The sequence below is a fragment of the Oncorhynchus gorbuscha genome, linkage group LG12 (genome assembly GCF_021184085.1).
Source record: "Oncorhynchus gorbuscha isolate QuinsamMale2020 ecotype Even-year linkage group LG12, OgorEven_v1.0, whole genome shotgun sequence".
NCBI classification, from domain to species: domain Eukaryota; kingdom Metazoa; phylum Chordata; class Actinopteri; order Salmoniformes; family Salmonidae; genus Oncorhynchus; species Oncorhynchus gorbuscha.
The window spans coordinates 42,408,170-42,696,527 of NC_060184.1; the positions used below are offsets into that span (position 1 = coordinate 42,408,170).

The 288,358-nt window shown below is 43.9% G+C and overlaps 2 protein-coding genes and 2 long non-coding RNA genes across 7 annotated transcripts; all 4 read left to right on the forward strand.

Annotated features, from left to right (window-relative positions):
• Nucleotides 1-849: 849 nt before the first annotated feature.
• stxbp5a (syntaxin binding protein 5a (tomosyn)) lies at nucleotides 850-175,357 on the forward strand. 3 transcript variants are annotated; one of them, XM_046292153.1, is made up of 27 exons: nucleotides 850-1,315; nucleotides 5,655-5,752; nucleotides 60,353-60,434; nucleotides 60,795-60,895; nucleotides 83,752-83,886; nucleotides 107,224-107,287; nucleotides 108,068-108,151; nucleotides 138,159-138,282; nucleotides 139,442-139,520; nucleotides 139,808-139,962; nucleotides 143,465-143,537; nucleotides 143,855-144,002; nucleotides 150,801-150,868; nucleotides 151,890-151,930; nucleotides 152,103-152,326; nucleotides 153,627-153,817; nucleotides 153,993-154,118; nucleotides 154,552-154,703; nucleotides 156,107-156,166; nucleotides 158,288-158,338; nucleotides 159,422-159,472; nucleotides 165,102-165,383; nucleotides 170,539-170,911; nucleotides 171,118-171,283; nucleotides 171,389-171,500; nucleotides 171,773-171,993; nucleotides 172,166-175,357. In XM_046292153.1, exons 1-27 carry the CDS (start codon nucleotides 1,175-1,177, stop codon nucleotides 172,205-172,207), a joined length of 3,444 nt encoding a protein of 1,147 aa, XP_046148109.1. In that variant the 5' UTR covers nucleotides 850-1,174; the 3' UTR covers nucleotides 172,208-175,357. The 3 variants fall into 3 exon arrangements, with proteins under 3 accessions (XP_046148109.1, XP_046148110.1, XP_046148111.1); XM_046292154.1 differs by lacking the exon at nucleotides 158,288-158,338; XM_046292155.1 differs by lacking the exons at nucleotides 158,288-158,338; nucleotides 159,422-159,472 and having other exon boundaries at nucleotides 165,144-165,383.
• A 23,349-nt stretch (nucleotides 175,358-198,706) lies between these two features.
• Nucleotides 198,707-202,190, forward strand: LOC123990375 (sterile alpha motif domain-containing protein 5-like). The gene is made up of 3 exons (XM_046290940.1): nucleotides 198,707-198,720; nucleotides 201,624-202,101; nucleotides 202,167-202,190. The coding sequence occupies exons 1-3, from the start codon at nucleotides 198,707-198,709 to the stop codon at nucleotides 202,188-202,190; spliced, it is 516 nt and encodes a 171-aa protein (XP_046146896.1).
• Nucleotides 202,191-250,443: 48,253 nt separating this feature from the next.
• On the forward strand, nucleotides 250,444-259,623 carry LOC123991697. The gene is made up of 4 exons (XR_006830842.1): nucleotides 250,444-250,601; nucleotides 250,960-251,076; nucleotides 252,027-252,111; nucleotides 258,604-259,623. It is a non-coding gene; the product is annotated as an uncharacterized LOC123991697 (long non-coding RNA).
• Nucleotides 259,624-280,043: 20,420 nt separating this feature from the next.
• LOC123991698 lies at nucleotides 280,044-283,986 on the forward strand. 2 transcript variants are annotated; one of them, XR_006830844.1, is made up of 4 exons: nucleotides 280,044-281,289; nucleotides 281,416-281,511; nucleotides 283,379-283,431; nucleotides 283,620-283,986. It is a non-coding gene; the product is annotated as an uncharacterized LOC123991698 (long non-coding RNA). The 2 variants fall into 2 exon arrangements; XR_006830843.1 differs by having other exon boundaries at nucleotides 280,044-281,511.
• The last annotated feature ends 4,372 nt before the right edge of the window (nucleotides 283,987-288,358 follow it).

The window sequence follows — 288,358 nt, forward strand, 5'->3', positions numbered from 1 at the left end:
ACTCGGGAGTGTAAACACAACTATTACTTCCACCACTGTGCTTCAGTGTCTACTTCAGTGTGTGTGCCATAGGCGCCTGGTGCGTGTGTGCCAACAGACAGTCCACAGGTGCCCACGCAATATCAGTCAGGCATGAGAGCGACTCACAAAGCTTTTGGGGATCTTAGCATCCTTTAGGGATTGTTCTCTTCTCACGAGAAAACAGTGAAAATAAAGCAAGGTTCAAATAAAATCCTCACAGTGATCACCATGGATAATGAATGAGCTATAAGTGTGGTGTTTTAATATTGATGTGGGGCATATGTACAGCCAAGCCTTGTCAAGGTGTTTCAGGTTGCCTGGCTGGCTGGCTGGCTGGCTGGCTGGCTGGCTGTCTGTCTGTCTGTCTGTCTGTCTGTCTGTCTGTCTGTCTGTCTGTCTGTCTGTCTGTCTGTCTGTCTGTCTGTCTGTCTGTCTGTCTGTCTGTCTGTCTGTCTGTCTGTCTGTCTGTCTGTCTGTCTGTCTGTCTGTCTGTCTGTCTGTCTGTCTGTCTGTCTGTCTTGTCTGTCTTACCCTGCCCTGTCTGTCTGCCCTGATGCATCCAAATATCACCAGGTGCTGTTCACCCTGCCCTCAGTGTGAGTGTGTGTGTGTGTGTGCGAAATAGAATGAGAGAGAGACAGAGAAAGAGGTGGGAGAGAGAATAAGGTAGAAAAGGAAGAGAGCGAGATAGCGAAAGAGAGAGAAATCCTGCCTCTGTAGCAAGGGCAGAGAAGGAGATGTATACGGGAGCAGAGGCGCTTCTATCAAATATCCGGTTGCTGAAATGCGCAGAAGCACCGCTGCTGCTGCGTTCCGCGTTGACTGAGCAGAGAGGGGAGGGGAGAAAAAACGGAGAGAGCGAGCGAGCAGCGTAGACGCAGTGGGACACAGAGTCAGAGAAGACCACACCGACGCACATAGCCACACAACAAATAAATAGAGAATCGACTCGAAATTGCGCGTCAACGAGCCCGACCCGAGCGGTGTGCGGCCGAAACCCTTTTCACCATGGAGACTGCGGTAAAAACACAATCTAAAATGTGAGATTTACGAAGGCAATCAGAAGAGAGCGAGAGAGTGGCTTTACCCCCTTATCTTGCGCTGGTGATTTCAATTCTGTGCTCCGTCGTCGTCGCAGTGTTTCTGGGGTAAAATGAAGAAGTTTAACATCAGGAAGGTACTGGACGGCCTAAAGGAGCAAGCGTCTTCCTCGGTTTCGTCTGGCCAGTCGGGCACCCAGGAGAACAATTTGATGCAGGAGACCCTTCAGTCCGAGAATTTTCAACTCTGCAAGGTGGGCGAGTCAGATGCATTTATTATGCAGCTGTATCAAACATTTCTGTATCAAACGTCTCTATTTTCTTACTGCATATTGGCTGCCGAGTCTTTCGATATTGATAGACTACTTAACGCGCCGCCACCTATTATTATTGATAGCCTACATCTGTTATCATCTGATGAACGGTTAAACTACTATAGCTGACCACCTGCGTTTGCCTGGTCTTTTTAATCAACATCTGTTATGTAAAGGTGTTATAATAATGATGATATAGTTTGCTTCATAGGCAACGCCATCTGTCAATTCCCAGTGTTTGTTAACCCAGCTTGTAAAATGCGCATATGGCGAATGCGTTTAGAGATCTACCAAGATAAAATAGGCTTTCCATCATAATTTTGCGTTTGTTTCAATACATCCCAGCATTAGCCTATATAGTCCTACCTTTATAACGATCTAGTAAATGCATAGGCCTACATATATCCCCCTTCCGTTCAAATAGACTGGTTTCATCGCTCATGCCATCTGCACTTCGCATGAACTGTCACACACAGGGGTTGAGATTAAACAACCCGTTTCTTGCATAATTGTCATGGATGAACATCTCAATCGCTGGGTCCCTGGCCGGTCGATACAGTCCCACCAACACTCACCTTCCAGTTCACACACCCGATTCCCTCATTGATCCATAGAATAAGGCAGCGTCTGACATTTAGACCCGTGTTATCATGCACTGGCTCCCATTATTCATTGAATAGGTCTTGACAGCAGAATGGATGGGGTTAATAAGAGCTCACATTCGATTGACATGCACGCACTGCCGGCAAATCATCTGGAACGAACGTAGCCCATCCTTAGGACGCCACTGCAAATCTATATTATCGTTGATACATAGGATAGGTTGCTTTCTATTCAAATGGACAACCCCTTGAATTTTTGACTGTTTCTCACCTTAATTCAATTGTCATGTTTGGGCCAGGCCAAGATGGCCCGAACACGAGATTGAATTGAACACCTGTATAAGGGCTATTTTATTACACATGATCATGATCATGCAGCCACAGCATCAAGTTCACGGCAATGTGCTGTAGTCCCTTGACTATCCAATACCTCAACCCCTCTGCAGAGTGGAGCACCGACTTTTTTTTCAATGAAATCCATACTTTTTAATAAATCGTTTATCAAATTCCACTGGGCAAAAACTGGGTGAATCAACGTTGTTTCCACGTCCTTTCAACCCTCCAAATATATGTGATGAAGTTTAATCAACATGGAAAACTGAATGGATTTGCAACCACCGACTGTGGATGTAGCCCACTGGTGATTGTATTTATTTGTTTATTTGATGATTGTATGTATTTGTGTATTTGGATTCCCATTAGCTGTTGGGAAAGCAGCAGCTACTCTTCCCGGGGTCCACACAAAACACGAAACATGACAAGTAACAAACCACTGATACACTGATAGACAAGGACAGTCACACACATTTAAAACACACACACAAATAAGGATACAAACAATACAACAAGAAAAAAACATGTTTGTGTCCCACCACAGTCCCACCTTTCCATGAGAGGTTGTTCAATTCATTGTTCTTGTCTGTATGATGTCCTGTTTCATGTTTTGTGTGGACCTCAGGAAGAGTAGCTGCTGCTTTCCCAACAGCTAATGGGGATCCTAATGAAATGTCAAATACCAATACCTTTTTTAAAGGTCATTTTGATGTTTGCTTGAGTTATTGGAGATGGAAGGATGTTCCATGTGATCATGGCTCTGTATAATACTGTGCGTTGCCACGACTTCATTTGGACTTGAGGACAGTGATGAGACCCATGGTGGTATGTCTTGTGCAGGGCTTGCTGCTTTGTTCTGAGCCAGCTGCAGCTTTGCTAGGTCTTTCTTTGCTGCACTTGACCATATTGCCAGACAGTGATCAAGATGGGACTAGACCAGAGCCTAAACAACTAGTACAGTTGATATTTGTGTAAAAAAACTCAGAACATCTTATTATAACAGACATACCCCTTCCCATCTTCACAACAACTTTGTCAATATGACTTGACCATGATAATTGACCATCCAATGTTATACTTAGGAGTTTAGCTTCCACAACTTGCTCAATGGCCACACCCTTTATACACAACTCCAATTGAGGTTTAAGTCTTAGAGAATGTTTTGAAACAAATACAATGCCTTTACTTTTAGATGTAATAATAATAATAGCAACAATTCATTTAATTTGTAAAGTGTTTTTCTCATACCCAAGGTGCTAAAATAATATACACAAGAATAATAAGAACAATCCAAAACACAGAACACAGATAACAATCAAACCTATATACAGTTGTCGTTCAGATCCGGAAGACATGAGAACAGGGTTAGCAGAGGTCCTTGAAGGCTTTTCTGAACAGCAAGGTCTTGGGCTGTGCCTTCAAAGGAGGACATAGACTCCTCAGCCCTAATAGTGTCTGAAAGTGCATTCCACAGCTGCGGAATCATGTAACGGAAAGCTTTTAATCTGCTGCGGGGCTGCTGACAGTAGACGGACCTGGAGGAGTGAAATGTGAATTATAGATTTGTCATTGAATGCAAGTCTAAGAATAGGTAGATTTGTTCTATGTGCTCTATTTCTATGCCTTTTGCATCTTTTACTTTTGATTTTGTACACCAGCTTCAAACAGCTGAAAATACTATATTTTTGCTTATATTTTACAGCATTTTAGATGGTACAATGATTCTCTACACTGTACATTGCTTGTATTTTAGCAACCAAGAAATGGTGGAGCGATTTCTGCATATTGCACATTTTAAGACCACTTTATTATTAATCATCCATTCTGATACTGACTGTAACTTTTTATTTAGAATTCAGTGAGCTCACTGGTTTTGGGTGCTGACATGTAGTGTGTAGAATCATCCATACATAGTCATTCTAGCTTTGTGTAAGACCAGTGGCAAATCATTTGTAGAAATAGAGAAGAGTAACAGCCCAAGGCAACTGCCCTGATGGACACCGCACTGTACATACCTGATGTTAAAACAACTTTAATTGAAGAACACTCTGTGTTCTATTGGATACATTTACGTTTCATTAAAAAGTATGGATTTCAGTAAACAAGGGTACACAACAACAGAGGACATACATAGGTACACTGTAAGGGTTGAATCATTTAGACCAAATAGCGACTCTAAGAAGTCGGAGGTTCATTTAAAAGCTCTAGTCTGCACTCAACTCCGTGGAGCAGTTGAGGTGCTTGGCTACCCCTTGACATGACATTAGGCATACATACCATTTTTTTATCCCTTGGGGCGATGGCAGCCCAGCGTTGAGTGATGCTGCTCATTTCTACATGGCACAGTTTTGTGCGCTTTAACATGAATATTAGTTCATGCTCTTGGGAAAGATTAATATCATTAGGCCTACATAAATGTAAATGATTTGTGGTAGCCTATATCATCGACTTGAAAACGCAGGGCTATTTGTGACGTGTTTCTCTCCATCGCAAGAGTGCGCAAGGGTTTCAGCATTTGCGCTTGGCTAGACCCGTGTAGGCCTAATGTCTGGAATGGTTGGCTAGAACAGCCTAAGCTACATGTCGCCAATTATTTTCGTGAAAATACAAATAAAACTAAAATAGGTCTTGCGGTTTTGATCCAGCCGGGTCCTGGAGTGTCATAATTGGGTTGGCACTCCAGGCGCATATGGTCGAGGGAAATGATCCAAAGCCCAGCCCGTGTTTCCGCTGCTGCCTGCGCGAGGGCAGGTGTCTGCTACAGTGGAGGGGCTCTTACGTAATATGCTTTAGCACTCTGCTCTGCTCTGGCTTTAAGCAAACAAGTAGGCTACAACAACTCGCCGACTGACTTGCCGACTGATGCAATAGGCTCCAGCAGCACCAGCATATTGTGGTAGACCTGTCACGCCCCAAAGTGATTGGTTTTATTGCCGTGTTTTATTTCTACAGTAGTAATGTAATCACGACTAGTTGCTATGTGGGAGACACCATCAAAAGAGATGGCGTTGTTAGTATTATCTGAAAATGGGCCTATGCACACACAATATGATGGAACCTAACTGTTACGATAAAAAAAATCCCACATAAAATGCAAGTTTTTTCTAGAGTCATTGCTGTTGTGCTCATTGTGTTACTGTATATTTTTGTTTATTTGCCTGTTCATTTCAAGTGTTCATTCACAGACTTCAAATTGCGGTTTGAGTACGTATATCGATTGTATTATTTGGACACAAAACTAACGTTACTCTGTTGTGAGAACGCTCATGAAAATTCCCTCTAACCATGATTTACCTGTTGTTTCCGCATCGCCCTGATTTGCTGCCCTTTCATTGGATGCCCAGACTGTCCGTCATGGCTTCCCCTATCAGCCGTCGTCCATGGCCCATGACCCAGTCCAGAAGATCCTGGCCATTGGGACCCAGAGTGGCGCCCTCAGACTGTATCCTTTCTGTGTGGATCTGTGTTTAACTCCATTGATTTGTTTGTGTTTTTGTACCCTGGGTTCCTGGGGAAGGACCTGCATGAGGCTACTCTCAGCCCAGACCAGCAGCAGGTAGGTGGGATGTATGGATAGATGGGTGGATAGACGAATGTTTGGATAGATGGATGAATGAATAACAGGCTGAGCTCATGTTTTCGTATGTATAATCAGTCTACCCATATGTAATAACACATCTTACAGTATAATTGCGTGTTACATTGTAAAAATAAAAAATCCTGATATAGAGCTAGCAGCCTGTTTACAGGACCAACAGCTTGCTGTGCTTCACAACACAAAGCAGTGGAATGGCACCACAGGGAGCCATAACTACAGAGAGCATCCTCCCACTAGCTCGCCTCCTGCCTGCCTCCTGCCTACCTGCCTCCTGCCTGCCTGCCTGCCTGCCTCCTGCCTGCCTGCCTGCCTCTCTGCCTGCCTCCTGCCTGCCTACCTCTCTACCTGCCTGCCTCCTGCCTGCCTGCTTCTCTGCCTGCCTGCGCCAGGCCCCTTTACTGTTCCAGCGTGTGTTCTCGCTGAAAAAACAACTCATTCAGGTGTGATTAAAGGGCGGACAGGTGGGCGTCAACATGCCTCTGTCTCTCTGCCTGTCTGTGTATGTCTTTTTGTCCCCCCATCTTTCTGTCTGATGTCTGCCTTTGTTCCTGCTTGCGGTCTTGTACAAGTGGGCTTCATTTCTACTTATATCTGAATGAGATGAGGCAAAAACAAATCTCAGTTCTAATAGGTGCAGGATAACGGTGTTGATCTATTTGCATTGATATTAGATTGGTGTCAATCAAGATGTAACCATAGAGTTGTTGATATGCTGTTCAGTTTACATTGATGCAATATGTGCTTTCTTTGACTAGTTCAGTTGATGTTGAACTGTCAGTGAATGGTTCAGGGTTTGACAATTCTTCCTCCTCACTGATGTTGGTAGCTTTGAATTTGAGAGACTAGAAAAACGTCATGACTTCAGTCAGCTCTTTGAGTGATGTGGAACAGATAGGTTCTTATCTCTGGGAGAGGAAGGTGAATGAGAGTCATGCAACTGCCTGCGCTTTTCCCTTTTTCGATCAGTGCTCTCGACGATGACTCGGCTCGCTCTTGCCTAATCTGACAACGATGATGCCTGGTAGGAAAGGCATGCTCTTATTGTTACTTTTTTATTTGTCCTTTGATGAAGATGATTTGGCTGAGGGTCTAGTAGTAGACATTTGTTATAGCTGTAGTTGTGTAGCCCTTTGCTTAAAGTATGTCTATAGCCTTGTGCTGTAGCACTAGATTTGTCTCTGTGGCTTTGTCTCTGAGTCTGATTGTATTAGCCTTATAGGACTACTTGCTCGCTATACTTGTAACTATTTTCTGTTGCAATCCTTGCAGCTCTAGCTCTTTGTCTGTTGTGTGGCTGTATACTATAGCCTTAGGTCTTTGATGTTCTGTCTGTCCTGTAGCTCTGTGTCTGTCCTGTAGCTCTGTGTCTGTCCTGTAGCTCTATCTCTGTCCTGTAGCTCTGTCTGTCCTGTAGCTTTATCTCTGTCCTGTAGATCTGTTTCTGCCCTGTAGCTCTATCTCTGTCCTGTAGATCTGTTTCTGCCCTGTAGCTCTATCTCTACCCCGTAGCTCTATGTCTGTCCTGTAGCTTTATCTCTGTCCTGTAACTCTATCTCTGTCCTGTAGAACTGTTTCTGCCCCGTAGCTCTATGTCTGTCCTGTAGATCTGTTTCTGCCCTGTAGCTCTGTCTGTCCTGTAGCTATATCTCTGTCCTGTAGCTCTATGCCTGTTTTGTAGCTCTATCTCTGCCCTGTAGCTCTGTCTGTCCTGTAGCTCTGTCTGTCCTGTAGCTATATCTCTGCCCTGTAGATCTATGTCTGTCCTGTAGCTCTATCTCTGTTCTGTAGCTCTATGTCTGTCCTGTAGATCTGTTTCTGCCCTGTAGCTCTGTCTTTCCTGTAGCTCTGTTTCTGTCCTGTAGCTATATGTCTGTCCAGTAGCTCTATCTCTATCATGTGGCTTTATGTCTGTCCTGTAGCTCTATGTTTGTCCTGCAGCTCTATGTCTGTCCCGTAGCTCTATGCCTGTTCTGTAGGTCTATATCTGTCCCATAGCTCTATGTTTGTCCTGTAGCTATATGTCTGTCCTGTAGCTCTATGTCTGACCTGTAGCTCTATGTCTGACCTGTAGCTCTATCTCTGTCCTGTAGCTATATGTATGTCCAGTATCTCTAGCTCTATCCTCTAGCTTTATGTTTGTTATGTAGCTCTATGTCTGTCATCTATCTCCGTGTCCAGTAGCTGTATCTCTGTCCTGTAGCCATATGTCTGTCCTGTAGCTCTATCTCTCCTTAGCTTTATGTCTGTCCTGTAGCTCTATATCTGTCCTGTAGTTCTATGGCTGTCCTGTAGCTCTATCTCTATCCTGTAGCTATGTCTGTCCAGTAGCTCTATGTCTGTCCTGTAGTTCTATCTCTGTCCTACATCTCTATGTCTGTCATGTAGCTCTATCTCTGTCCTGTTGCTTTATGCCTGTCATCTATCTCCGTGTCCAGTAGCTGTATCTCTGTCCTGTAGCCATATGTCTGTCCTGTAGCTCTATCTCTCCTTAGCTTTATGTCTGTCCTGTAGCTCTATATCTGTCCTGTAGTTCTATGGCTGTCCTGTAGCTCTATCTCTATCCTGTAGCTATGTCTGTCCAGTAGCTCTATGTCTGTCCTGTAGTTCTATCTCTGTCCTACATCTCTATGTCTGTCATGTAGCTCTATCTCTGTCCTGTTGCTTTATGCCTGTCATGTAGCTCTATGTCTGTCCTGTATCTATATCTCTGTCCTGTAGCTTTATGCCTGTCATGTAGCTCTATATCTGTTCTGTAGCTCTATGTCCTGTAGCTCTATGTCTGTTCTGTAGCACTATCTCTGTCCTGGAGCTCTATGTCTGGCTGGTAGCTCTATGTATGTATTGCAGAGCTATGTATGTCCTGTAGCTCCATGTCTGTTCTGTAGCACTATCACTGTCATGTAGCTCTATGTCTGGCTCATAGCTCTATGTCTGTATTGCAGCACTATGTATGTCCTGTAGCTCTATCTCTGTCCTGTAGCTCTACATCTGTCCTGTAGCTCTATGCCTGTCATGTAGCTCTGTCTGTCCTGTAGCTCTTTCTCTGTCCTGTAGTTCTATGTCTGTCCTGCAGCTCTGTTTCTGTCCTGTAGCTATATGTATGTCCAGTAGCTCTATCTCTATCATGTGGCTTTATTACTGTCCTGTAGCTCTATGTTTGTCCTGCAGCTCTATATCTGTCCCGTAGCTCTATGCCTGTTCTGTAGCTCTATATCTGTCCCATAGCTCTATGTTTGTCCTGTAGCTATATGTCTGTCCTGTAGCTCTATGTCTGACCTGTAGCTCTATCTTTGTCCTGTAGCTATATGCATGTCCAGTACCTCTAGCTCTATCCTCTAGCTTTATGTCTGTTATGTAGCTCTATGTCTGTCATCTATCTCTGTGTCCAGTAGCTGTATCTCTGTCCTGTAGCCATATGTCTGTCCTGTAGCTCTATCTCTCCTTAGCTGTATGTCTGTCCTGTAGCTCTATCTCTGTCCTGTAGCTCTATCTCTGTCCTGTAGTTCTATGGCTGTCCTGTAGCTCTATCTCTATCCTGTAGCTATGTCTGTCCAGTAGCTCTTTCTCTGTCCTGTAGTTCTATGTCTGTCCTGCAGCTCTGTTTCTGTCCTGTAGCTATATGTACGTCCAGTAGCTCTATCTCTATCATGTGGCTTTATTACTGTCCTGTAGCTCTATGTTTGTCCTGCAGCTCTATATCTGTCCCGTAGCTCTATGCCTGTTCTGTAGCTCTATATCTGTCCCATAGCTCTATGTTTGTCCTGTAGCTATGCCTGTCCTGTAGCTATATGTCTGTTATGTAGCTCTATCTCTGTCCTGTAGCTATATGTCTGTCCTGTAGCTCTATGTCTGTCATGTAGCTATATCTCTGTCCAGTACCTCTATCCTCTAGCTTTATGTCTGTTCGGTAGCTCTATGTCTGTCCTCTATCTCTATTTGTCCAGTAGCTGTATCTCTGTCCTGTAGCCATATGTCTGTCCTGTAGCTCTATATCTGTTCTGTAGCTCTATGTCCTGTAGCTCTATGACTGTTCTGTAGCACTATCTCTGTCCTGTAGCCATATGCCTGTCATGTAGCTCTATATCTGTTCTGTAGCTCTATGTCCTGTAGCTCTATGTCTGTTCTGTAGCACTATCTCTGTCCTGGAGCTCTATGTCTGGCTCATAGCTCTATGTATGTATTGCAGAGCTATGTATGTCCTGTAGCTCCATGTCTGTTCTGTAGCACTATCACTGTCATGTAGCTCTATGTCTGGCTCATAGCTCTATGTCTGTATTGCAGCACTATGTATGTCCTGTAGCTCTATCTCTGTCCTGTAGCTCTACATCTGTCCTGTAGCTCTATGCCTGTCATGTAGCTCTGTCTGTCCTGTAGCTCTTTCTCTGTTCTGTAGCTCTATGTCTGTCCTCTATCTCTATTTGTCCAGTAGCTGTATCTCTGTCCTGTAGCCATATGTCTGTCCTGTAGCTCTATCTCTCCTTAGCTTTATGTCTGTCCTGTAGCTCTATGTTGGTCCTGTACCTCTATCTCTGTCCAGTAGCTCTATCTCTATCCTGTAGCTTTATCTGTCCTGTTGCTATGTCTGTCCTGTAGCTCTATCTCTGTCCTGCAGCTCTATGCCTGTTCTGTAGCTATATCTCTGTCCTGTAGCTTTATGCCTGCCATGTAGCTCTATGTCTGTCCTGTATCTCTATCTCTGTCCTGTAGCTTTATGCCTGTCATGTAGCTCTATATCTGTTCTGTAGCTCTATGCCTGTCCCGTAGCTCTATGTCTGTTCTGTAACACTATCTCTGTCCTGTAGCTCTATATCTGGCTCGTAGCTCTATGTCTGTCCTGTAGCTCTATGTCTGTCATGCAGCGCTACCGCTGTCCTGTGGCTATATGCATGTTCTGTAGCTCTATCTCTATCCTGTGGCTCTATGTCTGTCCTGCAGTTCTATGTCTGTCCTGTAGCACTATCTCTGTCCTGCAGCTCAACAGTATGTCCTGTAGCTCTATGTCTTTCCTGTAGCTCTATCTCGGTCCTGTAGCCTGTAAGGCTAGCTGTTATCAGTGTGACTGTGGCGAGGCTGTTGGCGGTGCTCGCCTCTCCTTTCTTCCCATGGAGGATAACAGGATGTGGCAGATCAAGGGCCTGAGCCTGGCAGCGGGCGGAGCTGAGCGGGCTGGAGAACTACGGCAGGGGAAGAGGAGAAGACAGGAGAGGGTCCCCAGATCTGCCAGCCTAGTGAATGGCCTGTGATCCTAAAAACTGTCCCGTTTGTGATGTTGGCCAGGGTTAGGACGATGTGTTTACTGTCCCTTTGGTAATGTCAGAGAGAGAGAGAGAGAGAGAGAGAGAGACGCATGTACCTACACACAGAAACACATCACACACACAGAAACACATCACACACACAGAAACACATCACACACACACAGAAACACAGAGAGAGACACAAAGAGAGAGAGAGTGAGAGAGGCACAGAAAAAACACAGAGCGATAGAGGAGAAGAGAAGAGGGGAGAAGGAGAGAAAATAGTTCTCTTGATGTCATGCGCCACTTAACTTCTCAGCTAAGGTTAGACCCATGCAGCTCCTGTGCTTTTCAACAAGCATGAAAGTCATATTGATCTGTGTGTTGTAATGAGCCTTACTGCACACACACACATGCACACACACGCCCTGTCTCAATTGTTTGGGATCAATCTGCATCATTAGGCTCTGCAGCAATATTTTCTTTGTCTCAAAATATGTAGGGAGCAATTGAAAGATGTCTGGCTGCACCAGCAGTTTAGCTATATTAATTGATCTGCTCATTGAAGTGTGAGAGGATAGAGAGAAAGGACTGTGTTACTAATACAGACTGCAGAATGACCATATTACAGATCAAATCAAATCAAATTTATTTATATAGCCCTTCGTACATCAGCTGATATCTCAAAGTGCTGTACAGAAACCCAGCCTAAAACCCCAAACAGCAAGCAATGCAGGTGTAGAAGCACAGTGGCTAGGAAAAACTCCCTAGAAAGGCCAAAACCTAGGAAGAAACCTAGAGAGGAACCAGGCTATGTGGGGTGGCCAGTCCTCTTCTGGCTGTGCCGGGTGGAGATTATAACAGAACATGGCCAAGATGTTCAAATGTTCATAAATGACCAGCATGGTCGAATAATAACAAGGCAGAACAGTTGAAACTGGAGCAGCAGCACAGTCAGGTGGACCGGGGACAGCAAGGAGTCATCATGTCAGGTAGTCCTGGGGCACGGTCCTAGGGCTCAGGTCCTCCGGGAGAGAGAAAGAAAGAGAGAATTAGCGAGAGCATATGTGGGGTGGCCCGTCCTCTTCTGGCTGTGCCGGGTGGAGATTATAACAGAACATGGCCAAGATGTTCAAATGTTCATAAATGACCAGCATGGTCGAATAATAGTAAGGCAGAACAGTTGAAACTGGAGCAGCAGCATGGCCAGGTGGACTGGGGACAGCAAGGAGTCATCATGTCAGGTAGTCCTGGGGCATGGTCCTAGGGCTCAGGTCAGTTGAAACTGGAGCAGCAGCATGGCCAGGTGGACTGGGGACAGCAAGGAGTCATCATGTCAGGTAGTCCTGGGCCATGGTCCTAGGGCTCAGGTCCTCCGAGAGAGAGAAAGAAAGAAGGAGAGAATTAGAGAACGCACACTTAGATTCACACAGGACACCGAATAGGACAGGAGAGGTACTCCAGATATAACAAACTGACCCTAGCCCCCCGACACAAACTACTGCAGCATAAATACTGGAGGCTGAGACAGGAGGGGACAGGAGACACTGTGGGCCCATCCGAGGACACCCCCGGACAGGGCCAAACAGGAAGGATATAACCCCACCCACTTTGCCAAAGCACAGCCCCCACACCACTAGAGGGATATCTTCAACCACCAACTTACCATCCTTAGACAAGGCAGAGTAAAGATGGTATATGTGGTAAAGCCCAAGGGGTACTTCCCTTCTTCAAGTAGACACTAATCTAACATGCCCATATCAGTGAAATGTTTGCAGTGGTTTCTAAGCTTTCATATATCCATGGCTTCCAGAATGGGAGGAAAGATGGAGGGAGGTGTTTCTACAGTATTGAACCAGGTCTGTAATCTGTTTGTGTGTGTTTTGGGTGGCCTGTGGGTGTTTCTATGCAGCAGTGCCTGGCATGATGACTCCTTCACACCAGGGTGGGCGAGCAGGGGAAATAGCAGTCCTATAATCCAGCCGGACAGACACAGATCAATGGGTCAAATTGTCGCGCCGCACATCGACAGATTGTCTCATCACCGGGGCAGAGGGTGTTGGAGAAATCACACACGCACGCACGCACGCACGCACGCACGCACGCACGCACGCACGCACGCACGCACGCACGCACGCACACACACACACACACACACACACACACACACACACACACACACACACACACACACACACACACACACACACACACACACACACACACACACACACACACACACACACACACACACACACACACACACACACACACACACACACACACACACACACACACAGATGAATGCTCTGGCACACATACACATAGATACACGCGTACACATACACGCACAGGCACACACATTGCAGAGTTATACACTCCATTTCCATCCATGTTGCCTCTTTGTTGTTTAATGCATTATTGGTCCACAGTATTGGTATTACAATGCGACTAGATTCTCTATCTGGCTTACCCCTTCCCTGCTGTAGGGATCTGGTTGTAGATATCTGGTTGTAGAGATCTGGCTGTAGAGATCTGCTGTAGAGATCTGGTTGTAGGGATCTGCTGTAGATATCTCTGTAGAAATCTGCTGTAGATGTCAGGCTGTAGAGATCTGCTGTAGAGATCTGGTTGTAGAGATCTGGTTGTAGAGATCTGATTGTAAAGATCTGGTTGTAGAGATCTGCTGTATAGATCTGCTTAGAGATCTGGCTGTAGAGATCTGGCTGTAGAAATCTGTGGTAGAGACGTGGTTGTAGAAATCTGTTGTAGAGATCTGCTGTATAGATCTGGTTGTAGAGATCTGGCTGTAGAGGTCTGGTGGTAGAGATCTGCTGTAGAGATCTGGTTGTAGAGATCTGGCTGTAGAGGTCTGGTTGTAGAGATCTGCTGTAGTTGTCAGGCTGTAGAGATCTGCTGTAGAGATCTGGTTGTATAAATCTGCCTTAGAGATCTGGTTGTAGAGATCTGCCTTAAAGATCTACTGTAGAGATCTGGTGGTAGAGACCTACTGTAGAGGTCTGGTTGTAGAGATCTGGCTATAGAGATCTGGTTGTAGAGATCTGCCTCAGAGATCTGCCGTAGAGATCTGCCGTAGAGATCTGCTGTAGAGGTCTGATTGTAGAGATCTGCCTCAGAGATCTGGGCATAGAGATCTGCCTGTAGAGATCTGCCTGTAGAGATCTGCCTCAGAGATCTGCCGTAGAGATATGCCTGTAGAGGTCTGGTTGTAGAGATCTGGCTGTAGAGATCTGGCTATAGAGATCTGGTTGTAGAGATCTGGCTATAGAGATCTGGTTGTAGAGATCTGCTGTAGAGGCTTAGCTTCTTACAGAGTGGTCCTGTGTGGCTCAGTCTGTAGAGCATGGCACTTGCAATGCCAAAGGCAGTGTGTTCGATTCCAACTGGGACCACCCATACATAACATGTATGCACGCTTGTCTGTAAGTCCTTTTGAATAAAAGCGTCTGCTTACATGTATATTATTATTCTATATTGTGAGAGTAGAGCAGCTAGCTGTGATGCTGGATTGAGAGAGAGAGAGAGACTAATTAAACAGCACAGGCCAGCCAGCCTCACAGAGAAAAGATGTTCCATTTTCCAGGTCAGAAGCCACTGTGCATTTATCTATTGATCTATTTGTAGTTTTATCAGATTTTTAAAATCATTTGGGATTTTTTTACCCTTCCCTTCCCTGGTCTGGCGTCTCTCGTCGTGAGCTAACCATTTCAGATGGCACTCCACAGTACAGTCCAGGCCTGGGGTTGTGTGTGTGTGTGTGTGTGTAAGTTTGCGTGTGTATGTGGGTGTCAGTATTTACATAAATGTGCTGAAGCTGAGGGGAGGCAAGGCTGAATGAGACAGCAACAGAGAGGTGTGTGTGTGTGTGTGTGTGTGTGCGTGCGTGCGTGCGTGCGTGTGTGCGTGTGTGTGTTCGTGTGCATATGTTTGTGTGTCTGGCTTTTGTATGCACGTGTGTGTGAGTGAAATTAGCATGTGTATATTTTACAATCTCACCATGTGTGTGTGTGTGTGCGTGTGCATATGTTTGTGTGTCTGGCTTTTGTATGCACGTGTGTGTGAGTGAAATTAGCATGTGTATATTTTACAATCTCACCGTGTGTGTGTGTGTGTGTGTGTGTGTGTGTGTGTGTGTGTGTGTGTGTGTGTGTGTGTGTGTGTGTGTGTGTGTGTGTGTGCGTGCGTGCGTGCGTGCGTGTGTGTGTGTGTGTGCATATCTTTGTGTGTCTGGCTTTTGTATGCATGTGTGTGTGAGTGAAATTAGCATGTGTATATTTTACAATCTCACCATGTGTGTGTGCATATATCCTGCATTCACACAGGCAGCCCAATTATGATAAATGTTTCACCAATTGGTGTTTTGAACAATCAGATCAGCTCTGAAAAATATCTGATGTGAAGAGATCTGATGTGATTGATCAAAGGAACAATTAGTGAAAAAAAGATCAGAATTGGGCTGCCTGTGTAAACAAAGCCTATATACACTCCCCCACATATTTATTTGGACAGTGAAGCTAAAACCAGCATTTTGGATTTGAGAAATGTTTCTATGAGAAAACAGAACAGAATGGCATTTTATTTGAGGGTATTTCCATCCATATCTGTTTTAATGTTTAGAAATGAATGGAGTCACTTTTATTGTAAATAAAAATATAATATGTTTCTGGACATACATTAATGTGCCCAGCAAACAGGGGACTTCCTAATGACATTAGGCAACGTTCCTATTAGGTCCCTTTAACCTGTTAGTCCTATAGGGGCAGTATTTCATTTTTGGATAAAAAGACGTGCCCGTTTTAAGCGCAATATTTTGTCACGAAAAGATGCTCGACTATGCTTGGATTGTTGATTGATAGTTTTGGAAAGAAGACACTCTGACGTTTCCAGAACTGCAAAGATTTTCACTGTGAGTGCCATAGAACAAAATCTACAGGCAAAACCAAGATGTTTGAGTGACCAGGAAATCAACAGGATTTCTGGAGGCACGTTTTCCATGATCTCCTTATATGGCTGTGAATGCGACAGGAATGAACGGACACTTCCTATCGTGTCTGGTGTCTGCAGCATTGTGACGTATTTGTAGGCATATCATTGGAAGATTGACCATAAGAGCCTACAATTACCAAGTGTCCCGCACGGTGTCTGCGTGGAAATTGGTGCGCAAAAGTCAGGTACCAGTATTTTTCCATCCGAATCAGAGAAGAATGCACGCTTCCAGGGAAGGCATTTCAATGAAGAGATATATGACAAAACACCTTGAGGATTGATTCAAACAACGTTTTCCATGTTTCAGTCGATATTATGGAGTTAATTCGGAAAAAAGTTTGACGTTTAGGTGACTGAATTTTCGGTTAGTTTCGGTAGCCAAATGCATAGTAACAAAGCGGAACGTTGTGTCCTACACAAGCATCTTTCAGGAAAAACTGGACATCTGCTATGTAACTGAGAGTCTCCTCATTGAAACATCTGAAGTTCTTCAAAGGTAAATTATTTTATTTGATCCCTTTGCTGGTTTTTGTGAATGTTGCGTGCTAAATGCTAACGCTAAATGCTAAGCTAGCTATCACCACTCTTACACAAATGATTGATTTTCTCTGGTTCTACAGCATATTTTGAAAATCTGAGACGACAGGATTGTTAAGAAAAGAATAAGCTTGAGGACAGGCATATTTATTTCATTTCATTTGCAATTTTCAGAAATCGCTAATGTTGCGTTATGGTAATGAGCTTGAGGCTGTAGTCACGATCCCGCATGCGGGATGTGGCGGCCTAGGGTTTTGACGAGATGTTATCCCAGTGACGTTCTGAGAACATTCTAGGAAGATTACAATATATCGTTAAGCTCAGTTTGGTCGCAGAATAATGTTGTAATAAGGCATTTAGATGTCCATTAGGGAACATTACGAAAATGTTCCTATTTGGTTCTGATTGAACATTATCCATGGGACATTCAATGACCACAAGGAAACGTTCACTTGGTTTAGTCCCTACCAGGACATCACTGAGGTCCATGCCAGGGCCTTTTTAGGACATTCTCAGGACTTTCATTTTACTAGTCATTAGGATGTCACGTGATGGTCCCAAGGGAACTTCCCTGCAAAAAACAACTGTCGTTAAGACGTCCTCGGAACGTCACGAAATGGTCACCTAAAGTGGTCAGGAATTTGCATCATGGTCACCTGGAGGTTTTGTCTAGTTGGTTTGTTACATTCCAGGATGTCCTAACGACTCATTTTTGTTTGCAGGGTGGATGGAAAATCATGAATGAATCGTGAATAATGATAAGTGAGAAAGTTACAGAGGCATAAATATCAACTCACCTCCTCCTCCCCGTAAAAGTAATAGATTACAAAAAGACGAACTGTAATACATTACGTTAAGAGCAAAAAAGCATGATTACTTATAAGATTACTTTTAAAGTCAGACCGGATGTCTGTGAAATAAATCTTTGACACCTTTCTGTTTTCTCAATTACATTTAAATCATCATTGAAAAAAGGTGCAAGTTTAAGTTCCACCTGAGCGAGTCTGACCACTATGATGACACACTAAATGTGTTTAATGGATCGCAGGAAAAGAGCAGGAATAGGCTTTCATAGGTTACAGTCCAAGCTATGTCTTCCAATGGTGTGACTGCTGTCGGCATCCAAAGATGATCTAACTTGAATAAACGCTTGGAGGACGACAGCAGTGGTGTAGCCTACGGGCGATACGGATATCACTTCTTATTTCACTTTTTGCACCACAGATTGTGGTTGTTGTGGATGGCTGTTCACAAATGTAAACCGTATGTGTATTTTAATGTAAGTTGCCTATCAATCATTGTTTTTGTGGCCAGTGGACAACCAGTGAAAAATGTGCCCTTGCATCAGCTGCATAGTGCAGATCCAGGGCCTGATTAATGTCCGGGCTTACATGGGATGAAGCCCGTAGGGGGCCCTTGAGACAGAGAGAAATAGAAATGTGTATATACAGTTGAAGTCAGAATACATTTAGCCAAATACATTTTAAACTCAGTTTTTCACAATTCCTGACATTTTATCCTCTTAAACCTTCTCTGTCTTCGGTCAGTTAGGATCACCACTTTATATTTAAGAATGTGAAATGTCAGAATAATAGTAGAGAGAAGGATTTATTTCAGCTTTTATTTAATTCATCACATTCCCAAGTGGGTCAGAAGTGTACATACACTGAGTTAGTATTTGATAGTATTGCCTTTAAATTGTTTAACTTGGGTCAAACGTTCCGGGTAGCCTTCCGCAAGCTTCCCACAATAAATTGGGTGAATTTAGTCCCATTCCTCCTGACAGAGCTGGTGTAACTGAGTCAGGTTTGTAGAAGTCCTTGCTCGCACACACTTTTTAGTTCTGCCCACAAATTTTCTATAGGATTGAGGTCTGGGCTTTGTGATGGCCACTCCAATACCTTGACTTTGTTGTCCTTAAGCCATTTTGCCACAATTTTGGAAGTATGCTTGGGGTCATTGTCCATTTGGAAGATCAAGCTTTAACTTCCTGACTGATGTCTTGAGTTGTTGCTTCAATATATCCACATCATTTTACTCCCTCATGATGCCATCTATTTTGTGAAGTGCACCAGTCCCTCCTGCAACAAAGCACCCCACAACATGATGCTGCCACCCCTGTGCTTTTCCAAGTTGTTTAAAGGCACAGTCAACTTAGTGTATTTAAACATCTGACCTACTGGAATTGTGATACAGTGAATTATAAGTGAAATAATCTGTCTGTAAACAATTGTTGGAAAAATCACTTGTGTCATGCACAAAATAGATGTCCTAACCGACCTGCCAAAACTATAGTTCGTCAACAAGAAATGTGTGGAGTGGTTGAAAAACAAGTTTTAATGACTCCAACCTAAGTGTATGTAAACTTACGACTTCAACTGTATACAGTATGAGTCAAAAGTTTGGACACACTTATTCATTCAAGTGTTTCTTTATTTGGACTATTTTCTACATTGTTGAATAATAGTGAAGGCATCAAAACGATGAAATAACACATGCGGAGATTGGAGTATTATTATTTGACCCTGCTGGTCATTTATGAACATTTGAACATCTCGGCCATGTTCTGTTATAATCTCCACCCGGCACAGCCAGAAGAGGACTGGCCACCCCTCATAGCCTGGTTCCTCTCTAGGTTTCTTCCTAGGTCCTGGCCTTTCTAGGGAGTTTTTCCTAGCCACCGTGCTTCTACACCTGCATTGCTTGCTGTTTGGGGTTTTAGGCTGGGTTTCTGTACTTTGAGATATCAGATATCAGCCGGCTATATATTTTTTTAATTTTTAAATTTGATTTGATATGGAGTCATGTTCGAACCGAAAACGTGTTAAACAAATCAAAATATATTTGAGATTCTTCAAAGTAGCCACCCTTTGCCTTGATGACAGCTTTGCACACTCTTGACATTCTCTCAACCATAAGTTAGTCACGTGGAATGCATTTCAATCAACAGGTGTGCCTTGTTAAAGGTCATTTGTGGAATTTCTTTCCTTCTTAATGCATTTGAGCCCATCAGTTGTGTTGTGACAAGGTAGGGGAGGTATACAGAAGATATCCCTATTTGGTAAAAGACCAAGTCCGTTTTATGGCAAGAATAACTCAAATAAGAGAAACAACAGTCCATTATTACTTTGTGACATGAAGTTATGTTAATCTGGAAAAGTTCAAGAACTTTTAATGTTTCTTCAAGTGCAGTCGCAAAAACCATCAAGCTCTATGATAAAACTGGCTCTCATGAGGACAGCCACAGGAAAGGAAGACCCAGAGTTAACTCTGCTGCAGAGGATAAGTTCATTAGAGTTCCCAGCCTCAGAAATTGCAGCCCAAATAAATGCTTCAGTGAGTTCAAGTAACAGACACATCTCAACATCAACTTTTCAGTGGAATTTGCGTGAATCAGTCCTTCATGGTCGAATTGCCACCTCTGAAGGCCAACAAGAAGAAAATACTTGCTTTGGCCAAGAAACACAAGCAATGTGTATTAGACTGGTGGAAATCTGTCATTTGGTCAGATGAGTCCAGATTTCTCAGATGATCTCCGCATGTGTGGTTCCCAGTGTGAAACATGGCAGAGGAGGTGTGATGGTGTGTGGGTGCTTTGCTGGTGGCACTGTCTGTGATTTATTTAGAATTCAAGGCACACTTAACCAGCATGGCTACCACAGCATTCTGCAATGATATGCCATCCCATCTGGTTTGTGCTTAGTGCGACTATTATTTGTTTTTCAACATGACAATGACACACCTCCAGGCTGTGTAAGGGCTATTTGACCAAGAAGGAGAGTGATGGAGTGCTGCATCAGATGAAGTGGCCTCCACAATCACCCGACCTCAACCCAATTGAGATGGTTTGGGATGTGTTGGACCGCAAAGTGAAGGAAAAGCAGCCAACAAACTCCTTCAAGACTGTTAGAAAAGCATTGCAGCTGAATCTGGTTGAGAGAATTCCAAGAGTGTGCAAAGCTGTCTTCAAAGCAAAGGTTGAAGAATCTCAAAAATAAAATATATTTGGATTTGTTTCACACATTCTTGGTTACTACATGATTCCATGCGTTATTTTGATGTCTTCACTATCATTCTACAATGAAGACAATAGAAACAAAGAAAGAAAAACCCTTCGATGAGTAGGTGTGTCTAAACTTTTGACTGGGACTGTATATACAATGCCTTGCAAAAGTATTCATCCCCCTTGGTATTTTTCCTATTTGTTGCATTAAAAACTGTTATTTAAATCGATTTCTATTTGGATCTCATGTAATGGACATACACAAAATAGTCCAAATTGGTGAAGTGAAATGAAAGAATTAGGGAAAAGTGGTGCGTGCATATGTTTCCCCCCTTTCGCTATGAAGCCCCTAAATAAGATCTGGTGCAACCAATTACCTTAAGAAGTCACATAATTAGTTAAATAAAGTCCAACTGTGTGCAATCTAGGTGCCACATGATCTTTCACATGATCTCAGTATACAGTGCCTTGCGAAAGTATTCGGCCCCCTTGAACTTTGCGACCTTTTGCCACATTTCAGGCTTCAAACATAAAGATATAAAACTGTATTTTTTTGTGAAGAATCATCAACAAGTGGGACACAATCATGAAGTGGAACGACATTTATTGGATATTTCAAACTTTTTTAACAAATCAAAAACTGAAAAATTGGGCGTGCAAAATGATTCAGCCCCCTTAAGTTAATACTTTGTAGCGCCACCTTTTGCTGCGACGGTTCGCTCATGGAAAAGTTTTAGTGAGAGATTAAACTTTGTCTTTACTCAGAAAACGATGCTCCCTTCCTCGTCCGCCACCCGACAGAGGCCTAACAGGCAGACAAGGAATAGAGGAATATAATATAAATGGTGGGTACTGTGGATCAGACTGGCTACTTGTAAACCATGGAGTAGGTTAATCCACAGTCAGGACTGAAGTGGCATGATGTGGCCATGGTAACCAGATTATGTGGTCCCCAATCTGTGGTGCATTGCACTCCCAATGAGGAATTCTACGCCTGAGTTATCTTAGAGAAATTGAAATGGAGTTTACCCACTGTGTTTTGGTCTGTTTGCTTACCCTTCTTTTGTGTCAGTCTCTCACTCTCTCTCTCTCTCTCTCTCGCTCTCTCTATGTCTCCTCTTCTCTTTTTGCTCTCTCTTTCCCACCCTCCCTCCTCTACTCCTCCTCTACTGCTTTTGATCAACACTCCTCTCCTTCCCCCTGGCACTGCAGATGGTAGTGTTTGGGTGTTGGTTGTGTGTGTGTGTTGGCCAGGTGAGGTAGACACCAGACTGTGCTGTACTGTGTCCCAGTGCAGTCCAGGCCAGGCTACCTGGTCATGGGGACGTCACCTACCTGTTCACTAATTACAGTCAATAGATGGCAGCACACACTTGACTGGCTCCTCACTGTAAATACAGGCCTCATTTGGACGCTGAGAGGGGAGACATACAGGTACACACTGCAAACACGTGCGCGCACACACACACCACACAGGTTGAACACATGGAGGCAGGCACACACACACAGAAACAAGCAATGTAGAGACGTACACACACACGCACATACACTTCATTACATTTAGGGGGTGACAGGCCGCGGGGAGGCTGGAGGCTGCAGAGAGGCTGACAGAGTGTCTGTCATTCAGCCAGTGGGTCTTTCCATCAAAGGTTGCCCAGGGCCCATAGATCCATCTTATCGCCCCCACACTTCAAAGAAATCCTTCCAGGGCTGCCTGCTGCAGTCGATGGATGCCCCCCGGCGAGGCAACCTTAGTGGGCCCATATCTGAGGATCTCTCCCTCTCTCCCTCCAATTACCTCCTGCCTCCATGGTGGAGGGGAAAAGCTAATGCTAGAGAAAGGGAGGGAAGAGAGTGTCATTATGAAGGGCTAATATGAGCTTGATGAGTGAAAGGCAGAGCCAGTGTGTGTACTGAACCCCCTCTTTAAAAAAGTATTAAACTAGAGGGGAGAAAGACTTCTTGAATAGGGGCAGTGTTCACTTTACCAACATTTTCTCCTACAAAAGGGTGTTTGTGTCACCCGTAGATTGAAAAAAAAAACATGGCAGATTTGGAATTCATGCTAAACATTCTTAAACATAATGCCATAATTGTATTATATAAATGTCACATCGTATCAAATGTCATATCATAATGTCATAGTCATTGTAATTTAAAAGCTCAGATTAGAGTGACAGGTACAGTAGAGGCTGGGATCTGTTTTTAATGCTAGTACCAGTCATCTGCATTAACCAGGCTGTGGTTGGCTCCAGTGATAGAGTAAACACATGCAAACACAGCTTACCCACCTAATATTTAATGAATAGCATTAATACCCACCTATTATGTTCAATCAATAGAAAAGTTTAAAGTTTTAATGTCCCGTGCACAAGTACAGTGAAAGGCCATTCTTGCAAGCTCTAAACCCAACAATGCAGTAATCAATAACCATGTAATACTAGAAAAATCATATATAAGGTAGAACAATAACACAGGGTCAATTAGTTCTGGTACCATATTTACAATGTGCAGGGATACTGGAGTGATAGAGGTAGATACAGTATGTGAGGGGTCAGGTGACTAGGAATCCGAATGTATGATAAACAGAGTAGCAGCAGCGTACAGTATATGAGGATTGCATGTGAGTGGGCGTGTGTGTGTATAGTCAGTATAAAGGTACTGTATGTGCATTTTAAGCGCGTGTGAGCAAATGATGAAGTGAGTGTTTGTGTGTGTATTGGAGTGTCAGCGTGCGTGACACTCCAACACACACACAAACTACTACTCGCCTCCTGTCATTTTGGAAATGTTAACATATATTTTTCTACCTCTACATCCCTGGCTGTCCCCATCCCTGAGAGTAATGTGATGACATGACAAGGCACTAACAACAGGCTTTAGAGTGACAGTTGGATCTGTCTGAAATGCTTGTACAACAATCATGTGCAGGTTGAGATAGTAGCATGCAGGTTGCATTGGTAACCAACATCTCTGAGAGTGATGTGATGACATGGGACCTGACTCCCTGGATCTTTGCCCATTCTTCAATACAAAACTGCTCCATTTCCTTACATTTACATTTACATTTAAGTCATTTAGCAGACGCTCTTATCCAGAGCGACTTACAAATTGGTGCATTCACCTTATGACATCCAGTGGAACAGCCACTTTACAATAGTGCATCTAAATATTTTAAGGGGGGAGGGGGTGAGAAGGATTACTTTATCCTATCCTAAGTATTCCTTAAAGAGGTGGGGTTTCAGGTGTCTCCGGAAGGTGGTGATTGACTCCGCTGTCCTGGCGTCGTGAGGGAGTTTGTTCCACCATTGGGGAGCCAGAGCAGCGAACAGTTTTGACTGGGCTGAGCGGGAACTGTACTTCCTCAGTGGTAGGGAGACGAGCAGGCCAGAGGTGGATGAACGCAGTGCCCTTATTTGGGTGTAGGGCCTGATCAGAGCCTGGAGGTACTGAGGTGCCGTTCCCCTCACAGCTCCGTAGGCAAGCACCATGGTCTTGTAGCGGATGCGAGCTTCAACTGGAAGCCAGTGGAGAGAGCGGAGGAGCGGGGTGACGTGAGAGAACTTGGGAAGGTTGAACACTAGACGGGCTGCGGCGTTCTGGATGAGTTGTAGGGGTTTAATGGCACAGGCAGGGAGCCCAGCCAACAGCGAGTTGCAGTAATCCAGACGGGAGATGACAAGTGCCTGGATTAGGACCTGCGCCGCTTCCTGTGTGAGGCAAGGTCGTACTCTGCGGATGTTGTAGAGCATGAACCTACAGGAACGGGCCACCGCCTTGATGTTAGTTGAGAACGACAGGGTGTTGTCCAGGATCACGCCAAGGTTCTTAGCACTCTGGGAGGAGGACACAATGGAGTTGTCAACCGTGATGGCGAGATCATGGAACGGGCAGTCCTTCCCCGGGAGGAAGAGCAGCTCCGTCTTGCCGAAGTTCAGCTTGAGATGGTGATCCGTCATCCACACTGATATGTCTGCTAGACATGCAGAGATGCGATTCGCCACCTGGTCATCAGAAGGGGGAAAGGAGAAGATTAATTGTGTGTCGTCTGCATAGCAATGATAGGAGAGACCATGTGAGGTTATGACAGAGCCAAGTGACTTGGTGTATAGCGAGAATAGGAGAGGGCCTAGAACAGAGCCCTGGGGGACACCAGTGGTGAGAGCGCGTGGTGAGGAGACAGATTCAAGTTGGATGGGTTCCGCTGGTGCACAGCAATCTTTAAGTCATACCATAGATTCTCAATTGGATTGAGTGGGCTTTGACTAGGTCATTACAAGAAATGTAAATGTTTCGAATTTACTTAACTGACTTGCCTTGTTAAATAAAGGTTACATTTTTTAAATATAATTTTTTAAATAGCACATCCCCACTCTCACCTCCCCAGTCCTGCCATAGTGTAATCTAGGAGTCCCCTCCCACAGGAGACTCAGCTGCTATGGATAACTACAGAGAGATAGAGGCTATGGAAATTGGACACTGGCTACGGGTATAACTGGGTTTGCTGCACTGTACGGCCGGTTGGAAGAATATCCAGAGTACAGGCCTCGGTGTAACGTTCATTCCTTCGACGATAAACGAGAATCCGACCATCACACCTGGTGAGACAAAACTGCGACTCGTCAGTGAAAAGCACTTTTTGCCAGTCCTGTCTGGACCAGCGACGGTGGGTTTGTGCCCATAGGTGACATTATTGCCAGTGATGTCTGGTGAGTACCTGCCTTACAACAGGCCTTTAAGCCCTCAGTCCAGCCTCTCTCAGCCTATTACGGACAGTCTGAGCCCTGATGGAGCTATTGTGTGTTCCTGGTGTAACTCGGGCAGTTGCTGTTGCCATCCTGTACCTGTCCCATAGGTGTGATGTTCGTATGTACCGATTCTGTGCAGGTGTTGTTACGTGAGGACGATCAGCTGTCCGTCCTGTCTCACTGTAGCGCTGTCTTAGGTGTCTCACAGTACAGACATTGCAACTTATTGCCCTGGCCACATCTGCAGTCCTCATGCCTCCTTGCAGCATGCCTAAGGCACGCTCACGCAGATGAGCCTGTTAGTGATACCAATGGGCATCTTTCTTTGGTGTTTTTCAGAGTTAGTAGAAAGGACTCTTTAGTGTCCTAAGTTGTCATAACTGTGACCTTCATTTCCTACCGTCTGTAAGCTGTTAGTGTTTTAACAACCGTTCCACAGGTGCATGTTCATTAATTGTTTATGGGTCATTGAACAAGCATGGGAAACCGTGTTTAAACCCTTTACAATGACGATCTGTGAAGTTACTTGGATTTTTATGAATTATCTTTGAAATACAGCGTCCTGAAAAAGGGGCGTTTCTTTTTTTGCTGAGTTTACGCAGTGGCAATACCAAAATAAGGGATCTAATGATTCTGTCTCTTCGTAGCAAAATCTGCAAAGCTGAGATGGTTGTATGCCCAATATACATAACATTCCGTTTGTGGCAAGAATTTTGTATAATAATTTCAAGTTCCGAATCAGGTGTTGTTTTGCATAGCAGTTCATGAATCATGTGCCACGGAATTTACATATCGCAAATCTCAGTGTATTTTAGTATTTTCAAATTTCACTGTAAGGTCTGTTGTATTCAGCGCTCGTGATAAATCAACTTTGATTTGATTTAAATAAGAATTTGTTCTTAATTAAGACAGTCGTGAGCCTCACAAATTAGCGATTTAATACTGGTTGGAAATAGTGTGTTTGAATGTAGGGTTTAACCATGGTGAAGTTGTATAGTGTGTTGGAACGTAGGGCTTAGGTGTGGTAAAGGGGTTTAGTCTGGGTTTGACTGTGAGGTTTTGGGAGATATCTTTGATGTATGGCGGAACCTGCAAGTCTTTCCCCTGGTGTTTGACGCTGTGAAAGCGTCGCGGTGCATGTCGAATACTGAGCCTCCGCTGCACTCCATCCTTTTAGGCTCCCTTTCTCTTTTTTTTCTTTACTTCTCACTCCCTCTCTATCAGTCTCGCGCTTCTCTCGTCTTATCTCTTTCACACTCTCCTTGTCTTTTCTCTGTCATTCTCACTTTTTCTCTTTCTTTCTTTCTTTCTTTCTCTTTTGATCTCTCTGAGTTACTCCTCTCTATCCCTTCTCTCTGTTTCCTCAGTGTATGATGAATGATCAGCATTACTCTGACTGTAAAGCCTAACTTAATTAGATCACGGCCCCAGCCCCAGGATCTGCCCATCAACATCGTATAAATAATATATCATATTATTATCATGTAGATGTGATGGTATTTACTCCCAGCCACTGCTCTCCTGTCCTGTTGCTCCTCCTCCGTAGGCAGCTGATGACAGTGTCATCACAGTGAGAGTATGGGGAAGACGCACACACACGTTCTTGCGCACGTAGGGTGACTCAGGCTTTAATGCCTAGCCACGTGGCTGTCATGATAGCCGCCCCCCCCCCTCCCATTGCTGAGGACCTGTATTAATGTGTTTGTGTGCGTGCACGTTAGCAACGTGAATGGCCACAGGGATGTTTGTTTTTTTGTCTGATTGTGCTAGAATGCAGATTTTAGTTGTGATGTCAATGTACGAATGGGGGAGGCGCAAAGAGAGGGATGGAGAGATGGGGGGGAGGGCATCAGGGGAAAAATTTACTAGTGTGTGTCTAGAAGCAGAGGGTGGTGGACCATTGTGTCTGTTTGCCTTAGTATCATCCTCTTCGTGGGAGTCAGGGGAAACAGCAGGAGAGAAACACACTGTTCTAAAACACAACTACTGCAGTCAGTCAGTCAGACAGACAGACAGACAGACAGACAGACAGACAGACAGACAGACAGACAGACAGACAGACAGACAGACAGACAGACAGACAGACAGACAGACAGACAGACAGACAGACAGACAGACAGACAGACAGACAGACAGACAGACAGACAGACAGACAGAATAGTCCCAGCATTCCATAACATGAACATTCTGTGTTTCTTAATCTCCATGAGCATACTGTAGCTGCCATAAATACTCTGTAGTTGTCACGTTTTAGGGAAGACCCCGATGCAGACAGTGTCGAAGTAACAAAAGTCTATTACTGGAACAAGGGCAAAACGACAGGTCAAGGTCAGGCAGAGGGCAGTAATCAAGATCAGAGTCAAAAGATACAGAATGGCAGTCAGTCAAAAATGCAGGGCGGTGTGACAAGGTAGAGAACGGCAGGCAGGCTCAGGGCAGACAGAGGTCAATAATCCAGGGCGGTGTGACAAGGTAGAGAAAGGCAGGCAGGCTCAGGGCAGGCAGAGGTCAATAATCCAGGGCGGTGTGACAAGGTAGAGAAAGGCAGGCAGGCTCAGGGCAGGCAGGGGTCAATAATCCAGGGCGGTGTGACAAGGTACAGAACGGCAGGCAGGCTCAGGGCAGGCAGAGGTCAATAATCCAGGGCGGTGTGACAAGGTAGAGAAAGGCAGGCAGGCTCAGGGCAGACAGAGGTCAATAATCCAGGGCGGTGTGACAAGGTAGAGAAAGGCAGGCAGGCTCAAGGCAGGCAGAGGTCAATAATCCAGGGCGGTGTGACAAGGTAGAGAACGGCAGGCAGGCTCAGGGCAGGCAGAGGTCAATAATCCAGGGCGGTGTGACAAGGTAGAGAAAGGCAGGCAGGCTCAGGGCAGACAGAGGTCAATAATCCAGGGCGGTGTGACAAGGTAGAGAAAGGCAGGCAGGCTCAAGGCAGGCAGAGGTCAATAATCCAGGGCGGTGTGACAAGGTAGAGAACGGCAGGCAGGCTCAGGGCAGGCAGAGGTCAATAATCCAGGGCGGTGTGACAAGGTAGAGAAAGGCAGGCAGGCTCAGGGCAGGCAGAGGTCAATAATCCAGGGCGGTGTGACAAGGTACAGAACGGCAGGCAGGCTCAGGGCAGTCAGAGGTCAATAATCCAGGGCGGTGTGACAAGGTACAGAACGGCAGGCAGGCTCAGGGCAGGCAGAGGTCAATAATCCAGGGCGGTGTGACAAGGTAGAGAACGGCAGGCAGGCTCAGGGCAGGCAGAGGTCAATAATCCAGGGCGGTGTGACAAGGTACAGAACGGCAGGCAGGCTCAGGGCAGGCAGAGGTCAATAATCCAGGGCGGTGTGACAAGGTACAGAACGGCAGGCAGGCTCAGGGCAGACAGAGGTCAATAATCCAGGGCGGTGTGACAAGGTACAGAACGGCAGGCAGGCTCAGGGCAGACAGAGGTCAATAATCCAGGGCGGTGTGACAAGGTACAGAACGGCAGGCAGGCTCAGGGTCAGGGCAGGCAGAATGGTCAAAACCAGGAATACTATAAAAAAGGGAACTATAGAAAAAGACGAGCAAGGGACAAAATTAATTGGCAACAGAAAAACAGAGAACACAGGCTTAAATACACTGGGGTTAATGGAGAAGATGGGCGACACCTGGAGGGGGGTAGAGACAAGCACAAAGACAGGTGAAACAGATCAGGGTGTGACAACATCAGTACAATAGAACAGTAGTACTCCAGGAGGAGTCACATCATTCAGGTACCATGAGACAGGCCATAGTCAAAGCCACGTCTACAGTTGACTAGAATCGACAGTGTGCTGAACTTTGTTTGGGCTGTGAGGGAGACTGATGCCATATTGTACAGGACCCATTGCATGGTCCATGGCTCTGTGCATTTACTCCCCTGTGGATTGGCTGTGTATCCCCCTTCTCTCTTTCCTCCCTCACTCTTGCCATCCTCTGGGGCCTGTTGTCCAGGGCTGGAGCAATGGAGTGGGGGGGGGGGTAGATGGAGGGTCAGGCGAAGTAAAGGAGAAGTCTCCAAACATGGAGAGAAGCCAGCAGGCTGATTGAGTCACACTATCTGAGATGGAGAGCTGGTGTTGCGTGGGTGGGATTTCATATTTTGGCAGGCATACTATTGGCTGTCCACCCACGTTTCTACGGGGGTCGGTGAAATCACAGCCCCTACATGGTGGTTCAGTGCCCCACAGGGTCCGCTCTCAGCGGGGGTGGAGGGCCTTCTGTCCCACCAGCGTTTATCTGCCTCAGAGTGCACCGCACTGGGGCAGCAGGGTTCTCACACACTCCCTCTCACCTCCCCACCACCATTTGCCTTTAGAATAGATCCGACTAAAGATAGATATGTAAAGGAATAAATGTACCTAAAGATAGATATGTTAAGGAACAAATGTACCAATTTGAAGATGATCTGATTTTGAAGTTATTTTCCAATAGGAAGGATTGGCACTGCACTGTATATGAAAAATAACGTTATTTCAACTTCTTTTTAGACATAAGATGGTATCTTTTCAACACATTGCTGGTTAGGCTACTCAAACTCTGATGACATTAATCTAAGTTCTTTCTAATTTTCCATTGTGAGATTGGAACCATGTATATCCAGTCTGGTCAGGCTTCCCACCAGGTGAATGATGAACACGCGCTGTGAAAAGGCTCAGCTAGCCGCGAGGCTGCCATAAGCGCTCATTTGGGGTATATTGCCCTGATTCCTCTTCCTGTCTAGCGCTTTGCAACATTTTCACATTAAGAACGGTGGAAATGATTGCTGATAACACGGATTGGCATTAACCTGCACAGTCCTATACAGCCTCTGCCAGGGACCTTACAATGTTACCTCAACCCTTTCTGCCTGGTCGGACACATATTTAACCCTTTCGGTATTGGCCGGCTGCATTAGAATGGGCGAAACTCAATTGCAACGTCAACCGTTTCTAGGTAGATTTGTTAATCTAACAGAATGGTTTTGCTGTACTGTAAATGAGATACAGGAGAGTCAAAGTATCCATATAGGATCTATATATTCAAAGGATAATATAGTCCCCTTTTCTTAAGCATTGACGCTGAAAAATCATCTTGATATTTCTGTCGATGGAGAACTACTACAGACATCTTTCGATGATGACGAGGATTGTGCTGCTGCTGCTGAGGATGTGTGTATGTGAGATCAAATAAGTTCATTCTTCCCTTTGATACAGATTGCGGCTATCTCTCTGTTCTATCTTCTCGCTCGCTCTCTCTGATGGTGTGTCTTTCTGTCTCTCAGCAGGCAGTTCTCTGTGGCTGGGCTCTGGTGCTCATATTTGGAAACTGTTGCTGCAGTGCCATGCATTTTTAATGGGGAAGGCCATTGTGGGGGTCTGTGCTGTGTGTGCTTGTGCATGTGTGTGTCAGAGACAGGAGAAAAAAGAAAATGCTCAATTATATTTAAGAATGTTGCTACACTAGTGATGTTATTCTCTTTCTGTGCTTTCTGATCTCTTGCCCAAGGAGCTCGCTCTTTTTCGAATAGAATGTTTGTTTGATTAACCCTGTGTGGTCGGTTGCAGTGCAGCACCACCTGTGTACAGAGGGGAGGGGTCAACTGGTAAGAACTCTCTCTTTTTTAATTTCTTTCTGTCAGATGTGGATGTCCATTAATAAAGGCTGCCCCCTGCACCTCTCTGATTCAGAGGGGTTGGGTTAAATGCGGAAGACACATTTCAGTTGAAGGCATTCAGTTGTACAACTGACTAGATATCCCCCTTTCTCTCTCTCTCTCTCTCTCTCTCTCTCTCTCTCTCTCTCTCTCTCTCTCTCTCTCTCTCTCTCTCTCTCTCTCTCTCTCTCTCTCTCTCTCTCTCTCTCTCTCTCTCTCTCTCTCTCTCTCTCTCTCTCTCTCTCTCTCTCTCTCTCTCTCTCTCTCTCTCTCTCTCTCTGCCTGAATATTCTCTCTCCTTCTACACCCCCCTCTGTGACTTATGTTCACCCGCTCCTGTCTGCTGCACCTACAACGCCACCTGGCAGGAATCTGGCCCTGGGAGTGTGCACGTGTGTGTGCCTGGCGATTCACCATGTGTGACCTGCACACCCTGTGTGTACAGACATATGATCCTACAACCTGGTGTGTTGATGTATACAGCATGTGTGCGTATTTTGAATATATTTGTGTGAATGTATGCATAACTCACTGACCCAATGTGTACTAAACAGTTTGTCTATAGGATAGTCCACTATCCTCCAAGTGGGTGTGTCTATTCCTTTGTTATTAACTAGTCAATCTTTGAATAAGTGATGTGGAAGTGAACAAGTTGTTTGTTTTGTCGTCTTCTCCGGTGTCGCATACATATCCGTGCCCCTGCCTACCACTCTGGTAACAGTGATGTGGTGGCTGATGTGATGTGAAGGCCTGGGCGGTGGGCACACTCTGTGAATCATGTAGAATAAGCTGCAACCTCTGGACCGCTCCCTCCCACAGGCGTCTCTGTTCCTACGGGAACAGCAAAGTGGAGAGTTTTGTCTCCCTGTCACTCCGCCTCCCTCTACGACGGCTGGCCAATCAAACTGTCAGGATGGAGTTTTCTACGTGCAAGCCAGGCTAGAAGAAGGAAGGAGGATTGGGTAGGGAGGGAGGACATGGGCCCACGTTCAGATACTCAGACTAAATACTGTATGCATGCATTTACGCACACACGCACGCACTCACGAATGCATGCAAGCACACACACACACACACACACACACACACACACACACACACACACACACACACACACACACACACACACACACACACACACACACACACACACACACACACACACACACACACACACACACACACACACACACACACACACACACACACACACACACACACACACACACGAATGTGTGTAGTGATCCCTCATGGTAGACTTGACTTGAGAAGAAGTGGTAGCTCTATGACAGGGTCAGATGGCTGACAAAACAGGGAGAGAGAGTGATGAAGAGAGGGAGAGAGGGAGGGGGCTTAGTAACAGAAGGAGTTAGCGGTGGTTACTGGTCTGTGTGCTGGGCATTGGGCGCTGGCCTGTCAGAGAGGGGCTGATTTACCCATGGCTTATAGGCAATAATAGGTCTGGGACAGGTAGCACGTCCGGTGAACAGGTCAGGATTCCATAGACGCAGGCAGAACAGTTGAAACTGGAGCAGCAGCATGACCAGGTGGACTGGGGACAGCAAGGTGTCATCATGCCAGGTAGTCCTGAGGCATGGTCCTCGGGCCAGGTCCTAGGGCTCAAGAAAGAGAGAAAGAGAGAATTAGAGAGAGCATACTTAAATTCACACAGGACACCGTATAAAACAGGAGAAGTACTCCAGATATAACAAACTGACCTTCGCCCCCTGACACATAAACTATTGCAGCATAAATACTGGAGGCTGAGACAGAAGGGGTCAGGAGACACTGTGGCCCCATCCAATGATACCCCCGGACAGGGCCAAACAGGAAGGATATAACCCCACCCACTTTGCCAAAGCACAGCCCCCACACCACTAGAGGGATATCTTCAACCACCAACTTAGCATCCTGAGACAAGGCTGAGTATAGCCCACAAAGATCTCCACCACGGCACAACCCAAGGTGGGGCGCCAACCCAGACAGGAAGATCACATCAGTGACTCAAACCACTCAATTGACGCACCCCTCCTAGGGACGGCTTGAAAGAGCACCAGTAAGCCAGTGACCCAGCCCCTGTAATAGGGTCAGAGAATCCCAGTGGAAAGAGGGGAACCGACCAGGCAGAGACAGCAAGGGCGGTTCGTTGCTCCAGAGCCTTTCCGTTGACCTTCACACTCCTGGGCCAGACTACACTCAATCATATGACCCACTGAAGAGATGAGTCTTCAGTAAAGACTTAAAGGTTGAGCCCGAGTTTGCGTCTCTCACATGGGTAGGCAGACCATTCCATAAAAATTGAGCTCTATAGGAGATAGCCCTGCCTGCTTAGAAATTCTAGGGACAATTAGGAGGCCTGTGTCTTGTGACCGTAGCATACTTGTCGGTATGTACGGCAGGACCAAATCAGAGAGATAGGTAGGAGCAAGCCCATGTAATGCTTTGTAGGTTAGCAGTAAAACCTTGATATCAGCCCTTGCCTTGACAGGAAGTCAGTGTAGGGAGGCTAGCACTGGAGCATGGATTAATTTTTCCGCATAATTTTTGGACAGAAGTTTCTGATGTTTGCAATGTTACATAGATGGAAAAAGCTGTCTTTGAAACAGTCTTGATATGTTCGTCAAAGGAGTGATCAGGGTCCAGAGTAACGCCGAGGTCCTTCACAGTTTTATTTGAGACGACTGTACAACCATTAAGATTAATTGTCAGATTCAACAGACGATCTCTTTGTTTCTTGGGACCTAGAACAAGCATCTCCGTTTTGTCCGAGTTTAAACGTAGAAAGTTTGCAGCCATCCACTTCCTTATGTCTGAAACCCATGCTTCTAGCGAGGGCAATTTTGGGGCTTCACCATGTTTCATTGAGATGTACAGCTGTGTGTCATCCGCATAGCAGTGAAAGTTAACATTATGTTTTCGAATGACATCCCCAAGAGGTAAAATATATAGTGAAAACAATAGTGGTCCTAAAACGTAACCTTGAGGAACACCGAAATGTACAGTTGATTTGTCAGAGGACAAACCATTCACAGAAACAAACTGATATCTTTCCGACAGATAAGATCTAAACCAGGCCAGAACTTGTCCGTGTAGACCAATTTGGAATTCCAATCTCTCCAAAATAATGTGGTGATTGATGGTATCAAAAGCAGCACTAAGGTCTAGGAGCACGAGGACAGATGCAGAGCCTTGGTCTGATGCCATTAAAAAGTCATTTACCACCTTCACAAGTGCAGTCTCAGTGCTATGATGGGGTCTAAAACCAGACTGAAGCATTTCGTATACATTGTTTGTCTTCAGGAAGGCAGTGAGTTGCTACGCAACAGTCTTTGTAAAAAAAAATTGAGAGGAATGGAAGATTCGATATAGGCCGATAGTTTTTAAAATATTTTCTGGGTCAAGGTTTGGCTTTTTCAAAAGAGGCTTTATTACTGCCACTTTTAGTGAGTTTGGTACACGTCCGGTGGATAGAGAGACGTTTATTATGTTCAACATTGGAGGGCCAAGCACAGGAAGCAGCTCTTTCAGTAGTTTAGTTGGAATAGGGTCCAGTATGCAGCTTGAAGGTTTTGAGGCCATGATTATTTTCATTGCATCAAGAGATATAGTACTAAAACACTTGAGTGTCTCTCTTGATCCTAGGTCCTGGCAGAGTTGTGCAGACTCTGGAATACTGAGCTTTGAAGATATACACACACAGTCACACACGCACGCAGAGGAACAAGAGCAATCCTCTTGTCTTATATAACCACAATGAAGGATGTACTTACTCCTCCCCTCGATGATGATATGTGTGGCAGGGTCAGGGGTGTCTTTGTGCGGTTGTCTCGGAGGGGTGTGGCCATATCTCTGTTTGTGTACAGTGCATGTACAATGTCTAGGGTCTTTGTGCCCCATGTTAGTGAAGCATCTGTGTTAGTTCCGCATGGTAGTGACTGTGACGATGCATGTGGATTTGGGTGGGGTTTTGCTCCTATGCTTTTCCACGTGTGACATCACGACACTCACAACACTAGACACTCTTTTTTTATTTATATTCTATCCACCTGGCCCAATTTTACGGCATCTCTTATCTTTCTTACCTTCCTCTATCTCTTCCTCTGTCTCTTTTACTATGTTTGTTTTTCTGTGCTCTATCTATCCTGCTCTCTCTCTCTCCCTCCCTCCTCCCCTCTTGCGTATGTCGTGTGTGTCTTACTGATACGGTACAAGTATTAACAAAGACACTGTCTCTAATTCCATGTGATCTAATGTCTCATAGCAGACTGATCATATAGTCTACACACTGTATGTAAATGATCTAAGCTACACAAACGCACACCCACCCACACACACCACACACTTGTGGATGACAGATGGACATGCGTGTTATACTGTCGTTTAATGGAAACTGCAGAGGATGTGTCTATGTAAGCATGTATGCGTGTGCATTTGTCTCTAAGTGTGTGTGCTCTCTATTATTCCCCCATTCAGGGAGAATGACTTCCTCTCTAAAGTACTGATTATATTGCATCACCTGAGTTAATCAACACTCACCCACACACACACAGCCACACAAACACACACACTCTCTCTCTCTCTTTTTCCGGTTCTTAGTTGTCTGCTCCACTCACATCACATCCTCTGACATACCAACAAGATCTCATAGTTTCCCTTTCGAAATTCGATGTATTATGGATTATTTTTTATGCGTTAATTCCACCTACAGTGTTTAAACAGGAAGAACTCAAAGGTTAACAGTTTAGGCATTCATTCTAAGTGGTTAAGGTTAGGGCGATGGTTTGGGGAAGGCTTAAAACAAAATAATGAAAGAGGACATGCTAGGTATCATCAGTATTCATGCTATTCTGACGGCTTACGAGAGCATGTTATGCAGGTGAATGAGGACCCAAAAGCGACTTGGCGAAAACAGAGTCTTTATTCCAGTAAAGGAAATAGGCAATACTTCTGGACAATCAGAGCAGAAAACAAAACATAAAAAACTTAATTCCACTCGTAGTGACGAGGACAGACTGGAGACTCGACCATAAACTGTAGGTTGCCTCGGGAAGGCACCGACCGTAGCAGACTCAGACACCTGCTCACACGCAGCATCTGAGGGAAACAAGACACGACAGGGCGAGACAAAGACACAGCACGGCGAACAATATACAAGAATCCGACAGGACAGAAACGGAAAACAAGGGGAGAAATAGGGACTCTAATCAGAGGGCAAGATACGGAACAGGTGTGAAAAGACTAGATGATTGAGTAGGGGAATAGGAACAGCTGGGAGCAGGAACGGAACGATAGAGAGAAGAGAGAGAGGGAGGGAGAGAGAAAAAAGGGAACGAACCTAATAAGACCGGCAGGGGGAAAACGAACAGAAGGGAAAGCAAAATGACAAGACAATATAAGACAAAACATGACAGTACCCCCCCACTCACCGAGCGCCTCCTGGCGCACTCGAGGAGGAACACTGGCGGCAACGGAGGAAATCATAGATCACAAACGGTCCAGCACGTCCCGAGAAAGAACCCAACTCCTCTCCTCAGACCGTAACGGAAAATGATAAAAAGGGAAACTAGGGTACTACTCTAAAAAAAAAATGAGACACGGGTAGAGAACTGAAAGCTTTAGAGCAAACAGGACCAAACAGGCCAGGAGAGTAACAACTAGGGACAGACTGAGACACAGCAAGGGCAGGAACAAGAACAGGAGAGATGCGGTGGCAGGGAACAGACTGAGACCCAGCAAGACCAGGAGCAGAAGCAGAAAAAAAAATTACCAGACTTATTCTGCGCGCAGTCCGAACACGCAGCCACGAAACGGCGCGTGTCACGCTCCTGAGTAGGCCACCAAAACCGCTGGCGAATAGAAGCAAGCGTACCTCGAACGCCGGGGTGGCCAGCTAACTTGGCAGAGTGCGCCCACTGAAGAACAGCCGGACGAGTAGAAACAGGAACGAAAAGAAGGTTACTAGGACAAGCGTGCGGCGACGGAGTGTGAGTGAGTGCTTGCTTAACCTGTCTCTCAATACCCCAGACAGTCAACCCGACAACACGCCCAACAGGAAGGATCCCCCTCGGGATCGGTAAAAGCCACAGAAGAACTAAAGAGACGGGATAAAGCATGAGGCTTGGTGTTCTTAGTACCCGGGCAATAAGAAATAACGAACTTGAAACGAGCGAAAAACAATGCCCAACGAGCATGACGCGCATTCAGTCGTTTGGCAGAACGGATGTACTCAAGGTTCCTTTGGTCAGTCCAAACGACAAAAGGAACGGTCGCCCCCTCCAACCACTGTCGCCATTTGCCTAGGGCTAAACGGATGGCGAGCAGTTCGCGGTTAGCCACATCATAGTTACGTTCCGACGGTGACAGGCGATGAGAAAAATACGCACAAGGGTGGACCCCATCGTCAGTATCGGAGCGCTGGGACAGAATGGCTCCCACGCCCACCCCCGACGCGTCAACCTCAACAATAAACTGTTTAGTGACGTCAGGTGCAACAAGGATAGGAGCGGATGCAAAACGCTTCTTGAGGAGATCAGAACAACAATCATACGACCGGTGAGGAGGAAGGGAGTTGGCTCTGGACCGACTGAAGACCGAGCGCAGATCATGATATTCCTCCGGCACTCCTGTCAAATCACCAGGTTCCTCCTGAGAAGAGGGGACAGAAGAAACAGGAGGGATAGCAGACATTAAACACTTCACATGACAAGAAACGTTCCAGGATAGGATAGAATTACTAGACCAATCAAAAGAAGGATTATGACACACTAGCCAGGGATGACCCAAAACAACAGGTGTAAAGGGTGAACAAAAAATCAAAAAAGAAATGGTCTCACTATGGTTACCAGATACAGTGAGGGTTAAAGGTAGTGTTTCACATAATATACTGGGGAGAGGACTACCATCCAAGGCAAACATGACCGTGGGCTCCCCTAACTGTCTGAGAGGAATGTCATGTTCCCGAGCCCAGGCTTCGTCCATAAAACAGCCCTCCGCCCCAGAGTCTATTAATGCACTGCAGGAAGCTGCCGATCCGGTCCAGCGTAGATGGACCGGTAAGGTAGTACAGGTACTTGACGGAGAGGACCGTCTAGTAGCGCTTATCAGTCGCCCTGCGCTTACTGATGCGCTCTGGCCTTTAACTGGACATGAAATGACAAAATGACCAGCGGAACCGCAATAGAGACAGAGGCGGTTGGTGATTCTCCGTTCCCTCTCCTTAGTCAAAATGCGAATACCCCCCAGCTGCATGGGCTCAACGCCAGAGTCAGTGGGGAAAGATGGTAGTGTCGGAGAGAGGGGAGACACAGTTAACGCGAGCTCTCTTCTATGAGCTCGGTGACGAAGATCTACCCGTCGTTCAATGCGAATAGCGAGTTCAATCAAAGAATCCACGCTGGATGGAACCTCCCGAGAGAGAATCTCATCCTTAACCTTAGCGTGGAGTCCCTCCAGAAAACGAGCGAGCAACGCCGGCTCGTTCCAGTTACTGGAGGCAGCAAGAGTGCGAAACTCTATAGAGTAATCCGTTATGGATCGATTACCTTGACATAGGGAAGACAGGGACCAGGAAGCTTCTTTCCCAAAAACTGAACGATCAAAAACCCTTATCATCTCCTCTTTAAAGTTCAGATAATCGTTAGTACACTCAGCGCTTGCCTCCCAGATAGCTGTGCCCCACTGCCGAGCCCGACCAGTAAGGAGTGATATGACGTAGGCAATCCGAGCTCTCTCTCTTGAGTATGTGTTGGGTTGGAGAGAGAACACTATATCACACTGGGTGAGAAAGGAGCGGCACTCAGTGGGCTGCCCAGAATAACATGGTGGGTTATTAACCCTAGGTTCCGGAGGCTCGGAAGACCCGGAAGTAGCTGGTGGCACGAGACGAAGACTCTGATACTGTCCTGAGAGGTCGGAGACCTGAGCGGCCAGGGTCTCAACGGCATGCCGAGCAGCAGACAATTCCTGCTCGTGTCTGCCGAGTATCGCTCCCTGGAACTCGAGAGTAGAGTAGAGAGAATCCATAGTCGCTGGGTCCATTCTTGGTCGGATCCTTCTGTTATGCAGGTGAATGAGGACCCAAAAGCGACTTGGCGAAAACAGAGTCTTTATTCCAGTAAAGGAAATAGGCAATACTTCTGGACAATCAGAGCAGAAAACAAAACATAAAAAACTTAATTCCACTCGTAGTGACGAGGACAGACTGGAGACTCGACCATAAACTGTAGGTTGCCTCGGGAAGGCACCGACCGTAGCAGACTCAGACACCTGCTCACACGCAGCATCTGAGGGAAACAAGACACGACAGGGCGAGACAAAGACACAGCACGGCGAACAATATACAAGGATCCGACAGGACAGAAACGGAAAACAAGGGGAGAAATAGGGACTCTAATCAGAGGGCAAGATACGGAACAGGTGTGAAAAGACTAGATGATTGAGTAGGGGAATAGGAACAGCTGGGAGCAGGAACGGAACGATAGAGAGAAGAGAGAGAGGGAGGGAGAGAGAAAAAAGGGAACGAACCTAATAAGACCAGCAGGGGGAAAACGAACAGAAGGGAAAGCAAAATGACAAGACAATATAAGACAAAACATGACAGAGCATTGTGAAGTGCCATAGCGTAGTGGTTTAAGCAGCGTGCTCCAGCTCAGATCCTCATGAGTTTTTTGTTGTTGTTGTGAGCCCCGAGGAAGGCATAGATTGACGTACTCAGGACCTTTTCAAACGTCCCAATTCCTCCTCTATTTCTAGTGACCAGCCTGGACATACACATACAAGGGAACCAAGGGAAGAAGGGAGGGTGTTGTTTTAGGGAAGACGTGTGCGTGTATGTTTGTGTGAAAGGCAGGGCTTCTGAGAATTGTCTGCCTTTTATGCAACATTTTGTCTGCTGGGTCGGAAGTTGTGCATGGGCAGGTGTGTGAGGGCGTGGGTGGGCGGAGGGGGGGATTAGAGAGAGCAGAGGGGAGAACAACCCCTTTCTGTGTTCATAAGGGGTTTCAAGGTGTACTTGTCTGATAAAACAAACATACTTTCTCATGCACAAACGCACACATGTTGATTGTTCACTCGATTAAGTGGCGGATAAGTATCACTGTGCAGTGGTAGACAGCTCTGGTCTTTGTATCCTATCTATCTGTCTCTTTGTTGGATGCTTTTATAAGGGGGGTGAGCGTTGAATTGCCCGGTACAATGGAGCGAATGGAATAGTACCAAAAGTGTAAACTTGTCCCACCCGTGAGCGTTTGCAGAGCGTCTCTAGGGTGTTCGGGAAGGATTTATGAGTAATTGCTATAGCCTTCGTGGTGTTAACAGAACATTTCTGAAGCGTTCCTCACCTCGTCTCGGTGAGGTGTTGCTGTAGCAGGTCTGACGCTAGTCGTAAGCTTAGTCATGCTGCCCCTAGCTCCCCACAGCCAGGTGCTCTCTCTCTCTCTCTCTCTCTCTCTGTGTCTCTCTCTCTCTCTGTGTCTCTCTCTCTCTCTCTCTCTGTCTGTCTGTCTGTCCTTATGTTGGACAGAGCACTGAAAGGGATTATGGGTCAGCGGCCGTCCCCTCCTGTGGCGCTGCCTGTGGAAGGAAGCGTTTGATACGGAGGCCAGAGAGAGGGAAGGGAGAGAGGGATGAGAGGAGGAGAGAGAAGGCACTGACCTGCTGTCAGCTCTTTGCGGTTGACTTACTACTTCATATGCCAGCAACCTTTCTCTCTTTACTTTCACTGTCTTTTGGGGGACAGTGGTGTGAGATGGCAAGCTATAGGGACAGTGCCCTGAACGACTCACTACTTAAGCATCTTGTTTTAGCTGAGATACTGAATGGGATTGTGGAGGAAATAGTTGGAGTAGAAGGAGATTGTCTCGTGCACCCCCCTGATTTTAAACGTCATCCAGCCCTATTATAAGGCTTTCCTCTCCCTCCTCCTTCTCCGCCTCCTCCTGTTTAACAGTGTTAAATATTAACCCAGCTGAATGCATGCGCTGTTTCCCCGTTTGCCCCGTCCATTATTTAGCAGCCAGGCAGGGAGCCAGTCACATTCATTTAGTCAAACAGAGGCCTGTGTCTTCCTTTGTATCCCTCTCTTCTTGCCCCTCTCCTTTTCTCATTCTCCACACCCCTTTTGTCTTTTCCATGTTGCTTTACCTCTCTGTGTCTGTTTTTCTCTTGAACTCCCTTCCTCTCTAGCTCTCGCTTGTTCTGCCAAGCCTTCCCCATCCCGCCCTCCTCTTTCTCTTTCCGTCAGACCCGAATAGCAATGGATTGGATATACAAGGGCTGCATCTCAATGCGGTGTGCATTTGGTCGGGACCGTCAGTTCACACTTGTCCCTTCTCCAGTGTGTTTGAATATTGGGATCGATCCAGTGTTCAGAAAAGTTTCGAGTGCACCCCTCTGCTGGTCCCTTCGGGCTTTAGAGCTGGATAGGTCGGTATCATATCACTTTATTCCACCTGAAAGCTGGCCCGATCGGATTTCTGATTGGCCGTGTTTATTTGTTCAAAGTGAGTCCATTCAATATGGGAAATCCAATGAGAGCAGCTGAGGGAGGCAGCGAGTGAGCGTGTAGGGGGAGACCGCAGAGGATCAGGTTGCTCTACTACAGGTATGTGTGCAGAGGCATTACTGCTATAGTGTACAGTATAGAAAGAGGAACTAGCTCAAATGTTATCGATAGCTATTAGGTTACCTATTAGTGGCAACCATAGTGACCATACCACAACACATAGGTGTACTATACCATAACATAATATATTGTCTAGGGATTCAACTGGTAAAATTGTAAGTGCAGACTAACTGTACCAAGCTTAGGATAAAAGCAGAGCTTTAAATCACAAAGGGGGAGGTTTTATAGTGACGGGTGTGATATTTGAACAGGTTTTGAAATCATGCTGTTATTGGTCAGAAGGGTCTGAGTGTACCACTGTGGATGGTACCACCCTGGTACAACGTGTAAAGCACCAAGCCTCATCCTAAGGTTAAAGGTCAATGCAGCCGTTTTTAGATTAATATCAACACATTTCTGGGTAAAAATGAAATACCTTATTGTAATAGTAAAAAAAAAGAGGTTTGGAACTCTCTTTGTTATTGGTCCATTAACTAATTTACCACTATGCAAGCCGAACCTCCAGATTAGAAGGTGCTGTGTATATTGTATTTCCAACCAGCAACTATCAGGAAATAACACGAAGCACATGTGTTCGCACTTTTAAAGTGTTAGTTTCATTAGCTGTTGTAAAATATAATACACAACACAGGAAGAACAGAATTCTGACTGTACTGGGCCTTTAAATTGATGTTGCCTAAACCCCCCTATGAATCTAGAGTGGACCAACTGGATGTCCTCCGTTTTTTACTCTGTCTTTGTCTCTATTTCTCCCCCCTTTCATTTTCTCTCTTTTTTCCCCCGCCTTATTTCTATGCATCACACTTTATTTTTGACGGATTCAGCCACAAGAGATTCTGCTGATTCGCCTTTTCACCCTTTTCTCTTCTTTCTCGTGCTCTCCCCCGCTCTCCATCTTTCTCTCTCTCTCTCTCTCTCTCTCTCTCTCTCTCTCTCTCTCTCTCTCTCCCTTTCTCTCTATCCATCTCACTTTAACTGTAACTGCAAGCTGGATTGTCCCACTAACATTAGACAAATGTTGAGGTTATTAACACTCTACTACTTGCCAGGAACCAAATACACTGCAATGCTGCTGCAGTGGGGAGACATATTACTGCGCACCATGCATGTGTGCTGGCTACACCTGGCCACATCCTAAACCAATCCCTAGCCCATACCGCTAGATCATTGTTGATCTACTGCGTGTAACAATATTGCCTATGGCTGTCCACAGCTTCCAGGACTGTAAAGGGAGCCAGTAAGGGCCTATAAGTTAGGGGACGATTAGCGGTATCCTTGGGACATCCCTACCCTAAACCCTTACCCTAAACTAAACCATAACCCTTACCTAACCCTAAACATTACCTTAACCATTTTAAAATGTAAACTTCAATGGGGTAGGGACGCCACAAGAATATCAGATAGCAAGGACTGTAAGGGATAGGGGTGGATTTGGGAGTGAGACATTACATTATAGTATTCAGACCCCTTCCCTTGTTCCACATTTTGTTATGTTACAGCCTTATTCTAAAATATATTAAATAAAAAATATGTCTCATCAATATACACATAATACCCCATAATGATGAGTTCAAAACAGTTTTTTTTTTAATTTGTGCAAATCTATAAAAAAACAAAAACAGAAATAGCTTATATACATACGTATTCAGACCCATTGCTATGAGACTTGATATTGAGCTCAGGTGTATCTATTGATAATTATTAGATGTTTCTACAACTTGATTTTTAGTCCACCTGTGGTAAATTCAGTTGATTGGACATGATTTGGAAAGGCACACACCTGTGAGTTTGCCAAACGGCACCTAAAGGACTCTCAGACCATGAGAAACAAGATTCTCTGGTCTGATGAAACCAAGATTACTTTGGCCTGAATGCCAAGTGTCACATCTGGAGGAAACCTGGCACCATCCCTATGGTGAAGCATGGTGGTGGCAGCATCATGCTGTAAGGACTGGCAGGGACTGGGAGACTAGTCAGGATCGAGGGAAAGATGAACGGAACAAAGTACAGAGGGATCCTTGATGAAAACCTGCTCCAGAGCGCACGGGACCCAAAATTGGAGTGAAGGTTCACCTTCCAACAGGACAAGGACCCTAAGCATGTCCTTGAGTGGCCCAGCCAGAGCCCGGACTTGAACACGATCGAACATCTCTGGAGAGACGTGAAAATAGCTGTGCAGGGACACTCCCCATTCAACCTGACTGAGCTTGAGAGGACCTGCAGAGAAGAAGGGGAGAAACACCCCATATACAGGTGTGCCAAGCTTGTAGCATCACACCCAAGAAGACTCAAGGCTGTAATCGCTGCCAAAAAGTAACACAATAAAATAAAATTACGAGGCTATATACAGGGGGTACCGGTGCCGAGTCAATGTGCGGGGATACAGTAATTTGTAGGTAGGGGTGAAGTGACTATGCATAGATAATAAACAGCGAGTAGCAGTAGTGTATAAAACAAACCGCGGGGGGGGGGAATCAATGTAAATAGTCTTGGTGATTAATTGTTCAGCTGTATCATGTCTTGGGGGTTAGAAGCTGTTAATGAGCCTTTTTGTCCAAGACTTGGCGCTCCGGTAGCGCTTTCTGTGCTGTAGCAGAGAGAACCGTCTATAACTTGGGTGACTGGAGTCATTGACAATTTTTTGGGCTTTCCTCTGACACCGCCTAGTATATAGGTCCAGGATGGCAGGAAGCTTGGCCCCAGTGATGTTCTTTGCCATACGCACTATCCTCTGTAGCGGTCAGATGCAGAGCAGTTGCCATACCAGGCGGTGATGCAATGCTCTCAATGGTGCAGAACCTTTTGAGGATCCGGGGACCTGGGGGGGGGGAAGGTGTTGTCGTGCCCTCTTCACAACTGCCTTAGTGTTTTTGGACCATGATAGTTGGTGATGTGGACACCAATGACCTTGAAACTCTTGACCTGCTCCACTACAGCCCCATCAATGTTAATGGGAGCCTGTTCGGCCCGCCTTTTCCTGTAGTCCATCAGACTCATCGTTGTCGGTGATCAATCAATCAAATGTATTTATAAAGCCCTTCTTACATCAGCTGATGTCACAAAGTGCTGTACAGAAACCCAGCCTAAAACCCCAAACAGCAAGCAATGCAGGTGTAGAAGCATGGTGGCTAGGAAAAACTTCCTAGAAAGGCCAGTCCTCTTCTGGCTGTGCCGGGTGAAGATTATAACAGAACATGGCCAAGATGTTAAAATGTTCATAGATGACCAGCAGGGTCAAATTATAATAATCACAGTAGTTGTCGAGGGTGCAACAGCTCAGAAGCTGACTTTTCATAGCCAATCATTCAGAGTATCTCTACTGCTCCTGCTGTCTCTAGAGAGTTGAAAACAGAAGGTCTGGGACAGGTAGCATGTCCAGTGAACAGGTCAGGGTTTCATAGCCGCAGGCAGAACATTTGAAACTGGAGCAGCAGTATGGCCAGGTGGACTGGGTACAGCAAGGAGTCATCAGGCGAGCTAGTCTTGAGGCGTGGTCCTAGGGCTCAGGTCCTCCGAGAGAAGGGAATGAAAGAAAGAAAGAAAGAAAAAAAGGGGCCTCCCGGGTGGCGCAGTGGTTAAGGGCGCTGTACTGCAGCGGCAGCTGTGCCATCAGAGACTCTGGGTTTGCACCCAGGCTCTGTCGTAACCGGCCACGACCGGGAGGTCCGTGGGACGATGTACAATTGGCCTAGCGTCATCCGAGTTAGGGAGGGTTTGGCTGGTAGAGAAATCCTTGTCTCATCACGCACCAGCGACTCCTGTGGCGGGCCAGGCACAGTGTGCGCTAACCAAGGTTGCCAGGTGCACGGTGTTTCCTCTGACACAGTGGTGCGGCTGGCTTCCGGGTTGGATGGTGCTGTGTTAAGAAGCAGTGCGGCTTGGTGGGTTGTGTATCGGAGGACACATGCCTTTCAACCTTCGTCTCTCACGAGCCCATACGGGAGATGTAGTGATGAGACAAGATAGTAGCTACTAAACAATTGGATACCTCGAAATTGGGGAGAAAAAGGGGTAAAAAAAAATATATATAAAAAAAATAATTTAAAAAAAGAACGAAAGAAAAGAGAAAGGGAGAAAGGCGGAAATAAAGAGAGAAAAAGAGTGAGAGAATTAGAGATAGCATACTTAAATTCACACACAGGAGAAATACTCCAGATATAACAGACTAACCCTAGCCCCCCCGATACATAAACTACTGCAGCATAAATACTGGGGGCAGGGGGGGTCGGGAGACACTGTGGCCTCATCCGACGATACCCCAGGACAAGGCTAAACAGTCAGGATATAACCCCACCCACTTTGCTAAAGCACAGCCCCCACACCACTAGAGGGATATCTTCAACCACCAACTTACCATCCTGAGACAAGGTCGAGTACAGCCCACAAAGAGCTCCGCCACGGCACAACCCAGAGAGGAAGATCACATCAGTGACTCAACCCACTCAAGTGACGCACCACTCCTAGGGACGGCATGGAATAGCACCAGTTATTACTGCCACTTTTTGTGATTTTGGTACACATCCGGGGGATAGAGAGCCGTTTATTATGTTCAACATAGGAGGGCCAAGCACAGGAAGCAACTCTTTCAGTAGTTTAGTTGGAATAGGGTCCAGTATGCAGCTTGAAGGTTTAGAGGCCATGATTCTTTTCATCAATGTGTCAAGAGATTTAGTACTAAAACACTTGAGTGTCTCCTTTGATCCTAGTTCCTGGCAGAGTTGTGCAGACTCAGGACAACTGAGCTTTGGAGGAATATGCAGATTTAAGGAGGATTCTGTCATTTGCTTTCTTATGATCATGATCTTTTCCTTAAAGAAGTTCATGAATTTATCACTGCTGAAGTGAAAGCCATCCTCTCTTGGGGAATGCTGCTTTTTAGTTAGCTTTGTGACAGAATCATACATACATTTTGGATTGTTCTTATTTTCCTCAATTAAGTTGGAAAAATAGGATGATCGAGCAGCAGTGAGGGCTCTTCAATACTTCACGGTATTGTCTTTCTAAGCTAATCGGAAGACTTCCAGTTTGGTGTGGTGCAATTTCCGTTCCAATTTAATGGACTGCATATAGGGTATTGCACAAGGTTAAATTGAGTTCCTCAGTTAGGTGGTTAACTGATTTTTGTACTCTGACAGCTGTCGTGTCTTGGGCTATGCCGGATTAATTGATATGACATTGTCAAGGATTTCTAATGGTGAAGGAGAGTCGGACCAAACTGCAGCGCGTATATTGTGATCCATGTTTATTTACACAACGTAACACGAATCCAAAACACAAACTCTACAAAACAATAAACGTAGTGAAAACCGAAACAGCCTTACCTGGTGCAAACTAACACAGACTAAGGACATCAAGACACTCAGGACAATCACCCACAATACAACCAAAGAATATGGCTGCCTAAATATGGCTCCCAATCAGAGACAACGATAAACACCTGCCTCTGATTGAGAACCACTTCAGACAGCCATAGACTCTCCTAGAACACCCCACTAAGCTACAATCCCACTAAGCTACACACCACATACAAAAACCCATGTCACACCCTGGCCTGACCAAATACATAAAGAAAAACACAAAGTACTTCGACCAGGGCGTGACAGAACCCCCCCCCCCCCTAAGGTGCGGACTCCTGAACGCACCTCAAATCAATAGGGAGGGTCCGGGTGGGCGTCTGTCCATGGTGGCGGCTCCGGCGGGGGACGTGGACCCCACTTCACAATTGTCTTAGTCCCCTCTCTTCGCGTCCCTGGATAGACCACCCTCGCCGCCGACCATGGCCTAGTAGTCCTCAGCCAGAACCCCACTGGACTGAGGAGCAGATCGGGACTGAAGGACAGCTCGGGACTGAGGCAGCTCAGGACTGAGGGGAAGCTCGGGAGTGAGAGAAAGCTCGGGAGTGAGAGTAAGCTCGGGAGTGAGAGAAAGCTCGGGAGTGAGAGGAAGCTCAGGAGTGAGAGGAAGCTCAGGCAGGTTGATGGATCTACCAGATCCTGGCTTGCTGGTGGTTCCGGCAGATCCTGGCTGACTGGCGGATCCTGGCTGACTAGCAGACCTGGCAGATCCTGGCTGACTGGTGGATCCTGGCTGACTGGCGGATCCTGGCTGACTGGCAGATCATGGCTGACTGGCGGCTCCTGGCCGACTGGCAGATCCTGGCCGACTGGCAGATCCTGGCCGACTGGCAGATCCTGGCCTACGGGCACTTCTGGCGGATCCTGGCTGACTAGCAGATCTGGCAGATCCTGGCTGACTGGCGGATCCTGGCTAACTGGCGGATCCTGGCTGACTGGCGGATCCTGGCCGACTGGCGGATCCTGGCCGACTGGCAGATCCTGGCCGACTGGCAGATCCTGGCCGACGGGCACTTCTGGCGGATCCTGGCCGACGGGCACTTCTGGCGGATCCTGGCTGACGGGCTCTGGCGCCTCTGGGCTGAGGGGCTCTGGCGCCGGACAGGCGGGAGACTCCGGCAGCGGCGCCGGACAGGCGGGAGACTCCGGCAGCGCAGGAGAGGAGAAAGGCTCCGACAGCGCAGGAGAGGCAAGGCGCACTGTAGGCCTGATGCGTGGTGCTGGCACTGGTGGTACTGGGCCGAGGACACACACAGGAAGCCTGGTGCGGGGAGCTGCTACCGGAGGGCTGGGGTGTGGAGGTGGTACTGAATAGACCGGACCGTGCAGGCGCACTGGAGCTCTTGAGCACCGAGCCTGCCCAACCTTACCTGGTTGAATACTCTCGGTCGCCCTGCCAGTGCGGCGAGGTGGAATAGCCCGTACTGGGCTATGTAGGCGAACCGGAGACACCGAGCGCAAGGCTGGTGCCATGTAAGCCGGCCCAAGGAGACGCACTGACCAGATGCGTAGAGCCGGCTTCATGGCATTTGGCTCGACGCTCAATCTAGCCCTGCCGATACGCGGAGCTGGAATATACCGCACCGGGCTATGCACCCGCACTGGGGACACCGTGCGCACCACTGCATAACACGGTGCCTGCCCGGTCTCTCTATCCCCCCGGTAAGCACAGGGAGTTTGCGCAGGTCTCCTACCTGGCGTTGCCATACTCCCTGTAAGCCCCCCCAATACATTTTTGGGGCTGATTCCCGGGCTTCCGTCCACGCCGTCGTGCTTGCTTCGCCAACCTCATTCTCCTGTAACCTTCCGCGCACTGCTCCATCGAATCCCAGGCAGGCTCCGGCACTCTCCCTGGGTCGACCGCCCACCTGTCTATCTCCTCCCAAGAAGTATAGTCCATACTGTACTCCTCTCTGGGCTGCTCCAGTTTCCTCTTCTCCTGCTGCACCTTTGGGCGGCTACACTCCCCTGGTTTAGCCCAGGGTCCTCTCCCGTCAAGGATTTCCTCCCATGTCCAGAAATCCTTAATACGCAGCTCCTCTTTGGGCTGCTCCTGCCTGTTGACACGCTGCTTGGTCCGTTTACGGTGGGTGATTCTGTCACGGTTTTCTAATGGTGAAGGAGAGTCGGACCAAACTGCTGCGCGTATATTGTGATCCATGTTTATTTACACAACGTAACACGAATCCAAAACACAAACTCTACAAAACAATAAACGTAGTGAAAACCGAAACAGCTTTAACTGGTGCAAACTAACACAGACTAAGGACATCAAGACACTCAGGACAATCACCCACAATACAACCAAAGAATATGGCTGCCTAAATATGGCTCCCAATCAGAGACAACGATAAACACCTGCCTCTGATTGAGAACCACTTCAGACAGCCATAGACTCTCCTAGAACACCCCACTAAGCTACAATCCCACTAAGCTACACACCACATACAAAAACCCATGTCACACCCTGGCCTGATTAAATTCATAAAGAAAAACACAAAATACTTCGACCAGGGTGTGACAGACATGCTATTCTATAAAATAATTTATCCGTAATTAATATCACCTGATTGAGCTAATCATGTAAATGTAATTAACTAGAGAGTCGGGCACCACAAAATAATATTTATAGAGTTGTTATCTTCCGAATAAACTCTTAAAAACCTAGAAATATTTTACATCAATAGCAGTCAATATCAATCGTCATCTTAATTAAATCTCATCTGAAAGTTGTACATTCTTTTATCTGCACGAACCCTGGCTAACAAGTTTATTCAGCAATATAAAATTGGGTTTAATGATTTATTTACTAAATACCTAACTAATCACACAGAATTACACATACACACAATTAATCATAACTTTATTACAAATTACGTCATAAAGGAAAACGTCCCTAGCGGGTGTTACAGATATGACAGCTTGTTACACAAAAGAAAAGGGGCTGGGTTGAGTGAAGGAGCGGGAAGACTGAGGAACAAAGGAGAGAAGCTAGGCTATGATAAATACAGTATCTTATGCATTCTAAATTACCGCATATTGGGAAAAGGAAAATGCAATAAATATTTACTCTGAGTGGAAGGCCGTGTTGCCCAACCGAGACCTTTGAAGAATGTCTCTGGTTGTCAATTGGATACGTTGTAGTAACGTTGTTGTGTGGTAGATGGGATACTCTGTCTGTTCCTTCCTAACCTGCGTTTGCAGCTGCGGTTGTTAACTCAACTGCTAGGAGGTATCACTTCTGTAGTGAATAAGAGTTCAATGTTCATACCATTCGCAACCAAAGCTCACGCTGATGTTGGCTTTGTTCTGTAGTTATTATCTGAACCATTCTGACATAGGACCGTCACCCTACATCCCTGGAACAGATAGTTCTATTGTCGTCAAGGACTTATATAGGAAGGGAGAGTAGGGCGTGTTTGAAAAGTTTTATAGCCCATGTCCCTTCACAGGGCGGGCCACTGATTGAGCAGCCCTATCTTATGAAAATCCAAATCTCTCATTTTAGAAACTAAAATCACATTTCATCCCATCACAAATAATTTCATATTCAAACATTTAAATTGAACAACAATTCCATGTGAATCCGATAACTCTGATGTGTAGACTTGCCACTGTAGAGTTTATGTCGTCTTATCATTGATGAGAATGTCTCAGATGACAACCGAACTGACATATTCATTAAGTACCACCGCATATGTTCAATTGTTCGGATTACCAGAATATAGTTCATTTCCCCCCACCTACTGATGTTCCCAGAATCTCAATGTTAACCAAGGGTTTTGCAAATGTAACCTCAGTAGGGTAGAGAGAGGAAAAAGGGGGGAATAGGTATTTATGACTGTCATAAACCTACCCCCCAGGCCAACGTCATGACACATCCTTGGGTAGGTGGAGGGAGTCTGGAAGGGCATCTAGGAATCTTTGGGTTGTCCAATAATTTATAGCACGGCTTTTGATGATCCTTGGTTGGGGTCTGAGCAGATTATTTGTTGCGATTGCAAACGTAATAAAATGGTGGTCCGATAGTCCAGGATTATGAGGAAAAATATTAAGATCCACGGGACAAAACTAGGTCCAGAGCATGACTGTGGCAGTGAGTAGGTCCAGAGACATGTTGGACTAAACCCATTGAGTAAATGATGCCTCCGATAGCCTTTTGGAGTGGGTCTGTGGACTTTTCCATGTGAATTTTAAAGTCACCAAAAATGTGAATTATTATCTGCCATGTCTACAAGGTCCGATAGGAATTCAGGGAACTCAGTGAGGAACTCTGTATATGGCCCAGGAGGCCTGTAAACAGTAGCTATAAAAAGTGATTGAGTAGGCTGCATAGATTTCATGACTGGGAAGCTCAAAAGACAAAATTTTGTAAATTGAAATTTGCTATCATAAATGTTAGCAACACCTCCGCCTTTGCGGGATGCGTGGAGGATATGGTCACTAGTGTAACCAGGAGTTAAGGCCTCATTTAACACCGTAAATTCATCAGGCTTAAGCCATGTTTCAGTCAGGCCAATCACACCAAGATTATAATCAGTGATTAGTTAATTGACTATAACTGCATTCGAAGTGAGGGATCTAACATTAAGTAGCCCTATTTTGAGATGTGAGGTATCACAATCTCTTTCAATAATGGCAGGAATGGAGGAGGTCTTTATTCTAGTGAGATTGCTATGGCGAACACCGGCATGTTTAGTTTTGCCCAACCTAGGTCGAGGCACAGACATGGTCTCAGTGGGGATAGCTGAGCTGACTACACTGACTGTGCTTGTGGCAGACTCCACTAATCTGGCAGGCTGGCTAACAGCCTGCTGCCTGGCCTGCATCCTATCTCATTGTGGAGCTAGGGGAGTTAGAGCCCTGTCTATGTTCATGATAAGATGAGAGCACCCCTCCAGCTAGGATGGAGTCTGTCACTCCTCTACAGGCCAGGCTTGGTCCTGTTTGTGGGTGAGTCCCAGAAAGAGTGCCAATTATCTACAAATTCTATCTTTTGGGAGGGGCAGAAAACAGTTTACAACCAGCGATTGAGTTGTGTGACTGCTGTAGAACTCATCACTCCCCCTACCTGGGAGGGGGCCAGAGACAATTACTCGATGCCGACACATCTTTCTAGCTGATTTATACGCTGAAGCTATTGTGACCTCTGACTGTTTCATCCTAACATCGTTGGTGCCGACATGGATAACAATATCCCTATACTCTCACATTTGCCAGTTTTAGCTTTAGCCAGCACCATCTTCAGATTAGCCTTAACGTTGGTAGCCCTGCCCCCTGGTAAACAGTGGCTGATTGCTGGATGATTTGTTTTAAGTCTAATACTGCGGGTGATGAAGTCACCAATGACTAGGTTTTTCAATTTGTCAGAGCTAATGGTGGGAGGCTTCGGCGTCTCAGACCCCGTAACGGGAGGAGTAGAGACCAGAGAAGGCTCGGCCTCTGACTCCGACTCGCTGCTTAATGGGAAGAACCGGTTGAAAGTTTCTGTTGGCTGAATGAGCGACACCGATTGAGCATTCCTATAGCATTTCCTTCCAGAAACCATGAGAAAGTTGTCCGGCTGCGGGGACTGGGCGGGGGGATTTATACTACTATCTGTACTTACTGGTGGCACAGACGCTGTTTCATCCTTTCCAAACACTTAAATTACCCTGGCCTAACAATTGAATCTGAAGCTGGACTTGCAGCACAGCTATCCTCGCCGTAAGTACAGCGACTGCAATTAGAAGGCATCATGTTAATGTTACTACTTAGCCTCGGCTGGTGGAGGTCCTGATGAACCACGTCCAGCTTGAGCGAGGGGAAAAAACAAAAATATAAACTGTAATTAAAAAGTGAAAACCGTAAAGTTGGCAGGTAGCAAAGTAAGGTTAGCAACAAAACGTACAGCAGCACGTAAACAAGTCTACAAGTTGTGACCTGAAATTACGTTTAGCACTGATCAGACCTACCACTCACTGTCGTGTCGTCAGCAAACATAATGATGGTGTTGGAGTCATGTTTGGCCACGTAGTCGCGGGTGAACAGGGAGTACAAGAGGGGACTAAGCACACACCCCTGAGGGGCCCCAGTGTCAAGGATGAGCGTGACAGACGTGTTGTTTCCTACCCTTACGGGGCAGCCTGTCAGGAAGTCCAGGATCCAGTTGCAGAGGGAGGTGTTTAGTCCCAGGGTCCTTAGTGATGAGCTTTGTGGGAACTATGGTGTTGAACGCTGAGCTGTAGTCAATAAACAGCATTCTCAAATAGGTGTTCCTTTTGTCCAAGTGGGAAAGGGCCATGTGGAGTGCGATTGAGATTGCGTCATCTGTGGATCTGTTGGGGTGGTATGCGAATTGTGGGTGTGAGCCATGACCAGCCTTTCAAAGCACTTCATGGCTACCGACGTGAGTGCTATGGGGTGGTAATCATTTAGGCAGGTTACCTTCACTTCCTTAGGCACAGGGACTATGGTGGTCTGCTTGAAACATGTAGGTATTACATACTAGGTCAGGGAGAGGATGAAAATGTCAGTGAATACACTTGCCAGTTGGTCCGTGCATGCTTGGAGTACACGTCCTGGTAATCCATGTGGCCCTGTGGCTTTGTGAATGTTGACCTCTTTAAAGGTCTTGCTCACATCAGCTACCAAGAGCATTATCACACAGGCATCAGAACAGCTGGTGCTCTCATGCATGCTTCAGTGTTGCTTGCCTCGAAGCGAGCATAAAAGGCATTTAGCTTGTCTAATAGGCTCACATCACTGGACAGTTCGCAGCTGGATTTCCCTTTGTGATCTTATAATAGTTTTCAAGCCCTGCCACATCCGACGAGCGTCAGAGCCGGTGTAGTAGAATTCTTTCTTAATCCTGTATTGATGCTTTGCCTGCTTGATGGTTCGTCTGAGGGCGTAGTTCAGGATTTCTTGTTAGCATCCAGATTAGTGTCCTGATCCTTGAAAGAGGCAGCTATAGCCTTTAGCTCAATGTGGATGTTGCCTGTAATCCATGGCTTCTTCTTGGGATATGAACACAAGGTCACTGTTGGGACAACGTCGTCGATGCTCTTACTGATGAAGCCGATGACTGAGGTGGTAAACTCCTCAATGCCATTGGATGAATCCCAGAACATATTCCAGTCTGTGCTAGCAAGAGAGTCCTATAGTTTAGCATCCGTGTCATCTGACCAATTCGGTAGTGAGCGAGTCACTGGTACTTCCTGTTTTAGTTTTGGCTTGTAAGCAAGAATCAGAAAGTTAGAATTATGATCACATTTGCCAAATGGAGGGTGAGGTAGAGTTTTGTATGTGTCTCTGTGTATGGATTAAAGGTGGCTTAGAGTTTTTCCCTCTGGTTGCACATGTGACGTGCTGGTAGAAATGATGTAATACTGATTTAAGTTTGCCTGCATTGAAGTCCCTGGCCACTAGGAGCGCCGCTTCTGGATTAGCATTTTCTTCTTTGCTTATGGCCTTATAGAGTTGGTTGAGTGCGGTCTTAGTGCCAGCATTGGTTTGTGGTGGTAAATAGACAGCTGTGAATAACATAGATGAGAACTCTCTTGGTCTATTGTGGTCTACAGCTTATCATAAAACAATACCTCAAGACTTATTTAATATTAGACATTGAACACCAGCTGTTCCTGACAAATAGACACACACACTCGCCCCTCGTGTTACCAGACATAGCTTCTCTGTCCTGCCGATGCATGGAAAATCCCGCCAGCTTTATATCATCCGTGTCGTCGTTCTGCCACGACTCGGTGAAACACAAGATATTGCAGTTTTTAATGCCCCGTTGGTAGGGTAATCCATTTTGTTTCCCAATCATTACACATTGGCCATTAAAACAGATGGCAGTGGGGGTTTACTCACTCGCCTACGAATTCTCAGAAGGTAGCCCGAACTACACCCCCCCACCCCCCCAACCCCCAAGGTGAGAGGATGGTGTAGCTGTGGTACACTGGTTTACTGTTACTTTGTTCAAGTGAAGGTGGGAGTGTGGTTTAGGTGTAACTGTGGCAGTGACAAACAGCCAGCAGCCCTGTACTTTACTCTACTGTATGTGGGATTTAATTGTTTGCATGCGTAATAACTCAAATGTGTCAGGGGAAATGATTTATACTGGAACTATATTAAACAATTTAATTACCGCTCAATGTGTGTGTGTGACTGTGCATGTGTGTTTGTGCGAGGGTGTGTGTACGCGCGCGCACGCATATGTTTATGCCTGAGTTTGTACACGTTAAATGTGGCTCTCAAATGTATTGTATGCTTGAGTTTTTGTATGTGTGTGTGTATGTGTTTGTTTATTTAGGAGGGCATTATGTGCCCTAAATCACTCTCGGTCATTGGGCTGTGATAAGAAGCTGTTTTATCTTTCTCACTGTGGAAGACTGGCTGTGCACTGTTGCAGTAGATGGTTATATGCCCTGGTAGATCCCCTCTCTCTCTCTCTCTCTCTCTCTCTCTCACTCTCTATTTTCCTCCTTGCCACTATCTTTATTGATCTCTCTCTCTCTCTCAACCTTTGTCTCTCTCTCTCTCTCTCTCTCTCTCTCTCTCTCTCTCTCTCTCTCTCTCTCTCTCTCTCTCTCTCTCTCTCTCTCTCTCTCTCTCTCTCTCTCTCTCTCTCTCTCTCTCTCTCTCTCTCTCTCTCTCTCTCTCTCTCTCAACCTTTGTCTCTCTGAGCTGTGGGAGCAGGCAGCAGACCAACCCCTCCCTGGCAGGGTGATGTATGTTTGGGCATGTTTGACGTCAGTCCCGGCCCAACGTCACAGACCTCCACACTCACAGCATTTTTCCCTTCTTTCACTCGCTGCCTCCCTCTTTCTCGTTCTTTCTTCTGTTGGCTCTTTCTATCATTTTTCTATCTGTCTCTCTCTATCCCTCAATCGTTTTATCTCTCACTGGCTTTCATTCTTCTACTCTGTTCTCGCTCTCTTGCTGTTTTTCCATTTTCCTCACTAGATCTTTCTATTCGGTACTCTATCTCTTTTCCTCATTATCTCCCTCCCTGTGCTCTGTCTTTCTTCAACATACTATGTCTGTCACTAACCATTGGCATAGACTCTCACACACACACACACACACACACACACACACACACACACACACACACACACACACACACACACACACACACACACACACACACACACACACACACACACACACACACACACACACACACACACACACACACACACACACACACACACACAAAGACAATCACTCCCTATGGTGCAGGGTGTACAAAACAACAAATGGTCTAGAAGATCCATCATACATTCAATTGGTTCTGTCAGGTGAAGAGTCCACTCACAGCAATTTGATTACATCCACAGGAACCAACTGAGTGCTATCCCTGGGTTATATTGTCTCCATAAGCATCCCAAGTTGTAGCTCTCCTGACAAGTTCACTTTGTTTGATGTAAAGAGAAGACTCCCTTCCGGCTTCCAACACTAAGCGTGGGGACTATGAGAACCCATGAAATAGCAGATATGTTGCCGAAATAGCTTTTTAAAGTTTCGTCTGACTTGACAAGATGAGGAATTGACCCAGTTTTCCTTCCTTCCTTCTCTCTCTCTCTTTCTTTCTCTCTCTACTGTCTCCCTCTTTCCTTCACTATAGTCAATCTGTCAAATATGTGAGTGGTATTGGTGGTGACAGGAACAGTGTCATACTGTGGAAAGATAACACAAAGGATCATGTGCCTGGAGTTTAGGTACTTTTCAACCTCAAGTGTCATAGGGGTCATCCCAGGCTAAACATCATGGGCTTTATCTTTAACCAAACATAGAATAGTCCTTGTGATGCCATGAGGCATGCCGTTAAGGTTTATATTTTAGAGACAATGATTTGTTACTCCAATACCATCTATATATGGTTTTGTCCTTATTTTTGAGACAGAGAACAACCCGCCAAAAGGTAAATGGTACATTCCGAAGGCATAATCTTTAGATCTAAAGGTTGGCTTTTAGAGGACACATTTCACTTTTCTCAGACCTGAAACATTTAGCATATTGTCATAATGGTTTATTTAAGACGGGAGTTCAGTCTGATAAATGTTCACTATATTCACGGTACCACCCATACAAAAATGTATGCACATTGGATAAAAGTGCCTGCTAAATGCTATACTCTATATTATTATATTGTATATGACTATTTTCTATCTTTGACCATGGTTTGATGTCATTGTACAGCCAACTGTTTTCCAGAGTTAGTCTGTCTGTGTGCTTTTCGATAATATGCTTTTTGGAAGCCTGCCTGCATTTTAGAGCAAGTCGAAGAGAAACGTTTTAAAAAGCACAATCATAAGTCCTGCCTTTTTTTTCGGGCCCAAAAGATTTGGTTGCCAGGCAATCTCTGGAATGAGTTTTCAATTAAATCTCTTCCAGTTCCCATCTTGGATTTAAGCATCCAGAACATTCTTCCGACTACTCTGCAGGGGGGCTCTCTCTTGTGTGCGAGAGTGTGGAGGGTGGAGAAGCTTGCCTTCCCATTTGTGCTATGTGCATGTTTGATGTACAGTATTTTTGTTTGTGAATCGGATGTGTGATGTGTGTGTGTTAATATATTTAAGAGTGTGGTCATTTGTTCTTTTCTGGTGCAGTAATGCTGTAGTTTAGTGTTGCCCTGATCAGTATATACAATTATATTCTATTTTAGTAGGCTATTTTAGCTGGAGATATTAGCAGGATGCTCTGTTTGCTTGCTTCTTTCTCCTCTCTTATGAGGAAAGTGTCATCTCTCTGGCTGTCATGTGTTACGCTTAACTGCATCCCCCATGAAAAACAGCTACCTGGCCCTCCTCTCTTGCTCCCCTCCTCTCTTCCACTCTGTCTGAACAGGAATGTTTGGTAGGATGAATACGCATCATCACTCATATATAGGCCTTCAGTGGAGGAAGCTCTTAATTTTCAATCTTTCCCTTTCTCTTTCTCTCTCTCTATATTTTTCTCTCTCCCTGCTCCCCCTGCTTATTTATTATACATCTGCATAGCTCTCTCCTCCTCCATACATCTCATCCATCCCTCTCTCTCTTGCACCCACGCATGCGTGCACTCTCTCCCACTCTCCCTCCCACTCTTTTCCATTTCCCCCACTCTTCATTATTTCCTCTCTCTGTCCCTCTATATCTGTCTCTCTCTCTCTCCGCTGTCGTGACCTCAGATTAAGGTTGGAGGAATATGTAATTATGTTGTGTTGTTTGTTTCTCTGCAGCTCCAGATTATCTTCCTCTGCCATTTATTTATACACTCAGTGGCCAGTTTATTAGGTACACCCATCTAGTACTGGATCGGACCCCCCTTTGTCTCCAGAACAGACTGATTTCTTCGGGGCATGGAAACATTGCTCAATTGGTATCAAGGACCTAACTTGTGCCAGGAAAACCTTCCACACACCACCGCCACTAGCCTGTACCATTGACACCAGGCAGGATGGGGCCATGGACTCATGGTGCTTACACCAAATCCTGACTCTGCCATTAGCATTACGCAACAGGAACCAAGATTTGTTTTACCCGGAGATATTTTTCCACTCCTCAATTGTCCAGCGTTGTTGAATCTGAGATGTCGTTCTGCATACCACTGATGTACTACGCCGTTATTTGCCTGTTTGTGGCCCGTCTGTTGAACTTGCACGATTCTTGCCATTCTCCTGCAACCTCTCATCAACGAGCTGTTTTCGCCCACAGGACTGATGTTGATGTTTTTTTTGGTTTGCCTATTCGAACATTCAATCGAACAGTAGCTGAATGCCTCTGTGCCTATCTGCCTGCTTTACATAGCAAGTCATGGCCACGTGACTCACTGTCTGTAGGAGCGAACCATTTTCATGAACGGGGTGGGGTACCTAATACTCAGGCCACTGAGCGTATATTTGTTTATTTTGAAGTAAATATATAATTGTGTCTTATCTCTGTGTTCTGTATGTACACATACTGTATCTTTCCAGAAAACAACTCTACCAGGATAGACAGACTGCAGTATATTAGCTAGGAAATGCCCATATTTTCAAAATACACTACATGACCAAAAGTATGTGGACACATGCTCTTTGAACATCTCATTCCAAAATCATGGACATTAATATGGAGTTGGTCCCCCCTTTGCTGTTATAACAGCCTCCACTCTTCTGGGAAGGCTTTCCACGAGATGTTGGAACATTGCTGCAACTTTTTATTGGCTTGCTTCAATTGGTCACTGATGTTGGGCCACAAGGCATGGCTCGCAGTCGGCATTCCAATTCATTCCAAAGGTGTTCGATGGGGTTTAGGTCAGGGCTCTATGTCGGTCAGTCTTAGTTCTTCCACACCGACCTCGACAAACCATGTTCTGTATGGACCTGGCTTTGTGCACCAGGGCATTGTCACGCTGAAACAGGACAGGACCATCCCAAAACTTTTGCCACAAAGTTGGAAGCGCAGAATCATCTATAATGTCATTGTATGCTGTAGTGTTAAGATTTCCCTTCACTGGAACTAAGGGTCCTAGCCCAAACCATGAAAACAGCCCTAGACCATTATTCCTCATCCACCAAAATTTACAGTTGGCACATAGAACAGTAGTGTTCTCTTGGAATCCGCCAAACCCAGATTAGTCCGTCGGACTACCAGATGGTGAAGCTTGATTCATCACTCCAGAGAACGCGTTTCCACTGCTCCAGAGTCCAATGTCGACTAGCTTTACACCACTCCAGCCGGCGCTTGGCATTGTGCCTGGTGATCTTAGGCTTGTGTGCGGCTGCTCGGCCATGGAAACCCATTTCATGAAGCTCCTGACAAACATTTCTTATGCTGACGTTGCTTCCAGAGGCAGTTTGGAACTCGGTAGTGAGTTTTGCAACCGAGAACAGACAATTTTTACGTGCTTCAGCACTCTGCAGCCCCATTCTGTGAGCTTGTGTTGCCTACCACTTCACGGCTGAGCCGTTGTTGCTGCTCAACATTTCCACTTTGCAATAACAACACTTACATTTGACCGGGGCAGCTCTAGCAGGTCAGAAATCCACTAATTTGAAAAGGATGTCAACATACTTTTGCATGTATAGTGTAGATAAACTACTGAAAAGTACTTTGGCGTTTACTGTGGGTGGACAGTCGAATGGCTCTAACCTGTCCAATGCTTGGTCATGACAGAAAAACAGAGCAAGACATTGGCTGTTCTGTACCAAAAGCCCATGTAAGGACTGAAACCTATAGCAAACAACGAATCTCATAGTTGATCATTGTGTGGTTCGATCTCCTTTCTTATCCATCCCACCTTCTTCTCCATTGGTTGATTCCTTGACAGAGATCCTATCAGGTTTGGTCGTCCAGGTGTAGAGTGCTACTGTCAACATGAGAGTGGAGCCGCTGTCATCTCGCTACAGTTTCTCATCAATGAGGTGAGTAATGAAGACAGGAACACACACCTCATCCAACACCAAGCCCCCTCTACTGACACTGTCGCTCTCTCTCCCCCTCTACCCCACTAAACCCCTTTCTATCTCCTTTCTTCTCCACTCCAAGACATCTCAAACACTCCTGTATCTCTATAGATGAGTGTGTGTGCGTGCCTGTGTGCCTGTGTGTGTGTTTGCGTCTCTTTGTGACTCAGCAGCTCCAGCAGACCCTGTGGGAGCCCTTTCCATGTCTGCTTGAAATTCCGCCTCTTTCACCAAGGAAACGTCATTGCAAGCTTGTGTGTGCATTGTGGACTGATGCTTACCTGTGTGTAAATGCTGTCTTCTCCATTTCTGCCACAGGGGGCGCTGGTGAGTGCTCTGGCAGATGACAGCGTGCACCTTTGGAACCTGAGACAGAAGAGGCCCGCCATCCTCCACTCACTCAAGTTCAACAGAGAGAGGTAAAAACCTGGAATCTCCTAGGTTTCTCGCTCTCCCTCCCTCTCGCTCTCCCTCTCTCTCTCTCTTTGTGTCTCTCTGTGTTTCTGTGTGTGTATGCATGCATCTCTCTCTATCTCTTACTCTACTCTACTTTACTCAACTGTACTCTACTCTTTCTTGTGGAGAGAGATAGGAGAATTAGAGGGAGCAGACTCTAGCCCTCCAGCACATAGACGATTGCAGCATAGATACTGGAGGCTGAGACAATACACCCGGACAGGGCCAACCAGACCGGATATTACCCCATCCACTCTGCCAAAGCACAGCCCCCACACCACTAGAAGGGATATCAATAGACCACCAACTTACTACCCTGAGATAAGGATGAATATAGTTTTCCACCACTGCATGAGCCTGAGCAAGACCGGACACGTCAGTGACTCAACCCACTCAAGTCGAGTATAGCAAAAAATCCTGGCACAATGTGATGCACCCCACCTAGAGGTGGCATGGAAGAGCGCTAGTAAGCCAGTTACTCAGCCCCCATAATAGGGTTAGAGGCAGAGAATCCCAGTGGTGACAGGGGAGCCAGTCAGGCAGAGACAGAAAGGGTGGTTTGTCACTCCAGTGCTTTGCCATTCACCGTTGCATCCCTGGGCCAGACTACACTCAATCATAGGACCTACTGAAGAGATGAGTCTTCAGTAAAAACTTAAATGTCGAGACCGCGTCTGCGTCTCTCACATGGGTAGGCAGACCATTCCATAAAAATGTAAAGCCCTCCCTCCAGCTGTTTGCTTAGAAATTCTAGGGACAATAAGGAGGCCTGTGTCTTGTGACCATAGCTTATGTGTAGGTACGTACAGCAGGACCAAATCAGAGAGATACTGTATTTATTGTATTTATTTATTGCATGTATTTATTCCTCTGTTCCCCATGTCTTTGTGTGGAATTGTTTTTTTACGTGTTTAGTGTGATGCGCCAGACTGGTTTTCCCCCCGGGTATCGTATTTTGACCCGTTGTATGTATTTGTCATACATTTGTATATTTGTGAGTGTTTTCGCACTTATTGACTTTTGTGCTTTTGCCAAATAAAGGTGCGCCTGATCACAACTCACTGCTCTCCTGCACCTGACGTCGTACACGTAGCGCACAACATTGACAGTAATGCTTTGTAGGTTAGCAGTAAAACCTTGAAATCAGCCTTAGACTTAACAGGAAGCCAGTGCAATAGCACTGGAGTAATATGATCAAATATTTTTGTTCTAGTCAAGATTCCAGCAAATAAAGTTTATTTAGTGCTTTATCCGGGTAGCTGGGCAGTAGCCGGGTAGTGGAGCACTGCAGTAGTCTTATCTAGAGCGTGGATGAGCTTTTCTGCATTCTTTTTGGACAAAAGGTTTCAGATTTTTGCTCCAAAGGTGGAAAGACACTGCCCTGGAAATGTTCTTGATGTGTTCGTCAAAAGAGAGATCCGGGGTCCAGAGTTACGCCGATGTCCTTCACAGTTTTGATGGTTGTACATTCGTCTAAGATTCATTGTCAGATCAAATAGCAGATCTCTTTGTTTCTTGGGACCTAGGACTAGCATCTCTGTTTTGTGTGAGTTTAAAAGTAAAACATTTGTCGCCATCCACCTCCTTATGTCTGAAACACAGGCTTCCAGAGTTGGCAATTTAGGGGCTTCACCATGTTTCATAAAACATATACATCTATATGTCGTCTGCATAGCAGTGATAGTTGACATTGTGTTTTTGAATGACATCACCAAGACGTAGATTATATAGTGAAAACAAATAGTGGTCCTAAAATGGAACCTTAAAGTGGTCGTATGGACAGATACTCCAATCTCCACTGTGGAGCTTTGCAGCTCCTCCAGGGTTATCTTATGTCTCTTTGTTGCTTCTCTGATTAATGCCCTCTTTGCCTGGTCCATGAGTTTTGGTGGGCTGCCCTCTCTTGACAGGTTTGTTGGTTGTGGTGCCATATTATTTACATGTTTTAATAATGGATTTAATGGTGCTCCGTGGGATGTTCAAAGTTTAATTTTTTTTTATAACCCAACCCTGATCTGTACTTCTCCACAACTTTGTCCCTGACCTGTTTGGAGAGCTCCTTGGTTTTCATGGTGCCGCTTGCTTGGTGGTGCCCCTTGCTTAGTGGTGGTGCCCCTTGCTTAGTGGTGTTGCAGACTCTGGGGCCTTTCAGAACAGGTGTATATATATACTGAGATCATGTGACAGATCATGTGACACTTAGATTGCACAAAGGTGGACTTTATTTAACTAATTATGTGAATTCTGAAGGTAACTGGTTGCATCAGAGCTTATTTAGGGCCTTCATAGCAAAGGGGGTGAATACATATGCACGCACCACTTTTCTGTTTTTTGTTTAATAGAAGTTTTTTTTTTTAAACAAGTAATTTTTTTCATTTCACTTCACCAATTTGGACTATTTTGTGTATGTCCATTACATGAAGTCCAACTTAAAACCTATTTATATTACACGTTGTAATGCAACAAAATGGGAAAAATGCCAAAAACCAGGCAATAACTTGTCCATGTAGACCTATTAGGGTTTCCAATCTCTCCAAAGCTTCACTAAGGTCTAGTAGGAGGACAGATGCAGAACCTTGGTCTGACGCCTTTAAAAGGTAATGTACCACCTTCACAAATGCAGTGTCAGTGCTTTGATGGGGTCTAAAACCCGACTGGAGCGTTTTGTATTCATTGTTTGTCTTCGGGAAGGCAGGGAGCAACACATTTTTTCCCAAATTGTGAGAGGAATGGGAGATTCGACATAGGACGATATTATTATTTTTTAATAAAAAATAAATAAAAATGTATACCCTCTATTTCTCCCCAATTTTGTGATTACGATCTTGTCTTATCACTGCAACTTCCCAACGGGCTTGGGAGAGACAAAGGTCGAGTCATGCATCCTCCGAAACATGACCCACCAAGCCACGCTTCTTAACACAATGCCTGCTTAACCCGGAAGCCCGTCGCACCAATGTGTCAGAGGAAACACCATTCACCTTGACGACCAAGGTTAGCCTGCAGGCACCCGGCCCACCACAAGGAGCTGCTAGAGCACAATGAGCCAAGTAAAGCCCCCCGGCCAAAATCTCCCCTAACCTGGACGGCGCTGCGCCAATTGTGCTCTGCCCTATGAGACTCCCAGTAACGGCTGGTTGTGACACTACAGCCTAGGATCGAACCCCAGGCTGTAGTGATGCCGCAACACTGCAATGCAGTGCCTTAGATCGCTGCGACACTCGGGAGGCCCGGCTGATATTCTTTTACATTTTCAGAGTCAAGGTTTGGCTTTTTCAGGAGCTTTGTTACTGACATTTTTAGTGAGTTTGGTACTCACCCGGAGGATAGGGAACCATTTATTATGTTCAACATAGGAGGGCCAAGCACAGGAAGTATCTCATCAGTAGTTTAGTTGGACTAGGGTCCAGTAGGCAGCTGGAAGGTTTAGATGCAATTAATATTTTTGTGAATGAGTCGAAAGATACAGAATAAAAAAACTTGAGTGTCTCCATTGATCTTAGGTCCTAGCAGTTCTGTGCAGGACAACTGAGTTTTGGAGAAATAAGCAGATTCTAAGAGGTGTCCGCAATTTTCTTTCTAATGATCATGATCTTTTTGTCAAAGAAGTTCATGAATTCATCACTGCTGACGTGAAGTCCAGTTAGCTAAGTTCGCTTTGCGACAGTGTCAAAAACATTTTGGGGGAATTTTTCTATTCTGCCTATTTAGGTTGGAAAAGTATGCTGATTGAGCAACAGTGAGGGCTCTTCGATATTGCATGGCACTGTCTTCCATGCTAGTCAGAAGACTTCCAGTATGGTGGAGCGCCATTTCCGTTCCACATTTCTGGAAGCTTGCTTCAGGACTTGGGTATTTTCTCTATACCAGGGAGCTAAATTCTTACGACAAATATTTTTTGGTTTTAGAGGTGCAACTGCATATATGGTATTAGGCAAGGTTACATATAGCTCTTCGGTTAGGAGGTTGACATATTTTTGTACTCCGACGTCCTTGGGTAGGTGGCGGGAGTCTGGAAGGGCATCTAGGAATCTTTGGGTTGTCCAAGAATTTATAGCGTGGCTTTTGATAATCCTCGGTTGGGGTCTAAACAGATTATTGGTTGCGATCGCAAGCGTAATAAAATGGTGGTCCGATAGTCCAGTAATATAAAGAAAAACATTTAGATTAACAATATTTATGCCATGGGACAAAACTAAATCCAGGGTATGACTGTGGCAATGCATGTCCAGAGACAAAACCCACGGAGTCAATGTTGGACAAAACCCACGGAGTCAATGATGGCTCCGAAAGCCTTTTGGAGTGTGTCTGTGGACATTGCCATGTGAATATTGAAGTCACCAAAAATGTGAATATTATCTGCCATGACTACAAGATCCGTTAGGAATTCAGGGACCTCAATGAGGAATGCTGTATATGGCCCAGGAGCCCTGTAAACAGTACAGTAGATATACAAAGTTATTGTGTAGGCTGCGTAGATTTCATGACTAGAAGCTAAAATATTAGAACGCCATATTTTTCAGGGGTTCATTGAAATATCTGTGCATCTGCCTTTGTGGGATGCGCAGGGGATATGTCACTAGTGTCACCAGGAGGAGGGGCCTTATTTAACACAATAAATGTATCAGGCTTGAGCCATGTTTCAGTCAGGCCAATCACATCAAGGTTATGCTCAGTGATTAGTTCATTGACTATGACTGCCTTGGAAGTGAGGGATCTAACATTAAGTAGTCCTATTTTGAGATGTGAGATATTACAATCTCTTTCAATAATGACAGGAATGGAGGAGGTCTTGTGTTTAGTAGCGTGTTGCATGCTCCTGTCTGTTCACTGGCAATCGTTCTGCTCTATATAAACCAAGGCTTATGTATAAAGGGTATCTGTCAGTCCTGTCCCGCCCAGGGTAAAGGAGGTGACATATGTGCACCTGATTTGCCTCTTTCATCCTCCCCTTCTCCTTCTTCCCAACCCAGCAACTAGATTATTCCGATCAATCGCTCCTACCCAGCCCCAACATGAGGTGTAGATGTGACCACACACACACACACACACACACACACACACACACACACACACACACACACACACACACACACACACACACACACACACACACACACACACACACACACACACACACACACACACACACACACACACACACACACACACACTGTTCTTTGAGTATTTCCAAGCTGTTAGCTGATCCTATTCTGAATTATGTAATCTTAGTTTAATTGGGTAATTCATCAAATTATTAGAAAGTATCAGCAGTTTTAGTTTTTTATTTTGACTCAATAACGTTGCAGTCAAACAGCAAGTTTGGCAGAATCACCCCACTTCTAGTGGGAGGGGTCAACTGTCTGCTCCAGTGACAGACACAGGGCTTAAGCATCAGAGCCAATAACGGTGTTCTCTCCATGATCCCTCAGTCTGATAGGGGAAGGGGTTAACCGTCAGAGCTAATCGCTGCTGATGTGACGGACAGGTGCCCGGCAGCGTCTTTACAGGCTGAATGTGTTCCTGCCGAGTCTGTGACTGTGTGTGACATTTAGTGAGCGTGGCTCTCAAACACAGCCTGCCTGGCTCCCTGAGCAACAGGAGTGAACTCAACAGTCCTGTACACTGAACTCCAGCAGACGAGACACATTCCCACAGAGCTGAGGGGAGGATGAGGGGAAGCGGAAGAGGAAACTACACATGTCGTTATCCTCTCCCTTCTTTGATATTCTGTGTGACTGAAATGCTCACAAACGGCTTGGGATGTTTTTGAAACAGGCACAGCCGATCGAGTCCACTTTTCACACTTCTAAGTGACACTGATAAATGGTGTTGAGGTAACAAATTTGAAGCAACATCAACGACAAAACTACTGTTCAGGATTAGAGAAAGACCATGTCCCCAATCTCTCAACCGGGTGCTCCCCCTTCCTCGTCGTCTCCTTCGTCATCTCCTTTGCCACCTCCTTGTCTCCTCTCCTTCACCAGCGCTGATCAGAAAATAGTTGATGTGTTGCAGAAATCCCTCCCAGCCACAACTATAACTGATCCAGTCCCATTAGATATGCGGAGATGAGGACAGAGAAAGTCTTGTTGGAGCACTGTGGTCCATTCACAAAGTAGTGGCAGAGTCAGTGGGTCAGTGAGAGGGGATGGAGGAAAGAAGAGGAGGGGAGGAAATAAGAGAGGAGGAAAGGTGAGGGGAGCCATATAGAGGAAAGGAAAGGAGAGAACAGGAGAAGAAGAGAAGAGGATTGGAGAGGAGATAAGAGGGGATGAAAGGAAAAGAGAGGACAGGAGTTATGCCAAGTCATTGTGGCTGTGGGGACTCTGTTGCCTCCTGGCTGCAGATGCAGGCATTTCAGCGTTTTTTTTTTTACTGGCCGAGTTAGATGAAGCTGATGTGATAAACACACACACGCACAGCACAGCACACGCAGTCTCCACAAACAGAACCCCAACCTCAAGGTATACTGCATACTGGAGGAACAAATCCACTACATAGTTCATAAAAAACAGTGCCACTGGCCACCCCACTACCATTATTGTTTTTGTTACAGCACATATCATGCTCCGAGGGGAAAAAGTGTTCATTATATGCCGGAACTTTAAGGATTCCAGCTTTAAAGTAAAAAAAAACATATACAGGGCATTCGGAAAGTTTTCAGGCCACTTGACTTTTTCCTCATTTTGCTACGTTACAGCCTCATTCTAAAATGTATTTACTAAAACATTCCACACACAATACCCCATAATAACAGTGAACAGTGAAAACAAGTTTTTAGAAATTACTTATTTATACATACAGTTGAAGTCGGAAGTTTACAAACACCTTAGCCAAATACATTTAACCTCAGTTTTTCACAAATCCTAACATTTAATACAAGTTAAACATTCCCTGTCTTAGATCAGTTAGGATCACCACTTTATTTTAAGAATGTGAAATGTCAGAATAATAGTAGAGAGAATTCTTTATTTCAGCTTTTATTTATTTCATCACATTCCCAGTGGGTCAGAAGTTTACATACACTCGATTAGTATTTGGTAGCATTGCCTTTACATTCTGTAACTTGGGTCAGATGTTTCAGGCAGCCTTCCACAAGCTTCCCGCAATAAGTTGGGTGAATTTTGGCCCATTCCTCCTGACAGAGCTGGTGTAACTGAGTCAGGTCTGTAAGGCCTCCTTGCTCGCACACAGAACTTTTTCAGTTCTGCCCACACATTTTCTATAGGATTGAGGTCAGGGCTTTGTGATGGCCACTCCAATACCTTGACTTTGTTGTACTTAAGCCATTGGAACCTTCAGGCGTTTGTAAATTGCTCCCAAGGATGAACCAGACTTGTGGAGGTCTACAATTCTTTGGGCTGAAGTCTTGGCTGATTTCTTTTGATTTTCCCATGATGTCAAGCAAAGAGGCACTGAGTTTGAAAGTAGGCCTTGAAATACATCCATAGGTACACCTCCAATTGACTCAAATGATGTCAATTAGCCTATCAGAAGCTTCTAAAACCATTACATAATTTTCTGGAATTTTCCAAGCTGTTTATAGGCACAGTCAACTTAGTGTATGTAAACGTCTGACCCACTTGAATTGTGATAAAGATAATTATAAGTGAAATGATCTGTCTGTAAACAATTTTTTGAGAAATTAGTTGTGTCATGCACAAAGTAGATGTCCTAACCATCTTGCCAAAACTATAGTTTGTGAACAAGAAATTTGCGGAGTGGTGGAAAAACAAGTTTTAATGACACCAACCTAAGTGTATGTAAACTTCCGACTTCAAATGTTAGTATTCAGACCATTTGCTATAAGACTCAAAATTGAGCTCAGGTGCATCCTGTTTCCATTGATCATCCTTGAGATGTTTCTACAACTTGATTGGAGTCCACCTGTGGTAAATTCAATTGATTGTACATGATTTGGAAAGCACACACCTGTCTATGTAAGGTCCCACAGTTGACAGTGCATGTCAGAGCAAAAATCAAACCATGACGTCGAAGGAATTGTCCGTAGAGCTCCGAGATAGGATTGTGTCGAGGCACAGATCTAGAGAAGGGTAACAAAACATGTCTGCAGCATTGAAGGTCTCCTAGAACTCAGTGGCCTCCATCATTCTTAAATGGAAGAAGTTTGGAACCACCAAGATTCTTCCTAGAGCTGGCCGCCAGGCCAAACTGAGCAATCGGGGGAGACGGGCCTTGGTCAGGGAGTTGACCAAAAACCTGATTGGCACTATGACAGAGCTGAGTTCCTCTGTGGAGATGGGAGAACCTTCCAGAAGGACAACCATCTCTGCACTTCTCCACCAATCAGGCCTTTATGGTAGAGGTGGCAGACGGAAGCCACTACTCAGTAAAAGGCACATCACAGCCTGCTTGGAGTTTGACAAGAGGCACCTAAAGGACTCTCAGACCATCAGAAACAAGATTATCTTGTCTGATGAAAACAATATTGAACTCTTTGGCCTGAATGCCAAGCGTCACATTTGGAGGAAACCTGGCACCATCCCTACGGTGAAGCATGGTGGTGGCAGCATTGGTGTTTTCAGAGACAGGGACTGGGAGACTAGTCAGGATCGAAGGAAAGATGAACGGCGCAAAGTACAGAGGAACCCTTGATGAAACCAGCTCCAGACCACTCAGGACCTCAGACTGGTGTGAAGGTTCACCTTCCAACAGGACAATAACCCTAAGCACACAGTCAAGACAATGCAGGAGTGGCTTTGGGACAATTATCTGAATGTCCTTCAGTAGCCCAGCCAGAGCTCAGACTTGAACCAAATCGAAAATCCCTGGAGAGACCTGAAAATAGCTATGCAGCCACGCTCCCCATCCAATGTGAAAGAGCTTGAAAGGATCTGCAGAGAAGAATGGGAGAAACTCCCCAGATACAAGTGTGCCAAGCTTGTAGCGTCATACCTAAGAAGACTTGAGGCTGTAATCGCTGCCAAAAGTGCTTCAACAAAGTACTGAGTAGATACTTATGAAAATGTGTCATTATATATATATATATATATATATATACATTTGTACAAAAAAAAAACAGTTTTTGCTTTGTCATTATGGAGCATTGTGTTTTATTTTTTTATTTCACCTTTATTTAACCAGGTAGGCCAGTTGAGAACAAGGTCTAATTTACAACTGCGACCTGGCCAATTTAAAGCAAAGCAGTGCGACAAAAACAACAAGTAACACATGGGATAAACAAACATACAGTCAATAACACAATATAAAAATCTGTATACAGTGTATGCAAATGAAGTAAGGAGGTAAGGCAATAAATAGGCCAATAGTGGCAAAGTAATTACAATTTAGCAAAATACACTGGAGTGGTATATGTGCAGATGAGGATATGCAAGTAGAAATACTGGTGTGCAAAAGAGTAGAAAAACCAAAACAAATACGGGGATGAGGTAAGTAGTTGGTTGGATGGGCTATTTACAGATGGGCTGTGTACAGCTGCAGCGATCGGTAAGCTTCTCTGACAGCTGACGCTTAAAGTTGGTGTGGGAGATATGTCTCCAACTTTAGTGATTTTTGCAATTCGTTCCAGTCAATGGCAGCAGAGAACTGAAAGGAAAGGCGGGCAAAGGTAGGAATTGGCTTTGGGGATGACCAGTGAAATGTACCTGCTGGAGCACATGCTATGGGTGGGTGTTGCTATGGTGACCAGTGATCTGAGATAAGTCGGAGCTTTAACTAGCAAAGACTTATAGATGACCTGGAGCCAGTGTGTTTGGCGACGAATATCTAGCGAGGTCCAGCCAACGAGAGCATACAAGTCGCAGTGGTGGGTAGTATATGGGGCTTTGGTGACAAAACGGATGGCACTGTGATAGACTGCACCCAATTTGCTGAGCAGAGTGTTGGAGGCTATTTTGTAAACAACATCACCGAAGTCGAGGACCGATAGGATAGTCAGTTTTACAAGGGTATGTTTGGCAGCATGAGTGCAGGAGGCTTTGTTGAAAAATTGGAAGCTGATTCTAGATTTAACTTTGGATTGGAGTTGCTTAATGTGAGTCTGGAAGGAGAGTTTACAGTCTTGCCAGACACCTATGTATTTGTAGTTGTCCACATATTCTCAGTCAGAACCATCCAGAGTAGTGATGCTAGTCGTGCGGGCAGGTGCAGGCAGCTATCGGTTGAAGAGCATGCATTTAGTTTTACTAGCATTTAAGAGCAGTTGGAGCCCACGGAAGGAGGGTTTGTTTGCCGTTGAAGCTCGTTTGTAGGTTTGTTAACGCAGTGTCCAAATAATGGCCAGATGTATACAGAATGGTGTCGTCTGCGTAGAGGTGGATCAATGAATCACCCGCAGCAAGAGCAACATCATTGATATATGCAGAGAAAAGAGTCGGCCCGAGAATTGAGCACTGTGGCACCCCTATAGAGACTGCCAGAGGCCCGGACAACAGGCCCTCCGATTGGACTCACCGGACTCTATCTGAGAAGTAGTTTGGGAACCAGGCGAGGCCGTCATTAGAGAAACCACCCCTGTTGTGTCACTTTCAGAAGTTTCTGACCACTGTAAAAATGCTTCCAACAATCAGTTCTGAACATCAATAATGGATCCTCTTTAAAGTGATTTAAAGTGTAGGCTACTCCTTCCAAATACGGAGACTCGAAAGCGTCCTGTACTGTTATTTTTCGCCACTATATCCCCGAGTCGGGAGTAGATCATTTGCGCACCTGCTGCCTTCCTTGGATGTGGCAGCCAATTCTTTGGCTCCCTCTCCGGAATTGGGCATGTGGGGCACAGTCCTCCAGTGATGGAGGAGACCCAAGCACACTCATGCTCACCCAGTGGGAAGCCACAACCTATCCACAGCCAAAGCCACGGGAGACGAGATGCCACTCGAGGTGTTCCATTGGAGAGTTTTTGGAGTATACGGCACAACATAGCCAACGATGGGGTTTGAGAAACTGACCACTGAGACAGATGGGTCGATTGGGTCTTGTTCGATGTGAGACAGGCCAATTTGAATTGGAGGCAGGGTGAAAAGAGGCACCACTGATGGGGGCCCTCCCAATGTGGATCACATACGCCAATCGGTCAGGATGAGTGAAACTGATAGGACAGACAGAGAGGGACCAAGGGGATGAATGGTCTAATGCAAGGAGTGAGAACCAGGAATGGGAGCACCACAGCCAGTCCCCATTATCTACTTGCACAATCAGTATGTTCTTGCCTTTTTATGGAGTTTTTCCTAGCCAACAAGCCTCTACATCTGCATTGCTTGCTCTCTGGAGTTTTAGGCTCGGTTTCTTTGTGACAGTGCTGATGTAAAAAGGGCTCTATAAATACATTTGATTGATTGACTAGCGCCAGGTAAAAGAGCCATAACCTCCCCAGGTGGCAGAGACAGACCCAGAGGTCGCCAGAGCAATCAATGGTCACCTGCCGAGAATGAGCAACCAGACGTGGGAGAATGAATATGTATAAATTGCACTCAGAACCACTTAAAAAGATACAAATTGCAACAGGATATGATAAGATAAGTCTATAAAGGTCATTATAGAAGGTTATTAATGGTCTCTGTCCCCTGGAATGACATCTATTTCCTCTGGAGTGAAACCATCTGTTTTCAAAATGGGAAAGCTGTTTTGACTTTGGCTGTGTTATCTATAAGAAATCACTCTGTAATTTTCCTGGTTGCAAAACTTCTACACCGTTCGCTCAATTTAATTTATGTGAGAATCATTGTACCATCTAAATCAGTGTGACATATATTGTCGAAAACAAAATATATTGTTTTTAAAGCTGTTTGAAGCTGGTGGACCAAAGCCGAACGTCTCTGCCATGTCATGGGGCGGTTGGAGATTTGTTTTGAATGCAGCCTAGTGCTGTTGCAATTCACCTAGCTTTCACATACGGGAGAAATTCTGAGAAATTCTAGGTGTAGCACCTTTAAAGCTGGAATCATCCTTGAGAAGTGTCTTCTAGATCTAATAGGCACTTGCGAGATGTAAAAGCACTTCGACAAACTCATGTGCAATTATGTTCCTTACTTTTCCTTTCCAATCAACCCTGAGGATGTCGCTAAGTGTGTGCCAGAGGAACCCTCGATTAGTTATCTCACACACACGCACAGTGCCTTGCAGAAGTATTCATCCCCCATGGCATTTTTCTATTTTGTTGCATTACAACCTGTAATTTAAATAGATTTTTATTTGGATTTCATGTAATGGACATACACAAAATAGTCCACATTGGTGAAGTGAAATGAAAAAAATGACTTGTTTAAAAAAAAATCGTTTTTTTTAAAATGTAAAAGTGGTGCGTGCGTATGTATTCACCTCCTTTGCTATGAAGCCTCTAAATAAGATCTAATGCAACCAAGCCGAAGCTGGCAGGTATCCTAGTAAGGCGGCAGGTGGCTAGAGCGTTAGTGGCTAGAGCATTGGACTAGTAACCGAAAGGTTGCAAGATCGAATCCTTTAGCTGAAAAGGTAAAAATGTGTAATTCTGCCCCTGAACAAGGCAGTTAACCCAATGTTCCTAGGCCGTAAATGAAAATAAGAATTTGTTCTTAACTGACTTGCCAAGTTAAATAAAGGAATAGAAAAAAAACATCCAACTTGAAGGAGCTGGAGCAGTTGTGCCTTGAAGAATGGGCAAGAATCCCAGTGATTAGATGTGCCAAGCTTATAGAGACATACCCCAAGAGACTTGCAGTTGTAATTGCTGCAAAAGGTGGCTCTACAAAGTATTGACTTTGGGGGGGTGAACAGTTATGCACGCTCAAGTTGTCTGTGTTTTTGTCTTATTTCTTGTTTGTTTCACAGCATCTTCAAAGTGGTAGGCATGTTGTGTAAATCAAACGATACAAACCCACCAAAATGTATTTTAATTCCAGGTTGTAAGGCAACAAAATAGGAAAAATGCCAAGGGGGATGAATACTTACGTAAGCCACTGTACACACACACACACACACACACACACACACACACACACACACACACACACACACACACACACACACACACACACACACACACACACACACACACACACACACACACACACACACACACACACACACACACACACACACACACACACACACACACACACCTGAAATCAATTGCCTCCCACCTAATGGCTATGTGATAATGCCACTAGCTGTCATGACCAGATATGCATGTGTGCGTCTGTTGTGTGTGTGTGAACAAGTGTGTATGCATGAATGAGTGTATGTGTATGTGATGCATGTCGAGCAGCCCGACGCCTCTCCTCAACCCCATGAATATATTCATGGTACTGCAGAGCAGTGGAGTGGAGACAAGCACCAGCTCTACTCAGGTGTGTGTGTGTTTGCTTGTGTAAGTGTGTACAGTCTGACAGAAAGATACTTTCAGCCAGAAAGATACTGAGAGACAGAGGGAGAGGGAGAAAAACACATGGAGGAGGGGGATTGGGTTTGTGGTGCATGTGAAAAAGAGAATCCAGAAGATGGACACAGGAAGAGAGAGAGAGAAAGGGAGAGGGGAAGATTGGAGAGGAGGAAAAGGAGAGGGAGAGCTGTGTGTACAGCTGTGAGCATGCGTGAGGGGTCTTTGTGTGGGTGTGATGTCCGTATCCAGTCCAACAGAACCAGATGATGATGTGTTCTTGAGTTGTGTGTCATACGTTATTGGGGACTAGTCAGGGAAAGACAGGGATGAGCAGAGCCTATAGGACAGGATCGCTTTAGGGGCTCTTATGCCAACTGAAAAGAACTCGGACAGAAAGAGAGAGAGAGAACTGAAATGTACATCTGAGTTTTCAGATGTACATTTTTCACGTTTATTTGAACAAAAAAAACACAAAATAACATGTAACTTCAAGAAGAAGATTTTTTGTTTTCTGACATTTCTCACACGTAGTTTCTCACACGTAATTTCACATGACATTCTAAATTTCACATCTGCTTTCATAACCTGTGGGATTAGAACCTGGGTCTCCCATGGGAGCAGCCAATGTCTTAAACATTAGACAAGAGGAATGACACTGAGTTTCTCTTTTTTTTAACCTTCATTTAATTAGGCAAGTCAGTTTAAGAACAAATTCTTATTTACAATGACGGCCTACCCCGGCCAAACCACAACGACGCTGGGCGAATTGTGCCCTATGGGACTCGGAATCATGGCCAGTACTGATAAGGCCTGGAATTGAGCCAGGGTCTGTAGTGGGAGATGCAGTGCCTTAGACCGCTGTGCCACTCGGGAGCCCCAACTACATTTATTATACATTTCTCTCAATCTCAGTATATTGACGGTTCAATTCAAAATAGGGATGTCAAACGTTAGGGATAGGACATGGATGATGATGAATGATCTAGGGACGGTGTGATGCGTCATGCCCATGATTCTCATGTTAAAGCTCTGAAATGGCTGCAGTGTGCATTTTTTAAGGGCATTTTTGGATCAGATTTGGGCTTGAATCCTCTACATTCACCACGAGATACGCACCCATCAGCTTCCTCCACAATGATGCTATTCTTCTTCCTCCCCATCATCCTTTCTCTCCTCTTTCCTTACCCTCCTTCCCTTGTCTCCTGAGTGGCGTAGTGGTCTAAGGCACTGCATCTCAGTGCTAGAGGCATCACTACAGACCCTGGTTCGATCCTGGGCTGTATCACAACCAACTGTGACCGGAAATCCCATAGGATGGCGCACAATTGGCCCAGCATCGTCCAGGTTAGGGGAGGGTTTGGCCGGGGTATGCCGTCATTGTAAAATAAGAATTTGTTCTAAACTGACTTGCCTAGTTAAATAAAGGTTAAATAAAAAATGAATTAAAATAAAAATCCCTGAAAGAGTGTGGTTCTGATCAGAAGTGCTTGGTTCAGGTATATTAGTCCTGATTGGATGACCGGTTTGACCTGACTTTGGTCCTGTTTTATTCATGTACCATTAGGAGGACTTAAGAATGGCTTTTTATAAAGACAGTGCTGATTCCAGATCAAAATAACTAGTGGGGTTAGATGACCATTGGGTCAACGGTCAAATCAAATCAAATTGTATGTTATATCCGTCAAATAAAACGGGTGTAGACTTAACCATGAAATGCTTGCTCATGACCCATTCCAAACTATACAGAGCTATATACAGGGAGTACCAGTACCAGATCAGTGTGCAGGGGTATGAGGTATTTGAGGTAGATATGTACATGAAGGCAGGATAAAGTGACTAGGCATCCGGATAGATAACAATAAGGTATTTGAGGTAGATATGTACATGAAGGCAAGGTAAAGTGACTAGGCATCAGGATAGATAATAATTAGAGTAACATAAAGAACAGAGTAGCAGCAGCATATGATGAGTGCAAAAGTGTGTATGTGTGTTTGTGTTGTGTTGGTATCAAATCAAATGTTATTGGTCACATACACAGGTTTAGCATTTGTTATTGCGGGTGTAGCGAAATGCTTCTTCTTCTAGTTCCGACAGTGCAGTAATATCTAACAATTTCACAGCAAATACATATTACACACAAATCTAAGTAAAGGAATAGAATTAAGAATATATGTGTCATGTTTTGTCATTGATTATCATGTCTTGTCCCTGTGCTTCCCCTTCTATTCGTTTCCCTCTGCTGGTCTTATTAGGTTCTTTCCCTCTTTCTATCCCTCTCTCTCCCCCTCCCTCTCTCACTCTCTCGCTCTCTCTTCTCTCTATCGTTCCGTTCCTGCTCCCAGCTGTTCCTATTCCCCTAATCAATCATTTAGTCTTCCCACACCTGTTCCCGATCCTTTTCCCTGATTAGAGTCCCTATTTCTCTCCTTGTTTTCCGTTCCTGCCCTGTCGGATCCTTGTCAATTGTTCACCGTGCTGTGTCTATGTATTGCCCTGTCGTGTCGTGTTTCCCTCAGATGCTGCGTGGTGAGCAGGTGTCTGAGTCTGCTAGGTTCAAGTGCCTTCCCGAGGCAACCTGCAGTTCTTGATCAAGTCTCCAGTCTGTTCTCGTCATTACGAGTAGTATTATGCCTTTTGTTTGTAAAGTAACTTTACTGGATTAAAAACTCTGTTTTCGCCAAGTCGCTTTTGGGTCCTCATTCACCTGCATAACAGAAGGATCCGACCAAGGAATGGACCCAGCGACTACAGATGCTCGTAACACTGCCGTCGAGATCCAAGGAGCCATGCTCGGCAGACACGAGCAGGAATTGTCTGCTGCTCGCCATGCCGTGGAGAACCTGGCCGCTCAGGTTTCCGACCTCTCTGGACAGTTCCAGAGTCTTCGTCTCGTGCCACCTGTTACTTCCTGGCCTGCCGAGCCTCCGGAACCTAGGGTTAATAACCCACCTTGCTACTCCGGGCAGCCCACGGAGTGCCGCTCCTTTCTCACCCAGTGTGATATTGTGTTCTCTCTCCAACCCAACACATACTCTAGCGAGAGAGCTCGGGTTGCTTACGTCATTTCACTCCTTACTGGCCGGGCTCGAGAGTGGGGCACAGCTATCTGGGAGGCAAGGGCTGATTGTTCTAACAATTACCAGAACTTTAAAGAGGAGATGATTCGGGTTTTGACCGTTCAGTTTTTGGTAGGGAGGCTTCTAGGGCCCTGGCTTCCCTATGCCAAGGTGATCGATCCATAACGGATTACTCTATAGAGTTTCGCACTCTTGCTGCCTCTAGTGACTGGAACGAGCCGGCGCTGCTCGCTCGTTTTCTGGAGGGACTCCACGCAGTGGTCAAAGATGAGATTCTCTCTCGGGAGGTTCCTTCCAGTGTGGATTCTTTGATTGCTCTCGCCATCCGCATAGAACGACGGGTAGATCTTCGTCACCAAGCTCGTGGAAGAGAGCTCGCGTCAACGGTGTTTCCCTGCTCCGCATCGCAACCATCTCCCTCCTCTGGCTCAGAGACTGAGCCCATGCAGCTGGGAGGTATTCGCATCTCGACCAAGGAGAGGGAACGGAGGATCACCAACCGCCTGTGCCTCTATTGCGGATTTGATGGACATTTTGTCAATTCATGTCCAGTAAAGGCCAGAGCTCATCAGTAAGCGGAGGGCTACTGGTGAGCGCTACTACTCAGGTCTCTTCATCTAGATCCTGTACTACTATGTCGGTCCATCTACGCTGGACCGGTTCGGGTGCTACATGCAGTGCCTTGATTGACTCTGGGGCTGAGGGTTGTTTCATGGACGAAGCATGGGCTCGGAAACATGACATTCCTTTCAGACAGTTAGACAAGCCTACGCCCATGTTTGCCTTAGATGGTAGTCATCTTCCCAGTATCAGATTTGAGACACTACCTTTAACTCTCACAGTATCTGGTAACCACAGTGAGACTATTTCTTTTTGATTTTTCGTTCACCTTTTACACCTGTTGTTTTGGGTCATCCCTGGCTAGTATGTCATAATCCTTCTATTAATTGGTCTAGTAATTCTATCCTATCCTGGAACGTTTCTTGTCATGTGAAGTGTTTAATGTCTGCCATCCCTCCCATTTCTTCTGTCCCCACTTCTCAGGAGGAACCTGGCGATTTGACAGGAGTGCCGGAGGAATATCATGATCTGCGCACGGTCTTCAGTCGGTCCCGAGCCAACTCCCTTCCTCCTCACCGGTCGTATGATTGTAGTATTGATCTCCTTCCGGGGACCACTCCTCCTCGGGGTAGACTATACTCTCTGTCGGCTCCCGAACGTAAGGCTCTCGAGGATTATTTATCTGTGTCTCTTGACGCCGGTACCATAGTGCCTTCTTCCTCTCCGGCCGGGGCGGGGTTCTTTTTGTTAAGAAGAAGGACGGTACTCTGCGCCCCTGCGTGGATTATCGAGGGCTGAATGACATAACGGTTAAGAATCGTTATCCGCTTCCCCTTATGTCATCAGCCTTCGAGATTCTGCAGGGAGCCAGGTGCTTTACTAAGTTGGACCTTCGTAACGCTTACCATCTCGTGCGCATCAGAGAGGGGGACGAGTGGAAAACGGCGTTTAACACTCCGTTAGGGCATTTTGAGTACCGGGTTCTGCCGTTTGGTCTCGCCAATGCGCCAGCTGTTTTTCAGGCATTAGTTAATGATGTTCTGAGAGACATGCTGAACATCTTTGTTTTTGTCTATCTTGACGATATCCTGATTTTTTCACCGTCACTCGAGATTCATGTTCAGCACGTTCGACGTGTTCTACAGCGCCTTTTAGAGAATTGTCTCTACGTAAAGGCTGAGAAGTGCTCTTTTCATGTCTCCTCCGTTACTTTTCTCGGTTCCGTTATTTCCGCTGAAGGCATTCAGATGGATTCCGCTAAGGTCCAAGCTGTCAGTGATTGGCCCGTTCCAAGGTCACGTGTCGAGTTGCAGCGCTTTTTAGGTTTCGCTAATTTCTATCGGCGTTTCATTCGTAATTTCGGTCAAGTTGCTGCCCCTCTCACAGCTCTTACTTCTGTCAAGACGTGTTTTAAGTGGTCCGGTTCCGCCCAGGGAGCTTTTGATCTTCTAAAAGAACGTTTTACGTCCGCTCCGATCCTCGTTACTCCTGACGTCACTAGACAATTCATTGTCGAGGTTGACGCTTCAGAGGTAGGCGTGGGAGCCATTCTATCCCAGCGCTTCCAGTCTGACAATAAGGTTCATCCTTGCGCTTATTTTTCTCATCGCCTGTCGCCATCTGAGCGCAACTATGATGTGGGTAACCGTGAACTGCTCGCCATCCGCTTAGCCCTAGGCGAATGGCGACAGTGGTTGGAGGGGGCGACCGTTCCTTTTGTCGTTTGGACAGACCATAAGAACCTAGAGTACATCCGTTCTGCCAAACGACTTAATGCCCGTCAAGCTCGTTGGGCGTTGTTTTTCGCTCGTTTCGAGTTTGTGATTTCTTACCGTCCGGGTAGCAAAAACACCAAGCCTGATGCCTTATCCCGTCTGTTTAGTTCTTCTGTGGCTTCTACTGATCCCGAGGGGATTCTTCCTTATGGGCGTGTTGTCGGGTTGACAGTCTGGGGAATTGAAAGACAGGTTAAGCAAGCACTCACGCACACTGCGTCGCCGCGCGCTTGTCCTAGTAACCTCCTTTTCGTTCCTGTTTCCACTCGTCTGGCTGTTCTTCAGTGGGCTCACTCTGCCAAGTTAGCTGGTCATCCCGGTGTTCGAGGCACTCTTGCGTCTATTCGCCAGCGCTTTTGGTGGCCGACTCAGGAGCGTGACACGCGCTGTTTCGTGGCTGCTTGTTCGGACTGCGCGCAGACTAAGTCGGGTAACTCTCCTCCTGCCGGTCGTCTCAGACCGCTCCCCATTCCTTCTCGACCATGGTCTCACATCGCCCTAGACTTCATTACCGGTCTGCCTTTGTCTGCGGGGAAGACTGTGATTCTTACGGTTGTCGATAGGTTCTCTAAGGCGGCACATTTCATTCCCCTCGCTAAACTTCCTTCCGCTAAGGAGACGGCACAAATCATTATCGAGAATGTGTTCAGAATTCATGGCCTCCCGTTAGACGCCGTTTCAGACAGAGGCCCGCAATTCACGTCACAGTTTTGGAGGGAGTTCTGTCGTTTGATTGGTGCGTCCGTCAGTCTCTCTTCCGGGTTTCATCCCCAGTCTAACGGTCAAGCAGAGAGGGCCAATCAGACGATTGGTCGCATACTACGCAGCCTTTCTTTCAGAAACCCTGCGTCTTGGGCAGAACAGCTCCCTGGGCAGAATACGCTCACAACTCGCGTCCTTCGTCTGCTACCGGGTTATCTCCGTTTCAGAGTAGTCTGGGTTACCAGCCTCCTCTGTTCTCATCCCAGCTTGCCGAGTCCAGCGTTCCCTCCGCTCAAGCGTTTGTCCAACGTTGTGAGCGCACCTGGAGGAGGGTGAGGTCTGCACTTTGCCATTACAGGGCACAGACTGTGAGAGCCGCCAATAAACGCAGGATTAAGAGTCCAAGGTATTGTTGCGGCCAGAGAGTGTGGCTTTCCACTCGCAACCTTCCTCTTACGACAGCTTCTCGTAAGTTGACTCCGCGGTTCATTGGTCCGTTCCGTGTCTCCCAGGTCGTCAATCCTGTCGCTGTGTGACTGCTTCTTCCGCGACATCTTCGTCGCGTCCATCCTGTCTTCCATGTCTCCTGTGTCAAGCCCTTTCTTCGCACCCCGTTCGTCTTCCCTCCCCCCTCCCGTCCTTGTCGAGAGCGCACCTATTTACAAGGTACGTAAGATCATGGACATGCGTTCTCGGGGACGGGGTCACCAATACTTAGTGGATTGGGAGGGTTACGGTCCTGAGGAGAGGAGTTGGGTTCCGTCTCGGGACGTGCTGGACCGTTCACTTATTGATGATTTCCTCCGTTGCCGCCAGGATTCCTCCTCGAGTGCGCCAGGAGGCGCTCGGTGAGTGGGGGTACTGTCATGTTTTGTCATTGATTATCATGTCTTGTCCCTGTGCTTCCCCTTCTATTCGTTTCCCTCTGCTGGTCTTATTAGGTTCTTTCCCTCTTTCTATCCCTCTCTCTCCCCCTCCCTCTCTCACTCTCTCGCTCTCTCTTCTTTCTATCGTTCCATTCCTGCTCCCAGCTGTTCCTATTCCCCTAATCAATCATTTAGTCTTCCCACACCTGTTCCCGATCCTTTTCCCTGATTAGAGTCCCTATTTCTCTCCTTGTTTTCCGTTCCTGCCCTGTCGGATCCTTGTCAATTGTTCACCGTGCTGTGTCTATGTATTGCCCTGTCGTGTCGTGTTTCCCTCAGATGCTGCGTGGTGAGCAGGTGTCTGAGTCTGCTAGGTTCAAGTGCCTTCCCGAGGCAACCTGCAGTTCTTGATCAAGTCTCCAGTCTGTTCTCGTCATTACGAGTAGTATTATGCCTTTTGTTTGTAAAGTAACTTTACTGGATTAAAAACTCTGTTTTCGCCAAGTCGCTTTTGGGTCCTCATTCACCTGCATAACAATATGGATGAGCAATGTCAGAGCGGCATAGACTAAGATATAGTATAAGAGTACAGTATATACATATGAGATGAGTAATGCAAGATATGTAAACATTATTAAACTGACGAGTGTTCCATTTATTAAAGTGGCTAATGATTTCAAGTCTGTGTATTGTAGGCAGCAGCCTCACTGTGCTAGTGATGGTTATTTAACAGTCTGATGGCCTTGAGAAAGAAGCTGTTTTTCAGTTTCTCAGTCCCAGCTTTGATGCACCTGTACTGACCTTCGGGATGATAGCGGGATTAACAGGTGATGCTCTTTTTGGCCTTCCTATGACATCGGGTGCTGTAGGTGTCCTGGAGGGCGGGTAGTTTGCCCCCGGTGATGCTTTGTGCAGACCGCACCACCCTCTGGAGAGCCCTGTGATTGTGGGAGGTGCCGTTGTCATACCAGGTGGTGATACAGCCCGACAGGATGCTCTCAATCGTGCATCTGTAAAAGTTTTTGAGGTTTTAGGTGACAAGCCAAATTTATTCAGCCTCCTGAGGTTGAAGAGGCGATGTTGCGCCTTCTTCACCACACTGTCTGTGTGGGTGGACTATTTCAGTTTGTCAGTGATATGTATGCCTGGGACTCAAAACTTTCCACCTTCTCCACTGCTGTCCCATCGATGTGGATAGGGGGTGCTCCCTCCGCTGTTTCCTGAAGTCCTGAAGTCATCTCCTTTGTTTTGTTGACCTTGAGTCAGAGGTTGTTTTCCTGACACCACACTCCGAGAGCCTTCCCCTCCTCCCTGTAGACCGTCTCGTCTTTGTTGGTAATCAAGCCTACTACTGTTGTGTCATCTACAAACTTCATGATTGAGTTGGAGGCGTGCATGACCACACAGTCATGGGTGAACAGTGAGTACAGGAGGGGCTGAGCACACACCTTTGTGAGGCCCCAGTGTTGAGGATCAGTGAAGTGTAGATGTTGCTTTCTATCTTCACTACCTGAGAGGACGCTCCGTTAGGACGTCCAGAACCCAATTGCACAGGGTGGGGTTCAGACCCAGGGCCTCAAGCTTAATGATGATCTTGGAGGGTAATGTGGTGTTGAATGCTGAGCTATAGTCAATAAACAGCATCCTTACATAGGTTTTCCTCTGGTCCAGATGGGATAAGGCAGTGTGCAGTATGATGGCGATTGCATTGTCGGTGGACCTATTGGGGTGGTAAGCAAATCGAAGTGGGTTTAGGGTGACAGGTAAGGTGGAGGTATGTGTCTATGTGTTATGTGTGCATGTGCATATGCAGTGAATGTGCATGGGTTTTGTGTGAGATTGTCAGTGCAGTGTGTGTAAATATGTATATGGTAGTGTGTAGTCTTGTGATTGTGCATAGAGTCCGTGCAAGATAGGTTCAGTGCAGATAGTTTAGGTAAACATTAATGAACTATTTAGCAGTCATGAGTATTTAGGAGACCTATTAGGAGTCCTATGGCTTGGGGGTAGAGGCTGACTCAGGTAGAGACGGATGTAGGTTTCAAAAGCTTTTGACCGTTCATTAAACTTCACATGGAGAGATGGATGAATGGATTAATTGATGGTTGAAGGACGAGTGGAATTATTGGACAAATTGATGAAAGAATGAAGATGACACAGATGGGTAAATGGAGAGCATGGAAGGAAGGGTAACGTGTTCTGGTTCAGTCCTCTTCTCTCGCATCAGTCCGGTAATTAGGTGCCGAATAGAGTTTTAAACACCTCCACCGTCACCTTGGTCTCAGCTCAGCATTATTAGCTCACTGTAGAAAACAAGGAAGATTCTTAAACTGCAGTTTCTGTGTTTTAAATGCAATAGGATATCATCAGCAAAACACTTCTGTCTTTCTCTTTTTCTCTCTCTTTGTCTAATGCTACCACTTTTACTACCTCTCTGTGTCTCTTTCTCTGTGTCTCTTAACTCCTACATAAACTTTCTCATTTCTCTCCATCCTCCAGGATCACATTCGTCCACCTGCCCTTCCAAAGTAAATGGCTGTACATCGGCACAGAGAAAGGAAACATCCACATCGTCAACGTGGAGTCCTTCACACTCTCAGGCTACGTCATCATGTGGAACAAAGCCATCGAACTGTGAGTGCCAACACCAGCCTCTTCGCCTCGTCACACTGTCACAACGGCTTGTGGTGGAATGGACATAGCTATCAAATAACCTCTTAGTCACCTCTAGGCTTCATCCACACCTGGTGGCTTCAGTAACCGCAGGTGTGAAGGAGGAAGGATGTGAATCACTATCTGACTCTTATTTAGTAGGCCTCTTCAGCATGGGGTTAAAGTATTTGTAAGATACTGTGCTATTTCACTGGGTATTTGTCAAATCAAATCAAATGTATTTATAAAGCCCTTCTTACATCAGCTGATGTCACAAAGTGCTGTACAGAAACCCAGCCTAAATCCCCAAACAGCAAGCAATGCAGGTGTAGAAGCACGGTGGCTAGGAAAAACTCCAGAGAAAGGCCAGAACCCAGGAAGAAACCTAGAGAGGAACCAGGCTATGAGGGGTGGCCAGTCCTCTTCTGGCTGTGCCGGGTGGAGATTATAACAGAACATGGCAAAGATGTTCAAATGTTCATAGATGACCAGCAGGGTCAAATATTTGTGTTGCTGTTGACATCCTCCATTTTGATTCTGTTCTAGTGCTCTTGCATAATTCAATCTTGAGTTTTGTAGCATTTTCCCAATCCTATCTCCTCCTGTCTCATAGTGAGGGGTTGAACAGATGTCTGTTAAGATCAGTGTTGGGCATGTACAGATGTCCTGTCTCGACAGTGCTGAGAGGAAAGGGAGGAGTAGAGGGGGAAAGGAGATGAGAGGGAGAGAAAAAGACAGAAGGGGAAGAGAGGAGGAGAGGTGAGAGGAGGGGTGGGGGGGTTAGGAGAGAAGGAGAGGTGAGGGGATAGATGAGAGGAAGGAAAGAGAGGGTAGAGAAAGGGAAGGTTTTTTGGGGTAGACAAGTAGAGGAAAAAGAGAGGTGGAGGAGAGGAATGGGTGACAGTATGGGTCTCTGAGGAGTAGTGCCTGACAGTCCTGGAGCTGCCATGGTATTTCCTGACTAAAGGGACACGTCAACACACTCTTATATATGCTCTACTGAACACAGTGTGTTCTCTCCCCTCTTTATCCTATCCCCTGCTTCTCTCACTTTCACTCTGTTTCCAAATCTAAACTCAACATCTCAAACACCTTAACCCATAAACACTTAACCCATACACGCACAAACATCTGTTTGTGTGGCCGTATGTGTGTCTCTGTGTGACTCTGTGTGCAGGGCCTTCAGAAAGTGTTCACACCCCTTGACTTTTTCCACATTTTGTTGTGTTACAAAGTGGGATAAAAATGTATTTCTTTGTACCTTTTTGTCAACAATCTACACAAAATACTTTGTAATGTCAAAGTGGAAGGAAAATAATATATAACAAATTAAACATGAATTTCATTATTTGAGAATCACGATTCCAGCTGTGAGTCTTTCTGGGTAAGTCTGTAAGAGCTTTGCACAACTGGATTGTACAATATTTGAGCATTATTATTTTTAAAATTCTTCAAGCTCTGTCAAGTTGGTTGTTGATCATTGCTAGACAGGCATTTTCAAGTCCTGCCGTAGATTTCTAAGCCAATTTACGTTTTAAACTATAAGGGCCACCTAGGAACATTCAATGTTGTCTTGGTAAGCAACTCCAGTGTATATTTAGCCTTGTGTTTTAGGTTATTGTCCTGCTGAAAGGTGAATTTGTCTCCTAGTGTCTGTTGGAAAGTAGACTGATATGGCACCACCTGGTATGGAAACTGCACGGCATCTGACCGCAAGGCACTACAGAGGGTAGTGCGTACGACCCAGTATATCATTGGGGCCAAGCTTTCTGACATCCAGGACCTATATACTAGGCGGTGTCAGAGGAAGGCCCAAAACATTGTCAAAGACTCCAGTCACCCAAGTCGTAGACCGTTCTCTCTGCTACCGCATGGCAAGCGGAACCGAAGCGCCAAGTCTACGACCAAAAGGCTCCTTAACAGCTTCTATCCCCTTAGCCATAAGACTGTAACAGTTAATCAAATGGCCACCCGGATTATTTACATTGACCCACCCCCTACACTGCTGCTACACGCTGTTTATTATCTATACATAGTCACTTTACAAATGACCTCGACTAACCTGTAACCTGTAACCCCGCATATTGACATCGGTTATATTGACATCGGACATATAGCCTTGTTATTGTTATGTATTTTTTTTGTGTTCATTTTTTATTTTATATAAAGTTTTTATTTGTAATTTTACTTCAGGTTATTTAGTTAATATTTTCTTTTATCTATTTCTTGAATTGTTGAACTGCATTGTTGGTTAAGGGGTTGTAAGTAAGCATTTGACGGTGAGGTCTCTACACCTGTTGTATTTGGCGCATGTGACAAATACAATTTGTTTTCCTCAAAGATTGTTTCTGTGCTTAGCTCTATTCCATTTATTTCCTTGCCAATGACAAGCATACCCATAACATGATGCAGCCACCACCATGATTGAAAATACTGTCTTGACTGTCCACAAAAATCAAAATATGTCAGATCAGGTTTGCAATTATTAATTTCAATCAGACACCCTCTCACCTTAGAGGAGGGAAGGAAATAACTAGGGGAGGGGGGTTTAACAACTCACGTCCTGTTGTAAATCAATACTGAAACAATATTTCTAACATAGAACGTGGGGAATGGTCAAATTTAATTTAGTTGGTTATTTTGTGAAGTCATTAACAACGTCATAAAGGAAAACTGTAAGTTTCCATACAATGTGTTACATATTACATACATGTAATATGAACAATGATTCAAGTGTTTTTGTTAAGAGAGAGATGTGATTTGAGAAGCTATAAGAGATTAAATACATATATAACTTTGCACAGTGAGTCGTCACCGCCCTGAGTGAGGTCAGAGAGCATGTTAACCTGTTGGAACCGCCCTTTTTGAGCAAATTTTATAAATGATGGGTTAAGAAAAAAAACACATCAGACCAGAAAGATGTGAAGCTGCATCTGCACGTTTAAAGTGGTTTGAACTTTGAATCTCGACACGAGGTGGAGACAATACTCTCCCCTAGCCTATCTTCAAAGAAGCCTCTTCAAGAGTGAATGGAAGGAAAGTAAACTGTGTAGTTCTGTTCCGGACAACACGACAAGTCACCGGATATCGGACAACTGCAGAGAAGGACAGCAGTAGAAGACTTGTCGGAACCATTTTGGACAATCAGAGTCTTACAAGCGTGCCGCGAAAAGGCCCAACTTCCTTTCCAAGGCTACCCTATTCACAGAGAGAGATCCCCGTCGAACCCAGGCATTTCACGTAAATACATTCTTGATATTCTTATTCAAAGCGGGCAGCGGTTTGTGTGCAAAGTATATGGTTACTGTAGGTGAGAGTAGTTTTTGAATGTACCAATTTTTAGTGTCTCTGTCCCTCTCTCCCTCCCTCTCCATCTCTTCTTTAACAAGCAGCCATGTTGTTGTCATTCCGCTAGGGACCTGTTTTCAGCGTTTTAAGACTTCAGTCAATAACCGGTGCAAAGTGTGTATGTTTATCCTGTGTTCCCATTTAATTAGATCGTAAATAAATAATTAAACCAATTTGTGTAGTACTGAATCATAAGTATGGCTTGGGTTTTTGTAGATGGAGGTTACGACTGTTCAGAATGATGATATGATACGAGGTTATGTTTAATAGGTTGACTGTTTATAGAGGTGATATGACCTTTTAAAGTTTAATTCAGGAGATGTTAAGTCTTTCAAGAACCGCTCTTATGGTGCCCCGGATCCTAATCTGTTGATTGTTGCATGATTCATTAAACCGGTTAACAATTAAACATAGTTAATTACATAAATAAATGTCTTCAGATTCATGTCAAAGTCAAGTCACGACACAGTTTGAAAAGTCATACTCAGTGGTGCGTTGTGTTGGATTTGCTCCAAACATAAGACTTTGTATTCAGGATATAATGTAAAGTTAATTTAATTTCCATTCATTTCAATTGAATGCCTTATTGCAATCAGGATGCGTGTTTGGAATATTTTTTATTCTGTACAGACTTCCTTCTTTTCACTCTGTCATTTTGGTTAGTGTTGTGGCGTAACTACATTGTTGTTGACCTATCCTCAGTTTTCTCCTTTCACAGTTGTTAAACTCTGTAACTGTTTTGAAGTCACCATTTGCTTCATGGTGAAATCCCTAAGCGGTTTCCTTCCCTTTCGGCAACAAGTTGGGAAGGACGCCTGTTTTGTAGTGACTAGATGTATTGATACGCAATCAAAAGTGTGATTAATAACTTCACCATGCTCAAAGGGTTATTCAATGTCTGCTTTTTATTATTTTTACCCATCTACCAATAGGATTACCTCCCTAGTCTTTGTGATTGAATCTGTGTTTGAAATTCACTTCTTGACTGAGGGACTTTACAGATAACTATGTGTGGGGTACAGGGATGAGGTAGTCATTCTAAAATAATGTTAAACACTTATTGTACACAGAGTGAGTCCATGCAACTTATTATGTGACTCGTTAATCAGAATTGGACTACTTATTTAGGTGTGGCATAACAAAGTGTTTGAATACTTATTGACTTCTAAAAACATAATTACACTTTGACATGGGTTATTGGGGTATTGTTGTGTAGTAGTGGCGTGCGGGTCTAGGGGATGTTACGGTGACCACATTACCGTAACACCGGCAGTAAAGAGTCATGACCACAGTCAAATTCCACTTGACCGTTTTGTCACGGTAACTGGACTTCTCCAAGCTCTGATGCTGCTGATGGTCAGCACACTATTGTCCCTGTAATCACTCTGACATCAATGTATTCAGCCCAAGGGCACAACGGCCACTGTCCGCTAAAGGCATGACATTTTTTATGGCATTACATCCAAGCATTACTGCCAGGCATTACAGCCAAGCATTACAGCCAAGCATTACAGCCAAGCATGACGGCCACACGAGGCGGATGCCGCCAGGAAACTTGGGCATTATCAAGTGCTTGTCAAATTGTGAATGAGAAACCGATGAAGTGTGTGCCGCCTGTGCACGAAACAAAGCAGAGCTCATGCCTTTCATGTGACTTTATTCCAATCTTCATTGGAGTTGCGTCATGCAGTCTTAGAATGTAATACAAATCAAAACATATAGCCCAACGTTTGTATCACATAAATAACCCTAAATTAAGCATACAGGATGACCTGTTTCTTTGTTAACAGCTCAACACAGAATAGCTGCGTGCGGGCACACCCTCAGAAATGCTTTGAAATCATTATTTCTATTTTATTCAACTATGTTCAATTATATTCTTCATACTATAAAATAATATCAAATAATGCCACGGAATTCTAAGCAAATCTTGACTGCTAAATGAACTAATGTAGCCCACAGCCATTTGGCATATCATGGCAAATCGAGATCAGGACCTAACATAATGAACTCAGAGTAAGCTATTCTGTTCTTCTGAAATAGATGACATTTTCTTCATATCATGTTTCTTTAGACCTATCTAGCATAAATAATGGATTTATTGTGATGGTGTAGACTATCTTAAATGGATTTATTAGACTTTTTAAAATGAACAGTAGATGTTCCAAAGGACTGGATCAGTAGCTTGTAGGTGTGGAAGCCAGGAGATGCTAAATGTGTTTGTGTTCATGAACGGTCAATTACCTTGAGGCCAGAAGTTATTTGCTTGACAATCACTAGCTGACAAAATGTAATCACCTCCGCAGCCCTGTGCGAGTCAGCTATTTGTTCACCCGCCCGCAATTACTAATAACCATCAGCAACTGCCCGACTACATGTGATAAAGTGATTTAGATATGGGCCTGACTTAGATATGTTTCTGAAATAATGTTGTTATAATAATGTTTTTGAAATATCCAATAAATGTTGTTCCACTTCATGATTGTGTCCCACTTGTTGTTGATTCTTCACAAAAAATACAGTTTTATATCTTTATGTTTGAAGCCTGAAATGTGGCAAAAGGTCACAAAGTTCAAGGGGGCCGAATACTTTCGCAAGGCACTGTAGGTGCACAGGTTGAGAGATTTTTGATTAGGTGGCAGACAGTGACGCATTCAATACCGCCTTGCACACTCTTGCCTGCATCTAGCTGATCTAGGGTGTAATCATTCAAATCAAAATCAAATCAAATTTTATTTCGCATACACATGGTTAGCAGATGTTAAATGCGAGTGTAGCGAAATGCTTGTGCTTCTAGTTCCGACAATGCAGTGATAACCAACAAGTAATCTAACTAACAATTCCAAAACTACTGTCTTATACACAGTGTAAGGGGATAAGGAACATGTACATAAGGATATATGAATGAGTGATGGTACAGAGCAGCATACAGTAGATGGTATCGAGTACAGTATATACATATGAGATGAGTGTGTAGGCAAAGTAAACAAAGTGGCATAGTTAAAGTGGCTAGTGATACATGTGTTACATAAGGATGCAGTCGATGATGTAGAGTACAGTATTTACATATGCATATGAGATGAATAATGTAGTTCACCAGTTCCGAATGTGAGTCTTTATTGGACAAATTCAGGTATATTAATCTCTGTTTCGTTCTGTTCGCATCCGTTGAAGAAACGTTTTTCAACAGAATCAGTGGAATGAATGCACCCCTGATCACATGCAAACACAGTTGACTTACATAGCAGCCACAAAAAACAGCATGGTCACTTTGCTCGTTGTATATATAATTCCTTCTCGCAACTATCTACGCGCTCTCCTCCTCTCACCTTTTCTCTTCGCTTGAAGACTTCAGTGCACAACATAGCAGCTGTCTGTGACCAAAAAAAACTTTACATGCCGAACCTTCATATCATGACCGTTAACGTCATGGTCAACATAGCTACTAGACCTAATGCGTTAGTAAACACGCTACAATCATGCAATACAGTGTAGAGTCAGAAAGCAGTTTAGCAGTTACCCCGGCGGGCCCGGGGGCAGTATATTTATAAAACCAAAAGCTTACCTTGACTTAGAAGAGTTCCAGTGTTGGATAGCCATCTATCTAACATAGCATCCCTCTCTGTTTGAGCTGGTTGGTTGAGTAGGCTAAACTAGCTAGCTGCATTTGCTAGCTAAGTGCAAGTGAAAGTAAAACAGAAAAATGTAAACCGCATATAGTTAGCTCTCTCTCTCTTGCTTCTCAATATTTTGGAATAAATTAATTTGTTTAAAACTGTTCAACTATTATATTTCTCTCTCTTTGAGTCAACTACTCACTACATTTCATGCACTGCAGTGCTAGCTAGCTGTATCTTATGCTTTCAGTACTAGAGTCATTCTCTGATCATTTGATTGGGTGGACAACAGTCAGTTCATGTCAGTTCATGCTGTAAGAGCTCTAATAAGTTGGAGCACGTCCTCCTGAAGTTGTCATAATTACTGTGTAAGTCTATGGAAGAGGGTGAGAACCATGAGCCTCCTAGGTTTTTTTTTTGAGGTCAATATACCCAGAGGAGGACAGTAGCTAGCTGGCCTCTGGCTACACCATGGTGCTACCCTACAGAGTGCATCTGAGGCTACTGTAGACCTTAAATGCAAAACAATGTATTTTTATCAATTATTTGGTGACATGTTAATGTATTTAGTATAGTTTTATCTAAAAAGGATAACTTTTTTTAATGTTTCACTATTTGTATTTGTATGAAATTCACTGAGGATGATGGTCCTCTGTTCCAGAGTCCAAATTTTGCTTACATTTAGTATACATTTAATGCAAAAAATGCTTAATTTGGCAGGAGTTAATATTAAGGCTATGTGTGAGATGTTATAGACCCATCGTCAGTGTCCACATTCCAGTTTCCATTTAACCCATCTGAACAGTAGCCTACAGTTCCCTTGATGTTCCAAATCTAAATCAAATTAAATGTATTTGTCACATACAGCGGGGAGAACAGGTATTTGATAGACTGCCGATTTGGCAGGTTTTCCTACTTACAAAGCATGTAGAGGTCTGTAATTTTTATCATAGATACACTTCAACTGTGAGAGACGGAATCTAAAACATAATCCAGAAAATCACATTGTATGATTTTTAAGTAATTAATTGGCATTTAATTGCATGACATAAGTAATTGATCACCTACCAACCAGTAAGAATTATGTCTCTCACAAACCTTTTTCACAGAATTTTTCTTTAAGAAGCCCTCCTGTTCGCCACTCATTACCTGTATTAACTGCACCTGTTTGAACTCGTTACCTGTATAAAAGACGCCTGTCCACACACTCAATCAAACAGACTCCAACCTCTCCACAATGGCCAAGACCAGAGAGCTGTTTAAGGACATCAGGGATACAATTGTAGACCTGCACAATAGGCAAGCAGCTTGGTGAGAAGGCAACATTAGACAATTTAGAAAATGGAAAAAGTTCAAGATGACGGTCAAACAGCCTCGGTCTGGGGCTCCATGCAAGATCTCACCTCATGAGGCATCAATTATCATGAGGAAGGTGAGGGATCAGCCCAGAACAACACGGCAGGACCTGGTCAATGACCTGAAGAGAGCTGGGACCACAGTCTCAAAGAAAACCATTGGTAACACACTACGCCGTCATGGATTAAAATCCTGCAGCTCACGCAAGGTCCCCCTGCTCAAGCCAGCGCATGTCCAGGCTGGTCTGAAGTTTGCCAATGACCTTCTGGGTGATCCAGAGGAGGAACGGGAGAAGGTCATGTGGTCTGATGAGACAAAAATAGAGCTTTTTTGGTCTAAACTCCACTCGCCGTGTTTAGAGGAAGAAGAAGGATGAGTACAACTCCAAGAACACCATCCCAACTGTGAAGCATGGAGGTGGAAACATCATTCTTTGGGGATGTTTTTCTGCAAAGGGGACAGCACGACTGCACCGTAATGAGGGAGGATGGATGGGGCCATGTATCATGAGATCTTGGCCAACAACCTCCTTCCCTCAGTAAGAGCATTGAAGATGGGTCGTGGCTGGGTCTTCCAGCATGACAACGACCCGAAACACACAGCCAGGGCAACTAAGGAGTGGCTCCGTAAGAAGCATCTCAAGGTCCTGGAGTGGCCTAGCCAGTCTCCAGACTTGAACCCAATAATAAATCTTTGGAGGGAGCTGAAAGTCCGTCTTGCCCAGCGACAGCCCCGAAACCTGAAGGATCTGGAGAAGGTCTGTATGGAGGAGTGGGCCAAAATCCTGCAGTGTGTGCAAACCTGGTCAAGAACTACAGGAAACGTATGATCTCTGTAATTGCAAAAAGAGGTTTCTGTACCAAATATTAAGTTCTGCTTTTCTGATGTATCAAATACTTATGTCATGCAATAAAATGCAAATTAATTACTTAAAAATCATACAATGTGATTTTCTGTTTTTTTGTTTTAGATTCTGTCTCTCACAGTTGAAGTGTACCTATGATAAAAATTACAGACCTCTACATGCTTTGTAAGTAGAAAAACCGGCCAAATCGGCAGTGTATCAAATAGTTGTTCTTCCTTGTTCTTCTTATGTAACAGTTCTGCTTTTGTCCCTCTCCTTGCCCCTACTTGAGCTCAAACCAGGGACCCTCTCCACACATCGACAACAGTCACCCTTGAAGCACCATTACCCATCGCTCCACAAAAGCCCTTGCCCTTGCAGAGCAAAGGAAACAACCACTTCAAGGTCTCAGAGCCAGTGACGTCACCGATTGAAACACTATTAGCGCGCAAAGCGCTATCTAGCTAGCCATTTTACACCGGTTACACTCACCCTCCTTTTTGACCTCCTCTTTTTCCGCAGCAACCAGTGATCCGGATCAACAGCATCAATGTCACAGTGTTCCTTCCGTCCCTCTCCTCGCACTGAACGAGGGAACCTCTGCACACATCAACAACTGCCTCCCTCGAAGCATTGTTACCTATCACTCCACAAAAGCCGCGGCCCTTGCAGTGCAAGGGAAACAACTACTTCAAGGTCTCAGAGTGAGTGACGTCACAGATTGAAACGCTATTAGTGTGCACCCAGCCAACTATCTAGCCATAACACCGGTTACACATACACATGTTTAGCAGATGTTATTGAGGGTGTAGCGAAATGCTTGTGTTTCTAGCTCCAACAGTACAGTAACATCTAACAATTAACAACAATACACGCAATACTCACAACTTAGAAGTAAAAGAATGGAATGTATAAATATTAGAATGAGCAATGTCAGACTGGCATAGACTAAAATAATGTGGAATATAATACAGTATACACATATGAGATGAGTAAAGCAAAAAAATGTAGACATTAGTATAGTGGCTAGTGTTCCATTATTAAAGTGACCAGTGATTTCATGTCTATAGGGCAGCAGCATCTAAGGTGCAGGGTTACGTAACCGGGTGGAAGCTGCCTTGTGATGGCTATTTAACAGTCTGATGGCCTTGAGATAGAAGCTGTTTTTCAGTCTCTCGGTGCACCTATACTGACCTCACCTTCTGAATGATAGCGTACCAGGCAGTGATACAGCCCGACAGGAGGCACTCAATTGTGCATCTGTAAAAGTTTGTGAGGGTTTTAGGTGCCAAGCCAAATTTCTTCAGCCTCCTTGAAGAAGCACTGTTGCGCCTTTTTCACACACTAGCTGTGTGGGTGGACCATTTCAGATCGTCAGTGATGTGTATGCCGAGGAACTTGAAGCTTTCCTTCTGCTCCACTGCGATCCCATCGTTGTGGATAGGGGCGTGCACCCTCTGCTGTTTCCTGAAGTCCACGATCAGCTCCTTTGTTATGTCAACATTGAGTGAGAGATTATTTTAATTGGGTCTAGAGTGTCAGGTAAGGTAGAGGGGATATGATCCTTAAATAGCCTCTTCAAAGAACTTCATGATGACAGAAGTGAGTGCTACGGGGCGATAGTCAAATCTCGGTGGCACTGTGTTATCCTCAAAGTGGGAAAAGAAGGTGTTTAGCTTGTCCGGAAACAAGACGCCTGTGTCCGCGACGAGGCTGGTTTTACACCCCCACGTTTCTTCTTCCCAGGGAGTTCTTTATTCCTGTCTGTGTGATATACTGACAACTGTATGGACTGGCTGTATGGACTGGCTGTATGGATAAAGACACTATATCCTGAGAGAGCCATGTTTCCGTGAAACAGAGTATGTTACAATCCCTGATGTCTCTCTGGAAGGAGATTCTCGCCCTGAGCTCATCTACTTTATTATCCAGAGACTGAACATTAGCGAGTAATATACTCGGAAGCGGTGGATGGTGTGCGCACCTCCTGAGTTGGACTAGAAGTCCACTCCGAATACCTATTCTCTGCTGGCAGTGTTTTAGATCAGCCTCTGGAATCAGTCAAGTTGCCATGGGGGGTACGAACAATTCGGGAAATTAGCATTCCCGCTCGTAATGCTGGTGAGTTACCGCCTCTCTGATATACAAACGTTATTTCCGGCTGTATGTAATAACACAAAACATGTCCTGGGCTAATAATTTAATAAATAACACACAAAATAACAAAATACTGCAAAGTTGTTTAGGAGTTAGAAGCAGAGCTGCTCTATCTGTCGGCGCTATCTTGGGACATGTGACACAGGCCTGTTTTAAGTCCGTGTTTTGTGACTGTCGAATTTGTATAGGTCCTCACAATCATCACACATAACACTGCTATCATCCTCATTTACCACTTCACCAAATGTTTTCCAAATATTACATTACTGGCCCTCCCTTCTCTTTATTATCAACTCTCCATTTCGCATATTTTGTCTAATTGAATTAAACTCCGACCTTGCCCTTTTGCCTCCTGTGGATTTGATGTAAACTTTGTCTGCCTGTTCCCAAAAGCATTTGTCGATTGACGTGTAGGTCATCTCTTTATTCAACCTGCCTGCCACCCACCCAATATTTAATGACCCTAAACCCGTCCACCCCGCGGATATAACCGTGGGTGTAATTGAATCAATTTCAACACAACTAAATGTGGAAAAAGTCAAGGGGTGTGAATACTTTCTGAAGGCACTGTATATGTGTGTGCATGTGGCCCATATTCAGTTCTGATGACAACAGAACATCTGCACATAAAGGCTTTTATGATAAGGGGATATCTGAGTGTTTCAGAGTGTTTCAGGTGGCACTTTCTCTCTCCCTCTCTCTCCCCCTCTCGTCTTATTCTGGGCTGCTGGAATGAAGGTTAGATACCTTGACTTCCTTTGTCTTCTCCTATTATTCTCTTTTGATGCTGTCATCAGAGAGGGACAGTGGAGTGGGCGGTTGAAGGGAACAATGAAGATGGCGCTCTTCATATTACACCACCTCAGTATTGCACTGCATAGAGAGAAATACACAAGATCAGAGCACTGAACATTACAGAGTGGAACTGAACACTGTCAAGCAGATTACTAGGATATACTGCAGCACTCAATACTACAGCAGAACACTGCAGTTCAGTTCTGTTCTAGTTTAGTACACCAAGAACTTCTAGGTAACAGTAAGTTGTGTTCAAGATTAGACTAGGCATAGTGAAGAACAGTACAACCAATTTACCAGACCAAAGAGTATGTGACATACAGTAGTAGGGATAGTGGGGACATTACAAAGCCAGTCATCACCATCCCTGTAGTAATCACATTAAACCAGTCATCATAGCCCAGCTCAGTTTCCCAGATCAGAATCAGGTGTGGGTGAGGATAGTACCCACACCTCCCTCTCTCACTATCTCTGTGTGGAGAGTATAGCAACAATGGCTAGCTAGGTTCTGTTCTGTGCTTCAGTGTATGGTAAACATCCTCAGGCCAGGCTCCTGCTATTTAAAGACTGCATTTAGTAACCACACCTTTGGATCTGGGCCTAGCCTGGAACTACACTGTGTGTGACTTACTCCCCGCCTCTTGTACTGTCACCCACAAGGTGGGGGGGGCAGGTCATGTGTGAATGAGAACATGCAATGGAAAAGGTGTGTGTTATGAGTCATAGTCAGGGATGTTGTCCGTGTGTACAAGGGAAAACTATAACAGGAGTAAAGGACAGCCTAAGGCCCACTATGACACACAGTTCATGTTAACACCAGAGGGTGTTCTCTCTCCCGCTTTTCCCTTCCCCCACTTTATTCCTGTCTTTTGCTAACTCTCCGTGTGTGTGTGCCTCACAGGAAGTTGGTGGCACCTTAATTGGGTAGGGTGGGCTCGTAGGAATGGCTGGAGTGGAATGAGTGTAACGGTATCAAATACATGTTTCCCATGTGTTTGAAGACATTCCATTGACTCCGTTCCAGCGATTATAATGAGCCGTCCTCCCCTCAGCAGCCTCCACTGGTGTGTGTGTGTGTATATGAAAATGCATAATTCAGTCAATACTTACCAATTTCCCTGCATCCTGAGTGTAAGTGTGAGAGAGCCCCATGCAGTCAGGGTTTGGTGATCTAACTTCTCTAGGATAGGGGGCAGCATTCGGAATTTTGGATGAAAAGCATGCCCAAATTAAATGGCCTGCTACTCAGGCCCAGAAGATATGATGTGCATATAACTGGTAGATTTGGATGGAAAACACTCTAAAGTTTCCAAAACTGTTGAAATAGTGTTTCTGAGTATAACATTTTTGGCAGGCGAAAACCTGAGAAGTAGTTTTCTTTTCAATGCCATTACAGTTTCCATTGACTTAGGACTCAATTTGCAGTTCCTATGCCTTCCACTAGATGTCAACAGTCTTTAGAAATGGTTTCAGACTTGTATTCTTATAAATGAGGAGTAAGACCAGTCTGAATGAGTGGACCCTGACGTGTCACAGAGCTTTTTCATGCGCGATCCCAAGAGAGTGCATTTCTTGTTGACCTTTTATATTGACAACGTTATTGTCCGGTTGAAATATTATAGATCATTTAGGCTAAAAACAACCTGAGGATTGAATATAAACATTGTTTGACATGTTTCTATGAACTTTACGGATACAATTAGGATTTTTTTGTCTGCCTGTTTTGACTGCGTTTGAGTCTGTGGATTATTGAAGAAAACGTGCGAACAAAACGGAGGTTTTTGGATTTAAAGAGACTTTATCGAACAAAAGGAACATTTATTGTATTCTGAGTGCAACCATATGAAGATTATCAAAGGTAAGGGATTAATTTTATCTCTATTTCTGAGTTTTGTAACGCTTCTGCTTGGCTGGTTACTGTTTGTAATAATTTGTCAACTGGTCTATGTTCTCAAATAATCGTACGGTATGCTTTCGGCCGTAAATGTAACGGCGTTCTTCGTTTGTAGAAAGAGCTTCGGACCAAAATGCAGCGTGGTGGTTACTCAAGACTTTCATGAAAAAAGCGATACATTAAAAAACTTATATAAATACAAAACAACAAACGGAACGTGAAACCTAATTACAGCCTATCTGGTGAAACTACACAGAGACAGGAACAATCACCCATGAAATACAAAGTGAAACCCAGGCTACCTACATACGGTTCCCCATCAGAGACAACAAGAATCACCTGACTCTGATTGAGAACCGCCTCAGGCAGCCAAGCCTATACTAGACACACCCCTAATCAACCACAATCCTAATGCCTACAAAAACCCCAATACAATAAACCCATGTCACACCCTGGCCTGAACAAATAATTAAAGAAAACACAAAATACTAAGACCAAGGCGTGACAGTAAAGCATTTTTAAAATCTGATACCGTGGTTTGATTCACAAGAAGTTCATCTTTAAACCTATGTAAAATATGTTTTGTTTTCTGAATTTTTATAATGAGTATTTCTGTATTAATCAGCCAATCCTCTAACGGACCTAGACGATAGCAAAGCTTACCCACTAGTCCTCACACCCAACTCCACTCTTTCTTTCTATCCATTCCCCATCTCTGTCAAAATCTCTCTCTGACTCCTCTTTTTTGTTAGCTCATTGTGATAACTACACCTACAATATACCACTTCCCCAAATACACCTACTGTTAATAGGTAGTCAAAACATATTGTGTTGCCATCATTGATGGTGGCATGTTGCTAGGGGTGTTAATACCATGTTACCATAGGTCAGGGTGACTGTTTTCGCTGTTTCAGTGTTTGATGCTTGTGTGTGTGTGTGTTTATGTCTACAATGTAGAAAATAGTAAAAATAAAGAAAAACCCTTGAATAAGTGGGTTTGTCCAAACTTTTGACTGATAGTCAGACTGCCTGCGCATTATACTCACATCTATCTCACAAGACATCCACAAGATTGTGTCCAAGTAAGTACCTCAGTGGCCTACATGACTGTATTTAGTAAATACTAACATTATTGTGAGTGCTTATACAGGGCTATTTAGGTCTCAAGTTGACAGTATTTTCTGTTTGTTCTTACAGGAGCAGGCTATCCCGAGACTCCCGATACAGACATTCAGAAACAGACTTGATCTTTTTTTCTTTAAAGTATTGTTTTATGTAGGATGCTACATTTTTGTCTAGTTGCAATTGGAAGTAGGCATCATTTAAAAAAAACACATTTATATTAGGTCATATAAATCAATATATAAATATTTATATAGCCCTTCGTACATCAGCTGATATCTCAAAGTGCTGTACAGAAACCCAGCCTAAAACCCCAAACAGCAAGCAATGCAGGTGTTGAAGCACGTTGGCTAGGAAAAATTCCCTAGGAAGAAACCTAGAGAGGAACCAGGCTATGAGGGGTGGCCAGTCCTCTTCTGGCTGTGCCGGGTGGAGATTATAACAGAATATTAGGTCATATTTTTTTTGTGAAAGATGCTGTTATGCCTCAACCTACCTCAGTCAGTTAAGTTATTTTATATGGCCTAGGCTCGGAAGAAATAGACTCCAATTAAGCCCTCTTGTTGTTTGTAAAGTCAAATTAAAATGAAGACTATTGTTGAAGTGAATTACTCGACTGGTGTAGTTTTGCCCCATCTGTTGCTGTGTGCCACTTGCATAAAGAGTTCGCTATATTTTCAGAACCAGGTGCTGGTCAACTCCTATTGATTGTGCTGCGGTTGCAGCTTTACGTTTCAGCACCACAAAATGGTCCGCTGCCTGCTTTATTAGATAAATTAAAATGTAACTTTTGCATTATTTAGGTAGGGTAACTTCCTTCTTGGGACATTGCATTTTGGGCTTTTTGCATCTCAGTCCTATATATTTTTATTCATGTATATTGTTTTTTAATAAAAACATATTTAGAATAATTTGGGGGGCTTTTGGGGGCCAGATAATATTACTGGTGGGCCAGATTTGTCAGTTGGAGAACCCTAATCTATACAGTAGGCCATAATTGATTTCGGCCCAATAGGCCTGGCATATTCCCATGTTCAAGGAGCGTTCCCTTTTGATTGGGTTACTCTGCAAGTGAGGAGAGGATATTCTCCACTGGTGGCCTGTTCTCCAGGGACCATCGCATGAGCCTGAAGCCATAGACTGACCAAACTACTGTTTCTAAAAGTGAATTCAAAGGCAGTAATAAGTCATTTTCCGTTTAATTTGTATTTCATTCTCTAAGTAAGTTTTTAAGACTAAGACTAAGTAAGACTAAGTAAATTTTTTAAGACTATAATGATGAATAGACTATACAATGAAATGTTGTTTAAATACTGAGCGCTTTATGTCCCTACCAGCCTATTGTAACGCACTCACAAATGCTTCACAATGTATTTGTAGGCTATAGCCTTGAAATAATATAGCCTAAATAATACATTTACATTCAGTCTTAGTCTCCTTCTCTGGCTCCTGACCTATGTAGAGTGTTTATATGCTGTTTATTATGACATGTAGCCTATTTCAAACGATGTGCACTTCTTACATTCACCGTTTCATGTTTATTCAATAATATTCATTATAATCATTTGGTTTGGTTTCAATACTTCAAAAACAAATGGTCGGTCCAGGTGGTCACAAAAGTAAATGGGTGTTGGTTCAATTGTGATTTTAATGAATAGGGCAAATTTGGAGCGTCAGTATGTTTTCCCGTGAGCACACAGCAGTTTTAGGAGCGGTTGGAAAGGACATGAAGCAGGAGCAGTGGGCAAGCACCACTTCATGAGCAATGAGCAGGATTTCCAACCACTCAAATCAGCTCACATGCTCTGGTGTGTGTTTTGTGTATGTGTATGGTTATGCATGCATGCTGATACTATCCACTTGTGATACACACCACAGGTGGTTGGTGGTCTTTGACAGTGTTTGTGTGTATGATATCTGCTATGGGACATTGGGTTTGATGGCCTAAATATGGTCTGTGTATATTGCATATGTGTGTGTGAATGTCATGCATGCAATATGATATGGGCTAAAGTGAATGCCATCCATATAGAAGTCAGATTCCACTGCAGGCTCTATCCATTATGAGAGAAGTACTGGGTGTGGAATTCAGGCCTCTACATCTTGTCATTCATTTTCACACTCTTGCACAGATACAGATGTAGAGCCTTGTAGGGGCTCCTCTCAATACTTTGTTGTCGACCAAGTAAAGGGGAAAAAGGACTCTGAATTGTTGGGAAAAGGAACTGTAAGTAAGCATTTAACTGTTAGCGTACACCTATTGCTCATGACGCATGTGACAAATACATTTGGTTTGATTTGCCCTGGATGGCTGAGATAGTAAAGGAATCAACACAACTCGCCTCTAAATCAATTCTGTACACTTGACTAGATCTAGTGAGGAAAGCATCAAAGTTTTTTGCTATCACAGTGACAACCTGAAGTGAGTGTGTGTGTGTACTAGCAGGACTGAGGAACCTACCCAGTAACCCCTCCCTCTTTAGACCTTACAGAAGAGGTGAGGCTTGCCCCTACTCCAGGGCAAGTATTGTACATCAACTCAATGTTACTTGTAAAACCTCTGTTTATATTTATTTTCAATTATCAAGTTTGACAGAATAAAGAAAATGATTAGTTGTAAGCAGGGGTTTATACCTACATTATTTTCTGATCGTTTTGTTCTGAACAGAACCATTTTTTGTTGTTGTTCCATTCCACAGTAAAGTTCTGAACCAGTTCAAACCCCCAAGAGTACCAGTTTATATTGTTCCTTTCTGTTCCTTTTTTAACCTGTGAAATCAACTGTTTTTTCCATTTCGCTCATTAAAATACTTCACCAATCAGTGCAGACAGAGCTAGCTGTTGACATCTTACGTCTATGGCGCAACTCAAATTTTGTGGGTGAGGAGAAAGCGAGAGAAGGCTGAGGAGGAGGCTTTGAGAGCTGGGCATCTTTTTCTGACATGCTTTATTTGAATTAAGTGCACAGAATTATACCTGGCAGGAGCGGCTTCAATGAAGGAACTTTGAATGTCCTTTGAGCTAGCAAGCTCACAAGCTTGTGTGTACAGAGTAGCACCAGAATAAAAAACACATTTGACCTTTTTGTAGTTAATAAATCCAACTAGGCCTACACTGTGGTATCCTTAACTAGCATTGAAAAAGTTTATATATTCTTCTCTAGCTAATCAAAAATCTATCTCTCTATCTTCTGAATCACTCTGGTAACATCAATATAGTAGTTAATGCTTCGGAGGGGGAAGGTAGCCTTAACATGCACACACACTGGCAAAGATTTTCAGCTTACAGGCAGACACTGGCATACGTTTCTGAGTGACACAGTGATGGCTTTGCATAGGCGCTTAGTTGCATTTTTTTTGTGGGACTAGAAAAAAATGGCTGGGGGGAAAAAAAACGGTTCCCATGCTTTTAAAATAACGGTTCTGTTGTGGAACAGTATATGGATCACTTTCGTTCCCGGTTTCGTTTCTGTTCCTTGAGATATGTAACTATTTTCCGGTTTTCAGTTCTATTCCTTGAACCACTTCCAACCCCTTCTTGTAAGCATCAATGTTATTTTAGTTTATAAATATCCTCTGAATACCCAATACACTTTTCTCCTCATTATATTTTGCCCTATAAGACTAATTAAACCCTTGCTCACCAGAATATTGCCGTAAATTGATAGAATGAATACTTCAATCTAGTTGACACCGGTAAAGTTTCCTTTGTCATCTTCTTCTGTTGAAAATTTCCAAATTACATTCATTTCTAAGGAAATAAAAAAAATGTGTGAAAGCAACTCGACATGTTTCTGATAAGACTTCAATTTGGTTTGGATGCATATTTTATGTGGTTGAAACACGATCAGCTTTTATGACGCTAATAAAGATAGCACCTCCACTCCATTTCCCAATTAAACATTTTGCCTACATTTGGTGTATCATTTTACAGCAAGAAATGCTTAGTTCTGCAGGAGTTAATATTAAGGCAATGTGTGAGAGGTTATAGACCTACAGTCAGTTTCCAGGTTTTAGTTTCGATCTAACCCACCTGAACAGTAGGCTACAGTTCCCTTGACGTGCCATAGGCCTATTCAAAATCCCCATCTTGTGACTGTCGAATGTGTATAGGACCTCACAATCATCACACATAGGCTAACATAGCCATCACTGCCATCATCCTCTTTTACCACTCCACCAAATCTTTCCCAAACTACCTTCGCTTTATGTTCAACTTTCGCAGCTTTTCTCTTCTTGAATAAAACTTTGACATTGTCATTTTTCCTTCATGTATTGACGTTAACTTTTCTTCCTGTTCCCAAAAGCATTTGGCGATTGGCGTGTAGGCTACTTGGCGCTTGTACAGTTAGACCTTGAGGCTTAGGTTTACGCAATAATGCCAGATAGCCTAAAATAATAAAAGAAAAACCTCAAGTAGCCTATAGATATAAATTGCACATTAACTTTTTTCATTCAACCCATTTAATGACCCTAAACCCATCCATCCTGTGGATATAACCGCAGGGTCTGCGGGTTATGAGTCAACCTGCACATCACACACTGTGTGTGTGTGTGTGTGTGTGTGTGTGTGTGTGTGTGTGTGTGTGTGTGTGTGTGTGTGTGTGTGTGTGTGTGTGTGTGTGTGTGTGTGTGTGTGTGTGTGTGTGTGTGTGTGTGTGTGTGTGTGTGTGTGTGTGTGTGTGTGTGTGTGTGTGCTTGCCTCTGTGTGGGTGCTGTATGTTTTCAGGAGGCTGTCTGCACTCTGCCCATCCTGCCTCTGTTGCCATGGTGATCCCTTCTCCAAAACCTTGCCATTTCCTGTGTGTATGTTTGTGTGCACGTGTGCGTTTGCGTGCAGCAGGGAATGGGTTGGTTTTTAAATAATAGTGAGACAGTGGCGAGGGGTATTAGATAAATAAACAACTCCAGCTGCAGTAACACTGAGGTAATAACAGTATTAGGTTAACATTGCTGAATATAGACCCGGGCAGCTATGGGTTTTGTCCTTATTCTCCTAGCCATAGCTTCCTTTCCTCTCTTCATCCTCTATGTTAGCCGTGATGTCCGTCTTAGGCCTGGGTGTAGAGGGGTTAGATTGATAGATGCTATTGTTACTGCCATTGGCATAAGGAGAGGAGAGAGGACAGAGAGAGAGAGAGCTAAATGTGTATTCTCATAGAGAGAGGGGGAGGCAGGGAGATGGAGACTGAGCTGGAGATACGGAGAGAGGGAGACACACACACACTGTGGGAAAGCAGGGAGCTACAAAGGAAGTAGCAGGACCATGGTCAGCTCCAGAGGGCAAGAGAGGCCAAGGTCAGTCAGCCCAATGGGCAGCTCTACAGTCACCAACTGGGGCTGGGTATTCAACACCAATATTACTCAGTCTAGGTTCTGCAACCAATTGGCAACTGGAATAGGTCCCACCTGTCCCTCAGTACCCCAAATGGGTATAAGTAGAGGTGCAGTCACTCGGGCGCTTGGGCAGACAGGCAGAGGGTACATCTAGACTTCAGAAGAACCGGAGTGAATATGATAAGCACCTCGATCCAACAACAAAGAAGATTATAGGCAATGTTTGACTCACCAAAAGTCGGAAGTTTACATACACTTTTCAACCACTCCAAAAATGTATTGTTAACAAACTATAGTTTTGGCTAGTTAGTTAGGACATCTACTTTGTTTATGACACAAGTAATTTTTTCCAATAATTGTTTACAGACATATTATTTCACTTATAATTCACTATATCAGTGGGTCAGAAGTTTAAATACACTAAGTTGACTGTGCCTTTAAACAGCTTGGAAAATTCCAGAAAATGATGTCATGGCATTAGAAGCTTCTGATAGGCTAATTGACAACATTTGGGTCAATTGAAGGTGTACCTGTGGATGTATTTCAAGGCCTACCTCTTTGTTTGACATCATGGAAAAATCCAAAGACATCAGCCAAGACCTTAGAAAAAAAATTGTAGACCTCTACAAGTCTGGTTCATCTTCATCAGAAGAAACTCCCAGGAATCCCAGTTCGACAATAAATGACTGATTTGTTCCATAAAGGCCATCATTTATGTCCAAATAGCCACGTTGTCAGCGTGTTAAGCCCAGTAATCCATCTTCATGAGGCAGAAGCACTTTGTCCAGACAAAAACTAGAAAAGTTCCATTACAGGTCGTAGAAACAAGTCAAACGATGTATGGAATCAATATTTAGGATGCTTTTAACATAAAACATCAATAAGCTTCCAACCGGAGAATTCCTATGTCTGAAGAAAAGCACTGGAACGAGAGGTAAATCTGTCGGGAGCGCGCGTCACAAGCCTGAGACACTCTTTCCTATCCAATACTAATAATAATATGCATATATTAGCATCTGGAACAGAGTAGGAGGCAGTTGACTCTGGGCACGCTATTCATCCAAAGTGAAAATGCTGCCCCCTATCCCAAAAAGGATAAACACCATGGGACCACGCAGCCGACATACTGCTCAGGAAGGAGATGCATTCGGTCTCATAGAGATTAACATATTTTTGGGCAAAAAGTGCAAATCAATCCCAGAATAACAGCAAAGGACCTTGTGAAGATGATGGAGGAAACGTATCTATATCCACATTAAAACGAGTCCTATATCGACATAACCTGAAAGGGCACTCAGCAAGGAAGAAGCCACTGCTCCAAAACCACCATAAAAAAAGCCAGACTATGGTTTGCAACTGAACATGGGCACAAAGATTCTACGAGTTGGAGAAATGTCCTCTGGTTTGATGAAACAAAAATAGAACTGTTTGTCCATAATGACCATCATTATGTTTGGAGGAAAAAGGGGGAGGCCTGCAAGCCGAAGAACACCATCCCAATGGTGAAGCACGGGGGTGGCAGCATCATGTTGTTGGGGTGCTTTGCTGCAGGAGGGACTGGTGCACTTCACAGAATAAATGGCATCATGAGGCAAGAAAATTATGTGGATATATTGAAGCAACATCTCAAGACATCAATCAGGAAGTTAAAGCTTGGTCGCAAATGGGTCTTCCAAATGGACTATGACCTCAAGCATTCTTCCAAAGTTGTGGCAAAATAGCTTAAGGACAACAAAGTCAAGGTATTGGAGTTGCCATCACAAAGCCCTGACCTCAATCCTATAGAAAATGTGTGGGCAGAACTTAAAAAGTGTGTGTGAACAAGGAGGCCTACAAACCTGACTCAGTTACACCAGCTCTGTCAGGAGGAATGGGACAAAATTAATCCAACTTACTGTGGGAAGCTTGTGGAAGGCTACCCGAAACAGTTGACCCAAGTTAAACAATTTAAAGGCAATGCTACCAAATACTAATTGAGTGTATGTCAACTTCTGATCCTCTGGGAATGTGATGAAATAAATAAATGCTGAAATAAATCATTCTCTCTACTATTATTCTGACATTTCACATTCTTCAAATAAAGTGGTGATCCTAACTGAGCTAAGACAGGGAATCTTTACTAGGGTTAAATCTCAGGAATTGTGAAAAACTGAGTTTAAATGTTTTTGGCTAAGGTGTATGTAAACTTCTGACTTCAACTGCATCTCTCTCTTCATTTTTCCCCCCAAAGGAAGAGGACCCATGCAGCACGTCATCCTGCGCAAGTTGAGAGCAAGGGTTGAAACCCCAGACTCATCTCTCTCTCTCTTTTGTTCATTAACACAGGCGGTCCGAGGAGCCCCCACGGCGGACGCAGAGTGACCCACCCATTTACCTGAGAGACCTTTCCATTGTATTTCTCCCCTCCCCATTCCCCACAACCTTAATTAAAGAACAACTTTGGTTAGAGCACCGCAAAACGGTCTCCCGCTGTCTTATTTTACTGTGAGTTTCACCTCTGACTCCCCAACATACACTACAGTAGACACTCAAAGGGGACTGACAGCCATCCATCTATCCTGTCAGTAAGCTCTTGTCTTTGAAAGAGGACTCTCAGGGCTTCAGCAGTCAGCCCTGTCCTTCCCAGTGCTCTGTTTCAAATGGACTAAGTTCCTTTAGATGCTCTAGGCTAAATGTATGTCCTCTGTCCAAGGTGATCTACATGGTGTGTGTGAACTCTGCACATGTAATACTACCTCACCTGTCTGATGTATATGACTTTCCTTTGATGCTGCTGAGGTAAATGTTGTTTCTCACCTCTCTTTTCTTCTTATTTGAGCTCTCTCTTCCTTTTCTCTTCCTCTCTATTAGATCCTCCAAGGCCCACCCAGGTCCTGTGGTCCACATAAGTGACAACCCCATGGATGAGGGAAAGGTATAGAGTGTCTCTCTGCCCACATATTGTGTACATTACATCTACGTGTGTGTATCGTTCCTTGTTGTTAATGTTGAAGAGTGTGCCATGCCCCCCGCCATCAATGAGTCTAAAGACACAGAAAGTCAGAGAGAAAGTCAGTCATGTGGGTGATGTTATAAAACATTATAGGTTTAGCCTTTATAAAACATTATAGGTTTAGTCTTTATAAAACATTCGGTTTAGCCTTTATAAAACATTATCGGTTTAGCCTTTATAAAACATTATAGGTTTAGTCTTTATAAAACATTATAGGTTTAGCCTTTATAAAACATTATAGGTTTAGCCTTTATAATACATTATCGGTTTAGTCTTTATAAAACATTATAGGTTTAGTCTTTATAAAACATAGGTTTAACCTTTATAAAACATTATAGGTTTAGTCTTTATAAAACATTATAGGTTTAACCTTTATAAAACATTATAGGTGTAGCCTTTATGAAACATTAGAGGTTTAGCCTTTATGAAACATTAGAGGTTTAGCCTTTATGAAACATTAGAGGTTTAGCCTTTATGAAAGGCATGGTTTGGTTAACCGATATCAATAAAACATTTAACAAAATGCACTTATTTGTCTTGTCGTTGGTTTAGAACCAAGTTCAAAAGTATGCATTGTCTTTTACCCCCCCCCCCCACCACAGCCTGCCGTGTGAATTTTGAGCATATTATTCCTTCTCTGACGTGGGTCATCTTCTCACCGGGGCCAAATCTCACTAGCTGCCTGTCACTTTTTCATTCCAGCTTATAATTGGATATGAGTCTGGGATCGTGGTCTTGTGGGATCTGAAATCAAAGAAGGCAGACTACCGGTACACTTATGACGAGGTAGGCACCATCTCCCACAATGCCTTTCAGTGCCTCTCTTCCATTGATCTGGGGAATGCATGAAAATACTAAAAGAGGAATCAAATATTAATGAACTGCTTTGTATAAATAGATGTGTGCTGTATATACAATATGTGTGTGTTTGTTTGTGTATGTGTGTACTGTGTGCTTGTATGCCATATACATTGTTTGCCTTTGAGAGATCACATCAAATGGCTTTAGAGTCTGTGGAGGACTAGAGATGTAGTGGAGGCATGTACCTACTCTGATACCTACTCTACACCCACACAGGTACACACACAAACACACACAGGTTAATACCTACTCGACATACACCAACACTCGTCTCAGCCTTCTGTGTTGTTGTGTGGGTCGATGTGACATGTTCATCAGTGATCTAAGCCGCTCAGCGCTGGAGAGAAGAGAAGGCTTGTCTTGGCTCACCGCAGGCTCATTTTAGGAAATGGAAAAGGACGTCTCTGTCTCACATCACTGTGGGATACAAAATAGGGATTCTTGGCATAGAAAATTCTGAGTCTGTGTGATGGTTTGAAGTGTTATATTGGGTTTTGTCAGCTGATATTGAAGAAGGAAGAGAACAGGATTGTTTGGTGTTTGTCTGTACCTGTACCCATACTGAGTTACAAGAGATGGGGAAACCAATACTACAGTAGGCTACACACAGTGTGTAGTCTCTTTTAGAACCACAGAACCCTGCTGTCTCTCCTGCGGCCCTCATTTTGTACTATAGAGGGTCGGCCATTGGTGAAAAGTATTTTTTTAACTTGTTTCTCCGAGGCAACATCCTTTTCTAACAAACAATATCATTACTTGGTTGTATCTCTACTTGGTTGTATCTCTACTTGCAGTAGTGGTTTATTAAGCGGATTGAGTGGTTTTACAAAGACACACACAGAGACAGAGTCAGGCTTACAGTAATGAGTTTATGTGAAGACCTGTTCTTCTGTTGTAAGGGATTTCTTCCATTGACAGAGAGTCGAACCAAAATGCAGCGTGTAGATTGCGATCCATAATAAACAAACGTAACACGAATATAATACAAACACTACAAAAAAACAATAAACGTAACAAAAACCGAAACAGCCTATACTTGTGTACACTAACACATAGACAGGAACAAGGACACTAAGGACAATCACTCACGACAAACTCAAAGAATATGGCTGCCTAAATATGGTTCCCAATCAGAGACAACGATAAACACCTGCCTCTGATTGAGAACCACTCCAGATAGCCATAGACTTTTCTAGATCACCCCACTAGCTACAATCCCGATATATACACACCACATACAAAAACCCATGCCACACCCTGGCCTGACCCAATAAATGAAGATAAACACAAAATACCTCGACCAGGGCGTGACATCTGTTCACCTCATTGACAGTGTTGTGGCACCGTAAAAAGACTCCACAAGCAAAACATGCCCCTGTGTTGACTCTCCCTGCTGAAGCGAATGCTCCCCCTTTCTTGTGCATTCTGTCTATTTTTCTCTCCTCTCCTCTCTGCTTCTCTCTCTCTCTCTCTCTCTCTCTCTCTCTCTCTCTCTCTCTCTCTCTCTCTTTCTCTCTCTCTCTCTCTCTCTCTCTCTCTCTCTCTCTCTCTCTCTCTCTCTCTCTCTCTCTCTCTTCTCTCTCTTTCTCTCTCTCTTCTCTCTCTCTCTCTCTCTCTCTCTCTCTCTCTCTCTTCTCTCTCTCTCTCTCTCTCTCTCTCTCTCTCTCTCTCTCTCTCTCTCTCTCTCTCTCTCTCTCTCTCTCTCTCTCTCTCTCTCTCTCTCTCTCTCTCTCTCTCTCTCTCTCTCTCTCTCTCTCTCTCTCTCTTTCTGTTGTTCTGTCAGTCTCCCAATTCAATTCAATTTGCTTTATTGGCAAGCTTACTTTGGATATTTACAATATTAAGATCATAAGAATCAAAATTGTCAACGGGACAACAGTAACAACAATAACCAAGAGTCAAAATAACCATACATTGAACAATAACAATAAGCATACAATAGAGGACATGTGCAGGTTGATTGGTCTGTCAGACACTGTCCCTCATCTTATCGCAGGCAGCAATGTAGTGCGCTGCCAACCCACAGCTCTCTGCTTCCTCCCCCAACAGGATGGGTAGCCTATTCTCATCAGAGAGGTATTTGAAACCTGGTTTTATATTTTTGATATTTTGTCAGGAAATGCAGCTCTGTCTCAGGTTCTGCTGTGGTGCCGTGGTTGCACAGCCTTACCTCTACTTGGAGCCAGGTTTTCCTGTGTCTACCCTTCTCAATGGCAAGGCTGTGCTCACTGAGCCCGTACTCTGTCAAGGTTTTTCTAAGGTTTTGATCAGTAACCATGGTCAAATAGTTAGCCATGGTGTACTGTCTATTTAGGGCTAGATAGCACTGTATTTTGCTTTGTGCTTGTACTTGTGTTTCCCAATAAGCAATGTAGTTTTGTTTTAATTGTGTAATTTGTTTTATTCTGATTGATTGGATGTTCTGGCCCTGAGGCTTCAGTGTGTTAGTAGAACAGGTTTGTGAACTCAGCCCCAGGACCAAATCAAATCAAATCAAATCAAATGTTGTTTGTCACATACACATGGTTATCAGATGTTAATGCGAGTGTAGCGAAATGCTTGTGCTTCGAGTTCCGACAATGCAGTAATAACCAACAAGTAATCTAGCAAACAATTCCAAAACTACTACCTTATAGACACAAGTGTAAGGGAATAAAGAATATGTACATAAAGATATATGAATGAGTGATGGTACAGAGCGGCATAGGCAAGATACAGTAGATGGTATTGAGTGCAGTATATACATATGAGATGACTATGTAAACAAAGTGGCATAGTTAAAGTGGCTAGTGATACATGTATTACATAAAGATGCAGTAGATGATATAGAGTACAGTATATACGTATACATATGAGATGAATAATGTAGGGTATGTAAACATTATATTAGGTAGCATTGTTTAAAGTGGCTAGTGATATATTTTACATAATTTCCCATCAATTCCCATTATTGAAGTGGCTGGAGTTGAGTCAGTGTGTTGGCAGCAGCCACTCAATGTTAGTGGTGGCTGTTTAACAGTCTGATGGCCTTGAGATAGAAGCTGTTTTTCAGTCTCTCGGTCCTAGCTTTGATGCACCTGTACTGACCTCAACTTCTGGATGATAGCGGGGTGAACAGGCAGTGGCTCGGGTGGTTGTTGTCCTTGATGATCTTTATGGCCTTCCTGTGACATCGGGTGGTGTAGGTGTCCTGGAGGGCAGGTAGTTTGCCACCGGTGATGCGTTGTGCAGACCTCACTACCCTCTGGAGAGCCTTACGGTTGTGGGCGGAGCAGTTGCCGTACCAGGTGGTGATACAGCCCGACAGGATGCTCTCGATTGTGCATCTGTAGAAGTTTGTGAGTGCTTTTGGTGACAATCTGAATTTCTTCAGTTTGTCTGTGATGTGTACGCCGAGGATCTTAAAACTTACTACCACTACTGTCCCATCGATGTGGATAGGGGTGTGTTCCCTCTGCTGTTTCCTGAAGTCCACAATCATCTCCTTAGTTTTGTTGACGTTGAGTGTGAGGTTATTTTCCTGACACCACACTCCGAGGGCCCTCACCTCCTCCCTGTAGGCCGTCTCGTCGTTGTTGGTAATCAAGCCTACCACTGTTGTGTCGTCCGCAAACTTGATGTTTGAGTTGGAGGCGTGCGTGGCCACGCAGTCGTGGGTGAACAGGGAGTACAGGTGAGGGCTCAGAACGCACCCTTGTGGGGCCCCAGTGTTAAGGATCAGCGGGGTGGAGATGTTGTTGCCTACCCTCACCACCTGGGGGCGGCCCGTCAGGAAGTCGAGTACCCAGTTGCACAGGGCGTGGTCGAGACCCAGGGTCTCGAGCTTGATGACGAGCTTGGAGGGCACTATGGTGTTAAATGACCAGCTGGATGCATACAGGGCTTGGTAATGATATGAGAGGGGGTCACTATATTTTAGATGTTTCCAAAACTTAATAGCTCTTTTTTGAGTTTTTATTATTAGTGGATATTGGCCAAATTCTGCATTTGTTTGTAGTTTTCCTCTGGACATGTAGGACAATCTTACAGAACTCTGCATGCAGGGCTTCAATGGGGTGTTTGTCCCATTTGGTGATATCTTGTTTTGCAGGTGAACCTCACAACTCGCTGGCATAAAATGCAATTGGTTCAATGACACATTCAATTAGTTTTAGCCAAATTTTAATAGGTATTTAAATTTGAATTTGTTTTTTAATGGTCGAAGAATGCCCTGTGTGCTTTCTCTCTCAGTTCATTCACTGCATCATTATGGTGTCCAGTTGAGCTTATTTTTAAACTTAAGTAATTGTAATGTGTGCACTACTCTATATATTTTGTACCAATAGAGAACTTTGGTCTAATTCCCTGAGATCTGGATATTCTCTGGAAAATCATTATTTTAGTCTTTATTTTAATTTTAGAGCCCAGGTCTGGCAGTACTGCTCTAGCAGGTCCAGGCTCTGCTGTAGGCCATGTGCTGTGGGTGACAGCAGTCATAGGTCATCTGCGAAGAGTAGGCATTTAATCTCTGAATTGTGGAGACTAACATCAGGGGCTTAGGATTTTTCTAGAATAGTGGCCAATTCGTTGATGTAAATATTGAAGAGTGCAGGGCTCAGATTGCAACCCTGGCGAAGGCCCCGCCCCTGGTTAAATAATTAAGTAATTTTCTTGCCAATTTTAATGATGCACGTATTGCCAGTATACATTGATTTAATTATGTCATATGTTTTACCCCCTACACCACTCTTAATAACTTTGTAGAACAGTCATGTATGCCAAATAGATTCAAATGCTTTTTTGAAGTCGATAAAGCAAGCGTATATTTTGGTATTATTTTGGTGGACATGTTTATCTATCAGGGCGTGTAGGGTGTAAATATGATCAGTCATATGATGTTTTAGTATAAATCCAATTTGGCTTTTACTCAAGACATTGTGCTTATTAAGGAAGTTTTAGAACTCTTACATTTATAATACTACAGAAAACCTTCCCCAGGTTACTGTTCACACAAATGCCTCTGTAATTGTTCGGGTCAAATTTGCCTCCGTTCTTAAAGACTGGGGTTATGAGTCCTTGATTCCAGATAACCTACACTTTTATATTAAACAGTTTTAATATAGGCAATTGAAATTTTGCCCTAGTGAGTTTGTGCATCTCATTTAGGATGCCATCAGGTCCACATGCTTTTTTACATTTGAGGGCCTAAAGTTTCTTATAGAGCTCCTGGTCAGTAATTGGAGAGTCCAGTGGATTTTGATTGTCCTTTATAGCTTTTTCTAATCCATTCAACTTTTAATGAATTTGCCATTGCTCTGCGTTTCTGTCAATTTGAACGGTGTTGTAGAGTGTTTTATAATGGGTTGTCCGTATGTCACCATTTTGTATAATTTTGCTAATTCTTGTTGTTTAGATTTTGGGGGGGATTTTCCAATTTTGCCATTGGTTGTTTGTGTTTATGGACTCCTCAATTAGCGTCAGCTGCTTGCTGTTGTACTCGGCTTTTTTGTTTCTGAGTGTACGTTCATAGAGTTTTTAAGTCTCACAGTAATGAAGGCGTAATTCACCATGATTTGGGATAGTGTTGGATAGTGTTCTAAGTTTGTTCCTGACAATCTGCATCAAACCAGGTGTCATATGTGGTCTTTTTTGTTTTGTTTGTGTCAATTTCAGTTGTGCTTCTTTTGCCATTTGCCTGAATATATAGTTGATGTTTTTTACTGCTAGATTGATGCCTTCTTTACTGTGAGTGAATGTGGTATCCAGAACGTTATCTGAGACTGTTTGGATATTTTGGTTACAGGTTGCTTTCTGGTATTCTTCTCTGCTGTTTTGGGCCCATCTGTATGAATTTCTGATGTTGTACAGCTTACTGGGCTGTGAATGTGTGGTTCATTCCATGTCTGTTCTTTTGATGAACAACGTAATTTGGCTGTGATCAGACAGAGGTGTTAGTGGCTTGACAGTGAATGAGCTGAGAGAGAAAGGGTCGATGTCTGTGATCATATAGTCTACTGTGCTGTGGCCAAGAGGTGAGCAATAGGTGAATCTCCCCAAAGAGTCCCTCCGTATCCTACCATTGACAAAATACAGAACCAGGCTTCTACAGAGCTGCAACAGTTCCCTTCTGTTTTTGTTGATGGTGCTGTCACTGTTGTTTCTATGGGGAAGATTAAGGCAGTTAGAAACAGTATGGCCTGTATAAAGCTGTCCCCTCGTGTGGTCATTATATCAGGTAGTGTTCCTGTGTGTGCGCATTTTTTGTCCCCACAGACGAGCACATTTCCCTGGGCCTGGAAATGGCACATTTCCTCCTCAAGGGTGGGGAAGCTCTCCTCTGAGTAATATGGGGATTCTGAAGGGGGGGATATATATTGCGCAAAGGAACACATATTTCTCTGTCAGTACAAGTTGTTTTTTCAGTTTGAACCAAATGTGATATTTACCAATTTTGAGGGGATCAATTAGATTTTGTAGTTCGGATTTGTACCAAATGATCAGTCCTCCAGAGTCTCTGCCTCTATTGACAGAGCTGTGTTTCTGTGATGACACAATTACCTCTCTGTAGCCTGTGGGACAGTGAGTGACAGTGTCAGCCTTACACCATGTATCCTGCAGAATGATGACGTCCAGTGCTAAACTCTTCAGTCCAAAGGTTGATGAGTTTAGGCCCTGAATGTTCCACATGAATAGCAGTCAGAAATAAGAATATAAATACAGGAACTAATAAGTTGTTAAGAATGAGATAAACAGGATAACAGCTAACATTTTTTCTGTTATATATTCTCCTATTCATTTACATTACATTACATTTAAGTCATTTAGCAGACGCTCTTATCCAGAGCGACTTACAAATTGGTGCATTCACCTTATGACATCCAGTGGAACAGCCACTTTACAATAGTGCATCTACATATTTTAAGGGGGGTGAGAATGATTACTTTATCCTATCCTAGGTATTCCTTAAAGAGGTGGGGTTTCAGGTGTCTCCGGAAGGTGGTGATTGATTCCGCTGTCCTGGCGTCGTGAGGGAGTTTGTTCCACCATTGGGGAGCCAGAGCAGCGAACAGTTTTGACTGGGCTGAGCGGGAACTGTACTTCCTCAGTGGTAGGGAGGCGAGCAGGCCAGAGGTGGATGAACGCAGTGCCCTTATTTGGGTGTAGGGCCTGATCAGAGCCTGGAGGTACTGAGGTGCCGTTCCCCTCACAGCTCCGTAGGCAAGCACCATGGTCTTGTAGCGGATGCGAGCTTCAACTGGAAGCCAGTGGAGAGAGTGGAGGAGCGGGGTGACGTGAGAGAACTTGGGAAGGTTGAACACCAGACGGGCTGCGGCGTTCTGGATGAGTTGTAGGGGTTTAATGGCACAGGCAGGGAGCCCAGCCAACAGCGAGTTGCAGTAATCCAGACGGGAGATGACAAGTGCCTGGATTAGGACCTGTGCCGCTTCCTGTGTGAGGCAGGGTCGTACTATTCATATACTATTCATTGAACAAGGAAACTTGTAGTACAATAGGTGTGTGTGTGTGTGTGTGTGTGTTTAGTGTAGTTTAGTGTAGTTTAGTGTAGTTTAGTGCCTTGTGTGTGTGTGTGTGTGTGTATGTATTGGAGGGGCTGTTTAACCTCACTCAATCCTACAGGGTTCTCCTGTCCTCTGACGACCTTTGCGTAGGTGCGCTGGTCCTGCTCTTGGGCCCTGTGGAGTGGAGGAGGGCCAGTTCTGGGCCGTTGGGCTTCCTCTCTGGTCTGGTAGAGATGGTAGTCTGGTAGTAGGGGTAGTAGGCTGGGCCCAGTCCAGTCTGGCTATGCCGATGGAAGTGGTGGTGCTCTGGTGGTGGATGGGGCCTGTGGGGTGTGCTTGGTCTGGTGTGGCGTAGAGGGGGCCTGGGGCTCCTTGGTGGTGCAGTTTGGTATGGGTCTCTGGGTGGTCCTCTGTCCAGTGCGGCATGGGGTGTTTGTCTACCCAAGTGCCATGTCCTTTAGAGACTTGGCAAACATCCCTACTGTCTGCTTCCTCAGGTGGGAGTGGTCATGCAGATGCTCTGGGGTGATTGTTGGGTGGTGAGGAACGTGCATGTTGGGGAGTAGGTCACACCCTCTGGTGATGTCATTGTTGACTTTCTGAATGGTACGGGGATGAAAGTCTTTGCGGGGCAGCAGAGTGGAGATGGTGATGTGGAAGTTGGGGGACCGCTCAGAGGCCCTCTCTGCTACTCTGTTGACCAGGCTGCCTACTCTCTCCTGCTCCTCTCGTAGGTTGTTGGTGCCGGTGTGAATAATACTGTAGCCTGGTGTGCCAAAGTCAGGCTGGGACAAGATGTGAAGTGCATCCTGTGTTTTTGGGCAATGGATTTTGCACACCTTGTGGTGGGGTAAGAGTTTATCCTCTTGGATGAATTTCCCATTTGAGTCAATGAGGATGGCACCTCAGTGGGTTTTACCATATTGGTGGGTTTACGGTCTGGGGCTGGGGTACACAGGGCCTGTGTACGAGGAGGGATGTTTGGGGGTGTGTCGGCTGGGGGGGTGGGGGGGGGGCTATGCTACAGCACCCTTTTGATGACAGACAACTCCTTTGCCATCTCCTTCTTTACCTGTCCTAGCTCTCTCCTGATGGTGGCCTTTACCTCCTCAAGCGCTGTGGTAATGTTCTCTCTCAGCTCCTGGACAGAGTTCTTCATCGGGATCCTGCACTGGTTGGGTCCTGCACTGTCTCACAGCAGGCTGATGGTATGCTGATGGTAGTGTGGTCATGGCTCTGGTGGTCGTAGGCAGGCATGGGGTAGGATATACCTGATGTGTGGGTTTGGGCCTGGGCTCCTGCTGTTGGAGTTCCTGAAGTGAGGGGAGAGGTCAGGGTGTTGTCCTTGTCTTTTTTAGTTTCCGCTATCTTCGTTAGGGTGGGGAAGTCCCGCGCAAAAGTCCTGAGTGCAGCCTCACTGCCCTGGCACATGAGAGTGCCATTTACCGTCAGAAACCTGTTGTCCTGGTCCTTCTCGCTGTTCTCAAAAATGTGGATTTGCCAACCTTACAGATTCCTTTCTTTGTCGTATACCTTAAATGCCTGGTTACAGCTGTATGCCAGGCAGTAGTGTTGTCTGTGTAAAATAACAGGTTTGTAACAGTCCTGCTGTGTGAGCAGTCGGCAAACAAAGCGTCCGGGTTCTCCCTCAGAATTCTGTGTTTAAACTGATTCTTCCCATTCTCTGATTTGATTTCTGCTGGAAATGTAAAAGTAAAATGGGGGGGGGTCTCTCTCTCTCTCTCTGTTTCTGCTGGTGCTGCCTCAGTGGCCAAGTTTCTATGGTTACCACTAGTAAACAGTTGGAGCTAGATGAATATGGCTAGCTAGCACGATTAAAATTGGTCTTTTAACTCACTCTGTCAATCTCTCTCTTTCTCTCTCTCTTTCCCTCCCCCCTCCTTCCCCCTCCCCTGGGTGAGATGATATCTCGGTCTCCTTTCCCTGGTCCTAAGGCTTACATAGTGATCCTCCTTGGCAGCCATGTTGTTTTCTCCTGGGAGTGGTTGTGTCTCTCCTCTCCAACCCTGTAGTAACCCCTCCCCAGAGGCTGGCTGCTCTACAGCTGCTGACTCTGTACTTTGTGGCTCATTAACACTGGGGAAAACATCACAGTATCTACATCTCTGCCATGCTGTAGCATTACAGCTGATGTGCTCGTGTCATCGCCTGCTGCTACTGACTAATTCAGGGTCAGATCTATGTTCATCAGTCTGAACCCAAGGTATTAAGAGCTGAACATTAAAGCTGCCCTTGGATAATTTTTCTGTACTGTAGAATAGACTATGGATGAGATGTAGTTATGATGACTATATTGTGAGTCGGATGATAATGCTTGATTCCTGGATCGACAAATAGTATTTCCTGCCAAATAATAGGTTTTGTGCTATTTGAAGAGCTACAACTCCCCCGCCAAACATACATGCGCAACCATCTTGTCAACAGCTTGTGTCAATTACAGAACATTTCCTAGGTTTTTCTACCTGCAGCAATACTGGTGGATAATGCTGGTAATAACGGTAAAAGCCCAGTGCCTCCATTTCCACCCCCAAAATGCACGGCCCTAAGTATAGGACACAGATAGAGTAAAGGACATAGGGAATAAAGCTGGCAGCATACTGTAGAGGACATTGGATGTGGCCTAGTCCTTACATTTCTCTAGTCGCGTGAGGACATCTTCTATAACCTCACTAATTACAGTAAACTCTCTCCATCTTTGTCACACCTAACCACAGTGTGTATGTAGAGGAATTCCAACACCCTCAAACAGCTGATCATTCTTCCTCCCCTTGCGTCTGTCTCCCAGTCTTTCTCCCTGTCATGGCTCAGTGCTATCTCTGCGGGTGCAGTGACTGTGAGCACCAGAGAGAAGATGGAGATGGAGAGAGCATCAGTCACCTCAGCCCTGCTCTGTCTGACTAAGTGCCTCAGCCTGATGAATAGCCTGCCAACACAGGAGCCTGCCTCAGATTTCTATATCCCTCTCTTTCTCTCTCATTCTCCCTATCTTTTTTCACTCCTTCTCTCATTTTGTCACTCTCTCGAAATGTAAACTATACACAATTCAAAAACAACATCAGCTATTTCTAGTAGCCAGACACCATACTTTTGTGCTAATGGGACACTTGGCAGATGTGGTATTAACTGCTCTCCCAGTTCCCGCCCCAGCCCCTGCATCTGTCAAATGCTCAGTTATGTGGTTGGCCAGGGACCTTATCTCAGCTCACTTAACAAATAGCTGCAGATGACCCTACTGTATGCCTGTTAGCTCTTATGGGAATGAGCAGAATACCTTCTCTGACTTTAAATCTGGTAGTGGGCTTGGTTTAAAAAAATGGACACAATTGATATTTGAGTACAGGACTCGTGTCTTGACATTCTGGTTCTCTTGAAAACATGGCCTCTTAAGGATCTGCCCCTTTAAAAAAATGTTTTGGCCTAAAATTACATCCCCAAATCTAACTGCCTGTAGCTCAGGCCCTGAAGTATGGATATGCATATTATTGGTACCATTTCAAAGGAAACACTTTCAAGTTTGTGCAAATGTGAAAGGAACGTAGGAGAAGGTAACACAATATATCTGGTAAAAGATGATACAAAGAAAACAACAACTGTTATTTTTTATTTTTTGTACCATCATATTTGACATGCAAGAGAAATGCCATAATGTATTATTCCTGCCCAGGTGCAATTAAGATTTTGGCCACTAGATGGCAGCAGTGCATGTCCAAAGTTTAAGACTGATCCAATGCACCCTTGCATTTCTGTTGTAAATGTTGTATCAAGACTGCCCAAATGTGCCTCATTTGTTTATTAATAACTTTTCATTTTCAAAATTGTGCACTCTCAAACCATAGCGTGGTATTCTTTCACTGTAATAGTTATACTCTAAATTGGACAGTGCAGTTAGATTAACAATAATTTAAGCTTTCTGCCAGTATCTGTCATGCCGGTGAAAGAGGACCCAAAAGCGACTTGGCGAAAACAGAGTCTTTAATCCAGTAAAGTAAATACAATCAAAAAAACACAACTTTCACTCGAAATGACGAGGACAACTGGAGACTCGATCTTGAACAGCAGGTGAACAGCAGGTTGCCTCGGGAAGGCACTTGAACCAGACAGACTCAGACACCTGCTCACCACGCAGCATCTGAGGAAAACACGACACGACAGGGCGATACACAAACACAGCACGGTGAATTCTAGACAAGGAACCGACAGGGCAGAAACGAATAACAAGGAGAGAAATAGGGACTCTAATCAGGGAAAGGATCGGGAACAGGTGTGGGAAGACTAAATGATTGATTAGGGGAATAGGAACAGCTGGGAGCAGGAACGGAACGATAGAGAGAAGAGAGAGCGAGAGAGTGAGAGAGGGAGGGGGAGAGAGAGGGATAGAAAGAGGGAACGAACCTAATAAGACCAGCAGGGGGAAACGAACAGAATGGGAAGCACAGGGACAAGACATGATAATAAATGACAAAACATGACAGTACCCCCCCACTCACCGAGCGCCTCCTGGCGCACTCGAGGAGGAATCCTGGCGGCAACGGAGGAAATCATCAATGAGTGAACGGTCCAGCACGTCCCGAGACGGAACCCAACTCCTCTCCTCAGGACCGTAACCCTCCCAATCCACTAAGTATTGGTGACCCCGTCCCCGAGAACGCATGTCCATGATCTTATGTACCTTGTAAATAGGTGCGCTCTCGACAAGGACGGGAGGGGGAGGGAAGACGAACGGGAGTGCGAAGAAAGGGCTTGACACAGGAGACATGGAAGACAGGATGGACGCGACGAAGATGTCGCGGAAGAAGCAGTCGCACAGCGACAGGATTGACGACCTGGGAGACACGGAACGGACCAATGAACCGCGGAGTCAACTTACGAGAAGCTGTCGTAAGAGGAAGGTTGCGAGTGGAAAGCCACACTCTCTGGCCGCAACAATACCTTGGACTCTTAATCCTGCGTTTATTGGCGGCTCTCACAGTCTGTGCCCTGTAACGGCAAAGTGCAGACCTCACCCTCCTCCAGGTGCGCTCACAATGTTGGACAAACGCTTGAGCGGAGGGAACGCTGGACTCGGCAAGCTGGGATGAGAACAGAGGAGGCTGGTAACCCAGACTACTCTGAAACGGAGATAACCCGGTAGCAGACGAAGGAAGCGAATTGTGAGCGTATTCTGCCCAGGGGAGCTGTTCTGCCCAAGACGCAGGGTTTCTGAAAGAAAGGCTGCGTAGTATGCGACCAATCGTCTGATTGGCCCTCTCTGCTTGACCGTTAGACTGGGGATGAAACCCGGAAGAGAGACTGACGGACGCACCAATCAAACGACAGAACTCCCTCCAAAACTGTGACGTGAATTGCGGGCCTCTGTCTGAAACGGCGTCTAACGGGAGGCCATGAATTCTGAATACATTCTCGATAATGATTTGTGCCGTCTCCTTAGCGGAAGGAAGTTTAGCGAGGGGAATGAAATGTGCCGCCTTAGAGAACCTATCGACAACCGTAAGAATCACAGTCTTCCCCGCAGACAAAGGCAGACCGGTAATGAAGTCTAGGGCGATGTGAGACCATGGTCGAGAAGGAATGGGGAGCGGTCTGAGACGACCGGCAGGAGGAGAGTTACCCGATTTAGTCTGCGCGCAGTCCGAACAAGCAGCCACGAAACGGCGCGTGTCACGCTCCTGAGTCGGCCACCAAAAGCGCTGGCGAATAGACGCAAGAGTGCCTCGAACACCGGGATGACCAGCTAACTTGGCAGAGTGAGCCCACTGAAGAACAGCCAGACGAGTGGAAACAGGAACGAAAAGGAGGTTACTAGGACAAGCGCGCGGCGACGCAGTGTGCGTGAGTGCTTGCTTAACCTGTCTTTCAATTCCCCAGACTGTTAACCCGACAACACGCCCATAAGGAAGAATCCCCTCGGGATCAGTAGAAGCCACAGAAGAACTAAACAGACGGGATAAGGCATCAGGCTTGGTGTTCTTGCTACCCGGACGGTAAGAAATCACAAACTCGAAACGAGCGAAAAACAACGCCCAACGAGCTTGACGGGCATTAAGTCGTTTGGCAGAACGGATGTACTCAAGGTTCTTATGGTCTGTCCAAACGACAAAAGGAACGGTCGCCCCCTCCAACCACTGTCGCCATTCGCCTAGGGCTAAGCGGATGGCGAGCAGTTCACGGTTACCCACATCATAGTTGCGCTCAGATGGCGACAGGCGATGAGAAAAATAAGCGCAAGGATGAACCTTATCGTCAGACTGGAAGCGCTGGGATAGAATGGCTCCCACGCCTACCTCTGAAGCGTCAACCTCGACAATGAATTGTCTAGTGACGTCAGGAGTAACGAGGATAGGAGCGGACGTAAACGTTCTTTTAGAAGATCAAAAGCTCCCTGGGCGGAACCGGACCACTTAAAACACGTCTTGACAGAAGTAAGAGCTGTGAGAGGGGCAGCAACTTGACCGAAATTACGAATGAAACGCCGATAGAAATTAGCGAAACCTAAAAAGCGCTGCAACTCGACACGTGACCTTGGAACGGGCCAATCACTGACAGCTTGGACCTTAGCGGAATCCATCTGGATGCCTTCAGCGGAAATAACGGAACCGAGAAAAGTAACGGAGGAGACATGAAAAGAGCACTTCTCAGCCTTTACGTAGAGACAATTCTCTAAAAGGCGCTGTAGAACACGTCGAACGTGCTGAACATGAATCTCGAGTGACGGAGAAAAAATCAGGATATCGTCAAGATAGACAAAAACAACGATGTTCAGCATGTCTCTCAGAACATCATTAACTAATGCCTGAAAAACAGCTGGCGCATTGGCGAGACCGAACGGCAGAACCCGGTACTCAAAATGCCCTAACGGAGTGTTAAACGCCGTTTTCCACTCGTCCCCCTCTCTGATGCGCACGAGATGGTAAGCGTTACGAAGGTCCAACTTAGTAAAGCACCTGGCTCCCTGCAGAATCTCGAAGGCTGATGACATAAGGGGAAGCGGATAACGATTCTTAACCGTTATGTCATTCAGCCCTCGATAATCCACGCAGGGCGCAGAGTACCGTCCTTCTTCTTAACAAAAAAGAACCCCGCCCCGGCCGGAGAGGAAGAAGGCACTATGGTACCGGCGTCAAGAGACACAGACAAATAATCCTCGAGAGCCTTACGTTCGGGAGCCGACAGAGAGTATAGTCTACCCCGAGGAGGAGTGGTCCCCGGAAGGAGATCAATACTACAATCATACGACCGGTGAGGAGGAAGGGAGTTGGCTCGGGACCGACTGAAGACCGTGCGCAGATCATGATATTCCTCCGGCACTCCTGTCAAATCGCCAGGTTCCTCCTGAGAAGTAGGGACAGAAGAAACGGGAGGGATGGCAGACATTAAACACTTCACATGACAAGAAACGTTCCAGGATAGGATAGAATTACTAGACCAATTAATAGAAGGATTATGACATACTAGCCAGGGATGACCCAAAACAACAGGTGTAAACGGTGAACGGAAAATCAAAAAAGAAATAGTCTCACTGTGGTTACCAGATACTGTGAGGGTTAAAGGTAGTGTCTCAAATCTGATACTGGGAAGATGACTACCATCTAAGGCGAACATGGGCGTAGGCTTCTCTAACTCTCTGAAAGGAATGTCATGTTTCCGAACCCATGCTTCGTCCATGAAACAACCCTCAGCCCCAGAGTCTATCAAGGCACTACATGTAGCACCCGAACCGGTCCAGCGTAGATGGACCGACAAAGTAGTACAGGATTTTGATGGAGAGACTTGAGTAGTTGCGCTCACCTGTAGCCCTCCGCTTACAGATGAGCTCTGGCTTTACTGGACATGAATTAACAAAATGTCCAGCAACTCCGCAATAGAGGCACAGGCGGTTGGTGATCCTCCGTTCCCTCTCCTTAGTCGAGATGCGAATCCCTCCCAGCTGCATGGGCTCAGTCTCTGAGCCAGAGGAGGGAGATGGTTGCGATGCGGAGCAGGGAAACACCGTTGATGCGAGCTCTCTTCCACGAGCCCGGTGACGAAGATCTACCCGTCGTTCTATGCGGATGGCGAGAGCAATCAAAGAGTCCACATCTGAAGGAACCTCCCGGGAGAGAATCTCATCCTTAACCACTGCGTGGAGTCCCTCCAGAAAACGAGCGAGCAGCGCCGGCTCGTTCCACTCACTAGAGGCAGCAAGAGTGCGAAACTCAATAGAATAATCCGTTATGGACCGTTCACCTTGGCATAAGGAAGCCAGGGCCCTAGAAGCCTCCCTACCAAAAACTGAACGGTCAAAAACCCGAATCATCTCCTCTTTAAAGTTCTGGAACTTGTTAGAGCAATCAGCCCTTGCCTCCCAGATAGCTGTGCCCCATTCTCGAGCCCGGCCAGTAAGGAGTGAAATGACGTAAGCAACCCGAGCTCTCTCTCTAGAGTATGTGTTGGGTTGGAGAGAGAACACAATCTCACACTGCGTGAGAAAGGAGCGGCACTCAGTGGGCTGCCCGGAGTAGCAAGGTGGGTTATTAACCCTAGGTTCTGGAGGCTCGGCAGGCCAGGAAGTAACAGGTGGCACGAGACGTAGACTCTGGAACTGTCCAGAGAGGTCGGAAACCTGAGCGGCCAGGTTCTCCACGGCATGGCGAGCAGCAGACAATTCCTGCTCGTGTCTGCCGAGCATGGCTCCTTGGATCTCGACGGCAGTGTAACGAGCGTCTGAAGTCGCTGGGTCCATTCCTTGGTCGGTTCCTTCTGTCATGCCGGTGAAAGAGGACCCAAAAGCGACTTGGCGAAAACAGAGTCTTTAATCCAGTAAAGTAAATACAATCAAAAAAACACAACTTTCACTCGAAATGACGAGGACAACTGGAGACTCGATCTTGAACAGCAGGTGAACAGCAGGTTGCCTCGGGAAGGCACTTGAACCAGACAGACTCAGACACCTGCTCACCACGCAGCATCTGAGGAAAACACGACACGACAGGGCGATACACAAACACAGCACGGTGAATTCTAGACAAGGAACCGACAGGGCAGAAACGAATAACAAGGAGAGAAATAGGGACTCTAATCAGGGAAAGGATCGGGAACAGGTGTGGGAAGACTAAATGATTGATTAGGGGAATAGGAACAGCTGGGAACAGGAACGGAAAGATAGAGAGAAGAGAGAGCGAGAGAGTGAGAGAGGGAGGGGGAGAGAGAGGGATAGAAAGAGGGAACGAACCTAATAAGACCAGCAGGGGGAAACGAACAGAATGGGAAGCACAGGGACAAGACATGATAATAAATGACAAAACATGACAGTATCAGATATGTCTATGTCTTGGAAAACGTTTGCTCAACCGTCCCGTGGAAGGGACACCGATCCTGAAGAAGTTTTAAGTGATTCTGTATCTGATAAAGACATTGGAATAAATTATTATAATATGTTTAGATGTGGCAGATTACAGAAAGGGGGAGGAGTGGCCATATATGTTAAAACTAAATATTTCTGTTCCCAAGAAATTTGAGGTCCTGGCTATAGATGTGTCCATAAACCAGAATACACATTTATTTGTTGCTGCCCTCCTGTCGCCATGGCAGATGCTAATGGTGCGTTGACTCTCACTCAACATCAAGAAAACAAAGGAGACTTGGACTTCAGGAAACAGCAGAGGGAGCACCCCCTATACACACCAACTGGACAGCAGTGGAGAAGGTGGAAGTTCTGGGGCATACATATCACTGACAAACTGAAATGGTCCACCCACACAGACAGTGTGGTGAAGAAGGCGCAACATCGCCTCTTTAACCTCATGAGGCTGAAGAAATTTGGCTTGTCACCTAAAACCCTCACAAACCTTTACAGGTGCACAATTGAGAGCGTCCTGTCGAGCTGCATCACCGCCTAGTACATCAACTGCACCACCCACAACCACAGGGCTCTCCAGAGGGTGGTGCGGTTTGCAAACTACTTGCCCTCCAGGACACCTACAGCACCCGATGTCACAGGAATGCCAAAAAGATCACGAAGGACAACAACCAGACGAGTCACTGCCTGTTCACCCGCTATCATCCAGGAGGCAAGGTCAGTACAGGTGCATCAAAGCTGGGACTGAGAGACTGAAAAACTGCTTTTATCTCAAGGCCATCAGAATGTTAAATAGCCATCACTAGCACAGAGATGCTGCTGCCTACAATACACAGACTTGAAATCATTGGCGACTTTAATAAATTGAACTGTTTACACATCTTGCATTACTCATTTCAAATGTACAGTTGAAGTCATATGTTTACATACACTTAGGTTGGAGTCATTAAAACTTGTTTTTCAACCACTCCATACATTTCTTGCTAACAAACTATAGTTTTGGCAAGTTGGTTAGGACATCTACTTTATGCATGACACAAGTAATTTTTACAACGATTGTTTACAGACATATTATTTCACTTTTAATTCACTGTATCACAATTACATACACTAAGTTGACTGTGCTTTTAAACAGCTTGGAAAATTCCAGAAAATTATGTCATGGCTTTAGAAGCTGCTGATAGGCTGATTGACATAATTTGAGTCAATTGGAGGTGTACCCGTGGATGTATGTATGTATGTATGTAGGCTTGACATTGTGGGAAAATCAAAAGAAATCAGCCAAGACCTTAGAAAATTGTAGACCTCCACAAGTCTGGTTTAGTCTGATCAATTTGATCGCCTTTTAACGTTTAATAATACCTAAAGTTGCATTACAAAAGTATTTCGAAGTGTTTTGTGAAAGTTTATCGTCGACTTTTTTAATAAAAAAAAATGACGTTACGTTATAAGACGCTATTTTTTTCCGTTTATCACACAGTCTTCATAGATCGATATCTAGGCTATATATGGACCGATTTAATCGAAAAAAAGACCCAATAGTGATTATGGGACATCTAGGAGTGCCAACAAAGAAGATGGTCAAAGGTAATGAATGCTTTATATTTTATTTGTGCGGTTTGTGTAGCGACGACTATGCTAATTATTTTGTTTACGTCCCCTGCGGGTCTTTTGGGGTGTTACATGATCAGATAATAGCTTCTCATGCTTTCGCCGAAAAACATTTAAAAAATCTGACTTGTTGCCTGGATTCACAACGAGTGTAGCTTTAATTCAATACACTGCATGTGTATTTTAATGAACGTTTGAGTTTTAACTAGTACTATTAGCATTTAGCGTAGCGCATTTGCATTTCCAGATGTCTAGATGGGACGCCTGCGTGCCAGGTAGGAGCAAGAGGTTAACATAATGTTCGAAAAAGTAGGGGGTAGGAGTAACAGGTTAACATCAAAACAGCCTAACCAGCTCTGCTGGCAACAATTTCCTCTCACTTTTTTTGCAGAAGTTTACTGACACCGGCCATATTCAACGGTGTTGTACACACAACACATAACGTTAGCTAACGAGCTAGCCAGCTAATGTTAGCTAGTTAAACAACAATGAACAAAGTGCCAACTGTGCCTAACAGTAAGCTCTAACTAGAAATGCAAAAAGCTCTGCGAAACAAATAATAACATCAGCTAGGGAGCCAGCCAGCTCTCTTAGCTAGCTAGCTAACATTACACTTTAGCTTGAAATGAAACCACTTTCTGTCAAAATTAGAAACGTGTAATATCTGAAAATGTAGATAGCTAACGCTAGACTATCTTACCTGTATACATATACATGCATCATGGACGCGTCTCCCTGTCAGGAATGCCATACTGCGGTTGCCCTTAGTTTGAAGATGTAATCCGGAGACAAGTGTTTTCTCCATCTCTTTAGCTATCATACTCTATTTCCATTGATCTCAAAACTTGATCCCTCAGAAAATAGAGAGGAACACTTGCAGCTCAACTACACAATACTTTTAAAAGGCACGTTGGACAGGATTCCCAACAGTGACTAATGAGCTCAAATAGACAGACACCTTCAATATGGCAGACCAATCCTTTCTCCTCTCTCGGCATGTCCAGCCCACTCATTATCTCAGCCAATCATGGCTAGTGGAAAGGTTGCCAACTTTTTCTGCGGCTTAACCAACATTTACAGATGGTATACAAGTTTGTTATTTAGGCACATGATTGACATGATTGACATGATTCACATGTTCAAGAAGGCATTTCTGCCAAAAATGTACGTTCAAACGGCTCTCATGTGAAGCGTGTCTTACGACATACACCTAGTTTCCTGAATCAGGGTCACATTTACATTAACAATATCAACTTGTCTGTAAAAAACTGTAACCTGCACTTTAATTATTTTGTATGCTATTGCTCTCACAGTTGACCAGGCTATATCTGAACTACAGTCTGCCTTCATAGTTTTACAGAATATCTTAATTGACCTGAAATGAGTATTGAATGCAAGTAAAACTAAGGATATGTTGTTCTCTAGAGCACATAAAAATCACTCTGATTTAAGCATATGGACGGTGTCCATATTGATTGTGTCCCTGCGTACAAATATCTGGGCATCTGGATAGATGTAAAACTGTCTTTTAAAAAGCATACTGATGAGTTAAGAAGCTGAGAATAAAAATGGGCTTCTTTGATAGAAATTGGTCCTGCCTCTTGCTAAATAGTAGAAAGTAGAATATACGGTCAACGTTCCTACCGGTACTAGACTATGGTGACATCATCTACAGTGCATTTGTATTCACATACAGCGCATCTACAGCATAAGTATTCAGACACCTCTACCTTTTCCACATTTTGTTAATCAATTATTCTAAAAAACATGCTTTTAAATCACTCATCAATCTACACACAATACACCATAATGACAAAGTAAAAAACTGTTTTTAGACATTTTTGCAAATGTACTAAACATTTTAAAATCACATTTACATAAGTTTTCAGACCCTTTACGCAGTACTTTGTTGAAGCACCTTTGGCAGCAATTACAGCCTCGAGTCTTCTTGGTATGACGCTACACGCTTGGCACACCAGTATTTGGGGAGTTTCTCCGATTCTTCTCTGCAGATCCTCTCATGCTCTGTCACGTTGGATGCACAGCTATTTTCAGGTCTCTCCAGACATGCTCGATTGGGTTCAAGTCTGGGCTCTGGCTGGGCCTCTCAAGGACATTCAGAGACTTGTCCTGAAGCCACTCCTGCGTTGTCATGGTTGTGTGCTTAGGGTCGTTGTCCTGTCGGAAAGTGAACCTTCGCCCCAGTGCTCTGGAGCAGGATTTCTTCAAGGATCTCTCAGTACTTTGCTCCGATCATATTATTTCCCTCGATCCAGACTAGTCTCTCAGTCCGTGCTGTGAAAAACGTTCCGATTGCATGATGCTGCCACCATCATGCTTCAACGTAGGTATGGTGCCTTGTTTTCTCCAGATGTGACGCTTGGCAATCTCCAAGCGGTTTGTGATATACCTTTTACTGAGGAGTGACTTCCGTCTGGCCACTCTAAAGGCCTGATTGGTGGAGTGCTGCAGAGATGGTTGTCCTTCTGGAAGGTTCTCCCATCTGCACAGAGGAACTCTGCAGCTCTTTCAGAGTGACCATCAGGTTCTTGGTCACCTCCCTGACCAAGGCCCTTCTCCCCCGATTGCTCCGTTTCTCCTGGCAGAGTCTTGGTGGTTCCAACTTCTTCCCCAAAGTTTGGGGGCGCAGGTCGCCTAGTTGTTAGAGCTTTGGACGAGTAACCGAAAGGTTGCAACATTTAATCCCAGAGCTGACAAGGCAAAAATCTGTCATTCTGCCCCTGAACAAGGCAGTTAACGCACTGTTCCCAGTCCGTCATTGAAAATAAGAATTTGTTCTTAACTGACTTGCCTAGTTAAATAAAGGTACAATTAAATTAAAAGAATGGTGGAGGCCACTGCTTTCTTGAGGACCTTCAATGCTATGGCCATTGGTACCCTTCCCCAAATTTGTGCCTCGACACAATCCTGTCTCAGAGATGTGCGGACAATTCCTTTGACCTCATGGCTTGGTTTATGCTCTGAAATGCACTGTCAAATGTGGGACCTTATATTGACAGGTGTGTGTCTTTACTAATCATGTCCAATCAATTGAATTTACCATAGTTGGACTCCAATCAAGTTGTAGAAACAGCTCAAGGATGATCAATGGAAACAGGATACATCTGAGCTCAATTTCAATTTCATAGCAAAGGGTGTGAATACTTATACAAATAAGGCATTTCTGTTTTTTATTTTTAATACATTTGCAAAACTGTTTTTAAAAAACTGATTTTGCTTCATCATGATGCGGTTTTCTGTTTAGATTGGTGATGGAAAACATTTATTTAATCAATTTTAGAATAAGCCTGTAATCTAACAACATGTGGAAAAAGTCAAGGGAATGCTTTCCTAATGCACTGTATATGAGTGCAACTGCCACGTCATTAAAGCCGTTCGATACAGTTCATCATAACGCACTGCACCTTATAATGGGGTGACATTTTTTGTACTTTTTTGTACATCCTCTACCAGAAAGTTGGTTGGCCCTCTTTGATGTCACGTATTTATAGTTCTCATTTATAAAGCCCTTTTACAAATAGTTCCACTCTACCTAACATGATTACTAAACTTTAGACTTGTGAGTTACCACACCCAGTCTCAAGGATGGTTAACTCTGGAAAATTCCCTTTGTCTCTACTAAGTTAGGCAAATCAGCTTTTAGTTTTCATGCACCTTATTTCGTGGAACAATCATCAAAATGTTCTTAGATTTGATGTTTTGATGCCAAAAAAACAAAACATCAAATCTAAGAACATTTTGACGATTGTTCCACAAAATAAGGTGAAGAAAACTTGTTTTAAAAAATTTGGAATAAGATTTTATTTGAATATTTATCACAGTACAAATTGCATTTTAAACAAATAGGAGAATGGTTAAATTTAAACACTTGACTTTGTTGCATTTAGGGGGACTCGTGTCATTCAGGGGGTCTGAGACACCCCTGGGCCCCCCGTAATTCTCACTCTGCAGTCAGGTCCATAATTATTGGCACCCTTACTGTAGAATACTATACTACACACTGTAGTATCCCTTGATCATGTGTAGTAATTACTATAGAATGTTGTAGAATACTGTAGTAAACACTGAAGTCTGCAAGAACACTACACTTTTTGAACAATAGTAAATACCACAGTGTGTACCCTGGCCATTCCCTTCCCCCATATCCCAATTTGTGCCACCCATAGTCAGAAACCTACATGCCAAGTATAACCATATTGTGTTTTATACAGGCTATATAAAAGATCAGAAGGGCTGAACTCTCTGTACAGACCCCAGTCCTACCTACCTACTTACCTACCTACCTACCTACCTACCTACCTACCTACCTACCTACCTACCTACCTACCTACCTACCTACCTACCTACCTACCTACCTACCTACCTACCTACAGGTTATGGAAAATTAGCTAAATGAAAAACTATAGCAAATACAACAGTAATGTCTGCAAAAACACTACAGTAAATGCTACAGTATACTAAAGTCTGCGAGAACACTACAATAAATAAAACATTATAAACTGGGTGGTGCGAGCCTTGAATGCTGATTGGCTGACAGCCATGGTATACCACGGGTATGACAGAACATTTATTTTTACTGCTCTAATTACGTTGGTAACCAGTTTATAATAGTGATAAGGCACCTCGGGGGTTTGTGGTATATGGCAAAAATACCACGGCTTAGGGCTGTTCTAAAGCACGCCGCAACCACCTTATTGCTTAAGTATTCTAAACCAGCAAAATCAGTATATTAATTAGTATAGTATATAATACAGTTTTCTTTTACAACAGTATTTATAATTTAATTACCTGTAAATACTACATCAGACTACAGTAAATGCCACAGTATTCACTGTAGTGTTTTTGAGGACTTTAGTGTGTTTGTGTGGGTGCTGGAGTATGTCTCACTGTCTCATCCCAAAAGACCATTCTCTGAGAGGAGCATAATGTAATCAATCATGAAATTAGTTTAAAAAAAAATATTATTGTATGATATGATGACTGCAATGTGGTTCAATTACCTGCTCATTGTCAAATTAACCTCATCATATTGTTTCTGCTTTTGTAGGGCTGTCAAACTGAACAATGCACTGATATATTTCCATAACCTGTTGAATTGACTCACTGCGTCTGGTTAGATGTGCTTTTGAGACATTCACCTTAAAATTCTTGAGTTGAGAAATGTTTTATAAATATCTAAATATTGGTGTGTGTGTGTGTGTGTGTGTGTGTGTGTGTGTGTGTGTGTGTGTGTGTGTGTGTGTGTGTGTGTGTGTGTGTGTGTGTGTGTGTGTGTGTGTGTGTGTGTGTGTGTGTGTGTGTGTGTGTGTGTGTGTGTGTGTGTGTACATCCGTTTTATTAATGAGCAAGCAGTAAGACAGAAGTAAGCCGATCTGACCTTTCCGGAGTGCCTACATAATGATGTAGCAGCCATTTCATTGATTTGTTGTCGTTTGCTAAATCACTTCCTGCCTTTCCAAAATAGAAACAAAGTTGCACGGATTATGCAAAGCAGAGGAAGAGCATTCTTAATTGCTAAATAATGAGACTTCAAGTTCAAGCCACCACATCATAATTCCACTCTACTCCCATCCAGATGCCTGTCCGTCTGTTTTACACTCTTATCTCTGCCTCTCTGTATCTCTTTCTGTTTCTTGCTTTCTCTCTCTGTGCATTTCTCTATCTGCCTCTCTTCTCTCTGTATCTCTCTCTATCTCTATATATTTCTCTCTCTCTCTCTCTCTCTCTCTCTCTCTCTCTCTCTCTCTCTCTCTCTCTCTCTCTCTCTCTCTCTCTCTCTCTCTCTCTCTCTCTCTCTCTCTCTCCCACGTCTCTTCTAGTGTCAACCTATGTCTTGTTCCTTTCATCTATCTTGACCTTGCCCTTTTCTCTCTCAATTCAATTGGGTTAACACTGTCACTGTCAATGGTAGTACATTTGAACCACCTTTGAAACCACCTTTGAACCACCTGTGTGTGTTGTGATTGTATATAGGCACTTAGAAATGATCTGTTATGAATGCTTATACTGTAGGTCCACAATGCATCATGAAGGACAATTCATTTATAATGCATGCTACACAGGTGGTTGAAAGAAAATGTTATCATGTACCTGGGATGTTCATGATGTAACCACGTATAAATTCTGCCTTGCAGCTCTTCCCTACTCTTATTCAACAATAGCCATCTGCTGAACAGAGTGTAATCCAAACTAAGGGGTGGTTGTAATAGTCATATGTGAACTCACCGTATGTCCATAGGAGTAACCCTATACATATATGTGTGTGAGAGGTACAACAATACAGTTGAAGTCGGAAGTTTACCTTAGCTAAATACACCTCAGCCAAATACATTTACATTTATACACCTTAGCCAAATACAGTTTTTCACAATTCCTGAGATTTAATCTTTGTAAAAATTCCCTGTCTTAGGTCAGTTGGGATCACCATTTTATTTTAAGAATGTGAAATGTCAGAATAATAGTAGAGAGAATGATTTATTTCAGCTTTTATTTCTTTCATCACATTCCCAGTGGGTCAGAAGTTTACATACACTCAATTAGTATTTGGTAGCATTGCCTATAAATTCCACAAGCTTCCCACAATAAGTTGGGTGAATTTTGGCCCATTCCTCCAGACAGAGCTGGTGTAACTGAGTCAGGTTTGTGGACCTCCTTGCTCGCACACCCTTTTTTAGTTCTGCTCACACATTTTCTATAGGATTGAGGTCAGGGCTTTGTTATGGCCACTCCAATACCTTAACTTTGTTGTCCTTTAGCCATTTTGCCACAACTTTGGAAGTATGCTTGGGGTTATTGTCCATTTGGAAGACCCATTTGCAACCAAGCTTTAACTTCTTGACAAATGTCTTGAGATGCTTCAATATATCCACCTAATTTTCCTCCCCCATGATGCCATCTATTCTGTGAAGTGCGCCAGTCCCTCCTGCAGCAAAGCACCCCATCAACATGATGCTGCCACCCCCGTGCTTCACGGTTGGGATGGTGTTTTTCGACTTGCAAGCCTCCCCCTTTTTCCTCCAAACATAATGATGGTCATTATGGCCAAACAGTTCTATTTTTGTTTCATCAGACCAGAGGACATTTCTCGATCTCGTACAATATTTGTCCCCATGTGCACTTGCAAACCGTAGTGTGGATTTTTATGGCGGTTTTGGAGCAGTGGCTTCTTCCTTGCTGAGCGGCCTATCAGGTTATGTCGATATAGGACTCGTTTGACTGTGGATTTAGATACTAGTGTATCTGTTTCCTCCATCATCTTCACAAGGTCCTTTGCTGTTGTTCTGGGATTGATTTTCACTTTTTGCACAAAAATATGTTAATCTCTAGGAGACAGAACAAGTGAAAGGCACCGAGTTTGAAGGTAGGCCTTGCAATACATCCACAGGTACACCTCCAATTGATATCAGAAGCGTCTAAAGCCATGACATCAGTTTCTGGAATTTTCCTAGCTGTTTAAAGGTACAGTAAACTTAGTGTATGTAAACTTCTGACCAACTGGAATTGTGATGGCGTAGCAGTGATGGCGTATATATTGTTTATTTCTTCGTATATATTTTTAATCTAATTTTTCCATCTACGGACAGAACATACTCTCCTGCAACCCTTCTCACCCAATGCTTTATGGATCTGATATTTTTTATACTTTAGAATCGTAACCCTCTTCAGAAGCTAGCCAGCTAACTAGCTACTTGCTTGTAGTCAGTTAGCCACTGCTAGTTAGCCATCACCGTTAACAGGGGCATCTGCCAGCTTCAGCCCGGTCAACTCCTGCCAGCCTGCACAGCGCGATATCAACCCAGAGCATATTTGACTGCTTTTCTCCACCATATCTCCAGATTCCTACCACAAGCTCTGAACCTTTACTCCGGATCATCGAGTTAGCTAGCTGATATCCGAGTGGCTACTCCTGGCTAACGTCTCTGTCCCGAAGCAAGCACCAGTTAGCCTGGAACTAGCCTCTCGAATCTAGGCCCATCTTCCACTAGCTGAAGAGATTTATCAAGCAATTCCTGGGATTCAATTACCTCTTTTGCCAATTGGCCTGGACCCTTTGCTGCCGACACGGAACCCCACCCATCCATCAAGACTGGTCTACCGATGTAACCGTCCGGGTTTCTGTCCTGAAGCAAGCACCAGTTAGCCTGGAGTTAGCCTCAAGCTCGGCCCATCTCCCGGCTAGCCGACGAAATCGATCAGATAATCCCTGGGCTTCAATACCCCTTTTGCCAGTTGGCCTGGACCCTTTGCTGCTGACACGGAGCCCCGCCAATCCATCACGACGGGTCTGCCGACGTAACGGTCAGGGGGGGGGGTTTCACCAGGTCCCCCCGTTGCGACATCCCCCTGAGGCCCATCTGCTAGCCCCAGCCTGCTGTCTGTCTTAATCTCCGTGCCTCCAGCTTGCCTAGCTACTCACTGGACCCTATGATTACTTGGCTACACATGCCTCTCCCTAATGTCAATATGCCTTGTCTATTGCTATTTTGGTCTTATTTCACTGTCTTATTTCACTGTTTCACTCAATATACCTAGCACGGTGGTCCCCCCCCCCCCCCCCACACACACACACACACACACATGCGGTGACCGCACCTGGCTTAGATGCTGCTTCTAGAGCCAAAACCTCTCTCTTCGTCACTCAATGCCTAGGCTTACCTCCACTGTACTCACATCCTACCATACCCTTGTCTGTACAATATGCCTTGAATCTATCCTTCCGTGCCCAGAAACCTGCCCCCTTTACTCTCTGTTCCGAACGCACTTGACAACCAGTTCTTTTAGCCTTTAGCAGTACTCTTATCCTACTCCTCCTCTGTTCCTCTGATGATGTAGAGTTTAACCCAGGCCCTGTATCCTCCAGCATAACTACCATTCCCCAGGCTCTCACATTTGTTGACTTCTGTAAGCGTAAAATCATTGGTTTCATGCATGTTAACATTAGAAGCCTCCTCCCTAAGTTTGAATTTATTCACTGCTTTAGCACACTCCACCAACCCGGATGTCCTAGCCCTGTCGGAATCCTGGCTTAGGAAGGCCACCAGAAATCCTGAAATTTCCATCCATAACTGTAACATTTTCCAAAAAGATAGAACTGCCAAAGTGGGCAGAGTTGCAATCTACTGCAGAGATAGCCTGCAAAGTTCTGTCATACTATCCAGGTCTGTGCCCAAACAATCCAAGCTTCTTCTTTTAAAATTCCACTATTGCCGCTTGTTATAGACCCCCTTCAGCCCCCAGCTGTGCCCTGGACATCATATGTGAATTGATTGCCCCCATCTATCTTCAGAGTTCGTACTGTTAGGTGAACTAAACTGGGATATGCTTAACACCCCGGCCTTCCTACAATCTAAGCAAGATGCCCTCAATCTCACACAAATTATCAAGGAACCTACCAGGTACAACCCAAAATCCGTAACCATGGGCACCCTCTTAGCTAACATCTTGACCAACGTGCCCTCTAAATACACCTCTGCTGTCTTCAACCTGTATCTCAGTGATCACTGCCTCTTTGTCTGTGTACGTAATGGGTCCGCGGTCGAACAACCACCCCTCATCACTGTCAAATGCTCCCTAAAACACTTCAGCGAGCTGGCCTTTCTTACCGACCTGGCCTGGGTATCCTGGAAGGATACTGACCTCATCCCATCAGTAGAGGATGCCTGGTTGCTCTTCAAAAGTGTTTTCCTCTCCATATTAATTAAGCATGCCCCATTCAAAAAAGCATTTAAATAATAAGCATTTTTTCACGGCTGGCCATGCTGTCCACCTGACTACCCCTACCCCGGCCAAAACCTCAGCACCCCCGCGCTTCTTGTTCACCCAAATCCAAAGGGATCCTGAAAGGGACAATCGGGATCCCTACAAATCAGCTGGGCTAGACAATCTGGACCGAAATTGTTGCAACCCCTATTACTAGCCTATTCAACCTCTCTTTCGTATCGTCTGCGATCCCCAAAGTTTGGAAAGCTGCCGCAGTCATCCCTTAGAGACACCTTAGACCCAAACTGTTATAGTCCATTATTCATCCTGCCCTGCCTTTCTAAAATCTTCGAAAGCCAAGTTAATAAACAGATCACCGACCATTTCGAATCCCACCGTACCTTCTCCACTATGCAATCTGGTTTCCGAGCTGGTCATGGGTGTACCTCAGCCACACTCAAGGTCCTAAACGATATGATAACCGCCATCGATAAAAGACAGTACTATGCAGCCGTCTTCATCGACCTGGCCAAGGCTTTCGACTCTGTCAATCTCCGCATTTTTATCAGCAGACTCAAGGCCTTCTCAAATGACGGCCTCGCCTGGTTCACCAACTACTTCTCAGACAGAGTTCAGTGTTTCAAATCGGAGGGCCTGTGGCCGGACCTTTGGCAGTCTCAATGGAGGTGCCACAGGGTTCAATTCTCAGGCCGACTCTTTTCTCTCAATATATCAATGATGTGGCTCTTGCTGTGGGTGATTCTTTGATCCACCTTTATGCAGACGACACCATTCTCTATACATCGGGCCCTTCTTTGGACACTGTCTTAACAAACCTCACAGCCTGGTATGGCAACTGCTCCACCCACAACCGTAAGGCTCTCCAGAGGGTAGTGAGGTCTGCACAACGCATCACCGGGGGCAAACTACCTGCCCTCCAGGACACCTACACCACCCGATGTCACAAGAAGGCCATAAAGATCATCAAGGACAGCAACCACCCGAACCACTGCCTGTTCACCCCGCTATCATCCAGAAGGCGAGGTCAGTACAGGTGCATCAAAGCTGGGACCGAGAGACTGAAAAACAGCTTCTATCTCAAGGCCATCAGACTGTTAAACAGCCACCACTAACATTGAGTGGCTGCTGCCAACACACTGACTCAACTCCAGCCACTTTAATAATGGGAATTGATGGGAAATGATGTAAAATATATCACTAGACACTTTAAACAATGCTACCTAATATAATGTTCCCTACATTATTCATCTCATATGTATACGTATATTCTGTACTCTATATCATCTACTGTATCCTTATGTAATACATGTATCACTAGCCACTTTAACTATGCCACTTTGTTTACATACTCATCTCATATGTATATACTGCACTCAATACCATCTACTGTATCTTGCCTATGCTGCTCTGTACCATCACTCATTCATATATCTTTATGTACATATTCTTATCCCCTTACACTTGTGTCTATAAGGTAGTAGTTTTGGAATCGTTAGCTAGATTACTTGTTGGTTATTACTGCATTGTCGGAACTAGAAGCACAAGCATTTCGCTACACTCACACTAACATCTGCTAACCATGTGTATGTGACAAATAAAATTTGATTTGATTTTGATTTGATGTAAACTTCCGACTTCAACTGTACCTGGTACAAATGTTGTCCCACTTTGATTAATTGACACCCTGCTTCCTGTCCCTCACTTCCTGCTTCTTGTGGTCTCCTAGGCGATCCACTCGGTTGCCTGGCACCATGAGGGCAAGCAGTTCATCTGTAGTCACTCAGACGGAACGCTCACCATATGGAACATTAAGGGCCAGGGCAAGCCATTTCAGACGATCACCCCACACGGTAAGGTTGGACACACACACACACACATACACATTCACACCATGCTGTCACATTTCACCCCCGATTTAATTTCAATTTGCAACCTGTCTTCATAACTTTTCTCCAGTTTTCAACCAGTGATAAAGGGTTTAATTTACTCCCTCGTTAAATGTTTCCTCCGCTTAGATGTCTGTCCCTACACACACACACACACACACACACACACACACACACACACACACACACACACACACACACACACACACACACACACACACACACACACACACACACACACACACACACACACACACACACACACACACACACACACACACACACACACACACACACACACACACACACACACACACACTGTTTGGCTGTCTTCTGTTTTTACCCTGGATTAACCAGCCTGCTCTATTAGAGATATGCCTCTTGTCTATATACCTCTCTTCCCCTCTCTATCCTCACCCTTGTACCTCTCCTCACCTCTCAAAGCAGTTTCACAACATAAGAAATAAAGCGAGACAGAGAGAAATCATAGAGAGAGGTAAAAGAGAGAAAAACAAGAGAAAGGGGGCGAGAGAAAGCAATAGAAACCTGTTTGAAGCCCTTTTTGAAAGTGCAGTTTCTTTGTTGTTGTGTATGGTGTAATTGGGAAAGGATTCCATTGGAACTGCTTTTAATTAGTTCTTTCCTCCACTGCTGCATGCATAATCACTTGAGTTTTTAATGAACAATTATGAAAACGTGTGTGTCAGGTTTATGTGAAATTAAAAAAGTATTCCTTTAAGTAATTTAATTCAGGCTAGGTAACAACTGTAAATCATTCAAATAAATGATGATGAAATTCTTCCTCGATAGCGGAGACTTATTTGACTAACTCTTAGGTTTACTTCATTTGGTCTTTGTGCACATAGCTAGAATTTATACACAAATCTCTCTTTCCCTCTCTCTGATGGATAGACCTGAGTCTGGCGCACACGCAGCCTTGCACTGGGTATTACTGCAGCATCCGGGAAAAAGGGTGGAAGAAGAGGGAAGAGAGAGAGAGTGAATCGGAAAGTAGAGGAGCGAGAGCAAGGGAAAAGAGGAGAGAGGGAAAGAAGCACAGAGCAGGAGGGGAATAAAGAAGGGAAGTGACAAGCTAAAGTGGTCTGTCCGTGTTCTATTTCAGGAAAACAGCCTAAGGATGGAAAGAAGCCAGAGCCTTGCAAACCCATCCTCAAAGTGGAGTACAAGACCACTAGACTTGGGTAATAACACACACACACACACACACACACACACACACACACACACACACACACACACACACACACACACACACACACACACACACACACACACACACACACACACACACACACACACACACACACACACACACACACACACACACACACACCATGCTAGAAGAGGTGAATGAATAGGTGAATGAATATGGCATAGCCTTCCATGTGGACTTGTTTCCTTGTGTTCATGTGTCTCCTGTGTGTGTGTCTATGTGTGCGTGTGTGTGTGGTTTATTTGTGTTATACAGAGACCCATTTATGATCCTGTCCGGAGGGCTGTCATATGACACGGTGGGTCGGCGGCCATGTCTGACGGTGATGCATGGGAAGAGTACAGCCGTGCTGGAAATGGATTACCCCATCGTAGACTTCCTCACGCTCTGTGAGACGCCATACCCTAACGGTCAGTCATCCTGTGCAAGCGCACTTGTGTGTGTGTGTGTGTGTGTGTGTGTGTGTGTGTGTGTTTGTATGCTTGCTATATCATTATCTACAAATATCCCAGTATGCCTCAATGTGTGTGTGTGTGTGTGTGTGTGTGTGTGTGTGTGTGTGTGTGTGTGTGTGTGTGTGTGTGTGTGTGTGTGTGTGTGTGTGTGTGTGTGTGTGTGTGTGTGTGTGTGTGTGTGTGTGTGTGTGTGTGTGTGTGTGTGTGTGTGTGTGTGTGTGTGTGCTTGCTATATCATTATCTACAAATATCCCAGTGTGTGTGTGTGTGTGTGTGTGTGTGTGTGTGTGTGTGTGTGTGTGTGTGTGTGTGTGTGTGTGTGTGTGTGTGTGTGTGTGTGTGTGTGTGTGTGTGTGTGTGTGTGTGTGTGTGTGTGTGTGTGTGTGTGTGTTTGTATGCTTGCTATATCATTATCTACAAATATCCCAGTATGCCTCAGTGTGTGTGTGTGTGTGTGTGTGTGTGTGTGTGTGTGTGTGTGTGTGTGTGTGTGTGTGTGTGTGTGTGTGTGTGTGTGTGTGTGTGTGTGTGTGTGTGTGTGTGTGTGTGTGTGTGTGTGTGTTTGTATGCTTGCTATATCATTATCTACAAATATCCCACTATGCAGCAGTGTGTTTATGAGTGGAATCAATTTAATTAGCAACTACACTGACAACGTTGTTGTTGTGTTTCCAGTTGGACTAATAATACGTTGTGTCCTCGCCTTTCTCAACGTTGACATTTGACCTTTCTGTTGAATTTTCCATTTGTTCTCCAAACGAAGAGTGAGTGTGTGTATGTGTGTGTGTGTGTGTCTGTTGCTCCTGTGATGAATATGACATATTCCAGGGGAGGGTTATGCTCTGCATTCAAAATACCGTACAATGAATGTTATGTTTGTATTTTCTCCTTGGTTCACAATAGCTGTGTGACCTTTTAACGTTATTACATCAATGCCCTGTCCTTGGTGAGATGACATCCCTTGGGAAAGGGTTTTCATTGATGGTGATGATTTTGGATGTTCTGTTCTCAAGATCATTATGTAGTGACAGAGGTGTTGACTTTGTTGTCTTGTTTTGGTTTAGTTTGCTAATAAAGACGTGTGTATTTAATTGGGACCCTTTGAGTGGAGGTGGGTATAGACCTTATTCAAGAGAATGGAGTTCTACATCTTGTGCCGAAGTGTCTGGTTGTCTGGGTCAGAGAGGAGCTGTTATTTTTACCTGCTCTATAGCTCCAGGTAGCCTCTGATTAAGGCTTGAGAAATTAATTAGGTTAAAGTTGGATGGAGGTTTCAGCTTCCTTATTTAAATGCACTTTTTGTAAATCGGTTAGCCCCAGATTAATGGGTGGTAGAGAAGTTTCAGCCGTCAGCCAAAGTGTTCTTCAAGGGGGGAAAGCAGTGGTAGTGGTAATCTGCCGATGTGCCTTGAGCAAGGAACTTGTAGATTGCGTTGGATAATAGAGATAAATATTTACTACAGTGGAAATAGCTACTATGTTGTCTCTCACAACAAACTATAATTTATGAATTGGTTTGATGTTATAATTTATATTCTGGTTTGATGCTTGTTGTTTTGGGTTGATGGAAAAGATTGATGTTCCAGTCAGTTGCTGGTTCAAATGGTACAGTCGGCTAATCTTGGATTTTAGGATGCTGCTTGACCAAGGTAGTACATACTGTATTCAGACGATAGACGATGAATCGCGTGTCAATGACGTTTAAAGGAATAACTTCATCCTTGGATTAAATCATACTATATGAAAGCAAGTCACAAAACTATTCAATCTCTGTCATGACATAATCCTCCCTAGGCAGTTTACTGTCATTATGCATGTGTGAATGGGTGTAAAGAGGATGTGATTGTATCTTAACCGCAGCAAATATGGGGGCTAAGTTGTGTGGATGTAGCTCATTCTTGGTTGGTCATCAATTGACAAGATAATTGAAAAGAACATGCTTATCTTATTTTATAATATACATAATTTAAAATAATTTATTCACAATGGTATTCAGTTGGTAAGAGACAGACATTCCGTAAATACTAGGAATAGATTGTCCACCATCTATGCATTATCCAGACAGAAAAAAGAAATGGGCAAAAGAACATTTCGATTTAGAGCAATAAAGAAATTGAATAAATTAACTGAGCAAACTACAAACCTTTCAATATATAAGTTTAAACATTATTTAAAAACAATTTAAATATAGTATATAGAAATGTTGTGGGACTATAGTAGATGAAGAATCAATATTTTTTTGATTGAGTATTTATTGGGTCATTTAGCAAGTGTATCATGTATGTTTGTAATAGTGTGTTATATGTGAAAGTGGGTTTGTATTATAAATTGTATTTTAATGTTAAGGACTCTTGGAAGATTAGTCCAAATGGGGACTAAAAGAGATCCTAATAAAATAAAATAAAATCATTAAAAAAGTGTGTACATTAGCTTGAAGTGTGTGTGTGTAGCTTGAAGTGTGTCTGTCGTGTTTGGCGATGGTGTGGGGGCTCGAGGAAATGGATTAGCAGACGATCTGACGATGGTTACGTGATGATGACCATGGTGAACAACCTGATTTTGGGACTTTGATTTAATCTCGTTATTGCAACAATACTGGGCTGATTACTCCACTAGCGGCTCAATCTGCTGTTACTGTTTTAAGAGACAGGGAGGAGGAGATGAATATAGAAGGGAACAAATTCAATTATGGAAATTAGGCTTTTTGTGTGGTCATATGGAAAGATCAGGGACAGATCAATGAATGAGCAAAGAATGAGAAACACCAAAGAATGAGAAACACTTAGAGAATGTCTGAAACATTCAAACAGACAAAAGGAGATGGAGAGAGACAGAGCAGAGGGACATTGATTGTCAAGGTTGTGGCTGCCCTGGTTTACAATGTGTTTCTATGGGGACTTACAGCCTGTCGCTGTACTGACCCGGAAGTGAAGACACTGAATACATGTTCAAGGCTTCCAGCTCACACACTGTTCTCTCTGCACACACACGCGCATGCATGCACCCAAACACACATACGCACACACGCCCACACATAAACACACAGAAACACACACACACACACATCGACCTCTTGCTCACTCAGACACTAACAAAAGAAAACCATATTTTCATCCAACCACCTCCAATAACATACTGCTATTGTTCTGCGTTATGTACATGATAGGCATTTCAGGTCTGACATATTCTCTCATGTTCCTCAATTCAGTTCATCTTCATCCAAAGCTTTATTTAGCCAAATGGTGTTCCATAATCATCTAAACATCTAAACTCATTGTAAGTATGATATTGATATGCAATCTAAATGCTGCTATATATCCCTATGGTACCAAGCCCCAAGCTAATTTTGTCAACTTCTTGAAGAGGAGCAGATTTCCAGTGAATATACACTACCTATAGTGCATTGTGATGATGAAAGACCTCCATCTTTAATTGTGTTGTTTTGTTTTCTGTGCAGATTTTCAGGAACCTTATGCTGTTGTGGTCCTTCTAGAAAAGGATTTAGTGGTGATTGACCTTGCACAAAATGGGTACGTCTGAACACATGTTAACAGACGGAACATGCTGCCAACATAAAGGATGTACTTGTAGATACTGTATTATTCAGACGTCCTGAATGCTCCTCTTCATTTAAAATACAACAGTTATTACTGCCTACATACTGTTATAACTACGTCACAAACAGGAAGTATACTTGTTCGATTCTGTACTTTCATTCATTTCCATTCTGTTGCGTGCGTCTCTTACAGTTTCTATGATTTGTACATGGCCTAGCATCATAGGGACTAAAACTGTGAGCTACTCTGTCCTGAAAAAAACTATTGGGTCAACATTTCCCCTCTCCCAGTTACCCCATATTCGAGAACCCCTATCCACTGACCATCCACGAGTCTCCTGTGACCTGCTGTGAGTACTATGCTGACTGCCCTGTGGACCTCATACCCGCACTTTACTCTGTTGGCTCCAGACAGAAGCGACAGGGCTACAGCAAAAAGGTACGGGACACACATCTCTATACTACACCCTCTCGGCTACAGGGCACAGGGCCGGCCCTCAGCAATAGGTGGGGTCCCCCACCTAACGGGTAAAACATTTTAGTTGTCCCCCTCTTGACAAAGGAGATTTAAAAATAAAAATACATTTCATTTCTTGCAATTCTATACATTTTTGCCATGAGGCGTAGAAAAAAATGCTGTGGTTTTAAATCACATTTTTATCCATTCTACACATTTTGCCATGGGGCGGAGATGTATTTTTTGCAGTTTTAAAACTAATTTAATGCAATTCTACTCATTGTGCCATGGGGCGGACAGAACATTTTGCAGTTTTAAAGTTAATTTCCTACAGTTCTACAAATGTTGTCATCGGGTGGAGAGAAAATGTGCAGTTTTAATGCAAATTTTCTGCAATTCTACACATTTTGCGATGACTTATGCTCATTATGATAGCTGAGTGCGAGTGACTAACACAATCAATGGGAGCCCCCTGGAGGTCAGGGCCCCTTGACACAAAGGGCCTGGTCAGTAATTCCGCCATGATTATTACAGGGTGTAGATAGCTGGCTAGACTAACTTACCAATCAGTGACTGACATTACAAGAGGAATAATGCTGAAGCACTACTAACATTTACACTATCTAACTCTCATCAGTAAATTGAGACCCCTGCTGAGTTCCTCATTTTTAAAATAATAATTGGGTTGTGGACCCCCTAATCAGCCAGAAGCCTTAAGTGCCAGCTTATGTCGCTTATGCCCAGGGCCGGCCTTGACTGGGCCCTACCTAAATGTTCAGTACTGTGTTATGTGCTATACCATCATATCCCATCATTGTTTACGTTGAAAGTTATACAGTATATAATCTATCCCATTATATTCTACATTCCAATCCTATCTCCTGAATGTTTTTTCTTTTCAAATGTATGGATTTATCCATTAATTTATCCTACATTTTTTCTAATCCTATCTTTATTCTACCCTCTATCCTACAGTATCTCTGTTCTGCCACTTTTTATGTCATTGGATTCGTGTTCTATTCTCCCCCGCTGTTGGAAATGTCACCATGTCCTGACCCTCTCCTCCCTCCATCCCCTTCTCTCCTTCCCTGTTTCTTTCTGCTGTTTGTTAAGGGGTAGCGGTGGGAATTGTTCTTACTGAAAGATCAATGTTGAGGCATACCACGGACCGTTGTATGTGCTACTGCATTTAAAACAACGTATAAAACGCATTCAAACTCTCTCAGACACATACACACACGCACACACACACACTCACACACAAGGACCTAAGCATTACTCATCCCTTTCCTCGACTACGTCTGTCACCGTGGTAAAGGTTCCCTCTCCCTCTATCTCTCAGACAAAATGACATCCCATCAGCCCAGGCTGTAGCTAAGAGAAGGCATTTGTCTCCCTCCTTTTGCTTCCCTCCTGTGTTATGCAGGTGAATGAGGACCCAAAAGCGACTTGGCGAAAACAGAGTCTTTAATCCAGTAAAGTAAATTTACAATCATAAGGCATAATTCCACTCGTAATGACGAGAACAGACTGGAGACTCGACCATGAACTGCAGGTTGCCTCGGGAAGGCACTTGAACGTAGCAGACTCAGACACCTGCTCACCACGCAGCATCTGAGGGAAACACGACAGGGCGATACACAGACACAGCACGGTGAACAATAGACAAGGATCCGACAGGGCAGAAACGGAAAACAAGGGGAGAAATAGGGACTCTAATCAGGGGGAAAGATAGGGAACAGGTGTGGGAAGACTAAATGATTGATTAGGGGAATAGGAACAGCTGGGAGCAGGAACGGAGCGATAGAGAGAAGAGAGAGAGAGAGGAAGAGAGAAAGAGGGAACGAACCTAAAAAAGACCAGCAGGGGGAAAACGAACAGAGGGAAAAGCAAAATGACAAGACAAAATAAGACAAAACATGACAGTACCCCCACTCACCGAGCGCCTCCTGGCGCTCTCGAGGAGGAACACTGGCGGCAACGGAGGAAATCATAGATCACAAACGGTCCAGCACGTCCCGAGAAAGAACCCAACTCCTCTCCTCAGGACCGTAACGAAAACGATAAAAAGGGAAACAAGGGTACTACTCTAAAAAAAAAAAAAATGAGACACGGGTAGAGAACTGAAAGCTTTAGAGCAAATAGGACCAAACAGGCCAGGAGAGTAACAACTAGGGACAGACTGAGACACAGCAAGGGCAGGAACAAGAACAGGAGAGATGCGATGGCAGGGAACAGACTGAGACCCAGCAAGACCAGGAGCAGAAGCAGAAAAAAATTACCAGACTTCTTCTGCGCGCAGTCTGAACACGCAGCCACGAAACGGCGCGTGTCACGCTCCTGAGTAGGCCACCAAAACCGCTGGTGAATAGAAGCAAGCGTACCCCGAACGCCGGGATGGCCAGCTAACTTGGCAGAGTGAGCCCACTGAAGAACAGCCAGACGAGTAGAAACAGGAACGAAAAGAAGGTTACTAGGACAAGCGCGCGGCGACGCAGTGTGCGTGAGTGCTTGCTTAACCTGTCTCTCAATTCCCCAGACAGTCAACCCGACAACACGCCCAACAGGAAGGATCCCCTCGGGATCGGTAGAAGCCACAGAAGAACTAAAGAGACGGGATAAAGCATGAGGCTTGGTGTTCTTAGTACCCGGGCAATAAGAAATAACGAACTCAAACGAGCGAAAAACAACGCCCAACGAGCATGACGCGCATTCAGTCGTTTGGCATAACGGATGTACTCAAGGTTCTTTTGGTCAGTCCAAACGACAAAAGGAACGGTCGCCCCCTCCAACCACTGTCGCCATTTGCCTAGGGCTAAACGGATGGCGAGCAGTTCGCGGTTAGCCACATCATAGTTACGTTCCGACGGTGACAGGCGATGAGAAAATACGCACAAGGGTGGACCCCATCGTCAGTATCGGAGCGCTGGGACAGAATGGCTCCCACGCCCACCCCGACGCGTCAACCTCAACAATAAACTGTTTAGTGACGTCAGGTGCAACAAGGATAGAAGCGGATGCAAAACGCTTCTTGAAGAGATCAGAACAACAATCATACGACCGGTGAGGAGGAAGGGAGTTGGTTCTGGACCGACTGAAGACCGTGCGCAGACCATGATATTCCTCCGGCACTCCTGTCAAATCACCAGGTTCCTCCTGAAAAGAGGGGACAGAACAAACAGGAGAAATAGCAGACATTAAACACGTCACATGACAAGAAACGTTCCAGGAAAGGATAGAATTACTAGACCAATCAAAAGAAGGATTATGACACACTAGCCAGGGATGACCCAAAACAACAGGTGTAAAAGGTGAACAAAAAATCAAAAAAGAAATGGTCTCACTATGGTTACCAGATACAGTGAGGGTTAAAGGTAGTGTTTCATATAATATACTGGGGAGAGGACTACCATCCAAGGCAAACATGACCGTGGGCTCCCCTAACTGTTTGAGAGGAATGTCATGTTCCCGAGCCCAGGCTTCGTCCATAAAACAGCCCTCTGCCCCAGAGTCTATTAATGCACTGCAGGAAGCTGCCGATCCGGTCCAGCGTAGATGGACCGGTAAAGTAGTACAGGTACTTGACGGAGAGGACCGTCTAGTAGCGCTTATCAGTCGCCCTCCGCTTACTGATGAGCTCTGGCCTTTAACTGGACATGAAATGACAAAATGACCAGCGGAACCGCAATAGAGACAGAGGCGGTTGGTGATTCTCCGTTCCCTCTCCTTAGTCGAGATGCGAATACCCCCAGCTGCATGGGCTCAACACCTGAGTCAGTGGGGAAAGACGGTAGTGTCGGAGAGAGGGGAGACACAGTTAACGCGAGCTCTCTTCTATGAGCTCGGTGACGAAGATCTACCCGTCGTTCAATGCGAATAGCGAGTTCAATCAAAGAATCCACGCTGGATGGAACCTCCCGAGAGAGAATCTCATCCTTAACCTTAGCGTGGAGTCCCTCCAGAAAACGAGCGAGCAACGCCTGCTCGTTCCAGTTACTGGAGGCAGCAAGAGTGCGAAACTCTATAGAGTAATCCGTTATGGATCGATTACCTTGACATAGGGAAGACAGGGACCAGGAAGCTTCTTTCCCAAAAACTGAGCGATCAAAAACCCTTATCATCTCCTCTTTAAAGTTCAGATAATTGTTAGTACACTCAGCGCTTGCCTCCCAGATAGCTGTGCCCCACTGCCGAGCCCGACCAGTAAGGAGTGATATGACGTAGGCAATCCGAGCTCTCTCTCTTGAGTATGTGTTGGGTTGAAGAGAGAACACTATATCACACTGGGTGAGAAAGGAGCGGCACTCAGTGGGCTGCCCAGAATAACATGGTGGGTTATTAACCCTAGGTTCCGGAGGCTCGGAAGAACCGGAAGTAGCTGGTGACACGAGACGAAGACTCTGATACTGTCCTGAGAGGTCGGAGACCTGAGCGGCCAGGGTCTCAACGGCATGCCGAGCAGCAGACAATTCCTGCTCGTGTCTGCCGAGCATCGCTCCCTGGAACTCGAGAGTAGAGTAGAGAGAATCCATAGTCGCTGGGTCCATTCTTGGTCGGATCCTTCTGTTATGCAGGTGAATGAGGACCCAAAAGCGACTTGGCGAAAACAGAGTCTTTAATCCAGTAAAGTAAATTTACAATCATAAGGCATAATTCCACTCGTAATGACGAGAACAGACTGGAGACTCGATCATGAACTGCAGGTTGCCTCGGGAAGGCACTTGAACGTAGCAGACTCAGACACCTGCTCACCACGCAGCATCTGAGGGAAACACGACAGGGCGATACACAGACACAGCACGGTGAACAATAGACAAGGATCCGACAGGGCAGAAACGGAAAACAAGGGGAGAAATAGGGACTCTAATCAGGGGGAAAGATAGGGAACAGGTGTGGGAAGACTAAATGATTGATTAGGGGAATAGGAACAGCTGGGAGCAGGAACGGAGCGATAGAGAGAAGAGAGAGAGAGAGGAAGAGAGAAAGAGGGGAACGAACCTAAAAAGACCAGCAGGGGGAAAAGGAACAGAGGGAAAAGCAAAATGACAAGACAAAATAAGACAAAACATGACATCCTGTCTCATTCCAATGCTCTCATAATGTTTTATATAGTTTGTGTAAGAAAGCTAGATTGTATCTGAAATTATCTTCTCACTGATTCCTTATACAGTACCAGTCAAAAGTTTGGACAGATCTACTCATTCCAGGGTTTTTATTTATTTGTATTATTTTCTATCTTGTAGAATAATAGTGAAGACATCAAAACTACGAAAAAACACATGGAATCATGTAGTAACCAAAAAGTGTTTTTCAAAATATAGTTTGTATTTGAGATTCTTCAAAGTAGCCACCCTTTGCCTTAATGACAGCTTTGCACACTCTTGGCATTCTCTCAACCAGCTTCATGAGGTTGTCACCTGGAATGCATTTCAATTAACAGGTGTGCCTTGTTTTTATTTCCTTCATGCGTTTGAGCCAATCAGTTGTGTTCTGACAAGTTAGGGGTGGTATACAGAAGATAGCCCTATTTGGTTAAAGAATAAGTCCATATTATGGCAACAGCTCAAATGAGCAAAGAGAAACGACAGTCCATCATTATTTTAAGACATGAAGGTCAGTCAATGCGGAACATTTCAAAAATCATTTTCGTCAAGTGCAGTCGCAAAAACCATCAAGTGCTATGATGAAACTGGCTCTCATGAGGACCGCCACAGGAAAGGAAAACCCACCCAGAGTTACCTCTGCTGCAGAGGATAAGTTCATTATAGTTAACTGCACCTCAGATTGTAGCCCAAATAAATGCTTTACTGAGTTCAAGTTACAGACACATCTCAACATCAACTGTTCAGGCCTTCACGGTGAATCTGGCCTTCATGGATAAATTGCTGCAAAGAAACCACTACTAAAGGACACCAATAATAAGAAGACACTTTCTTGGGCCAAGAAACACGAGCAATGGACATTAGACTGGTGGAAATCTGTCCTTTAGTCTGATGAGTCCAAATTTGAGATTTTTGGTTCCAACTGCCGTGTCTTTGTGAGACCCAGAGTAGGTGAACGGATGATCTCCACATGTGTGGTTCCCACTGTGAGGCATGTAGGAGGTGTGATGGTGTGGGGGGCTTTGCTGGTGACACTGTCAGTGATTTATTTAGAATTCAAGGCACACTTAACCATCATGGCTACCACAGCATTCTGCAGTGATACACCATCCCATCTGGTTTGCGCTCAGTGGGACTATCATTTGTTTTTCAACAGGACAATGACCCAACACACATCAAGGCTGTGTAAGGGCTATTTGACAGAGAAGGAAAGTGCTGATGGAGTGCTGCATCAGATGACCTGGCGTCTACAATCACCCGACCTCAACCCCATTAAGATTGTTTGGGATGAGTTTGACCGCAGAGTGAAGGAAAACATTCAGCATATGTGGGAACTCCTTCAAGACCGTTGGAAAATCATTCCAGGTGAAGCTGGTTGATAGAATGCGAAGAGAGTGCAAAGCTGTCATCAAGGCAAAGGGTGTCTACTTTGAGGAATCTAAAATATATATTTTTTTGTTTAACACTTTTTACTTTACTACATGATTCCATATGTGTTATTTCATAGTTTTGATGTCTTCACTACTATTCTACAATGTTGAAAATAATACAAACAAAGAAAAACCCTTGAATGAGTAGGTGTGTCCAAACTTTTGACTGGTCCTGTACATACAGTATGTTTCAATCTCAATAATGACCATTTATTGTGTTGTCTTGTTTGTTGTATTGTGTTTTGCAGGAATGGCCCATAAGTGGTGGTAACTGGGGCCTTGGCACACAGAGCTACCCTGAGATCATCATCACTGGGTAGGAGACCAACTCTATTTAACCATATTACCTTTTCCAATCCTGCCTAGCAGTCACGATGGGGGAAAAACCCAGAGACAGGGAGAAGAAGCCTTTTATACTCTTAGAAAATAGTATTCCAAAGCGGTTCTTCGGTTGTCCCCATACCAGAACCCTTTTTGGTTCCAGGTTGAACCCTTTTTGGCTCCACGAAGCCTTTCCACCCTCTGTGGAAAGGCTTCTGTATGGAATCAAAAGGGTTCTACCTGGAACCAAAAGGGGTTATTCAAAGGGTTCTCCAGCCAAATAAACCTTTAAGGTTCTAGATAGCACTCCCCCCAACCCCCCATAGGAGTGTAGAATACTTGAACTTTGCAAAGTGACAGTGAGTCATGGGCTTGGAAAAAGGGGTCCCTTTACACTCCTCCGCCTCGCTCTCTCTCTCTTCTCATCCCCAGACACCCCTGTGTTAGTATTCTCCCCACGTCTCACTCTGAGGCAAAGCTCCAGCATAGCAAAGTACACTCTTAGAAAATAAAAGGTGCTGTCCAGAACCAAAAAAAGGGTTCTCGGGCTGCTCCCAAAGAAGAACCCTTTGGTTCCAGGTAGAACCCTTTTGAGTTCCATGTATAACTCTTTGGTTCCAGATAAAACCATTTTGGGTTCCATGTAGAACCCTTTCCACAGAGGATTCTACATGGAACCCAAAAGAGTTCTACCAGGAACCAAAAATGGATTCCAAGAATATCCCTCTCTGTTTCCAGCTCTCTGTTCAGCTGAAATGGCAAAAATAAGAAAAACCATATAAAGAGAGATTGGAGAACGGGTGACACCAAGTGCCAGTGATAGTGTTATGGTCTCTCCTCTCGATGTATTCTTCTGTAGAGCTGAATCTAGAATATAATCAGAGGTGAAGCCAAGCTGAATCATTAGAACTGTGTGTGTGTGTGCAGGAAGCTGAAGTCGTAATGATTACCTCTCTCTTTCTCTGCCCACTCTCCTTTCTTCGCCCTTTTCCTCTCTTTTTCTTTGCAATTCACAGGCATGCTGATGGGACTGTGAAATTTTGGGATGCTTCTGCAAGTAAGTGCCTTCACACGGACTTCCTTACATATAATATCTTGGCCTAGATGGCCTTAAAGTGTGATTAACCAGAAGTCAACACGGAGTCAACATGTTGCACAGTTTCCCAACTCTGTACTGTCTGCTAATGTCCCTGGTGCGTAACAGAGCTCTCTCCTGTTTTTTCCCCCAGTAATGCTCCAGGTACTATACAAGCTGAAGACGGCCAAGGTGTTTGAGAAGAGCAGGAATAATAAGGAGGAAAAGCAGAACACAGAGATTGTGGATGAGGACCCGTTTGCCATCCAGATCATGGCCTGGTGTCCTGAGAGCAGGATGCTGTGTGTGGCCGGGGTGTCTGCCAACCTCATCATATACCGCTTCAGCAAGCAGGAGATCACCACCGAGGTCGTACAGGTGGGTCAGTGTGTGTGTGTTCACCATTTCTCTGTGCTTACCATGTTTAATTGTTGGATAGTGTAAACTGAGAAACATACCCATTTATTATTTATGCTTAAAGCCTGTCTGTAGCCTGTATGCCAGTATGTATGCCATGACAACAGACACACAGTGTAGTGGTAAATATAGCCACCCGTAGACAGCTAGATTCTCCCTTCTCTCATTAGTGGCTAAGTGATGTTTCTTGTGTCCTGAAGGCTGTTCCTACAGACAGTGTTTACCCCTTCACTCCTGCGGCCTCCCAATGCCCCATTAGATGAGTCTCCAGCCAGTAAGAACACAATGTGGCTGCCATGACAACACACACACACGGTTAACAACCTAACCAGTGGATCATTATTTTGCGGCAGCTGTGAGAAGTGAATTGACGTGAGTTGTTGGAATGCAGATAATGATATGATGCTAATGCAGCCATGTCAGTGTTACGTCAGGGTGTATGCGTTTGGTTAACCATGATGCCTTGGGTCTGTCTGTCGGTCGGTCAGGGGGTATGCGTTTGGTCGGTCTGTCTGTCTGTCTGTCGGTCTGTCTGTCGGTCTGTCTGAGATCAAGTATGTGAACTGTGGAGAGATTGAGAGCAGAGTTTAAACAGCAGTGAATCTTACAATTAGGAGAGGAGCTTCTCTTCTCACAGGGCAATCTTTACCCCCAACCCCAGATACAGAGAGAGAAAGGGAGAAAGAGAGGTAGAGAGAAAAGAGGGCACAGATCAGCATCACAGACACATTCCAATACTGCTAATTAGACTCATGCACCAGCGCACCCACGCCCCCACGTCCTGGTGATTGGTTGTGTGTGTGGGGGGTTGGGGGGGAGTGGCGGTGCAGTCCAGTAGCCTGAAGGAGGACTTAGAAGAAACCCTGGGATATCTTCACTTCAGAGCACCTCCTTGACCCTGCAATCACCCCCACAAACACACACACACACACACACACACACACACACACACACACACACACACACACACACACACACACACACACACACACACACACACACACACACACACACACACACACACACACACACACACACACACACACACACCAGAAGGCAAAGCCACTCACCAGGTTGACATGCTGAGACCATTTGTAGGTGTCCTTATAGATGAAGAGTCCTTCTCTCTTTGAAGAGACACTGTTAGCTTTCACTGATTCAAGTGGTGGGAAAGAAACTCCTCAGAAGGCACTTTAGTCATATTGAAATAAAGGCTGCTTAACTTTCAGAATTGAGTTTCTGGAATGTGTGTGTACCCCAGCTGTTGGAGGTGCGTTTGCAGTACGAGGTGAATGACATGGAGTCCCCTCCAGAGGGGGGAGGAGGGGGTGACCGTGACCTGCCCACCCCCGGAGCAGCCTCACCCAGCCCCCAGACCACCGGACCCCTGACACACCCCTCCACCAGCAGCAACTCCTCTGACGGGGTCCGAGACAACGTACCCTGCCTTAAGTATGCGCCCTGCACCACCACCGGATCACGTACAGTACTTACCATACAGACACACATTCCCTCTATGCAACAAAGTGGGCATTTGGGATACAACACCATAGGCTATCCAACTGGGTGGGGAGCTACCCCCCCCCCCTCTTCCTCTCTCTTTCTTTCTCTCCCTCTCCATCTGTAGGGTGCGTAGTACCCCTCTAAAGCAATCTCCAGGGTACCAGGTAGATTTGGTGGTGCAGCTGGTGTGGGTGAGTGGAGAGCCCCCCCAACAGATCACAAGCCTGGCCCTCAACTCCTCCTACGGCCTGTGAGTATAAGGTGATAGACAGTGTATCTATATGAGATTTACTGTGCAACCTAATGAAACAACCCAATATGGCAGTTAAATCTGGAGCTGTTTGCAAACCAACCAAGGATACTGTAAAAGTAAGATACGTTTTAAGGAGTGGTCGATATCTCAACATGAGTAACAAGTCCACAATTCAAAGAGTCAAAATGTGGTTTTGAGCGCTGGTTTTGGGCCCGTTTGATATGATTTTCCTAGTACAGCCAAGCTGGAATGGAATCAAGCCGTGTCAACACAATTTATGTCTGCTGGGAAATTCAGACGGAGACTTCTGCTGCTTTGCTTTCTGGTAGAACTAGCTACATCTCACCTGAACCCCAATTTCATGTATATTTTCATCATATCTCCCTCTCTCAACTTCTCCTTCTCTCCCTACCCCTAATCTCTCCAACAGGATTGTGTTTGGGAACAGTAATGGTCTGGCGGTGGTGGACTACCTCCAGAAGACAGTGCTGTTGAACCTGGGGACAGTGGAGCTGTATGGGTCTAACGATCCCTACCAGAGACAGCCTCGCTCTCCACGCAAGACACGCCAGCCTTCCGGAGGTAATGGTAAAGACTGTTACCAGGTCACTGATTTACCACCAAGCAGATAGCTCTATATAGGCTTGTACTATATATGGACATTCAGTACAGTCTTTTGTAGTTTAGTACTAGATATGGTTTATGTCATCTTAATTAAACTACTACTAATAGGTATGTAGATAAGGACTGATGCAGTATTATACGATGTTATAGGGATGAGAGGTATATTTGGTAGATGCGCTTACAGACTGTTCAGACTGTATCACATGCACATGCAGGCAGTCAATAAATAGCAATGGTGGTGGTGACGAGGTTGTGTGAGGTTCTCTGTCTCCTCTCCTCCATCTCTGTATCTTTGCAAATCCTTGAGAGGATTTTGAATGGTATCTAAATAGTTCTTTTGACGATTCAGTACATCATCTTCTCTCTGTGGTGCCTGGCTGGCACACACACTCAGACACATAAACGCCCGTCTTCCTTTCCTACACACACCCTGTCAGTGCAGCACTGTGTTATTGACAGTCAGCAGCGTCACTGACTGCATTATGACATACTGCCACCTTCTGTTCAGTGATTGTACTACAGTCTCCAGCATCACCAAATCAATGCCAATAACTGCTGTGGTGTAATGACTCTGTAACCTGCGTTGCTTAGCAACAGCTTGATGAGGAAATTAGAAGTGTGTGTTTGTGTGTGTGTGTGCAGCAGCTGGTGTAATTGACTTTGGTTAGCGGTGGGCTGGCACCTGTCAGAGTGTGGGGTCTGAGCAGTAATGACGTCTCCAGCTGTGCCGTCTGTCCTACCCACAGGACTAGAGTCTGTCTGTCTGTCTGTCTGTCTGTCTGTCTGTCTGTCTGTCTGTCTGTCTGTCTGTCTGTCTGTCTGTCTGTCTGTCTGTCTGTCTGTCTGTCTGTCTGTCTGTCTGTCTGTCTGTCTGTCTGTCTGTCTGTCTGTCTGTCTGTCTGTCTGTCTGTCTGTCTGTCTGTCTGTCTGTCTGTCTGTCTGTCTGTCTGTCTGTCTGTCTGTCTGTCTGTCTGTCTGTCTGTCTGTCTGTCTGTCTGTCTGTCTGTCTGTCTGTCTGTCTGTCTGTCTGTCTGTCTGTCTGTCTGTCTGTCTGTCTGTCTGTCTGTCTGTCTGTCTGTCTGTCTGTCTGTCTGTCTGTGTCTGTCTGCGTGCCTAGAACTTCTGGCTCTATGTACAGGAAGGTTTTGGGCAATGGCACAGCACAAGGGCAATGGCTTGGATAGCAGTCTGTTTAGTCTGTCTCACCTCTGGTAAGGGAAAATGGCACTATACTCAAATTAAACCTACATATCATGACATCCTTATCAAACAGAAAGGAGAAAAGGACAGAGTGCATGTATTCTGCAATTTGATAATAATGATATCTAATGTTGTGCAATGTCTGTATTTTCCGCTTGTAGGCCTGTGTGATATCAACGAGGGCTCTGCCTCGGAAGACCGCTGCAAGTCCCCCACTTCAGGTGAACTGTCTTTCAGCATGTTATAGTTAGCATTACACTGGTACCCACATCAGTTACAACACCTACTGACTTTACCCACAACCTATTGTTTAGTAACAGGTGGGTTGTGGATAATAAGCATGATTCACTTGAAGACTGTATATTGACCTAACCTGAAAATGATGAATTCAGTGTAAACAACATTCAAATCAAAATCATGGGCATTAATATGGAGTTAGTCACCCCTTTGCTGCTATAACAGCCTCCACTCTTCTGTGAAGGCTTTCCACTAGATGTTGGAACGTTGCTGCTGGGACTTGCTTCTATTCAGCCACAAGAGTATTAGTGAGGTCGGGCACTGATGTTGGGCAATTAGGCCTGGCTTGCAGTCGGTGTTCCAATTAATCTAAAAGGTGTTCGATGGGGTTGAGGTCAGGGCTCTGTGCAGGCCAGTCAAGGACATTCTACTGACAATGTTTGTCTGTGGAGATTACATTGATTTTATACAGCTGTCAGCAACGTGTGTGGCCGACACAGCCGAATCCACTAATTTTAAAGGGTGTCCACATACTTTTGTGTATATAGTGTATTTACATGCAATTCTATTAGAATGCATCAGCGAGATTTGGTTGCTATTGGTAAATATGGTTTTCTCTTAGATGTCACACCTTTGGATGTCAAACCTTTGGATGTTACAGTTCTCTGACTGTGAAAGTTTGATTTCAGGCAGACTTTATTGACTTTTGTTACAGGTCTCAGTTGTGTACTGACACGTCATACTTTCAATAAAATAGAAAGTATGTATCAGATTGATTTTGGCAGTTGTTTTAGTATGTTTTATCAAAATCCGAGACATTAGCAGTAAACTGCGAAGAGGCCACTATGATTCTGAATTGCCTAGACTGTTAAAGACCATAAAACTCACTGAATTAGTGAGTACTCTGAAGTCAGTCCAAGATATAAACTCATATCCTATTTGGTAAGAATCAATATAATATAAGGAGGGTTCGTTTAGTTTATATGGACTTTGTAGTCTTGGAAAACCTCAATAATCCCATTAAAATCAGAAAAAAAGGTTTTTCTAGGATCCTACGATTTGCCAAAATCTATTTTTTTTCTATCTAGGGTATTGTCTGTCTTCCAGACCTCATATTTTGTTTGGACTTTTATAGGACCTGATGTTGTGGTTTTCTTTCCAGTGGGTTTTACTCATATAATGCTGTGGCATTTGCAGATCTAGATTTGATATGAAACTGAAAACTTCCATGTGAGTTCCAAGTGAGATCGGATCATGTAGCTAGGAGATGCCGATTCAATTATAGATTGTTGACAAACTAAATATTTATTTATTACCTAAAGTATATGGAACATGGTCATAAACAGGTCAACAACAAACAACACCTTTCACACAACGTAATCCAAACATCTGCCCGTTGTTAGATTTGCACAAACAAATCGTTACTGTCGAGACAAGGTGCCTCCTCGATGCCCTGCCCTCGACATCTATTCTCGGTTTGCTAAATTAGCATTTGAGGTGACGAGGCATGCTAATGAGAGAACAACCCAGTTCCATCTCATTACTGGGAGCTTGATATTAACACACAGACATTGAGGCTCAAACACAGAGCTGAGCTGCTTTTGAAAAGGTCACAGATTTCTTTTTTTTTGAAGTGGTCCCAAAACTAAAATCCCACTGCAAGCTATGTTCCAGGTGTTCAGCCAACTACGCCAACCCCCAACGTCTGGTGTTGCTAGCTAGACACTGTCTCAGTTCACCTGCTATTTATGAGGATGGCATATCGGACATGCAGTCTTGACTTGCGCATATGTCTCTTCCTAATTGAGATTCTAGAGTCGTCGGGAGAGTCAACAAGGCTTTAAAGCTTTGTGCCGCTAAGAAAATAATGAGTCTGAGCAAAAATGTACACAATGTCAACAAATATTCTGCAGGCACCCAGGTAGTGTTGAAACTGAAGATTAAGGTAAACTGCTACCAATTAATTGGTTTACATGATACAATGATAACAAGCAGAAAAACAGTCCTTCCACAAATGGACACATTTCGGGAAAAGTGATTGGTAGGCGGTATGGTAAAGTACCAGGATGTTTCTAACTGCACGTTTATCTACTTCCTCCCAAAAGTGTTGGCGTTAAACCATCAGCAATTCTACAATGGAAGTGGGGGTAGAGGAGGTAAGACTGGCCAAAGACTTCAACCCTGGAGTAGTTTGGTCAGGGATAGTACACTGTATAAAATAAGGTGTCCTCCCCTGTTTTCTTCTAACAACTTGTCTCTGTCTCTGTTTCATAGTCACTTCAGTGGCACTGAATCACTGTTTGACTTAGAAAACACTAAAATAACATGCACACACCCACACTCTTATAACGGTATACCCTAGACCACCATTGCATGCTACATGTTTGTAGCACGATTGTCACATCGTGAAATGTGCCTGTGGCAAATGTCCTTATCAGCCTCAACGATTGTTCCACCTTCACCCCCGCTCCTGATTGGCTGTCTGTCTGTCTGTAGTTATGACATCACAGCAGTCTATTTGTATTCAATCTGTTCTGTCTGTCCGACACCGTTGACTTTGCAGCAAGGTTTATATTCACTACCATTCTCTACCTCGTAGATTTAGGGAAATTATCAGTTTTACGAAGTGCTGTCTTTGCTGACAATACAAATTCTGTGTGAAATTCTGTTTGCAAGGTGTCTGTAACATTAGTTAATAAGGAATAGAAATGGACTGTAATTTTGGAGGCTCCAAAAGTTAATGTAGTTCTGACTACTTAGCTAACAGTGCCTTGTAGGCCTCCCCAGAGAAACACCTTCTCTGCTTGCACTGTATTGTCCTTCCACTGTCTTCTTCCATCCTGCTCACTTCCTGTTTCCTGTTACCTTCCTGTCCTCGATGCATGCTCCTGTGGTGAGGGGTTCCTACAATTCCTCTCTTCCAGGGCACTGTGTGTGCGACGTACGACAGCTTACTTCCTTGTTGTTATTTTGTCCGTTCCAGCATTCCTCTTTCATTCAACAGGGTTGTCTTCCTCTGATGCTCTAATGCTTCCTTCCTGTTTCAATCTAAAGCATTTTGCCTCCAATGAAGCACAATAAAGCAATGCCCAGCAATGTGTATGTATTGTAATGCTATAAGCACAACCACAGCTCAGTCCTATCTGCTAGTTCCCAACTCCTAGCTTCTAGCTAGCTTTGCATGGCCTGTCGTGTTAGCTTAGGTGTGTTTGTAAAGAGGGATGTTCTCTTTTTTCCAGCAAAGATGTCACGGAAATTAAGCTTGCCTACTGAGCTAAAGCCAGACTTGGGTAAGCCTTAACTTCGTGTTTACAATTTTGCTTTTCTAAATCTTTTTTTTTTCAAAAAACTGGACTCGCACTGTATCCTCTAGTCCAAATGGTCTCACGATATGAGCATCTCAAAGGAATAATATGAGTTCCATAGTTAGGCTACTATCCATGAATAGAACCTTATGTAGTTTTCTATAAGATGTTATTGTATATATATTGCACTAGGGTTGGCAAAGAGCCCCGTCGACTACCAAATTGATAGCATCCTATGGATTTCCTCAGAAATTCAGTCAGGCTAACTAACGATCATCATTTGGCAGTCTCTCTGCTACTTCTTGAGATAAACCTGGAGATAAGAGGTGGAGAGGACAGAAAGCAAATTATTATTATTATATCTTTTTTTTACCCCCTTTTTCTCCCCAATTTCAAACTTGTTTCATTGCTGCAACTCCCCAACTGGCTCGGGAGGCGAAGGTCGAGTCATGCGTCCTCCGAAACATGACCTGTCAAACCAGGCTTCTTTAACACCCGCTCGCCAGAAACCAGCCGCACCATTCTGTCGGAGGAAACACCATTCACCTGATGACCGAGCTCAGCGTGCAGGTGCCCGGCTCCGCCACAAGGAGTTGCTAGAGCATGATGAGCCCCGATGAGTTCCCCCGGCCGAACCCTCCCCTAACCCGGACGTAGCTAGGCCAATTGTACGCCGCCCTATGGGACCCCCAATCGCAGCCGGGTGTGATACCACCCGGGATCAAACCCGGGTCTGTAGTGGCGCTGCGATGCAGTGTCTTAGACCGCTGGGCTACTCGGGAAGCCCAGCAAAATGAATTGTAGAGAACTTAACAAAAGTTCTACTAAAACACATTTTGGTTGGATATTTTACCAACTGCTACGGTAAACTAACCAGCACACTGTTGCACAATAGAGCTTTCTGTGTATGTGTGTGTTCAGAAGCTTTCTCTTCCTCTTTTCTGTTTCTCTATTTGTTTATTTTGTGATTAGTCTTTTCAAAAAGTTCAAATGTTTTCTTATAGGTGACCGACAGATGCTACTACAGAACAAAACATCCTGTAACTTTGTTTTATCTGCACAGTTTACCCAAAACAAAAAGCACAATTTACTTCCTAGGATGCCCAAATGGCAGAAACCATTGAATGGGAAAGAGAGGGGAATTTGGTCAGCACCTTGAATGTGCAAAATCTGTCTGATGCAGGGATAATATAGTCTGGTAAATATTTTGAGAAGTGTTGACATATACAGTGCCTTACAAAAGTATTCATTCCCCTTGGCATTTTTCCTATTTTGTTGCATTACAACCTGTAATTTAAATTGATTTTTGTTTGGATTTCATGTAATGGACATACACAAAATAGTCCAAATTGGTGAAGTGAAATGAAAAAAATTACTTGTTTCAAAGAAATGTAAAACGGAAAAGTGGTCCGTGCATATGTATTCACCCCCTTTGCTATGAAGCCCCTAAAATAGATCTGGTGCAACCAATTACCTTCGGAAAAGCCCACCTGTGTGTAATCTAAGTGTCACATGATCTGTCACATGATTCACTATACTGTATGTAATCCAAGATGGCGTAGCAGTAAATCGTCCTGTCGTATCGTCTCTCTGTAAATATCGTCTCTTTTTCGTTTTAGATATTTTAGATATTTTTTTCTTCGCATATCTTTAAAAACATTTTGAATTATTTGTCTACCTCCTCATGCCTTTTGCACACATTGTATATAGACTCCCCTTTTTTTCTCTGTGTTATTGACTTGTTAATTGTTTACTCCATGTGTAACTCTGTGTTGTCTGTTCACACTGCTATGCTTTATCTTGGCCAGGTCGCAGTTGCAAATGAGAACCTGTTCTCAACTAGCCTACCTGGTTAAATAAAGGTGAAATAAAAAAAAATATAAAAAAATACTGTATACACCTGTTCTGAAAGGTCCCAGAGTCTGTAACACCACTAAGCAAGGGGAACCACAATCCAAGTGGCACCATGAAAACTAAGGAGCTTTCCAAACAGGTCAGAAACAAAGTTGTAGAGAAGTACAGATCAGGGTTGGGTTATAAAAAATATATATAAATCTTTGAACATCCCAAGGATAAATGCATTATTAAAAAACGGAACGAATATGGCACCACAACAAACCTACCAAGAGCGGGCCACCCACCAAAACTCATGGACCAGGCAAGGAGGCCATTAATCAGAGAGGCAACAAAGAGTCTAAAGATAACCCTGAAGGAGCTGCAAAGCTCCACAGCGGAGATTGGACTATCTGTCCATAGTAATGGTCAACCGATTAATCGGAATGGCTGATTTAATTAGGGCCAATTTCAAGTTTTCATAACAATCGGTAATCAGTATATTTGGACACCAATTGTGGATGATTTAAAAAAAAAAACATTTTTTAAATATATATATTTTTTACACCTTTATTTAACTAGACAAGTCAGTTAAGAACAGATTCTTTCAATGACGGCCGAGGAACGGAACTAGTCAAACGCTCTAACCACCTGCCTCCTTACATTGCACTCCACGAGGAGCCTGCGTGGCAGGCTGACTACCTGTTACGCGAGGGCAGCAAGAAGCCAATGTAAGTTGCTAGCTAGCATTAACTCCTAAAAGACAATCAATCTTAACATAATCACTAGTTAACTACACATGGTTGATGATATTACTTGTTTATCTGGCGTGACCTGCGTTGCATATAATCGATGTGGTGCCTGTTAATTTCTCATTGAATCACAGCCTACTTCGCCAAATGGGTGATGATTTAACAAGCGCATTTGTGAAAAAAGCACTGTCGTTGCACCAATGTGTACCTACCCATAAACATCAATGACTTTCTTTAAAATCAATACACAAGTATATATATTTAAACCTGCATATTTAGTTAATATTGCCTGCTAAAATGAATTTCTTTTAACTAGGGAAATTGTGTCACTTCTCTTGCGTTCCGTGCAAGCAATCAGGGTATATGCAGCAGTTTGGGCCGCCTGGCTCATTGTGAACTGTGTGAAGTCCATTTATTCCTAACAAAGACTGTAATTAATTTGCCAGAATTGTACATAATTATGACATAACATTGAATGTTGTACAATGTAACAGCAATATTTTGACTTAGGAATGCCATCCGTTAGACAGAATAAACGTTTTGTTTTCGAAATTATAGTTTCCCGATTCGACCATATTAATGACCAACGGCTCGTATTTCTGTGTGTTATTATGTTATAATTAAGTCTATGATTTGAAATTTGATAGAGCAGTCTGACTGAGCGATGGTAGGCAGCAGCAGGTTCGTAAGCATTCATTCAAACAGCGCTTTCGTGCGTTTGCCAGCAGCTCTTCGCTGTGCTTCAAGCATTGAGCTGTTTTAGACTTCAAGCCTATCAACTCCCGAGATTAGGCTGGTGTAACCGATGTGAAATGGCTAGCTAGTTAGCGGGGTGCGTGCTAATAGTGTTTCAATCGGTGACGTCACTTGCTCCTGAAGTAGTTGTTCCACTTGCTCTGCAAGGGCTGCTGCTTTTGTGGAGCGATGGGTAACGATGCTTCGAGGGTGGCTGTTGTCGATGTGTTCCTGGTTCGAGACAAGGAAGGGGCGAGGAGAGTGACGGAAACTATACTGTTACACTGGCAATACTATAGTGCCTTTAAGAACATTCAATAGTCAAAGGTATATGAAATACAAATGGTATAGAGAGAAATAGTCCTATAATTCCTATAATAACTCAATTGAAGACTCATGTTAAAAAGAACCACCAGCTTTCATATGTTCTCATGTTCTGAGCAAGGAACTTAAACGTTTGTTTTTTTACATGGCACATATTGCACTTTTACTTTCTTCTCCAACACTTTGTTTTTGCATGATTTAAACCAAATTGATCATGTTTCATTATTTATTTGAGGCTAAATTGACTTTATTGATGTATTAAGTTAAAATAAATGTTAATTCAGTATTGTTGTAATTGTCATTATTACAAATACATTTTAAATCGGATGATTTAATCGGTATCTGCTTTTTTTTGGTCCTCCAACAATCGGTATCGCCGTTGAAAAATCATTTGGTTGTCCTCTAGTCCATAGGTCCACTTTAAAAACCATACACTCCTCAGAGCTGGGCTTTGCGGAGGAGTGGCCAGAAAAATGCCATTGCTTAAAGATAAAAATAGGCAAACGTGTTTGGTGCTCGCCAAAAGGCATGTGGGAGACTACCCAAACATATGGATGAAGGTACGCTGGTCAGATGAGACAAAAATTGAGCTTTTTGGATATCAAGGACAACGCTATGTCTGGCACAAACACAACACCTCTCATCTCCCCGAGAATACCATCCCCACAGTGAAGCATGGTGGTGGCAGTATTATGCTGTGTGGATGTTTTTCAGTTTTGACTGGGAAACTGGTCAGAAGGAATGATGGAAGATGCTAAATAAGCAGAAATTCTTGAGGGGAATCTGTTTCAGTCTTCCAGAGATTTGGGACTGGGACGGAGCTTCACCTTCCAGCAGCATAGTGACCCTAAGCATACTGCTAAAGCAACACTCGAATGGTTTAAGGGGAAACATTTAAATATCTTGGAAGGGCTTAGTCAAAGCCCAGACCTCAATCCAATTGAGAATCTGTGGTATGACTTAAAGATTGCTTTTCACCAGTGGAACCCATCCAACTTGAAGGAGCTACAGCAGTTTTGACTTGAAGAATGGGAAAAAATCCCAGTGGATAGATGTGCCAAGCTTATAGAGACATACCCCAAGAGACTTGCAGCTATAATTGCCGCAAAAGGTGGCTCTACCTTTAGAAATGAACATTAAATTATCTGGCAACAGCTATAGGTGTATATTCCTGCAGTCAGCAGGCCAATTGAACGCTCCCTCAAAACGAGACATCTGTGGCAAAACAGTGCATTTTAGAGTGGCCTTTTACTGTCCCTAGCACAAGGTGCATCTGTGTAATTATAAAACACAATAAAACATATTTTGCATATTCAAAGTGGTAGGCATGTTGTGTAAATAAAATGTAACTATATTAATTCTAGGTTCTAAGGCAACAAAATAGGAAAAATGCCAAGCGGGGTGAATACTTTCACAAGCCACTGTAACACACTAACTAAGTGTTTATACATTGTTTTTGAAGTTTAGTTAATTCATCATCCCATTAATTCTTATTAACTTAATCATTATCAACTCACAAATTGCTATTAAGGCTAAAAAGACTCTATTGGCGTATTAAATTGAAACCTCGTTTAAGGTTGTGATGATGGGTGTGTTGTTTTTATTGATAAATAAAATCAGTCAAGTACAAGGCTGTAAAGTTTTAGTGACATCTCCCCGTGGGTCTCTCTCCTACATGCCAAATGTTCTTTATGTGCTGACTCTTCATTTTATGAGTTCCATCTGCCCCAGAGATAAAAGTTGTTTTATATTCATTGTGACCCATCTGGACCTCAAACTTTTAGTTTACCATGTAAGGAAAAAGGTTTTCCCCGCAGTTTTTTTGTGTACTGTTAAAAAGATACAGTACATCTGCTCATCCACAGCTATTTTACTGTTTACAGTATTCAGGTACTGTATGTTTGTGTGCTGTGTGTATTCTCTCTCTGTGTGTGCGGGTGCTTTACCTTTCTGTGCCTTCTCCTCTACTGTCCTCCTGTCTGTATGTCCTCCGCGGGGCGCCAACCCACTAGACCACCGGGACAACTCCTTCAGCCGTTCACGCTCCTCCTCCGTCACCTCCATTGACAAGGAAGCACGCGAGGCCATCACGTCCTTCCACTTCTGTGAGACATTCGCTCGGAAGGGGGACAGCACCATCACACCCTGCCTGTACGTGGGCACTTCCCTGGGCACAGTGCTGGCTGTGGCCCTCAACTTGCCTCCTGCTGGGGAACAGAGGCTACTGCAGCCTGTCATCGTCTTGCCTAGCGGTGGGTGTCTGGGTTATGTGTAAATGGATGAGTGTGTGTGTGATTGTGCGAGTATGCAAATGAATACATAAGGCATGCTAACAACTCTTTGCTATATGTTATCATGTTTCTGTACCCACATTACATCTGGCTCTACACATAATCTACAGTACCAGTCAAAAGTTTGGACACACCTACTCATTCTAGAGTTTTTCTTTATTTTTTTACTATTTTTTCTACATTGTGGAATAATAGAAGATATCAAATCAAACTTTATTTGTCACACGCGCCGAATACAACAAGTGTAGACCTTACCGTGAAATGCTTACTTACAACTCGTTAATCAACAGTACAGTTCAAGAAAAGTTAAGAAAATATTTACAAAAAAAAACGAAAGTAAAGCATAATAAAAAGTAACACAATAACATAACAATAATGAGGCTATATACTGGGGGTACCGGTACCGAGTCAGTGTGTAGGGTACAGGTTAGAGGTCATTTGCACATGTAGGTAGGGGTGAAGTGACTATGCATAGACAATAAACAGCGAGTAGCAGCAGTGTACAAATTGTGGGGGTGCGGGGGGGGGGGTCAATGTAATAGTCCGGTGGCCATTTGATTAATTGTTCAGCAGTCTTATGGCTTGGTGTTAGAAGCTGTTAAAGAGCCTTTTTTTGTCCTAGGCGCTCCAGTACCGCTTGCTGTGAGGTAGCAGAGAAAACAGTCTATGTCTTGGGTGACTGGATTCTGACAATTTTATGGGCTTTCCTCTGACACCCCCTATTATATAGGTCTTGGATTGCAGGAAGCTTGGCCCTAGTGATGTAGTGGGCAGTACGAACTACCCTCTGTAGCGCCTTATGGTCAGATGCAGAGCAGTTGCCTTACGAGGCGGTGATGCAACCGGTCAGGATGCTCTCTGTTGCAATGTAGAACTTTATGAGGATCTGGGGACCTATGCAGAATCTTTTCAGTCTCCTGAGGGGGAGTGGAGTGGGTCTAGGGTATCTGGGAGGATGCTGTTGATGTGAGCCATGACCAGCCTTTCAAAGCACGTCATTGAGGCAGGTTACCATGCGTCCTTGGCCACAGGGACTATGGTGGTCTGCTTGAAAAATATTACAGACTCAGTCAGGAAGAGGTTGAAAATGTCAGTGAAGACACTTGCCAGTTGGTCCATGCATGCTTTGAGTATACGTCCTAGTAATCCATCTGGCCCCGCGGCTTTGTGAATGTTGACCTGTTTAAAGGTCTTGCTCACATCGGCTACCGAGAGCATTATCACACAGTCATGCAGAACAGCTGGTGCTCTCGTACATGCTTCAGTCAATGTTGCTTGCCTCGAAGCGAGCATAAAAGGCATTTACCTCATCTGGTAGGCTCGTGTCACTGGGCAGCTCGCGTCTGGGTTTCCCTTTGTAGTCCATAATAGTTTTCAAGCCCTGCCACATCCGACGAGCGTCAGAGCCGGTGTAGTAGGATTCAATCTTAATCCTGTTTTGACGCCTTGCTTGTTTGATGGTTTGTCTGAGGGCATAGCGGGATTTCTTATAGGTGCCCGGATTAGTGTTCCGCTCCGTAAAAGCGGCTAGCCTTTAGCTCAATGTGGATGTTGGATTAAAGGTAGTCTAGAGCTTTGTTTCCTCTGGTTGCACATGTGACATGCTGGTAAAAAGTTGGTAAAACTGTTTTAGGTTTGCCTGTATTAAAGTTCCCGGCCACTAGGAGAGCCGCTTCTGGGTGAGTATTTTCTTGTTTATGGCCTTATTGAGTTGGTTGAAAGCGGTCTTAGTGCCAGCATCGGTCTGTGGTGGTAAATGGAAAGCTATGAATAATATAGATGAGACCTCTCTTGGTAGATAGTGTGGTCTACAGCTTATCATAAGATACTCTACTTCAGGTGAGCAATACCTCGAGATGTCTTTAATATTAGACATCGTGCACCAGCTGTTATTGACAAATAGACACACACCCCCACTCCTCATCTTACCAGATGTAGCTTTTCTGTTCTGCCGGTGCATTGAAAATCTCTCCAGCTCTTTATTGTAATGTCCTATGTTTCACCGAGTCGTTCAACCACGACTCGGTGAAACATAGGATATTACAATTCTTAATGTCCCATTGGTAGGATAATCGTAATCGTAGATCATCCATTTTATTTTCCAATGATTGCATGTTAGCAAGTAGAATTGATGGCAATGGGCATTTACTCGCTCTCCTAGGGATTCTCAAAAGGCAACCTGATTTCCGTCCTCTTTTCCTCCGTCTTTTCTTTATGCAAATGCCGTGGATCTGGGCCTGCACGGGAGAGCAGTATCTCTTTCTCGTCAGACTCATTAAAGGAAAACGTTTCTTCCAGTCCGTGGTGAATAATCCCAGTTCTGATGTCCAGAAGTTATTTTCGGTCATAAGAGATGGTAGCAGCAACATTATGTACAAAATATGTTTAAAAATAAGTTAAAAACTAACAAAATAGCACAGTTGGTTAGGAGCAAAAAAAATAACTAAATAACAAAAATTGATTACGGGCATATAAAACGTCAGCCATCCTCTTCGGCGCCAAAGACATTAAAACTATTAAATAACACATGTGGAATCATGTAATAACCAAAAATGTGTTAACCTCTAGCGACAAGCAATCCCGTATCCGGGAGCATAATCATAGCCTCAAGCGCATTACCATATTTCCTATTCCTATCCTAGTTTCCTATTCATGAAAATTGCAAATGCAATGAAATAAATATATTGAAACACAAGCTTGGCCTTTTGTTAACAACACTGTCATCTCAGATTTTCAAAATATGTATTACAGCCAACGCTAGACAAGCATTTGTGTAAGTTTAGCATGGCATAATGCTATGCTAGGCTGTGCTGGCAGCAGGCAACATTTTCACATAAATAAGAAAAGCAACCAAATTAAATAATTTACCTTTGAAGAACTTCAGATGCTTTCACTCAGAAGACTCCCAGTTAGATAGCAAATGTTCCTTTTTTCCAAAAATAATGTTTTTGTAGGCGAAAAACGTCACGTTTGTTCATCCTGCTTGGCTGAGAAATCGACCGAAAATACTTAAACTATAACGCCAAACTTTTTTCAAAATTTGCTCCATAATATCGACAGAAACACGGCAAACATTGTTTAGGATCCATCCTCAAGGTGTTTTTAACATATGTATTCGATAATATATCCGTGGAGGCAGTTGGTTTCTCATAAGAAATGATTGGAAAAATGGCTACCTCAGTATTTTACGCAAGGTTTTCTCTCGGAGACACCATGCGTCCACTCGCCCGATATGGTCTCTTACAGCCATCCTCCACGGAAATCCTGGAAATGCCTAAAAAGACGTCGCAATGCTGCAGACACCTTGGGGAAAACGTGGAAAACGTAAGCTGACTCCTAGCTCCTTCACAGCCATATAAGGAGTCATTGGCATGAGGCGGTTTCAAAAAATGCAGCACTTCTTGATTGGCTTTTTATCTGGTTTTCACCTGTAACATCAGTTCTGTGGCACTCACAGACAATATCTTTGCAGTTTTGGAAACGTCAGAGTGTTTTCCTTCCAAAGCTGTAAATTATATGCATAGTCGAGCATTTTTTCATGACAAAATATCTTGTTTAAAACGGGAACGTTTTTCATCCAAAAATTAAAATAGCGCCCCCTATATTCAAGAAGTTAAACAAATCAAATTCTTCAAAGTAGACACCCTTTGCCCTGATGACAGCTTTACATTATCTTGGTATTCTCTCAACCGGCTTCATCTGTAATGCTTTTCCAACAGTCTTGAAGGAGTTCCCATATGCTGAGCACTTGTTGGCTGCTTTTCCTTCACTTATCCCAAACAATCTCAATTGGGTTGAGATTGGGTGATTGTGGAGGCCAGGTAATCTGGTTCAGCACTCCATCAGTCTCCTTCTTGGTCAAATAGCCCTTTCACAGCCTGGAGGTGTGTTGGATCATTGTCCTGTTGAAAAACAAATGATTGTCCTACTAAGCACAAACCAGTTGGGATGGTTTGTTGCTGCAAAATGCACTGGTAGCCATGCTGGTTAAGTGCGCCTTGAATTCTAAATAAATCACTGACAGTGTCACCAGAAAAGCAGCCCCACACCATCACACCTCCTCCTCCATGCTTCAAGGTGGGAATCACACATGCGGAGATCATTCGTTCACCTACTCTGCATCTCACAAAGATACAGCTGTTGGAACCAAAAATCTCTAATTTCTTCTCAGTCATAGCTGGTTCAACGCCCAACACCCATATAGATTGGGGGCACCATAAGCCACTTTGGGCTCATCCTGTCTTTATCTGCACTAGGCGTTATCTTAACCCCCGACCCTGGCCTAATTTCCCAGATGCCAGGATGTCTAAGAACCATTGAGGTCTTTGTTCTACTTCTCTCTATTCCAGTTACATCCCACCAGCCTGTCACTGGAATGCCAGCTGTAGGTTTCATCACCAAGTTAATAAATTGTCAGCTCAAGATATCTCTAGTAAACCCATATGCCCAGATTAGCTGCAGGGTGCTAGAGTGGAGACCATAAAACACAGCATTAGCAGGACAGAAATATCTTACTGTTAAGTAAATAATTGTTAAATAACCAACACATAAGGTACATTTGTAATTTTTCTATTTTCTGTCTGTTTCTTGGTCCAAGAAAGTCTATTCTTCTTATTGGTGTCCATTAGTAGTGATTTCTTTGCAGCAATTTGACCATGAAGACAGTCTCATCTGAACAGTTCTGATGTGTCTGTAACTTGAACTCTGTTTATTTATTTGGTCTACAATTATTGAGACTGGTAACTCTAATAAACGTATCCTCTGCAGCAGAGGTAATTCTGTGTCTTCCTTTCCACAAATTAACTTTTAAGAAGGCAAACCTGTTAATTGAAATGCATTCCAGGTGACTACCTCATGAAGCTGGGTGAGAGAATGTCAAGAGTGTGCAAAGCTGTCATCAAGGCAAAGAATCTGAAATATAAAATATACTTTGATTTGTTTAACACTTCTCCTACATGGTTCCATATGTGTTATTTCATATTTTTGATGTCTTCACTATTATTCTACAATGTAGAAAATAGTAAAAAATATAGAAAAAAAGTGTAATGAGTAAGCTTTTGATAACACGTAGATATAATTTAAACACGCTAACAACTCCATACCCCTATCTGTCCAGGTACCCTGGGGCGGCTGAAGGGCAGTATCCTGAGGATGGCCTTCCTGGACAACACGGGCACCTTCCTTCCCCCTGCCTTCGAGCTGTGGTACGAGCCCAACGCCGTGGGCGCCGACAGTGAGGAGCGAGACAAAGCCCGTAAACGCCGCCCGGTCTCTGTGTCGCCCTCCACCTCCCAGGAGCTGCAGGAGAGTCAGTATGCGGTGGTGTGCTCTGAGAAACAGGCTAAGGTCATAGCACTGCCCTCACAGAACTGCATATTCAAACACAGCATCACAGAGACATCGTTCGTCCTGAGGGCTGACGTGGTCCAGATGAACATAGGGAACTGTGTGGCCTGTTTCTGTGCTAACGGACACATCATGACCCTCAGGTGAGTCAGTGGGCCATGCAACCACACACAGGTTAGAAATACATACATTAAAGCTAATTGATAATACCTATTTACAATAGCTTATTGAATGCTAAGGTTAGACTGAAGGTTTCTAGATTAAAAGTTATTTTTCTGGACACAGCCAGTAGAATAATGTTGTGTTTGAGTAAAAATGTGCTGTATGTGGTCTCCATCTTTGTCTGAAGTCTGCCGGGGCTGAGACCATTGCTTGATGTAAACTACCTGCCGCTGACAGACATGCGGATAGCCCGGACCTTCTGCTTCACCAACCTGGGCCAGGCCATGTACCTCACCTCCCCCACTGAGATACAGAGGATCACATACAGCCAGGAGACCTGCGAGAACCTGCAGGTTAGGACCTCACAAGAACCCACACAAGAACTCAGGCATGCACGCTAACACACACACACACACAATCAATATACATGCATTTATGTGTGTATGTGTGTGTTTCAGGAGATGCTAGGAGAACTATTCACACCAGTGGAGACCCCGGAGGCTCCCAACCGAGGATTCTTCAAGGGGCTTTTTGGGGGAGGAGCAACTTCCCTGGACAGAGAGGAGCTATGTGAGTGACACATACACAGAATGTACATACATACTGTACACACAGAAACTCTATTCTTCATCGTAATACATCCAAAGTCCCTAACACAGCAGATGACATATTCAATGTAAGTTTTATATCTGTTACAAGTCTCTCCCTTTCTGTGCCTATTGTATCTCCCAATCACCTGCGTCTTCCTCTCTCTTTGTCTTTCTGAATCTCCCTCTCACACGTCCTACCTTCCCCTCTCTCTCTCTTTCCTCTCCACCTCTCTTTCTACCCTTTTCCTCCAGTTGGTGAGATGCAGGCGGGTAAAGCATCCCGTGGCCTTGCCCAGCACATCCCGGGTCCTCAGGGCCTGGAAGGCATGAAGGGGGCAGCCTCGGGCGTGGTGGCGGACCTGGCACGTGCCCGGATAGCACTGGACGAGAGAGGGCAGAAACTGGGCGAGCTGGATGAGAGGACGGCCGCCATGCTGGCCAGCGCAGACTCCTTTGGCAAACACGCCCACGATGTAAGAAAGAGAGACATTACATTGTGAGACAAAACATAAAACTGATCTTAGAATCTACTTCCTCCTATACTCCTAGAATATGCTGCTTGTATAGTGTCATGTATAGCCCCTAGAGGGAGACAAATGGCAGTTTTCTGTAACACTAGTTTTTCATTTTCCCCTCTCTCCACAGATGATGCTGAAGTGCAAAGACAAGAAGTGGTACCAGTTCTGATCTGAAAGAGGGGAGCAGAGCCAAAGAGACACTGCTTCATCCGGACTCTACATGCCCCCCTCCTCCATCTCTCTGTCCATACATCCTTCCATCTCTCCTTCCTTCGCTGGACACGTGGGATACTCTTCCCTAGCACAATGTTGTATACTGTATTTACCTCAGTCATAAGGTTTCATATGAGGAACGGACTAGAGAGAAGGACAAACTGGAAAAAAGGTGTCCTTCTTTATTGTTATCTTTTGTTTGTTTGTTTTCCCCTCTGTGGCCTGCCAGTTGGTTGGAGCTCTGGGGTTCTCTCATCCTCATTCGCCAAAATGTTATGTGCTGTCGTCTCTGCTCCAACCAATCCGGGGCCAGTATACTAAAGACAAAAACAGACACAACTGAGAAAAAAATTAACAACGAAGAAAAAACAACTACAAAAAAAAATTCAAAAAGGAAAAAGATGGAAAAAAAAATATATATATATATATATATATATACATAATTATATATACATAAATCTATATAAATGATCAACGCTGTATTCACTTCCGACTGTCAAGTGCAAAACAGCAAGAGGAGAACTTCACAGGTGGAGCGAAACTGGTGGTGGGCATAAGAAGCTCTACTCAAAGTCACAGGATGTGTTGCCATAGTGACAGCCGGCTCTATGCAGAGAGTTGCAGGATTAAAAAAGCAAGTCATTCCAATGTACACTGGATCCTCTCTCCTTGATCCAACTAGACTCTCCTCATCATATGGATTCACTGTTTTCGTATTGTTCCCAACTGTATGATACATGTATTCATTTCCTTCCTCTTGTGTATCGTTAATTTTAAGCTCAGTCTGTTTTACTTGAAATCTGTTTTTATTTGTTCTTAGTTGTCGTGAACGTTGTGAATTATGATATATTTTGATTTGGTAATGTTGCCAGTATGTTTTGTGGCTTTGTCTAACTCCCATTAATTGATCCTTATAAAAAGGGCTGGATTCAAAAAGAGGGCATGGATATAAAATACATAGATTTATCATGCAGATCAGTACACGTCACCATAAATAATGTGTCATACCAGGTATCACACACATCAGAAATCTAAAAGCAAGATCAGAACTCTAGAAGCGAGACTGTCAGTGTCTCCTCTCCCTGAAGTGTTTAATTTGACATGTAAATGCTACCTTCCCCCCCTGACCTCATCATGCCATTAACATCTACTACAGTTTGTCTTTAATAATGACTCTGTGTGAATTATGTCAGTGTTACAGTAGGCCTATACACTGCTAGTGTATCCACACCTATTGGATTGGTTTTCAGGAGTAATATTGTATGGACATGAACTCCTCGAGTGCACATACACAAACCTATTTGTGTGTGTTGATATATGCAGGAATATATATATGTACATTCAGGCAAAGTCATGCATTTTTGAAGACAGAAACGTTTTTGTTTTTTTCCATAAAATAATGTCAGTGTGAGTGGTCTATTAATTCACAATTTATATATTGAAGTGTAAGAGACGCTGCTATATGTGTAGTGTGTCGGAACTGTCCTCTGTTTCTGTCCCCATTTCAGTGGTGAAAACACTCATATGTATCTACTTGTTCTGCCAGGCTTCTCTACCATTCTTTTGTAAATAGGTAAATAGTTTGACAATCTAAGACCAAGCAAGCGACACAGGGACAGCTGCCATATTTTTTCTAACGCCAAAGAATTATTTTAGCTTTTGTTTCATTGTTCTATTACTGAACTCTATTACTCAATTACTCAACTTACTCAACATACCAAGTGTTTCACTAATTGAAATACAATAGGTCTAGGTCTGTCTATACAGGGCCTCTGGGAACTGTGCATTCTGACTCGGTCACTGAGTTAGGTTCCAGTTCTTTCTTCTCGAAGACCTTTTCGACTCATCCTGGTAGGAGATGGCTGGTTAGGTTGGAGTAAGATTACAGCAACTCAACCCGTGAGGCCACTAGTGAGGGTAGCAAGTTTTCAGAATCGAACACAACTATTGTATTCACAACATTGTGCCCTTCATAAAAGTTTTACTCACTTCTAAACAACATTTAACCCGCACAGTATCGTTCAAGGGAGACGTTGCCACAAGCAGCACCGCAGATATTGAGATGAGCGAGATGCAAGATTTTGCTCTCACAAAATCACACAGTATAGGTGCATGTGTGTTGGGTAGCCAGGGTGCCAAAATAGCGAAGAAGTTGAACATCGTGCTTCAACGCTCTTCGTTCTTGCAGAAATTGACCCACCATGCCATTTACTTTTTGCAACTACGTCTCATATTGCTGAGTCTACCTTTAATGTTCAACTTTGCTGTCTTTTCCTTTCCTATTTTCAGTTGTACATTGTTCTTTAACATTTTTTGGTTTGTTGTATGATCAACAATGTCTTTCTTGTCTGAAATACTTGATTTCCATGACCAAGCTTTCTGTATCCAATCAATTGTGGGAAATCGCCAAGAAAAAAAGAAACAAGTCAGTAACCACGGTAAGTAGAGGATGTCTACATCAGCAGGATGATGCAACCTCTGTGTAATGTGGCTCCATCATAGACCGGCCTCGCATGTTCAGTGTCCGAGTCTGCACACATCATGCTTCAACTCTCCCTCGCTTGTCTTCTAATGCATTCTCCTTCTACTCCAGTAGCAGTTCCAAGTGGCTCATGTTGGTGATGCTAACTAACAGGTTTGGTCTCCTTCTCTGTGTTCTAGTATGCATTGTTGTGTGGATGTCAGTAAGTAGCCCTGCTTCAATCTTCCAAGGTGGAAAGAATACTTCAGGAAAAAAAAAACTAGTCTATGATTGACGTCCTTCCCTTCCCTTCTAGCTCTCTTTTATTTTTCTCTTCAATTTTTTTGTTTTTTCTTGTCTTTGAGTGAGTTGTTTCTTGCCTATACTCAGTATGCAGTATTCTTCTTACCTGGTGTGATTCATACTAATTTACAAGAGGGAGTCTGTCCGCCATAATGCCATTTCTGTCCTGGATTTAACAGTTATCAGTGGGTTGCAGTATTTTCTCATTGTAGCCAAATTTCTTGTACAGTTTTATGCAAATTTCACATGGATGTTTATGACTTTCTCTGCTGCCACAAACAATTTAGAAATTATGTAGATAGAAATGACTGTGCAACGGAAAATAAAAGTGGAAAAAATGTATACCTTTGGTGGTGGTTTATTCTCCATGTCCATCATGAACCCTAAGGGAAATGCACTGCCATCTTTTGCAGGGTAGTGCTGCTTCTTTCATACAGTTGTGTTGCTCAAATAAGTCTATTAACACAGAGGAATTTGTTAGAGTACTCATTTGAGAAGGCCAAAGCCATTGTCTTACAGCATTGATACACCATCTGGGGTATCTAAAAGAACAAGGGTGCTGAGGGTGCTGCAGCACCCCCTGACAAATCTGAATAACTAAACAAATATTAAACTTCCAAATATCTATAACGGCGACTCCCAGTGTGAGTTTTTTTATGCATGTGATGTCAGAATGCGCTCACTATTCCAATGTGATTGCTAAGCAACAGGACAGTTAAAACTTCTTATGGCTTGGGGGCGCTATTTTCACATCCGGATATAAAGTGTGCCCAAAGTAAACTGCCTGCTACTAAGGCCCAGAAACTTATGCATATAACATATTGATATTATATGCTGATAATTGGTATATGTGGATATAAAGCACTCTGAAGTTTCTAAAACTGTTTGAATAAAGTCTGTCAGTATATAACAGAACTGATTTGGCAGGTTAAAACCCGAGCACAATCCATCCAGGGAATTGTTTTTTTGAGGTCAATCTGTTTTACATTGGTTTTCTACGGCAAGGCTGTTTTAATAGAAATATCCTTGCAGTTCCTATAGCTTCCACTAGATGTCAAAAGTCTTTAGAAATTGGTTGATGTTTTTCTTTAGAGAAATGAAGAAGTATCCCTGTTATTTTCCTGTGTCACTCCAGGTGCACTCTCATGATTTGGTGCGCACGACCTAGAACATGTTTTCTTTGTTTTCGTCCCGGTATTGAACGCTGTTTATCCCGGCTTAAATTTGATAGATTATTTACATATTTTTTTATTTACATAAGTTGTATTACGAACGTTGTTTGAAATGTTTGGACAAAGATTACAGGTAACTTTTGAGATTTTGTAGTCATGTAGCGTGAGTTGGACCCTGTATTTTTCTGGATCAAAAGCGCCAAATAAATTGACATTTTGGATATATAACGATGGAATTAATCGAACAAAGGGACCATTTGTGATGTTTATGGGACATATTGGAGTGCCAACAGAAGAAGCTCGTCAAAGGCAAGGTGTCACGTTCTGACCTTTATTTCCTGTGTTTTGTATTTAGTTAGTATGGTCAGGGCGTGAGTTGGGTGGGCAGTCTATGTTTGTTTTTCTATGATTTGGGTATTTCTATGTTTCGGCCTAGTATGGTTCTCAATCAGAGGCAGGTGTCATTAGTTGTCTCTGATTGAGAATCATACTTAGGTAGCCTGGGTGTCACTGTGTGTTTGTGGGTGATTGTTCCTGTCTCTGTGTTTGCACCAGATAGGACTGTTTTGAGTTTTCACATTTCTTGTTTTTTGTTAGTTTGTTCATGTGAAGTGATTTATTAAAGCATGAATCAAAACAACCACGCTGCGCTTTGGTCTGCCTCTTGTTCAGATGAAGAAAACCATTACAGAATCACCCACCCAACTCGGACCAAGCGGCATGGTAAACAGCAGCGACGACAGCAGCAGCAGCAGCATCACAGGAGGAATGGACATGGGAGGATGTATTGGACGGCAAGGGTTGCTACACCTGGGAGGAGATCCTTGGCAGGAAAGGATCGCCTTCCATGGGAACAGGTGGAGGCCGCTAGGAGAGCAGAGGCAGCCGGAGAGAGGAGCCGGCGAGATGAGGAGGCAGCACGGCAGTGCGACAGGTACGAGAGGCAGCCCCCCCAAAACATTTTTGGGGGGGGCAGATGAGGTGTGGTACTAAGCCAGGTAGCAGACCTGAGCTCACGCCTCCTGCTTGTTATAAGCAGCGCATTACTGGTCAGGCACCGTGTTATGCGGTTAAGCGCACGGTGTCGCCAGTGCGTGCCCATAGCCCGGTGCGCTATAGGGCAGCCCCCCGAAAGTGCCATGCGAGTGTGGGCATTGAGCCAGGGCGTATGGTGCCTGCTCAGCGGGTCTGGTCGCTGGTACGCAGTTTTGGTCCAGGTTATCCTGCGCTGGCTCTGCGTGCTGTGTCTCCGGGGCGCTGGGAGGGTGCAGTGCGTCCTCTGCCTGCGCTCCGCTCGTGCCGGGCAAATGTGGGAGTGGAGCCTAAGGGAGAGGTGCGTGTAGTAAGCACTAGATCTCCCGTGCTTACCCACAGCCCGGTTCAACCTGTGCCTGCGCTCTGGAGGGTCCGGGCTAGAGTAGTTGTCCAGCCTGGGGAAGTGGTGCAAAGGTTGCGCACCAGAGCTCCAGTGCTCCCCCACAGCCCGGTCCTTCAGGCTCCTCCTAACACCAAGCCTCCTGAAGGTCTCCCCAGCCTGGCGGTTGCTGTGGCAGCCCCACGCACCAGGCTGTCTCTGTCTCCTCCCTGCAGGTGGTCCCGCCTGTCCGGCGCTGCTGCCGGAGTCTCCCGCCTGTCCGGCGCTGCTGCCGGAGTCTCCCGCCTGTCCGGCGCTGCTGCCGGAGTCTCCCGCCTGTCCGGCGCTGCTGCCGGAGTCTCCCGCCTGTCCGGCGCTGCTGCCGGTGTCTCGCGCCAGAGCCCCTCAGCCCAGAGGCGCCAGAGCCCCTCAGCCCAGAGGCGCCAGAGCCCCTCAGCCCAGAGGCGCCAGAGCCCCTCTGTCCCGAGCTTCTGCCCCTCTGTCCCGAGCTTCTGCCCCTCTGTCCAGAGCTTCTGCCCCTCTGTCCAGAGCTTCTGCACCTCTGTCCAGAGCTGCCCCTCTTTCCAGTGGGGTCATTGATAAGGGTGGCCATGGTGAGAAAGCCACGGAGGCGGACAATAAGGCGGACTAAGACAATTGTGAAGTGGGGTCCGCGTCCCGCGCCAGAGCCGCCACCGCGGACAGACGCCCACCCAGACCCTCCCCTATAGGTCAAGGTTTTGCGGCCGGAGTCCGCACCTTTGTGGGTGATTGTTCCTGTCTCTGTGTTTGCACCAGATAGGACTGTTTTGAGTTTTCACATTTCTTGTTTTTTGTTAGTTTGTTCATGTGAAGTGATTTATTAAAGCATGAATCAAAACAACCACGCTGCGCTTTGGTCCGCCTCTCGTTCAGGTGAAGAAAACCATTACATAAGGCATGAATTATATCTTTATTTCTGAGTTTTGTGCCGCAGCTGTTGGGTTTAATTATGATTTGTCTGGCTTTGTTTGATGGGGTGCTGTCCTCAGGTAATAGCACGGTTTGCAAATCTGACACTGCGGCTGGATTCACAACAAGTGTAGCTTTAATTTGGTGTATCGCATGTGTGATTTCATGAAAGTTTAATTTTCATAATAATTTAATTTTAATTTGGCGCTCTGCCATTTCAATGGATGTTGTCAATCGATCTCGCTAAAGGGATTTGATCCTTAACCTACGTTGCCCTTAAACCAAGACACACTGCCTGCTAATTATCTATAGGCTATGTTTCAATCAGTCAATTTCAAATGATTTTCTATCAAGTTTTATTTTCTAATAACATTTTGAATTGAGGTATCATTAATTCGCATAGATGTAGCCCATTTCACTGCTGTGGATAGTTTATGTTTGGGGGCTTTATTGAGCTGCACAAACTTCTCTCTTCGAGGAGAGCCCAAGCACTTCCCCAGTGTTTCCACAGATCAGGTAAGCAGACATTTGCGCAGTCTAGCACAAACTTTTCCCCCTGGCACATTTTCTGGATGGTTCGCATTACCTTCATTGTTGTTTTCCTTACAAATAATACCTTTGGACGTGTGCGTTCCTATCCGAGTAAGTGTCTTATTTTCTGTATATCGTGTTGTCGTTTCTACTGTAGCATACAGTATATACAATGTATACGGAAAGTATTCCGACCCCTTCCTTTTTTACACATTTCGTTACGTAATAGCCTTATTTCATTCTACACACAATACCCATAAAGACAAAGTGAAAATAGTTTTTTACATTTTTTAGAAAATGTATTAAAAATACAAACTGAAATATCTTATTTACATAAGTATTCCGACTCTTTGCTATGATACTCAAAATTGAGCTCAGGTGCATCCTGTTTCCACAACTGTTTCCACAACAACTCTGGTAATTCAATTGATTGGACATGATTTGACAGTGCATGTCAGAGCAAAAATCAAGCCATGAGGTCGAAGGGAAGGGTAAAAACATTTCTGCAGCATTGGAGCTCCGCAAGAACACAGTGGCCTCCATCATTCTGAAATGGAAGATGTTAAGAACCACCAAGACTCCTGCTAGAGCTGGCTGCCCAGCCAAACTGAGCAAGTGGGGGAGAAGGGCTTTGGTTCGGAAGGTGACCAAAAACCCCCAAGTCATTCTGACAGAACTCCAGAGTTCCTCTATGGATATGGGAGAACCTTCCAGAAGGACAACCATCTCTACAGCACTCCACCAATCAGTCCTTTATGGTAGAAATTGGCAAGAGACACCTAAAGGACTCTGTTACGGATACCAGTATTCTGTGTGTGTATCCTGTGTGTGTGTAAATGTGTTCCGGAGTTCTAAATTGAGCAGCTGCTGAAAAATGAGCTCCTGTATATATTGAGATTTAAATGTTTTTTTAGAGTGAAGTACATCGAAAAAATCAAGAGAAAACTGCAAGACTCAATAGAAGACAAAACAAGGAACAAACCAAAAAAGACAGGCTTTTGAAAAATTAACTATTTTTCTTAAAATTGTACAGTTATCTTAGCTAGCTGAATTGCTAGCAGAATTGTTTACTTGTTGCTAAGCAGTTGCTAGGGACTCTCCTGGAAGAAGCTAGCTAGCTTACAAAGAATAACAACAAAAAATATCTAGTTAACAGAAGAAAGGAAGACAAAATAAGGACAAAAGAAGGACAGAAGAAAAAGGAAAAGAAAGAGGACAACAAAGTGAAACAGTCAGCACTTCTATTGCAACTTCGTATTTCGTCGTCCTAACGTAGTCTACACTGCTATCTGCCCAGCAGCTAGCCAGCTAGCAAACGTCCACCGTCTACCGAATAGCAGCACTGTAGAAACTATTACACTCAACTGAACGACTTGATTAGTGTAGTGTTAGCTAGCTACATAGTTGTCTTTGCTGTCTTCGTATCCAAGATAATTGTGTAGTTTAGAGCGTTTAGTCTTAGAGTGATTATTTTAATTTACAGAGGTTAGCTAGCCAGCTATTTGTCGTCCTTAACGTAGGAGACACTGCTAGATAGCCAACAGCTAGCCAACGTCTACTGAATAGAACTTCCGCACTCAACAACCCGGTCGCATTCCGCTTCGCTCCACAGGTAGTATCACATTTTTCATTTCATTTCATTACAGCACAACGGTTTGATTTGTTTGATCGTAGCTAGCTACATAGCTAGCTATGTGTATTAAAGATAATTGTGTAGTCTAGAGCGATTTTCTAGGTTAGCTAGCCAGCTATTGTCGTTCTTTTAACGCAACGTAACGTAATCAACACTGCTAGCTAGCCAGCTAGCCCCCAAATAGCAGCACTGTAGAAACTATTACACTCAACGGAACGACTTGATTAGTGTAGTGTCAACAACGCAGCCACTGCCAGCTAGCCTACAAAGTCAACAACGCAGCCACTGCCAGCTAGCCTACTTCAGCAGTACTGTATCATTTTAATAATTTTAGTCAATAAGATTCTTGCTACGTAAGCTTAACTTTCTGAACATTCGAGACGTGTAGTCCACTTGTCATTCCAATCTCCTTGCATTAGCGTAGCCTCTTCTGTAGCCTGTCAACTATGTGTCTGTCTATCCCTGTTCTCTCCTCTCTGTACAGACCATACAAACGCTCCACACCGCGTGGCCGCTGCCACCCTAATCTGGTGGTCCCAGCGCGCACGACCCACGTGGAGTTCCAGGTCTCCGGTAGCCTCTGGAACTGCCGATCTGCAGCCAACAAGGCAGAGTTCATCTCAGCCTATGCCTCCCTCCAGTCCCTCGACTTCTTGGCACTGACAGAAACATGGATCACCACAGATAACACTGCTACTCCTACTGCTCTCTCTTCGTCCGCCCACGTGTTCTCGCACACCCCGAGAGCTTCTGGTCAGCGGGGTGGTGGCATCGGGATCCTCATCTCTCCCAAGTGGTCATTCTCTCTTTCTCCCCTTACCCATCTGTCTATCGCCTCCTTTGAATTTCATGCTGTCACAGTTACCAGCCCTTTCAAGCTTAACATCCTTATCATTTATCGCCCTCCAGGTCCCCTCGGAGAGTTCATCAATGAGCTTGATGCCTTGATAAGCTCCTTTCCTGAGGACGGCTCACCTCTCACAGTTCTGGGCGACTTTAACCTCCCCACGTCTACCTTTGACTCATTCCTCTCTGCCACCTTCTTTCCACTCCTCTCCTCTTTTGTACTCACCCTCTCACCTTCCCCCCCTACTCACAAGGCAGGCAATACGCTCGACCTCATCTTTACTAGATGCTGTTCTTCCACTAACCTCATTGCAACTCCCCTCCAAGTCTCCGACCACTACCTTGTATCCTTTTCCCTCTCGCTCTCATCCAACACTTCCCACACTGCCCCTACTCGGATGGTATCGCGCCGTCCCAACCTTCGCTCTCTCTCCCCCGCTACTCTCTCCTCTTCCATCCTATCATCTCTTCCCTCTGCTCAAACCTTCTCCAACCTATCTCCTGATTCTGACTCCTAAACCCTCCTCTCCTCCCTTTCTGCATCCTTTGACTCTCTATGTCCCCTATCTTCCAGGCCGGCTCGGTCCTCCCCCTCCCGCTCCGTGGCTTGACGACTCATTGCGAGCTCACAGAACAGGGCTCCGGGCAGCCGAGCGGAAATGGAGGAAAACTCGCCTCCCTGCGGACCTGGCATCCTTTCACTCCCTCCTCTCTGCCTAAATGTCTCTACATTTTCCTCCTCTGTCTCTGCTGCTAAAGCCACTTTCTACCACTCTAAATTCCAAGCATCTGCCTCTAACCCTAGGAAGCTCTTTGCCACCTTCTCCTCCCTCCTGAATCCTCCTCCCCCTACCCCCCCTCCTCCCTCTCTGCAGATGACTTCGTCAACCATTTTGAAAATAAGGTCGACGACATCCGATCCTCGTTTGCTAAGTCAAACGACACCGCTGGTTCTGCTCACACTGCCCTACCCTGTGCTCTGACCTCTTTCTCCCCTCTCTCTCCAGATGAAATCTCGCGTCTTGTGACGGCCGGCCGCCCAACAACCTGCCCGCTCGACCCTATCCCCTCCTCTCTTCTCCAGACCATTTCCGGAGACCTTCTCCCTTACCTCACCTCGCTCATCAACTTATCCCTGACCGCTGGCTACGTCCCTTCCGTCTTCAAGAGAGCGAGAGTTGCACCCCTTCTGAAAAAACCTACACTCGATCCCTCCGATGTCAACAACTACAGACCAGTATCCCTTCTTTCTTTTCTCTCCAAAACTCTTGAACGTGCCGTCCTTGGTCAGCTCTCCCGCTATCTCTCTCAGAATGACCTTCTTGATCCAAATCAGTCAGGTTTCAAGACTAGTCATTCAACTGAGACTGCTCTTCTCTGTATCACGGAGGCGCTCCGCACCGCTAAAGCTAACTCTCTCTCCTCTGCTCTCATCCTTCTAGACCTATCGGCTGCCTTCGATACTGTGAACCATCAGATCCTCCTCTCCACCCTCTCCGAGTTGGGCATCTCCGGCGCGGCCCACGCTTGGATTGCGTCCTACCTGACAGGTCGCTCCTACCAGGTGGCGTGGCGAGAATCTGTCTCCTCACCACGCGCTCTCACCACTGGTGTCCCCCAGGGCTCTGTTCTAGGCCCTCTCCTATTCTCGCTATACACAAAGTCACTTGGCTCTGTCATAACCTCACATGGTCTCTCCTATCATTGCTATGCAGACGACACACAATTAATCTTCTCCTTTCCCCTTCTGATGACCAGGTGGCGAATCGCATCTCTGCATGTCTGGCAGACATATCAGTGTGAATGACGGATCACCACCTCAAGCTGAACTTCGGCAAGACGGAGCTGCTCTTCCTCCCGGGGAAGGACTGCCCGTTCCATGATCTCGCCATCACGGTTGACAACTCCATTGTGTCCTCCTCCCAGAGCGCTAAGAACCTTGGCGTGATCCTGGACAACACCCTGTCGTTCTCAACTAACATCAAGGCGGTGGCCCGTTCCTGTAGGTTCATGCTCTACAACATCCGCAGAGTACGACCCTGCCTCACACAGGAAGCGGCGCAGGTCCTAATCCAGGCACTTGTCATCTCCCGTCTGGATTACTACAACTCGCTGTTGGCTGGGCTCCCTGCCTGTGCCATTAAACCCCTACAACTCATCCAGAACGCCGCAGCCCGTCTAGTGTTCAACCTTCCCAAGTTCTCTCACGTCACCCCGCTCCTCCGCTCTCTCCACTGGCTTCCAGTTGAAGCTCGCATCCGCTACAAGACCATGGTGCTTGCCTACGGAGCTGTGAGGGGAACGGCACCTCAGTACCTCCAGGCTCTGATCAGGCCCTACACCCAAATAAGGGCACTGCGTTCATCCACCTCTGGCCTGCTCGCTTCCCTACCACTGAGGAAGTACAGTTCCCGCTCAGCCCAGTCAAAACTGTTCGCTGCTCTGGCTCCCCAATGGTGGAACAAACTCCCTCACGACGCCAGGACAGCGGAGTCAATCACCACCTTCCGGAGACACCTGAAACCCCACCTCTTTAAGGAATACCTAGGATAGGATAAAGTAATCCTTCTCCCCCCCCCCTTAAAATATTTAGATGCACTATTGTAAAGTGGCTGTTCCACTGGATGTCATAAGGTGAATGCACCAATTTGTAAGTCGCTCTGGATAAGAGCGTCTGCTAAATGACTTAAATGTAATGTAAATGTGTATCCTGTGTTATTTGCTCTCCTTCTCCCCTCACAGGTGAAAATCATCACTCCCCAATCAGTCACCAATCAATCATCAATCAGAAGACACACCTCCTCCTGTTTCCTACCCAATCACAGTTCCTTTCCCTTGGTTTAAAAACCATGTCAGTTGTTTGCTCTAGGGCTCAATCTCTCTGTAAATGCCCTGTCTGTAGGTCTCTCTGTTTCACTCTCTCTTTGAGTATTGGTCTCTCTTTTGTTTGAGCACCTCCATGGCACTTTGTCATCACCTGTGAGTATTGTTTTTAGTTTTGGTGTTTGTTTGTTTGCTGGTGGGAAAATGGGGAACCAAGACAAGTCGCCCATGGGCATACACTACCCGTAGGTAAACTTTGTTAAAGACACTATTTAGAACTGGGCGGACCACCCACTGTAGTTTTGGTTAGTTAGTTAGCTGTTGTTAAAGTAGGCTAGTCTAGCTCAGGGGTGTTTTGAATACTTATTGTTTCTTTCCTTGGGTCCAGCTCAGCCCCTTTTCCTGCTCCCCCCATTACTGTGTGTTTATTAATAAACCCTGAGTTTGACGGTAGATTTCAGTTGTCGTGGTTATTTCGTTCACACTTTTACTTTGTCACTATTATAAATTGCATGAGTTATGTTACGGGTCTCATTACCATCCCCCTAGACTGTCGGGCCAAAAGGGATTCGTAACAGACTCTCAGATCATGAGAAACATAATTATCTGATCTGCTCAAACCATGATTGAACTCTTTGGCCTGAATACCAAGCGTCACAACTGGAGGAAAACTGTTTTTTTAAGCAGCAGGAACTGGGAGACTGAGGGAAAGATGAATGGAGCAAAGTACAGAGAGATCCTTGATTAAAAACCTACTCCAGACCGCTTAGGACCACAGACCAGGGCAAAGGTTTACATTCCAACTGGACAATGACCCTAAGCCAACAGCCAAGACAATGCAGGAGTGTCTTTGGGGCAAATCTCTGAATGTCCTTGAGTGGTCCAGCCAGAGCACGGACTTGAACCCGATCTGAGAAATACAGGCGTGCCAAGCTTGTAGAGTCATTCCCAAGACTCAAGGCTGTAATCACTGCCAAATGGGCTTCAACTGTCATGCAGGTGAAAGAGGACCCAAAAGCGACTTGGCGAAAACAGAGTCTTTAATCCAGTAAAGTGAATACAATCAAAAAAACACAACTTTCACTCGAAATGACGAGGACAAACTGGAGACTCGATCTTGAACAGCAGGTGAACAGCAGGTTGCCTCGGGAAGGCACTTGAACCAGACAGACTCAGACACCTGCTCACCACGCAGCATCTGAGGAAAACACGACACGACAGGGCGATACACAAACACAGCACGGTGAAATCTAGACAAGGAACCGACAGGGCAGAAACGAATAACAAGGAGAGAAATAGGGACTCTAATCAGGGAAAAGGATCGGGAACAGGTGTGGGAAGGCTAAATGATGATTAGGGGAATAGGAACAGCTGGGAGCAGGAACGGAACGATAGAGAGAAGAGAGAGCGAGAGAGTGAGAGAGGGAGGGGGAGAGAGAGGGATAGAAAGAGGGAAAGAACCTAATAAGACCAGCAGAGGGAAACGAATAGAATGGGGAGCACAGGGACAAGACATGATAATAAATGACAAAACATGACATCAACAAAGAACAACAAAGTACTCAAAGGTTCTGAATATTTATGTAAATGTGTTATTTCTGTTACTTTTTCTTTATGCATTTGCACAAATGTCTAAACTTGTAATTGCTTTGTCATTATGGGGTATTGTGTGTAGATTGATGAGGGGAAAAAATAATTTAATCAATTTTAGAATAAGGCTACAACGCAACAAAATGTGGAAAAAGTCAAGGGGTCTGAATACTTTCCGAATGAGTTATATGTACAGTATGTATTGAGCATAATGTATTTGCAGTTGTATTGACATGTTTTCAAGTACTGGTAACAAATCATGAATTCCAATTATTGCATAGATTGGAATGGACACCTATAATGTGTGTAAAATACTTTTTTGATTATAATGAGCAAATGCTAAGCTATTTGCAGCTATGTGTGGCGCCATGTTCGTTGACATTATACAGTGCAGTCTGTCAGACCAAAGATGTTATAACAAAATTATGTGAAGGAATGGTTCACTCATCTTTCGAGTAAACCTCCTGGAAATTAATGAAGGGAAGTGAATGATAGTTGACAACACACCCCCTTCCAAATGCTAACTATTGCTTGATGCAAACAAAACTATCCATTGCCATTTATTTTGATCAATGGTGAGCTCACCCATGATGTGATAAATTGTAAATAATGATTGCTATATGCTTATTCATATTGTAGTTTCTGTCAGCCGAGATTTAGCTAAATATGACCGCTTGTGTTATGCCAATCTTTCCTCAGTTAGCGCTAGGACTAATGTAGCCTACATTTCCAGTTTGTATGATGTGTTATGCTGTTGCAACTTCTGTGCATGTATGAACAGTGCATCCCCAAAAAACTTGTCACATTTAGGACATAATTTTGTAAGGACTGTGTTTGTGCAAAATGTTTCTGAAAAAAAACATTGTTGCCAGCTCAAACGCTGACTGTTGTGTCAATCGAAACTGGACGTTCTAAAAAAGCATTCTACTCACACCGGTTTGAGAGTACTTTTATTTTTATTTTTTTATTTCACCTTTATTTAACCAGGTAGGCTAGTTGAGAACAAGTTCTCATTTGCAACTGCGACCTGGCCAAGATAAAGCATAGCAGTGTGAACAGACAACACAGAGTTACACATGGAGTAAACAATTAACAAGTCAATAACACAGTAGAAAAAAGGGGAGTCTATATACATTGTGTGCAAAAGGCATGAGGAGGTAGGTGAATAATTACAATTTTGCAGATTAACACCGGAGTGATAAATGATCAGATGGTCATGTACAGGTAGAGATATTGGTGTGCAAAAGAGCAGAAAAGTAAATAAATAAAAACAGTATGGGGATGAGGTAGGTGAAGATGGGTGGGCTATTTACCAATAGACTATGTACAGCTGCAGCGATCGGTTAGCTGCTCAGATAGCAGATGTTTGAAGTTCGTGAGGGAGATAAAAGTCTCCAACTTCAGCGATTTTTGCAATTCGTTCCAGTCACAGGCAGCAGAGTACTGGAACGAAAGGCGGCCAAATGAGGTGTTGGCTTTAGGGATGATCAGTGAGATACACCTGCTGGAGCGCGTGCTACGGATGGGTGTTGCCATCGTGACCAGTGAACTGAGATAAGGCGGAGCTTTACCTAGCATGGACTTGTAGATGACCTGGAGCCAGTGGGTCTGGCGACGAATATGTAGCGAGGGCCAGCCGACTAGCGCATACAAGTCGCAGTGGTGGGTGGTATAAGGTGCTTTAGTGACAAAGCGGATGGCACTGTGATAAACTGCATCCAGTTTGCTGAGTAGAGTGTTGGAAGCAATTTTGTAGATGACATCGCCGAAGTCGAGGATCGGTAGGATAGTCAGTTTTACTCGGGTAAGTTTGGCGGCGTGAGTGAAGGAGGCTTTGTTACGGAATAGAAAGCCGACTCTTGATTTGATTTTCGATTGGAGATGTTTGATATGAGTCTGGAAGGAGAGTTTACAGTCTAGCCAGACACCTAAGTACTTATAGATGTCCACATATTCAAGGTCGGAACCATCCAGGGTGGTGATGCTAGTCGGACATGCGGGTGCAGGCAGCGATCGGTTGAAAAGCATGCATTTGGTTTTACTAGCGTTTAAGAGCAGTTGGAGGCCATGGAAGGAGTGTTGTATGGCATTGAAGCTTGTTTGGAGGTTACATAGCACAGTGTCCAAGGTCGGGCCGGAAGTATATAGAATGGTGTCGTCTGCGTAGAGGTGGATCAGGGAATCGCCCGCAGCAAGAGCAACATCATTGATATATACAGAGAAAAGAGTCGGCCCGAGAATTGAACCCTGTGGTGCCCCCATAGAGACTGCCAGAGGACCGGACAGCATGCCCTCCGATTTGACACAGTGAACTCTGTCTGCAAAGTAATTGGTGAACCAGGCAAGGCAGTCATCCGAAAACCCGAGGCTACTGAGTCTGCCGATAAGAATATGGTGATTGACAGAGTCCAAAGCCTTGGCAAGGTCGATGAAGACGGCTGCACAGTACTGTCTTTTATCGATGGCGGTTATGATATCGTTTAGTACCTTGAGTGTGGCTGAGGTGCACCCGTGACCGGCTCGGAAACCAGATTGCACAGCGGAGAAGGTACGGTGGGATTCGAGATGGTCAGTGACCTGTTTGTTGACTTGGCTTTCGAAGACCTTAGATAGGCAGGGCAGGATGGATATAGGTCTGTAACAGTTTGAGTCCAGGGTGTCTCCCCCTTTGAAGAGGGGGATGACTGCAGCAGCTTTCCAATCCTTGGGAATCTCAGACGATATGAAAGAGAGGTTGAACAGGCTGGTAATAGGGCTTGCGACAATGGCGGTGGATAGTTTCAGAAATAGAGGGTCCAGATTGTCAAGCCCAGCTGATTTGTACGGGTCCAGGTTTTGCAGCTCTTTCAGAACATCTGCTATCTGGATTTGGGTAAAGGAGAACCTGGAGAGGCTTGGGCGAGGAGCTGCGGGGGGCGGAGCTGTTGGCCGAGGTTGGAGTAGCCAGGCGGAAGGCATGGCCAGCCGTTGAGAAATGCTTGTTGAAGTTTTCAATAATCATGGATTTATCGGTGGTGACCGTGTTACCTAACCTCAGTGCAGTGGGCAGCTGGAAGGAGGTGCTCTTGTTCTCCATGGACTTCACAGTGTCCCAGAACCTTTTGGATTTGGAGCTACAGGATGCAAACTTCTGCCTGAAGAAACTGGCCTTAGCTTTCCTGACTGAATGCGTGTATTGGTTCCTGACTTCCCTGAACAGTTGCATATTGCGGGGACTATTCGATGCTATTGCAGTCCGCTACAGGATGTTTTTGTGCTGGTCGAGGGCAGTCAGGTCTGGAGTGAACCAAGGGCTGTATCTGTTCTTAGTTCTGCTTTTTCCGAACGGAGCATGCTTATCTAAAATGGTGAGGAAGTTACTTTTAAAGAATGACCAGGCATCCTCAACTGACGGGATGAGGTCAATGTCCTTCCAGGATACCCGGGCCAGGTCGATTAGAAAGGCCTGCTCACAGAAGTGTTTTAGTGAGCGTTTGACAGTGATGAGGGGTGGTCGTTTGACTGCAGCTCCGTAGAGGATACAGGCAATGAGTCAGTGATCGCTGAGATCCTGGTTGAAGACAGCGGAGGTGTATTTGGAGGGCCAGTTGGTCAGGATGACGTCTATGAGGGTGCCCTTGTTTACAGAGTTAGGGTTGTACCTGGTGGGTTCCTTGATGATTTGTGTGAGATTGAGGGCATCTAGCTTAGATTGTAGGACTGCCGGGGTGTTAAGCATATCCCAGTTTAGGTCACCTAACAGAACAAGCTCTGAAGCTAGATGGGGGGCGATCAATTCACAAATGGTTTCCAGGGCACAGCTGGGAGCTGAGGGGGGTCGGTAGCAGGTGGCAACAGTGAGAGACTTATTTCTGGAGAGAGTAATTTTCAAAATTAGTAGTTCGAACTGTTTGGGTATGGACCTGGAAAGTATGACATTACTTTGCAGGCTATCTCTGCAGTAGACTGCAACTCCTCCCCCTCCCAACTCCTCCCCCTATCTCTGAATTTTTGGTGGCCTTCCTGAGCCAGGATTCAGACACGGCAAGGACATCAGGGTTAGCAGAGTGTGCTAAAGCAGTGAGTAAAACAAACTTAGCGAGCAAGCTTCTGATGTTGACATGCATGAAACATGCATGAAACAAAGGCTTTTTCGATCATAGAAGTCAACAAATGAGGGTGCCTGGGGACATGCAGGGCCTGGGTTTACCTTCACATCACCCGCGGAACAGAGAAGGAGTAGTATGAGGGTGCGGCTAAAGGCTATCAAAACTGGTCGCCGAGAGCATTGGGGACAGAGAATAAGAGGAGCAGGTTTCTGGGCATGATAGAACAGGGTATAATGCGTAGACAGGGGTATGGTGGGGTGCGGGTACAGCAGAGGTAAGCCCAGGTACTGGGTGATGATGAGAGAGGTTGTATCTCTGGACATGCTGGTTGTAATGGGTGAGGTCACCGCATGTGTGGGAGGTGGGACAAAGGAGGTATCAGGGGTATGAAGAGTGGCTAGCTTCAAGCTAAGTGGGTGGAAACACTAGCCAGGAGTAATCATCCGGGGTTGCGTTTTAGCTAGATAGCTAGTTGTGAAGATCCAGCTGAAAAATGTTCCGTTGCGGTGGGAATCCGGGGATAAAAAATGAATAGGTCCGTTATGCTCTGGTTAGAGTCGCGTTGTTCGATCTGGCGAGAGCTTTCCAAGCTAAAGGTTAGCTGATGACCGGTTAGCTGAAGACCGCTAGCATAGCTGGTAGTTAGCTGGCTAGCTTCAGTTAAGGGGTTCCGGTAAATACTTTAAGAAAAATAGCTACATTGGGTGAGGCGGGTTGCAGGAGAGTATTTGGAAGCTGAGGTTTAGCAAAATGTTTTTTGCTGCAGGGACCGCTGTAGACTGATCACACCCGTTTATTGGTACGTGTGAAAGGGTTAAACAAAAATGTATACAGGCACAATGGTCTAAGGAGTACTAGCTGTGCCAATAGAGATTCTGGATTCGAGTCCAGGCTCTGTCGCACCCGGCCGCGATCGCGAGAGCCATGGGATGGCGCACAATTGCCCCAGCGTCTTCCGGGTTACGGGAGGGTTTGGCCTGCAGGGATGTCCTTGCGACTCCTGTGCCGGGCGCAGTGCAAGCTGACACGGTCGTCAGGTGCATGGTGTTTCCTCCGACACCTTGGTGCAGCTGGCTTCCGGGTTAAGTGGGCATTGTGTCAAAAAGCAGTGTGGCTTGGTTGGGTTATGTTTCTGAGGATGCATGGCTCTCGATCTTCACCTCTCCTGAGTCCGTACGGGAGTTGCAGCGCTGAGACTAAACTGTAACTACCAATTGGACACTACGACATTGGTGAGAAAACAGGGTAAAAAATATAAATTAAAAAAATTAACTATAAAATTCATGAATACAAATCTGGTACTTATTTTTCACAAAAGTCGTGCCCAGTGCCTTTACTAGTTCTGTGTAAGTAGGCCTATATAGCAAACATATTTTTTTACAAAAGTAGTGCACTGGGCCTTGACTAGTCCTGTATTACAGGACTGATATGTACAAATATTTAAATAACGTCATAATTCCCTCAATCAAAGTTTGTCCCGACAGATGTAGCCGATTGAATAGCCTATCATGGCTCTCCAACCCTGTTCTTGGAGAGCTACCATCTAGTAGGTTTTCAGTCCAACGCCACTTGTAACTAACCCAATTCATTTTTCATTGTGGGAGAGCCTAAAATGCATCCTCCAATTACACCGTTTGCCTATGCCCACACATACTGTCTCAAGAAAATGTTATACTTTGATACCCTCAAACTCCAAGTTTGATAAACTTAATGAAAAATGACACCGAAGAGGATGGCTGATGTTTTACAAGCTCCTAAACAACTGTGCAATTTTGTTAGATTGTAACTTATTTTCTAACTTGTTTTGTACATAATGTTGCTGCTACCATCTCTTATGACCAAAAATAACTTCTGGACATCAGAACAGCGATTGTTCACCATGAACTGGAAGAAGCTTTTTCCTTTAAGAAGGATATACTGCTTTCCCGGGAACAGGCCCAAATCACTGTCATTGGTGTGAAGAAAAGACGGAGGAAAGGGGGGTGCAGGTCGGCCTGCCTTCATAGCATCAGTAGGCGAACGAGTGATCTCCCACTGCCATGCGTCTAATAAAATTGATGACCTATGATTACGATTATCCTACCAATGGGACATTAACTTCTTGACGCTACCCATCCCTTAAGCGGGATAATTGTCATCAGCAACCGCTGAATAGCATAGTGCCACAGTCAAATAATATTATAAAAAAATATTCATGAAATGACAAGTGCAATATTGCAAAACACAGCTTAGCCTTTTGTTAATCCACCTGTCATCTCAGATTTTGAAATTGTGCTTTACAGGAAAAACATCAGGGACAGACTGATATTCTGCAAAAGGTACAGGGATGGGACTGCTGAGGAATGGGGTAAAGTCATTTTCTCTGACGAATCACCTTTCCGATTGTTTGGGGCATCCGGAATAAAGCTTGATCGGAGAAGAAAAGGTGAGCGCTACCATCAGTCCTGTGTCTTGCCAACAGTAAAGCAGCCTTAGACCTTTTATGTGTGGGGTTGCTTCTCAGCCAAGGAAGTGGGCTCACTCACAATTTTGCCTAAGAACACAGCCATGAATAAAGAATGGTAGCAACACATCCTCCGAGCGCAACTTCTCCCAACCATCCAGGAACAGTTTGGTGACGAACAATGCCTGTTCCAGCATGATGGAGCACCTTGCCATAAGGCAAAAGTGATAACTAAGTGGCTCGGGGAACAAAGCATCAATATTTTGGGTCCATGGCCAGGAAACTCTCTAGACCTTAATCCCATTGAGAACTTGTGGTCAATCCTCAAGATGCGGGTGGAAAAACAAAACCCCACAAATTCTGACAAAGTCCAAGCATGTATTATTCAAGAATGGGCTTCCATCAGTCAGGATATGGCCCAGAAGTTAATTGACAGCATGCCAGGGTGGATTGCAGAGGTCTTGAAAAAGAAGGGTCAACACTGCAAATATTGACCTTTTGCATCAGCTTCATGTAATTATACTTCAGTATTCCATAGTAACATCTGACAAAAATATCTAAAGACACTGAAGCAGCAAACTTTGTGAAATTAAACTTTGCGTCATTCTCAAAAATGTTGGCCACGACTGTACTCAAAGCATGCGCAGACTAACAGTCAAGTGTATTCACTGACATTTTCAACAGTCCCCCTGACCAAGTCTGTAATACCTACATGTTTTAAGCAGACCATCATAGTCCCTGTGCCCAATGACTCGAAGGTAACCTGTGATGAGGGTCACCTTGGAGTCATGATAGGGGCTGCACCAAATTATTTATGTATTATAATAATTGATTATAATTATGTTGTATTAACTTCTTATGGGCAGGTGGAACGGTAACGTCCCACTTGGCCAACATCCGGTGAAATTGCAGAGCGTGAATTTCAAATGACAGAAATATAAATATTTAACATTCATGAATATACAAGTATTTTGCATCAAAATAAAGCTTAACTTCTTGTTAATCCAGCTGCTGTGTTAGATTTCAAAAAGGCTTTATGGCGAAAGCACACCATGCGATTATTACGCCCCACATACAAAAACATGAAATACATTTTTCAACCAGGCAGGTGCGACACGAAAGTAAGAAATAGCGATATAATAAATGCCTTAGCATTGAAGATCTTCAAAAAAAACCTCCAAAACGTCCCAGTTACATCACAAATGGTCCCTCTGTTCGATAAAGTCCTTCTTTATATCCATAAAAACTCAGTTTAGCTTCATTCAATAATCCACCGGTTTCCCTCCTTCTGTCATGTATTGTATTGTCATGTCTTGTCCCTGTGCTTCCTCTTCTCTTCGTTTCCCCCTGCTGGTCGTATTAGGTTTCTTTCTCTCTCTTTATCCCTCTCTCTCTCTATCGTTCCGTTCCTGCTTCCAGCTGTTCCTCATTCTCCTAACGACCTTGTTTACTCTTTCACACCTGTCCCCTATTTTGCCCTCTGATTAAGTCTCTATTTCTCTCTCTGTTTCTGCTTCTGTCCTTGTCGGATTTTTGTTTGCTGTTTGCTTTGCCTTTGTTCCGTCCAGTTGTATTCTGCCTCGTCATCAGATACTGCGTGTGAGCAGGTGTCTCTATCCTCTACGGCCCGCGCCTACCCGAAGGGACCTGCAGTTTGTTGCCGCTAGCCCTGCAACTCTCCTCAACAACTAGAAGGGGGACTCTCCTGTTAAACTAGAGGATTTGTGTTTTCCCTGTTTGGACTTCCCCCTGTAATGATTGAGGATTTATGTTTTCCCTGTTTGGACATTAAAAGACTCTGTTTCCGTTATATCGCTTTTGGGTCCTCACTCACCTGCATAACACCTTCAAAATGCATACAAAATGAATCCCAAACGTTACCAATAAAATTATCAAACAACGTTTATAATCAAACCTCAGGTACCCTAATACATAAATAAATTATACAATTTAAGACGGAGAATAGTATGTTCATTACCGGAGAATAATAACAAAGAACGCACTTTCACCCACACGCATGGAAACACTACAGCCAAAATGGGAGCCACTTAGAAAAACTACAACTTCTTGCTCATTTTTCCAAAAACCAGCCTGAAACTCTTTCCAAAGACTGTTGACATCTAGTGGAAGCTCTAGGAACTGCAATCTGGGAGGACTTCGCCTCATAATAAACATGAAAGCCATTGGGAACAGTGGAAGGCTGAAGTTTTTTTGGGGGGATGGTTTGTCCTGAGGGTTTCGCCTGCCATATCAGTTCTGTGATATTCACAGATATAATTTTAACAGTTTCAGAAACTTTAGAGTGTTTCTATCCAAATCTACCAATTATATGAATATCCTGAGTAACAGACAGTTTACTTCGGGCACGCTTTTCATCCGGACGTGAAAATAATGCCCCCAATAAGACCCTCCCCCACTACATTTATAGGGTCCTGGACCACAGATTAGCAATATATGCATTATAAGGTTTCATACTATTTCACAGTTCTTTTCTAGTCTCCACCCCCAGGTGGTGAGGGTAGGTAACAACATCTCCACCTTGCTGATCCTCAACACTGGGGCCCCACAAGGGTGCGTTCTGAGCCCTCTCCTGTACTCCCTGTTCACCCACGACTGCGTGGCCACGCACGCCTCCAACTCAATCATCAAGTTTGCGGACGAAACAACAGTGGTAGGCTTGATTACCAACAATGACGAGATGGCCTACAGGGAGGAGGTGAGGGCCCTCGGAGTGTGGTGTCAGGAAAATAACCTCACACTCAACGTCAACAAAACTAAGGAGATGATTGTGGACTTCAGGAAACAGCAGAGGGAACACTCCCCTATCCACATCGATGGAACATTAGTGGAGAGGGTAGTAAGTTTTAACCTGTTAAGGATGATGCGAATTTTCACAGCTTTTTGTAAAAAATCGCGCAACATTTCAACGTCCTGCTACTCATGCCAGGAATATAGTATATGCATATGATAAGGATGTGTGTATAGAAAACACTCTGAAGTCTCTAAAACTGCTTGAATCGTGTCTGTGGCTATAACAGAACGTGTTTAGGAGTAAAAATCCCAGGGGAAAAAATATATATATATTCATGGGCCAGTCAATGTATTGTCGAAGGCGACAGACAAAAAACGAGGCCCCCATTACAATGCCTACAGCTTCCACACGATGTCACCAGTACTGACATTTTTTGGCTGCTTTATCCTTGGTTAGATGACGTATAGGCACTTCCTTTCTTGGGGCTCACCCCAGGATGTTGTGAAATTGAAAACATGGACGATGATTTCAAGACATGCTGCTATCGAATACAGATAACCCCGTGATCAATTTTATAGATCATTAACGTTTATTAATAGCTAAAGTTGGTTTAGAAAAGTAGTTTGAAGTGATTTGTAAAAGTTTATAGGCAACTTTTGTAATTTTAAAAAGTGACGTTGCGTCTTGTAAAGGGGCATTTTCCTGGATCAGACCGGTCAGCAGCAAATTACATTTTGGGTATACAATGACGGATTTAATCGGGAAAAAGACCCAATTGTGATGTTTATGGGACATATAGGAGTGCCAACAAAGAAGCTCGTCAAAGGTAATGAATGTTTTATATTTTATTTCTGCGTTTTGGGTAGCGCCGGCTACCGCAAAATGTGTTGTTTTAGGTGACGTTCCGGTATTTTGGGGGGTGCGTGCTATCAGATAATAGCTTCTCATGTTTCGCCGAAAATAATTTTACAAATCTGACTTGGTGGCTAGATTCACAACGAGTGTAGCTTTAATTCAGTACCTTGCATGTGTGTTTTAATGAAATGTTGAGTTTTATCGAAAACTGTAGGTGGTGCTCTGAAATTTCCGCTGATTGATGTTCCTGCACTGGGATTTGATTCTGCGTCATCCCTAAATTCCTCGGCATACACATCACAGACAAGCTGAATTGGTCCACCCACACAGACAGCATCGTGAAGAAGGCGCAGCAGCGCCTCTTTAACATCAGAGGCTGAAGAAATTTGGCTTGTCACCAAAAGCGCTCACAAACTTCTACAGATGCCTGGTACGGCAACTGCTCCGCCCACAACCGTAAGGCTCTCCAGAGGGTAATGAGGTCTGCACAACGCCTCACCGGGGCAAACTACCTGCCCTCCAGGACACCTACACCATCTGATTTCACAGGAAGGCCATAAAGATCATCAAGGACAACAACCACCCGAGCCACTGCCTGTTCACCCCGCTATCATCCAGAAGGCAAGGTCAGTACAGGTGCATCAAAGCTGGGACCGAGAGACTGAAAAACAGCTTCTATCTCAAGGCCATCAGACTGTTAAACAGCCACCACTAACATTGAGTGGCTGCTGCCAACACACTGACTCAACTCCAGCCACTTTAATAATGGGAATTGCTGGGAAATATAAAATAAATCACTAGCCACTTTAAACAATGCTACCTAATATAATGTTTACATACCCTACATTATTCATCTCATATGTCTACATATATACTGTACTCTATATCATATACTGCATCTTTACGTAATACATGTATCACTAGCCACTTTAAACTATGCCACTTTGTTTACATACTCATCTCATATGTATATACTGTACTCGATACCATCTACTGCATCTTGCCTATGACGCTCTGCACCATCACTCATTCATATATCTGTATGTACATATTCTTTATCCCTTTACACTTGTGTCTATAAGGTAGTAGTTTTGGAATTGTTAGTTAGATTACTCGTTGGTTATTACTGCATTGTCGGAACTAGAAGCACAAGAATTTCACTACACTCACATTAACATCTGCTAACCATGTGTATGTGACAAATACAATTTGATTTGATTTGAAACGGTCTGAGCAGATGTGTGAGCCATTGCAGTCAAAACAGGGTGTCTGTGAGAAAGTCCCTCAAGGCGAAAAGAGACACATAGTCACAGACCCCTGCAGGGGAGTGAAGAGATACCACTGTAAGCCACATGGGAATGGAAAATGACTGAGTCCTTATACAAACAATAGTCCAGTGTTTTCTCACTGTATATGCATGGGCTTGGTCTCATGAGTAGAAGGTGTTGACTTAGGCAGTTACATCACTAGGGGTTGACTGCAAGCATATTAAAGCAACTGACATATTTTATTTTGCAGAACTTATTCTGAAACATGTGTGCTGTGTTTTTGTTGTCACCTTCTGTCACCTTCTGTCTGCAATTGCATTAATAAAGGTTTGATTGATTAGCTTAAAGAAGATATTGTCTGATTGCTGATTTCACCAATAAGCCAATGATTGACAAGAAACACCTGCCTAAATGATTACCGCCCTGTAAGCACTCACATCGGTATCCATGGGGTGCTTTGAAGGCTGGTCATGGCTCACATCAACAGCATCCTCCCGGATACCCTAGACCCACTCCAATTCGCATACAGCCCCAACAGATCCACAGATGATGCAATCTCAGTCGCACTATACACTGCCCTTTCCCACCTGGACAAAAGAAACACCTATGTTAGAATGTCGTTCATGCACAACAAAACCTTTTCCTCCTCAGGAGAATGACTCCAGTCACCCAAGTCATATAGTGTTTTCTCTCGTACCACATGGCAAGCGGCACCGGAGCGCCAAGTCTAGGACCAAAAGGCTCCTTGACAGCATCTACCCCCAAGGCATAAGACTGCTGAACAATTAATCAAATGGCCACTGGACTATTTACATTGATTTAATTTAATTTTGAAATAGGCCATCATCACTGTCAATCGTGACTGATAATTATTCACGTTTTACATTTGAATGCCAATAATTTGATTGGCATTCAAATTTCTTTTCAGCACCATGGATTGAATCCTCACCACTGCTACACCTAGTTATCAGCGGTGCCTTGTCTGGCAGCGAAACAGTTCATTCAGCCTCATTTACTGCCTTTTAAAAAGACATAGCTGATATAGCTGACTTGCTTAAACAAATGTGTTTTCTACTGACAATTGAGATGTACAAACTATGGCATGAGGGGATGACGAGCGGATAAGAGTTAATCCGTAATTTCAATTAAGACATTAATGAGCAAGCTAGGACGGATTTAATCAATATAACTATTTTTTCAGCACTTTTGAAATGTAAAGCGACATAATTCAGAACATGGGCTGCTATTACAGTATTCTCCCTGTACACCAAGTCAGAACTGTAAGATAAATAAAGGAGGCATATAAGCAGACAATGAAAGCTCTTACATGACAATGAAAGCTCTTATTCCATGACTACAGTTCTCTAAAACAGGCTATCGGCTACATGTGCACCACCAAGTCATAAACGTAGACTAAGTGATGAGAGGGAAAGGGAACAAATGATTAGGGTGAGGCACACGGGCTACTAACAGCTTACTACACAACATACACTTAGTATTACTTTCTTAGCTACAGTATACATATCTCCCTGGCATATTACATCATTTATACAGCAGCATACAACACATCTTTGGACATTGTGCTCACTTTAACAGGAAGGTGGTGCGGCGGTCCTCGTGGGCAAACTTTGTCATCAAAGCCTGGCATTCTCTGGATTGATGGTGCTTTCAAGACAACTGGGAACTTGGACAAAAAACATTTGAATCATGATGTCAGTGATCTTCTAGAACGAGGCCTGAATTCCCGACTTGGATTTCCAAGTTGGATGACCGTTCAAAATGTATTATCCCAGTCTGAGCTCTTTAAAAAAAAAATGTTTTTTTGTTGTCTTGAACTCACTGAAGTCGGAGATTTCCCAGTTCCGGGTTTCCAGTTGATTTGAACATGCTGGATTGACAGCATAGCCAATGTATTCAACCTTTTCTGGCCATGGTGTTGAATGTTAATCCTTTTAATTAATTAACTTCTTAGGGGTAGGCCCATTTTTTCCCCAATTTCCGCCAGAATGACGTGCCCAAAGTTAACTGCATGTAGCTCTGGCCCTGAAGCCAGGATATGCGTACCATTGGAAAGACAACACTTTGAAGTTTGTATAAATGTTAAAATAATGTAGGAGAATATAACAGAATAGATATGGTAGGAGAAAATCCAAAGAAAAACCAACCAGATCTTTTTTGAGAGAGAGACCTTCCTCTTAGAAATGCAAGAGAAAGGTCATATTGTAAAATAGCTCCCTGGATGGTGTCAGCAGTCTATGTTCCACAGGGTGTCAGCAGACTATGTTCAAGGTTTCAGGCTTGTAACTTCAAAAACGAATAAGAAATAACCGTTTTTGTATGAGGACACAGTCTGCAAAATCTGTCACTGCGCGTAAATGATGAAGTTACGCACATGCTAAAATCAGTTTCCTATTGAACATATCTCTTTCCGAAATAAATATTATGGTTTGGTTACATTTTAGGGTGTCTAAGGAGTAAATAGAAATGTATTTTGACTTGTTGAAACAAAGTTTATAGGTCGATTTTTGGATTCCTTTCTCTGTAAAACGAACGAGTGGATTAATCAAATCGATGGTGCAAACTAAACAGACTTTTTGCGATATAAAAGGATTGTATCTAACAAAACGACACTACATGTTATAACGGAGACCCTTTGGATGACAAATCAGAGGAAGATTTTCAAAAAGTAAGTGAATATTTAATCTTTATATGTGAATGTATGAAACCTGTGCCAGTGGAAAAATATTGTGGGGTGCAGTCCTCAAACAATCGCATGGCATGTTTCCGCTGTAATAGCTACTGTAAATCGGACATTGCAGTTCAATTAACAAGAATTTAAGCTTTCAGCCAATTTAAGACACTTATATGTACCTAAATGTTTAAAATCATCCATAATAACTATTAGAATTATTTTAATTACCCACTCGGGACACCAATCCTTATTTAAGATTGGAAAATAAATCCTTAAACCTAGACTTGGACCACACACCCACTCCACTGAATAGCAGGATAGTGATTGCTTTGTTATGCTTGCAGTTAGCCACTGATTCCTTCCAAATCACTCATTGTTGAATTTTCGATTTCCAACTTGGAAATCTTTATTTCAAATGGCCAATGAGCACCGATACGTTTTATCTATAATTTCACATTATTACCTCCAATTTGGACCAATTCACATTTCCAATTTCCCACCCTGTCATAGCCTACCCTAACGGGCCTCAACCAATAGTCAATATAGGCTAAAGATCCCAAGCAGGGCTACATCAACTTCCAGAGAGAGTCAGGCTCTTGGGCTTTATGGGGGCCACTCTGGTTTGAGTGTCCTTGGCAGAACGGTGTCGCTTTAACCAAGTGGTCACATATCGTTCTGGATTCCATTGCACCAGAGCAGGTCGGTGAAGTTTTATGAACATCAAGGCAGACAAGTGATATTTTTTTCCAACCTTATGAAGTTGTCAAGCCTCGAATGGGCCTCTGCAGTGCACACATGTAGCCTACAGTTCGTCATCATTCGCCAGAGAGAAGACAGAGAAGAAAACACCATTTACCTACTTTTAGGCTGCTGTAGCCTACGTATTTATTTGGTTTGTCCACCTATTGTTTTTAATGGAATTTTAATGGTAATTAACTATAATTTATTTAGAATTGATCGGAATATATTTTCAGTGTATTCTCAAACAATTTAGGAAGCGCTGCCCCCTCACGCTTCTCCAGCACTTCAAGCCTGATTACTTGTGAAGCTAAGGCAGATGGACTGCGCTATTTCATCAGTAAAAAATATGAAGATATTTTTGTGGGAGGATTATTTGTCGTACCTCCCCACTACTACTTCCAGCAGCTATGTCTAAAAGTGGGAGCCTCAGACAGTTTCATGAAGTTTGAGCCTAAAAATCAGGACGGTCTCATCAAGGTCAAGTCCCAGAGCCCATACATGTCCTTCATTGGTCCACTCAGAGGCACAGTTATCGACAAATCAATCATTTCCCAGTAGATGGCAGCAAACACTCACGAATCAGTTCAATTCCTTTGAACCCAACAGGACACTAAGTGCATTGAGATGTAGCTGGGGACTATCCATTGTAGTGGGGACTTTCGATTAGCTGGCAAACACTTGCTCTATGCGTAGCGCACATGTTGGTAGATGGGACAGATGGAGAAAAGGAGAGGATGAGCGTGCTACACACAGTCAGGATTTTCATTAGAATAAAGCAGAATGGCTAGTGTTTTTCTGATTTACTGAACCGTTTACCTTCGTATTTGTTCTTCTTGCTTGCTCCCCAAAATGACCACCCGTGGACCTAGCATCGTGTTTGAGTGGCTGAAAACCCTCCAGCTATCTCAGTATGTGGAGTCCTTCGTGGATAACGGCTATGATGATCTGGAAGTTTGCAAACAAATTGGGGACCCCGACCTGGATGCTATCGGTGTCTACATACCGCACCACCGGCGAAGGATCAACAACGCGGTGCAAAGGCTGAAAGATGAGGATGAGGAAGCCGCCGGGCTTTACTTCACACTTGAGCCAATGCCCACCACCCCCCCCAACAGCCACCTGTTGGAACATTACGAGTCCAAACTCTGGGGGTCAAAGTCTTGGACCGAACCGGACAGTGACTGGGTCGGGAGGAATGGGGGTACATATCTGTGCGCGCAAAGGAACCTGATGCTTGGCAACCGAAGGGAGTTGGTGATTTACCCCAAAATGAAGCTGAAGATCATGATTAGGGATAAAGTCATCAGAGATGGCATCAACATCGCCAGGCCACCATACTCAAACAAGGTATATAAGTCACACACATGTTTTTGGTGTGCTTTGTCCAGTGTTGCCCTCATATTGTCTTACAGAAACCCTGTATTGATCTCACATAAGTGCCTGCTGCCTCCCAGTGTGTTCTCAGGTGATAGAGTGGTCAGTGGCCAGTCTGTCCTTTGAAGGTCACTTTGGTGGGGTTACCATCATGAGAAAGATATTAGTGCCAAGCTTCCAATACTCTTCACATCCTTATAATCTAAAAATGAGTTTGTATCATCTATCTGCCATGAGGGCAGGGGCCTCATGTAAAAGTGGCAATAATAATCTAAACTTTTGAATACCTCCAAAACACAAACTTTGGATCAGCACCTCACCTCACACTTGTCAGGTCCAGCGCTAATGTAATGAGTGACTGACTGGTCACATATCAGATTTATTTAATGATAACCATGAGAGAATAGAACTGTCGCAGGGTCAGTGAGTTCAGTTCACCCTGCAGCCTGGCCTCAGAGCCATACAAAGCATACGATACATATGTCGATACGCCTCCAAGACCTATGATTCACTACATGACCAAAAGTATGTGGACACCTGCAGGTCGAACATCTTACAAAATCAAGGGCATTAATAGGTCCCCCTTTTTCTGCTATAAGAGCCTCCACTGTTCTGGGAATGCTTTCTACTAGATGTTGGAACATTGCTGGGGGGACTTGCTTCCATTCAGCCACAAGAGCAGTAGAGAGTAGGCCTGGATCGCAGTCGGCGTTCCAATTCATCCAAAGGTGTTGGAAGGCTTTGTGCAGGCCAGTCAAGTTCTTCCACATCTATCTCGACAAACCATTTCTGTATGGACTTCGCTTTGTGCACAGGGGCATTGTCATGCTGAAACAGGAAAGGACCGTCCCCAAACTGTTGCCACAAAGTTGGAAGCACAGAGTTGAATAGAATGTCATTGTATGCTATAGTGTTAAGATTTCCCTTCACTTGAATTTAGGGGCCTAGCACGAACCATGGAAAACAGCGACCAACCATTATTCCTCATCCACCAAACTTTACAGTTGGCATTATGCATTCGTGAAGGTAGCTTTCTCCTGGCATCCGCCAAACCAAGATTCATCCATCAGACTGCCAGATGGTGAAGCGTCACTTCAGAGAACGCATTTAAACTGCTCCAGTGTCTAATGGCGGTGAGTTTTACACCACTCCAGCTAATGCTTGGCATTGCTTGTGAGCTGACAAGGTATAAAGCTGTCGTTCTGACCCTGAACAATGCAGTTAACCCACTGTTCCTAGGACGTCATTGAAAAAAAAATGTGTTCTTAACTGACTTGCCTAGGAAAATAGAAATTTGTTTCCATGGCTGAGCAGCTGCACACAAACCTAAAATCACTTGCGCATCTTAGGCTTGTATGCAGATGTTTGTTTATGGACTTTGCATGTCTGTGTGCTCGATCTTATACACGTCGGGTGAAGCTGAAGTAGTCAAATCCACTAATTTGAGGGGTGTCCACATACTTTTGTGTGTGTGTGTGTGTGTGTGTGTGTGTGTGTGTGTGTGTGTGTGTGTGTGTGTGTGTGTGTGTGTGTGTGTGTGTGTGTGTGTGTGTGTGTGTGTGTGTGTGTGTGTGTGTGTGTGTGTGTGTGTGTGTGTGTGTGTGTGTGTGTGTGTGTGTGTGTAAGACAGAAACAAACTTAGCGACGTTGGTTGGCGAGGATGGGTAGGAAGGAGTATACCAAAACTGTCTAACAAGCCAAAGGTTGCATGTTCGAGCCGTGTCGGGGACAACTGTAGCATTTTAGCTAACCCCTCCCCAAACCTTAACCTGAATCTCCTAACGTTTTACGTTTATTCTCCTAACCTTTGTCCTTTTATTTCTCCTAACCTTTTACTTAATTGATTCTAACCTTTGTCGTTAGTTCTGCTAACCACCAACATACCCTGTAAAGCCCAATGTGTTGTCATTACTCAAAACCTTTGAGGAAACCCATTGCACTTAATATATCTGAGTACAGTTACTTAAAGTGATTTTGTAGTCATAGCTCATACCATCATTGTGACCCTTCAGGGGGTCCAGATTTGAGTTGTATCAGCATGAACAATTTGAGTAAAGCCCCCACTAAGCCACGGCTATGATATACTTTCCCGATGTGCTCCTTTTAGAGTGAATTGTAGAGTTACCATCCATGACTGTATTTGTTAGTGACAGAGACATGGTTGTCAAATTCATTCATTTTCAGTCCTGTGACCTTTCACAGTCCTAGGCAAATGTCGTTTTACCTAAACTCTTTGACTATTTATCTCATAAGGCCTTATTTTGAGACCTTTCCCTAACACTGTGGAATGAAACTCGTGTTTACAGGCCCCCCAAAATGTATATATTTCCAGGCTGAAGGATTTACGTCAATGAAGGATTTCCATCAATCTTCCTACTGGGATTTCTGGAAAACCTGGGAAATATATCAGAATTTTGCAACCCTACCTGCAAGTCACATTATGCTTGCAAAGTGATGTGTAATTCCTATTGGAATCCAGACAGAGTTAGGATAACCAACAGTTAATGTTTTAGTCACCCGCAACCTGCATTCATAATAACTGGCAGAGTTAGGATCAGTGTGAGGAGAGTACCTATGCCATTTAAATTAGAACAACCATTTCAGTAATGGGTACAAAACAATCTAACTAAAATTATTTGATTAGTTTAGAAAAATGTATGTGATTTATCTTTGTGGCATAATCAATGTACATGCAAAAACACAGATATTAAAAACTATTTTTTTTAAAGCTACCTGCAGTAGAGCAAAACTTAAAAAGCTAAACTTAGCAAAACTTTAAAAAAGACTTCTGATTTAGATTTGATTCAGTGCCACAAACATATTAAAATTAAGAATTATTTTCTTATTGACTTTGAGTTCAACTAGAAGTATTTTAGTAAAATATGCCTTGGGGGTTACAGTGTCAATTCTCCTTGTAATTCTAATTTGCTGTTATAACAAAAAACAAGGCTCGAGAAAGTTTTCACTCCCCTTTGCATTTTTCCTATTTTGTTGCCTTACAACCTGAAATTAAAATTGATTTTTTTGGTGGGTTTGAATCATTTAGACAACATGCCTACCATTTTGAAGATGCTAAATAATTTTTATTGTGAAACAAACAAGAAATAAGCCAAAAAAACTGAACTTGAGCGTGCATAACTATTCATCCCCCCCAAAGGCAATTCTTTGTAGAGCCACCTTTTGCAGCAATTACAGCTGCAAGTCTCTTGGGGGTATGTCTCTATAAGCTTGGCACATCTAGTCACTGGGATTGTTGCCCATTCAAGGCAACACTGCTCCTGCTCCTTCAAGATAGATGGGTTCTGCTGGTGTGCAGCAATCGTTATGCAACACAGATTTTCAATTGGATTGAGGTCTGGGCTTTGACTAAGCCATTCCAAGATATTTAAATGTTTCCCCTTAAACCACTCAAGTGTTTCTTTAGCAGTATGCTTAGGGTCGTTGTCCTGCTGGAAGGTGAACCACAGTCCCAGTCTCAAATCTCTGGAAGGCTGAAACAGGTTTCCTTCAAGAATTTCCCTTTATTTAGCACCTTCCATCATTCCTTCAATTCTGACCAGTTTCCCAGTCTCTGCCGATGAAAAACATCCATACAGCATGATGCTGCCACCACCATGCTTCACTGTGGAGATGGTATTCTCGGGGTGATGAGAGATGTTGAGTTTGCGCTAGACATAGCGTTTTCCTTGATGGTCAACATGCTCCATTTTAGTCTCATCTGATCAGAGTACCTACTTCCATATGTTTGGGTAGTCTCCCATACGCCTTTTGGTGAACACCAAACATGTTTGCTTACTTTTTTCTTTAAGCAATGGCTTTTTAATGGTCCCTCTTCCGTAAATCCCAGCTCTGTGGAGTGTACGGCTTAAAGTGGTTCTATGGACAGATACTCCAATCTCCACTGTGGAGCTTTGCAGCTCCTTCATGGTTGTCTTTGGTCTCTTTGTTTCCTCTCTGATTAATGCCCTCCTTGCCTGGTCGATGAGATTTGGTGGGTGGCCCTCTCTTGGCAGGTTTGTTGTGGTGGCATATTCTTTCCTTTTTTAATAATGGATTTAATGGTGCTCCGTGGGATGTTCAAAGTTTCTGATATTTTTTTATAACCCAACCCTGATTTGTACTTCTCCACAACTTTGTCCCTGACTGATTGGAGAGCTCATTGGTCTTCTGGGCCTTTCAAAACAGAACATATACTGAGATCATGTGACAGATCATGTAACACTTAGATTGCACACAGGTGGACTTTTTAAACAAATTATGTGACTTCTGAAGGTAATTGGTTGCACCAGATCTTATTTAAGGGCTTCATAGCAAAGGGGGTGAATATATATGCACGCGCCACTTTTCCGTTTTTTTTTTGTTAGAAAAAACCCCCCAATACATTAGTTTTAATTTTACTTCACCAATTTGGACAATTTTATGTATGTCCATTACATGAAATCAAATTAAAGTACAGGTTGTAATGCAACAAAATAGGAAAAACGCCAAAGGGGGTGAAAACTTTTGTTGTACGACCGGGTACAACTTATGATAAGTCCTCTAACCGCTACTCCATTCATAATGTAACCTAATGTAAAGTAATATAGTATGTAATATATCATACTAAATGGAGGGAATAAATATACATACCACATCCTACATATTGCCCTAGGAACAGGTTCTACCCTGGGAAGGTCTGTGTTCGAATTGCTGTGTTGTCGGCTGCTATGATTTGACAATCAGTCTCTAATTTCCTGTACAGGGTGGCGATTTACAACCTGATAATTATTCATTCACACTGACCTCGCCTATCTAGTGTCCTCAACTCTCAAGCCCAAGGGTTAGGTCTTAGATGGTGGCTGTGAACTAACATTAGAGTGTAGCATCATGTATCAGTGAGGCCTCTCTGTTCATGGTGTTCCAGTGTTTCCCCTATATTATTTGTTAGGTGGGCGCAGAGTTCCTGAACCAACATTGAATGTTGTGGACACAAAATTCCATTTGAATGTGTCTAAGTAATTAAAGGAAAAGCATTTGGGGATATCCCCCTACTGTATCTATTAGAGATTGCGTTCATATTTTTCTCTATGGAATGGGCAAAGCAGTTGTTCTATGATCAATTTAACTAAAAGCCAATACTGCTTTCCTTACAGACTCATAAATCACAAATTCTCTTGGTGAAGAAAAACAATGTATTTTTAATGGACGGTTTGGGGTATGTACATTTGGCAGGAACACAAATAAAGCTACAGTTTAGAGTGGAGAGAGGAACATCTTCCCGTTCTGTCTCTGTCTGTGTACGGGTGTGTATACTTATGCATGTCTGTATTTGCACCACAATGTGAGTATGGACTATAGCCTACACATTACATGTGCCAGTGAGGTGTGGTAGGCTACAGGGTATCTAGTGCTGCTAATACTTTATTTACCAAAACAAAATTAACTGCCAAATGTAGGACTGATTAGATGAAGTGTTGCACACAAGCATTTTTTAAATCAAGCATAAGAATATGTGTGGGTGTGTGCTATGATGTTGTTGGGTGAGGAAGAGGGGTGAGTGTGAGGAGGAGGATAGGGGTGTTGCTTTGTTCAATTTGCCTGACTGTTGCCATGAAGCCATGTTCATTGAGAAGAACTGACTGTTGATGTTGCATTCTCTCCTGACCTACTGGCCTGAGCATGGCCTTATTTCTATAATAGCATATTGGATGAATCTCATTCATATTTCATTCACCCGGTTCAATGTAAAAGTGATAGGTTTAGGCTACTACATGGTACTCAAATTTTCCCTATACCCTTCATGAGGTTGCTACAACTTAGCCTATGAATGAAAGTTTACAAAATAGATGCACGCAGGTTCGAGAGACAAATTTGAGGTGACAGACACTCTTGCCTGCATCTAACTGATATAGGGTATAATAATTTGTATAGTTATTAGTCCAACAGTTGCAAACAAGAGTTTCTATTGGACAAATTCAGGTATGTTTATGTGTTTTGTTCCGTTTGCTTATGTTAAAAAAAATGTTTTTCAACAGAATCGTCGGAATGAATACACCCCTGATCACGCCTAAACTCAGTTCACTCTCATAACAGCCACGTTGTATTCCTTCTCTTCCCTTGTGGACTTCAATGTACAACACATCAGCTGTATGTGACATGGCGAAAAAACCCTTCCAAGCCAAACCTCTACAAACAGCCGACATTGTTGTCCCCATAGTAGAACTAACACGTTAGTAAAGCATGCAGTAATGTTAGTGTACAGTAAGTAAGCAGTTACACCGGCGGGCCTGGTGACATTCTTGACTTGGAAGAGTTCCGGTGTTGTGTTGGAAAGTCATAGCCAGATAGCTAACACAGCAGCCCTCTGCTTGAGTAGGGTGTTTCAGTAAGCTAAACTAGCTAGCTGCATTTACCAGCTAAGTAAATGAAAGTGAAAAAATATATGACAATCTCTCTCTATTTCTCTCTTGCTTCTTCATTTTGGAAAAAATGTGTTTGTTCAAAACTGTTCAACTATTGTCTTTCTGAGTCAACTACTCACCACATTGTATACACTGCAGTGCTAGCTAGCTGTAACGTATGCTTGAGTACTAGATTAATTCTCTGATCCTTTGACTGGGTGGACAACATGTTAGTTCATGCTGCAAGAGCTCTGAAAGGCTGGAGGACATCCTCCGGAAGTTGTCATGATTACTGTGTAAGTCTATGGAAGAGGGTGAGAACCATGTGCCTCCTAGGTTTTGTATTTGTATTGTATTGTACCCAGAGGAGGACAGAAGCTATCTGTCCTCCAGCTACACCATGGTGCTACTCTACAGAGTGCTGTTGAGGCTACTGTAGACCTTCTTTGCAAAATAGTGTGTTTTAATCAGTTATTTGGTGATATATTTAGTATAGTTTTATCTAAACAGGATAACTTTTTAAATGTTTTACAATTTAAATTGTTGTGCCCCGCTGAGTAGATGATGTCAGTGTGAGTGGTTGCCAAGATGACCCGGAGCATGAACGACCCCACCATGTCCGCACAGCAGGGAATCCATGTGTCATGAGGAGCGAGGGAAAAATATAAAAGAAAAAAGGAGGAGAAAAGGAAAAGAGAGAGATCAGTCTTATCCAGACTTATGACAGGTTATTATTTAGTGGCATTTGAAGCATCACTCAATGGCAGGAGACAAATAACTGTTTTTCGACCAGACACCGGTGTGTTTTGTCTTCCTGTACTGTGTGAGGTTAGTAGGTCCTTGCTGTACTGTGCGAGGTTAAAAGGTTCCCCCGTCATGTTTAAAGGATTATTCTTTCATCTCTCTACTATAGTTACTGAATTGCAACTCACTGGGGTGGCTGTTAGCCGAGTAGTTAGAGCATTGGGCCAGTAACAGAAAGGTTGCTGGATCAAATCCCTGAGCTGACAAGGTAAAAATGTGTTGTTCTGCCCCTGAACAACGCAGTTGGATGACATTGTCTCCTCAACTCTCTTTTCATTTGTTCTATTTATGTGTGATTAAAGCTGCTCTTTGCAGAAATCGATCAGTCATCTCTAGGTTGCTAAGTCTAATAGTTTGCCTAATTGAATAAGCTAGTGTACAAAACTGAAAGTAAAAGATGCAAAAATGAAACTTAAGAACGTGAAGCACAGAGAAAGCACACATAGAATATATCTACCGCTTCTTAGACTATAACAAATATTTCTATGTGAATGTGGTCAGGTTGCCCAAAAAGTGACATATTTGAGCTTTAAATCTGGTCAGAATTCCCACCTATATGCACTACTTTTGACCTTGGCTCATAGGACTCTAGTTAAAAGTATTGCACTGTGTAGGGAATAGCAGGGTGCCCTTTCAGATGCCACCTCACTGTAGCCTACTGTTCCCTAGATAAAGGTGAATGGCCAGTCCAGTTTCCCTCATTAGAATGCTCTACAAAATACCCTTTTACCCATATGATTTGAATCAGGTCTCAGACGACTACAACAAATGTGAAATATGAAATCTAGGTGAAATGCTGACAGTTCACACCTCTAGTAGTAAACTAGGGCTGACAGTGACGATGAGCAGCTAAGAAGTGTGACTGGTGTAGTGAAGTCATAGGGTGACCCCATGTTGGTTGTTGTCTCTTGGCAGATTCTATAAGTAGAGGAAAGTCTGACGTTCTCCTGCTCTGGCCTGGAAGGAGATGAGTCAGAAATAAGGATGCACATGGATGATGCTTGATTGCCCGGCTCTGCCACAATGGTGACATCATCGTTTAGAATGTTTGCTCTGATAAGATCATCTTGTAAGACAAAGGATTCTCCCTCTGTAGCAAGAACACTAATACTGTGAATTTCACCGGTCGACAGTATAACCTGTAATCCACAGTACATCTTGTACAGTCTAGATTCTAGAGCTGGAGTCCAATTAGAAACCATGCTGTTCTGAGCTAGTGAAAAGACAGAAGTGCAAGTTTTGGTCAAGGTTCATTGAAATACATCCACTGAGTGTACAAAACATTAAGAACAACTGCTCTTTCCGTGATATCCACTGACCAGGTGAATCCAGGTGAAAGCTATGATCCTTTATTGATGTCACTTTTTTTTAAATAGTTGAAAAAAATATTGTATTTATTTATTGAACATTCGAAACATACAATATACTTGCAGTGAAGCCACTGAGAAACTACATCATACCAGTCATCCAACAGACTCCTGTTCAGAGCGACACACAGAAACATCCAGGATCAATGACCTGCTCAAGGGCATGTTGACCAATCTACCACCAGGCCAAAAAACGTCAACCCGAACCCTCCCAAGATCCCCCCACAGTTCCCCAATAGCAGACCCTCAACCATTCAAGACCCCTCCCACAGCCCCCCCCCCCAGGAAGAAAACATTTAAATTAAAAATACAATGAATTCCATTCTCCACCCCCAAGAACCCCCCACCCAATGCACCAACAACCAAGAGAATGAACTAAAGAGAAAAGAGAGAAAAAACAGAAGAAAACAGCAAACAACAATGCAAAAAAACACAAAAAAACGATCAATTTAAAACAAAGGACATCAAGGAAAACTAAAATCATAACAGTAATGCCAACTGTATATGTTTGTGTGCACGTCTGGCACTATTACATGTATGTGTGTGTTCTTGTATGTGTTTATTTGAATGACAGTGTGTGTATATGTATGTGTACAAACACCTGCACAGCATAAGCCTCAGGCAAACCGGCATTAGTTGTAAAAACACTGCTACTTAGTGTCATTCAAATGTACTTTTTATTATGTTTTATTTAGCCATTGACCATTTTATCTCCCACGTAGCAACTCCACTCCCACTTGTCTCCAATTCCACATCCCAACCCTCAGCTTCCCTCAGCCCATCCCTCTATCTCTGCTGGCCACCCACTCCGGGTTTCTACGCAACACATATCTTTCAACTATGCTGTGCTGTTTAACGTACAATTTCAATCTATCTAATCGAATAGAATCCACAGATTGCGAGTTGAAGATAAATAATTTTACTAAGAGTATCAGTAATTGACTGACTCTCCAGAACTCCTAACAGTTCTATTTCTAGGGTCAATTTTAGACCAATGCTATGTATTTTCAGCCATTCCTGAAGCTGAGACCAGAAACAGGCTATCTGAGGGCAATACCAAAATAAAAGGTATATTCTTTCTGTATCCTCACAACAACATCTGCAGAGCTTCGATGATTTTAATGCCTTAAACATTCAACATTTTGTTGGTAGCAAGAAGTCTATATTAATTTTAGCTGAAAAGCACAAAGTTTTGAATCTTGCGTCGTTTTATATATCAACTTATACACCCTGTACATCAAAAATCTCTTCAACTATTTTGCCATCTGTATGGCACCGTTGTAAACATCCTGGTCCTCAAATGAAACTGGTATACTTTCCTATTTATGCTATTTTTATTCTTCCAGTTTTGATCCTTTATATTGGGCAGACAGACCAGTTCCCTACCTCCTCCCGCTGCCACCCACCTCCTCCATTTTTGGGGCAATGCTGTAATCAATTGGTTGTACTCTTGGATTGAGCAGACCTTCCCGTACAATGCTGATAACTCCATGAAGGACATAACTCTACCATTCCAATTTACAATATCATTTTAAAACATCTTTCCCATAAATGCAGGTATTTTATCAACCAGCACATTTGAGGTCAGCCGTTATATCTTTTCAGGGGGATGAAATTGATGGTTGATGAAATGTCACTTGATAAATTCACATCAATCAGTGTTGTTGAAGGTAAGGAGACAGGTTAAAGAAGGATTTTTAAGCTTTGAGACGGTTGTGTATGTTGGCCATTCAGAGAGTGAATGGGCATGAAAAAAGATTCAAGGGCACAGGTTTGTGTCAAGAACTGCAACGCTGCTGGGGATTTCACGTTGAACAGTTTCCTGTGTGTATCAAGAATAGGCCAGCATCCCTGTGGAACGCATGACACCATGCCGCGCCTAATTGAGGCTGTTCTAACGGCAGGGAAGGGAAAGGTAATGTCAGATATTTTGTATTTATACAACAACAATGTATTTTACTGTTGTTCTTCTATTAGCACACTTAAATGACCTGGATTGCAGTTGTGATATCATTTATTAACATGTCGACAAGTTAATAGGCTATTTACTGTATCGCAAAAGTGATGTTGCATTGTGTTTGGTTGTCAACGCAGCCAAATATCAACAACTGAAGGAGATGGGTTTTTTGTGCCACTGATATGTCTGGATTTAACTCCAACTTGTCTACAATTTAAAAAAAAACACATTTTGGATTCACGTCTCCATCTCAACCAAGAATAAAAGTTAAAGAATCAATCAAATCAAGCGTTATTTAAAGTGAACTTAAAGTTTGATTTGATTTAGTCCAATTGTTTAAGTCAGTGGCACAGATGGAACTATCCCAGAAGATCTCCTTACAATGTTGATATTTGGTTGTGTTGACAAACACAATTCAATATCCAGTTTGGCTACCAATTCATATTTTATATATTGGATTCACATCTTCATCGCAACCAAAAATCTAAAAGAATAGAGAATAGGACTACATCTAAAAGAATAGGACTAAGAATAGGACTACATCTAATCTAATTCAATTTTAATGCATTTAAATAAAGTTAGAATTGATTTAGACCTATTCTTTAACTTACTGTCATGTTTTGTCATTAATTATCATGTCTTGTCCCTGTGCTTCCCCTTCTATTCGTTTCCCTCTGCTGGTCTTATTAGGTTCTTTCCCTCTTTTTATCCCTCTCTCTCCCCCTCCCTCTCTCACTCTCTCGCTCTCTCTTCTCTCTATCGTTCCGTTCCTCCTCCCAGCTGTTCCTATTCCCCTAATCATCATTTAGTCTTCCCACACCTGTTCCCGATCCTTTTCCCTGATTAGAGTCCCTATTTCTCTCCTTGTTTTCCGTACCTGCCCTGTCGGATCCTCATCTATAATTCACCGTGCTGTGTCTATGTTTTGCCCTGTCGTGTCGTGTTTCCCTCAGATGCTGCGTGGTGAGCAGGTGTCTGAGTCTGCTAGGTTCAAGTGCCTTCCCGAGGCAACCTGCAGTTCTCGATCAAGTCTCCAGTCTGTTCTCGTCTTTACGAGTAGTATTATGCTTTTTGTTTTGTAAAGTTTCTTACTGGATTAAAAACTCTGTTTTCGCCAAGTCGCTTTTGGGTCCTCATTCACCTGCATAACACTTACATTTCTGGTTGAGATGTAGACGTGAATCCAACATATTAATGATTAACTTGAAACCCCTAGGCCTTGAAACCCCTAGGCCTTGAAACCCCTAGGCCTTGAAACCCCTAGGCCTTGAAACCCCTAGGCCTTGAAACCCTTGGCCTATTTCTAAATAGCCTTGTTTTAGTTGGACCATTGGTTGAATTGAAACGAAAGCTGTTGATGACTTTGCAAAGTATCGTTGATCACATTTCATTTGCTCTGTAAAAACATACCCTTTGGAATGACTTCGATAGCAACAGCGAACATATTTAGTCAAGATCTATCTGTTAGCATTCTCTCTATCGCACATAGGTAGTATTCATTGACAATTTCAAAGCTAAGCAAAAGTTTGGTTTGGTTGAAATCCTGAATGGGCGAGAGCTGTACGTGTTTTCAAATAACATCTGCTTGTTTTTTATCACCATCCTTCCTAACCTTGGTGTGGAGTTGAGTCAGACGTGGGCATACTGCATCATTAATGCAGTGGTGGAAAAAGTAGTCAATTGTCATAGTTGAGTAAAAGTAAAGATACCTTAATAGAAAATGACTTAAGAAAAAGTTAATGTCACCCAGTAAAATCCTACTTGAGTAAAAGTTTTAAAGTATTTGCTTTTAAATATGCTTAAGTATCAAAAGTAAATGTAATTGCTAAAATGTACTTACGTATCAAAAGTAAAAGTATAAGTAATTTAAAAAAAAATCCTTATATTAAGCAAACCAGATGCACCATTTTATTTGTTTTTATTTATTTATGGATAGCCAGGGGCACGCTCCAACCCTCAGACATCATTTAAAAAACAAAGTATGTGTTTATTGAGTCCGCTTTAGGGATGACCAGGGATGTTCTCCTGATTAGTGTGAGAATGTCCATTTTTCTGTGTTGCTAAGCATTCGAAATGTACGTAGTACTTTTGGGTGTCAAGGAAAATGTATGGAGTAAAAAGTACATTGTAAAAAGTACACTATAGGAATGTTGCAAAGTTAAAGTTGTCAAAAATATGAATTGTAAAGTAAACAAAAACATTTGTTTTACTTACAGTACCTTGCAAAAGTATTCATCCTCTTGGCGTTTTTCCTATTTTGTTGCATTGCAACATGTAATTTAAATTGATTGTAGAATGTTACAATGTAGAATGTTTAAACCTTGTAGTAGGAGTATTTTAATGATGTCACAATGTAGAACCCTAAACGTTTGTCCCCTGTTCTAATGGACATACACAAAATAGTCCAAATTGGTGAAGTGAAATGAGAAAAATAACTTGTTTAAAAAATAATTTTAAAAATAAACAAACAGAAAAGTGGTGCGTGCATATATATTCACCCCCTTTGCTATGAAGGCCCTAAATAAGATCTGATGCAACCAGTTACCCTCAGTATTCACATAATTAGTTAAATAAAGTCCACCTGTGTGCAATCTGTGTCACATGATCTCAGTATATATACACCTGTTCTGAAAGGCCCCAGAGTCTGCAACACCAGTATGCAAGGAGCACCATCCAAGCAAGCGGCACCATGAAGACCAAGGAGCTCTCCAAACAGGTCAGGGACAAAGTTGTGGAGAAGTACAGATCAGGGTTGGGTTATAAAAAAAATATCCAAAACTTTGAACATCCCACAGAGCACCATTAAATCCATTTTTAAAACAACGGAAAGAATATGGCACCACAACAAACCTGCCAAGAGAGGGCCGCCCACCAAAACTCACGGACCAGGCAAGGGGGGCATTAATCAGAGAGGCAACAAAGAGACCAAAGATAACCCAGAAGGAGCTGCAAAGCTCCACAGCAGAGGTTGGATTATCTGTCCATAGGACCACTTTAAGCCATATACTCCACGGAGCTGGGCTTTACGGAAAGGTGGCCAGAAAAATGCCATTGCTTACAGAAAAAAAATCATGCCGTGGAGATGTTTTTCATCGGCAGTGACTGGGAAACTGGTCAGAATTGAAGCAATGATGGATGGCGCTAAATACAGGGAAATTCTTGAGGGAAACCGGTTTCAGTCTTCCAAAGATTTGAGACTGGGACTGATGTACACTTTCCAGCAGCACAGTGACCCTAAGCATACTGCTAATAGTTATGCACGCTCAAGTTTTCAGTTTTTTGTCTTATTTCTTGTTTGTTTCACAATATAATATATTTTGCATCTTCATTTGTGTAAATCAAATGATAAAAACCCACAGAAAATATATATTTTAATTCCAGGTTGTAAGGCAACAAAATAGGAAAAATTACAAGGGGGTGAATACTTTTGCAAGCAACTGTAAGTACTTTACATCACTGAATTAATGGCAAATGAGAAGGTTTCTTGCATTCAGCCTAGTAGACCTGGGAAGCTCCCTTGTCTGTCTGCTACCGTGGCTCAAAGAGAAAACCCACTTTCCCCATCTGTGGAATGATTTGATTTCTCCTTTCTGTGAATCTCCTGAACATCTTGCTTTTCAAAAGGAGCCCCTTTCTTCACCAGAATTGTCTGTGTTTGATTACAGTATGCATGGAATGTCGTGTTTTAGCATAAAAGAGAAAACTTTAATGGGCATTTTTTAAGGCCACCGTGTAATGTACTGGCGCACATGAGCCACTTCCACTGCACGGAACAGTTCCACTGCACTGCACTATATTATTATATTAGCCCATAATGCCACTCAGGGAACTGTTAACGTTTTGCTCCCCTCATTCTAGCTGCTGTACAGTGCATCATGAATGTAGCACTGCATTTATTTATTGTGTAGATGTGAATGAATCTTAAATCCTGCATATAAGAGCACGTTGATCCACCAGAGCTCTAGCATCCTGTTGTGCCTGCCTGGTCTCTTTTTGTGTCTCTGCTCCCATTTGGAAAGATAAACAGGGATTTTATAATGGAAGACAAAACACACACACACACACACACACACACACACACACACACACACACACACACACACACACACACACACACACACACACACACACACACACACACACACACACACACACACACACACACACACACACACACACACACACACACACACACACACACACACACACACACACACACACACACACACCTCTGTGCATGAACCACCATGTTACTAAAGGAAAGGCTGAGTATGTCCCCATTCAAATCGACAGGGCTGTAGTGGAGCTCCCATATGAGAAGATAAACAGGGACTATTTGCATTAACCCCCCCCCCCTTTTTATATACTGTACTACTACCCTGTGCTTCAAGTCTGTCGGCTTTGATGTACAGCATATTTGATCACGCAAACAGATAATTTCTAACATGTGTTCCCATTTAATAAATAAAGGTGCAGTACATATTTACAGAACATTAACAAGACATGCTGTTTCTTTGCTATATAGCCTAATGCTACTGTGTAGGCTGAGTTTTATTACCTTCGTTGCCATAATTATTATTTTCCAAAACACAGGAAATAGTCATATAATAATCTCCCTGATATTTGAGTCCACAAAGAGCATTGCCAATGTTGTTTACTGTTGGCATATAGAATGTTAAAGGGTTTTACCTGGAAACAAAAAGGTTTCTTCTATATGGGGACACAAAAACAGTGCACTGGGCCTTTATTAGCAGACCGATATAGACCTCTGTACTGCAGGCAAAAAAAAAAATTCAGGGCTGAACCTGTTTTTAATTCTCATTTTCTGTATGGGGCGTGTTTGTTACAATACCACTGAAAATATAAAAAAAGAAGTTCCAAGCATCTTCGAAAGAGTGGATCAAGCTGATTCTATACAAATTTACAGAGGCAAAGTTACGAAGGAATGCTCGCTCACTAAGGTCATTACAGAGAACACCAGACTGATACCTATCAGGATCATTTGTGAGGAAAATATCAAGGAGAGTAGCCTTTTCTGGGTGTCTGGAGTCATACCTTGTAGGATTGGTAATAATCTGAGAAAGATTTAGGGAGTCCCATTTCTTTAGAACTTGGTCAAGTGATTTAGGCATATCCAAGTTTCACTCACTTAGCAGGACAAATTCAGGCTTAGTGTAAGGGGCCGGGACAGTGTTTAGAGCAGGTAGGGTACAGGCCGATGCTGATGGTGGACACCCAACCACAGTCAACAAAGAGCTATTTGAGTGTGTGTTTTTGTGTGTAGACAGAAGAGGAGAATAACTGTGATTTATACACAACCTGTTTTATTAAATTAAATGGAGGTGATTTATCTGGGGCCATTTACTATGCTTTCGGGAGGGCTAGATGGCATTTTATCCCTGTTAGAACTACAGTAGGCTAGAGCCAGGGGGTGAGGGGAGACGTTTTACTGCATGTCTGTAGAGACAATGGCAGTGTGGCACTTTGGATTTCAAGTTACAAACAAAAGGATGCTTCTTCGTTCAAGCGTATAAAACTTAGACTTTCTAATATAGAAGATGGAAAATGTTTCTTATAATTCCTCTAATTCTAATAACTTACAAGTGCAATAAATGAAGGCTATTGTGTACAGTAAATTCAAGATATCATGTGAGTAAGTGCGAGCAAGTCAAACCAAGACTCTTCCAATAATGGCTTCACACTAATAATTAAACGAATAATGCTCTGGTTATTGTACACAAATGGGTCTTTTGGCTCTAATATTCCGGCCCCTAATTGAAAAATTCACAAAATGCATAATCAATTACCTAAAATATTTAAAGTAGAGCCCATAACAACAAAAACCATACTGCATCAGAGCCTAATCGTAATTCATAATTGTCTAAGGTCCTATATCGACCTAGATGTATGGTTGTATGTGGGTGCGTGTCGGTGAAAAATCCATAGTTCATGAGCTCGACATCTTGGGTTGCATGTCACTTAAAGATGGGGGTTGGAGCTCAACATCAGACTTTTTTCATAGGCTTAGTCTGCCTCAATGAGTAGACAAAGCTTGGTGATGGGCCTGGCTAAAATGCTAGTCTTTGTCTTAACTAAGACGCTCCGGACGAGGCCTTTAGTTCTTGGTAGGGCCTTCAGAATTAATGTCAGTTGGCCGGAGCGATGTGGATGGGTAGCCACGGTTAGCTCAGGCTGCTAGCAGCCCCAAACCATCCCTGCCATCATCACCAAATAGCCATATGTTGCCCCATAACCCATGATATGCAGGAGTCATAAAAGGGGTTGTATTGGACAAAAAGTATGTCTATTTCCTCTCTCTGGCTGAGCAGCATATAGTGTCTAATTAGCATGTCTGGGCTGAAAATTGCTCTGGTCTCCCGCAACACCAATTTGGTCTGATAATAAAATGACAGAATAAACAAACTCAGCCACTTGCCAAGTCCTTGTAGAGACAGGAGAACAAACATCAGAGATGATGAACAAGACCAGAAGACTGCTATATAAAAACATAAACCACTAAGTGTTAAGGCTTAGTTCTGCTTCCTCATTTCATTTTCCTCTCCTCACAAAATGCATGTCATGTCAGGTTGCCTGGCTGTATGATAATTGGTTAATGGCAGGTTTTGGGAATTGAGGTGTTATGGAAAATAAATAGGCTAACTGTGCGTTAACTGTTTTGTGTTTCTGGAGAATGGCACTTTGTTGAAAAATATTCCACCTCTGGAATTTCCATAGAGATTCAACTGTCTCATTTTGGAATTTTAAACGACTGTTGGCAACTGCTGGTGTTTCCTTGGCAACTGTGTGGAAGATACAGTAGATATCTATGGAGAATACTGTTGGTTAATAAATATTATAATACAGTATATAATAATAAAATAAAAATATATGCCATTTAGCAGACGCTTTTATCCAAAACTACATGCATACACATTTTACGTAGAGGTGGTCCCGGGAATATTACATACTATCCTGGCATTGCAAGCGCCATGTTCCGATTGAACTACAGAGGACAACCTTTAAAAAGTGCTCAGCCAACGAAATTATCACAACGTGTGTCCATTTAGCAATTTCCTGCCTTCGGCCCCCTAGTTACCGCTCCATGATATTTTATGTGACAAATACAATTTGATTTGATTATACAATTTGCTTATAATTTGTAACTGCCTGAATTGTATTAAATCAAATAGCTACCCTGTCCTCCACCATAATACAGTCTCTCTCTCTCATCTGTAAGCCCCATGTCTGTGTGGTTAGGAAGTGGAAGTTAAACACAGTGAGATGCCCCTATTGTTTGACTGCAGGCTGATGGAGCCACATGTCCTTTCACTAGTGCTGTGTTTTGGTGCTCTCCATTTCCGTCAATTCACAATCACAGCTACGGTGAGAGGAGAGAGAGGAGAGGGACAAACAAAGAACAATCAGGTATACACCTGGTAGAAGATTCAGTAGGTTCTGATTTCCGATGTGTAGAAAAATAACTATAATTAGGTGCAGCAGGTTTCAGGTAGGGTAAATGTGTTTTTAATTTAATATTATGAGGGTGTAACCAGTAACCCAATAAAGGAAATATGGTGGGCAGTCATACATTGTATGTCTCTGAGTCCTATTTGAACATTCACTGCCTGTTCTTGCGTGCTTGCCAAGCAGAACTACTGAGAGTTTTGCTCAAAGTGTTCCTGCTTTGTAGTTGACACGTTGAGTGCAAGGGTCATTTTGGAGCCGGTTTCTGTGAAGTGGAAAATAGATGAGGGCAGTTCATGTTGACTCTTCAGGTAGTGTGGCCACTTGGTCGTCATGGCCACCCTCGACTTGTGAGTCATATCATGCCAAGGCAGATGATGTTGCCACGTAGGCAAACTGCTGTGGTGGTTGACGCCTTTAACATTTTCACGTGTGAGTTCCAAATATCTCTAACGGTCACCCCAGAATAAGTTTTTTTGTATGGCCGTAATATCAGAATGCACTCACTGTTCCAAAATATGATTATTACGCAACAGGACAGTTAACCTGCGCTGCCTTCAAACCAAGGCACAGTGCCTGCTAATTATCTATCAACTTGTCAATTTCAAATATTTTTGTAACAAGTTTTATTTTCAGTTTAAATTTAGGTGTGTTCCACCTCTGCATTCATTCACATAGAAGTAGCCCATTTCATTGTTGCGGACAATTCATGTTTGAGGCTTCACTGAGCCATACAAACTTCTCGCTTCGACAAGAGCCCAAGCACTTCCCCAGTGTTTCCCCGGATCAAGTATGCAGACATTTGCAAATCTACAGTCAGAACAGAACAAATATTTTCCCCCTGGCACATTTTGCAGCCTTCATTGTTGTTTTCCTTGCTAATAATAACTTTGGACATGTGTACATTCCTATCAAAGTATGTGTGGAGCATAATGCATTTACTATTTTATTCACGTTTTTAAGTTCTGGTGACAAATCATGCATTTCAGTTTTTGAAAAGACTGTAATGGGCAAATATAATGTGTGTAAAATACTTTTTGGAAGGTTGTACTGATTATGATGAACTAATGCTGAGCTAAATACCAGCTATGTCTGGCACCATGTTTGCTGACATCATAGAATGCATTCTGGTTGTCATATAAATGTCTGTCTGACCAAAGATGTTACAACAAAATGAGGTGAAGTGATGGCAACCCTGTTTAGCTTTCACGCTATGGTTAGGCTAGGCAGTAGACTTCTATTTGGTTGGTGATCTGTGAGGTGACAACATTTCATTTGCTTTGTGATTTGTCAAAAACTGTAAATGACTTGTCAAGTCATTTGCTCCGGTTCTTGAATACACTGTAACAAGTACATCGAAGATTTGCAATATGCTGAAAAGCAGCCAAACTATGTTCATATTTTTCAGGCAATGGGCACAGCCATCTTTGACTTTGAAATTTCTTACGCTCTCTCTTTCTCTCTCTCTTACTCACGCACATACACACGCACACTAAAATCCCAAATGAACCAACACCTATGGTAATGAATAGCTATCTGCGAGGCTAAACGGCACCCCTGGAGAAATGAGTCTGTTATGTAGGACTGTGTGTGAGTCCCAGTGTGAAATCTTTCTTCCCACATGGGCTAATGCGTTCCTCCCAGTGGGATGGACTGTAAAGAGCCATTATGCTCACCTCAGCACTAAAACACACAGGCAGAGAGAGGATGGACACTGGGCTTTAGATTCAACGTGCTGCTATTCAAGGAGTGGGGCATTACATTTCAAACAGCACCATATATTCTCTCTCTCCATTCTCGTTATATATAAAGACACTTAGCTCCCATTCACTCTCAGTACTTAAAGTCCTGACCCAATGAACAAGCTACTGTATGCCGTATGTGCCTAAACCGGTGCTTGGTTTCGAACATATGGGTTTTGTACTGTAGATTCTTCCTAGGTTTTAAGTACAGTATCATGGTAGATACTCATTGCTGCATGGCATCATCTTCTGTAGTCGTAAACCTTTGTGGATTTGCCCTGATGCTTAGAGTGGTTGGTTTCTCATGGCACATGTCCATAGCCTGTGGTCTGAGTGATAATTTGGGAGGGAATTGTAATAATTTTCTGAGGGAGAGATAGAGAGAGATTGAAAGACACACATACAGCCAGAGAAAGAATTCATAGTTCTCCAGACGGGAATGCTTGTTACAGGCAAGTCACAGATTTCAAATGAAAACGATTAAACTGTCTCCTTCTCTGTATTCAACACTTGTATACTACCACTTACCCCCCCTCTGTGCAAGACAGCTGTATCCATGACAACAAACAAACAGACACATGCAAACACACACATACGCACACACACACAAACTCAGTGACACCCTCATACATAGATGAATTGATCTTGGACAAACAAACCAATCAAAGTAAATGAGATTGGCACAAACACACACACACATAGCTCTTCTCCAGCCTGCCTCTTAAGGGGGTACATGTCCGTATGAAGAACTTCAGTCGTCTTTCTCCCACTCCTCCTGCTGCTAGGCCGCTTTCCATACGAAGCCCAGCCTCCTGTCACTCAAGGAAACAGCAGTGTTGTTCGACCACGCAGTTTCTTCTTCTGCAGTCTACATGGTCAGATACACTACCTTTCAAAAGTTCCTTGTTTCCTTGTTTTTGAAAGAAAATCAAATGTTAAGTCCATTCAAATAACATCAGAACTATAGTGTAGCGTTTTTCTTATTTTGGTGCATTACAACATGTAATTTAAATGGATTTTTATTTAGATTTCATGTAACACACATGCACAAATTTGTCCAAATTTGTCAAGTGAAATGAAAAAAATAACTTGTTTCAAATAATTTGAATAAATAAAAATCGGAAAAGTGGTTGAAGCGCCTAAATAAGATCTGGTGCAACCAAATACCTTCAAAAGTCATAATTATTAGCTAAATAAAATCCACCTGTGTGAAATCTAAGTGTCACATGATCTGTCAAATGATCTTAGTATATGATGATTTTACCTGTATTCATAATCTCAGTATACCTGTTCTAAAAGGCCCCAGAGTCTGCAACACAACTAAACAAGGGGCACCACCAAGCAAGCGGGACCATGAAGACCGAGGAGCTCTCCAAACACATCAGGGACAAAGTTGTGGTGAAGTACATATCAGTGTTGGGTTATAAAAAAATATCCAAAACTTTGAACATCCCACTTATAAAAGGCACCAGTTATGCACCGGGGCCTCCCACTCCTCTTTCTATTCTGGTTTGAGCCAGTTTGCGCTGTTCTGTGAAGGGAGTAGTACACAGCGTTGTACAAGATCATCAGTTTCTTGGCAATGTCTCGCATGGAATAGCCTCAATTTCTCAAAATAAGCGAATAGACTGACGAGTTTCAGAAGAAAGTTATTTGTTTCTGACCATTTTGAGCCTGTAATCGAACCCACAAATGCTGATGCTCCAGATACTCAACTAGTCTAAAGAAGGCCAGTTGTATTGCTTCTTTAATCAGCACAACTGTTTTCAGCTGTGCTAACATAATTGCAAAAGGGTTTTCTAATGATCAATTAGCCTTTTAAAATTGTAAACTTGGATTAGCTAACACGGCGTGGCATTGGAACACAGGAGTGTTGGTTGCTGATAATGTGCATCTGTGTGCCTACAGTATGTAGATATTCCATTAAAAATCAGCCATTTCCAACTACAATAGTCATTTACAACATTAATAATGTCTACACTACATTTATGATCAATTTGATGTTATTTTAATGGACAAAAAATGTGCTTTTCTTTCAAAAACAAGGACATTTCTAAATGACCCCAAACTTTTGAACGGTAGTGTATGTGGGAACTCCTTCAAAACTGTTGGAAAAGCATTCAAGGTTGAGAGATTGCCAACAGTGTGCAATGATGTCATCAAGGCAAAGGGTGGATATTTGAAGAATCTCAAAATCTTAACACTTTTTTGGATACTACATGATTCCATGTGTTATTTCATAGTGTTGATGTCTGCACTATTATTCAACAATTTAGAAAATAGTCCAAATAAAGAAAAACCCTGGAATGAGTAGGTGTTCTAAAACTTTTGACCGGTAGTGTATGTGGATGACTCAACATTATACACGTCAGCAACTGAAATGACTCTTAACAAAGAGCTGCAGTTAGTTTCGGAATGGGTAGCAAGGAATGTTAGTACTAAATATTTCCAAAACTAAAAGCATTGTTTTTGTGACAAATTATTCACTAAACCCTAAACCTCATCTACATCTCGTAATGAATAATGTGAAAATTGAGCAAGTTGAGGTGACTAAAACTGCTTGGACTAACCCTGGATTGTATACACTGTCATGATCAAAACATATTGATACAACAGTAGCTAAAATGGGGAGAAGTCTGTCCATGATAAAGCACTGCTCTGCCTTCTAAACAACACTATCAACGAGGCAAGTCCTACAGGCCCTAGTTATGTCACACCTATACTATTGTTCAGTAGGGACTTGGGAAAATTGCAGTTGGCACAAAACCGGGCCGCACGGCTGGCCCTTAAAAGTACACGGAGAGCTAACATTAATGACATGCATGTCAATCTCTCATGGCTCAAAGTGGAGGAGAGATTGACTTCAATCACTACTTATTTTTGTATGAGGTGTTGGCAAGCTGAATGTCTGTTTAATATACTTGCACACACCTCGTACACCCATGCATATCCCACAAGACATGCCAACAGAGGTCTCTTCAATGTCCAGAACGGACTCTGGGAGGCACACAGTACTACATAGAGCCATGACTACATGGATCTCTATTCCACATCAGGTAACTGATATAGACAGGTATAGACACATGCATACGCATGCATTGTGATATTGTTGTATGGTGGTATCAAGCGTTTTGTATTGTAGATATGTAGTAGTGTACTAATGTTATATGTTGTACTGTTATATAGTGCTTTAGTGCTTTAATATGTTTGGACCCCAGGAAGAGTGACTGCTGCCGTGGCTACTTTTAAGAATCTCAAATATAAATATATTTTGATTTGTTTAACACATTTTTTGGTTACTACATGATTAAATATGTGTTATCTCATAGTTTTGATGTCTTCACTATTATTTTACAATTTAGAAAATAGTAAAAATAAAGAAAAGCCCTGGAATGAGTTGGTGTTTCCAAACTTTGACTGGTACTGCTTGTGGGACTCCAGACAATCAGGGATTAAAGGGAAAACCAGCCACATGCCAGACACCGATGCCTCGTTCCCGGACAAGGTAAACACCTTCTTTTCCCACTTTGAGGAAAACACAGTGCCCGCCGTTGCTTCCAGAGGCAGACGATTTTGACGTGCTACTCGCGTCAGCACTCAGTGGTCCCGTTCTCTGAGCTTGTGTGACGAACCACTTTGCGACTGCGCCATTGTTGCTCCAAGACGTTTCCACTTTCCAATAAAAGCATTTACAGTGCCTTGCAAAAGTATAAAACCCTCTTGGCTTTTTCCTGTTTTATTGCATTACAACATGTAATTGAAATATATTTTTATTGGGATTTCATGTAATGGACTTACAAAAAAGTGGTGTGTGCATATGTATTCACCCCCTTTGCCATGAAGCCCCTAAATAAGATCTGGTGCAACCAATTACCTTCTGAATTCACATAATTAGTTAAATTAAGTCCACCTGTGTGCAATCTAAGTGTCACATGATCTGTCACATGATCTCAATATATATACACCTGTTCTGGAAGGCCTCAGAGTCTGTAACACCACTAAGCAAGGGGCACCAGAAACGGAGTTCCCCAAACAGGTCAGGGACAAAGTTGTGGAGAAGTACAGATCAGTGTTGGGTGATAAAACAATTATCAGAAACTTTGAACATCCCAAAGAGCACCATTAAATCCATTATTAAAAAATGGAAAGAATATGGCTCCACAACAAACCTGCCAAGAGAGGGCCGCCCACCAAAACTCATGGACAAGGCAAGGAGGGCATTAATCAGAGAAGCAACAAAGAGACCAAAGATAACCCAGAAGGAGCTGCAAAGCTCCACAGCGGAGATTGGAGTATCTGTCCATAGGACCACTTTAAGCTGTACACTCCACAGAGCTGGACTTTACGGAAGAGCGGCCAGAAAAAAAGGCATTGCTTGAAGAAATAAATAAGCTAACACATTTGGTGTTCGGCCAGAGGCATGTGGGCGACTCCCCAAACATATGGAAGAAGGTACTCTGGTCAGATGAGACTAAAATGTAGCTTTTTGGCCATCAAGGAAAATGCTATGTCTGGAGCAAACCCAACACCTCACATCACCCCGAGAACTCCATCCTCACAGTGAAGCATGGTGGTGGCAGCATCATGCTGTGGGGATGTTTTTCATAGGCAGGGACTGGGAAACTGGTCAGAATTTAAGGAAAGATGGATGGCGCTAAATACAGGGAAATTCTTGAGGGAAGCCTGTTTCAGTCTTCCAGAGATTTGAGACTGGGACGGAGGTTCACCTTCTAACGGGACAATGACCCTAATCATACTGCTAAAGCAACATTCGACTGGTTTAAGAGGAATGTCTTGGAATGGCCTAGTCAAAGCCCAGACCTCAATCCAATTGAGCATCTGTGGTATGACTTAAAGACTGCTGTACAGCAGTGGAACCCATCCAACTTGAAGTAGCTGGAGCAGTCTTGCCTTGAAGAATGGGCAAAAATCCCAGTGGCTAGATGTGCCAAGCTTATAGAGACATACCCCAAGAGACTTGCAGCTGTAATTCCTGCAAAAGGTGGCTCTACAAAGTATTGCCTTTGGCGGGGGGGGGGGTGAATAGTTATGCACGCTCAAGTTCAGTTAATATAGGCTTATTTCTTGTTTGTTTCACAATAAAAAATATTTTGCATCTTCAAAGTCGTTGGCATGTTGTGTACAAATCCCCCCCAAAATCTATTTTAATACCAGGTTGTAAGGCAACAAAATAGGAAAAATGCCAAGGGGGATGAATACTTACGCAAGCCACTGTACAGTTGACCAGGGCAGCTCTAGCAGGGCAGATGTTTGATGAACTGATTTGTTGGAAAGGTGGCATCCTATGATGGTGCCACGTTGAAAGTCACTGAGTTCTTCAGTAAGGTCATTCTACTGCACGCGTTTGTCTATGGAGATTGCATTGCTGTGTGCTCGATTTTATACATCTGTCAACAACGGGTGTGGCTGAAATACTTTTGTATAGATCATTAATACAGTCTTAATAATTTATCCGTGTTGACACAGAAATGTAAAGTTGTGTATAGTCTGCATAGCAGTAAAAAATCTATGATAACGCTGCCAAGGGGTAACATTCAGTATTTTCCTTGGTTAACACAGACATGCTCAGGAAAGTGATATCACAACGTAAGCCTTCTACAGGTCTTATTGATCCTACTCCCATTACCTTTTTCAAAACAGTTTTTTAAATTACATTTCTGAAGTGCAAGCTATTGTTAATCACAGGCACTTTCCCCACAGAACTACCATACTGAAGAAAAGTAATCTAGATTCTTACGCTCTTGGCCATTTTCGGGCCATTCTCCAACCTTCCATTCTTAAGCAAAATTCTAGAGAAATAGGTTTTCAAAACACCTAAAATATTGTTTAAGTGCCAAACAATGTTCCCTCTAAACTGCGCACGTGCACGACCGCGCACCTCCTCCAGGATTGCTGCGCAGATGACATGCCAGGCTGTGCAAAGACACAAGATTTTGAACATCGCCCCTTTAGTTTGCACTACTACAGTGGCTCTTAAACTTTTTATAGTCTCGTACCCCTTCAGACATTCAACCTCCAGCTTTGTACCCACTCTAGCACCAGGGTTAGCGTACTCTCAAATGTTTTTTTTTTGCCATCATTGTAAGCCGGCCACACACACCTCATATGATACATTTGTTAAACATAAGAATGAGTGTGAGTTTATGTCACAACCTGGCTTATAGGACCAGGGCACAAATAAAAAATATTATAATAATCAATAATTTTGCTCTTTATTTAACCCTCTTACATGTAAAAACGTATTTGTTCATCAAATTGTAAATAACTCCCCACAGGTTAATGAGAAGAGTGTGCTTGAAAGGATGCACATAACTCTGCAATGTTGGGTTGTATTGGATACTCTGCAATGTTGGGTTGTACTAAATCATTTCCCACACAGTCTGTGTCACATTCTGACCTTAGTTCCTTTGTTTTGTCTTTGTTTTAGTATGGTCAGGGCGTGAGTTGGGGTGGGCAGTCTGTTTGTTTTTATGTTGTATTTTGCGTTTGGCCTTGTATGGTTCTCAATCAGAGGCAGGTGTAGTTGTCTCTGATTGAGAATCATACTTAGGTAGCCTTTTCCCACCAGTGTTTCGCGGGTGATTGTTTTCTGTGTCTGTGTGTTCCACATGGAACTGTTTCGGTTTTCGTTTCTGTCTTTCAATTTGTTATTTTGTATTTTCGTGTTCAATGATTTTGTTCATTAAAACATGACGAACGCGTACCACGCTGCATATTGGTCTGCCCTCTCATACTCCTCGTCAGAGGAGGACGAATCCTGTTACAGTCTGCGCCTGTATTTAGCCTTCATGCTAGTGAGGGCTGAGAATCCACTCTCATATTGGTACGTGGTTGCAAAGGGCATCAGTGTCTTAACAGCGTAATTTGCCAAGGCAGGATACGCAGAGTGCAGCCCAATCCAGAAATCTGGCAGTGGCTTCTGATTAAATTCAATTTTCACAGAACCGCTTGTTGCAATTTCGATGAGGCTCTCTTCTTCAGATATCGGTAAGTGGACTGGAGGCAAGGCATGAAAGGGATAACTAATCCAGTTGTTTGTGTCATCAATTTCACGAAAGTACCTGTGTAATTGCACACCCAACTCACTCAGGGGCTTCGCTATATCACATTTGACATTATCCGTAAGCTTGAGTTCATTGGCACACAAAAAAATCATACAATGATGGAAAGACCTGTGTGTTGTCCTTGTTAATGCAGAGAGAGAAGAGCTCCAACTTCTTAATCAAAGCCTACATTTTGTACCGTACATTGAATATAATTGCAGAGAGTCCCTGTAATCCTAGCTTCATATCAGCTTCAGATCAATCAAAAAACATCACCCAGATAGGCCAGTCGTGTGAGGAACTCATCATGCAAGCAGTCAGACAAGTGACAATTATGGTCAGTAAAGAAACTTTAAGCTTGTCTCTCCATTCAAAAACACATGTCAATGCCCCTTGATAACCAGCACACTTGTATGTATGTTGTAAAAGCGGTACATTGTCGCTGCCTAGCTCATTGCATAATGCAGAAAATTACATGAGAGTTCGGAGGCCTTGATTTAACAAAGTTAACCATTTTCACTGCGGTGCACAAAATGTATTTCAAGCTGTCGGGCATTCCTTTGGCAGCAAGAGCCTCTCGGTAGATGCTGCAGTGTACCCAAGTGGTGTCGGGCGTAACTGATTGCAAGCACGTTACCACTCCACTTTGGCTCCCTGTCATGGCTTTTGCTCCATCAGTACAGATACCAACACCTCTTGACCACCAAAGTCCAATTGATCTTACAAAACTGTCCAGTACTTTAAAAATACCCTCTCCTGTTGTCCTGGTTTCCAATGGTTTGCAGAAGATAATGTCTTCCTTAATTGACCCTCATAAACGTAACGGGCATATACCAGGAGCTGTGCCAGGCCTGCCAAGTCGGTTGACTCATTCAGCTGTAACGCATAGAATTCACTGGCTTGAATGCTAAGCAGTAATTATTTCAAAACATCTCCTGCCATGTCACGGATGTGTCGTAAAACAGTGTTGTTTGATGAAGATATTGTCCGTATAGTTTTTTGGTCCTTTTCCCCCAGTATTGTCCCAGCCATATCTGCGGCATCAGGATAGTATGGGGCTTGCATGTCTTAGCCACTCGGTAGCTCACCATATAAGATGCTTCTAGCCCCTTCTTATTAATGGTATCTGTTGCTTTTATACAGGTCTTACTACGCGAAAGTCGTCTTACTTCTCGCTCAAAAAACTCATGGCATGTTTTGTTTCTAAATGTCTGCACAAGAGTGAAGGTTTCATCAAGTTGTGAGATAGTACTTTTGCACATATAACACACTGTGGAGGAGGAAAGGCACTACTCCCATTATAAGTGAATCCCAAATCAATGTAGTTCTTATCACATTTGCCCCTCTTCGACGGTCCAACATCCCTGTCTGTTGTTCGGTGTTTTCCCAGGTGAGGGGGCAGTAGCTCTTTGGCTGCATCAGATTCACAATTGTCAGTGTCCATGCTAGCTGGGCTAACAACAAATGTAGAATTACTGATGCTAGCGTTGGATGTGCTCGTGGTAGCAGAACAACTTGTGTTGTTGACAGGTGCAGGTGTAGTACTGCTGGTAGTAGCAGAACTACCAGTAGAGCTGGTGTGTGTCTCTATGGAAGCAGGTCTTACTTTTTTTAACCAAGAGGGAACTCAGGTGAGCAAAAAACCTCACCCAAATGTGTAGCTTAGTTGGAAAATATAAATGGACTGTTTATAAATGTAAATCATGTTTTTATTTGGCGTACCCCCGACGCATTGCATGTACCCCTGGGGGAATCAACATTATATCAACCCCTATTCAATGCAACAATCCAAAACAAATCACATTTTGCAAGATTGAAGTCTTTGATTTTGTTGTTGACAGAGCCAGAGTGCAACCGAGTAGAATTCTATTTGCTGGGGTAGCCCACAAGCGGTCTTTCAGTCATGTGAGAGTGAATGCTCTTTTCAGATCAAAGCACATTTGTTGTTATTAGTCCAGTTATAGATGAGTATAGGTACTGCTTCCTACAAGAGCACACCACATGTAGGCTAAATGTCAAGCTGTCTTTGAAAAGCCAGTCAGGCAAATAAAATTACTTCGCCACCATGTCCTATTTATTGCCTTACCTCCCTTATCTTACCTCATTAGCACACACTGTATATATACTTTTTTTCCTACTGTATTATTGACTGTATGTTTTATTCCATGTGTAACTCTGTGTTGTTGTATGTGTCGAACTGCTTTGCTTTATTCTTGGCCAGGTCGCAGTTGTAAATGAGAACTTGTTCTCAACTAGCCTACCTGGTTAAATAAAAGTGAAATATATATATATTTCTTTAATCAAAGATAAAAATAGTTTGTCTTATTAAAGGGTCAGTGTTGTATTTTAAGACAAGCTTGAATATACAAATAAGCCAATAGGCAGAGGGTAGCCTACATTGTCTAATTCTCTGTATGGTAATAATAATTTATTTCATTTTGTAAAGTGGTTTCTTGCATCATACAACACAATGTCATTTACAAAACCTACAGTATTTGGCCCATGGTGTTACAAACCAAGTGCAAAATAATGAATTCATATCAAGCCCTTCATTATGTAAAGACATGCAATGTAGGCCTGCAATTGAACACCACAAATACTGTAGGTTACTGAAGGTTATATCATAGAAATCAAAAGCTATTTCCATGTGAAAATGTTATGGGATTTGCTCCAATGGTTCTGTTGGTAGGCCTACTTTAGGCTAAAAATAGTGTCGTGGAAATTTCTTCTATTTACCAAAGAGAGCAAACCAAAGAGAGCAAACCACACACAAGTCAGAGTTAGTTATCAAAGTCCATCTTTAATTATATGAGCTCTATCACAACCCTGTGACTCTCAGATCAATTCAGTGTATATCAATTAATTCTCTGAGTCCCCTCCACATTTCAACTGAGATCCTTTATAGCAAAGACACACACAGGATAAGACAGCATCGGTATAATTCATCGTTCAGCTTTGTCTCCTAACCAAGTTCTCTTCTCAAACTCAGAACCATAAACAAATCCTCCATATCAACAGCCATATATCAAATCCATCCTATCTTGACAAGATCACAGAGACACACTGACTGGCACACAGACATTGTGGAGCCAAGAGATACACGCTTGACCTCTCCCCTCTCTCCGGCCCAAGCAACTTAGTCTTGACATAGAACAGATACTGCAACCCTGCCACAGTATTATACAAACACATTCTGATGAGAAGTAACTTACAAACATATGATGAATATAAAACATCTTACCTATGTTACCAACCAATTCTGATTATTCCCCAACAATAGCCACAATATACTTTTGGCTACTGTCTAAAACTGTAAGGGTACAGCCTCATTGTTCACTGTAAACGTGCACCGGAAGTTCAAAATAATCACAATGTACAAGTTTCTACTCACAAGACCAAACATTTGCTCACTGATCCCAAAAATGTTAGGGAACTGCATTTTTGAAGAATTACAATCTGGTTTTCGTGCCCAACACAGCACAGAGATAGCCTTAGTTAAAGCAATAAATGATCTTAGAGATGCCAAACAGCTCTCTGTCCTTCTACTATTGGATTTAAGTGATGCATTCGACACTGTTGACCCTGATGTCTTTCTGGACACACTGGAGAGGTGGTTTAGGACCTATTTAACCAGTCAAGAGTTTTTTTGTCAGCCTTGGTGAACATAAATCCGAAAAAATACATTTCACTTGGGCATTCCACAAGGTTCAATTTTGGTTATGGTTTTGCTCAGTTTATATTAAATGGTAGCACGAGAGGTGGCCAGAGATAATTATTCTCTTCCCTGTGCTAGCGAGGGTGTTTAAAACATTTTTGTAGTCCTGCTGCAGTTCCTCAGATTGCTTAAAACGAAGGTCGTTAAAACGTATGTGAGTGACGATGGTGGTTGGTCAGAACCTTGGGTAGGAGGGAATTCATGTCATGGACGCTGACCATGTCATGACCTTGGTCAGTCAACAGACCGTAGGCAGGCCAAAATCTGTCACCATCAAGCTGCCCATAATGATGGTGGTCATGATGGAATCATTCTCTACGGCCACCACACCTGGACTGTGGTGGCCGTGGGGGAGGGTGCCACTGGGTGGCCGCCTTCTGTTGGTATAAACCCAGGATCCACGCTGACTCCCGAGGCTGCTAGCTCCGTCTCAAGCGGGAGCACAGCTGTTTGATGTCTGGATCTTCTCGGATAGATGAAGGGTGTTCAGACTGCCTCCCCGATCTCCTATGCCTTGCGAGTGCCCAGTCTCCCAGTCTCCCATGGCCGTCCTACTCATCGCCAGCTTTGCTATAGGAGGCATTTAAAACTGAGGTTTGTTTTGCCTGGGTTACAGCAAGGTTGGTGTACTTAGAAAGCAGTTGATGCTTGATAGGGGAGCATTTAGGGCAGTCAAATCCCTGTCCATTTCCCATTTCCACATTATCTTTATCTTGTGATTGTTTGGAAATCAGCTCCTACCTGAAGGATTTGTGACCAGCCGTGGATTAAAACACTGGTGGGCTAACACTGCTAGCGTTAACTTGCTCCGTTTTCATGATGGCTAGCAGCTAACTGCTACTTAACAGGAATCCGAGACACAAACTTGCGGTCCCAGCCATAAAGGCTGACCTTGTCGTGGAATCAGTAGTAATACATACTTTAGCTATGATTAAAAACTATTTAATGAAAACTATTAAACTATCTGTTGCGTGATGACGTGAAAACTCCCTCTGGAGGCTGAAGAAATTTGTCTTGGCCCATAGCACCTTCACAAACTTCTACAGATGCACCATTGAGAGCATCCTGTCGGGCTTTAGCACCATCCGCAACTGCAGGGCTCTGGTGTGGTCAGCCAAACACATCACTGGGGGCACATAGTCTGCCCTCAAGGACATCCACAGCACCCAGTGTCACAGGAAGACCAGAGCCACGGCCTGTTCACCGTGCTACCATCTAGAAGGTGGAGGCAGTATAGGTGCATCAAAGCTGGGACCGAGAGACTGAATAACAGCTTCTATCTCCAGGCCATCAGAATGTTAAATAGTCACCACTAGCCGGCCTCCGCCCAGTACCCTGCCCTGAAATGTAGTCACTGTTACTAGTCGGCTACCACCTGGTACTCAACCCTGCACATTAGAGACAGCTACCCTATGTACCTAGTCATTGAACATTGGTCACTTTAATAATAATGCGTACTGTTTTACTCACTTCATATGTATATACTGTATTCTCGTCAAGGCTCATCCTATACAACTACTGCTGTACACACCTTTTCTATTCATACTCTGTCCATAATGTTTATACACACCATCATATATACACTTATTGGTTTATTAGGTACACCCATCTAGTACTGAGTCAGACCCACCTTTGTCTGCTGAACAGCCTGAGTTCTTCGAGGTATTCTATAAGGTGTCGGAAAGGTTCCACTGAGATGTTGGTCCAGGCTGACGTGATGGCGTTTCTGCAGATTGGACGGCGGTACATTCATGCTGCAAACAGCCCGTTCCTGTCATGTTTTGTCATTTATTATCTTGTCTTGTCCCTGTGCTTCCCATTCTATTCGTTTCCCTCTGCTGGTCTTATTAGGTTCTTTCCCTCTTTCTATCCCTCTCTCTCCCCCTCCCTCTCTCACTCTCTCGCTCTCTCTTCTCTCTATCATTCCGTTCCTGCTCCCAGCTGTTCCTATTCCCCTAATCATCATTTAGTCTTCCCACACCTGTTCCCGATCCTTTTCCCTGATTAGAGTCCCTATTTCTCTCCTTGTTATTCGTTTCTGCCCTGTCGGTTCCTTGTCTAGAATTCACCGTGCTGTGTTTGTGTATCGCCCTGTCGTGTCGTGTTTTCCTCAGATGCTGCGTGGTGAGCAGGTGTCTGAGTCTGTCTGGTTCAAGTGCCTTCCCGAGGCAACCTGCTGTTCACCTGCTGTTCAAGATCGAGTCTCCAGTTTGTCCTCGTCATTTCGAGTGAAAGTTGTGTTTTTTGATTGTATTTACTTTACTGGATTAAAGACTCTGTTTTCGCCAAGTCGCTTTTGGGTCCTCTTTCACCTGCATGACAGAAGGAACCGACCAAGGAATGGACCCAGCGACTTCAGACGCTCGTTACACTGCCGTCGAGATCCAAGGAGCCATGCTCGGCAGACACGAGCAGGAATTGTCTGCTGCTCGCCATGCCGTGGAGAACCTGGCCGCTCAGGTTTCCGACCTCTCTGGACAGTTCCAGAGTCTACGTCTCGTGCCACCTGTTACTTCCTGGCCTGCCGAGCCTCCAGAACCTAGGGTTAATAACCCACCTTGCTACTCCGGGCAGCCCACTGAGTGCCGCTCCTTTCTCACGCAGTGTGAGATTGTGTTCTCTCTCCAACCCAACACATACTCTAGAGAGAGAGCTCGGGTTGCTTACGTCATTTCACTCCTTACTGGCCGGGCTCGAGAATGGGGCACAGCTATCTGGGAGGCAAGGGCTGATTGCTCTAACAAGTTCCAGAACTTTAAAGAGGAGATGATTCGGGTTTTTGACCGTTCAGTTTTTGGTAGGGAGGCTTCTAGGGCCCTGGCTTCCTTATGCCAAGGTGAACGGTCCATAACGGATTATTCTATTGAGTTTCGCACTCTTGCTGCCTCTAGTGAGTGGAACGAGCCGGCGCTACTCGCTCGTTTTCTGGAGGGACTCCACGCAGTGGTTAAGGATGAGATTCTCTCCCGGGAGGTTCCTTCAGATGTGGACTCTTTGATTGCTCTCGCCATCCGCATAGAACGACGGGTAGATCTTCGTCACCGGGCTCGTGGAAGAGAGCTCGCATCAACGGTGTTTCCCTGCTCCGCATCGCAACCATCTCCCTCCTCTGGCTCAGAGTCTGAGCCCATGCAGCTGGGAGGGATTCGCATCTCGACTAAGGAGAGGGAACGGAGGATCACCAACCGCCTGTGCCTCTATTGCGGAGTTGCTGGACATTTTGTTAATTCATGTCCAGTAAAAGCCAGAGCTCATCTGTAAGCGGAGGGCTACAGGTGAGCGCAACTACTCAAGTCTCTCCATCAAGATCCTGTACTACTTTGTCGGTCCATCTACGCTGGACCGGTTCGGGTGCTACATGTAGTGCCTTGATAGACTCTGGGGCTGAGGGTTGTTTCATGGACGAAGCATGGGTTCGGAAACATGACATTCCTTTCAGAGAGTTAGAGAAGCCTACGCCCATGTTCGCCTTAGATGGTAGTCATCTTCCCAGTATCAGATTTGAGACACTACCTTTAACCCTCACAGTATCTGGTAACCACAGTGAGACTATTTCTTTTTTGATTTTTCGTTCACCGTTTACACCTGTTGTTTTGGGTCATCCCTGGCTAGTATGTCATAATCCTTCTATTAATTGGTCTAGTAATTCTATCCTATCCTGGAACGTTTCTTGTCATGTGAAGTGTTTAATGTCTGCCATCCCTCCCGTTTCTTCTGTCCCTACTTCTCAGGAGGAACCTGGCGATTTGACAGGAGTGCCGGAGGAATATCATGATCTGCGCACGGTCTTCAGTCGGTCCCGAGCCAACTCCCTTCCTCCTCACCGGTCGTATGATTGTAGTATTGATCTCCTTCCGGGGACCACTCCTCCTCGGGGTAGACTATACTCTCTGTCGGCTCCCGAACGTAAGGCTCTCGAGGATTATTTGTCTGTGTCTCTTGACGCCGGTACCATAGTGCCTTCTTCCTCTCCGGCCGGGGCGGGGTTCTTTTTGTTAAGAAGAAGGACGGTACTCTGCGCCCTGCGTGGATTATCGAGGGCTGAATGACATAACGGTTAAGAATCGTTATCCGCTTCCCCTTATGTCATCAGCCTTCGAGATTCTGCAGGGAGCCAGGTGCTTTACTAAGTTGGACCTTCGTAACGCTTACCATCTCGTGCGCATCAGAGAGGGGGACGAGTGGAAAACGGCGTTTAACACTCCGTTAGGGCATTTTGAGTACCGGGTTCTGCCGTTTGGTCTCGCCAATGCGCCAGCTGTTTTTCAGGCATTAGTTAATGATGTTCTGAGAGACATGCTGAACATCTTTGTTTTTGTCTATCTTGACGATATCCTGATTTTTTCTCCGTCACTCGAGATTCATGTTCAGCACGTTCGACGTGTTCTACAGCGCCTTTTAGAGAATTGTCTCTACGTAAAGGCTGAGAAGTGCTCTTTTCATGTCTCCTCCGTTACTTTTCTCGGTTCCGTTATTTCCGCTGAAGGCATTCAGATGGATTCCGCTAAGGTCCAAGCTGTCAGTGATTGGCCCGTTCCAAGGTCACGTGTCGAGTTGCAGCGCTTTTTAGGTTTCGCTAATTTCTATCGGCGTTTCATTCGTAATTTCGGTCAAGTTGCTGTCCCTCTCACAGCTCTTACTTCTGTCAAGACGTGTTTTAAGTGGTCCGGTTCCGCCCAGGGAGCTTTTGATCTTCTAAGAGAACGTTTTACGTCCGCTCCTATCCTCGTTACTCCTGACGTCACTAGACAATTCATTGTCGAGGTTGACGCTTCAGAGGTAGGCGTGGGAGCCATTCTATCCCAGCGCTTCCAGTCTGACGATAAGGTTCATCCTTGCGCTTATTTTTCTCATCGCCTGTCGCCATCTGAGCGCAACTATGATGTGGGTAACCGTGAACTGCTCGCCATCCGCTTAGCCCTAGGCGAATGGCGACAGTGGTTGGAGGGGGCGACCGTTCCTTTTGTCGTTTGGACAGACCATAAGAACCTTGAGTACATCCGTTCTGCCAAACGACTTAATGCCCGTCAAGCTCGTTGGGCGTTGTTTTTCGCTCGTTTCGAGTTTGTGATTTCTTACCGTCCGGGTAGCAAGAACACCAAGCCTGATGCCTTATCCCGTCTGTTTAGTTCTTCTGTGGCTTCTACTGATCCCGAGGGGATTCTTCCTTATGGGCGTGTTGTCGGGTTAACAGTCTGGGGAATTGAAAGACAGGTTAAGCAAGCACTCACGCACACTGCGTCGCCGCGCGCTTGTCCTAGTAACCTCCTTTTCGTTCCTGTTTCCACTCGTCTGGCTGTTCTTCAGTGGGCTCACTCTGCCAAGTTAGCTGGTCATCCCGGTGTTCGAGGCACTCTTGCGTCTATTCGCCAGCGCTTTTGGTGGCCGACTCAGGAGCGTGACACGCGCCGTTTCGTGGCTGCTTGTTCGGACTGCGCGCAGACTAAGTCGGGTAACTCTCCTCCTGCCGGTCGTCTCAGACCGCTTCCCATTCCTTCTCGACCATGGTCTCACATCGCCCTAGACTTCATTACCGGTCTGCCTTTGTCTGCGGGGAAGACTGTGATTCTTACGGTTGTCGATAGGTTCTCTAAGGCGGCACATTTCATTCCCCTCGCTAAACTTCCTTCCGCTAAGGAGACGGCACAAATCATTATTGAGAATGTATTCAGAATTCATGGCCTCCCGTTAGACACCGTTTCAGACAGAGGCCCGCAATTCACGTCACAGTTTTGGAGGAGTTCTGTCGTTTGATTGGTGCGTCCGTCAGTCTCTCTTCCGGGTTTCATCCCCAGTCTAACGGTCAAGCAGAGAGGGCCAATCAGACGATTGGTCGCATACTACGCAGCCTTTCTTTCAGAAACCCTGCGTCTTGGGCAGAACAGCTCCCCTGGGCAGAATACGCTCACAATTCGCTTCCTTCGTCTGCTACCGGGTTATCTCCGTTTCAGAGTAGTCTGGGTTACCAGCCTCCTCTGTTCTCATCCCAGCTTGCCGAGTCCAGCGTTCCCTCCGCTCAAGCGTTTGTCCAACGTTGTGAGCGCACCTGGAGGAGGGTGAGGTCTGCACTTTGCCGTTACAGGGCACAGACTGTGAGAGCCGCCAATAAACGCAGGATTAAGAGTCCAAGGTATTGTTGCGGCCAGAGAGTGTGGCTTTCCACTCGCAACCTTCCTCTTACGACAGCTTCTCGTAAGTTGACTCCGCGGTTCATTGGTCCGTTCCGTGTCTCCCAGGTCGTCAATCCTGTCGCTGTGCGACTGCTTCTTCCGCGACATCTTCGTCGCGTCCATCCTGTCTTCCATGTCTCCTGTGTCAAGCCCTTTCTTCGCACCCCCGTTCGTCTTCCCTCCCCCCTCCCGTCCTTGTCGAGAGCGCACCTATTTACAAGGTACATAAGATCATGGACATGCGTTCTCGGGGACGGGGTCACCAATACTTAGTGGATTGGGAGGGTTACGGTCCTGAGGAGAGGAGTTGGGTTCCGTCTCGGGACGTGCTGGACCGTTCACTCATTGATGATTTCCTCCGTTGCCGCCAGGATTCCTCCTCGAGTGCGCCAGGAGGCGCTCGGTGAGTGGGGGTACTGTCATGTTTTGTCATTTATTATCTTGTCTTGTCCCTGTGCTTCCCATTCTATTCGTTTCCCTCTGCTGGTCTTATTAGGTTCTTTCCCTCTTTCTATCCCTCTCTCTCCCCCTCCCTCTCTCACTCTCTCGCTCTCTCTTCTCTCTATCGTTCCGTTCCTGCTCCCAGCTGTTCCTATTCCCCTAATCATCATTTAGTCTTCCCACACCTGTTCCCGATCCTTTTCCCTGATTAGAGTCCCTATTTCTCTCCTTGTTATTCGTTTCTGCCCTGTCGGTTCCTTGTCTAGAATTCACCGTGCTGTGTTTGTGTATCGCCCTGTCGTGTCGTGTTTTCCTCAGATGCTGCGTGGTGAGCAGGTGTCTGAGTCTGTCTGGTTCAAGTGCCTTCCCGAGGCAACCTGCTGTTCACCTGCTGTTCAAGATCGAGTCTCCAGTTTGTCCTCGTCATTTCGAGTGAAAGTTGTGTTTTTTGATTGTATTTACTTTACTGGATTAAAGACTCTGTTTTCGCCAAGTCGCTTTTGGGTCCTCTTTCACCTGCATGACAGTTCCGTCTCATCATGAAGATGCACCTTTACATTGAGGTCTAGGGAATGCAGAGGCGACTCAAGTAAACTGAACTGGCTGTCATGTTCCATGCAATGTTTTTCCACTCCTCAATTGTCCAGTGCTGGTGCCCACTGGAGCTGTTTCTTCTAGTTTTTAGCTGATAGGAGTGGAACCCTGTGTGGTTGTCTGCTGCAATAGCACATCAATGACAATGATCGACGAGTAGTGCATTCCGAGATGTTGTTCTGCACACCACTATTGTAATGCGACTATCATGCCCTGACCTTAGAGAGCCTTTTTATGTCTCTATTTTGGTTTGGTCAGGGTGTGATTTAAGTGGGCATTCTATGTTCTTTATTTCTTTGTTTCTGGCCGAGTGTGGTTCCCAATCAGAGGCAGCTGTCTATCGTTGTCTCTGATTGGGAATCATAGCCCTTTCCCTCCTTCTGTGTGGGATCTTGTTCTTTTGTTTGTGTGCAGGGAGTTTGCACAACGAAGCTTTTCTGTCGTTGTAATCTTTTGTCTTTTCTAAAAATTCACTTCGTTAATAAATTATGTGGAACTCAAAGAACACTGCGCCTTGGTCTCATCCTACCGACGACACCCGTTACAGCGACGTTATTTGTCTGTTTGTAGCCCGCCTGTTTGCTTGGACGATTCTTTCCATTCTCCTTCAACCTCTCTCATCAACGAGATGTTTTCGCACAGACTGACAGGATGTTTTTTTTGCCCCATTCTCGATAGAACCTAGACACTGTCGTGTGTGAAAAGCCCAGGAGGGTGGCTGTTTCTGAGATAATGGATCCAGCGAACCTGGCACTGATGATCATACCACACGCTCAAATTTGCATAGGTCATTTGTGAACGGGGTGGTATACCTATATTTGAATGTATATACAGTATATTTGTATTCTGGACTCTGACATTGCTCGTCCTGATTTTATTTTTTATTTCTGCTTATTGTCTTGTATTGTTTGGTATTACTACACTGTTGGACAACAATTTTGCTGCACGTACAATATCATCTGCAAAATATTTGTACGCAACCAAAACAATTTGATTTGATTAGCTAGCTTGCAAAATGTATTAAGAGTTAGAGCAAACGTTGCTATCTAATAGACGTGGTAAAAAGGTCAATGGCACTAGACCAAAACAATGGAAATGCGTGTGGGGAAGATGCAGTGGGGGAAATATCACGAATCTCCTCATTGCCCACCTGCAAAATTTGCCTACATTTAGGCTATTGTTTAAACGTGTTTTTCTCACTATGTTGGGGTAAAAATCTGAGTATAATGCTTGCGTGGTTGTCAACACCAAGATATGTTAATTTCCTCATCACCAATCAACTGCATTACAGTCTAAACATGACTTTGACTACCACCACTACCGCTAGCTATGCTACCAGCTCATACGATCGGGAGATTTGCATTTAGCAGTGTGCCCACTCTGGTATTGGCTACGTGGACGCAGTTGACTATGTTGCACGCATAGCCTACATTATTTTTCAAACTGCAGCCAAGCATTGATAATTATGTCACCAGAAGTAGATATTTATTGGAAAGGAGCATCAAGCTCACCACCTTGCACTTTCACCACCCTGTGAAGTTCATCATAACTTGTTTCATCTGGAGTTTGTTATGAACGTTATTATATCAATATTTGCACATAAGTGTTTCAACTGACATTTTTTTAATAATGTATTTTACAGGCACAAAAGATCTCGCCTTGTCTAGACAATTTGATTTTGTCGACATTTGGAAAGTTTACCGAAAGATTCTCTTTAATGGCCTTTTTGAGGCTCAAATGCCTGCCTTAAATGTTTTCCACCCTCAGAATTATTCCCTTCCTTTTGCTTCCCCCTCCCCTCTCTCTCTACAAAGGCCTGCTTGGAATTTAAAGGCCCATCAGGTCCTTGATGGGATGAAGGCCTTTTTCTCCACCTGTGATTCAACAACCAATTATAAATGTAGGGGATGATTATACTGTATGTCTAATTTAATCAAGCAACAAGGGCATTTTTCAGCATTTACGCTGCAGTTAGAGCGCACATTCAATGTGCCAGCTTGAAGTGCATGTGGGTATGAAATATGACCTTGTTTTTACATCTCAGAGAGGATTCCTGTTTCAATATGCATGGATGCAGCGATGGCAAAACAGAATCTGTAATTGTAATTAGGAGAGTCGCAATTAGTATGCTGTGATTGGTTGGGAGAGGGAGAATAAGACCAGGAGACATCTCAACCAATGCGGTTATCAGCTGATGCAATGTATGGTAATGTCTGACTCTACTGGAGATAAGGGGATAATGCAACTTTCAATCACAATGGGTGAATACTATTAATCACTCAAACAGGGACTCTATTATAAACAGTAGATAGTGAGACAACTCTGAATGTTGAGTTATAGGCCTATGAATCAGTGGAAGACACATGACGATCCTTCTCATTGTCCAATGTAGATCAAATTTCCTTCATCAGTAGGTCTGGATGGTGGATGTAGAATAAGGGAATACAATAGTAGAGAATGATTCATCCTGTTTTTGTGCAATACTGTAGCAAAATGTATGTTTATTTACAGTGGCTTGTGAAAGGGCGGCAGGGTAGCCTAGTGGTTAGAGCATTGGACTAGTAACCGAAAGGTTGCAAGTTCAAACCCCCGAGCTGACATGGTACAAATCTGTCGTTCTGCCCCTGAACAGGCAGTTAACCCACTGTTCCTAGGCCATCATTGAAAACAAGAATTTGTTCTTAACTGACTTGCCTAGTAAAATAAATAAAAAAGTATTCACCTCCCTTTGCACTTTTCCTATTTTGTTGCTTTACAACCTGGAATTAAAAGTGATTTTTGGAGGGTTTGTATCACTTGATTTACACAACATGCCTACCACTTTCAAGATGCAAAATATTTTTGATTGGGAAACAAACAAGAAATAAGACAAAAAACAGATACTTTGGTAGAGCCACCTTTTGCAGCAATTACAGCTGCAAGTCTATTGGGGAATGTCTCTATAAGCTTGGCACATCTAGCTAATGGGATTTTTGCCCATTCTTCAATGCAAAACTGCTCCAGCTCCTTCAAGTTGGATAGGTTCCGCTGGTGCACAGCGATATTGAAGTCATACCACAGATTCTCAATTGGATTGAGGTCTGGGCTTTGACTAGGCCATTCCAAGACATTTAAATGTTTACCCTTAAATCAGTCATTGTCCTGCTGGAAGGTGAACCTACATCCCAGTCTCAAATCTCTGGAAGACTGAAACAGGTTTCCCTCAAGAATTTCCCTGTATTTAGCGCCATCCATCAGTCCTTCAATTCTATCCTGTTTCCCAGTCCCTGCCGATGAAAAACATACCAACAGCATGATGCTGCCACCACCATGCTTCACTGTGGGGATGGTGTTCTCAGGGTGATGAGAGGTGTTGGGTTTGCGCCAGACATAGCGTTTTCCTTGAAGGTCAAACATTCTTAGTCTCATCTGACCAGAGTACCTTCTTCCATATGCTTGGGGAGTCTCCCAGATGAACACCAAATGTGTTTTCTTATTTTTTTCTTTAAGAAATGACTTTTTTCTGGCCACTCTTTCATAAAGCCCAGCTCTGTGGAGTGTATAGCTTAAAGTGGTCCTATGGACAGATTCTCCAATCTCCGCTGTGGACTTTTGCAGCTCCTTCAGGGTTATCTTTGGTCTCTTTGTTGCCTCTCTGATTAATGCCCTCCTTGCCTGGTCCATGAGTTTGTTGTGGTGCCATATTCTTTCCATTTTTTAATAATGGATTTAATGGTGCTCCGTGGGATGTTCAAAGTTTTGGATATTTTTTTACAGCCCAACCCTGATCTGTACTTCTCCACAACTCTGTCCCTGACCTGTTCGGAGAGCTCCTTGGTCTTCATGGTGCTGCTTGCTTGGTGGTGCTGCTTGCTTGGTGGTGCTCCTTGCTTAGTGGTGTTGCAGACTCTGGAGCCTTTCAGAACAGGTGTGTACATATACTGAGATCATGTGACAGATCATGTGACACTTAGATTGCGCACATGTGGACTTTATTTATGTATTTATCTAATTCTTTGAAACAAATATCGTTTTTCATTCCACTCCACCAATTTGGACTATTTTGTGTTACATTAAATCCAAATAAAAATCTGTCTAAATCAGAGGTTTCAATGCAACATAATAGTAAAAACACCACGGGGATGAATACTTGTGCAAGGCACTGTACTTACTTAGTCCACGTCATCCTGGGTGGAACATAAGGCCGCAACAATCTTCTGCCATTGGAGACTGTCTTTGGCCACAGATTTATGTTTGTTTAGCAGACAATGCATGTGTTTTGTTGTTGTTGTTGTCAGTTAGCCAATACGAATAAGGCACAGTGTTTTCAAAATATATCTTGATCTCTCTCCCTCTCTCTCCATTTCCCTCACCCATCCCTCTCTCTTTCCCCTATCAACTCTCTCCAGATACGGAGAAAAGGGCACTAAACTAATGTTTACGTCTGAATCTGCCTAGAGGCTGCTGGTGACTACTATTTCCTTTGTTTTTCCACAGATATGACTCTTATCGAGCATGCTGGAATTAATTATTATCAACTGCAGCCCGATAAACCAGGAGCAATTACACAACCATAGTTGCAGTCTTGCTTCACAGCACCGAAAATGTATGACCTGAATTAAAATATAGTGTAGCGACCCGCACAGACAGCTGTGTGTTATGTGTTAGGCTAGGAGGTGGTTGTGTTGTACTGACCAGTACCCGGTGTTCGCGGGGTCCGACCTGTCAATCAACCTGCTATCTGCCAATCACGGGAATGCCTGGAATGTTCTGATGCCGGGCATCCTGGTGGTTGGCGGAGTGGCGTGGAGGGGGGTTGGGCAGGGGGGTGGAGCATTGGAAGTTAAGACCAGGTTCAGCTTTTGTTCTCTCTCTCTTACGTCTGGGCTTCACAAGAGAAGGTCACGATTGGCTTGTGTCATCTATTTGGCGTGTGCTACGGCCCAAACAGTAGCCTGTGTAAAGTTGGTGTAATAAACCGTCAATTCGTAAACTCAAGCCTCTGTCTGGACAATTGTTCCTTTATGATCTAGTCGGGTCATTACATTGGTGTCAGAAGTAAAAACGTTGATACAAGTTAGCCAGCTAGCTAGCTGACTTATGTGGCTAGCTACCGTAGGTGAGAACAGGGATGGAAAATGCTTCGAGGGAATCCGAAAGTGAAGGTGGAGATAGGGGACGATTATGGCCAAGGAGCTGCGTGTGAATGGACGTCGGGGGCTCTGTCTGAGGAGATCGCCAGGGCGTCGGAGCGCAGAGGCCGCTTGAGGGAGGACGTTAGAGCGATGTGGTGACGTCGACGCGGCATGATGAGGAATCTGGGGCTCAGGATGTAAACAAACATGGCGGCGCCCAGTTCCCGGCTGCGTCCGTATCTGTTAAGACCCCGAAGTATTCCGGTAAGGCGGATTGGGAAGCTTTTCATGCTCAGTTTGAACTGTTAGCTCATTTTAGGGGGTGGTCGGATGAAGAAAGGGCACTGCAGTTGGCTTTATGCCTCACGGATGAAGCTCTGGCCTGTTTGATATTGATTAGCCCCGAGGACAGGCATGATTATGGGGCTTTAGTGGGAGCACTGAGGAGGCGCTATGGACAGTGTGTACAGCCCGGGCTACTGCGCTCCGAACTGAGTAATAGACGCAGGCAGCCTGGAGAGCCTCTACGGGTGCTAGCTAATGACATTGAGAGCCTCTCTCGGCGGGCATATGCTCACATGCCCCCCTCCGTGCAGAGCGAGCTAGCACGGGACCAGTTCATACAGGCGCTCTCCTACGGAGCTGAGCATACAGACCCAGCTGGCTCATCCTGAGTCATTGCAGACAGCCTTGGAGATGGCTTTGGAGAGGGAGCTGGTGTGGGCTGGGGCTTCAGCTGGGGCTTTGGTGGGGGTGCAGGGAGACACACCCTCTGTGCGAGCTGGGGGGCAGAGCAGCCCGGAGCCGGAAAAGCCTGCTTGGGTGGCCGAAATGACAAAACTCATTCGTGCTGTGTCGCTACAGGCGGAACGAAACACACGCCCTGGTCCCAGGGTCTGCTGGGGTTGTGGCCAGCCAGGCCATCTGCCCCGAGTTTGCCCCATGTCCCCCAGAGCTCAGGGAAACGGCTCGGGGTCCGCATAGACCGGGTAGTGCGGACCCCTGGCTTTCTATCCCAACCACCATCATCTTCAGGAGGAGCCCACCGGCACAGACGGGAAGCAAGGCTCCACTTCCCCCAGAAGCAGACGAGGGCAAGCGGATGGAGCCTGTTGTTGTGGTGGGCCGGACCTGTGTTGGGGACTTTTGTCATGTCCCTGTCACTGTGGAGGGGGTGCCCTGCTCCGCCCTGGTGGACACTGGGTCCACAGTAACCCTGGTGAGGCCAGATATTGTGCCAGGTTGGACTCAGTGTGAGCCTACAACTGTGCAGCTCCGCACAGTCACAGGTGAGCTGGCACCCATGAAAGGGAAGGGAATAATGACTCTGACAGTAGGGGGCAGGACTGTGCGTCATCCTGTGTGGGTGGCGGCTGTGCAGGACCCTTGTATCCTGGGGTTGGACTTTCTTAGGAGCACAGGCTGCCAGTTAGACCTAAATAGGGGCACACTGAGCTTCCATGGAGGGACGGAAGTCACCATGGCCCCCCTAATGTCACATTCACTCAACCCAACAAACCCTTTACTCCAACAGTTAAAGCAGCAGAGACTCATGGCTGCGCCCCTCCCCCACAGCTGTGTGTGACTTTTCCCCAGTCCCCCTGTCACCTACGGCGGTGTGTTACATTCCCCCAGCTACCTCCATGACACAGCCCTCTGTGAGCCCGGGTCGCACCCCCAGCCCAGCTACCCCAGATGGGAGAGGAGAGGACACTGTCTGCAGTGAGGGAGATATGGGGGAGGAACTGTGTTGGTCTTGACCCTGAGCAGCAGGAACGGTTGTGGCAGTTGCTGTTTGAATTCAGAGACAGCTTTGCGTTGAGTGAGGAAGAGGTGGGTCAGACTCATCTGGTGCAGCATGAGATCGACACAGGTGATGCTCGACCCATCAAGATGCGTCCCCGCCGTATCCCGCTGGCACGCCAGGAGGCGGCAGACAAGGCTGTGTTGGAGATGCAGCGGGCAGACTTCATTGAGCCCTCAGACAGCCCCTGGGCGGCGCCAGTCGTCATGGTTCCGAAGAAGGGGGCAAGCTGAGGTTCTGTGCGGACTACAGGCGGCTGAATGAGGTAACCAGGAAGGACTCATACCCCATACCACGTATCGATGAGTCGCTGGACCTGGTTAGGGGTCCTCCTGGTTCTCCTCACTAGACCTCCGCAGTGGCTACTGGCAGGTGCCCCTCTCCCCAGAGGCCAGAGCCAAAACTGCGTTCTCCACTAACAGAGGACACTGGCAGTTCAAGGTCCTGTGCTTTGGCCTGTGCAACGCTCCAGCTACTTTTGAGCGTTTGATGGACAGGATGCTGGATGGCATCCCCCGACAGCAGTGTCTGGTATACCTCGATGACATCCTGGCCCATGGCAGCTCCTTCCAGTCAGCCCTGGGGGCGCTACGGCGTGTGCTGGAGAGGGTGGCTGCCACAGGTCTGAAGCTCCACCCTGAGAAGTGCCACTTCATGAGGAGAGAGGTGTCCTTCTTGGGCCACCGAGTGGGGAAGGAGGGGATCAGCACCATGGAGGACAAGGTAGGGGCTGTCAGAGACTGGCCCACCCCCACCGACCAGCGTCAGCTGAAGAGCTTCCTGGGCCTGGCCTCGTACTACAGGAGGTTTGTACGGGGCTTCTCAAGCGTTGCTGCTCCACTGAACCGCCTGCTGCCGAAGGACAAGGCTTTCACTTGGACAGTGGCGTGTGAGGAGGCGTTCAACACCCTCAAACGTGCACTGATCGAGGCCCCGTGCTCGCCCCCTGACCTCACCTTGCCCTTTATCCTGGACACAGACGCGAGCAATGTGGGCATGGGTGGGGTGCTGGCCCAGGTGGGGCCAGAGGGGGAGAGAGTGGTGGCGTACTTCAGCAAAACATTTGACAAACATGAGCGCCGCTACTGTGTCACCCGGCGGGAGCTCTTGGCTGTTGTGGCTTCCGTCAAACACTTCAAGTACTACCTGGGTGGTCTGCCCTTTACTGTAAGGACTGACCACTCTGCTCTCCAGTGGCTCATGTCTTTCAGAGAGCCAGAGGGGCAGGTGGCACGCTGGTTGGAGGAGCTTCAGCCGTATGACTTCACGGTGGTGCACAGGGCAGGGGCACGCCATTCCAACGCCGACGCCATGTCCCGTCGGCCCTGTACTGCAGACGGCTGCCGCCACTGTGAACGGAGAGAGGGACGGGAGAGAGAGCTGCGGGCAGAGGAGGGTGTCTGTGCCACAGTGTGTCGGGCGAGCGGGCCTGTCTGCTGTGAGCTGCAGACTGTCGACGTGGCTGAATGGCGGCAGCAGCAGGGACGGGACACAGACCTATAGCCAGTGCTACAGTGGGTAGAGGCGCAGGTGAGGCCACCATGGGAAGAGGTGACAGCGCTCTCACTCGCGACCAAAGGGTTGTGGTCGAAGTTTGAGAGACTGCGGCTGGCTGATGGCGTGCTACAGCGGGCATGGAAGGAGTCAGCTACGGGAGAGGAGAGGTGGCAGGTGGTGGTCCCAAAAGCATTGCGGGAGGCTGTGCTCCAGAGTACTCATGGGGGGTTGGGGACTGGACACTTTGGGGTCACAAAAACACTGCGCCGTCTCCGTCAGGGCTTCTACTGGGGGCAGCACAAGAGGGATGTGGAGGACTTTTGTCACCGCTGTGACAACTGCACAGCGAGAAAGAGCCCCCCAGGCCGCTCTCATGCTCAGCTCCAACAGTTCCCAGTGGGGGCTCCCATGGAGAGGGTGGGAGTGGATGTAGTTGGGCCGTTCCCCACCACAGACAGTGGAAACCGCTGGGTGCTCACGGCCATGGACTATTTCACAAAATGGCCCGAGGCCTATGCTCTGCCTGACTAGGAGGCAGAGACCATCGTCGACGCCCTGACAGCGGGGATGTTCAGCAGGTTTGGAGCTGCAGAGTCCATCCACAGCGACCAAGGCAGAAACTTTGAGTCCCGTGTGTTCGCCACCATGTGTGAGAGGCTGGGTATGCACAAGACCCGCACTACTCCTCTCCATCCTCAAAGTGATGGCCTTGTGGAGCGCTTCAACAAAACGCTTGGACAGCAGCTGGCCATCGTCTCTTCCAAACACCAGCGTGACTGGGACAAGCACCTGCCTATGGTCCTCATGGCATGCCGCTCCGCTGTCCAAGACTCCACTTCCTGCACGCCTGCCCTCCTCATGCTGGGGAGAGAGATCCGCACCCCTGCAGAGATGGCGTTTGGTCGGCCCCTGGATAGCCCTCATGTTCCTCCGGGGCCGGAGTATGCCCGGAGACTCCAGGACCGCCTGGAGACAGCCCACACCTTCGCCAGAGAGCAGCTGGTGAATGCAGGTGTGAGGCAGAAAAGGAACTATGACGTGCACACCCGGGGAAGGCACTTTGTGGCTGGGGAGCTGGTCTGGGTCTACAGCCCCTAAGGAAAAAAGGCAGATGCCCCAAGTTGGACAGTCACTGGGTGGGACCCTGCAGTGTCCTGGAGAGGGTAGGGGAGGTTGTGTACCGGGTGCAGCTTCCTCCCAGGGGAGAAAGGTGGCACTGCACCGGGACAGGTTAGCCCCATACAGATGGGCCTCTTCTCCCCAAACCCCAGGAACCCCCACAATTCCCCTCTCTGGCAATGACATTCTCCAGGCACCCACCCTCAGGTGCCGCAGACAAGGCTCCAGACAGCCCACTCCCCCTGTCTCCCCCCCTGTGTCACCGCGTGGTTCCCCAGAGCCACAGACTGTATTACCCGTTCCCGCTTCCTTGTCACCCATATCCCTGCCTTCATCCCCTGGGTCCCAGAGGGGCACTCTGCGACCATCACGACCATGCAGGCAAAGGAGACCTCCGGGTCGCTTCAGAGACTTTGTTTGTTCCCTCAGGGACGAGGGACTTTGTGGTGGGGGGGCTGTGTAGCGACCCGCACAGACAGCTGTGTGTTATGTGTTAGGCTAGGAGGTGGTTGTGTTGTACTGACCAGTACCCGGTGTTCGCGGGGTCCGACCTGTCAATCAACCTGCTATCTGCCAATCACGGGAATGCCTGGAATGTTCTGATGCCGGGCATCCTGGTGGTTGGCGGAGTGGCGTGGAGGGGGGTTGGGCAGGGGGGTGGAGCATTGGAAGTTAAGACCAGGTTCAGCTTTTGTTCTCTCTCTCTTACGTCTGGGCTTCACAAGAGAAGGTCACGATTGGCTTGTGTCATCTATTTGGCGTGTGCTACGGCCCAAACAGTAGCCTGTGAAAAGTTGGTGTAATAAACCGTCAATTCGTAAACTCAAGCCTCTGTCTGGACAATTGTTCCTTTATGATCTAGTCGGGTCATTACAATAGTGTAAATGTAATTCACAAGATACATCTCATGGTTTATCTGTTATTTTATGACCACATTCACTTTAGCAATTCAAAGCAGTTCAACTAGTACATAAATGTATTTGTTGCTGCAAACTTCTTGCAATCTAAATAGTGTGTCATAAAATGTTACCAGAAGTATGCAAAAGTTTGCCACTAGTGGTGAATCTGCGGCAAACCTTTGACAACAATAATATGTATTGCTACTAGTGGCAACAGTTTGCCAGAAGTCGTTTCTGGTGAACACACGAGTTTCAAGACCATTGATGACCAATCAACGGTACTAAAAACATTTGTTGAAAAATGGAAACTAAACTATCTACAGTACCTACCAAAGTTGTCCGGTGAGTAACTTATTCATTAAACTTCCTAATAAACGTGACCATTTTATTAGCTAAATGATGCTTAGTTAGCAATTTCATGTTTTATAGGGTAGAGTTTCATTATGTCAGTGCTACTGACTGACTAGAGCTTAGCTAGCTAATGTTAGCTATCATATTTTTTGCACAATTTATTTGATAGGTAGCAAGCTAACTAATGATTTGCCTAAACACGTATTTCTAGGTGAATATGTTGCTGTCTTTTAATAACAATATTCCAGTATCACGGTTCAGTAGCATGTCAGCTAGCACAACATCTTAGGTAGCAAGCTAGCAACAATTTGAGTTGATTTGACATCAGAGCAAAACTTAACTTTTGCAGATGGATACCAATCCCCTTCCTGTGGTGTTGCGAGGGGGATGCATCAACACCCTGCAAATATGTTTGCGGCGCTCCCACTCGAGATAAATGAGTGTATCGTCTTCAAGATTTGATAAGGTAAGTAAATGCATGTATTCTAAAAAATGTAGCCAATACATTTTATTTGTTACAATTAGATATGTAATTGCTTTAAACTTGTAGCTAGCTCATCTGGATGTATTTTTCCTTCTGTATTTCTAGAAGCAATCCGTTACAAGGCAAAAAATACAATCAAACTGAGGACAGAGAAATATGCGAGCATCAGACAGGTCGAGGCTTTTTGCATGCATGGCTTTGAGATGTCAGTTACACAACATGTTGGGTTGTTTGGCTGACCCAATTGCTGGGTTGCAGGCATTGGGTCAATAGTGTTTTTTCTCTGTATTTACAGCAAGAGTTGTTGGTGTTGGTTTATTATCGTTGTGCTATGGATATTTGACCCAGCCAGTGGGTTAATTCTCCCGCTACCTTAGCTAGCTAAATCTGACACATCTTCTGGACTGTCTCGGAAACTGTTTCACTCATTAGTTAAAGCTAGCTAAGTTAGCTGGCTAGCTAAGTTGCCATAGCTAGATTTGACTTATTCTCCATCTGGGTTCATTTAACCAAACTATTTGGCAGGTTTATCTTTATTTCTGTACTTAAATGCAGAGTCCAAGGCCAGTGAATGGGCAGCTTTGTAAAGGTACGCTGAATGAATGGAACCTGGCCTCTTTGATTCCAAAGTTTGATGTTAAGTAAAACTGCGAAATTTGAATGACCCTGTGTAAAGTAGCATCTACGTCTTCCAGCTCGGTTGCTGGTTCAAATTCCCGAGCCACCAAGGTGGAAAAAATCTGCCTTTCTTCCCTTGAGCAAGGCAGTTAACCCCCAACAACAATTGTTCCCCTGGTGCCGTGGATGTTGACTTAGGCAGCCCCCAGCACCTCACTGATTTAGAGGGGTTGGGTTAAATGCTGAAGACACATGTCGATTTAATGCATTCAGTTGTGCAACTGATTAGGTACCACTTTTACTGTCTTTTGCAGCTGAAAAGATGGACCAGGAAACGCTCTTGCTTTTGGACGACTCGACTATAACCTGAAGTTAAAGAACATACAAGCCTTACATGCAGTGAGTATTCTGGTCACGAGTAAAGGCTAAAGGTAAAAGTGTATGGTCTATGGTAAATCAGCTAGATACCTAACAATGCACTGTTACTGCAGACATGCTTGTGGTCACTGACTGGTAAAGTAAACATTCTTGAGCTGTAAGGTTATTTAGGTTAACTGGTTCTCTAAATGCTCTTTAGCTGTTAGGTTCAGATGTCTGCAGTTATAAGTGTAGTGTGGGGGATACTCTGGAAGATTTAGAGGCAGTAGGTTTGTGACCGGGGTCACAAGTAGAGCAGGATTTCATCTGTGTAATTGCCTGGAATGGTTTTAAAACCACTGTCACCTTTGGGGACCACTCTGGTAAATTAGATTTTTGTGCAATGAGGCATGTGTGAGAGTTTGCGTGAGGTGATACACTGATTCTGAAATAGATTTCGCCATGCCCAAGCGGACAGGCAAGTGCACACACACACACCCTATCCCTCTCCCCATCACACACACCTATGCCTTTGGGATGAGAGTGGGAATATCAAAGCCATGTCCTACACACACTAAGATGACCATGTCTCTTCTGTGAGACAGGTTTGGACATGGGAGAGCATGCCTTGCAAAATTCCCAGTTTATGCTACAAAACCAACTTTATAAGAGGTTTTAAAAATAGATTGTTTGACTCAACAGGGCATTGTTGGCAGAATAGATGGATGCAGTTCAATGCATGATTAATATGATTCACTAATACATTTCTTGGTTGTCCAAAAAATATTGCTATCGGGTTGGTACATTGATTGCTGCCTCCACCCATTCAGGATGCACTATTTCAGTTTTAGTGACTCCGTATTTTGGAGAAAAACTGACAAATGTTACTAAGGCTGGGATTGTCAATACAATCAAACCAGAAATGGCAAAGATCACAAGTCAGTTAAAATGTGGCTAATAGACGAGCGTATATATTTATGAAGCTATTTATTTAGCAAGCAAACAACCCAGTGCCTTATATTAGCCAGCTAGCTACAGTAGCTGCTGGGAGTATGTAAACTCAATGGGTGAGTGACCAACTTCCTCCCCTAATATAATTTTTCAGTGGCTACAGCTAGAGATGCAGGTGTCATTTGGCTAGCAAGCAAGAAATGTGAATCACTTTGCTAGCTATGCTGATCTTGAACAACTATTATCCACAGTTAGCATGCATAAAGCTTAGTTGTCAATCAAATTTAGCATTTATAAAATGGTCGGCCAGGCAGTTCCCATTCAGTTGTCAAAACGTGGGTCGAGACAAGAATGCATTGGCATGCAAGCTGCAGAAGGGCGAGCCTGCTACTATTCCCCATAGTTTATCAGTGCAATTTTGACTGCCAACAGGGTTGCCAGATGTAGCAAAAATATCCAGTCATCTTGACCACTCTAAACCTGCCTAAAAGGCCTTTTTCACAGCAAGAGAGGAGTTCCATATTTTACATAAACCCTTTTTCCATAATCTAACCAATTAAGGATTATCGTACTAACTTGTAACCACAGAAGCAAAATGTGGTTTTCCTCAAAATAATAATTATTGCGAGCTATGACATAATATATCGCAAGAGAAAAGATCATTTGACCTTATGAAACTCGCCAGATTATTTTCCATCAATGGATGTTGATTTAACTTGTTTGACTGCTATGATTAAGCAATAAGGCAGAAGGGGGTATGGTATGGCCAATATACAACAACTAAGGGCTGTTCTTAAGTATGACGCAACACGGAGTTCCTGGATACAGCTGTTAGCAGCTGTATATTGGCTACAGTTCATACCACAAACCCCTGGGGTGCCGTATTGCTATTAGAAACTGGTTACCATACCGGCTCTATTACATTGCTATAGAATTTTCACAAATGCCATACTCTACGTCATTCCCAAACATTCTTTGAAAGTAAGAAACTGACCATATAAGATGGTGCCGAAGACCATGGCTGACGTTTTACATTCTCCCAACCAATTGTGCAATTTTATAATATTTTTTTTTGCGTTTTGTCTAACTTATTTTTTTAGTTGGTAGAGCATGGCGCTTGTAACGCCAGGGTAGTGGGTTCGATTCCCGGGACCACCCATACGTAGAATGTATGCACACATGACTGTAAGTCGCTTTGGATAAAAGCGTCTGCTAAATGGCATATATTTATTATTATTTACTTATTGTGTATATAATGTTGCTGCTATTGTCTCATGACCGGACGCAGATTGGAGAGCCTTCTGAGAATCCGCTATGCCCTCAGACGAACCATCAAACAAGCAAAGCGTCAATACAAGATTAAGATTGAATCCTACTACACCGGCTCTGACGCTCGTCAGATGTGGCAGGACATGAGAACTATTACAAACTACAAAGAGAAACAAGCCTACCAGACGAGCTAAATGCCTTTTATGCTCGCTTCGAGGCAAGCAACACTGAAGCATGCACGAGAGCACCAGCTGTTCTGGATGACTGCGTCATAACGCTCTCTGTAGCCGACAGATTAAAGGGACGTATACTCAAAGCATGCGTGGACCAACTGTCATGTTTCTTCACTAACATTTTCAACCTCTCCCTGACTGAGTCTGTAATACCTACATGTTTCAAGCAGACCACCATAGTCCCTGTGCCCAAGTAAGCAAAGGTAACCTGCTTAAATTATTACCGTCCCATTGCACTCACGTTGGTAGCCATGAAGTGCTTTGAAAGGCTGGTCATAACCCACTCCAATTCGCATTCAGCCCCTACAGATCCACAGATGACGCAATCTCAATCGCACTCCACACTGCCCTTTCTCACTTGGACAAAAGGAACACCCTTATGTCAGAATGCTGTTCATTGACTACAGCTCAGCGTTCAACACCATAGTGCCTACGAAGCTCATCACTAAGCTAAGGACTGGGACTAAACACCTCCCTCTGCAACTGAATCCTCGACTTCCTGATGGGCTGCCCCCAGGTGGTAAGAGTAGGCAACAACACGTCTGCCACGCTGATCCTTAACACTGGGGCCCTTCAGGGGTGTGTACTTATTTCCCTCCTGTATTCCCTGTTCACCCACGACTGCGTGGCCAAACACGACTCCAACACCATCATTATATTTGCTGACGACACAACAATGGTAGGCCTGATCACCGACAACGATGAGACGGTCTATAGAGAGGATGTCAGAGAACTGGCAGTGTGGTGCCAAGACAACAACCCCGCCCTCAATGTGAGCAAGACAAAGGGAGCTGATCGAGAACTACAGGAAGAGTCAGGCCAAACAGGCCCCCATTGACGGCGCTGTAGTGGAGGAGGTCGAGAGTTTCAAGTTCCTTTGTGTCCGCATCAACGAACTATCATGGTTCAAACATACCAAGACAGTCGTGAAGAGGGCACGACAAAACCTTTTTCCCCTCAGGAGACTGAAAAGGTTTGGCATGGGTCCCCAGATCCTCAAAAGGTTCTACAGCTACACCATCGAGAGCATCCTGACCAGTTGCATCACCGCCTGATATGGCAACTGCTCGGCATCTGACCGTAAGTCGAGGGTAGTGCAAATAGCTGAGTACAACACTGGGGCCAAGCTTCCTGCCATCCAGGACGTATATAATAGGCGGTGGCAGAGGAAAGCCCAGAGAATTGTCAGAGACTCCAGTCACCCAAGTCATAGACTGTTCTCTCTGCGACCGCACAGCAAGCGGTACCGGAGCACCAAGTCGAGGACCAAAAGGCTCCTCAACAGCTTCTACCCCCAAGCCATTACACTGCTGAACAATTTATAAAAATCGCCACCAGACAATTTACATTGATCCCCCCTTGTACACTGCTGCTTCTACTCGCTGTTTGTTTATTACCTATGCATAGTCAATTCGCCCCCACCTACATGTACAGTTTACCTCAACTAACATGTACCCCTGCACACGGACTCGTGCCCCTTGTATATAGCCCTGTTATTGTTATTGTTACTTTTTATTATAACTTTTTATTTTGGCCTACTTGGTAAATATTTTCTTCTTCTTGAACTGCACTGTTGGTTAAGGGCTTTTAAGTAAAGCATTTCACGGTAAAGTTTACACTTGTCACATGCGCCGAATACAACAAAGTTTGATTTGATCTAAGTGCTCGTAAAAACGTTTAAAAAATACATCATAGTCTTTATGGGGGTGTATATGAACAGATTTTTTATAACATTTGATGTTGCTAAAACACTGTCAGTTTCACTTTTTAATGAGTTTCATTACCAGAAAAGGGTTTGGTGATGCCATTTCAACATGGCATTCATGAATCCCTTTCACATTCTGCTCCATGTCCTATTGGGACATTAGATGAAGGCATGCCTTTGAACAATCCTGGAATGGCTGTCTCTGGAAAGCAATAAAACCTGAATGCGGTGAGATGTTTAATATAAGAACAATCACTTGGCACTAACGTCTAATTTCCTATATTTTAAATGTGGTTAGTATGACCATAAAAACAACCTGACAAGCAATCTATTACATTAATAAGTCAAATGTAATACTTGATCCTTAGGGGAAAAGACATTCTAAAATATGTTGCATTACAATCGGTAGCCTTACAGTACTGTAGCTAGTGTAGTTCTAGTCTAGAATTATTTGTACAATTTTGAGGCCTGATAGCTACTGAAAATTAACAAGGACCCCACTGCTAACACACTGGTTGAATCAATGTTGTTTTCACATAATTGCAATGTTATTACATTGAACCGACGTGGAATAGACGTTGAAATGATGTCTGTGCCCAGTTGTACCAGTCTGAAATGAAAATAATTGGCTGTGTCAGTGTGTCTTGTAGCCGCTAACAAAGTCCTACTGTTCTGAATGGGGCCTCTGTTTCTGCTAAGGGGACTAATTGAGTTGCACATATGAGGTGGTGTGTGTGTGTGTGTGTAAATCGATTATCATTGTTAGCCTGTCAGTGTACCAAAGGGTCAGGTAGCCTTGAGTGAGAGCGTCCTCTCGTTCATTAGCTGACTGGGAGTGACAGAACGGTGCTACGCTGCTGCTGTGTGTGTCAAATCTGGACTGATAGAAGGCTTGCTCAGACATGAGTGTGTTTCTCTCTCTGTGTGTGTTTTGGGGGGAATACAGAATAGCATACACGCACATAAATACACACAGTTGAAGTTGAAAGTTTACATACACCTTAGCCAAATATATTTAAACTCCGTTTTTCATCATTCCTGACATTTAATCGTATAAAATATTCCCTGTTTTAGGTCAGTTAGGATCACCACTTTATTGTAATAATGTGAAATGTCAGAAAAATAGAAGGGTGATTTATTTCAGGTTTTATTTCTTTCATCACATCCCAAGTTGGTCAGAAGTTTAGATACACTCAATTAGCATTTCCATTAAATTGTTTAACTTGGGTCAAACGTCAAGCTTCCCACAATAAGTTGGGTGAATTTTGGCCCATTCCTCCTGACAGAGCTGGTGTAACTGGTGTAACTGAGCCACAAATTGTCTATGGGATTGAGGTCAGGGCTTTGTGATGGCCACTCCAATACCTTTTACTTTGTTGTTCTTAAGCCATTTTGCCACAACTTTGGATGTGTGCTTGGGGTCATTGTCAATTTGGAAGACCCATTTGCTACCAGGCTTTAACTCCTTGACTGATGTCTTGATGTTGCTTCAATATATCCACACAATTTCCCTCCCTCATGATACCATCTATTCTGTAAAGTGCACCAGTCCCTTCTGCAGCAAAGCACCCTCACAACATGATGCTGCCACCCCATGCTTCACGTTGGGATCTTCTTCCTTGCTGAGCTACCTTTCAGGTTATGTCAATATTGTACTTGTTTGACTGTGGATATAGATCCTTTTGTACGTGTTTCCTCCAGCATCTTCACAAGGTACTTTGCTGTTGTTGTGGGATTGATTTAAACTTTTTGCACCAAAGTACATACATCTCTAGGAGACAGAACGTGTCTCCTTTCTGAGTGGTTTGACGGTATGACTCCAACCTAAGTGCTGCGTGGTACCATGGTGTTTATACTTGTGTACTATTGTTTGTACAGATGAACGTGGTACCTGCAGGTGTTTGGAAATTGCTCCCAAGGACGAACCAGACTTGTGGAGGTCTACAATTTCTTTTTTCTGAGGTCTTTGCTTATTTATTTTTATTTTCCCATGATGTCAAGCAAAGAGGCACTGAGTTTGAAGGTAGGCCTTGGAATGCAAGTGTTTGTAAACTTTCAACTTCAACTGTACATTCACCTCTCTCTCACACACACACACACACACACACACACACACACACACACACACACACACACACACACACACACACACACACACACACACACACACACACACACACACACACACACACACACACACAATGACACACAGAAAATGGATAATGCAATTATATTTAAAGGCGTATTCTCCTCTTTTTGTGTTCAGTCTAACATCTTTCCCTGCCCCCATCTGTGTCTGGTGTCTATCTACCCAGTCCTCTCTGTCATTTGTTAATGCCTGTCTGCTTGTCACACTAAACCTATTTCTGTTCCCAGTGTGTCTCCACAGAGTTGACTCTGTCTCTGTCCCGACAATCACCAGCCATGCCATGCGTAGAACTGCCTAATGTTCTTCTGAGTGTTCCCACTTGGAATGCTTCCAGGTTCTATTTGGAACACAATCCTCCCTATTGATCTTGTCTCTCTGGCTATGTTCTATACCAGACGCCATCACTAACACTGTGTGTGTGTGTGTTGAACGTCACTCTGGATTAGAGCATCTGCTAAATGACTGAAATGTCTACTAGCTGTGCTTAAGGATTGTTTACATGGATGCTATACATTATATTTTTACATTTATTCCTCAATGAACGTCGACAGGAGTAGAAAGTACTCAGAGATGTTGATGCTGGTTGTAGTTGATTTTAATTGTTATATTATTTTTTCACTGTCTTACATTTTTTTTTTTATCAGCTGTGTTGCCCAGACAGGATACAATCTGATCAATGGTTGAAGACTGTAGATTTTAAAAGCAATGCATGTGTGGAGATTGTATTCATGGTAGAGCCTACATGTGCAGCATTTATCGGATATTGCCTTTGAAAGCCGCATTCTCTACCACCTGGGATCGGATAGGTTTCTAAATGGAATATTGTATTGGGAATTAATCTTTTTTTAAAAAGTTTTTACTGCGTTAGAATGAATTATAAGTATTCTGCTATAATTCACATTTTAGCTGTAATCAAATAAATCTTATTTTACATTTGAGGAACACATTTTTGCATTGTTAATGAATTAATTATTTTGAGGTTTAGTGAAAATGAAAGGAACTGGTGTGAATTTACTTTTGCAAGTTATGCGCTAGTAGTTATTTAATTCCAGCCAGGAATCTATTTATGGGTGTTAACATCTCCTTCTTTCTAATAAAAAATATGTAGAGTGATTTAAACAGCACTACAAATTATTATCTTCTATGCAAATGTAACTGTTCGAAATGTATTTTTCCATAGACATGTCTGCTGTTGGCTTAGAACTAGTTGAACCACCTAACAGACCTTTGATGTGGCTGACAGTGTTTGAGAGGAAAATAAATATTGTAGATGATTTTGCTGCCAGTGCTCAGTCTGCCTCTGTAGTCGGAATGATTCACTGGGATAACTAAATATCTTTCTACTGACACACACATCTTTGTTCTTACTGACACACACACACACACACACACACACACACACACACACACACACACACACACACACACACACACACACACACACACACACACACACACACACACACACACACACACACACACACACACACACACACACACACACACACACACACACACCGTCTCAATGGTAGAGAGGAATATATTGAGCTGTCATTTTAAATTAATTGAACAGCTGACGTCAGGCTTCTCTCCAGAGAAACATGTAGCAGTGAACCAGGCTGTTCAAAAACTTATTTTAAAGAGAACCTCACTGACCTACTCGGAACAATAAGCCTGTAAGCCTACCATTTATCTAAAATAACACTTGGCAATGTGTCACAATTTTTCCATTTTCCCGCTACGGAAACAAGAGGATCAAATCAGCTGCTGACTGAAATTAGTTATGTTGGGCTGAAATTAATATAATTTGCTTGAAATTGTTGCTCTGGGTAAATGTATACTTAAAGGACACAAGGGCCAACTAGTGACAACACAACACTGATCTGACACTCACTGCTATGTTGCTTCTACTTTCATATCTCTCACACCCTAAAACCCACCTCTTAAACATACACGAGTGTAAATTTAAAGCAGGGATGATGTAATGTTTTACAGTAAGAAAATTGTACTGAAAAATACATTACAGTATCTCTGTAAAGCAAAATTACAGTATTAAGCTGCCAACACTGTAAATTTATGGGGGAAATGATTCCTGAAATATTCTAAATGTAAATACAGCAAAACATTTGTACATAAAATGCATTTATTCAAATTGGTAACAACATGAACAACAAATGAACACTAATTGACAACAAAAGTAACAACAGTTAACACATGTAACCAAATAAGAGCGTCATTACAGCACTAATTTAAAAAGTGCGCCTGTGTGTGTATTAAGGTGTAGGGGAGAGAGAGTGATGGAGTTGAAATTGGGATTAGGTACAAACCTAAATCTGATCAGGGGCAAGGCAACTCTATTCAGGGAAGGGGGTTAAGAGGTGTTGAAACACAACAGGACAGTATGGGAAGGAGAGCATGCAGGAGAGAGAAGTCAGTGCAGCATTAGGTGTTCCTCATGGGTCTCTTTAACAATATTCTTCAGTTCTGATTTGTCAGCTCTTCCAACACCTAGGACAAACAGAAAAAGATAGAGAGCACCAGGCCTGTTACTCTGTGGGTAAAAAGATTGGGGACAAGGGAGATATCAAGCTGGTGTTGTGTATGTGTATTTGCCTCTTCATTCTTGGAAGAATGGAGCAATGAAGTGGTTGAGAACAGCTGGCTTCCTCAGGGCCAACTTGTCATGCGCTTTGTCCCATCTTCAGGGACTTATGTCTATGAGCTTATTTTGGACTTCATCTTTTTGCCTGCCTTCCTGCCTTCTGGACAATGACTCCCATTGTTACAGCGGACACTTGAGCATCTCATTGTTATATACAGCTCTCGACAGATGCACTTTTACTCCTGACAATTTAGGTTAGATACATTCAGACTGCACAGACCACATGAGAGAAGAATGTACACAACAAATAAAGGGACAGAAGAACTTGTACAATTATTTCATCAGACAGCTCTGCAGCTTACTTAGGCAGGCTAGCTAAATAGGATAAACTAAAGACATTACAGTATGGGGAAGACATAACATTAGATGGTCTAACTGGCTGCTAATTTTGACTTTGGAATTTACATTAAAAAGCTCTAAAATCATTGTAATGTCATTATTTTATAATGCATTTTATGTTGAAAAAAACCAACTGTGATGTTTTTTATAATCTAACAGAAACCGAATTGACCTCAAAAAGCACTAATTGCTCAACACTAGTTGGCAATCAGCCTGGCCCTAATCACATGCGCACTTAGTTAATGTTAGCTGGCTTGCTAGCCAGCAATGTAGTTAGGTTAACTACCTTGCTGGCTAGATAGAGCCTAGCTAGATAGTAATCTGTGATACTTAAGTGCAAACACTGGAATGGCTCCAAAGTGAGCTCATCCTTGATACAACAATAACACTGTTACTGTTGTGCCTATTATGTTAGTCGGCTTATTTAGTTTGTTTTACGAAATCTGAAATCTGCAAGACAGTTGACACAGATCTATCATTTATGCCATGTGCCTGCTTACATTCATGATGAGATATTGTTTGCTTGCTTGATTGCAGTGAGAACTTGAAACTACCCATTGAAGGTAGAAGTTTCAAATTCTTTGGAAGACTTTTCCAAAGAATGGCAGCTGAGTACAAAAAAATAACATTTTTCCATACCACTTTTAAATCTAAAGGAACTTTTAAATCATCAGTTTCACTCCTTCTAGTGGAATAATTATGGTTATCCCGGACCAAGTTAAAGTAGTTATATAGATACCTGGGGACCATACTGTGGACAATCTTATGTACGAGTTACAACTTAATCTGAGAGCCTTTCTCCTCCACTTTGAGCCATCGAAGGCTTTCAAAGTGGAAATTGTTCTGAGATGTCTGCCATTTATTTTTAATTATCTTGGGGGCACTCTTGTACCAGGAAGAGCACACATAAAAAGCTATAATAAATATATAAATATTAGTGCGAGCAATATCGAACCCCAGGATGTAAATATATACACTGTGTATGTGTATGATGGTGTGTATAGACCGTATGGACAGTATATGAATAGAAAAGGTGTGTACAGCAGTAGTAATATAGGATGAGCCTCGACTAGAATACAGTATATACTGTACATATTAAGTGGGTTAAACAGTGTAAGTTGTACCTAAAGAAAGGGAATCTAAACAAGTGTTTTTGATTTACTTTCATATTAATAGAGGATGTAGTTGCTTTTTGGAGGCTATAATGTAAACCACAAATAAATGTTCAGAAATAATGTTATTTTAATATTTAGTTAAGAAATAATCATTTAGAGTATATGTGAATCCTTTGGAGTATAATTTATTCCACCTCTAAAAAATGATATATCGGCAGATATACAGTGGGGAGAACAAGTATTTGATACACTGCCGATTTTGCAGGTTTTCCTGCTTACAAAGCATGTAGAGGTCTGTAATTTTTTATCATAGGTACACTTCAACTGTGAGAGACGCAATCTAAAACAAAAATCCAGAAAATCACATTGTATGATTTTTAAGTAATTAATTAGCATTTTATTGCATGACATAAGTATTTGATACATTAGAAAAGCAGAACTTAATATTTGGCACAGAAACCTTTGTTTGCAATTACAGAGATCATACGTTTCCTGTAGTTCTTGATCAGGTTTGCACACTGCAGCAGGGATTTTGGCCCACTCCTCCATATAAACCTCTAGACCCTCTAGACCCCATATAGACCCCTTCTCCAGATCCTTCAGGTTTCGGGGCTGTCACTGGGCAATACGGACTTTCAGCTCCCTCCAAGGATTTTCTATTGGGTTCAGGTCTGGAGACTGGCTTGGCAAATCCAGGACCTTGAGATGCTTCTTACCGAGCCACTCCTTAGTTGCCCTGGCTGTGTGTTTTGGGTCTTTGTCATGCTGGAAGACCCAGCCACGACCCATCTTCAATGCTCTTACTGAGGGAAGGAGGTTGTTGGCCAAGATCTCGCAATACATGGCCCCATCCATCCTCCCCTCAATACGGTGCAGTCGCCCTGTCCCCTTTGCAGAAAAGCATCCCCAAAGAATGATGTTTCCACCTCCATGCTTCACAGTTGGGATGGTGTTCTTGGGGTTGTACTCATCCTTCTTCTTCCTCCAAACACGGCGAGTGGAGTTTAGACCAAAAAGCTCTATTTTTGTCTCATCAGACCACATGACCTTCTCCCATTCCTCCTCTGGATCATCCAGATGGTCATTGACAAACTTCAGACGGGCCTGGACATGCGCTGGCTTGAGCAGGGGGACCTTGCGTGCGCTGCAGGATTTGAATCCATGACGGCGTAGTGTGTTACTAATGGTTTTCTTTGAGACTGTGGTCCCAGCTCTCTTCAGGTCATTGTCCAGGTCCTGCCGTGTAGTTCTGGGCAGTTCCCTCACCTTCCTCATGATCATTAATGCCCCACGAGGTGAGATCTTGCATGGAGCCCCAGACCGAGGGTGTTTGACCGTCATCTTGAAATTCTTCCATTTTCTAATAATTGCGCCAACAGTTGTTGCCTTCTCACCAAGCTGCCTGCTTATTGTCCTGTAGCCCATTCCAGCCTTGTGCAGGTCTACAATTTATACCTGATTTCCTTACTCAGCTCTCTGGTCTTGGCCATTGTGGAGAGGTTGAAGTCAGGTGCAGTTAATACAGGTAATGAGTGGAGAACAGGAGGGCTTCTTAAAGAAAAATTAAGAGTGCGACGGAATTGTTACTGGTTGGTAGTTGATCAAATACTTATGTCATGCAATAAAATGCAAATGTATTACTTAAAAATCATACAATGTTATTTTCTTGATTTTTGTTTTAGATTCCGTCTCTCACAGTTGAAGTGTACCTATGATAAAAATTACAGACCTCTACATGCTTTGTAAGTAGGAAAACCTACAAAATTGGCAGAGTATCAAATACTTGTTCTCCCCACTGTATCTATAATTTTTGACTCTTGCCTAGCTAAAATTGGTATCGTTTTCAGAGCCAAAAATCCCATATTGGTCGGGCTATAATAATCATCAGCACAACTAGACAGTTGTTGTGTTATTACATTACCTCGAAAGCTAATGAGAACTTTTGGGGCATGTTCTGTAGTCATTGTTACCTATGTTGTACACACCATTTTAGTGAACATTAGAACATTCCAAGGATATTTAATTTAAAAGAAGGTAAAAAATATGTTGCCATAAAAAACATTAGGTTGTTATCCTAATGTTAGATATGACCCTAACTAGAAATGAATGCTAATGTTCTGGGAATGTTTGCTGGGTAGTAGAGGAAGTGAGCATGTATTGTTCACCATTGATAAAGCTAATCAAGTCTTTCACGTGGAATTTTATTCAGATTAATGGTCACTTGTTTTAGTGTTGCCTTGAAGCTCTTTACTTCATTATTTGATTGTAAATATAGTTTTTTCAGGAAATATCTGCAATATAAATCTTGACATAATATATAGCTACATACCTGTCTGTCAGGGCTGCCACCCAACAAAGGATTCTAATCACAGCCATGCAGATAATGGCCATCCCACCATTTCAGTATTAATGTTCCCTGGACAACCAACTCTCTCACAGCAGCATATTATGGGTAATCCAATAAACAGCATGAGGTTCAGGTTTAGTCAGCGTTTCCTTTTCATGCCTTCTGAACCATGCAGGTTGATCTGTTACCGGGGGCAACTGAAACTGATTTTCTGTATGCCTGTATGCCTGGCCTTTTGCTTTGATTTTTTGTCTTGGCGTCATTTGTTGGTTGTTGACATCTATTGATTCTTGACGTGTTCTGCTTGTTGCCCAGTGATCCATGATGCCTGTCTACACACTTTAAAGTGGTTATCCACTGAATACTGTGATCTGTGGAGGTGATTGGAGCTGTCAGTTAGTCGACCCTCAAATCTCTCTACCATCAGCACTTTCACCACCCAACGCCATTTCATCTTCTTTCTACACTTAATTAGCCCGACCACTACACTAGCTAGACTACACTACACTACACCAAGCAGTTAAACAGGCAGTCCGTCATTCAGTGGAAACACATCACGGTGTAAACCCCCCTCCCATTCCATTTCCACACGGATAGGCTGCTTTATACTGTCTCATCAGCATTTCCATCCTGTAGTCTTTATACACCAGAACTATGTGAGAGACAATCAATTACTGAAGAAACACATGGATTCACACTTTATGAACTGCAATGGGACATTCATGCATGCTCAAATGTATATTCAGACAAACACGGACTTGTATTCATTATACAGTATCCCTGTATCTGCATTTGAGAACGAAAGACTTTGTCCTGCTACAGTGAACCCATCCAGTCTCCATTACTTTCTGCATCCTTCTCCTCTACCTCCTTTTTCCTTCCTGCTGCATGCAGCCTTACAGCCTCAGCAGGAACAATGGAATGTCTGTGATGATGATTACCAACAGAACGTTGGTGATGGTGATTCTGCTCTTGTTCCAAATCAGAGACCGTAACCGGTGGATTATTTAGCTTAGTACAGTATATGCAGCCTTCTGTATCCGTTAAGGCTCTACTATGCCTCAGCTAGACCAAAAGCCTCATGTCTCAGCACAACAGCCTTCAGTAAATTACATGTATTAGCCAGTAGAAGGGGAACTAGGGGTGAGTGTGAGAGGGGATGGGATGAGTTGTTGGTGGCACTAGGGGATAGTCCTGTCAACAGATCCCTGTCGAGGATTTAAATGTCCTGGTGTGTGAGCATTGGGCCAGTAGCCAGAAGTTTGCTGGATTGAATCCACGAGCTGACAAGGTAAAAATCTATCATTCTTCCCCTCAGCAAGGCAGTTAACCCACTTTTCCATGGGCGCCAAAGATGTCGATTATGTTAGCCCCCCGCACCTTTCTTATTCAGAGGGGTTGGTTTAAATGCGGAAGACACATTTCAGTTGAAGGCATTCAGTTGTACAACTGACTAGGTATCTCCCTTTCCCTTCCCATTTCACATGTGATATTGTAACCAGCTGAATTAGAACCCGAGTCTCACAATGTCAGGTAACTGCCAAAGTAAAGGAATAGAAACAGAAACATGCCTAGAACATGGTTGCTATATTCTCAGAATATCAGAAATGTGTATATTTACAGTAGCATGTTTGTACTTTCTCTCATTTGCCAGTGAAGCAATGATGATGGTAGTTATAGATATATAAATACATCTATATATAAATACATCATGCGGCGATGATTTCAGTATTTTAGAAGTTACATATCTTGAAGTTTTCCTTTAATTAGTCGAGTTCAGGGTTTTGTGATGATTGCCAAACAATCACATTACCATAAACACTGAGTACACCAAACATTGGGAACACCTTCCTATTGAGTTTCACTCCCCCCTTTTCCCCCTCAGAACAGACGGGGCATGGACTCTACACTACAAGGTGTCGAAAGTGATGCTGCCCATGTTGACTCCAGTCCAATGCTTCTTACAGTTTGTGTCAAGTTGGCTGGATGTCCTTTGGCTGGTGGATACACACAGCAAACTGTTGAGCGTGAAAAACCCTGCAGCGTTGCAGTTCTTGACACAAATTGGTGTACCTGGCACCTACTACCACACCCCCTTCAAAGGCACTTAAATCCTTTGTCTTGCCCACTAAACCTCTGAATGGCACACAAACAATCCATGTCTGAATTGTCTCAAGGCTTAAAAATCCTTATTTAACATGTCTCCTCCCCTTCATCTACACTGATTGACGAGGATTTAACAAGGGTCATCAATACGGGATCATTCATTGGAAGCCTGGGGGGATAAAACACAGCTATACCTCTTGGTCCATTTCCAAGGCATCAGGGCAGGGCTGTGTTAAAAGGCCTTGATCCTGCTTAATGACACTGTGTTGATTTGTCAGCTCCTTGATTAAAGCCTGTGCGCCCCATGGGGATTAAGCTGTAATAACCAGTACAGTCTCTCTGGGCTAATGCATTACTCGGGTCCAATCGCCATGGCATTCATCACAACTTTCATTAACAGCAATTAATGCATTCCTGCTGGAGGTTAGTGGACAACTTGAGTCACAGACTGTAGATATGACACAGGAATGAAGTACTATTCCAGCGAGGTCTGTGTCATATTCTAAGAGACACACCATTAGACAAACATACACACACGCACGCACGCACGCACGCACACACACACACACACACACACACAACCCTATTTTGTTCCTTTTAAAACATTCTGTGTCAGTCCCAGATTTGCCTCATTCGGCACTGAATATTTAGAGCAGGTTTGTCACTGTTCACAGTCATGTGGGTAGAGGTAATCTCTGTTGATTTCCTGCTCTGATTGCTGTCTTTGCTTTGTAGCAGGGCTCTATGCTAATCAAGGCAATTAGGTAACAGCGATTGCTTGTTAATTTATACTGCCCAGGCATTCTGAAACGAGGTGCAATGACAGTGATAGCCAATTAGAGATGTGGTATTAGATACTTTGCTGTGCTATAGAGATAGACAGATAGTGCATCATAATCTCTCTTGCTTATTCATATTCTTATTTGCATTGTAATTTAGGTAAAGCTGCATGAGTATTGATTTCGGTGGATAAAGAGAGTTTGTATTTGAAGCTTGTTTATAATTTGTACTTTGTGTAGATGTATTCGTAGCAGAACCAATGAGGAGTTTACATAATTGAATGAATATAGAACATGCAATTCAGGGCATACAATTGCACAACGGGCTATGTAGTGATGTGTTAGTCTATTTCATATAGGACACCCTGTGTATGGTGCCTACATTTTGTGGTTCATTTGTATTGGCCAGTTAGGGGATACCCTCTAAGGTAGTGTGACTGGGTGTCCTCAAATCAGGCCCTCATTAGCAGAGAAGACTGGGTCATACTCAATGTTAGAGATTCATCTCTAGAAAAGTGAACAGCCATTTAGGATATTACCCACATACTGTTTGAATGATAATGACCAAGATATGTAGTTGAAGTTTTGCAGGGCCTCATGCCAGTTGTATTGTAAAATGCTGTAGGCAGGGCTCAGTGATGTTTGAAATAATAAAATAAGTCTGAAAAGCCCTCGGGGAAATAAAAACACATGAAAAGAATGTGGTTTTCAGACTTCTACATTTGCTTTGCTGGCTCTTTGGGTTTTTAGGTTCGATTTCACTACAAGCACTTTGTGACAACTGCTGATGTAAAAAGGGCTTTATAAATCAATTATATTTATTTATTGAACAAATCCCATGGAAAAAATGTCACATTCCTTATATATTTTTTTACATACTTTTAAAATTAACTAGTCAGACACGTTGTTTTCAGAAACGTGTGAAGTTTCACATGTACATTTTTAACGTTTTTTTCCCTTGTGAAAAATAATCCCACGTTGTATTTTTTTCACGTATATTCAACCACATCCAGCTACATCTGTCTACCATCCAGGGACCAACCAGGACCAACCTTGCTTCGCTTCAGAGGATGCAGAGTGACGTGAATGTACCAAAACATGCAACTGGAAAAATAACCTGGTCTCAGAGCCAAATATATATATTTTACTAAAATCCGTACCGTTCCATTTAGTATGATATGTTACTTTAAGTTAGGTGACATTACATTGGCCTACCAATGTAATAACAGTCATACAATATAATATGACGATTCAGCTGCTGGCCGATTTCCTGGTGAGTGGATGGTTGGGGGCCTGGAACATAATTAAGCAAAAAGCCTGATGTGGTGTGGTATATGACCAATATACCATGGCTAAGAGCTGTTCTTATGCAAGAGTGCCGGAATACAGCCCTTAGCCATGGTATATTGGCTACACAGTGCCCTAAAAAGATTCCACATTTTGTTAGGTTACAGCCTTATTCTAAAATTGATTAAATTGTTTTTTTTTACATCATTAATCTACACACAATACCCCATAATGACAAAGCAGAAACTGGAAAAAAAAAACATTTTATTTTGCTTTTTCAATTTTTTATAACTAAAATGTATTTTTACATAAGTATTCAGACCCTTTACTCAGTACTTTGTTATAGCACCTTTGGCAGTGATTACAGCCTCAAGTCTTCTTGGATATGACACTACAAGCTAGACACACATGTATTTGGTGAGTTTCTCCCATTCTTTTCTGCAGATCTGCTCAAGCTCTGTCAGGTTGGATGGGGAATGTTGCTGCACAGCTATTTTCAGGTCTCTCCAGAGATGTACAATCAGGTTTGAGTACGAGCTCTGGCTGGGGACCCATTTTCAATGCCCTGGCTGAGGGAAGGAGGATCTCACCCAAGATTTAACTGTACATGGCCCTGTCCATCGTCCCTTTGATGCGGTGAAGTTGTCCTGTCCCCTTAGCAGAAAAACACCCCCAAAACATAATGTTTCCACCTCCGTGTTTGACGATGGGGATGGTGTTCTTGGTGTCATAGGCAGCATTCCTCCTCCAAACACGGCGAGTCGAGTTGATGCCAAAGAGCTCCATTTTGGTCTCATCTGACCACAACACTTTCACCCAGTAGTCCTCTGAATCATTCAGATGTTCATTGGGATACTTCAAACGGGCATGTATATGTCCTTTCTTGAGCAGGGGGACCTTGCAGGCGCTGCATGATTTCAGTCCTTCTCAGCGTAGTGTGTTACCAATTGTTGTCTTGGTGACTATGGTCCCAGCTGCCTTGAGATCATTGACAAGATCCTCTCGTGTAGTTCTGGGCTGATTCCTCACTGTTCTCATGATCATTGCAACTCCACGAAGTGAGACCTTGCATGGAGCCCCAAGCAGAGGGAGATTGACCGCTGTTTTGTGTTTCTTCCATTTGCGAATAATCGCACTAGCTGTTGTCACCTTGTCACCAAACTGCTTGGTGATGGTCTTGTAGCCCATTCCAGCCTTGTGTAGGTCTACAATCTTGTCCCTGACATCCTTGGAGAGCTCTTTGGTCTTGGCCATGGTGGAGAGTTTGGAATCTGATTGATTGATTGCTTCTGTGGACAGGTGTCTTTTATACAGGTAACAAGCTGAGATTAGGAGCACTCCCTTTAAGAGTGTCTTTCTGATTGAGAGGGGATCAAATACTTATTTCCCTCATTAAAATGCAAATCAATTTATAACATTTTTTACATGCTTTTTCAGGATTTTTAAAATGTTATTCTGTCTCTCACTATTCAAATAAACCTACCATTAATATTATAGACTGATAATTTCTTTGACAGTGTGCAAACGTACAAAATCAGCAGGGGATCAAATACTTTTTCCCTCACTGTACAGGGGTTGATGGCACAAGCGGGAAGCCCATCCAACAGAGAGTTGCAGTGGTCTAGACAGGAGATGACAAGTCCCTGGATTAGTGTGAGGATAAGTCATACAGTACACAGTACACAGTAAAATTGCAAGAGTCAATTAAACTCCTAAGGAGTCTATTCTGGGATTTAGATTGTCCCACCATCATTTTGTGTTAAAACCACTGTGGTCATGGTGTTGATATTTTGGGAGTTAAAACAACACGAAATGGAGTAAATATCCAACTCTCAGAGAGTTGCTTAAATTGAACTCCAATTGCCATTTTACTATTTACAGTGTTGTTTTTAATCAACTCTCTTGCCAACACTTTTCTGTGTTGTTTTTAATTAACAATCAACTCCAGCAGAGTACATTTCTCTTTCAGTTAACTTCCTTAGAGTTGTAAGGGTGCAAAACCCTTATTGAAATATGTGTTATCTTCGAGTGATTTGCAATGTGATATCCAATGTGATATCCAATCTACTATATGTTGGAAGCCAACTTGCAGGAAGATGTCCAGCACATTTACATCACTCACAGCTTACATTTAGAATGCCTGTCAGAGTAGGGGCAAAAAGAGTACATTACATGAAAACCATGTAAACTGGAACAACTATCTCACTAACAGTTGCTATAAATCCAACCACTTAGAGACTGGATTTGTTTAGAAAAATGTGTATTTCTTATCTTTGTGTAGCATAAGATCAAAACAAATAAATGTGCATGCATAAACACAGGAACTGAAACAAACTATTTTTTAAATCTGCCTGCAACAGAGCATGCTGGGAAATATGCCAATAACGCCCCTCCCACCTCTGGCTAACTCCATAGATTTAACTAACTCTCTCAGGTTAAAAGTTTAAAGTATTCCGTCCCAATGAACTCCAGTTATCAACACTAATTCCAGGGAGCGTATCACTCGAGGGTTAACATTTAACCCCAAAAATGTTAACATTGTAATTTAAACTATTCTTGGTTTACTGTGTACTCCACAGATGTTGTAGAGCAGGAACCTGCAGGAGCGAGTCACTGCTTTGATGTTTGCAGAGAATGAAAGGGGTGTCCAGGGTCTGTTTTGGCTCCATTCAGATATATGTGCAGGCTGTTTTACTACCTTACACAAATACACCAACTGGCCAACTGGTTTGCATGGCATGATTTTCAAAATAATCATGTTCTATTTGTTTGTTTGTTTGTTTGTTTGTTTGTTTATTAAATATGATTATCACCATAGAAAAATGCTCAGGTTATTTATCTGCATGATTTGTTGTAAACTTCCATATTGCATTGTGTCCTCATATTGCATCATTTCTTTCCATATTGAGTGAGATAACAGTAGAGCTCTGAGTACATAGAGTGGTTAAAAATACTCTGCTCCCTACTGTACCAGCCAATTAAAACACTCAAAATGTCTGCCTTCAAGGGCCAGGGCCAACAATGAGCTCTGATCGGACTAAGCCATAATTATGTTTTGTGTTTGTTTGTATTTTTGGACTCCCTCCATTGTCTAGAGAGACAGATTCCCATAATCCTCTCTGGACATTAAGGATAAGGAAGGCAGACAGATGTATGTGAGATTATGCCAAGTGTCTAATTCCAAAACTCCCTGAAAACAAGATACCAATATCCAGATTATGATTACATTGTTTGTTTAGGGATTAACACACAGACAATAAACAATCAATTGGAAGATGAAAAAAGTATTCACACGGTTGAATGTAAGCAAGTGTTTAAAGTTAAATGGGTTCTCACACACAAAATGTGTATCAGCCAATGAAAAGCATTGATTTACTTGCATATGTGCCGAACAGTAAATCATAGCATTCAACCCAACCCCTCTGATTCAGAGTGGTTAAATGTGGAAGACACATTTCAGTTGAATGCATTCAGTTGTACAACTGACTAGGTATCCACCTTTCCCTTTCCATCAGCTAGCATAGAGCTAACTTGTACCATGTTAACTTCAACAGGTGACACTGATTATATCCTGTCACAAGTGCATCAGCCAATTAAAATCATTGAAGTAGTTGGACGTCTTCTAATACTTGTTCATGGCTAGAAGTGTCCTTAACATACCTAAGTCCAACAGAATGTTCTCATCATCAAAGCAACTGAGTATTTTACTGACTGCTCAAATTGCTCTGTGTAAAATGCCTAGTCCACTTAATCGTTGCAGATTGTGGCATGTTGAATTACATGTATTGTGTTAGTGTGCAGTGGGTAAATTGAACTAAAAATAGGTGCTGGAACTGTTTATATTTAGGTGCATGAACTGTACAATACATTTGAGCTAATATATTATAAGAGGTGCAGATAGGTGATGCCCAAGTCAAGCACTGTTGTTGTGTTGAAAAGGGATACCGTAAGCAAACCGCTTGCAAATGAAGATTACAAATGAATTTAATAAGGAGCTACCTCGTTTTTCAGCCTTGCCCACAAATACACTGCTATTGCGTAATAATCAAATTACATAGGCTATATTACATGGACATCTAAATGTAGGCCTACAATATTTTTTACTGTATGCCTGTTTGACTTGAAAAGGATCAGCATTACAACGTGTACAGCAGGTAGTTTGCACTCTCGTTAACAGATGGCAGTATTGCAGTTATTTTAAAGAAGTTTATAGCGAGTTATTGCAGTTATTTTAAATATTTTTTTTGCAAGTCTGCAGGACAGTTGGCTGTCAGTATTATAGTCTTACGTAGGCTACACTTACATGCAGGCTAACCGCTATACATTATGATAATAATCCACTTCGTCACATGCGGTTTGAATCAAGCATAAGGACCGGCAGTGACGTGAAAAACACGTCAAGTGCACTATCGATTGCGAGTAATGTGCCAACAAGAAGCGATAATGACCACGATAGTCCACAGACTGCTTTTTGACAAATCCATAATGCTCTTAATTTTCATCATTTTTAATGTACGACAAACGTATATGGTTTAAGGACCAAATTGATAGTTTTCCCATAAAAGCTGTGAAACTAATAAACAAAAACGTGGGATTTTGTCATATTTGCAAAAATGTTGTCTAACGTTAGTAGTAGCTAGTAGCCTAGTCAAGGATCCATCAGTGCAATAATGGCACACAACATTTAGATATTGTTTCCCAGTAGAGGTCTAACATGGCAAATTAAACTTTACAAATAAAACATAAGCCATTTACCGATAAGCCATCCATCTTCAACAGCTCCTTCCTGTAGGTTTAGGCCGACTGAACTGTTCTGCACAATGAATGAATCATGTGTTCCACCTGGACATTTGGCCACTACATTCACCAAAGCCAAATGTGAATCACAGAGGACCTGCACATTGACAGAATGGAAACCTTTTCTGTTTTAACGAAGTTGAATTAGTTTAATGATGGTGCTTTTACTGCGATGTGGGTGCAGTCAATTGCTCCAATGACAATAACATCCAGCTATGGTATGGACATCCCTTTTCACTCTGGCCTGTTGCACAGCAGTGTACGGAAACTGGATGTATTGTGGGTTCAATTAAATAATGCCACGAAGGACTGCAGGCAATATTCGGCTCATGGTTGGTTAGGAAATGCCAGCCCGAGCCGCAATCTCCCGTTGGAATGTTCCAATGGCCAAAAATCCCAGGGTGGAGAGGATTTGGGTATGCACTGGGATGGCATTGGTGCGTTTCTTCTCCCTTTCTAATACTGTAGAGAGTTGTTTGCAGAGATACAATAAAATATTCCTTGGAAAACGAAATCTACTAATAAGCCAGGCGTTTCTCTCAACAAAACAAATCTGCACGCTCATTGAAAACACGCTCCCTGCGTAATGCAGCATGTGCCAGATCCTCCAGCATATCAAGATTTGCCATTTTGGAAAAGTCACAATGCCTCAGTGTTGCCTTTTTATATTATTTAACTGGTTTCACTAAATTGCCTCCAACCTTACATTCCACTCTCTTTATGTGTTTATAAGTGTTTATAAAATAAATACATGAATAAACTATTAATGTATTATATTTTTTCTTAGTTTATTATTTGATATGCTATGTCAATCCATTTTCCATTTGGGTGATGGTATTTCATTATTAGTTTGACTTTTCTTGTCAGAGGTGTGCTTAAATTTATACACATTCTCAAGTAGAAGTACAAATTGATAAATCCCACACATTCTCAAGTATCAGTTCAAATTGAAATCTCACACTTGCTTAGAAATGATCGCACACATGGTTTACCAACATCTGTGTTCGTACACAACATTGATAAATGAGTGGCCTCCTGGTCAGGCTCCATAGAAGCACACATCGCCTACCGCTCCCTAGCATACTACTAGCCAATGTCCTGTCTCTTGACAACAAGGTAGATGAAATTCGAGCAAGGGTTACCTTCCAGAGAGAAAGAAATTGTAACATTCTCTGTTTCATGGAAGCATGGCTCTCTTGGGATATGTTGTCAGAATCGGTTCAGCCACCGGGCTTCTCCATGCCTTGAGCCGACAGAGATAAACACCTCTCTGGGAAGAGAAAGGTGGGGGTGTATTCTTAATGGTTAACAACATACAGGAACTCGTCTTTCTACTCTCCGAACATATAATTCCTCACAATCAAATGCTGGCCGTATTACCTCCCAAGAGAATTCTCGTCAGTTATCGTCGCAGCTGTGTATATTCGCCCTCAAGCAGACACCAAAATGGCCCTAAAGGAACTTCACTGGACTTTATGTAAACTGGAAACCATATATCCTGAGGTTGCATTTATTGTAGCAAATTTGCAAGTGTAGCAAATTTGCAAGTGTGCCATATTATTGGATGGGACTGGAAATCTTAATTCTTATTACATACAGCCAGGAAGAACTATTGGATACAAGAGTGACATCAACTTCCCAACATTACGACCAGGAATACGACATTCCCGAAGCGGATCTTTCGTTTGGACCACCACCCAGGGCCCTCATTGATCAATGTTGCGTAGAAAAGCTTCTAAATTAACTCGTACAAAGAAAATGTATAATGTTCGCAAGTACAAAAAAAGGTTTTTTTATCAAATGCTCGTACGCTTAATTTACACACACCTCTAAGTATTCTGCCTTGATAAATCAGACACGTTCTCAAACACTGTGTTAATGCACGTGAAGTCTCATTTTCATAAAGAATTTATGGTCACAAACCTTCCCTTTAAAGCTGCACGAAATGTCAGTAATTTCTGTCCGCCAACATGGGGAAATCAAAGAAGACAAAGTAAAAAAACTTTTAGGATGCAGAAATAGAACTTTTGATCACCAAATTGGAAGCAAAACAAGACATACTTTTTGGAGTCCTCAGCAGTGGCTTGACTAATAAGATAAACAATATTGCTTGGGAGCATGTTAGAGCTGTGGTAAATTCTGCGTCATCTGAATGCAGAACAGTTAATGAAATTAAATAAATTGTTTCATTTGAAAACATATGAAAAAACATAAATTATGATCCACAAAAGATATATAAGTGCAACAGGAGGAGGGCAGAGTGACTCTTCACTGTCTGCACTGGACCAGCACATTGGCAGCATAATTGGAGAGACCTCAGTCTCTGGCATAATTTGTGATGTTGGTACTGAGGACCCTCTCCCAGACCCTGAAGGAATACCAGACACACCAACTGATGGTAAATCAAGATTTATTTTCGCAACCATATTCAGACATGGAACACATCTAAATATGTTTTCTTGACAAATATATATATATATATAACAGAACAAATGTAACAAAATGAATATAAAATAACAAAACATGAAATCTTGACAGACCCAGGCCTCCCAGAAGGGTGTCCTCTGACCCCTCAGCCCCAGGCCTACCAGAAGGGTGTCCACTGACCCCTCAGCCCCAGGCCTACCAGAAGGGTGTCCTCCGACCCCTCAGCCCCAGGCCTACCAGAAGGGTGTCCTCTGACCCCTCAGCCCCAGGCCTACCAGAATGGTGTCCTCTTTGGTGAGCGCTTCAGCTGCGCCGCATGTTTTGACTGACGCAGTCCTGAAACAGCAAGAAGAGATCAAGACATCAATTCTTGGACTCAAACAGCAGCTAGAGGATGTATGCAACTGCCTGGGAGAAATCAATCATTGAAAGAACTTGTTGAATGTCTCAAACATGTGAGACAATAAATTATGGTGCAATGTAAATGTTTTTCCTTGTCGATTTGATTACAATATTTTGAAGAACAGATACCTAAAACCGTTGTATGATATTGACTCTTGACACTCCCTGTCAGGCATGGGCTCATCGGGTTTGGGTGGATCATTCAGTGGAATGCCATTTTTGATTGCAATGTTGTGGAGCACACTGCAAGCCTTGACAATGTAGCAAACCTAAAAAGGAATTTGCACATTGTATTACATTCACGTAATGGCATTTTAAGGAATGTCATTTCAGAGGAAATCCTTCATAGGCTGGTATTGCAGTGTGCCTCCTGTCACAGACAAGCACAGCCAACACCCTTTCAGCAGGTCTATGGTGCACTCCACTGTTGTTCTTGTGTGTGCGTGGGCTTGGTTGTACTTTGCCTCTTGTTGGTTTGAGGGGTTTGTGAGGGGAGTCATCAGCCTTGTTTTTAATGGGTAGCCCTGGTCTCCTGTAGTTATGAATACAACATTTAGATATTGTTTCCCAGTAGAGGTCTAACATGGCAAATTAAACTTTACAAATAAAACATAGGCCATTTACCGATAAGCCATCCATCTTCAACAGCTCCTTCCTGTAGGTTTAGGCCGACTGAACTGTTTATGCACAATGAATGAATCATGTGTTCCACCTGGACATTTGGCCACTACATTCACCAAAGCCAAATGTGAATCACAGAGGACCTGCACATGGACAGAATGGAAACCTTTTCTGTTTTAACGAAGTTGAATTAGTTTAATGATGGTGCTTTTACTGCGATGTGGGTGCAGTCAATTGCTCCAATGACAATAACATCCAGCTATGGTATGGACATCCCTTTTCACTCTGGCCTGTTGCACAGCAGTGTACGGAAACTGGATGTATTGTGGGTTCAATTAAATAATGCCACGAAGGACTGCAGGCAATATTCGGCTCATGGTTGGTTAGGAAATGCTAGCCCGAGCCGCAATCTCCCGTTGGAATGTTCCAATGGCCAAAAATCCCAGGGTGGAGAGGATTTGGGTATGCACTGGGATGGCATTGGTGCGTTTCTTCTCCCTTTCTAATACTGTAGAGAGTTGTTTGCAGAGATACAATAAAATATTCATTGGAAAACGAAATCTACTAATAAGCCAGGCGTTTCTCTCAACAAAACAAATCTGCACGCTCATTGAAAACACGCTCCCTGCGTAATGCAGCATGTGCCAGATCCTCCAGCATATCAAGATTTGCCATTTTGGACAAGTCACAATGCCTCAGTGTTGCCTTTTTATATTATTTAACTGGTTTTCTAAATTGCCTCCAACCTTACATTCCACTCTCTTTATGTGTTTATAAGTGTTTATAAAATAAATACATGAATAAACTATTAATGTATTATATTTTTTCTTAGTTTATTATTTGATATGCTATGTCAAACCATTTTCCATTTGGGTGATGGTATTTCATTATTAGTTTGACTTTTCTTGTCAGAGGTGTGCTTAAATTTATACACATTCTCAAGTAGAAGTACAAATTGATAAATCCCACACATTCTCAAGTATCAGTTCAAATTGAAATCTCACACTTGCTTAGAAATGATCGCACACATGGTTTACCAACATCTGTGTTCGTACACAACATTGATAAATGAGTGGCCTCCTGGTCAGGCTCCATAGAAGCACACATCGCCTACCGCTCCCTAGCATACTACTAGCCAATGTCCTGTCTCTTGACAACAAGGTAGATGAAATTCGAGCAAGGGTTACCTTCCAGAGAGAAATAAATTGTAACATTCTCTGTTTCATGGAAGCATGGCTCTCTTGGGATATGTTGTCGGAATCGGTTCAGCCACCGGGCTTCTCCATGCCTTGAGCCGACAGAGATAAACACCTCTCTGGGAAGAGAAAGGCGGGGGTGTATTCTTAATGGTTAACAACATACAGGAACTCGTCTTTCTACTCTCCGAACATATAATTCCTCACAATCAAATGCTGGCCGTATTACCTCCCAAGAGAATTCTCGTCAGTTATCGTCACAGCTGTGTATATTCCCCCTCAAGCAGACACCAAAATGGCCCTAAAGGAACTTCACTGGACTTTATGTAAACTGGAAACCATATATCCTGAGGTTGCATTTATTGTAGCAAATTTGAGAACAAGGCCACCTCAATTCTATCAGATTACTGATTGCACTATGCACGGGGGTAATACACTAGACCACATCTACTCTAACCTCTGTGATGCTTATAGATCCCTCCCCCGCCCTACCTTCGGCAAATCCGACCACAATGCCATCTTGCTCCTAACGTCTTATAGGAAGAAACTAAAACAGGATATACAGTGGTTCCTCCTTTAAAGGTTGCAATATACTGCGGGCACACCCTGCGTGCTGCTGCAGCATTCTGTGGCACTTCATTTAATTCAGAGCCATTTCTTCTGTTACAGCAAGTTATTGCTAGTTTGACTAGCAGAGGGCATATTTGAGAAGCATTTGACAGTATTCCGTATTGGCATTACAAGAGAATTTAAAACATTATTTTTCCTCCAAACATGGTGAGTGGAGTTGGAGTAGACCAAAAAACTCTATTTTTGTCTCATCAGACCACATGACCTTCTCACATTCCTCCTCTGTATTATCCAGATGGTCATTGGCAAACTTCAGACGGGCCTGGACATGCGCTATCTTGAGCAGGGGGACCTTGCGTGCTCTCCAGGATTTTAATCCATGACGGCGTAGTGTGTTACTAATGTTTTCTTTGAGACTGTGGTCGAGGCTCTCTTCAGGTCATTGACCAGGTCCTGCCGTGTATTTCTGGCCTGAACCCTCACCTTCCTCATGATCATTGATGCCCCATGAGGTGAGATCTTGCATGGAGCCCCAGACTGAGGGTGATTGACCGTCATCTTGAACTTCTTCCATTTTCTAATAATTGCGCCAACTGTTGTTGCCTTCTCACCAAGCTACTTGCCTATTGTCCTGTAGCCCATCCCAGCCTTGTGCAGGTCTACAATTTTACCCCTGATGTCCTTACACAGCTCTCTGGTCTTGGCCATTGTGGAGAGGTTGGATTGCGTTTGATTGAGTGTGTGGATGGGTGTCTTTTATACAGGTAACGAGTTCAAACAGGTGCAGTTATTACAGGTAATGAGTGGAGAATAAGAGAGCTTCTTAAAGAAAAACAAACAAGTCTGTGAGAGCCGGAATTCTTACTGGTTGGTAGGTGATCAAATACTTATGTCTTGCAATAAAATGCAAATTAATTACTTAAAAATCGTAAAATTAGATTTTCTGGATTTTTGTTTTAGATTCCGTCTCACAGTTTTTAGTGTACCTATGATACAAATGACAGACCTCTACATGCTTTGTAAGTAGGAAAACATGCAAAATCGGTAGTGTATCAAATACTTGTTCTCCTCACTGTATGTGCAGAGGGTCCCTGTTTCGAGCCCGGGTAGGGGCGAGGAGAGGAACGGAAGCAAAACTGTTACACGCCACCATTTTAAATCAGGACAATCTCCTATTTTTAATAATATAAGTCTGGGCAGCAAGCTCGTTTGTCATCGATCACTAGACCAGAAATAGACAGAAGTTACATTTTGTCCTCTACTTTTTCATTACGCAGACACAAGCACAGTTGACACCATCGAGGTGCGGATGTTTACTTTCAACACAAGTTTGTTTTATTCCAGTTTCGCCCGAAGAACAGATTGTAGTGGTAAAATAAAAAGGATACATTTTTTATGGAATTCTAAGCATCACTCCAGTCAAAACAGACTCTGCGAACGTTCGATTCCATTCATTTGCTATGGGCTTGTGCTAGTGTTCCAGTTTAGCCAAGGTTCTAAAGCCGTTTTGACTAGTTCTATTGTCCATCTTATAGCTAGCCAGAGCGGATTTACAAAAGCATACGACTATACTATTTAGCTAAGCTAAGAATGACATGAATAATACACTTTGGGTTGTTAGCCTATAGTTAATATACTGGCAAGTTTGATGTATAACTACTAACGTTAGGTAGCTAGTTAACATACCGGTACATACTGCTGTAATGATATGCTATGTGGTTCGTAAGGACAGCGTAGCTAACAAATTGTCAGCCAACATAACATGTAAGGTAACTTATTTGAAAAGTAATTACTTTATTACATTGAGTAGCAAGCTACCCCTTGGTCGTTAGGGCACATCTTGTCTGTGATAGTTTTTTTTTTCACTCCTGGCTCGGCTACTAGACTATTTTTTTAGTAAAGATTGAATAGTCTATTGTTCAGCTATTAGCCCTCCCCAACTTGCAACAAATTGCTGTTCCCATCTCATTCCATTCCCTCATCCACACGTCATCATTCTGCTCCTCAGTGGCTCGCTTGTGGGCGTGCTGGCAGGATATGGCAGCATCTTCGGTTGTGCGTCAAGAATTCTGCATATGGTAGCACATTTGTATGAAGGTGTGGTTATTCACAGGCAAATTGTTATATGCTATGGAGGTACACTTATGTCTTTTTGTCGAGAGCAAAACATTTTTAATCCCCCCCCCAAATTTTTTTTTTTCTGAAAGCAACTTTTTTACGACACAAAGGAAGTCAAAGCGGACACCTATGAAGATGGCATCTCAGGTAAGCAGCACTGGGCTGTGTTGACGTATCCTAAAAATGACATCTGCTACTTTAGATTGAACGGCTACTTTAGATTGAACGGTCACATCTCAGTTATAAAAAAGAAGCTGTTTTCTTTACTTTCAGAGAGCGAGCTGACCAAGGGGTCGAAAAAGTAGATTTTGCCGTCCGAGAAACAGGCCGTGGAAGCTTTATTGCTGGCAAAAGTGTACATAACCAGAGGTAATTAAAACCTGTTATGGCAAGGCGATCCTCTAGGGGAACCCCTACCTCCATTCAGCTGAAAAGGTGGCGCAGGGAATTCAAAAATATTACTTAGAAATATTTAACTTTCACACATTAAAAGTCCAATACAGCAAATGAAAGATAAACATCTTGTTCATCTACCCATCATGTCCGATTTTTTAAATGTTTTACAGCGAAAACACAACATATATTTATGTTAGACCACCACCAAATAAAAAAACAGTCATTTTCCCAGCCAAAGATAGAGTCACAAAAGCAGAATTAGAGATAAAATGAATCACTAACCTTTTGAAAATCTTCATCAGATGACACTCATATGACATGTTACACAATACATTTATGTTTTGTTCGATAATATGCATATTTATATCCACAAATCACAGTTTACATTGACGCCATGTGCAGAAATGCTTTCAAAATATCCGGAGGAATTATAGAAAGCTACGCCAGATAACATAATTACTCATTATAAACTTTGACTAAAGATACATGTTCTACATATAATTAAAGATACACTGGTTCTTAATGCAACCGCTGTGTCAGATTTTTTAAAAACTTTACGAAAAAAGCCTAACATGCAATAATCTGAGACAGCGCTCAGACGTAAATATATTTCTCCGCCATGTTGGAGTCAACAGAAATACAAAATTACATCATAAATATTCCCTTACCTTTGATGATCTTTCATCAGAATGCAGTGCAAGGAGTCCTAGTTCCACAATAAATCGTTGTTTTGGTCCATAATGTCCAATACTAGTGTCCAATTAGCTGCATTTGCTAAGCACTTTCAGCTCATGTGCCCAAAAGCTGACGCTGGTCCAGGACAACTCGGACGAAAACTTCAAAAAGATATATTCCAGGTCGAATAAACTGGTCAAACTAAGTAGAGAATCAATCTTCAGGATGTTATTTTCATATATATCCAATAACATTCCAACCGGATCATACGTTTTCATCTGCAGCCAAATGAAACGACGGTGACACCCACAGACAAATGCGCCACAGGGAAATTGCATTCATCTAAGACAGTGACTATTTCCCCTCCCATTCGGTCAGAGTTCACACCAGAGGCTCCATTCCACGTTCTACTGAATGAGGACATCTAGTGGAAGGCGTAGGAAGTGCTACCAGATCCATATCTTAGTTGGAAGGGAAGGGGCGATGACGTCAAATTTGACCCACATTCAGAATTTCACTTCTTGTTTGGAAGATTGCCTGCCCTATGAGTTCTGTTATACTCACATACATAATTCAAACAGTTTTAGAAACTTCAGAGTGTTTTCTATCCAATAGTAATAATAATATGCATATATTAGCAATCTAGGACAGAGTAGGATGCAGTTCACTATGGGCACGTAATTCATCCAAAGTGAAAATACTGCCCCCTATCCCCAACAAGTTTTAAACTGTTCTGTGTTCTTTTTCTCCATTTCTGCCTGTCTTGTTGTACATGGAACATGTCTCACATGAATTAATGTAAAACTCTTAAGATGTCAGCTGCTAATTTTCAGATTTACACTCATAAACACAGCCATTTTCTCTGGACTATCTGTTGCTGCCAAGTCATATTTCCCTGGGGGTTAGCCTTGCAATAACCAAGTGGTGAGACACATAGCCCTCTATATTTAAATGTTTCAGGTACACTCCGATAGGTGTCTGCGTCACATACAGTATCTTCTATTGACATTATCTTCTATTGTTTGTCCTCATGACTGTTTTTCAGCATAAAGTACTCTGTAGCCACTTAGTGTGGACACCATGTGAGACCACACACACACAATAACAGTCTCTTCTTCCTTTCACCCCTCTCCCCCTTCTCCCTAAATCCTCTTGGCTATATCAGCTATTTTGGTGAACCCCTCCCGCATCTGAACTGGCTGCACAGCACGATCATAGGTGAGATGTCACTTGGTCGGGTCAACAGGAAGTATTATTAAAGAGATGCTTTACATTGAAATACAGACAGAGATGTAGTAGTCCCAGAGTTAATGATCCAAGGTCAGTTTTGCATTTCACCTACTGATTTAAGATGACTGCCCATGTAAAAAATAAAACATGGCTTAATTATGCTCTCTTGTCTGCAGGTATGTTTTGATGTGAGAGAGGAAGCCAGTCCTGTCATATCCACCTCACCCGCTCTTAGGATAACTTCCGATCCAACTGGGGGCCCACGGCTGGTTAGGAGACACCGCAATTGTGATGAACTGAAAGAATATTAGGGTAGCACTGTAATTCATTAATCATATGCTGTCTGCCGCTGTTCTTACCTCTTTCTCTTTCTGTCTTCAACACCTCTCTCCCCACCTTGTCTTTCTTCCTTGTTTTATAATGCACACCGTATGTGCATTGAAGTACAGATTGAACTCATATTTATAATATTACAATTATCATAACTATAATGCATTTATGTACCTGGAAAATTAACTTCTTTCAATAAAGCGTTTCACATTCTCCACTGGTTGAAATTAAGTATCTCATTGAAATACTATCCTGTGTCCTCAGATTAATGCAGATGAAGGGAGTTAGATATGCATCGTTTTTTGTCTGCATATATGAATTACAAATCAATCATGTTTCTAGTCTTTTGCATAGTTACAATGTGTAATCATTGATGTCCCAGGAGTGGTAAACACTGTTGAAGTGTATAATTGTAATACATACCTGCAGAAACAGCATCATTCAAATAATTCAAAAGAATGTCTCAGAGATTCATACCTGAACCGCACCTTTATTTGCCAAGGAAGAGTACATGATCAGTGAATATATTCAATGTACAGGCTACAATGTGGGAATCTCATGCGTGGTAATAACTACAGTATATGTGTATATAGGACTTGCATTCTTTGCACAATGAAGTTATTATATTCTACTACTCTAACCATAGGCTTCATTAATGCCATTCAGACTTGAAGTTGATACAGCAACTATGATAGCTGAGGTTCATAGATTGGTATGAATATTAGTTCAGAACCTAACGTTTTATGGTCCATACACAGATCGGCTACATACTGTAGTTAGCTACACATCCATAGGCATACAGTTATTTTTATCCTCCACTATACTATAAGCAAGTAAATAGTTAGCTAGCTATGTTACTTCAGCTGCATTGTAAGGCAAGCTTACACAATTGTACATTCAATTTGCAGTAACTACTTTACATCCACTGTTTCACAAGACGACAGCCTGGTTTGCTGGTTTAAAATCTTTAAATTATACCACAGATTCTAAATTGGATTGAGGTCTGGGATTTGACTAGGCCATTCCAAGACATTTAAATGTTCCCCTTAAACCAGTCAAGTGTTGCATTAGCAGTATGCTCATTGTACTACTGGAAGCTGAACCTTCGTCCCAGGCTCAAATCTCTGGATGACTGAAACAGGTTTCCCTCAAGAATTTCCCTGTATTTAGCGCCATCCATCATTCCTTCAATTCTTACCAGTTTCCCAGTCCCTGCCGGTGAAAAACATGGAGGGATGGTATCCTCGGGGTGATGAGAGGTGTTGAGTTTGCGCCAGACATAGCGTTATCCTTGATGGTCAAAATGCTCCATTTTAGTCTCATCTGACCACCAAACGTGTTTGCTTATTTATTTTTTAACAATGGATTTCTTTCTGGACACTCTTCTGTAAAGCCCAGCTCTGTGGAGTGTACGGCTTAAAGTGGTCCTATGGACAGACACTCCAATCTCCACGGTGGAGCTTTGCAGGTCCTTCAGGGTTATCTTTGGTGCCTCTTTGTTGCCTCTCTGATTAATGCCCTCCTTGCCTGGTCCGTGAGTTTTGGTGGGCGGCCCTCTCTTGGCAGGTCATATTCTTTCCATTTTTTAATAATGGATTTAATGGTGCTCTGTGGGATGTTCAAAGTTTCTGATATTTTTGTTATAACACGACCCTGATCTGCATTTCTCCACTTTGTCCCTGACCTGTTTGGAGAGTTCCTTGGTCTTCATGGTGCCGCTTGCTTGGTGGTGCCCCTTGCTTAGTGGTGTTACAGACTCTGGGGCCTTTCAGCACAGGTATAAATATACTGAGATCATGTGACAGATCATGTGACATTTAGATTGCACATAGGTGGACTTTATTTAACTAATTATGTGACTTCTGAAGGTAATTGGTTGCACCAGATCTTATTTAGGGCCTTCAGCATTTAACACCAAAGTACCCTCCAAGCTCATCATCAAGCTGGAGGCCCTGGGCCTCAACTCCGCTCTGTGCTTTTGGGTCTTGGACTCTCTGATGGGCAGCCCCCAGGTGGTGAAGGTAGTAAACAATATCTCCACCTTGCTGACCCTCAACATTGGCGCCCCACAAGGGTGTGAGCTCAGCCCCCTCCTGTACCTCCAGTTCAGCCTGGTATGGCAACTGCTCCGCCCCCAACCGCAAGGCTCTCCAGAGGTTGGTGCGGTCTGCACAACACATCACCGGGGGCAAAATACCTGCCCTCCATGACACCTATAGCACCTGATGTCACAGGAAGGCATAAAATACAAAGACGACAACCACCCGAGCCACTGTTTGTTCACACCGCTACCCTACAGAAGGCGAGGTCAGTACAGGTGCATCAAAGTTGGGACCGAGAGACATCTTCTATCTTAAGGCCATCAGACTGCTAAACAGCAATCACGAACTCAGAGAGGCTGCTACCTATATGGAGACTCAGTCACTGGCCACTTTAACAAATGGATCACTAGTCACTTTAATAATGTTTATATTACTCATATCATATGTATATACTGTATTTTATGCGATCTAGTTGCACCTTGCCTATGCCGCTCGATCATTTCTCATCCGTATATTTATGTACATATTCTCATTCACCCCTTTTAGATTTGTGTGTATTAGGTAGTTGTTGGGGAATTGTTAGATTGCTTGTTAGATATTACTGCACTGCCGGTACCAGAAGCACAAGCATTTTGTTATACTCGCAATTACATCTGCTAACCATGTGTATGTGACCAATAAAATGTGATTTGAATTTGATTTGATTTGGACTAGCTACAATTTAGCATTCTGTCACATGCAAGTAAATCAACACTTTTCATTGGCTGATACACATTTTGTCCATGAAAACCCATTTAACTTTAAATGCTTGGTTATGTTGGCAAGTATGGCCCTTCTGTATTTAGTACTGCTCATAATAGACTGCAATTTTGTTCCAAATTATATAGGGAAAGTTGCCATTTGGGACATACCCAATGCCAACGTGATGGTACAACCTGACAGAAATAACCCTGATGATGAAAAACAACAGTTAGCTACATGGTCCTTTCAGTCCCAGAGCTGACAGCGTAGTGTGAGGATGGACACCTCCTAATGCGATGGTTTTAGCACATCCGATGCTATAATAAGGATACACTCATGTACTTTACACAGTTATGCAATAACTGTGAAGGTATTTTTTCTCTCTCTCAATATATTTCACTGTACAGTATGTGCCAGGTTTGGGAGTGGGTGTTATAATTGATTTTCCATCACAGGTCTTTGGGTTTAAAGGGTGTATGAAACCCACTTCAGCAACCTAGCAGTAATGTTGCAAACCAGAGAGATGCTAGTCTGTCTCTTGACTTTGAAAACTAACTTTGCTGTGGTTGTGTGTGAGAGCAAGAGAGAGACTGCTTAACAGGCAAGCTACATTTCAAGTCACTTTGATGGTCACAGCCTCTTAGCAGCTCATATCTGAGTGATCGATATGATAGCAGGACACTTTACATAGACCCTTTAGGCTAGGTCTGCCACCCTTTGCTTGTGAATTTCTAAGGCAATACAATCACAAATGGTTTAGTAGCTAGTGAGTGTATAAAATATTAATTGGAAATGTTAGTTAAAACCTAAAAGCAAGCAAGAAATAAAGCCTATTTTGGTAATCTGATCAAAAAGAAACAGTTGTATGTTGCTCTATTAAAATCCTAGATAGTGTGGTGGGTTTCTGATTTCACCGCTGGTTGTGTGGTGATAACCTGCTACTGGCACTCATGCAGGAAGTTGAACACTCATGTTTCCCATTTCTTTATCCACACTCCCAAACACACCAACACGGTCGTGAAGAGGGCACAAAAACACCTCTTCCCCCTCAGGAGGCTGAAAAGATTTGGCATGGGCTCTCATATCCTCAAAAAGTTCTACAGCTGCATCATTGAGAGCATCTTGACTGGCCGCATCACCGTTTGGTATGGCAACTGCTTGGCATCCGACCGCAAGGCGCTACAGAGGGTAGTGTGTATGGCCTAGTACATCACTGGGGCCGACCTCCCTGCCATCCAGGACCTCTATACCAGGCGGTGTCAGAGGAAGGCCCTAAAAAATTGTCAAAGACTCCAGCCACCCAAGTCATAGACTGTTCTCTCTGCTACCCCACGCCAAGCGGTATTGGACACTGAACAGCTCCTACTCCCAAGCCATAAGACTGCTAAATACTCTAGTTAGGTAAATAGTTAACCAAATAGCTACCATGACTATCTGCATTGACCCTTTTTCTCTAACTGTTTTGACTCATCACATACGCTGCTGCTGCTAATTAATATATATAATTTTATTCCTAGTTACAGTATACTGTATGTACATACCTACCTCAATTACCTCGTACACTTGCATATCGACATGGTACTGGTGCCCCTTGTATGTAGCTAAGTTTCCTTTACTCATTGTGTATCTATTATTACGTGTTTTACTTGTTAATTATTTTTCTCTCTACATTGTTGGGAAGAGCCCGTAAGTAGACATTTCACTGTTAGTCCACACCAGTGGCGGTCAGTGCCGTTTCAGATGAGAGAGGGTGATTATTTTTAATGAGCATGGCCTTATTTCTATTACAGCATATTGGGTGA

Coding starts and splice junctions, on each gene's coding strand:
- stxbp5a (XM_046292153.1), top strand. CDS start 1,175: ATGAAGAAGTTTAACATCAGGAAGGTACTGGACGGCCTAAAGGAGCAA. Junction 151,931..152,102: donor ATTTTGGGATGCTTCTGCAA/GTAAGTGCCTTC, acceptor TTTTTCCCCCAG/TAATGCTCCAGGTACTATAC. Junction 165,384..170,538: donor TGTCATCGTCTTGCCTAGCG/GTGGGTGTCTGG, acceptor CTATCTGTCCAG/GTACCCTGGGGCGGCTGAAG.
- LOC123990375 (XM_046290940.1), top strand. Junction 202,102..202,166: donor GGCCACCATACTCAAACAAG/GTATATAAGTCA, acceptor ATTGTCTTACAG/AAACCCTGTATTGATCTCAC.